This window comes from Polypterus senegalus, chromosome 9 (genome assembly GCF_016835505.1).
Source record: "Polypterus senegalus isolate Bchr_013 chromosome 9, ASM1683550v1, whole genome shotgun sequence".
In the NCBI taxonomy this organism is placed as follows: Eukaryota; Metazoa; Chordata; class Cladistia; order Polypteriformes; family Polypteridae; genus Polypterus; species Polypterus senegalus.
Window position 1 is genome coordinate 84,785,089 of NC_053162.1, and position 288,358 is coordinate 85,073,446.

Here is a 288,358-nt window from a genome sequence, read left to right on the forward strand (position 1 = left end):
TGACGCAGTGCACAGATAAAAAGCAACAGTTCCAAAGAGCTGAACAAAACCGAATTACACAATTGAAAGGCAGCAAAAAAATATGAAGCGTCTGATAAGCATATTCATAAATGCAGCTACTGTGGAAACAAAGCACACGGTGGAAAAAGTCAATGTCCCGCTAAAGGAAGACAGTGTAAAAATAAACCCGTGCATGCAGTGTGTCAGGTCTCAGATAAAGAAGAAGACGAGCTGTTTATTGATGCAGTAAGAAACGAATCGATGAATGAAACCTGTCATCTTTACAACGATTGACAAACACGGAATGTAACTTGAACACAACACATCCTACAAATACGAACCTGATTGAAAGAAATAATGATAATCAAATCCTTGATGACAGCAACACTCAGTAACACTCACAAAACAAATACTGTATATTGACAGTCATGTTACGTTATTTTTAAAATGTTCCCTTTTCTTTTCTACCTTTTTAACACACTACTTCTCACAGTGATCGCTGGTATATATATATATGTATATATATATATAACCCGATCTACATACTCGAATAATGGATACTTTATTCGCCATCAATGATTGTTTTGGTAAAGCCATACTCAGTGTATTCATTAGATGAACGGTAAAAAGTAACAGCGAGGGGAGGATGACTCATTGAGGCATGCAGGCTGTAGTGCGCGTCAACTCTATCTGAATTGCGTGATCACATTTGAAAAAATATATCTTTTCAAGTTCTATTTAGTCCATATGTGTCAAACTCAAGGGCATGGGCCACATCCGGCCGTGTAATTATATCCGCCCGCGAGATCATTTTATATACTGTATTATTTTTATTAAAGCCCGGGTATATGAAGCGCTGATAACACAATAAACTACAGATCCCATAATGCAGCGCTTCAGCTGCCTTGCCGAACACTTACCGCTTACTACAGTTATTGCGCACTGAGTTTGCACGGCGCTTTGGTGACTTTGAAGAACAAAAAAAGTCCGTCTACATGCGGCTCGAACCTTGTGCATGTTTGGTAGCACATATCTGTGTGAGAAGCTCTTCTCAGTGATAAAGACTAACAAAACAGCACACAGGAGTCGCCTCACTGATGAGCACCTGCAATCCATCCTGAGAATCTCCACAACACAGAACCTCACACCAAACAGAAACGAACTTGTGGCCAAAAAAAGATGCCAGGCGTCCAGCTCTAAAATGACATAAGAGCAAAGACAACTGAATGATTTGATTTGTTATTGCACGTAAGAGCGGGAGTCAACCGTTTTAACAAACAGCGTATTGCACTGATACGAAATAGCTGTGTGTGTATATATGTATATATATATATATATGTATTTGTGTGTATATATGTGTGTGTATGTATGTATATGTGTGTGTATATATGTAGATATATATGTATGTATATATGTGTGTATGTATAGATATGTATATATATATATGTTTATGTGTGTGTGTGTAAATATATATATATATATATATATATATATATATATATATATATATATATATATATGACAACAACACTCATCACTCACAACAGTGACAAAACAATTACATTGACAATCAGATTACGTTATTTTCAAAATGTTTCCTTTTCTTTTCATTGCTTCTTTAACACACTATTTCTCCGCTAAGCGCTGGTATTTTGTTAGTATATATATATATATATATATATATATATATATTCTTGCTTTTGTTTTCATTATTACACTGTGACAAATTGTTTTTTGAGCTCTGCTTGAAGAAATGCTGATATGATCCTTTATTCCCTGGGATTTTGTAGTAAGAGTGGGTAGGGTGAGTCTTCCAGTTAAGTGCTGATTGGTTAATTGTACCAGAACAGTATTATACTATGTTTGAAAAGGTGTTAATGACACGCTGGCATTTGAGACTCCACAATATGTCTGTGTCATGATTGATGGTGGTTGTTGTAGTTATTTTATCACTAATGTGTCTTTGAGTTGGCAGTTTAGGCAGTACAATTCCCAGCCTTTATGCTGGTCCATCCTAGATGGAACCTGAACATGAAGCTTTGATCTCAGCTATCAGAAATTAAACTACCTGCTGGTGCAAAAGACTAGGCTTGAGATTATACTGAACATTGTTTCAAGTGCCATGCCAAGTGAAGCTATGTCAATACCAGGTGCTTGTATCTAGTTCATCTATTAAAATAAATCCAGTATCACTACAAATGACTCTTTACAAATTAACTAAACCTTTTATAAGCATTTCCCCTACTTATTTCTTGAAAATCTTTAGTCTCTCCCCCACCAAATAGTCATTTTATTTGAGAATCTGTAAAAATCACTGGAGCTTCTGAGGAGGTAGGCCTCTTGGCCCAGATGGGCTGCTACCTAAGGTTTTATCTGCTTTGTCAGAATCAAAATACAATTTATTGGCCAAGTATGCATGCATACAAGGAATTTGACTCTGGTTTTGGTGACTCTCCAATTACATTACATAATCAACATACACACAACAGTTAATCACACATCTCAGATATAAAAAAAAAAAACCGCACAACTCAGAGAATGTAAAGATATTTATATATGCTGTCACACACATACGAGTAGGAGGACGTTGTATGGACCAAGCGAATGTAATTCCATGCCAGGCCAGGGGGTTGTGTGGTGCACTAAACCTTCTCCTGTTATCCCTACAGACCAGCCATGGGAAAACCTGTCGAACTCAACATTGAAGACGTTGTGGCACCTAGACTAATGTCAGAAGAAGGTCGCTTCCAGTTCCCCTATGTCACTTCCACTTTAATCACTTAAAACCGCCATCTTGCCAAACCTTCAGCAGTTCATGTCTGGACTCTAACCAAGACACTTGTCTAAAAAATCAACCCATTGCAGCCAGAAATAATATACGGGTGGTTTGTGATAATATAAGTGTGTCGAGTCTGATCTTTTCATAATGCATACAAAGTGCAGAGTGCACCTCAGTGCAAGAAATGCTGAAATAAACACTGGAAAAAAAAGTATTAACAATATGTAAACAGTATTGCAAGACCCTGGGAGGCCTGGGAGGAAGAAACTAAACATTTGTGAGCTTGATGACCTGTGGGGAAAAAAACTGTTCTTATATCTGTTTGTTGTCGTATTATTATTATATTCTATATTATTAATCTATAACACCTGGCCGATGAAAGAAGTTCAAAAAGGTTGTGGTAATGATTTTCCTAGCCCGTTTCATGACACTGGAATAATGGAATGGTGGGCGGACTGGCACCAATGATATTTTTTGCAGACCTGACTATTCAGTGTAGCCTGTTTTTGTCACGTTTAGTCACTGATCTGAGTCACACAGTTATCGATGAGCTGAGAACAGACTCAATGACTGCGTTGTAAAACTGAAACAGCAGCTCCTGTGGAAGGATGAACTTTCTCAGCTGTAGCAGGAAGTATGTTTGGTGTATTGATGGATCCTACGTTGGTCTCCCATTTCAAGTCCTGAAAGATCAAACATCCCAGAAATGTGAAGGTTTCCCCAACTGTCACAACAGTATTAAGTATGGAGAGAGGGTCCTAAGATCCACTGTCATCTCCACAGTTTAACAAGTGTTTACCTCGAGATTGTTATGACTACACCAAAGGGCCAGGTGCTCAACCTCCCGTCTGTATGCAGACTCATCACCATTCCTGAGGAGCCCAATGATGGTTGTGTCATCCGCATATTTGATAAGTTTGACAGAGGGGTCCTTACAGATGCAGCCATTTGTGAAGAGGGAGAAGAGCAGTGGGGAGGCCACACATCCCTGGGGGTTGCCATGTTGATCGTATGATAGCCAGATGTAAGTTTCTCCAGTTTCACCTGCTGTTTCCTTCTTCCTTCTTCTTCTTCTTCTTTCGGCTGCTCCTGTTAGGGGTTGCCACAGCAAAGGATCATCTTTTTCTATAACGTCCTGTCTTCTGCATCTTGCTCTGTCACACCCATCACCTGCATGTCCTCTCTCACCACATCCATAAACCTTCGCTTAGGACTTCCTCTTTTTCTCTTGCCTGGCAGCTCTATCCTTAGCATCCTTTTCCCAATATACCCAGCATCTCTCCTCTGCACATGGCCAAACCAACGCAATATCGTCTTTCTGACTTTGTCTCCCAACCATCTAACTTGAGCTGACCCTCTAATGTACTCATTTCTAATCCTGTCCATCCTCTTCATACCCAATGCAAGTCTTAGCATCTTTAACTCTGCTACCTCCAGCTCTGTCTCCTGCTTTCTGGTCAGTGCCACCGTCTCCAACCCATATAACATAGCTGGTCTCACTACCGTCCTATAGACCTTTCCTTTGACTCTTGCTGATATCCGTCTGTCACAAATCACTCCTGACACTCTGCTCCACCCATTCCACCCTGCCTGCACTCTCTTTTTCACCTCTCTATCACAATACCTGTTACTCTATACTGTTGATCCGAAGGGTTTAAACTCATCCACCTTCACCAACTCTACTCCCTGTATCCTTACCATTCCTCTGCCCTCCCTCTCATTCACAAACATGTATTCTGTCTGGTCAGGAAATTGGTGATCCATTGACAGGTGGAGGCAGGGATGGAAAGCTGGGTGAGTTTCGAGTGGAGGAGCTCCGGGATTATTGTGTTAAATGCAGAGCTGAAGTATACAAACATAATCCTTGCATATGTCACTGGGTTGTTGAGATGTTGCAGGTTTTAGTGTAGACTCATGATGACTACATCATCCACTGACGGGTTCACTTGGTATGCAAACTGGAGGGGGTCCAACAAGGGAGCTGTAATGTCTGTCAAGTGAGTTAACACCAGTCTCTCAAAGGTCTTCGTGACCACAGATGCCAGAGCAACAGGCCTGTAGTCATTCAATTCAGTTATGCTGTTTTTTGGGGGGGAATAGTATGATAGTGGCTTATTTGAAGCATAACTGAACTTTGATTGTTGACAACCCAAGTGAAGACAGGGGCCAGTTGATCAGCACAGATTTTTAAGCAGGAGGGTGAGACCCCATCCGGACCCATTGCTTTCTTAGTGTGCTGTCCTTTGAAGAGCCGACACACATCCTCTTCAGAGATATTTAATGCAGGCTGAGTGGGAGAATGTGTGTGTGTGTGTGTGTGTGTGTGTGTGTGTGAGGGGGAGACTCATATAAGTCTGTACACTGAAATCAAGCCTGCAGTAAAAAGCATTCAATTTGTCAGCCAGCTGGTGATTTATTTAGTGCAATATGGGGGGATGGTTTCCTGTAATTTGTAATATTTTGTAGTCCTTTCTCCACTGATGCAGGGTCATTGGATAAAAACTGATTTTCAGCTTTTCAGAGTCACTCTTTTTTAGCCAGTCTGATTTCTTTTGTCAGTGTGTTCCTTGCCTGTCTAAAGAGTATTGAATCCCTGCTTCTATAGGCAACTTCCTTAGCTTGATGAAGCTGCTTGAGTTTTGCAGTGAGCCAAGCTTTACTATTGTTAAATTTTATCTGGGTCTTGGTGGAGACACACATATCTTCACAAAAGCTAACCTAAGATGTTAGTTACCCTGTCTGCCAGTTCATCTAAATTAACAGCAGTATAGTATCTTCAAAGACACCCCAGTCCATACAGTCAAAGCAGGTTTGCAGCTTCAATTTTACCTCATTAGTCCACCTTCTCACTGCATTAATCACAAGTTTAACAGATTTTAACTTACTCACTATAGGTTGGGAGCAAATGAATCAAATAGTGATTAGAGAAACCCAAAGCTGCACAGGGGACTGTGCATTGGCATGCTTTAACACTGTATAGCAATGATGCAGTGTGTTTTGGAGTCATGTGAAGTCCGTATATCTGCAGATATTGAATGCTGCTCTTGCCATAAACAGATTAAATCCCTATTTAAATTCTGCATTAATTACTCTACTGCCATGGGGTAAAGACTAGTCTGTAAATTAAAGCTGAATTTCCTTGATAAGCATGGATGTGAAATTGTTGGGAAAGCTTTTAGTGAGATGCCTGCAGTCTATTATTTAGAAATGAATCCACTTTGATTGGATTGGTCTTATTAGAGCACGACCGGCTTAGAACAGGGGTCCCCAACTCCAGTCCTGGAGGGCCGCAGTGGCTGCAGGTTTTCATTCTATACCTTTTCTTTCTTAGAGACCTGTTTTTGATCCAAATTAACTTCTTTTGAATTAATTTTAATTGACTTGCTCTTGAAGACTCAGACTCCTTAAATTGTTTCTTTTTCCTTAATTAGCTGCCAAACAATAATGAGATACAAAATGAACCAAAACATGACTACCAAACTGTGACCATCATACAATTCCTGAAATTAAAGAAAGGTGAAGGTCTCAGGAATGCTGATCTGCTCAGGTCCCCAAAACATTTCAACAGTGCTCTTAGAAAAGAGAAAATCAGCAATTTCAGAAATGACTGCTATTGCACAATGGTTTAATTAACAATAAGAATCGGCTCCTAATTAAGCAACTGGTTGGAGTGAAATTGGTTGGAGTTTGAAGCCCTGACTTAGTTGGTCTTCTGTTGGCTCACTCACTTCACGTTTCATTTCTGTTAAAGGAAAGAAATGAAGCAATTCAGAGGAACGATAAAGAAATTCAGAGGAACAAATCTTGAAAAACAAGTCAATTAAAATTAATTCAAAAAAAGTTAATTAGCAGCAAAAGCAGGTCACTAATTAAGAAAAGCATTAGAATGAAAACCTGCAGCCACTGCAGCCCTCCAGGACTGGAGCTGGGGACCCCTGCTATAGACAATGTCCAGTGCCTTTTACATGTATTAGAAATCTTTCCATCTTTATCTTAACCAATTGCACTTTTGTCTCCGGATGCAGAGAAGGGCTTCAATCGAATGTCGTAGGTTATGTAATCAATTGGATTTGGAACACATTTCATTAATATGATCAAAACATTATATTCATCTTCCAGTGAGATTGTTCTTAAAAATGCAGATATCTCTGCCACAAACCCCCGAATGTTTAAAGGGAGATGCCCCCTTTCTTCACTGCTTTTCAGTCTTTCACTTGAACACTTGGCCATTGCCTTGAGGGCACATGAGTTAATCATCTCAGGACTTCATTCATGGCTCCAGTCTTAAAATATTTATATATGCAGAAGATATTTTAATTTTCTTAGGTAATGCTCTGAGTGATCACCCTCATATTTTAAAATTATTTGATTCTCACAAGCACCTATTGCCTTACAAAATAACATGTTCAAAATATGTTCTCCATCTCCTAAATTCCCTCATGTAAACAGGGTTAAAACAACAACATTTATTTATATAGCACATTTTCATACAAACAGTAGCTCAAAGTGCTTTACATAATTAAAAATCGAAAAATAAAAGACACAATAAGTAAACAAAATAAATCAACACTAATTAACATTGTATAAGAGTAAGGTTCAATGGCCAGGGGGGACAGAAAAAACAAAAAAAAACCTCAAGACGGCTGGAGAAAAAAAACAAGTTACCTTTAACTATTTCAGTAAAGTATTAAGGTGTGAATGTTTCCACATTTTTGCAAGATACCATTCTTCATAATTATCAGGGAGTTTTAAATAGAGTAAGAGCATCAATGACTTCCAGGTTGTTCTTGTCCAAACTGGCTATCATTAACACTAATTTGTTCTTGGTATCATTTTGTTAGCACTATGCTCTCTTCTTCCTTCTACTGCTATGCACTAATCTAATGTTGGGTCACTTCCATCTAACTTCTTATGGGACTGAAAAAGACCTCTTGAAACACTCCATACTGCAAGGTTGAGCGTGGAATTTCACTGCCCGATTTAGAACTTTATCATTGGGCTTATATGCTGTGTCCAGTGTGGCAATGGATATCGTCCCCTTAGATCTTCTTCATGGTTATTGTTGGAGTTAAATGATGTACACTTAAAAGCAGTGTCATATTAAACAACTTTTCCAGACATTTTCAGTCTTAGCCTGCATCTGTATAGTCTTAGCAAGTCAGAGACAGTCAGCAGTGCATAATCTGCTATAATCAAATAAGTTTGATTTTGTCTTTAGTCGTAGGGGCAGGCTATGTGTGCATGAGAGCTGACAACTAATGAATGCTCATCCAGAAGTACAATTCATATAATGCAGCAAGAATGAGGACCGCAGGTGTTTTGGACCTCACAAACAGAAAAAGAAAAGCTCATCTGTCTGATGTTACATGTTTTACATGCCACAACAGCATAAAAAAGAAGAAAAAAAGGGCAGAGATTGAACTTCTCATACCCATTAACCCTTCATACAACACCGGTTCTGTCAGGCAGCATATTATTGGCTGACAAAAAAAGGGGCAAGCAAAACTAGGCTGAAAAGTCAGCATGCAGTTGCAGAAACAGTTTTCAGTCGTGTAAACTGATGGGTCTGGTGACAAGATCAGAAAGTGGAGTCAGCAAGGCTGATACCCTATGACTTGAAGTCATGTAATGTGACATCGGTTTTAGTTCTTGTCACTCTCAGGTCTCAATCCTCAAAAACAGACCCTCTAATCCCATTTGTGCTTAGAATATGGCATAAAGTGGAGAGACTTCTTGGTCCTTGCCCAAAATAGCACACTATTTGAATAAACTACTGAGTAATATAGTTAGAGGCCAGCATCACACTATACAACTTTGAGTTAGAGAGTATGTCACACTTAACAACTCATTTCCTAGAGGATGTTAGATTACATGACTAGGGATCGCACATAATGAATGATTACATGACTCCTTCAGAATTTATGTAGCTCAGTTTCAAATACCCAAAATATTGTGGGCTTGCCTTATTTTGACAGCCAATAAAATTGTTGCCCGACAGAGCCAATGATTGTATGAAGGTTTTTCATGTATACTAAGTTCAGCTGCAGTATTTCCCTTTTTCCATTCACTTGCAGTATGAGAAACATGAAAAATGAGACAGCTAAGCAATGCTTCCATCTGTGCAGTCCAAAACACCGGTTTCCTTTCTGCCTTTGCGACTTCATTGTATTCATTGTACTTCTGGCCAAATGCTCACTGATTGTGAAGTTTCACACTCACCCCTACAACTTTGTTGTTGCTCGTCACAGAGCACTATGACTGAAATCTCTGCAGTCGTCATTCTACACATCTGGTGGGCACAGAATGCCATGAATTATGTAATTGAAGGGCTACAGTTAACAAGGTTTGGAAAAGTAGTTTAGTATGACGCTAGCCAAAATGGAAACCTTGAAAATGTTTTAAAGTATCTGGATTGCATATCAGGACAACTCCGCTATTACAGTAGCTAACCAACAAGCTTGATGGACTTGATGTTCTCCTCTTGTTTCTCAACATACTTATGTACCCTTAAAATAATTTAAGTAACATTAACAAATTAAAAAACAGACTGCTTCATTACAAAAAATCAGCTTTATTTTTTTTATGAAAATTCACCTATTATGTATCTTTACAGTACCATTGCTATGCTTAATTGTTTTGTGTTAAAATATCACCTGTCCCTTCTCATAATTAAGACAAAGATGAGAAACTGCAAAAAAATAATAAAACAAAATGACATAATATTGCCAGTAACAGTTAAGTTAAAAAATGCAGACCTTTGATATTTAACAACCAGTCCTGTTTGGAGTGTGCATTTTGTTAATATAATCCAGTCCGTTAGTAATAATACTGCATATAGTGAGGGTTTTTATAATAAAAGAGTTCTGGCAGGTCTGACAGTTTAGCAAACCAGAAAGTAGCAAAGGCAAATTTTATGATGATGATGATGAGGTAGCCTGATAAACATTTAACATAAGATGCCCATGACTTCTGATTTTAATTATAACTACAATGCATTTATTTCACTCAAGTGCTCATCATGTTGCTAATTAAGGCGCTGCTTACACTTTCAGTTCTTCCTTAAAAAAGATACTTTTTTGTAAAGTGATTTTTACAGTCGAAGTTTGTTTGATTAGTTTTCCTGTTTTCAACTATAAGAGGTATATGAAAATGTATAAATACAGGTTTAAATACTTTACAGATAAACAAAATATGACAAACAACCATTTTTGATCAAATTAATGAGGTAGGCTTAACTCCACATATGGGTTAACTGCACGTGACAGTTATAGCGAAGCACCAAATATTACAGAAGTGCACATTCTTTTTAACCTGAATACAAATGGAGACATTTATCAAAGTGGTTTGTGGAAGTTCTTAGAAATTAAAAATAGAAATTTAAAAAGCACTCATTCAGTAATTCTATAGTGAAATGGCAGATATGAATCAAAAAATAAGAAGCGAGTAGGAGGAGAGAGCAAACATGTCCATTCTTTTGATGCTGACAATGCTTACCAGTGACAGCTTTCTGTATGCAGGGAATGCTGTGATCTTGTGTGGTTTCTGTCATCAATAAACTAGAATTTACAGGAGCATTATTATGGCGCTTTTCCACTGCATAGTACGGCACAGCACGGTTCAGTACAGCTCACCTTGGTTCGGCTCAGTTTGGCTCGGTTTGCGTTTCGACTGCAGTTTAGTACCGCTTTAGAGTGGGCGGGATTATTCACGTGTCATTATAGTTGCGCCGACCTCCTGAAAAACTTTTTCATTCCACGTCGCCCCATCCAGCTCTCGCTGGATCCGCTCCTCAGCTACCAATGAGAGGAACGTCTGTACTTCCTCAATAGACCACGAAACAGCCATTTTTGGTTAAAGGTGCGTCCGAACCTTCGCTGGCTGTGCTAAAAATCTAGCGGGTCTGTTGTGTCTCGTGTTGCAAGTTCAGTGACGCAGTAATGATGATTTTCTCCGGCCAATCAGTGACCAGCAGAGTTTACACGTCACGTTTTGGTAACGGTTCGGCGTGCTTGGAACCTCGTCTGAGGTGGTACTAAAAAAAGGACCAGGTACTGTTCCCAGTGGAAAACCCCCCAAAAGTGAGCTGAACTGAACCGTGTCGTGCCGTACTATGCAGTGGAAAAGCGCCATTAGTGTCCGTCCTAGGGAGTCCTAGTCCTGGCTGGGATAGACACTGTCTCCCAGGGCTCTCTGTTTTGGGATATCACAGCAAGCAGAGCTGTCACTAAACAGTAACAAAGTGCCAGGCTTCTGCCTGGAGAACCTTCTGTGGACCCTGTGTTCACTAGGGCTTCTCCTGCATTTCCAAGAACTGTTGGCCAGGTGTATTTCTGTCCCTGAAGGCTTCTGCTTTCACTGCAGTTGTAGTTCCGAGTCTTAATGGATTAGGTTAGAAATAAGTATGGAAACATGGATTGAATAATTGTGTCTCATTAGTAAATGTGTTTGTATCTCAGACCAAGAACTGAATAAGTGATTTTATTTTAATGTTTGCTCAGCTAATGTGAAATAACCAGAAGGATTTGAATTCACATTTACCAATGTTCATGCCAGCATGAATGAAAAAGGCTGCTCTGCAAATGCTCCAGACAGATACCATTTTAAAAATGTATCTACATTTCCAAGCTGCAGACCTGAAAAAAAGACTTTCAGTACCCAAGCAATATGTGCTAGATATGAAAACAATTTACACATATTTCATAAAACAATACCTATTGCAAGTGTTGCATGAGTAACAGTAATCACAGTTAATATATTAGTAGATTTACTGGGCATAACTTTTCCATTACAAGGCGGTATCCACCCATCCATCAAGGGACCCCCACACTCAGGCTCATTCATTAGTTTCCCAAAGCCACAAATTCTAATACAGGGAACAAATCAAGAAGTAACTGAGGATAGCACATCATTCCACACATAGGTACCCTTACTAACATCTGCCCAATATACAGCTGCCAATTAGCAGTTCATTAAGACATATGAGGAGTCCCATGTTGATACCTGAAACAGTGCCATCCTCAAAAAGGCAAATTCCTGAAGATGAGGCAGTCCCATTAACCTGCACCGCATTGTACCATCATAATTAATACAGTCATCGGTTTACAAAATGTTAGTGAACATTGAGTTTAAAAGGAGGTTGAGAAGATGCAACTGGTGAGCAGGCCTGATACCAGCATAAGCAGCATAATACACATTATCTGACAGTGCCTGTTAAACTGTAGGAAGTAACTATTTGACAAATACATCTCAGAGTCTATGTCATATACATTTTCTCTGGGTGCTCCAGTTACTTTCTCTGCCCAGTGGCACACAGTAGGATGATTTGTGCCCCTACGGTGGCCTGCAGTGCAAGACTATAGGCATGTTCATACTGGCCCCTTTTAACAGTGTCCTGTCCACTGCCTTTTATCTAATGCTACTGGGACAGGCTTGCACCTTCCAAGAGTGGGTTTAGAATATGATAAGATGAATCTTCAAAGTCCTATTTTTGCACATCATGTGGGTTTTTCTTTATTTTCTATAGTAAATTCGTGAATAGTTAAGCCATGCAAAAAATCAGTTGAAGTTTATTGCTTTTCTATCCATACAATGACAAAAGCTATCATTCTTACTGTTTCAGTTTCATGTGCTAGACTGGGAAGCGTCACAAACCACATGGAAGCTCGCTGAAAGCTTGTCTATAATACACTCTGCTTTCACATAAATATCTATTCTGTGGTTCACAAAAAATCCATTTTGCATACTTAGCAAATTTAAGAAATTAAGATGCATCTAAAAATAAGCTGGCATTGGTAACTAAAACAAAAACAAAGTGGCCTTTTTTCTGTTAAGAGTACAGCAAATCAACTTCATGTCAAACTGTACTACCTTAAAAAGGAGTATCCTATCTACAATATGCACATTTTTTAAGCTGGAATGTAAAGTGGGGTCAGTGTGTATCAATACTTTTCATTCTATTTTATTTTTAATGACTGCTTTTTGAATTCTAAATTTATAATTTGAATTTTATGTTTGTAACAAAATGCTATAAAAATAATTGAATTTGTATTCAGAGAAAAACCATTGAAATTTGCCACTTCATTATGAGCCCACTAAGTAAATTATATAAGTTTACAGTATTGTTAATACCTCCAACAGGTCCACTGTTAACGCACCTTCAGGAAAATATTTGCTTTGGTTAGCCAAGTTTTAATGTGTGACTTGTATATTGAGGAAAAATAACAATTACCGAATAAACTCGCGTTTAAGTTCTCCCGCGGATAAGTCGGGGCTTGATTTTACAGTATTATTTCCGGCATTTTATAATGTCGGTCGTATAAGTCGAATGTGGAAAACCCATGTTATTCGTCCAAGAGATTATGATATGCTAACTCCCACCTGAGAGAGTAACCATGGAGCACACTGCCTTTTTTTCTCTGTGTTGTGCCTATGTGACCACACGGTAATATTCAAACTATTCCAAAGTGACGTTTGCACTGTTTTGTGTGTCTCACACCCTCATACACCTTTATCGTAAGAGCATCCTCTATCTACAATGGAGCGTTTGATCAGAAGAAAATATGAAGCTGGTTTTAAATTAAAAGTCGTTGAGGAGCGAAAGAAATTGGAAACTGCGCTGTTGCAACAAAATTCGATATGTCAGAGAAACTGGTGCGACATTGGAGGTAGCAAGATGTAAAAAAAAAATAAAAATCTAAGTGTCGTATTTCTGAACAGGCGTACAAGTCGGGGTCTGATTTTATGATTGACTAGCAAAATACCCGCGCTTCGCAGCGGAGAAGTAGTGTGTTAAAGAAGTAATGAAAAAGAAAAGGAAACATTTTGAAAATAACGTAACATGATTGTCAATGTAATTGTTTTGTCACTGTTATGAGTGTCGCTGTGATATATATATATATATATATAGCAAAATACCCGCGCTTCACAGCGATGTCATGTGTTAAAGAAGTTATGAAAAAGAAAATGAAACATTTTAAAAATAATGTAACATGATTGTCAAAGTAATTGTTTTGTGTATTTGGCGGCAGCGTCACGAAGTTGTTTTCGGCAGCTGCATCAGAAAATGTACCACGACGTCTGACACGCCTCCTTTTTACTGTTTTCTCACAGCTTGGATTGCTGCTGTCATATATATACACACACACACATATATATATATACACATACATACATACATACATACATACATATATATATAGATATATATATATATATACATATCTACATATACACATATATATATATATATATATATGCATACATACCTATCTACATCATATATTCACACACATACATACATACACACACACAAATTATATAAGTGTGTATGTATGTGTGTGTGTGTGTGTGTGTGTGTGTGTGTATATATATACACATACATATACTTGTGTGTATGTTTGTATGTGTCTATATGTGTGTGTATAGCTTTGGTCACTGAGTGCAAGGGAAAAATAATGAAATATAGTCTATAAGTTATTAAACAGTAAAACATTAACGTTTTAAGAAGTACAGGTACATTGAAATTACATTTTCTATGTGAACGCTCAAATTTGTGCCTCGCCTCGCCTCGATTGTGAATCGCCTTAATATTATTTTGCCGTGGTGTAGAAAAGGGGTCCCGTGTTTGCACTTGTCTGGGCTATAGCGCAGGGGGAGGATGAAAAAAATTAAAAGTGCTCACTTTGACTTAAGGCAGAAGCGCAGTCAGCGTCTCAAAGGCCGGCACAGCTATGCACGCGTGCTGGCTGCTCGACTTTTGCTGGGCAGGAGACCCCGGTTTGCAGACACGTTAATGATATCAAAAGTCTCAGCGCTCTTTGGAGGTCATTCATATATTATATATATATAGCAAAATATCCGCGCCTCGCAGCGGAGAAGTAGTGTGTTAAAGAAGTAATGAAAAAGAAAAGGAAACATTTTAATAATAACGTAACATGATTGACATTGTCATGAGTGTTGCTGTCATATATATGCCTGCCTAAATAAGTCACCCTAGCTTTGCTCTTACTTTTTTACCGTTCATTTAATCATGGCTAGTGGCGGAAAAATTATAAAATGGAAGGAGGATGGCTTTACCAAAACAATTATTGATGGCTAATCGATTATTCATAAAGCTTGAATTGGTGATCTGTTTTTCTGTGTTAACCTCATATTTTTTCATACTTCTTCTCAAACTAAGGTGGTGCGAGGGTAAAATGAATCGGGATGCGCTGATCAATGTAATCGGTGTACAGTACCAGGAAATCATGCATTGACAAAAGCTCCCCTTTGCTTGTAATGCAAAGTGTGATTAAATGCATTATTTTTTAACGCGTTATGGAGCACATGCATCGAAGCTTCTCGGCTGTGCTTGTGCTAAGAAAAGGAAAGATTTTAAAAATAACGTAACACGATTGTCAATGTGACCTTTTGTAAGTAGTGCCTGAAGGATTCAGTGTGTAGAAACTCTATAGAGACAGCGTGTGTATTAACTTGTGGATTTTTCTGTGAGTATTTGGTGGCAGTCTGAGGAAGTTGCTTCGGAAGACAGCGTTAGCATGAGCTCAGCTCAGAGCAAAATGAGGTGGGAGGGGAGATGATGACGTGACTCCCCCACCCGCCTTAACTGTCAATCCCCCACAAACACAGTCTCTTGGAATTTGCATAAGCACACCCCTTCACCTACAATTTTAACTTAGTTACAAAGTGATCAAAACTCTCGTTTATATCCTGCGTCCTCTCATTAAACTTGTATCCCGCATTACCTGTGTGTATGTGAAACGCCAGCGTTAGCCTGTCTATGAACTTAATTTAAAGTTTAGGTTTACACCGTGCTTTCTTTCCGAGCTGGCAACACTCATGAATATATGGTAGTATATGTCACTCGCTCGCTTCTTATTGTTTCGCTGCCTTCTCAATTATATAATGCATGTTTTCTTGAGCGCTTTTTTGAGGTCTTCCTGGTTTTCTATGTACTGCGTGATTACGTGGGAGGCGTGATGATGTCACACGAAACTCCGCCCCACGGCGTTGAAGCTCATCTCCATTACAGTAAATGGAGAAAAACTGCTTCCAGTTATGACCATTACGCGTAGAATTTCGATATAAAACCTGCCCAACTTTTGTAAGGAAGCTGTAAGGAATGAACCTGCCAAATTTCAGCCTTCCACCCACACGGGAAGTTGGAGAATTAGTGATGAGTCAGTGAGTGAGTGAGGGCTTTGCCTTTTATTAGTATAGATTTTTCAGGTTTCAAGACCCGACTTACACGCTAGTATATACGGTAAACAATACGTGCAGCAATACTGTAGAAATCAATGAAGTTGCTGGATGAGATTTGTATTGTGAATGTTTTCAATTATTATATAGAGAGCAATCTTGTGTATAAACATCTATGTGTGGAAGTGTGTGTGTCTGTCAGGCCCAGAAGTTAGAGGTGGAGCCGGGCTAAGGGCTCCACATCCAAAGCTATGCAAGCAAGGCCAGCACGTTGGTAAAACAAAATATCCGAAGAAAGTCACTCACGTACCCGCTAATACAGAAGTGAGGTGAGTACATCGACAAAACAGTATCCCTTTTACATTTCCTCCCACCGCTAATACATAAGCGAGGTGGATATGTCTGGAAAACAAAGCCTCTGAAGAAAGACAAAGTTACTTAGCTGCTAATACACAAGTGATGCAAGCACGTCGGCAAAACGAAACCTCCTAGGTGAGAGATGCCCAGAGTAGTTCCTTTCAATTACGGGACATCTCTACATTTCAATTTTTTTTTCTGATGATTTCAATAGTTTCTAGGAAAACGGCCTTTTTACAGCTGGTTAGATTTATAAAGACGTTACAGCCCTCCATTTCCCAAAACCACTCTATTCATATAGAGGGACTTGCGGAGGCAGAACTTTGTGTCCAAACCAGAAAGTAACCTAGAATGGGTCTAAGTGTGTCACCTGCATGTGCATCTACATCAAGACAGTTTGGAGACATTAGATTAATTTGACCCACACTGTGGAATGACCTGTCCTCTTTTTTACTTTTACATTCAAAACATTGTCGCTAGTCTGTAGGAGATATGCAAGTAAGAATCTCTTGCACAGTGTATACATGACAAACATGAAGTTAGGAAAATACTGATGCATATAGCTACAATAAATTATTCAAAGATTTAAAATATCCATCTATTCTGTTTCAAACCCATTTTCTCCAATTATTGGAGCTTAAAGAGGAATTGGATGCAAGTCAGGATCTTATGAGTTCACTGCAGGAGGTACTCAAACCAGGCCAGTATAGAATCAACAATCAAACATGCACTTCTTTGAAAGAAAACCAGAGAATCCAGAGAAACACCAATGCACACTCATGGAGACCAGACAGAGAGCCAGCCAGGATGTGAGCCAATTCTCCTGGTGCTCTGAGAGGACTATACCACCTTGCCACTCAGGAAAAATATTAACAATCAGAATTTTATGTCTAATACATGAAATTATATTTGTTAATACCCCACATATATAAAATAGTTGATTACTTGTTTTAAATGTGTCCCTCCTTGATAAGCATGATTATAAAACAATTTATAAAACAGATTCAGTCTATGCATTTAACTGATCAAATTCACATTAAAATTAACCGCATAAACGAATTCAGTAAGCAAAATGCAATGCATTGGATTCCCTTTGCTGATACAGCAAGTATCTGATCAATAAAATTTAAATTGTTAAATGTCCTTACGAATTATATTCTACATGTGCACTGAATAAATAGTGTTTATCTTGTATTTGTTTCACTTGAATTCCTATCATGTTCTCTTTCAAGATTGAGTTTTTTTTTTAATTCATCTAGAATATAAGGAGTTATTATTAATGAACATATGAGTGATAAAAGGGCAAATTAAACTAATTAATTCTAAGCCAACCTAATATTAGTTTAAAGCAGGTTAGCCCAACATAGAATGGAATGAATGCACAAACAATTGGATAGGCTGACAGTTGGAGGATGGGTAGCAGAAATAAAAATGGACGTATTAAAGCCCTTTACAAGTTTACATTTTATTTGCCTGGGTTTAGTTTTTTACTGCTGCAGAACCCATCAATAGATTTTAGGACACTTTAGTAAATTTAATTATAGGATTTACTAATAGACTACCTGAAGATAAGTTGCACATAGGCCTTCGTTCACCACCAGGGCCAGCTAAAGGAAAAGGACGCCATGATATCTAATTTTGGAGAAAGTTTATAAACAGAAGACCAATTAATGTGTGGCAAGCATTTAGCTGCTACTTGTTATCCATTTCTGCGTTGTTAACAAGGAACAGTCTATCTACCATGTTCTAAATTTTAAGTGTATCTGGTACAGAAGAGCAAGTGACCCCTGTAGAAGTTTAAAAAAGTCTGTAAGGTGATGTGGGTATTGGAACCCTGGTACCAGCAAGCATGGGAAGCGTAGGTTGTGTTGGTAAATCTGATCCTCTACTGGTGTTCTTACTCTTATTTCCTGTCAATAACAGCTGGTTTTGACTATTTTTCTGAAAAGTCATCTTCCTCACTCCCTCCTGTTTCATGTTATTTCCAGAAACGTGCACACCTCGCTGATGTAGCACCTTGGTAGGATTATGTGAGCTGTCCGTCTTCTTGGAGGTCGGAATCCTGTAAGCAGTCACTGCATCTTTTGCATCAAGTAGTGGAGACTGCCAGTGCCACAGTTCTGCAGTGTTGGACTGCATGTGCTGATTTGGAATGAAAGAATGGGATGAAAATTCTGTACTTTGAGGTTTATTGAGGTTTAGAGGTGATAATGTTGTAACTTCATCATTGCCTTCTACAGCTTTAACCTCTGAAGATTCTTTGTGTATTTTATCAGATTCCATATTTCCCATCTTATTTCCAGAATCTATAAAGATTATCTCATTTTCTCTTACAGGAGTAGTAGGACTTCTTACATCAGTTGAGATAGCTTGTTTTATAGGTGGTAAGACCGCTAAACTGTTGGCTGCTAAACTTTCATGGGGTACATTGTCTCTAGTAGATAAACACTGTGCAGGTCTTTCATTCCGAATATACTGGGATTCCTTTAAAACACAACAGTCAGCTTCTTCAGATTTTTCCTTGCAGATTACAGGCTGGTTTTTTTCGTGTTTACCGGGTGGCTGAGAAGCCTGCATTGTATTTGTTTTGATACTGCATGTTTCTTTTTTAGAAGCTGAATTGCACCTAGCTGGAGGACTCTCCACTCGTTTCTTTTCACCTTGAGTGCAGTCTACTTTCTGTAGATCAGGACATTCTGGAAATTGCATTGGTTTTAAACAAAGCACACAGTGATATTCATAATCAGTTGGCTTTGTTTTTATATTTTTTTTCTGAGTGGCAGCACTAGCAGACCTAGTTGGCCTTCCCCATCCTTCAATCTGTAAAAAAAATGACAGCTAATTGCAAAGACAAATACAATATAATCAAGAAAACTAAAATAAAATCATGGACTATGGTATCATTAACAAACCACTTTAAATAAAGACCAAACCACAGATGAAGTTCAAACACATTATGTTCAACAGATTAAAATAAATACAGTATGGAGAAATTTTGTTTTGGATGCAGCTGGGCATGCCAGTTCTGATGGTCCTTTATGTCTTGTCTAATTCTTATGAGGGCTGATATTACAAGCTCTGTTACTATATTGTATTCTGTACGTCCCGCTCATGTGGCATTCAGTCTGACTTTTGAATGGCTCATGAACAGGATTGCAGAAATTTATGCAGTCCAGATTTTGACCGAAACAACCAAATAATCACTAAAGTATGGTCGGTCAACTGAATATTGGTACTCCAATAACCTAAAATGTGAATACACTGTCACACACTTGCACATGAGAGACAGCCAAAGGGCTTGAGTAAGAACAATTCCGAATCAGACTGGGAAGTGGCAGAGTGCACTGATTCTTTTTCTCACTTTCCTGCAGACCATTCACGGGAGATTCCACCTTGCCCTGTTGACATCACTTCCGGGTCCGAGTCTATGAAGGAAGACCTTGTTGCCTCTGGCCCCTTGGATGTCACGTCCGGGCTCAAACCTATGGCTGAAGACCATTATGATCCTGACCCCTTTGATATCACTTCCTGTCCTCCCCTTTAAAAGACTCCACCTTTCCCCCCGATTCCCTCAGTTCTGTTTTGGACTCCTGTTTGTGCACATCGATGCTATCATTTATTTGCAATTTGCAGCCAGGATATCAATTATACGGGTGGCTGCCCCAAACCTTGCTATGGCTCTGTGTGGAGTTTGTGACAACACCTAAAAATATTTCTTGCAAATGTTTCATGCATCTTTTTGCAATAGCTAGAGGCACAGTAAAGGGCCACTTTACTGTTCCTTATTACTTATTACTTGTTTTTCACCTTGCAATAGATTGGTGTCCTGTCCGGAGTTTGTTCTTGCCTTGTGCCATTTGGTAGCTGCGATAGGCTCCAGCAAAAAAATGTGACTTTAATAATATTTTCACTTTAACTAAAATATGAAGCTTCTTTTCATGTGTTTTCAACAAATATTATATTTATTTTTATTAATATTGAGAATAGTCCTACAGTCTAAAAATCTTCATACTATTTGATACCTCCAAGAAACAAACATTTTATTTTATAATAGAGCTGTATATTTACAAACACACTAGAAAACAATAATTCAAAAAGCAGTGGAATCACATATTTTAAACATGCAACAGACCATTAAAATATATTTGGTAACACCTTACCGCATCTTCCCAACCTAAGTGAAACACATTGTGAGATGGGCTTCTTGTTTCCTGACTGATGTTTAAAAGTACTTCAACGTATTTTTCGGCTGCATGGCATATTCCACTCTCATCATCATCATCTGAGTTCTCGTCAAGCCTTTCATCCATTGTATTCTGTGACATTAAATGAATGCACACATAAATAGATGGAAATGACAGAACACTAAAACACTTTTTTATGCAATTCTGAGAAGTTCTTATTTTTTAATTAATTACACAGAATAATATCACTAAACCCTGGTAAACTACTACATCTGTACTGGGTCCTCTGCTATTTTCAATCTTGGATTAGGTCAGATTATCTCAAAGAACAAGGTGAGCTACCACAGCTATGCAGATGACACACAACTTTATTTATCCATAGTGCCTGATGACTCTGATGCTCTTGGCTCTCTGATCCAATGTCTTAACAGTATTTCTGATTGGATGAGCAGAAACTTTCCAAATTAAATAAGGAAAATCCTAGTGATTGGCAAACATGCATATAGTGAGGGCATTAGAAATAAACTTGATCCTACAGGTTTAAAAACCAAGGTGGAGGTAAAGAATTTGGGGGTAATCAATGACTCTGTGCTTCACTTTAAATCGCATATTAACCAGATTACGAGAACTGCATTTTTTTACTTAAGGAATATAACAAACGTTATATAACTTATAACTTTACAAGACGCTGAAAAATTAGTTAATGCTTTTGTTTTTAGATGACTAGATTACTGTAAAGCACTCCTAACAGGATTACCTGAGAAAGAAATCAATTGTTTGCAAGTAGTGCAGAAGGCAGCAGCCAGAATCTTTGGTAGAAAAAGAAAATCTGAGCACATCTCACCTGTTTTAGCATTGTTAAACAGGTTACCCATGTCATACAGAATTGACTTTAAAATATGACTAATGGTTTATAAAGCCTTAAATAATCTTGCCCCTTCCTATATTGTGAAATGCCTGTTCCCCTGAACTCCAAGACATAACCCTTAGATCTTCAAATGAGCCAAGAGCCAAACTTAAAAGAAGCAATGAGGAGGCATTTTGTTGTTATGCACCTAAAATTTGGAATACTTTACCTACAGAAATTTGCTAGGCTAATATTGTGAAGCATTTTTTAAAAAGTGCTAAAAACCCATTATTTAATTTGGCTTTTTCATAGTTACATTACAGTTGTATTCCTTGTAGAATATATGTGTATAGAGTTATCATATTCTTCGGGGATCCACATCTGTTCTAATACCCACTATTCTCTGCTGTCTTTTGTGGTGGCAATCTGCACCTCCAGCACCTAATCAAGGTGCCATGCAACCCCCTGAGATCAGATGAAGGCGGGTGTCTCAGCATTCCACTACACCAACTTCATCATGTGATACATGAAAACAAAGAGGCCTGGTTCAGAAACATTTATGTTAGGTAGAATGCCCAATGGGGTCTGGGCGGTCTTTTGGCCTTGGCACCACTGCAGATTTTGATTTTTCTCTCCAGCCTAAATGGAGCTTTTTTTCTGTCCTCCCAGCCATCTGGCCTTACCTCATTTTGCTGTTACTTATTCTTTAATATTATTTCTTAATCTTAATTATTTTTCTTTTCTTCTAAATTTTTCTTTGTTATCTTATAAAGAACTTCGAGCTACATTGTTGTTTGAAAATGTGCTGTATAAATAAATGCTGCTGTTGTACATTACCTTCTTTACTCATTTCTTAAATTTGCTAGTGTTGTTTTATACTGGGCCTGGAGAGGCCTTATCCAATGAGAAGTAAAAGAGATTAAAAAAAAGAATTCCCCAGTTAACCACCTTTTCGGGAATTAGGAGTATTTGGAAACTAAATACAATTAAACTGCTTCTTACTATCTTATGTAAGGATAGTTCTGGCCCTGCAGCCAAAGATCAAAAGATGATCTAGTCCTATCTTTATAACTATCATAAGCAGACATTCATATAGTATCCTAAACTATACTGATCAAGTCCCATTTTTATAACTATCTCAAGCAGTCATTTATTTAGTATCCTAAACTATACCTTCTTATTAGGCTCATGACCAAGCAGACAGTGTTCTTGTAAAAAAGCTGTACAGTTGCTCAAGTAACCTATCAGGCCTCTTGTCACTAATTTGGACATTAATTATGTGACAGTTAACATTAACAAATAAAGCAGCAACAATACACACAAAGAAACATGTTTTATGACTCAAAGTACACTCATCACATATATATCCATAAAACAACTCCAGTATTTCTTACTTAACATAGTAGGGATGGGAATCACTAGGCACATAATGATCAATGCCATTACAAAGGGATTCTTGATGCATCTCAATTTCCACTTTATTTATTAACACAATATAATAACAAAAGAAACTGGCAACTGGCTGGCAGCATCATGTGTCAGCATATTTTCCAGCATTGTACAGAGTGGACAAGAAAAAAATGTGAACCTTTGTTGTACAATTATTTCCTTAAATTAAAAACAATTTTCATCATGTCCTAAATCACTTAGCACAGTATAAAGCTGCCCCTAGTACTAGTGTGTTTTACCACACCTTTCTCATTGATTTTGAACACTTTGGAATACCTGCTTAAATGAAATAGGTGCCTTATGAGATATGTGTGAATAAGGGCTTTCATTGAAAATATTGACTTTGTTTTACACTTAACACTATAATTCCTTTTCTGTTTGCATTGTATCCGGGTATAATTTAGCCTAGAATACATAAAAATATGAAATGTGCATCCAGCGTCTACATCATGCTTGGAAAGGGGGTGCATAGAGTGGATGCCCCTAACTGTACGTTAAGAGGTTTGATCCTCAGTTGCATTTATTGGGTCAGCACAGCATATACTGCTGTTCATTTCTCACCACCTCGGCATGTGTTTTCATTGGCACAATCACAAGTGAATTTACATCTTTCCTTTTTATGTGGTCTCTAAGACCGAAACACACGTGATGATATGAGCATGATGTTACCAGCAGCAGCAGGCAAAATTGCAAAACAACAACTTTCTTTTGCAAACTAACACAATATAGTTAGTAACTTCCATATAGGGTGGTCCAGATCTAATTATGCAATTTTCATTACGTTATAACTTATTAAGTTTATTACATACAAAATCACCCAAAAAATCCCGGACCATCAAGAAGTGGGCAAACTGATGACATTAAGAATCGTCTTTGCGCTGAATTGAAATCGTCCCCGCATAAATCAAAGTCATCCAGATGATCTGAATCTGCATAATTAGATCTGGACCACCCTGTAGATTTCCACATACATAAATCATAGGTAAAGATGATATTTAAGATACACTTTTTTTTCAAAAATGTGAATACATGGGGGTCAAGGGAAATGTGAAATATAATTAATCAAAAAATACTGATTAATTTTTTACCTCACTTCTTACATTATGGTCTGCTGAGATTTTGGCCCTTTTCTGGTGGCATTAAGTACATAGTAAGGAGCCAACTGACCATTGATAGTGGTACAATTTACATGTGACAGTTCAAGCATGTGGAATGGAATTAAAGTACCCAAACAAAATTAACTTGAGCACGATGACTACTACACACCAACAGTAACCAATTCAGGAAATGAACATTACTTAAAAATAAATACAGTATATCAAGAGTGGTAGCAAAGCTTGGAAATGAAGAAAATGTCTAGCACTATCTCAACAATGATCCAAGTTTACAAGTATTAATGCATATATATCCATCTATACATTTTTCACACCTACTTCTTTAATTATATTGTCACAGGGAGTCAGAACTTATTCCTACAGAACCTAAGGCATAAGACAACACTGGAAAGGAAATCATTACTGGAATGGAAATCATTTAATCAAAGGGCACAATCATGTACTCACTCATAATATGTCAATTTACAGTTTCCAATCAACCTAAAATTTTTATATCTTTGTAATGTTAGAGGAACTCAGGTGTGGAAAAATCAAAGAAAGCCTCAGCCGCAGCTACCTTTAACAGGGATTGACAATTGTAGGTTTCTTTCTGTTTTATTAATTCAGCTGATACTGACAGACTATATTACAGCAGCTTTCAAAGGAGAGACTTATAAATTATTCCTTACACCCTCATTGGAATGCAATAAAATGAACAAAGCTAACAAATGAAAAAATAATTAGCTTAGCAGTTTGTGAAAGACTTCAGCTTAATAACATTTTTATTGAAATAGCTGTACATTTTTTCTTTCTGATAATACAGTTTCAGTAATGAAAATCACAAAAATAATTATCAAAAATAACACATATTGCAGCCGCATTAACACGTCTGTGAAGTAAAATTTTACTTTAACCCAACCAACTCTGATTTTTAAACTTTTTAATTTTGGCTGTGAACAGGCAGACAAATAAAAAAAATACATTAATATTGTACTTACTACACGGAGCGTCTATGTTTGTAATAATTATGTTACTTATTTTCATGAAGATTTTTTTTATTATTATTTATCCAAATAAAGATGTCCCAAACAAAAAATTACAAAGCCATGTGTTTTTTACTACTCGTGGGACAACCCGGCGTCCTCATTTTCTTTGATGCAGCCATCCACAAAATATGAGACAAGTGGTGCGGCACACTCTTTTATCGACTTCAACTCCCAGCATGCACTTCATAATAGCCAATAACTTTATATAAATAACCTGCCAGACACACGGAAAGTTCCGCTGTTCATTCTACCACAGACACGTGGCAGTCATACAGATCTACGGGATTTAGGTTTTGAAATTCACTGTAATTTAAAAATGAAGACATATGTGTTTTATTTTCTTTAAAAATAAATGCATTACAAAACAAGAGTATACAAGCTGAATTCCACGCTGGCTTCCAAGAAATACTAAGCGGTATGGTGATAAAGCACTAAAGCGTAGCTTACCGTCGAGGATCCTGAAGAGTCATCCGTATACACCCCTGACCTGAAATACATTTACATTCGATCGCTGTTCTAAATCGGTGTAGCTTAATTATTAATCTTCTCTGTTTAGGCAGCGCGACAGACCGCGCTTGGATTAGACCTGCTTGGTATAGCCTCCCTCTGTTTGGATGGTTGCCATGGAGACCGTCTCTAAGAGTAGGGCGTGTCGTGACAGGAAATGCCGAGCTGTTCGAGCGCGCGCTTTCTGCTCGTGTAGTAAGCTGTCAGGTAGGAGGCTGCGACGCTGACTCTCGAACTTGGTGCGTCACACAAAAGAAAACTCACTTTTATCCTTTGCACATTATTTGTCAACAGAATGAAGTTGTGTCTGAAGGCTTATGGAGAGTAGGACCGAGCTTTTAAATTATACACCTGCTCGTCTCGTTTAGAAATTCGATTTTTTGTTTAGAAAGTCCAGTAGTAAAATGGGGTTCACTTGCTTCACTTGAGTTTCAGTTTATTGTAAATTTTGTGTTGGCAGCACATAATGCATAGCAGAAAATCCTTTTTTTGTAATGGTCGTTTAAAGAGCTTGCTGGTTGCATTTAGAACCGCGCTTCCCACACATGCGTTTATATAATCACTTGTCAGCAGTACTTAAAACTCGGCCACTAAGACCACTGTAGTAGAGCTGAGTGAAAAAAGAATGCAGTTCTGTTAACCCTTAGGGGCTTTTGTAATTATTTTATCACCCGGATCGCCCCTCTGACAGTCACTTCATCCGCCTTTGGAAAGTTCATAACGTAATGCTTTTAAACGTTACAGTTACACAGTACTGTATAAAAAATGGAGACCATTAATCTTGCAGTAGAAATAATTGTCCTCAGTACTGGAGTTATTTCAGGCCGCCCAATAGACATCTTCTGTAAAGTTTTTCTCTTTATTTAATAAGAAATGTGTCTAGGAATTTACAACGACCACACAGGAAGGCTGTTTGCCACGGGTTTGACCAAAACACTGATTTAGCCCTATTGCAGCCCGAAGTGCACTGATCAGTCCACATCTGATCTCAATACGAATTCCAGATAACCATCAAAGAAATGCATTATCCATCTGTCATTCCATTATCAATCATGAGCCTGTCCAACAGCATTCAGCACAAGATAGAAAGAAATTCTTTACAAGGTGGCGACCCATCACAAAGTCCAAACAGGACCAGTTTAGAGTTGTCATTTGACTTAAGATGCATATAAACAGATTCCGGCAGAACATTTAAACTAAAAGCAGTATGCAATCGGAGCAGGACTCAAAATAAAGACTGCGGAGATGTGAGGAGACATGCGGCCTCAGTGAACTGCAGAAGGTACATGTATTCTTAAAATTCATTCACACGTTTTTCAAGGACTGAATGATTGACAGATTGATTGTATCATATCACTCTAATTTTTTGCAACTGCTGTGTTCTTCCATCCATTTCATCTCAAATCTGCATTTTCTAGGTTTACATCAGAGAGTTGCACTCCACCCAAAATATTATATATATATATATATATATATATATATATATATATATATATATATTTTTTTTTTTTTTTTCACTATACAATTGTTTTATGTGTTGTTTTCCATTGGCAGGACTGCACAGATTTAACCATGCCCAGGGGAGGAAATAAAGGATAAATATTGTTTTTACAAAAGTTTTACAGTAAAAGTGAAAATAATGCATATGTAAAAATTCCCATGAAAATAACTTCTCTTTAAATTGTTTATCCGGTAAACCAAACCTGTGGGTGGGAGAGCGAAGCGAGCAGGGGGTGGCGCCCCCTATTATATATTGTATAAAAGTCAATATATGTGTGTGTGTATGTATGTAGGTTCCAGCATCACTTCCGCAGGAGTGATTTTCATGAAACTTGGTACACGTTTCTCATTGGTCGACTAAAAATACTGTAGGGTGAAATCAACCCTAACTCACCCCTTTCTGGGTAGGGTGGGGGTGATCTTGTGGTCTTGTATGCCTGTCTAGTCTAAAAAAAGAAAAACACACAAGAGTATGGGGAGAACATGCAAACTCCATTCAACCATCTGTAAGGTTGGGATTTTTTTACTTCGTTTTATTTAACAAATATGTTTCTGCTTTTAAGGTTTACATGTTTATTACTATTAATCAGAACGCAAGATTCTCCAAAAGAGAAAATATAATTGCCCCCTATTAATGGAATAATATTTATTTGTGGATTTGCAGAAGTCTATTACTTTTTCTAAATAATTTAATATAGAGCACTGCATATGAATTGTGGCTTGCAGTACCTTAAATTTTCCCCCGCAGGGTGTCTGGGCTTTCCCTTAAAGATAGGGTGAGAAGCTCAGTCATCCGGGAGGGTCTCAGAGTAGAGCCGCTACTCCTCCGCATCGAGAGGAGTCAGGTGAGGTGGCTCGGGCATCTGATCAGGATGCCTCCTGGACGCCTCCCTGGTGAGGTGTTCCGGGCACGTCCAACCGGGAGGAGGCCCCTGGGGAAGACCCAGGACACGCTGGAGGGACTATGTCTCCTGACTGGCCTGGGAACGCCTTGGGATTCTCCCGGAAGAGCTGGAAGAAGTGGCCAGGGAGAGGCAAGTCTGGGCCTCTCTACTTAAGCTGCTGCCCCCGCAACCCGACCCCAGATAAGCGGAAGAGGATGGATGGATGGATGGATGGATGGAGTACCTTAAAAAATCCAAAAAACAGACACCTTTATAAATTATAGTGTGTGTAGAAAAGCTGCTTTCCTAGGAAAAGTCCAAATTAAATTATATTTTGTGAAGCAATTATCACTGGCAGATAAATCTTTATAAAAGATAAAAATCTGCTATTCAGTTAGCAGTGCCGCCTAACCACTCTAAAGATCTGGGTTCAATTTCAAACCAACTTGATGTGTAAACGTTTTCTGTATGCCCACATCATAATAACATGCATGTTAGGTTAATCAGAGAGACTTAATTGGCCCTGTGGTGGACTGGCATCCTCTCAAGGATCAGCTCTTGCTGTGCTCCAGTTTCTAGTGTGTGGGTAGACATGTGGGTAGATAAATCTACAGTCTCTAAATGCATCCTATAGACATTTAGACAGTTACACAGCAGGCAGGCATTTAGAAAAGCATTACACATCATCAGATCACCTGCACTAACAGCTTTATGAAGCTTGTTTCAGCTAGTGTGTTTTCTCTGGACAGCTTTAGTCATTGCTGTGTCAGTATTGATTTAGTTTTCATACAGAATATTGACAGATTATTTGTTTTACAGTTCAGCCTCCCTGCTGTTAACCATGACAACGGTCAACTTCAGGGGAAGTAAAGTTAATTTGATCTGTTTTTATATTTCATAGACATTTCAACGTTAGATCACTTTCACTGGAAGTTTGGGAAATACTGGACAGATGTTACCCATTCTAGTTTTGTATTTCCAACAATTCAAATCTATCATCTCACTTCTCATACCAGCAAGGCTGGGTTGTCAGCATGACATGATAAAAAAATGAGATATACTGTATTTGTCTTAAAGTGAAATAGTTCATATCTGTGCCAACACCACAGTAGTTGCAATATTGGCAGCAAACATATTACCTTTCTTATTTATGTGGGAAGATTTAAAGGGACCCTTCTCCTTAAACAAAGACTTGAACAGGAATATTCTTGTCTCCATGGACTGATTCTGGAACTTGCCCAAATCTTAATGGAGGAGAAGTTGCCATGGATACTGTGATGCTAAAGAGGCATTGTCATGATTAAGGAAAGGATTTTAAATCTTTGGAGATTATAAAGGTGTGTTAATCTTTGAAGAGGTAGACTATGTGAGCCTATTGCATGCATTGCTAGAAGGATGAGTGGGTGGGGAGGTTTGATTACATACTTGCCACCTAATTGGCTACCTTAGTGTCTCAGTAGTGTTGGGACAGTAAACTGGGGTCTGTTCCTGTTACTGCTTCTGTAGACCTAGAAGATAGCAATACAGAATATCCAAATTCTTTGGGACCATGCTCTGTCCAGATGCTCAGTATAATTTGTGTGTGTATGTTATATCACAATTATGTTATTTGCCAGGCTTTCTTTTAGTATTGCATTTGGTATTTTACTCTGGTTTATTGTCTTTTATTCTGTTTAATGCCCTTGTATATCCAGTATCTATCTGTTTAATGTTCTATTTAAGAAATATCTGTATCCAATGTTACATATACCTGCTGTTTTTTTATGAGACTCTGTGAAACGTGAAGCACCTTGAGCATGGGAAAGGTGCTTTATAAATAAAATGTATTATTTAGTTCTCTGAATGGATTGAATGAATGGAAATCCACACATTAAACAAAAATGAGTCCAGTTCTTCTGTATGAAAGTTATTTCATGTAAATACGTAGTTGAAGTAAAAGCCTAAAGCCTGTATGCACTGTTCTGAAGGCATCTAGCTCTGACCACTGATATGATCACTTATTATGATACTCCTGCCTGGTCCATTTCCAGCTGGTCATGAGCTGCATTCAAATACTATGGCTAGATGGAAAATCTGAGCTCCTCAGCAGGACATTTCATGGTGAATACCCTTTGAAGTGGAAGTGCCTGGCAGGAGAACTCATAAAATACAAATTAGCTGAGTTGCAATGTAACATTGACTTTTCACCTCATTCAGTAACATAAAACAAAAAAAAGAATAACCAGGTCAATCAGAAGTGGCATTTTTGTGGTCAAATTTTGTTTGGATAAATGAGCCAAATGTTTAGTGCATTTGGTTTGTGTTTTATTTTTATGAAAAACTGAGCTTATCTTTCACTGTGACCGCACATCACTGAACAGAATGCAAGTTGGAAGATTACAGGAATACAATGATAAGTGGTAACTCTGATAATTTCCGTAGTATGCGAACACAGCAATAGTTGAAAGGTTGGTGACATAACAGGTTGAATGCTCACATTGATACAGCCTGGACAGCCAGTCCTCAACACTTCATGGATATTCTACAGCCTGAGCAGCTAAAGGTGAACAAACCTGTTACAGCCAGTTCCACAATTTGTGAACACTAATTGATCTCATTATTTAATTAGCTTGTCTTTTTTTATTCTTATTTGGCCTTCAGAAAATCATAGTTACACTAAAAAAAATAATAAAAATACTTTTTTTTTGCAGTAGCTTTAAATGTTTACCTCAAAAAAAAAATTCATTTTTTGCCATAGCTTTAAATGTTTACCTGTATTTTGTCGTTGTTATAATGCTGAAAGAGGGACATATGCAAGGTCAAAGGTTGGGGGACCAAGCTGGTACTTCTCGCTTAGAGACCAAATGTAAAAATAATAACAATAAATATTTGGACGCTGTCATTAACAGTGCTAATGCTGTTTCAATAAAGTGTGTCTCTGTAGCACTCTCATTTCCTGGCTTGTGTCTAGGTTAGTCCAGAACAAGAGACTCCAACTTCTGTTAGGCGGTTCTTTTTATATCCCTTGGCCTGGTAGGGTCAGGTCTCGGAATGATTGTGAGGTGTGATCAGACTTTTTCTGACTGTTGTCCTTTGGACCTGCAGAGACATAGACAATGTGGTTAGCGGCAACACCCTCTCTCCCCATAGTGGTACTGCTTTCCTTATCAGATCCATGACGGTGCCCCCTATGCACAAATGTATGACAATACTTGCTATTTACTGTAAGAGGAGTGGCAGAACAGTAACCCTGTTTAATAATGAGAACTTCCTTGCAGGAAATAATGAAAAAAGGTGCAACAAAAAAATGAAGGATATATGGTCCATTACTAAAGCACTTGTTCCACACAGTGTCTTGTTATGTAGGTTTGTCCTCATTGGGAAGAGGGCTCAAACTGAACACTGACTTCCAATTTATACTTTTCTTAAATAAGGTCTGAACCAGAAGGGGTGGGACCCCCGTAAAAAGAGTGGAAGTGGCATCAAGGTTCATCCATGTTTTTCTCCTCCACACTAGGGGAAAAGATGTATAGGTAGTTAACGACTGAGTTTCACCCTCACCCTTCAATGAAATGCTCCTATGACATATATATGTGTGACATTATGTTACACTAAAAATAAACTCATGGCTTCATTATCTACTCATTATAATGATTCAGTATCTCCCTAACACAATAATTTATTGGCAAAGCCCTTCAACTTCTTTTTGTCATGGTCTAAAGCAGCCAATTTGAAATTTCAACAGACATTTTAACTATCCATTGGACACTTTAAAATGTTATGAACTACAATTAGCCACAAACACTCCATATCCAACAACTAACAATAGGGCATTGGTTGATGCCATTTTTACCACAGCTGAATTGGAATCTGCAATCTATGAAAGCTTTTTAGCCACCAGAAGCCTATCTGGGCTATGTGTCTAACTATGTGATATTTTAAAGTACTGTTAAAAAGCATGTATTAAATGTAGTCTACTAAAGCATGTAATTGCTTTAAATTATAGCTGGTGTTTTTCAGTATACTTTACTGTTACAAAAGTATGTAACAAGCAAAATATAATAACTAACTGATGAAGCAACTACCCATCCATCCATCCATCCATTATCCAACCCGCTATATCCTAACTACAGGGTCACGGGGGTCTGCTGGAGCCAATCCCAGCCAACACAGGACTCAAGGCAGGAAACAAACCCTGAGCAGGGCACCAGCCCACCGCAGTGATGAAGTAACTAAAAACTGTAAAATGCATTCATTTTTAAATCAGTTAAGTTCCCAAATGTACCTAAATGTTACACAGTTTCTAACTTGATTCTGCAGTGTTTTTTCCCCCTTACATGTTCTGTACAAGAGGAGTAGACACTAAGGCAAATGACCAGTGCTGAAAGGTAGCAGCTGCATCACTGTCGCACAAACTAGTTTGCTGATTAGTAAATGAAGGCTTAATTCACCAGAATATGGAAAAGCAGCATGAAAGTCATGATTATAGTAATGAAAATATTAAAACCAATATAAAAAATGCTAATCTATATGAATATAACATACTGTACGTACATGAATAAAAATGTAGCAAGCCCAAGTTTGTAATTTCTGGAATAACACCAAAACATAGAAACTGGGAAATATCAGATAGCTTAATTAAAATATGAGTTAATTATTATAATTGTAAGAAGATGCTGGTTGGCATTAAAACCTGCAGCCATGCTTGGTTTTTCAGGTCCACTGACCATTCAGTAAATATCATTAATTTTGCCAATGATGACACTATCATTGGACTAATTACTAATGGAAATTAAACTTTATATAGAAAGGAGGTGACTTATCTTTTTTTGTGGTGCACTGCAAATAACTTAGTACTCAGTACCACCAAAACATTGGAAATGAAAAATTTCTTTCGTAAATAGCAGTTACAACCCGTTCCTCTAGAAATTAATGATTCTACAGTTTCAGCTAGGACATTAACTCCACTTCCATCACTAAGAAAACTCAGTAGCCAATGTATTTTGTATGCCAATTAAATTAAATATTTCCCAGACCATCCTAGTACAATTCAACAAAGCCATAATTGAAAGTGTCATCAGATTCTCCATTGTGGTCTGGTTTGGTTCAGGAACAGTTCAATCCAAAAATAAATTCCAGAAAGTTGTTAGGTCTGCTGAGAAAATAATTGACGGTGCTCTTCTCTCGTTACAGACCTGTATGCATCTAGTATTATAAACCATGCCAAAAGGATCAGCACTTACTCATCTCACCCAGATCATCACTTGTTTGAAAAACTCCCCTCTGTAAAATGCATTAGATCAAATAAAACTAATACTAACAGTCACTTAAACAGTTTATTACCCAGAGCCATAGCTCACACAAACCATTAGTTTAGCTTGTTTTCCTCACTTATTCATGTGGTCTCTCATATACTGTATATATCATGAACTTGGGGTTCCTAAGCACAAAAGTCCCAAAATAACTCAACATGTCCATTTGGACAACACTGTCAAACATAATGGGTAAACATATAATCTTTATATATAAAAGATTTATTTTCTGAAAACATGCTCTGTAATAATCAAAGCTCCAAGTATCACAAAATGCAAAGAAGGAAACCTAAAGTAGGCAATTCAGTAGTAAATGTCCCAAAACACAAATCCAAAGAATCATAGCAAACAAAGAACAGATGCCAAATCCAGTAATTCACAACAGCACACAATAATCATGATTTCAGCTCACCAACTCCATGAGTGTGTTCAATGAATTGGATTTTGATGGTGATGAGTGGGTGGCCCTGTGTTTTGGAGAACCACAAATAAAACACATGCCACATAGTAAAAGACACATAAATGTACTGTATAGCATCTAAACGATCAATGATATTAACAAAAACAGACATAAATAAGAAAAATGGAACCCCGGTCAGAGTGAAATCTGGCTGAAACATAATAATATGAATGTGTGTATTTACAGTATATGTATGTCTGAGCATGTGCATTCACACTATACAAACACACTTTAATTTGCACACATCTTTTATATTGTAATTGCACTGTTCATTAACTGTTTATAATGTGTGTTGTTTATCTTATATCATTTGTGTTATTTGTATGAGGTGTAGTGTTATGTTATAAGCAGCTCTACAGACACTATGCTACCTGTACATTAAGTAATGGCAAATAAACGTGATTCTGATTCTCAGAACTTAAATTGAGAACCACTGCTATAAAAACATGGCCCCTCAACCTTTATCACTTGAAGGGACTTGGCCACTTCAGCACAATGCAGAGATTTGTGTTCAGTATTGAACCACATGCATTCTACTTCCTTTTAAAACAAGGTAGCACAGTAGTCAGTGCTGATGCCACATGGCTCCAAAAGTGCAGGTTCAATTTCTGGACGGACAAGTATATTTAAAGTGGCAAGTTCTTCCCATGTTCATTCTGATTTTCTCCATATTCCAAAGATATATATCTTAAGTTAAATGGCAGCTCTGAATTGAACGTGTGTATGAACGTATGAGTGCCCCCTGCAATGAACTGGTGCATAATGCCGGTGGCACTAGCACCTAGCATTAGATCAACCATACATTAGACCAAAAGAGTTAAGCAAATAAGTGGATGGATGGTTACACAAAAAGTGACATGATCGTGCAGTGGTTAACTCTTCTGTCTCACTCTTCCAGGAGTCAGATTCAGTTTAAAGTCCTACGTGTGTGTACTTTGGTTTCCTTAAACATCCTGAGGATGTGTTTATTACCATTATTGGTGTTTTTAAAAATGTATCGGTGAAGCTGTATATGCTTGGCTGCAAACGTGTCCTAACTTCATACTAGTGCCTGCTCAGGGATGAATCTTAGCCTCTGCGTTGCCTGAGGTAGGTTCCAGCTTCCTTGTAATCGACTAAGCAGGTTCAGGAAATGGAGAAACAGCAGGTGGATACATCAAGAAAATAAAACTTGCAGTTGAACAGTTTTTACTGTGAAGAAGTTTCAAAGGATTGTAATAAGTGAAGGAAGCGTTCGGTGCAGCCACTGGCCAGACTAATGGGGGTAAACCTCAGTAATAAAAACGATTATTGTTTTTCTTATAAGCTATTTGTCACTGATATGATAAAGGGGAAAATTACTTGAATAATCAATTTGTTTAATTCATAACGTTTCAAGATCTGTTTATTTTGCTTTTGATGAAATTGTAAACTGTTATTGTATTTTGACTATTTTTTATCAGAATATGAAAAACATTGAAGGCCGCAATACTTTCACCGGCTTGCTCTGTTTATTGTCAGCTACACTCTACTGCAGCGATCGATGTTTTCGTTTCTATTTGAGTTGATGTGAAACAATAATCGCGTCGGCGCCACTGAACGATAAAAGAGCAAGCAATTAAATCTTAACACGGAAAATCAACCGCACACGTAAAAAACGCACAATAGTTGATTATTGGCTTGAGGGTATTGGATGTTATTTAAATGTCGGCCTCAAGCTGGATCTTTATTGCACAACTCTTTATGTCTTATCTTTAACGGGCACGACGAAATTTCCACGTCATTCTGAAGATAAATGAAAGAAAGCAGGAGGATGAGGAGGAGGAGGAGGAGGTGAAAGGACTGAGCTCGGTTCCCTTCGGGAGGAAGACGCTTCCTGTGAGTAGATCACTTGCATCACACGATGCGTCAGTTGCCTTTTACAGATCGTAGTGACAGGAGCGAGCAACATTGGCTCAGAATTGCGCAGTGTCCCCCTAGCCGCAGCTTGCCACTATGTGCTGAGGTCCAAGTGTGGCCGTAATCGCTCGCCGATTTGTGCTTCCTTTTCATGGACAACGCCGCGGCGCACTCAGCAGTGTCAATGCCGCCGCCGAGAAACTGTCTGCCAAGGAATTACAGCTGCATGGCCGTGTTATTTGGAGGCACGGTGACCGATAAGAAGGAAGAATGGGAATCTGAGAAGGAGGAACCACCAGAAGTTCCGGAAATTCAAGTAATTGAGGAGAGACCCCGAGGAAGAGAGACCGTCTTCAAACCCCAGAGCCCCACTTTAAGACGGAGAGCCAAGTCTCTACCGGCGCCGACAGAAAGGGCTAAACTTGAAATATCAAGGGCACGGAGCCCTTCCAGCCAGAAGAAGGTCCGCTTCGCAGACTCGCTGGGACTGGAGCTTATCTCGGTAAAGCATTTTTGTCACGCCGATGTCCCGGAGGTTCCTCGCCACGTCATGGCCAGGTTGCAAGGCGAAACACCGCCTAACCACCTGAATAAGCTGGACATGTTTTTCCGAGTGCCCGCGCAATCTACCTTTCTGGAGACCCAGTTCCCCAATCCGTGTCAGTCGTCCGATTTCCTAGAACAGGTGCGAACCATGAATGTGTGCCTGGAGAAAGTGGAAACGAGTGACTTTTGCCTGAGTGGACTGATCCGTGTTCTGAATGTGGCTTTCGAGAAAGGCGTCACGGTGCGCTACACATTGAACAACTGGGTGTCCTTCGTGGACGTGGCAGCTACATACGTACCGGACTCCAGTGAAGACGACACGGATCAATTCGCCTTCAGATTGGTCATTCCCACTTTGATTGAAACAGGGGGTACCATGCAGTTCGCCATCAAGTACTGCGTTGGGGGCAGTGAGTACTGGGACAACAACGGGGGCAGCAATTACAAGGTAAGGAGCCACAGGTTCAGGATGTCGCCCCCGAAGGAATGGGAGAGTGCGTGGATTCACTTCATCTGATCCCAGATTCACCGGTCTTTTTCCCTTTTTTGGCTGTCAGAAGGGACAACTGCAAATGGCATTTTTTTGCTACATACTTCCATTTTAACGATAGCACTAAATGTGTGTCATAAGACGGGATGCCCAATACTTGACAAATGTGTAGTAATGCTGATTTAATTTAAACTTGCGATTGTTTAGTAGATCCCTTCTACGTTATACCTGTGACGGAGAAGGGGCGGGACCAGACTGCATCCGAGCTATGGTAAAGTGTGGACACTTTCTACTTGAAGCACTACTGCCGCAGAAAAGCCGACTCCAGTATGGCGCCCATGATATAAGGTCATTGGGTTAAAGACACACGCAGTCGGAGACATAGAAGGAGGGAATCACGACTTATATTTTTTAGCACTGAATATTTTTAGAATTCCCTTAGAATAATGTATTTATTTGTGTGTGCTTGTTCTACAAACCCCAGTTCTTAATACATATGTATTTGTAATTGGGTAGGAGGATGAATAATTTTATCAGTAATTTCAAATATATTTTTTTTCTCCTAGGATTTTATTTTTTGACTTGATAAATATTTATTATAACATTTAAAATGGAGCACTTCACTGGCTAGTTTTGCGTATACGTAAATGTTTACTTGCAAATTTTTTTATCGACGTGAATCTGTTCAACTCCTTTTGTTTGAGAAGCCAGCATCCAGTGCAGTTTATTTTGGAATTTGGTGTAACAGCTCGATTTCAGTCTAAAATGATATCCGTGCAATTTATAAGGATGTGTAAAGTGTATGTGTCTGTTTTAGTATACCTCTAAGTCTTTCACGTTTGTGGTGTTTGAATGCAAAAAATGCAATTATTGGTTATGGAAGTGTTTTCATTTTTATATTCTTCAACATCTATCTTTCATTTATTTAACAAGTATTTTTTTTTACGATCTTGTGCAATGTGTGGCTTAAATGTAATTTTTAAATTAATTGGCTCTTTTGCAAATATTCAGAAGTGTTTTAAATGTGCATTTCAAATAATAAAAACCCAGAAAAGCACGGGCATCAAGATCCAAAAAAAAAAGAAAAACTTGTCCTGTTGCAGCTGCCTCATCTTTCTGAATGTAATGCAAACCAGCACCAAAAACATTATTGTTACTATTATCATTATTAATGCATGTAGAACAAGGAATACTGTACTTGAATATAACACTACCACAACAGAAGTGTGTGTTTGTCTTCAGAACACACCAAGCAAAGACCTCGTTTATAAAGCAGTCAGTCCTCTGTGGTTTGTGTTTGTACTTTCTGTGAACTGAATGGATGCGCTGCTATATATATATATATATATATATATATTTTTTTTTTATTTGCCAAATGTATGTAGTTTATATCAACCAAAAATATAGGCAGTTGTCTGCATATGAAGTGGTTGCTTCCCACTAGGCCTTTTAATGTCATTCTTATTTTACTTAATAATTTTATAGTTTTCCATCAGATGCAAAATGACACAATGAGATTAATTACAGGAATTATTTTTGGAAGATCTTGATTTGTGACAATAAATAGTTTAAACTACTATTAGTTGTGATAGACAACAGGGCTATTTGCAAGGTAATAATGACAGTATGTAATTCTTTAGTTCATTAATTTTTAGAAATGTGTTTGTGGGAAGTATGAATTTTCAGGTATATGATACATACAGAAAAACAAATATGTATTTAAATGTATTTATTTTTAAAGCTTCATTATAGCAACACCAAAAGGCTACTTTGTTAATAGAGAATATATTTAATTTTGTAGAGTAATGACAAACATACCAAATGTGGCCTTTATTGCTGAAAGATGTATTGAATAATTATGTTCATTTATTATGGTTATTGCTGTAATTGTTCAGCTAGCAGGAGCTAATATACTTCTGACTTTACTCATGTAGAGTATACCAGATAAAAAGCCATTGTAACACCTTGTTGAGTATGTTTTTTAAAAAATATTTCCAATTGAATCACACCCTTTTTTGTTAGCTTAAGAAAATAAAGTGTACAGTTTAACAAACAATGCACATAACTGTATATAATTCCTTGAAAAAAGAAATTGTTTTCCATTAGAAATAACACATGCTCCATATGGCATATATAATGGAGATTTACTATTATTAAATAAAAAGTTATATTAATAATTAAGTGTATATATTTTTCAAACATTTTAATATTTTTCAGAGCATATAATGGTATTGCTTTGGGTTACTGTTATTTTTTTTCTTTTGTACTTTTTGACTGTACATATTTCTTTGAATGCAATAATGGTCCATTATTTTATACAGCTGATAGAGTTACAAAAAATTCAGTTTAAATATCATTCATAAGTTAATTGGTGGTGGCAATTTTTGGAGCTCTTGTCTTCTGTACATTTCTTAGTCATTTATTATCTTATCAGTAACGGATAAACATTACTAAACAGTTAATGGACAGAAAGGCAATTCAGATCAACCCACTTCAAACTGAGTTGTATCTGATGTTGGTTACTAAAGTATTTTAAATATGTGTTATTGTTAACTGTATACTTGGTGTACTTTATGATAATCAGTCAATGTTGATCTCTGTATGCCGTCATAGTATGTAGAGGTGTAAAACTGCTGAGTACCCTAAATTCTCGTTTTATTGAGAAATTTACAACTGAAAGTAAGTTGGATAGCATTTCGATATTTATTAAAGTTTTACAATTCCAATGCAATTGGATTTGCTGCTATGTTGTGGGAACATCCTGTTGTTTCCCAACTTATTCATGATTCCTAAGTTTACCTACTTAATCAATTAAACGTAACATATACTAGAAATGTTGCTTGTTACACAAGATTTGTTAAACATGTGACATTCAAACAGCCTTAAACATTCAGGACTTACTATGTTTGTGTGGATATCTATTCATTTCCAGAACCTGCTTAATTTGATTTAGGATCTAACAGTGCTGGAGACTGTCCCAGCAGTGTTGGACACAATGCAAGAGCTAACCCTCAGACAGGGCAGTTTGTGTGGGTATTTTCTTAATGTTTGTTCCAATACTGCTAGAAACACATGGCCATGTAAACAAGCAGGTGTTTAAAATTAAGGTTATAACACTGGATTGAAAAAAGACTTCACTTATACACATGAAAACATACTGAGATATGATTCATAAACCTGAGCCTCATTTCCAAGGTCACTTGAAGATAATAAAATGATGCTTTATTATAATAATATCCTAGGTAGGTTTATACATGCAGAATATTTAACAACTGCCAGTTATTAATGAAGAAAAAATATGTTCTAGAGTAGTAATACATGAAAATTATATATGTGTTTAATAACTAATTAGTCCTTTTTCATACACTGCATCTAGTTTTTTATGTGGACACACTGGAAGATCTTGTAGAATCTGCCACTTGTAAAACACAGCAGAACTGTGTGAGCAGACAGCAAAGAAGGGCTAGGTAGTCAGCAAGGTCCCGCTTATTTTTGATGTTCTGGATAGGCTATTGGGGGACAAGTAAAGGAAAACATACGACAGTTTAACAAGGCACTTGTCCTGCCCGTTTTCTTTCTCTCTTCCTTCAGTCATATTCCTCAATATGCTGGGTTTTCAGACTTACATTAAAGTTGAAAAGGAAGATCTTGTAGAAGTACTGAAGGCCTGAACCAAGAATCAGGGGCTCCACAAGCCAGTTAGACAAATAATGTAAAACTCTAGCTATTCATGTGTCTCCTGGTATGTAGTCATCATTGGAGAAGATAGGTGGTCACTTGTGTGACAATATTAAAATAAACATTTCATTGGGTTTCATAACTTTTGAAATGCTGCAAGGAAATAATTGTTACCATATTTTCTAAATATGAATTTAGAATTTACTAATTTTGTAGTGATTGATCCCTTATCTTATGCAGTCTCTTTTAATCCAGGTGTTCATGTCATGAATTGTATACTGGTCTCTGAAAGGCAGTTATATACGTCTGTTTTGTGTTGTAAGGAACAGTATAATGCAAATAGGAGTTTAAAAGAACTACCTGCATTTGCCTTGATTGAGGTATAATGTCTGGCTTTTCCTATTATGGATTCATTTCAATCCTCTGCTTTAGTTATTATTAATGGCGTGATTCTGTTGTTAAGAAAATGATCAGATAATGTCTGCTTATTGTGAATAAGTCTACTGTATTGTATGTGAGCAATTCAGAAATGTCATTTATAATGCCACAGGAAAAATAAGATGTCCTGAAAAATGGTTTACCTTTGCAAACTTTAATTTTCAGATTTCTTGTGTTTAATTTATATGTCCAACTACTGGAGGCTTTTCTTGCTGAATGCTGTAATGGCCGTGCTTTTTGTGTCAATATTGTTGATATAGCAAATATGTTATATTACAGACCGACACTGTGCAATAATTTAGCCACATTCTGTGCTTTGTAACATTTTAATTCCAGGAGTCATTACTAGCTCTTTCAACTTCATTTTTTAAGTGTCATTTTCAACTTCTGATGGCAATAGCAATTGAATTTAGTATGTATATATGTATGAACATGATATGAGATTTTTGAAGAATGGACTGCAATCTGGAGATGTGAAAAATGTGTACTATTTTACGGCTCCATCAAACCTTTTCAGTAAGAAGTAATGTAATTCCTGATGAAATTTGATGTGTTTTATTCTTCATATTTATGAAAACATCTTTTCATTGTTCCAGATACAATCTGAAATATAATATTCATTTCTTCATTATGCAGCTTTTGCTGAGGATAAAACTGAAATGTGAATATAAGTCTTGCACAAAATTGTATTTCAATGTTAAATATAAAGTTGCTATCTTTCATGATGTGAGCAGTTGTTTTCCTTATGCATGCATGTTCACCTTTATTGTGAGAAAAAAAACAACTAATGTGAAAGTGACAGTGTGGACTACACAATCATTAAGTAATCATCATTGTTTAAGAGGAATTGTGCGTTTGTGGCATCCTACTATACATGACCGAACAAACTATTGATTCCTTTCTATATTTAGGTTTGTCAAGGAGGAAAGACTGACCCTAGCCTCGCTTCTCTCTCTCTCTCTCTCTCTCTCTCTCTCTTCCGATTTCAAAGCAAACACGTGTTAACATACCTGACCTACTTCTGCACTGCTTAGCAATTTCCTGATCAGGGCTTGATTGGTATTTTGATTTGTGTGCTTTTATTTGGTGTCCCACTATTTGAGACAATGTTAAAACAAGTTTTAAAATATAAGGCCATTTAAGTGTCTGTGGTAGCAAAACATTTAAATATTAAGCTAAGAAAATACAGCCATACTTAGTCTTCCACATCTTTTGATGCTGTTGACCTCTTCCACGTGCTTTAGTATAACTGTATAGTTTTGCTTGACAGAGTCAGTTAGTTGTGAAATGTTACAAATGTAATATTTCTGTTGGATCTGTTTTCATCATCCTAATGTTTAGCTGAACGTATATGGCTATTTTCATATTAAAAGAAAGCTACAAATGCCATCTCAATCAGGAGACAAAAAATATTTGATTTTAAACATTCCAACGAGGGTGGCATGGTGGCGTAGTGGTAGCACTGCTGCCTCGCAGTTAGGAGACCCGGATTTGCTTCCTGGGTCCTACCTGCGTGGAGTTTGCATGTTCTCCTCGTGTCTGCGTGGGTTTCCTCCCACAGTCCAAAGACATGCAAGTTAGGTGCATTGGTGATCCTAAATTGCCCCTAGTGTGTGTGTGTGTGTGTGTGTGCCCTGCGGTGGGCTGGCACCCTGCCCGGGATTTGTTCCTGCCTTGCGCCCTGTGCTGGCTGGGATTGGCTCCAGCAGACCCCCGTGACCCTGTGTTGGGTTATAGCGGGTTGGAAAATGACTGACTGACATTCCAACAATTTTTTACTACAGTAAAGATGTTAAAATTAATATACCCATATCTGAAAATGCAGGGATATTTATAATTGAATCTTGGAGTACCACTAGAATGAAGAAGTGAAAAAGGCTTTTGTACAAAATGCTTAATCTGGTCATGAAAGGCCTTAAACCAATTGGTACAGATTAAACTTTGCATGTAAGCTTTTAGCATGCAATTAAGGCAGAAATAAAAGACACACCGACCTTAAATGGTATCTCAACCATTAGAGCAGTTGCATGTATGGTTTTTAAATTCATATCTGTAAAGGAAGAGATGTTAAAAAAAAAAAAAAAAATTGAATTTTTTAAAGACCATAAGCAGTTAATCGTTTCCTATTCAACATTATCAGTTGATTTCAGTTCAGAATATATAATACCAGAGTTTGGAGTGAAGTTGCCTCACCCAGTGGTGAGAGGATAGCAAGCACTACTCTGCCCAGCGTCTGTGACTACTGGAATGTGTCTACTTTTCTGAACTGCAGATAGGCCAGTCAGTGTGCACTGTTTTAGAGCGATTCCAAGAGCAATTTGGTGCAAACCTGTCAAAATATTTTAGTGTTATGGAAGGCAAGTCCTGTTTTTTTTATAATGTCATGATAAACATGCTAGCCACTTAAGTTATTTTGTTTGGAGGATCTTGTCCAGCCTTTCCTTACTGGAAGCACTGTGTCTTCCACATCAACACTGCTCAGTAGCCTAGTCCATACTTAGTCCATACCTACAGAACCACTCTGTGAAAGAAGTGCCTTTCCATTTTAATTTGAAGTTCACGTTCCTTCTGTCTGACACTGCTATACTGTGTCTGGTTTGCCTTTCAGTGTTTAATTCTGTGGATTTATATGTGCAGGCCTTTTGAAAAGTGACAGTGCTTGGAGTTGGGCAGGATTTCGGTGCTAATATATTTCTGCTTCATGACTAGAGTTGAGTGGGATTAAAGAATATCCTAAATTGTCGAAATATATAAATGTTTAGAGGACGATGTGTGAGGATCAGCCAAACTCAAACAATATACCAAAATGTTTAACTTATGGAAATCTTGCTTTTATTGGAAGCATTCTGTTTTTTGTAGCACACTGGGTCCAATGTCTGTACAATATCTGTGTTTGTTTTTCTTTAAGGTTCTGATTATGCAGCATTTTCTCTTACATTTACTCCATTTTCCCAATGCTTTTTCACAATACTGTATATCTGGGTGTTTGAAATGAAGAATGTTGTACATTTAGACTTGATTGTACAGCTATATTTTATCTATGCAAAAGTATGATTGAGGTTGTTTGAAAAATGATTTCATTATGCCTTGCTTATGATATGATTTTAGGTACTGTATTCTGATTCACATCACTTAGCTTTGTGACTTTGTCTAGGTATAAATTTGTGTTTTGTGTGCATGTGCAATAACCTGTCGTCATGTGCAATACATCTAGATTGGTTTTTATTTTCACTTTCTAGTGTAAAAAAGAAATATCAATTCATTTGTTCAATTTCTAGTGTAAAAGAGAAATATATTAAATGTCTCAGTGATTGAGTCAATAAAGAGTCAATATGTGTGTTGTGTTTTTGTTTGGTTGTATCATATTGAACAAGAAGATGTTGCATTTATGTAGACCTTTTCTAGACTCAAAAGTGCTTTACATGGCGGGGTCTTCACATTTCCCTGGATGATGCGACAGGAGCTGTGATGGACAATTTAGCCAGAATATTGAGAAACACTCTACTCTTTACAGAAGATGCCCAGGGATCTTTTATGACCACAGAGAGTAAGGACCTCAGTTTTATGTCTTAGAACAAAGGACATTGCCATTTTTGCAGCACAGTGTCCCAGTCATTTCACTGGCACATTGGGATCCACACACAGACCACAGGATAAGAGCCGCCTGTTGGCCTCACCAACATCTCTTCCAGCCGCAGCCCAAGCTTTTCCTAGATGGTCTGCTATCCACGTACTGTCTCGGCACGAACATGCTTAGCTTCAGGTGGACTGCTTGTGTTGAAGTGCAGGTGATACGGCTGCTGGCCTATATTTTAGTGATAATACTAATAATAGCGCATACTGTTTAATTTAGCATGTTATGTGGCTATCAGCAAACATAAATTACTTCATAAAAAAGACAATTTTTTTGTTTATAATAATCAGTGTGGCTTTCTATCTATCACATAGTGCCTTTCTATCTGTCTGGCCCAGTTGTTAGTGCTACTTCCTTGTATCTTAAGGAAACAGGATTTTCATTGCAGCATGACTGTCTGCGTGCCATGATTGTTTCCTCCCATATCCTAATGATGTGCATATTAAGTTGAGGCAAAACAGAGGTTTGTAGCTTTTTATTTTTTTTATTGAGGACTGTAACACTAGCTGTGGGTCTCCCAATAAGAAATCTGCAGTATCTTTAAAAGGGACACTAAATGTTAGGCGTATATATAAAAGAGAATGTATATGTTTACCCATTAATACCATTAGTATTTATTTAATCATGTTATAAGATCAAATCATTTTTAAAAAGTCCCATAAGTATAAAAACTGACCCAGAGAAACTAAAACACCGTTATAAAGGTAGTAAGGGACCAACCAACTTTTCCACCCAGTATGTTTAGGTAATAATTTAAATAGCCACTGCAATTTACTTGAACAGCTTTCTAACAAAATTAACTTTTCATAAATAACAAAGACGCATATTAGTGAGGTTTCTGATGCTAACTAAAGGAGATCAGTTCTTATAGTCGGGTGACATGAGCGACGGCACAAAGTTCTGATTGCTGATTACCATATGTGAGACCTGGCTGATAAAGTGACTTAAAAATGAAATTTTTGGGTAGTGTACTTTTTTTATATGTTACTTATCCCATATGTTTTGTAATCTTGACCAAAAAAAAAAAATTAATCTCACATTTTCATGGAAAACAAATATAAAAAGGTGTATGTTACAATTCAAGCCAATAGAGCTGTAAGTTGAACCCTGGGATTTTACATATCTTATGAAACATTTAAAGAATGTGTTCGATAAGGTTTTTTTTTCTTTTTTTAACTAGTTAAGTGACCTCAGAAATAAAGATCTAGCCATGCCTGGAATTTTCTAGGGCTAAAAAGCAATATTGAAACTTTCAGATTCTCTTTCAACTGAATGTTTTATCATGGCAGCTTTAAGAGTTAAGTACATGGAAAAGTGCAACTAATTTGAAATCCCATCCATTTTTAAACCTTTGCCTCTGGGATTCTGCACTGGTAAGCAAAATTAATGGATTGCTGTTGTGACAGTAGGGGGCGCTATCACTCCCTTGAACCCTCCGGTACCACGCCAAACACCAGGTAAAAGTGCAATAATTCTTCTTTTTATTATAATAATTATGTGCACCAAGCACTCTCCACTCCACACTACTCATTAACTAATCAATTCAATAATAATAATCAATCCTCCACTCCCAGACACTTAGCCACCCTTCCTCCCAGCTCAGCTCAACGCTCTGGTGTTTCACTGTCCTTTTTATAGTCCTTGACCCGGAAGCGTTTCACCCTCTCTGTCCATGTGACCTGGAACACTTCCGGGTCAGATAAAAATCCTTCTTTTTCTTCACCCAGGAAGCACATCATTCCCTTTGTTCACGTGACTCTGATGTACTTCCTGGGCGTAAGGCAAATAGTCTCTGTGCCTCCATGCAGCATCCTCTAGCGGGCCTCAAGGTATCCAACAGGGCTGAGAATAAAAACTACATTGTCCAGTATTCCCTGCTGGCATTCGGGGCATCTCCACATTGCAGGGAGGACTCCACCTGGTGGCTTGGGGGTGTTGGCCGGGATAAGCTGCCGGCCATATCCCACAATACTTCCCCCCCAGTGAAAAATTATGATTTTGAGCGTCCAGCCCCACGAAGGACATCTTGCTCCAGGAGGATCCGTAAGTCGGGCCTTGGCAAGGGCGTCTAGCCTCCCCGGAGAACCTTGGGGGAACGTTATAATGGGAATCCCTCTGATCCTTTGTCCTCCGAGGACAGCATTGCCATACGTGGCCCGGCCGACGACAGTTGTAGCAGATCCGCCGTCCTCCAGGTCGCCTTCCTCCGTGACACTGGAAGCACATCAGTACTTCTGGCTCCATCCTTCTCTCCGCTGAGACGGGTTTATCGGCCGCTCTTACGTTTTCCAACCCCTTATCCAACTTGTCAGGAGACCCCCGTTTTATTTTAGGAATCTCCTTTTTACTCTTGGGCTTGTCTACAGTTTGAGTCTCTCTATGGGAGAGAGAGAGCCCTTTCACTGTTTGCACGCCCTTTGATTTATTTATAACTGGAGGTTGTGTCTTTAGTACCGCATCATTCCGAGAGACAACACTTTTCAGCTGCTCCGGTTTGATCGGCGCTTCTCCCGCTCCTTCTGTCATCACACCACATTCCCTTGTAGGGTTCGCGGTGAATTGGCACCCGCTACTTATTAATTGCGGGCCCGGATTACACTGCTTCCCTATATGTTGTACGGTACCGGTCCCACTCACCTGTACCACCGCATCAATCATGACGGGAGACTCCCGATCAAAACGCTGTAGGTATTCCTGTACCCTTTTCAGCGGCGCTTCGGCCGTCGCTCCCAGCTCCTCCACCTGTTTCTTGACGTCCGCCAATACCTGTAAGAAACTATATACGGGCTCGAACCGTTTCTCGAGATTCCGCAGTCCCACAATGTCATTTAATTCAGCCGAAGGCAGGCTGCTATCATCATTTGCCTTACCTTTCGGTCGGGAGCCAATCAGCACATCCGCTCTTGGCACATGCTCAGCTGGGTTGTGCAAAGACTTTTGGGAATTGAAGTCTCTCATTTTAGAGGGCTGGGGTGGCACCACTGACCGACAGTGATCCGCCTTTTCTAATTTAGCGGTGGACCATTCAGTCATGTCCCATCCCTCATTACTTTCATTAATGGCTAGCGCTGCTTTGCTTGCCTCCTCCTTCCCCTTCAGGGAGCTCGATTCCGTCGAGGAAACGACAACCTCACCTATGGACTGTAGTTGACCTTCTCCTTCCCATAATCCGTCTGGGGAGATCACATGCCCATTTTCGGCGAATGGAAGGTGACCCTCATGGTCATGTGATCGATTGTAGTCCTTTAGGTGTTCCCAGCCTGTTCCGGGATAGTTCACATGACTATTCTCGTCGAATAGGATCCCCAGTTTTCGACTCCTAGATGGGCTAGCCTCCTTGTCATCACGGCCATCTTGCCTAGGTGGGAAGTATATCTCCGACTTGTTGTCAGAAACGAGAAGACAGGCCTCTGAAAAATAATTATAGTAAAGTCCCAGCGCATCGGCGTTTTTCCGGCACCTACCTCTTAACCTTGACTACGTGTTTTAAGTTCATATAGGTAGTCCTTTGTGTCCGATGTCTGGCAGCCATCCCGTTGCCGTAACGCTCGGGCCCTCTCGGCGTCCATCATTGCCCAGTCTTCCTCGCTTCCCGTCAGGTAGGCCCACGTACTCGCGGCCTCATCTAGGGTCTGTTTCTTTGGGTGAACCCATTCTTCTTCCCAGATTTCTTCCCCATCACGTACCGATGTTGAATGAGGCTTTCTATTGCAGCGCTCTCTGTAGAAGGTGGTGTTTCTACCTCCGGATGCTTTGACGCTACCTTCTTAGGGTTTTCTGCTCACAAAATTTTTATAAAACAGGTCCTCTGCCAAATCGACGGCCAGAGAATCCTGCCGACTACGCCAGTGTGAGAGTACCATGCCAAACACCAGGTAAAAGTTTACACTGGCAGCCCTCCCTGACATAACTCTCCCCATTTATCCGTGCTTGGGATCGGCGTGAAGAAACACACTGGTTTGTGCATCCCCTGTGGCTGGGTTCATTATGTTATAAATGTGATTTTTCACAATTGCTTCAAAAGGAAGCCATTAACAGATACACGTTTGCATTTTTGTTTGCCCCTTTTGGATTCTTCTGACCAGGCTTCTGTGGACTACTTTGCCTGGCACCTTTAGAGTAATAAAATGCTCTGTGGTATGAAGAGACACTGTACAATTTGCTATGTACATGATAGATAGATAGATACTTTATTAATCCCAAGGGGAAATTCACATACTCCAGCAGCAGCATACCAATAGAAAACAATATTAAATTAAAGTGTGATAAAAATGCAGATATAACAGCCAATAACTTTGTATAATGTTAACGTTTACCCCCCCCACCCCGGGTGGAATTGAAGAGTCGCATAGTGTGGGGGAGGAACGATCTCCTCAGTCTGTCAGTGGAGCAAGACAGTGACAGCAGTCTGTCGCTGAAGCTGCTCCTCTGTCTGGAGATGGTACTGTTTAGTGGATGCAGTGGATTCTCCATTATTGACAGGAGCCTGCTCAGCACCTGTTGCTCTGCCATGGATGTCAAACTGTCCAGCTCCGTGCCTACAGTAGAGCTTGCCTTCCTCACAAGTTTGTCCAGGCGTGAGGGTTTGCACAGGGCATCAGTATTGGCAGTCCAGTCCAATTTATCATCCAGCTGCACTCCCAGGTATTTATAGGTCTGTACCCTCTGCACACAGTCACCTCTGATGATCACGGGGTCCAGGAGGGGCCTGGGTCTCCTAAACTCCACCACCAGCTCCTTGGTTTTACTGGTGTTCAGGTGTAGGTGGTTTGAGTCGCACCATTTAACAAAGTCCTTGATTAGGTTCCTATACTCCTCTTCCTGCCCACTCGTGATGCAGCCCACGATAGCAGTGTCGTTGGCGAACTTTTGCACGTGGCAGGACTCCGAATCATATTGGAAGTCTGATGTATATAGGCTGAACAGGACCAGAGAAAGTACAGTCCCCTGTGGCGTTCCTGTGTTGCTGACCATAATGTCAGACCTGCAGTTCCCGGGACGCACATACTGAGGTCTGTCTTTTAAGATAGTCCACGATCCATGCCACCAGATATGAATCTACTCCCATCTCTGTCAGCTTGTTCTTAAGGAGCAGAGATTGGATGGTGTTGAAGACGCTAGAGAAGTCCAGAAACATAATTCTTACTGCACCACTGCCTCTGTCCAAGTGGGAGAGGGATCGGTGTAGCATACAGATGATGACATCCTCCGCTCTCACCTTCTCCTGGTATGCAAACTGCAGAGGATCGAGGGGGTGGTGGACCTGTGGCCTCAGGTGGTGAAGCAGCAGCTGCTCCATGGTCTTCATCACATGTGACGTCAGAGCGACAGGCTGGAAGTCATTTAGCTCACTAGGACGTGATACCTTCAGCTGAATGAGCTGAACTTTTCCAGCTTTGTCCTGCTCTGTTTTTTAATTGCCAGTGCAACACTGTATATATACAAATAAAGTCAGGTCTGAAGTCTTTTTGCACCACAGAGCCCAGTCTAGTCTCATGCACAACCAGATGTGCTGGTTCAGTATGTTTATAATTGTAATACGTTAACAGCAGATATTATTAAATAATACAGCAATTACATACAGTGCCTTGCAAAAAATATTCAAACCAATTTGAAAAATAGTCCAAAAACACTACCAACTGTTATTGCTGCAAAAGATGTCTCTACTAAATATAACATATTAAATACTGCATGTAAACAGCATGTTTCCTTTTTCTCTTTCATATGATTTTTTTTTCAAACATAAAGTAGTGTCACATTAACAAAGTACTCTAGAGTCTTAGTGCCTTGAAATAAAAGTATCACAAAGAACAAAATTTCAGTGTGAAAATGTCATTCAGTAAAATCACAGAATTGGTCAAGGGGTTGAATATTTTTGCAAGGCAGTGAATGTCATGTTGGCCAATATCAGATTTGGAAGACATTTACATGCTTTAATTTGTTTTAACCTTCTACATTGCATTTGTCTGACCTCTCAGCTTCACATTCCCAGCTTTAATCTTGGTTGCCTCACAGTCCTGTGCAGAGTGTCAATGTTCTCCCCTTGTCTGTGTGAGATGTTTTCAGGGTAGTTCAGTTTCCTTCCACATTCATAAAACATGAGTGCCTGAATGATGGGTGATGAAGTGTAAGTGTGGGTGTGCACATACATCCATTATTAAAACCTCTTAATCCAGGTTAGGATTTTGGGGTAGTGAATACTAGCAGCAGATAATGCAATGGAAGAAACAATGTTACTGTAGATGCAATAACAGTTCATTGCAGGCCACAGTTATGCTAGTAGTTATGGCCACTCATATGAGACCAGGTTGGATATGCTTTTAAGATGTCAGAAGAAAAACATTGGGAAACTGTTCATACTCCACACAAGCTTGTGCAGTAGTAGGTCTAGTCAAAGTGCAGTAGTTGTATATAAAAACAGGCTGAAAATGAGACTAATGTGCAATATTTGCATTTGACAATTTTATTTATATATTGGGGATGCACCAGAGTACAAACACTCAATTCTTAATTTATTCCCTTAGTAGGACATATTAGTCTCAGTCCTCTGGGAGTCATAGCAATTTCTGGTTTTCATTTGTGCAATTTCTTAGTCAAAAGGCACTGTCTGGCTTTAAAATATACCTTAAATTATATAAGGTGATTGCAAATTTACAGGTCAATCCAAGAAAAGTCTTTAGTAAAAATAGCAAAGACTAACCTGCTTTACACAGATAAATCGATTCAGTTTTGTGAACTTATAGTACTTTCAGTTTCTCTAACATTTTTTTTTTAAACATCCAATATGAGCTGCTAAGAAGGGCAATCGGAAAACTGACAGCACAAGATAACTGATGGGCCCAACCAAAGTCACACTACTTTTTGTTTTCTGTGATGTCTGTTTTTTTTATACATCTGTGTAGTGTCAAAAACAAAGTCTTTGTGGATTAGGATGTTAATACAATGTTAGATTTAGGAAAAAGATGTGACAGATTGCCAGTTCAGTTGCCTTAAGTGTTTAGCCTTGACTGGTTTATGCTTCAAGAATAACAAATATGTGTTAACAGGTGAAATGAAGCCTGCGCCATAGATAGATTAGATAGATAGATATATAGATAGATAGATAGATAGAAAGGCAATATTAGATAGATAGATAGATAGATAGAAAGGCACTACTAGATAGATAGATAGATAGATAGATAGATAGATAGATAGATAGATAGAAAGGCACTATTAGATAGATAGATAGATAGATAGATAGATAGAAAGGCACTACTAGATAGATAGATAGATAGATAGATAGATAGATAGAAAGGCCCCTGGATTACATCAGGGCCAGAATTGGGAGCTTGGAAGCTCAGCCCTGTTGGGGTCCGTGGCCACCACCAGAAAGTACTGCAGGAAGTTCATTAGGGCGCAATCTGGAGCACATCCGGGTGCAACATAAAAGGGGTCGCCTCACTCTAGCTGGAGTCAGGAGGCAGAGGATGGAGCTTGCGAGTGAAGGAGTGAAGGCGACAGAGATGAATAGAAAGGAAAAGAAAGGGACTGAGTAATTGGTGATTGGTGCACTGTGTTGTGAGTAGAAGAACAGAAATAAACGTGTGTGCTTTTGGACTTGGGTGTCCGGTGTCTGTCTGTGTCCGGGCTTCTTTCATAATAGATAGACAGATGAATAGATAGATAGAACTTTAAGAGGGAAAATTAGATTTCTTTTTTAACAGAAGTTCAACAAATAATTAAATATTATAGCAAACAACACCCCCTCCCAACCATACACTACAGAATTACAAAAAGAAAGAAAAACGTCTGAGTTGGTTAAAGATAAAAAGAGCAGTCATAATGACAGTGAGGCATTATAAAGACATATTGTGTAGTAAGAAAGGTGCTATATAAATGTAAAGAATTACTGTTATTATCATTACATCAGCCAACATACGCAATTAAAATACAGTACAAATTTTCATATTGTGTCTCAATTGTCTCAGCTGCAAACAACTGTGCGATCAATTTTGGATTTTTTTCCAAGTTTCAGACCACATCCAAAATAACAAAAATGCAAATGTAGGTTTTGGTAATCAGTCAGTGAATATTTCATGTCATTTTCTAACCCATTAATCCAGACCAGGGTTGCAGGGGGTGCGGGAACCTGTCCTAGCTAGCACAGGATGTAAGGCAGGAGCAAACCCTGGACAGGGCGCCAGTCTATCTTGAATGAACACACACACACACACACACACACACCAGGGCCAATTTAGTGTCACCAGTTCACCCAGCCTGCATGTCTTTGGCCAGTGGAAACACTTGGAGGAAGCCCATACAGACATGGGGAGAACATGCAAACTCCATATAGGGATGACCTGGTGACACAAACCGTGGTCTGCTTACTGCGAGGCAACAGCATCACCATTGTGCAGCCCACAGTGAATATTTGTTGAAGTTCAAATATATGTTTATTCAATGCATAGTTAACTCTATAGAATGTACTGTAACTCAAAAGAGTCTTTATAAGTGGACATGAATTTATTTGATCAAGAAAAGTGTAAAGTCATTTGAGGTTCAACTTAGTGAATAAAGTTACAGATGGAGCCAAATAAAAATAACAGCTATTCCAATACATTTTCAGTGGTGTTCATATTTATAAAATGGAGCCCCCTGTTGTTCCAACAATGTTCTTACATGCTTAATCCACCTCTCAGGTCAGGTCAGGTTGGGGAGCATGCACTGGTACAGCTCATTGCCTCACCCACCACACAACGAAACAGCACGGGATTCTGCCTGGCAACCCCCGAGGCACACTCATGATCCAGTCCCACTCACCGTAAATGAATATCTATCTGCCACAGCCTGGTGTTACATGGGCATCCCCTTGGCCTGGTCCTACCACTCGGGTCCTCAACAATGAGAATCGAAATTGACGCTCCCTCACAATGCAGGTAATGTGCCTCATTCGGGACTCTGTGAGCAACTGCTCATTTGACAAAAAGTGAAACCAGCGGTGCCCAAGGATTCTCTGAAGTGACACAGTACCGTAGCTGCCCAGTCTTTGTCTCAGGTCACTGGATAGCGTCCATGTCTCGCAACCATATAGCAAGACAAGAAGCACCAGAACTCTAAAGACTTGGATCTTCGTCCTTTTGTATAGATATCAGGAGTACCACACACCCCTTTTCAGTGACCTCATGACCACCCCATGTCCTCCAAATCCATCTGACTTCATAGGAAGAGTCACCAGAGACATGAATGTCACTGCCAAGGTAAGTAAACCTCTCGACAAGGTCGACACTCTCTCCGCAAACAGACACACTGCTGATGGCTGTGCCCAACAGGTCCTTAGGCCTGGATCTTGGTTTTTATTCAGGACACTCGCAAGCAGGGGGATTTAGGGTTCTGTGGCATTGGATGTAAGACATGAACCATCCAGTCCATTAGAAGTTGTGAGATAGGTTAATTTACAGTAGATGTGGCATATATTTAGAGTTTTTTTTTCTGTTGGATTGCATTAAAGATAATATAAGTATAACTGAATAACATCTCAGCACATTAATCGAAAGCGCTAGACTTTTTTCACATTTATCATTACATCATTACAAATATTGGTGACTGTAAATTGGCTGCAGTGTAGGAATGTATGTCTGCGCCTTCTCTTGGCATTCTGTGCCAGTGGCACAAGCCATTGCCATTGCTGACCCGAAAATGGTTTAAGCAGGCTTGATAATTTATCTTATATATGAAACCGAATGTGTGTTTTGTTGACTATCACTCTTCAAACTTTGTCTGTCATATTATGCACAGATTCCCCATTTGTACAGAAGGCAACCACAGACTTTGTTTCGTTCTGAAAGTTTTCCCCTTGGGGAACTTTATTTAGTGGCCACACCTGCAGTTAATTATGGAAATGCCCCTAAGCATGCATATTTGGGACCTGGCACAAGTTGTTCTGACGATGGATTTTTCTATGAAATGTTGTTTTGGAGCCAAGATTTTTCTCCCTGGGGTATTTTTTTTTGTTAACCACACACGGACCACCCCTAATAATGTGTGTACAAACGTTTTTTGATTTGGATCTACAGAATAATTGTGAGACCACCTGAACAGGATACTTTCCCCATAATTGGGAAATGCCCACCAGTGATCTGTTCTTAAAAGCTAAACAGTTCGCCACTACCTTAGCTCCTTAATTTGTATTTGCACACAGGTGGACAGAGACTTCATCCATCCATCCATTATCCAACCCGCTATATCGTAACTACAGGGTCACGGGGGTCTGCTAAAGCCAATCCCTGCCAACACAGGGCGCAAGGCAGGAAACAAACCCCGGGCAGGGCTCACCGCAGACACAGAGACTTTGTAATAAATTTTACTTCCAGAAAAACAAGTTTTCAATAGGATCCTCCTCGATGGAATCTCATTCCCATTTAGAAGCTGACAATTTCCTTTAAATGCTGTGAGCCTGCTTTGTCGCCTTTGAAACCCGACACTCCCACTCTAGAAACCTTGGAGACTGTTAGGTACACAGCCTAACGCCTGCTTGACAACAGAGCTGCCCTGTGCGCCGAGCACAAAGCCTCTGAAATGGCTACAGTGTCCCTGACACCTCTAATGCTTCTGCTCTTGCTCTCGTCTTGGCACGGAGCTGGCAATGCTGCCACCACCTTCATCCCGTTTGTGCAGCCCCAGAGCTGCGGCCAGTCTTCCTTTTTCAACTCTGCTTCTTTTCAGTGCAGCGCTTGTGGGAACAATCAAATCGGCGGGCCTGATGGTGAGTTGACATAGAAATGTGTGGCTTCCAGTCTGTTTTTTTTTTATTTATTTATAATTGTTTTGAGTTGTAAAACTGAGAGAAAAAGACCAAATGTGGCACTTAAAAGACAGAATACTAAGATTGCTTGAACTGATTTCAAATAAACTGTCAGAAACAAGGAACAAATAGTAAAAATTGTTATTTTGGAAGCCAACTGTTTTTTCAGCTGAGCGTGGATAACTATTAACTTTTGGTGGTACATGTGTGTTTAGCAATAAGGTGTTGGCCTCATGTAGCCCAGCACTTCAGGGGTCATTTATGACTGAGCTGATGCCAACAAAGAAGGTTTTAAAATCACAATACTGTAGATCTAACTGGAACATCACAATAGAAGAAGCAGGTGAGTGCTGAACCTAACAGAATCAGAATACTTTATTAATCGCAAAGGAAATTACTTATGATACAACAGTAAAGATAGGCAAAGGCACAAGTAACACAAAGAGCAAATATAAAAAATAAGCACATAAAGTAACATTGGTGAGCACTGCTGTTTGTGGCAGTTGAGCCAACGGGGCTCACACAGCAAAGAAGGACTCATGGAGTCATTATTTTACACACGGACTCAAATTTGAAGTCAAAAATCAGCAGCTGTGTCGCATTTTATCATAGTGAGAATATCGTATATTTGATGCAAGGTAATGTGGAACAACTTATACGTGCCTTTAATATAAGCAGGTTGGGTGACTGCAGTCCTCTTCTTTCAGGTTTTCCAAAGTTAATGTTACACAAACTCTGACTAAGACAAAGAGGAGAGCACATGATGCCCTCCTTTTAAAATACATTCAATGGTGGCATCTGTAATTTAGAATTGATTTAAAGTTCTACGCATCCCTCCATGGCATCTGGCATGAATATTTAAAGGACTTACTTATTATTTATGGTTGACAAAGAGCCCTTAGATCTCCTGACAGTAATCTTTTACAAGTACTTACGATAAAAACAGAAACTTTTGGCAAGGCTTCTTTTAAAAAAACTATGAACCCAAACTCTGGACTAGCCGATCAGCGGATCTAAGGGCGGCAGAGACTAGATATTTCAAGAAATAAAATAAAATGTACCTTTTTACTATTGTGTTCTAAATAATACAGTATTTAAACTTATTGTTTTTATTATATTTTGTTCAGCTATCTTATAGATAGATAGATAGATAGATAGATAGATAGATAGATAGATAGATAGATAGATAAATGGAAACTTTATTTATCCTGAAGGAAATTACAGGTTTACATCAGCAGACAAAAATAGCACAAATACACATATAACAAAATATAAAATATGTTAACAAGGTACAAATACACATATAAAATGAATTATCTGTAAGTAGATTAACAATGTGTAGGTATTTACTTTTATTTAAGAGTGAAGCAATTAGAATTGAGGGCGGCATGGTGGCGCAGTGGGTAGTGCTGCAAACCTGGATTCGCTTCCCGGGTCCTCCCTGCGTGGAGTTTGCATGTTCTCCCCGTGTCAACATGGGTGTCCTCCCACAGTCCAAAGACATGCAGGTTAGGTGTATTGGCGATCCTAAATTGTCCCTAGTGTGTGCTTGGTGTGTGTGTGTGTGTGTGTGTGCCCTGCAGTGGGCTGGCACCCTGCCTGGGGTTTGTTTCCTGCCTTGCACCCTGGGATTGGCTCCAGCAGACCCCCGTGACCCTGTAGTTAGCATATAGCGGGTTGGATAAAGGATGGATGGATGGATGATTAGAATTGAACGTACCTATAAAATAAGAATTTCTCTGGTTTTATTGGGATTTTCCCTGTGTGCCAAGTTTGTAATATCTCCTGCCCGCAGAGCACTTCAAATGAATTGCACTTTGATGTGCACCAAAATGTGCTGTGCAGGTGAAGACTGTTTGTCTCACAGCTACCAGGACCTGCGTTCAAAACCTACCATAGAAGTCCTTCAGGCGTGGAGTGAAACTTGAATACCCAAAGAAAAGTCGCTTGGATTTGTTTCAACACCTCACAAAAGTGGATTGAGATCACTGAAGCTGTGTGGTAGCACAGCTCACCTCTAAGCCACCATGCTGCTTTCAGTTAAGACGGTGGTTTGGTTAGGTGTTTAAGTTAAGAGCAGGGATGATGTATGATCTAAAAAACCTCCTTGATTTGAAAGAAGTAAGTGCCGACATGAAGATGATGAGCCTGGTGAGTTTTCTTTGCTATGGATCTTTAGAATAACTCTGAGACCACCTGAACAGGGCACTTTCCCCAACTTTTCACTTGTAGGAAACGTAACAAGAAAACTTTCAAAAAAATTGACATGACTGCCCACAAGTGTTCTGCCCTTCAAAGCTAAGCGGTTAGCCTCTTACCTTAGTTATTTCATTTTTATTTACACACACAGGTGGTTCTCCAGTGAGAACAACATTGCACAGGTTATTTACAGGAGTAGTGGGCTGCACAGTGCTTTGTGAAGGATCAGTGCCCTGCTGAATTGTAGGAGGTGGGGCACTGTCATGGGTGGCATGGCAGGAGGCTGGTCTGGATAATTTCTGTGTTAGGTGTGTTCTAGTCATGTTTGCATTGGTTTCTTCAAGATGTGTGTACTTAGTTTATAGAAGGTTGGCATGGGGAGAGTGAATGTGTGCTGCTTTTCCAGTATAACATAACATTCTCAAACAAGCTTAACCCAATTTGAGTCAGGGCTTACTCAGGCAGAATTGTAAGCAAGGCAGGAACCAGGTTTAGACCTTTTTCTAGTTCATAACGCGGGCAATTCCTGTTCACACTCATATGCACAAAGGTCATAATTATAGATTGCAGTTCACCTAACACGCAGATCTTTTGGGGTGTGGGAGTGTATTATCGTAATATTTCCCTCTACTTACCCTTTACCTGTTTTCTCAAGGGTAAATGTTCTCGTCAAGTTCGTCATCGGGTTGGTCTACTGTTGCACTTTAAAATGAACACACAAACACATAGATAAACACACACACACAGACCCTAACCACAACAGTGCCCTATGAATGACACACACACGCTGATTAACCCTTAGCACTATAAACCACACAAGTGCTATAGGAATAGCCTGTCATTCGGCACTTCAAGAGACTTACTTATTTTCGGCACGAACAACATACAATGTTTTAGTGATATCTCAGACCTAAATATTACTTTTGGTCTACAAGAATACATTTAAACATACAAGACTCAGCACTCTTGACTATAGGCCATTTATCAGCCAAGAAAACTTTCTTTATCGCATTGTCCCTTCTATTAAGTAGCGCCCTCACTCTCAGCCTTATAAACCTCGCAGCACAGAACTAATGGCAAAAATCCGGCTGTCACCAGGTGCTCAAAGAAATCTAACTTATTACTTCAATCACTCTAGACATTAAGACAAAGCAGAGAAAGTTAAAAGCAGCATGGTATTTATTACAAGAATAAGAATAATGCCATAGGAACAAAGAATACTAGAAAATAGGTACTGACAGGAAAGTCTGAATATATGTAGTCTTTAGAAAAAGCTTACAAAAAAAAAAGGTAGAGATGACAAGGATGAATGTCCCAGGAAGGCATTTGATTTAGCAATCAATGTTCATGATGCCTTTCTGATGACCAGTGCCGTCTTTGTCAGTTCCTCTTCTTCTTCTGTACTTTCTTCTTCTCCTTCTTCTCTTTGCTTCTTTCTGTCTTCTGTCTCAAACCATCGCATATTTATTATGAAAATGTCATGCCTTGGTTTCACAACACATGCACCTGATTGGCTGGCTGTCAATATGATGGATGAATTTTGCTCCCCAGGTAATAAAGTTCTTTGATATTGTCTCAGTTTTTCCTTTCCCAGACCGTAATCCCAATTGATGTCCATCCGTAAACTAATCAATAGCCTGAGGTATCAGCTCAGCATCCTTTCCCAGGCTGTAATACCAAATTCGCACTAAGCTGTGAACAACTGTTATAAAAGTAGGGTGTAAGGGAAGAAAACCTGCTTTAATTTGTCTTAGTTCATCTGTTGTCTTGTCTCAAACAAAATATAATGGAAACCAAATTGTACAGATTTCATACACCATAACAGGGAGTAAAACCTGAGTGTCCAGAGTAATATCCACACAGACATGGGGGACATGGCACAAACTCCACGTGGACATCAACAGGCCACAACTCTGAGTTCATGGGGCAGTGTTACACGAAACACTGCGCTACAGTGAAATATTGGTGGACCGTCCAGGAAGTACTCCGGCTTCTTATTACACTCTAGTATGTTCTGAGGTAGACTGTTCAGAAGGAAGAAGGTGAACAGTTGGCCTCGGTCAGTGGCTTGCTTGGCATCTCATTATTATCTGGCTGCTGGATAAGGAAAAAAGAAACAATGAAGTGTTTTGAATCTTAAAAAGTAAGCCAAATAAAATTAAAGCAAAAAAGTCTGTTCTAATAACAGCAGTAATTGCTTACTAATTAAAAAAGTAACCAAGATAAAAATCCTTCACAGCCATGAACATCTCATTTTGACAGCCCTGGCCGAGGTCATCAGAACTATGACTTTGACTGGCTTTGATGTTCTTTGTCTGTTATTTACTACAACTATACATGACCAAGGGCACCCCAGGGGTGTATTATCTGTCAGAAGTCAAACGTTTTCTTTTCTTTTTAAAAATGTCTTCATTTTTAGTCATTCTGTTGTGTGTTCAGACCATAATGAGTGTGAGTATTAATTTATTTATCGATCTATTTATGTATTCATTTATTTAAAGAGCATCAGTAAATTTACAGGGGGTGGGATTAGACCACATGTCTGACTCAATGCCAGCTGGGACCCCAAGTTGTTTCATCGCATGGTGAGTGCGGTAACGTGTTGCATGCTCCCCAATCTGAACTGACCTGACCTGTAAAAAAGCCAAATTTCATCCTGGGAGCAAATTAAGTTTTAAAACTCTAAAGTTCTAATTCCATTGTCTGTCTTATTGTTTTTCGTTTGTTGTCCACTGGCCGTATCTCATTTTCAGTGTTAATAATCTTTAAATTGTCTTGTTTGGTTTTAGTCTTAATCGCATGTTTTAAAGAATGTAATTTGGGTGTTTATGTAGCTGTACAGTGAGTGGTTTTTAATTGATTCTAGTTAATGCAAGCAGTCGTAGCCTGTACTCAATGAAGAACACTTTATAAAAATAAATTGGAAAAACTGAATTTTGCCTGGTGCTGTCAGGATTGGCTTTGACTTCTCTGTAATGAACTAAACACAAATAAGCTTACCTCTAGGCATCTAAATTGCAATTTCAGTAATTTTTAGAAATTATGGTCACGTGACTAGTAACACTGTACAATAGAGTAATTCAACTGCATGAGCATGTGTGGTTTGATTTGTATTACTATACATGTATGATACACACTCACTATGGTCGCTGCAAAATGAGTTTTGGGAAATGTGATAGTGACATCAGAAAACCGGCTCAGGAAATTCTTCTGTTTGTGTGAAAGCCCAGTCGTAGAATGCAATCAAGCATCACAACCACTTTCATACTGTATGGGAAACAATGGTTGATGAAGCTGAAATTTGGGGCTACTCAGAAAATCAGCTGTAAATCAGGCTTAAAATTGTGCCAAAATCGCACAGTGTAAACCTGGTTAAAAGACGTCTATGCGTTTTCAATCATTGTAGTATGGACAAAAATAATTTCATAAATGGCGTGAAAATACTAGTGTGGATGGAGATCCTTTTTGCTTAAAAACACTTTTTAAATGAAAATGCAGTAGTGTGGACGTAGCCAAAGTCTCTGCTCTTTTACACGCTCACCAAGATGCAATGTTAATATCATATTGTTTCAATTAATTTGGTATTTCACCTAGAAGTAAATGCCAGTTAGTTTTATGTATTTTACATTTTATTTTATAATCCTTCAAATTTGTTGGCTTCCTTGCTTTATTCTCTTCTAATTAAATAACATTTCCTATAATGAGGTTAATCATGACTGTTCATGTACCCTTTCATTTCCTAACCTGTTTATTGCTTAGGGTTGTGGGGAGCTGTGGTGGGTTGGTGCCCTGCCTGGGGTTTGTTTCCTGCCTTGCCCCCTGTGTTGGCTGGGATTGGCTCCAGCAGACCCCCGTGACCCTGTAGTTAGGATATAGCGGGTCGGATAATGGATGGATGGATGGATGGGTTGTGGGGAGTCAATGCCCGTCCTGGTAGCACTGGTTGAAAATCCACCCTCAGTGAAGCACCAGCTAGGAGTGAGGCACACTCATACTGTACACAGGGGCGGTTTTGAGCTAATACTTAACCTCAAGCATCTTTGGGTGCCATTTTGTTGTTGACCACTGTCACAAACCTACCCATAGTCACTCATAGAGGGACAAATGGGAGTCATCATCCAACTTAATATAAACATTTCTGGAATATGACTGGAATACCGGAATTGAATCCATACAGATACAGAGAGAACATGCAAACTCTACACGGACGTTGTCTGAGTTTGGGTTTGCACGCTGCACTCTGGAGCTTTGACATAGAAATCCAGGTAAAAGTAGTGCTAAGTAAGATGTAGTACATATTTAACAAAAGTTTATACGAGTTGTGAGTTTAGCTGTAGGTGTAATTAAAGTATACTGGTTCTGAAAAAAGGTAAGTGATCAATAATACATCAGGTGAGGATTTGATCATGCATCCTTGTGACTGATTTAATTTTGAAGTTTCTTTCATTACTTAATAGGAAATGATCTGATGTAATGTAAGTTCTTTTCTGGGAGGTCATACAGACATCGCATGTCTAATATAAAAATCTTTGAAAATTAAAAGGAAAAGTTGTTGAATTAATTTCAACTTTGTTTTCCCAGGTCTCTCTTGTGTTTGCACTGCTGGATTTACAATGAAGAATTTGGGTTCCCCTATAGTACAGTGCACCCCTTGTGTGAGTACTCATTTTGTTTGTCTGTCTAAAATCAATGTCTACATCATTACAAATTAAACACTGTTATTTTTATGGTTTGAAATGGCTTGAACCACAATTAGCTCTGTCACACATTTGTCTTGCACATGTCCAGGGCCTAAAGTACTGCAGGTAAAACAAAAATGCAATTACTTTGGGTTTAAGCTTAGCAAATTCCATTTTGTTAGTTTGTACATTTAGAACTGTGGTTACCCATGGTACAAAGAAACAAGATTAAGATGGAAAATCATGTCTGGAAATATCATGCACCACATGAAAACAAAATTATAGCAAATAAATGCAGTATTTCCAGAAGTCATTAACTTTCCATTGATATTTTTGGAGTCTATAATTTTTACTGTGTTTTGTATGTGGGTGTCACAGTGGAAATGAGTGCAGATCTCATTGGGGATGTCTTCTTTGTGGAGTTTGCATGTTCTCCCGGTGTTCAAATTATATTCATCCAGAAATGAGCTCGTTGGTGTTTTTAAACTTGCCCGCTAGGATTTTGTCCAACACAGACTTGCTCAGCTTAGTGCTGATGAACTCGTAGGCATAGCTATATGAAGTGGACAACATCAAGGAAACTTTAAAGTAGGGAAGGGATACAAACTGCATTGAAAGCAGATGTTTATACAAAGGTTTGATTCTTACATTATTAAGCAATTAACTCCAGTTTTTATATAAAGTTAAGAGTAAAAATAATTGGCAGACCCAGTTCCTCATTGTATTGGCAACCATGAAATAAAGAAGAGAACTGAATGACGTTGAGAGAGAGTACCGACTGAAAGGGCATTTTTGGCATGAGGTTTAGTAATTATTGTCATTTCCCACAGTAGAAGATCCTGCTGCAACTGTTACTGTTTGAAGTACATTTTCATGGCATGGCACTTTGTTTAGAGAGCATGTTATATGCTAATAAATACAAAGAAATTCCAGGTGATGGTAGAAGAATCACCCATAGTGCACAAAATTGGATGGACAAATAGGATCTGAAGAGTAATGACGATGAAGTAAACCACATACTATGGCTATTCCAATAAATGGTTCTCAAGCTAACCAAACGTCTATGGAAGACTTTAGAGTGGCGGCCAAGATAGCATTTTACTGCCACCAACGTCAAAACAAGAAGTTTCTAAAGGAAAAATGATCCCTACAGTGCTGGAAAATTGTAGAATCTTCATCAGGACACATTGAATCTGTTCTGGTGACTTGCAGTAGCCCAATCATTTATTAAGACAGTTTACATCCATGCGTCCTTTATTTTATCACTTACCTGTAAATCTTTTCATTTACCAACCCTGCCTAATCCAATTTGAAAGACTAAGGGAGCAGGATCCTAACCTAACACCAACCCTCAGAAGAGTGCCAATCCATTACAGGACACGCTAACTCAATTTTGAGTCTTTAGTTAACATAACATACATGGGGAACTCAAGCGGAATCTGTGAGAACATGTAGGCAGTGTCAAGGCTGGAACCCGAACCAAGGACTCTCTCTGAGGAAGCAGTGTTAACCACTGTGTTATTCTGTGCAGCTTAATTTACTTGTATACAGTAGGAATAAGAGTGAGACGTGGTACGATTTCAAGTTGCGGAGGTCGTGGTGACTCAGGTGGAGATGCTAAGACGGAGCGATGTTCTTCTGTGGCCAGCTGCTCATGTTTGCTGAGGAATGACATAACTGAGGAGATAAAGCATAAAGTAATATACGTCTACAATGAGGAAGAGTGTACATTTTTACCTTCGTAACATTTCATTTAATTGGCATGGTGAAGTAGAATGAAGACTTGTTGGACACTAACATACAGGGAACAGAATTGGGTGGTACTGACAAGCAGGACAAATGTTTTAACAGGATTCTTGTAGCAATGGGTAGTCAGTTAAAAGAGCAAAGCAGATGATCTCTCCAGGTGTACTTGTTTTTCATGGGTGCAGCAAGAACCAATAAACACCATCTGGAGTGGTCGAGTAACAGTTACTAGGAGTCCTGTTATAAGAGTTATAGTAGTCCAAACCAGAGGTATTATGGAACTGGTAATGTGGAAGGATTAGATCTTGTGTCTGCTGAGAAGAAAAGTCTGTGTCTGAAAAAGAATGTCTTGATGGAGTCGAGATCATTCAAAGGAACAGCGACCCAGCAGTGAGAGATGACATTGTCAAATATAATGTTTATAGGAAGTTCTGTGAAAGGAGAAGCAGAAGGTGGGTACATGATATTGGACTTGGAGAGGTTTAGCTTGGCTTGTGTGTTTATCCACAAGGAGATGTGCATTGACTGTGCGGACTGATAGAAGGAAATGAAATGGTTAGTGAAGCATATAGAATTCATATAGCAGATAAGAGAAGTCCTTTAACTTCAAGGATGGGACAGTGAGTTATGTCATTAGATAAAGAAGAGCATGTTAGAAAAGTAGAATTTGAAGCAGTTCAGCAGCGCACAACCCATATTTCAAGTGTACAGATTTCAGCCTATTGAAACCTACTGAAAGAGTGAAAGGGCCAAAAACAGAGAAACGAGAGACTCCAAAGAAAAAAATAATTTAGGGTTTTATCTCTGAGCAAAGGTAAAACAGTGTCCATAAAATGTGCTTTGTAGAAACCGGGCATAGAAAAATATAACAAAACAAGTGCTTGTGATGACATATACAGTATGTTATAGTGTTTGGTGGAAGTAGCTGTCGCAGATAACGCTCTTGTCCACCTCTTCAACCCTCAGGTACCACTCCAGACACCGGATAAAAGTCCAAGACTTCTTTATTAAATAACAATAATGTACACAAAGCACCCTCCACACTACTCATAAACTAAATAAACAATAATAATACTCTCTCCTCCTCGCCCAGACACTTCGCCCCTCTACCTCCCAGCTCAGCTCAGTCTCAGGGCTTTCCCACAATCCTTTTACACACTCTGACCCGGTGGTGTTCCTGCCCAATCAGTCCACAGTTCCTTATTCCTTCTGGGTCAGGGTAAACAGTCCTTTTCTTCAACCCGGGAGCACGTCGTTCCTTCCTGTCACGTAACCGTGACGTACTCCCGGGTTATAGGGCACATAAGAGCCCACGAGCCCCCCTACAGTGACTCCCGGTGGCCCCCAAGGTATCCAGCAGGGCTGTGTATAAACACTACATAGTCCATGAGGCCCTGCTGGAACTCGATCATGCTGTCGGCAGAGCTCCTCCTGGCGACCTGGGGGTGAGGGCCGGAACACAAAGCCGGCAGTCCTCCACATAGCATAAAAGGAAGAATGGACATTAGTTCTCACTAGAATCCAAGCTATCATGAGAATGTTTGAGAATTAGGATTTCATGAACCTTCTTGAAGATTGCAGCAAAGGTACATGTATGCAATAGTAAACTGAAAAAAGAAGAAATTTATGAAATCTGAAGAAGATAGCGGGATTCAAGGAGAGGTACAGGAATAGGGACTAATGTGCACATGATGGGTCTATGTTCTGTCAGTTGTAAGAGAAAAGAACAGCTATGAAGTGATGAGAACAGCTGAGTAATTACAATTTTTTTGTGAAATGTTGGAATTCGTAGCTAGAGAAGTCCACCGGGGAATTAAAGGAAGAAATTAAATTGTTGTTGTAATGTAAAAATTCTAATTGTTCCAGCTAACTAAAACTTTTGAAGAGTTACAGTAGGGGCAGATGTATGTGTGGGTAAGCACTTAAGATGCATACCAGTAGAAATGTACCAATATTTTAGTTTTAATGTTTATTAATTCTTTATTACCGATTATATTTTTGTCATTACTTTAGTGACACCATCTCATTGCCATTTTATATAAGGTTTCATTTTGTGTGTTTATTTGCATGGAAATTATAAGCTTACTGTTTAAAATTTCCCAAACAGGTCAATACTTACATTTATGTTGTGATTGGTGTTTCCTTCAAAGCAAAATAGCTGAGGCTTCCAAAACTCAGCTAAGAAGCTTCCAGGATCTTCACAGATCTGCCCAGTAGAGTCTCACTCACTCCAGCCAGGCCCCAAATACTAACTGCAGGCTTCAACTGAAGCAGGCCTAAAAATGGAGAGCTGGCAAAACAACTGTAAATATTACAAAATCAGGCAGCCCCACAAGGAGAGGTATAACTGTAAACCATCAGCTTGTAAAAACAGAGCAAGTAAAGAATCTTTATAACTAAAACATTTATTACACAAGAAAGGAAATTCGGAACAAACGTGCAAAAGAGCCAAATGAGGCACAAAGGTGTAGCGGTCAGGGGCCGCTAAGATTCACACCGTTGATTTATTTATTTTAGTGGAGGAGATCCCAGCGACACCCCCAGCCTTGGATCAACCCACACACGCTCACAACAGAGACCAAATAAAGCACACTGGGAACATTAAACAATTAAGAATATAATGAAATTAAATTAACTAAATGAAAACAATACTACCACCCCTGGCCCCTTCTGTGATATTACATTTAACATATAAACATAAATACCACACAGCAAAGTCCATGGAAAACCCAAACTGGATGAAATGAGAGGTGACGAGAGTAAGTCCAGAGATCTGTATGTTGAAAGGGAATGGAAAACACAGTCCTACCGGTAGTTGCTGAAAGGATGAAGATGGATGGATGGTTCAGGAGTGCTCTTTTTCTTGCAGGAAAGCCAATGAATCCAAACACAGTCCTCAGTACACAGGTAGACAGACGACACAGACCCCAACAAACGAATACATTCCAGGACACGATGATTAAATGTGGCTGAATTAACAGCAGACAGTCCGACAGAAAAATGCAACACACAATGTACAACAACAAAAACAACTTCCCTCCTTTTGGCCACCTTTGACCCCAACAGCCCCTGCATGGACTGCTGGGAGATGCAGTTCTTACTGATAGTAGCACTGCTACAAAGGTGTTGCCTAAAAAGGCAATCCATACTAACTAAGTTCCAAAGCGATAATCAGAAGTCAAAATTCTTAAGCAGAGTGTCATAAAGTCATAAAAATCCAAAGAGTAACAATATATGTAAAAAGTGGAACTCACCAACACCACAGAGCGTATTGATAAGTACCGCATTTCACATCAGCATTTATATGTGACAGACAGGTGGCTCCGCCTCTTGGGGAACCATCCACAAAACACAAGCAACAAGGCAAAACATACTCTTAAGCTTAAAAAATAAATAATAATCAAAATTGAAAAGAAAAACATAATTATACAAAAAATAAACAAAAATAACATTATAAATATAAATGATAATATTAACAGGATAAAACATGAACAAAAAAGACAGTTAAAATGAATTTAAATATAAGCTAGGGAGGACCCCTGGCTGAAACATAATTTATTTAACTTATTGAACACAATTAAATAAATAATTCACAAACTAAAAAGTCAAACTAAAAAGTTGATTAATCATACACAAATTAAAATAAAAAGAGATAGAAATGCTGATAACTAATTCAGAACAACAGACATGACATCTATTAAAAATGGTAACAATAAAAAAGAAAAACAAAAGAACTAATAAACAAATAGCAAACAAAATTAACTTTAAGCCAATGATTTGGAAATCCAACAACCACAAAACCTAAATACCAAAACTATAAATCTAATGGCCAAATGGTGTAAAGGCTGCAATCATTAAATAAAGGAGAGCCAAAAAACACCGTAACTTACATAAGCTGATACTGATGTAAAGTGGCTGAGGCAGCAGGCGTCTCAAACAGCTGACAGGTAACTGTAGCCCTAATGACTGCAGCGCCCAAAAAATACAACAAAAAGCAAAGGATCAGGAGGGAATAAAAAAAAAAACACAAAATCAATGGTAAAAAAAACAAAAGGCAAGAGAGCAGAGGAAGCTGAAAAACACAAAGAAAAACTAACATACAGCAAACGTCCCAACACTTCACAACACTAATGTCAATAATTTAGGGATGGAGGGGCTCTTTATGTCAGTGTTTTACTAGATGACCTGTCTGTTTTTCATTCTTGAGCAGTAGACGAACTTTGACTGATTTGACAGGCATACAGTAAGGTCTTTGATGGCAGTGTCCCACTTTAATGCATTCACCGCACCCTTTGCCATTGTACACGTGGCTCATAACTTTTCACCTTATCACATAATCTGAGTGCCTCCCATTCCCAACTCTAGCCCCTTTTATCATCATAATGGTCAGTAGTGGCCCAGAGAAGAGCTTCCAACGATCATCTCCCACCCTTAAACCCACAATGCTTTGTACTGTATGAGATGTAGATGCAATATCAGCAAAGGGTATTGGCAGAAAAAGAAGTGAAACTACTGTTGCTTTGTAAGCAAAAGATAATTAAAACACAAATCCAACTTACAGCTGATTTAAGTAAGGCTTTACATTCTTCTTGTTTTGCACTTTTTCTTTAAATGGGATTAACACCATCCCCATAAACAAATAAATCAGAATGGTCGAAAAACTTAAATACTTAACGAAGCACTGAACTTGCTGCCAAGCTGCTGAGATAAGAATCACACAATGGCCAACCCTCTCAACTAATAAAGTAATTCTGTCTGTCCGTAGCCTTAGGTTTTTGAAGCAGTGATGTAATTGGATCTTTGATGCCTTGGCAGCTTGTGTTTGTCTTAGCTTGCTCTGTTGTTTTACACTCTTGTTCCTTTAATGAATGTTCTGCTTTGCCCGTGTTGGAGATTTCAGTTGACTCCCAATAGCTGAGTGCCAGCAAGATTTCAAGTGATAAGGGCTGTGGCCTTTGCTGTTTATTATGGCAACATCCATCCATCCATTATCCAACCCGCTATATCCTAACTACAGAGTCATGGGAGTCTGCTGGAGCCAATCCCAGCCAACACAGGGTGCAAGGCAGGAAACAAACCCTGGGCAGGGCGCGCACTCACACACACACACACACACACACACACCAAGCACACACACCAAGAACACACACGGGACAATTTAGGATCACCAATGCACCTAACCTGCATGTCTTTGGACTGTTGGAGGAAACCAGAGCACCCGGAGGAAACCCACGCAGACACGGGGTGAACATACAAACTCCTATTATGGCAACAATCAGGTAAAATACCTTCTGTTTGCAATACATACAATCTTTACCTATAGTGCCAGCCGCTTTGGTGTTGGGCATTAGGTAGATGTCATGTTAGATCATTGTCCACAACTTGTTTCTCCACAGTTCGCAATACCTTCCTTGTGTCTCTTGCTTTCTACCAATTTCTTCAATTGTTACTTGTACTTGAACCAACCTCTCAATTTGGGTTGCCAGGCAAATTCCTACTATGGTGAAGTCATGTGATGCCGGGTGGGTGAGGGTGGGGGTATATTTAGAAACATGTCCCCACCTAGGATTTCAAGTCATTCATTGATCCTCTCCAAACTGAGTACTTACTTGAGCTTCATGTCAGTTATTTGTTTAACTGTTTTTGACCCTTTAATGGTATTTTGAGTTTCAAGCTGCCTAAGTCCTTATTCTTTCTTTATGGTTTTCTTATTTTTTTTTTGAATAGGTCTAGTTTTTGATCCTTGCCCTGTCTTTGTGATTACATTATATCCTTTAATTAATCATTTTAGCTTTTAAATATTGTCTCCTACTTGAGTGCTGGAGTAGTAGACATCATGTACTGTATTTGGACTCACTCTTTAAACTTTAGAATCTGCTGCTCTCAATCTTCCAAGCCATGTGCAACCATCCATGCTTTCAAGAAGCTTCATTGTCAAATGAAACCTGAAAATAAAAGTCTAGAATGTGAGCACTAACATTTAGCTGGACATATGGACTGTGCTGGAGAGAGATAGGAATTCATAACTGTTCATTGTGGAGGAACATGCAAGTGTCCCCTGCCCTGGGAAGCATAAATCCTGCATGCGAAGTGTGAGAACTTCAAGCACGGGCAGGGAATAAAACGTGCACAGATAATTGTCTTTAGAATCTGCTAAGTGAATAAATGTAAACATAAAAAGATTAGAGATGTATTTCACTTTTGTACCAGACAGGAGAGACTAGGTGCATGTACTGTGCCACGTATTTTTTCATCTATTTTCCTGGTGAGGGTTAAAGTGGCAACATGTCAAGCTGAACAGACCAGGCCACAGTATGCTTAACAGCACTTTCCAGTTCCTCCTGGGTAATTCCCTGATGCTTCCAAGTCAGTCAAGAGAGATATAACCAGTCCTTTATGTATATGTTGATTCCACTGAGTCAGTCCTACTATCCATGGCTGGTTCCCAGGAGACATCCTAAGTTCAGGCCCAAACCACCACAAATGGCTACTATTGGTTGAGAAAAATATTGGTTCTACTCCAAAGTCTTTCCGTAGTCCTGAAGTCCTCATTTGGTTATGAAGACTACTGTATTTCTGAAGTCCTCACCTTACCATGAAGACTAAACCTCACAACAGTGTTTAGGAACCTGATTTTGACTACCTAAAATTATGATTTCATTTTTTTTGGTCACCAGATTTGTGTCCATAGTCGAGCATAAGAATGTAGAGTTACTGGTGAACCAAAAGCCTCAGAAGAGGACTTAGCTGCTACTTCACCACCACAGTTTGATACTGTTTTGAATGAGCTGATTATTATTTTTTATGTGTTTTTTTTTTTGCATTAATTTAGGAGGTTAATAAATCCTTTTGAGAGTTTTTTTATCACCTATATTCAGAATCTTCAATTTGCTTTTCAATTTAAGATTTATTTTTGTAGTTATGAATTATTTTGTACCATTTTTGCCACCAACATTACTATTTTCGATTGTCATTATTTTGTCTTCCTGTGTTGATAGAGGTGCTCCCTCACAAATTGTGACTCGTGTTAACAAAGCAGCAGGTTTAAAATGTTACTATAACATCATTTCCTTAGTTACAGATTGTAAAAAAAAACATTTTCATGCTCATAATTGTGACAGTTATTCTGTCTTCTTAGTTTCATGTTTGGTTTTGACTCTTGCCTGCAAATGTTTTGACTTCAGTTTTTTCTTCTCGTTTTGGCCTTGACACCGTGTGGCGGATCTCACACACTTTTGACCCTTTTCTGACTTTGACTTTGCCTCTTCTCTCAGTTTTCCTTCAACATAAAAACAATACTACTAGGTTACAATCAGTTCAGGTACAACGTCCACAAAACTGCTGTTGCTACACTTGTTACGTTTCAGCCGGGGTTTAGTATATTTGGCTTTTTTCTGTTATTTTTGTTGTTCTTGAATTTATTGTTTCATTTGCTTTTGTTTGTATGCTATTTGTACTAAAACCATTTTTATTTTGTATTTTTGCACTGTTTAAAAATTTGAACCCATTCCTTGTACTTTGTGGGTCAAATCCCAAGACATGGGGCCACCCTGACATCACTGCTACTGAGACCATCCTCAGCCTTTATACTGGGGTGGAGTAGATGGTATCAGCTGAGATTCATTGTCTGTTGAGGAGTACATATATCTGTATATATATATATATATTTACATTTTTCCACTCCCTTGAAGGGCATTTTTGGTCATTTCAAAGGTAATTAAAGGTATTTGGTGGGCATTAACCCTTAAACTGCCACATTCTTGGGGGTTAATGCACCCCTGGATGCCAAATACTTTTTTGCTGCACTTTTTAAGTAAATGGCACAATTCACCAAGAAAAAGTGAAATTTTAATGGAACACATTTTTTTCATGCAAAGAGCATCACAATTACTGTAACACTGATCATTTTACACACTGCAAATAAACTGTAAAAACTTAAAAAAAAACTACTGAAACAACATGTACAAGGTTCAACAGACGCCATTGATGAAATTCAGTAAATCACCAAGCTAACTGCACTTGAACTGGCTGCACGCAAGCACACAGAGGCCAACGCTGATGCTCGCAGGCTAGTCTAGTGCAGAGGCTGAATCCCTGGGACAGTGAGGCTGCAGTGCTGCAGGGGGTGGCAGTGGCCATGAGCTGGCTGCTCAACAAATGTGTGACAATGACTGATCAAATTGCACTGGAAACTGAATGTAGCCGGTTCCGGCAGTTTTAGGGTTAAAAACTTGTCTTCTCATTTTAAGCTTGTGCAGACTGAAGCCTGAATGTGGTGTTTGGGTTCAGGCTTCCTGAGGTGAGGCCTGTTCTTAGGCAAACCATTGAAGGATCCTGCCTGGTTATTAAGTCTTTTAGAGGCCCTCTCACCCTATTTTAGTATTATTGTGTGCAGATATTTCAAATGGCACCAAATCATTGCTCCGTCTAACACTCACACATAATCAAGCTCCAAGGTATCCTGATCTTGCATTTTATAGCACCAAGGCTAAGACTTATTTTTGCACATTTATTGATATTATTTTGTGATTTTTCAATTACTGTTTATTTTTCAAAGTATTTCTATGACTTCATCATGCCTTCATTTTATTTTCATGTTTAGCCACAGTTTCTCCTCTGGCTGGGGTTCGAGTTCTTGTATAGATAGATAGATAGATAGATATCCATCCATCCATCCATTTTCTAATCCGCTGAATCCGAACACAGGGTCACACTGGGTCTGCTGGAGCCAATCCCAGCCGACACAGGGCACAAGGCAGGAACCAATCCTGGGCAGGGTGCCAATCCACCACAGGACACACACAAACACACCCAGCACACACTAGGGCCAATGTAGAATCACCAATCCACCTAACCTGCATGTCTTTGGATTGTGGGAGGAAACCGGAGCGCCCGGAGGAAACCCACGCAGACACGGGGACAACATGCAAACTCCACACAGGGAGGACCCGGGAAGCGAACCGGGGTCTCCTAACTGCGAGGCAGCAGCGTTACCACTGCACCACCGTGCCGTCCCCATAGATAGATATAAACTTTATTAATCCCAAGGGGAAATTCACATACTCCAGCAGCAGCATACATAAAGAACAATATTAAATTAATGAGTGATAAAAATGAAAGTAAAACAGACAATAACTTTGTATAGTGTTAACGTTTACCCCCCACCCGGTGGAATTGAAGAGTCACATAGTGTGGGGGAGGAACGATCCCCTTAGTCTGTCAGTGGAGCAGAATAATGACTGCAGTCTGTCGCTGAAGCTGCTTCTCTGTCTGGAGATGATGCTGTTCAGTGGATGCAGTGGATTCTCCATGATTGACAGGAGCCTGCTCAGCGCCTGTCACTCAGATGTCAAACTGTCCAGCTCCGTGCCTACAATAGAGCCTGCTGTCCCTCTTCTTTATGCTGCCTCCCCAGCACACTACCGCGTAGAAGAGGGCACTCGCCACACCTGTCTGATAGAACATCTGCAACATCTTATTGCAGATGTTGAAGGACGCCAGCCTTCTAAGGAAGTATAATCGGCTCTGTCCTCTCTTGCACAGAGCATCAGTATTGGCAGTCCAGTCCAATTTATCATCCACCTGCGCTCCCAGGTATTTATAGGTCTGTACCCTCTGCACACAGTCCCCTCTGATGATCACGGGGTCCATGAAGGGCCTGGGCCTCCTAAAATCCACCACCAGCTCCTTGGTTTTGCTGGTGTTCAGTTGTAGGTGGTTTGAGTCGCACCATTTAACAAAGTCCTTGATTAGGTTCCTATACTCCTCCTCCTGCCCACTCCTGATGCAGCCCACGATATCAGTGTTTAATGTCCTTCTGAGTCTTTTGTTTATGTTAGTATCATTGACAATTTGTTTCTATATATTTTATGTGTCTTGCACTAAATACCCCGTGTTTTGTGGGTGGTTTCCCAAAAGAGATAGCCACTTGTGCATCACCACAAAAGGACTGCCCTCAGGCCTATAAAGGCAGGCACAACCCAAAGTCCCTTGCAGTTCAATTGAATGTTGTTGGGAATGGTGAGTTTCTGGGATTTGTGGTATTCCTTGTGCTTTGTGTATTACTGGATTTGGACCTCTTTGCTCTGTTTTTTTTTTTGACCATTCTTTGGATTTATTGTTTGAACTTGTTTGTCATGAATTGCATTTTTCTTTTCAGGCAATTGTTTTTTTTACTTTTGTGGTCCATAAGCTTGCTTTTTACTCTGAGCATTTTAGATGAATATTTTATTTTATAAAGATCCAGGGTTTACCCCTGTTACTAGCTGGGTTTAATGTTTTACCTCACTGGTGGGCATTTTTGGTGTTTTTTGGGACTGTGTGTTTGGGAACTCTTGCGAATCATAACATTTGGCTGCAGCTATATTGATAACAGGTACTATAACCATTGCTAGTCACATGACAGTAAGTCATGTGATATATTATGTCATTGCACTCTTCTTGTATAAGATCGTTTGAACCTAATTTGTGTTGAAAAAATGTTTGGTTGGGAATATTTTCTCCTAGGTTTGTTCAGACCCTTTTCTATGTATTTCTTTACCCTTTGCTGACCAGATGTAACCACACAGACAGTAAGAGATGCAGTACCTCCTTCCCCCCAATATTAGCTATCCATCAGACACAAATAAGCTGAATCTGTGCTACATAACATGTCACTCTGTCAAGACCAGCTAACTGTGCATCAAAATAGTTGGAGTGAGCCAACAGAGAAACACAAATAATAGTATGGAATCAATATCAGTTTTGAAAAGTCATCAATGGCAGGGCCAAAAACAGGTGGGGCATTATATATGGAAAGAAAAACCTGAAGAAAAGAAGACAAAATCCAAAAAGGCAAAACCAAAACAGTCATCATAAAGGGGTAGAGGTCATAGCAAAAGTCAAAAAGAAGAGCAAAAACTATATGCGAAAAAATCGCACATTTGAAGGGCAACACAAGGCCAGAAAAACAAAGGAACACTGGGAAAAAATCACTAATCAACAGGGATACGTTTATAGGGGATGTTGCAAGAAGTAAAGTCTTTCTTCAGCCCGTATGTTGCAACATCACTCCAACTGATGTCAGTCATGACATGCTTAGTGATGTGATTTGTGAAATGCCATCATCATTATAGTTATTAGATTAAATTAGATTATTTATTTATAAAAGCACATTTAAAACAACAGAGGTTGCACCAAAGTGCTGTACAAAAAAGCATTAAAATAAACACAACACAAACAATCATGCAAAAGCAGATTAATAAAACAACCAATTGTAACATTCACCACAATCCCATCATTCACAATAAAAGACAGAAGAAAACAAGTAGGCCTTAACCTGACTTTTAAAAACCTCGATTGAGGATGAAGACCTGATGTGCAGAGGTAAGTCATTCCAAAGGCTAGGAGCAACAACTGAAAAAAGCTCTGTCTCCCCTAGACTTCAGCCAAGATCTTGGCACTACAAGGAGCAGTTGTCCAGCTAGTGCTCTTGGTGGCACATAGGGGTGAAAGAGGTCATAGATATATTTTGGAGCGAGACCATGCAAGGCTTTACAAACAAACAAGATTTTAAAATCAATGCGACACCTGAACCAGCTGAAGGCGCGACAGAGCAGATTTTGGCAGACCCACACATAAGGAATTACAGTGATCTAGGTGAGATGTAATAAAGGCATGAATGACTGTTTCCAAGTCATTCTGTGATAGAAAGGATTTTAGTTTAGAAATTTGCCTCAGTTGGTAAAACTGGACTTTACTACCATGGAGATTTGTTTTTCAAAACTTAGTGATGACTCAAAGATGATACCTAGGTTTCTGAGATCATTATGAATCATTGTTACCAAAGGTCCTAACTGCATGCCGATTTCAACTGCAGATGTGGTAGGACCAAAAATAATGACTTCTGTTTTCTTTTCATATAATTGGAAGAAATTTTGTGCCATCCAATATTTAACATCTTCAAAGTGTTTCAACAGCATTTTAAATAGATGAAGTGATATCAGAACTAACTTTGAAGTACAGCTACATATCATCAGCATAACAATGATAGGAGACATCATGTTTGTAAAAGATGGCCCTCAAGGGGAGCAGATAAAGGGAAAATAGATGTTATCAAAATTCAATTTAATTTGTGTTTAATTTATTTGATCAAAGACGAAAGATCAACATGGCAGACTTCATAGAATAAGATTTAAGAGTTCTCCAATGTATTTTTTTCAACTCTTGAGAAGTCTGTGTTTTCCGCTGTTTCTGATAACAGTCTGGGTTGATGTTAATGAAGGTCGTGAGTCATTGAACAGTTTTCCACAACCTCTTTGAGAAAACCTGAAAGTCAATCTTCACAGCCTCCTCAAATTTCAGCCACACTCTGACCTTCATTTCAGGCACTGTCACAGCTGCTGGCTTTCTGGCCTGCTGTTATCTCTCAGTCATATCTGGAGACACTTCTGCTAACACTGCATTTAGGGGCCTCTTCCTTCAACTTCTAGTTCTATTTTTGTCACCTCAAAATGAAGGCAAGTGACTGTCACAAATGAGATTTATGCTTTCATTCAGATTCACATTTGATTAAGTGATATACAGTATGAATGTGTACGTGTTGATGGACAGCAGACGTAAAAGTTACATATAACTGAAACAGTTCCTGTTGCCTACAATGGACTAGTATCTCTTCCATACTTGGTTCTGCTCAATATTGTGTAGCAATCACTATTCCATAAATCTGCTTTTTGTAAAGTCTCTTGTTTTGTTGTTTAATCCTTCTTTCCTCATCTATTTTCTGCCTCTGATTGGGAGTGGAGTTTATTCCTTTGGCTCCAGTTGTTCCCTTGTTTTGCTCATGTGCGTCAGGAATTACTTCTGTGTGTTGCTTGGTATATTCATCACAATATCACAAAAGGACTAATCTGGTTTATTTTTCGGATTTTTGATCTGTTCATAAAATAGAATGTCAGAAATGCAACATCTTCAATTTGTATTAGAGCCATGTTTTTTTTTATTTGTGTGTTGCTTTTCATGACTATTGTTTATGAGTTTTTTGGAAACATGGTGTATATTTACCACTGCTGGGAATATTTAGCTAACTGTGACCCTGTAATGGAAAAACCAGAAATAGAAAACAGATAGAAGGATGGCCACGACTTTTTCAACTTGAATCTTCTAGAGCTGTGACATACAATTGTTGCATGACAAGCATTGTGGCCACCATCTGAGTTCTTTTGTGAATCTGCCAAGGCAGGATGTGACCTAACGTGTCCTTGCACCAAAAACCTCCAAAACTTTTTATCCTTCCTGAATTCCCGAGAGCTGATTTATTTACCTCTGATCTATAATATTTCACATTCATTGCACATATTCTTGCGTAAGAATTTATTGTGTATTTTGGATGCTTTCAGAATGAAAGCTCCAAGTTTGATTTAGTTGAAAGAAATACTTGCCTAAAATTATTCTGTATGGCCCTCTAAATTTAATTAACCTAATTGCTTGTCTGCAATCTTTTCAATTCTTGGCAATGTCAGCTCTCTCATCAATTTACAGTATATGGTGAAGTAATGCAAAAGGAAGCAAACATTTGTTTTATCAAGGAGAAAAAAGTACATTGCAGTCTCTTCTTCTGAAAAGAGACCGCAAGATTTGAAAGCAGTAAACTCCATTTTGGATAATGGAATTTAGTTAAAAGTCGAGCGGTCTTCTTTGTCATTTCATTATGGAAAAGTAGCTGATTATTATTTTCAGCTTACCTGAGTTTATTTTTGTTTCATTTTTCTTGCAGGCTAATATTGTTTCACTTAATAAAAGAGAATGCCTGACCTGTGAAAGTGGAAACTGTACCTGTGCAGCAAGTCAAGTCCAAGGTCAGCCCTTTTTATCCTTATCACTTTTGTTCTGTTGTAAAGTTTCTCAGTAATGTATTCATAGAAAGTTTGCACATTATTGTTCTCCTACTTCATGAATGAACTTTGTTTCATGCTTGTGGCTGCCATACAGCTTTATGAGCTATTGCACTACTTACTTTTGGTGATAAGTTGATGGAATGCACTTAACATTTTTGTCCTGGCATTTAACCTTTTTAGGAAACATAACTGTTTGCCAGTCTGATGCCTGAACAATAACTGTATGAGGCATCTGTCTATTTCTCTAAAAAAATCCTTTTTAAGTTAACAAAAATTAAAAATAGTTTTTTGACAAAAGTTGTGCTCAATTACAAGCACTCAGTATAAAATAAAGGTGGCTCTCAAAAATCAGTTTAGAAATACAGTATGTATTGTGAAAGCCCAGGGTGCGTACAGCCGCCCTAACCCCGACACAGACAGACAGGAGACAGGTTTCGCACACAACACACGGTTTATTTATAATTGAGGAGCGTTTCACCCTGCTCCCCACAGCACAGTACCTAAAGCACACAGCCCAACACAGTCCCTTTTGCCGGCCGTCCTTTCCCCTCCACTCCTCCTCAGGCTTTGTCCTCTTCGTCCCGACTCTGGCCATTGAGTGGTGGCGACTAACTCCTTTTATAGGGCACTTGGAAAGACTCAACGAGTTTCTTCCGGCCGCACTTCCGCCACACCCGGAAGTGTGCCCCTGCAAACGTTCATGTGGATCCTGGCGCAATTGTCAAATGCCCCTCCATCCCACCCCATGGTTAACCTCCCTGTGGTGCGGTGGGTTGATTGCAAGCATAAATGTCTTGATCACCCACAAGAGGACTGTGTCAAAGAATGAATTCTCTTTTGTCAGACTGTCAGCCAGAAGGACCAGGTCATAATAAATAATAATAATACATTTTACTTATATAGCAACTTTCCAATGCTCACATTTCTTATATAACATTGGATACAAAAAATATCTGCATAAAACACAAAATAAACACTTGGACACGTCGGAGGAGCCTTGTCTTTTAAATCACAATGGATTGGAGGTTTGAATACTTGTCGAAAGGCTTTTTTTTAATTTTTATATTAAATATTTGTGTTATTTGGAATGATGACAATATTGATGTAAATTCCTTGCTTGAAATTTATATTTGTAGTGTTTCTTTTTCAAAAAAAACAACGACACTAATAATTATAATAACATAGACGCACCAAAATAGAATTAAATGAGTACCATAACAGCATAACGAATTAAATTCATGGCTAAAGACTGAATTAGATTAGATTGGATTAGATTATACTTTATTTGTCCCCAAAGGGAAATGAAAATTTTATGAAAGGTCCAAAAACAAACATAAAAACAAACAAATAAACAATTCAATTTACTACCCTCCAACATATCTGAATATGTTAACCTATTTAAATAGAAAATTAAAATAACGTATAGAGAAAAATTAAGATAAATTTTGCATAGATTTATTCACATATAATTATTTATAAGCATCAACTAGACAAGAATATAGTAAAAAAATGCACTGATAAGCCGTGTTCTGTTTATTAGTTTAATATAATTACGCTGTGAAAACCAGAACCAGTGTAGTGTACAGGTGATAGGTGGGGATGTTTTCTGCGCCGAGCAAGAACACATTCGGATTGATAACGAAACGAAATTATAAATCATAAATTAGTTGTTTATCTTCCAAGAAATTATCATCGGTATAATGTTTATGTTCATTTTTGTTATTGCGTCATACATTTCAACTGCTGTGTCTGATGCCATCACAGAAGGACAGTCTGAAAATTATTTTTGAAGCATTTGTGGATAAAAATCAGAGAATTTTACTTTCTTCATTCATGAGTGATACTTTTCCGAACCCTGCTGCTTACACATGAATTGTGGCAAATGACGACCCCCCAAAAATTTGCCACCTGGGGCAGACCGCCACCTCTGCCCACCCCTAGCTACACCACTGTTAATGTACACAACTTGGTCATCAGTTTTTACTTTCTAATGCTGCTAGATTCTCAAGCAGTAAGTTGGTTTTGTATATGGCAAGGAATTGTAGATGAGCCGATTTAATTGCCGTAACCTTCGTCAGCCTTTCATTTCAACTGCTCTGAAACAAAGTCACTTTTGACATATTTTATTCACTCTGGTCCCAGATGTGTCTGTTTAAATTAGGAAAGTAATTCTACATTAGAAATACTGCAAAGTAATTCAATTTTCCAATACATAGTTAAATTGATCATATAATTCATAAGATCAGTTGGTTTAAACTCTTAATGTAAGTTGATCAAATAACATTTAATTATTAAAACTCCTAGTGCAATGATATTTATAGCATGTAGCTAGGGGCCAATGAACTGTCTGTGTGCAATTCAGTGTTATGGGCAAGACTGTAGACATAAAGGCATAGTATTGGGTGCTATACACGCTGGCCTAAGTATACAAAAAGTGTACAATAATTCCATAGGCTTATTAAAAATCCATCAGACAATGGCTATTCCGTTCTCACAAACAGACTTGATGAAAAAGGCTTATGTAACCTGACATGCAGAAAAAAGGAGCTATAATTGCTCAATTAGCAGGTGTAAAGAGACATATCAGAATACACGATGTTTTGTACTTTGTAATGAATATGTTGTGGCAGCCAGAGACACAGTGTGGCAGTAGTTAGCTGTGTAGTACAAAGTGTGGACACTGGAGGATTGGAAAAACGTCATTAGGTCTGATGAAATCATGTTTGTGCTTATAGACCTTTATGAGAGGACGGGGATATGGTAAAACTTTTATGAGTCCTGGGATCTTTACTGTTAGGTGTGAATAACCCTGACCAGTAGGGATGGTGTAATGGCATGGGACATGGCCCACACTGGGTACCTTGGCAAGTGTAGGAAATTGTTTGAATGTTCCAGCATATCAGAGTATCCCTGCTGATAAAGGAGTCCTTTTATGGAAGCTGTGCACCCTTATGCAAGTAGAATTTTTCTGCATGTCTGGAAAGGCTCTGTTAACTTGTGAGTGAAATCAGTTTTAACACAATGGCTTGCCTTGCTACCAGACTGGAACTGAATCAAGACATCTGTTATGTGTTTTAGGGCAAATGTGAGTTGAGCTAATCTAATGTTCATTAAATTACAAAGGAGTTAACATGGCTGTCAATGCTCAAGACAAATGGGGGACCTGTCCTCTGTAAGATTAAATAAGCCACAGGAAAGAAATGCACATTCTTCAGACTTACTAGAATATTATGTTATTAACCTTGAGAAACAAAAAGGCTTACATTGCACATAATTAGATATTTGTGCATTGAAAAATAATTGTTTTATTAATGCTGAATTCAGAACCGAAAGGTATGATACTTTGACTTTATTTTGCTTTACTATTTCTTAATGGTTTCTTCTGTTTTTCCATAATTGTGTTTGCATATGACTTATATTACAACAAATAAAAGAAAGCTCTGTTTCTCAAAATTCTTAATCATCTCTGTTTCTTCATAGTTGAAAACTTCCAGACAAATACTGTGTCTTGTGCAACTTGCTCAGCACAAACAGTTGGAAATCCATCTGGGTCTGCGTAAGTGTAAATTAAACCCATTCCATTGTGAATACAAACCCTGAGTCATTAACTGAAATTACTGTAATGCATGTCAAGAGTTTTAAAAAAGCAGTAATTCAGCTAGGAAAGTCAAGGAGTACATGATAGTAAACCTGAGGGAGGCCTTCTTGAGTTGTGTGTTAAATAGCCTTGGAGTCACAGTCAGCTAATTAATAATTGAGGCCCCATTAAAAATAAAAATGTTGTTCTTGCTCAGTAGCCAATCAACAAAATACAGGATGTTCCCTTAGGAGTTTGGTGGGCTCCATTCTTACAGCAGTGGAAAGTTCTGCTGCATGTCTGCCAGGTATAGCTAAAAGCACAGAAGAACGAATGAGTCTGTAGCCAGAACTTCCATTCCTTTCCATTTGACTCAGTCAGCCACTGCTGCTCAATAACTGTAAACAGCGGCGTCTCCTGGTTTTAATGCTGTCTAATCCTCTTTTCCTAATGATGAAGTCAGTGTGTTCTCACAATTCAGCTACTGCCAATGTTTTTAACAGAGGAGGTGACCTCTGTCCTGTTACTTTTACTCTATATGAATTGGAATGGATTGCAATCGAGAAGATGTATAATTGAATAAGTGTGTGGGTGGTGGGGTGACTTACATGATGTCAGTGCTCTTGTGCCGGGTTGGCAGAAAACCCAAGGAAAAGTATATATCAACTGGTGGTGTAAGATACACACCTACTCTTTCTTACATGTTATAGGCCAGGGATAAATGTAATCTGCTGGTACCTGGGCTCAGAAATAATTAAATACTATGGGATGGCATCAAATGCAATAGGAATCCCAAGGGACTATGGTGTACCTTGCTAGCAACAGCATAGGAGAGAAAGAGTGTATACCAAGCCATGCAGTCAAGATGTGCTAACTGCTGGGTCACCTAGAAATCACACTGAGATGGCATTGACTCAAATGTGACTCCTGGACGATGATTTAAATGGCCTACAAAGAGCAGATGAGCTCAGCAACTGAAGGACAAGAAGCATTGGCAGGGACATTAAAGACGAGAGGTAGTGTTTATCTCAAACCATGGAGGTGTTTAAGCAAAAAAGCAACTCCTTCAGATAGAAAGAGACAGCAATTGTTTAGTTGTATCAAAGCAAATAGGTGTTTGCTTCTTTTTTATGTTTTCTGTTTCCTTTTGTTAAAGCTTTCCTATATGTGTATTATTGTGATTCTATACAATGTAAAATATAGGCAAAATAAATTAAACAATAATGACAACTGCAGTTATTGAATTGAAGATCCAGGACAACGGCAATATTTGGTGCCACAACAATATTATTGGTAATTAAGAAGTTATTGTGGCATTATAAGGCTGAGAAGCTGTGAACTTACGAAAGGCCAAAGCTTCTTTCATCCATTAAAACTCAATGGTTTGTCTTGGTGACCTTTTTTACTTTCTGTTATCCGGATGACAGAATGTATACTTTAAAAGTTATCGTAAGGGCCAGGGACAGGTGCACTTTTTCTGCTTTGTGTTTACCTTAGAATGTTTTAATAAGAAACAATGACAACAATGAATTATTAGTATTAGTTAGTTAATTAAGAATGGCATATGAACCCAACCTAACTGTACCACATCACCTCATTTTTCAACACAACAGCTAGTTGCCCCATTGATTCTTGTACAGAGTGGTCCAGATCTAATTATGCAGAAATCCAGATCATCTGGATGACTTTGATTTATACGGGGACAATTCCAGTTCGGCGCGAAGATGATTCTTCATGTCGTCAGTTCACACACTTCTCGATCGTCCAGGATTTTTCAGGTGATTTTCTGTGTAATAAGCTTAATAAGTTATGTTGTAATGAAAATGGCATAATTAGATCTGGACCACCCTATACAGTTCCAGTATAGTCAAATATAAAAAGAAGGTCATCCAGAGAGACAGGGAAGGAGAGGGAATCTGTACATTTCCCATGAGCAGATTGAGCCACCTTTGACAAATAACTTCTGTTGGATGAAAGAGAGATGAAGCACTGATAGGCCCAATAGTATATTAGCCATTTATTCCTATATGTATTCCATCAAACCATCAATTTCTTGAACCTGTAAGTTCAATAATAATTGTTTTAGTATTGCTTGAAAAATAAATTACAAAGAAATAAATAAACAGTTTGTATAAAAAATATTAATTCCTTTGACGTTTATACATTTTATTGTTCCACAATATTGAATAACAGCGGATTTAATTTGGCTTTTTGACACCGAACAGAAAAAGACGGATGCCAAAGTGAAAACAAAGCTCTGCAAAGTGGTCTAAATTAGTCACAAATATAGAACACAATATAATTAATTGCATCAGTACTCACCCCTTTAAGTCAGTATTTAATAGATGCACCCTTGGCAGCCATCACTGCCTTGAGTCTGTGTGCACAGGTCTCTATCAGATTTGCACATCTGGACTCTGAACATTTTTTTCAGTTCTATTTTTTCAAAATTCCTCAAGATCGGCCATTTTGCATGAGGGTAGTGAGTGAACAGCCATTTTCAAATCCAGCTACAAATTCTTAATTGGACTGATGTCTGTACCCGTATTTGCCAAGTGTTTCAGAGTAGGAAAACAGTCCTAGCTGACGCAAAAATTCAGACGGACACAAATATAGCCCTACTGTCATTGTGTGTGTCTGGCCTTTCCATTCATTACAGGATTATTCTTGATATTGTTGCAAAGTGGCCTGGTTCAACACAGGACTACAGAGTACTTTAGGAGAGTGGCATAAACCTTGAACTTTTATTTGACCATAATCACATCCCTTTGAATTATTATTATCTTTGGAATTAACAATTTAGTTTCAGAAACCTATAAACCTTCCTCATGATTTGCAAGGAAACTACAAAGCATCATCTTGAGTGTAATTGCGGCTCGGGGTGCCATAAAATCGTGACGTCATTCATTCTCAAAGGTGAACTCCTGCTCATAACTTTTTTTCATGTCCTACTCTGGGATAGAACACATTCTTATCCTAGTCAGACTTTTAGTGCCATTCCTTAGGGTAATTCTCCAGGATATTAACATTGAACGTTGTTGTTTTAAGCCATTCCTGTGTAGCTTTGACTTTATGCTTAGGGTCATTTTCTTGCAGGGAACCCTACTCTAAAGATTCAGATTTCTTGCAGACCACATCACGTTTCCCTCTAGGATTTCCCTGTGTTTTGCTGCATTCATTTTATCTTTGTAAGCCTTCCAAGGGCCTGCTGCAGAGAAACATCCTCACAGCATAATGCTGCCACCACAATGCTTCACAGCTGAGATGGTGTGTTTTTGATAATGTGCATTGTTCAGCTTACGTCAAACATGGTGTTTAGTCTTATAGCCAGAAACCTTTGGTTTCAGCAGACTCCAGGTCTCTCTGTCAGCTCTCTTCAGAATCTCCCATATGTCTTCTGCCAAAATGTCATATAAGTGTGTGTTTTTTCTCTTGGCCCCTCTCTGATCAAGTTGAGACTAGTAAAGCACCTGGCAACATTTGTTGTCTGCACAGTCATATCCAGTGAGGCATGAACTCTGAAGCTTGAGGCCTGTTGGTGGTCTCCCTCACTAGTCTGACATGACCACTCAGTTTTTGTGCACAGCCTACACTACGCAGAATTACAGCCCTGCCATGCTCTTTCCATTTCCTAATGACTGACTTAACTGGACTCCAAAGAATATTCATGGACTTGTCTAATCATCATTGTGTAGTTTTGGTCACCATAATGGTTTACCACAAGCTGGACCTTTTAGATAAAGGCTATTTATACTACAGTCAATTAAAACCCTTGAATACAGACAAGTGGTCCACATTTGATAAATTATGTAACTTCTAAAGCCAATTGGCCACACCAGTGACAGTTTAGTTTTGTCACATTAAACGGGCTAATTACTTATGTGACCAATCATGTTTTGTTTTAATTTTGTAATTAATTTAGACCACTTTGCGGAGATCACTTTTCAGTTTGGCGTCAAAGAGTCTTTTACTGTTGATCATTGCCGAAAAGGCCAAATTAAATCCATTCTGATTCAATGCTGTGGAACAAGAAAATACGAGAACTTCAGAAGGGATGCATACTTTTCATAGGCACTGTATCGATTCTAACATGCCACATTGTGGTGAAATAATACATGAAACAAAAAACCTAATATGATTTGTGTAATGTTACTGCAATCACATAATAAATCAAAAAACCCTGGAGTGGTTGCCAGTAACACTGCCGAGCACACTCTCACACAGCCAAAAGTAAAACTAACATGGTCGTTTATAGGATGTGAGCGAAAGCATGGAGTACCCAGAGAAAAGCTCAGGATGAATATCCAAACCTGCCGCAGACAGCAACACTTTTGAGATTAGAACCCAGTCTCCTGAAGCTCCGAGGCAGCATCTCTATAAACTGCACTAACTGCCCAAATAGTCAAGTTCTGTAATGAACTCCTTTGTGGAGGTTTGCTGTATTACATCCAGTGTAAGTTTGTGCCTTCCTACTAAAAGATTTTAGGGTCCCCGAAATATGACACAGCCAGTTGAGAAAACAGAATGTATTAATGGGTTTAGTGAAAATCCAGCATTTGTTCAGCTTCTTTTCACATACCATATTCCTGCATTGTAAATCTGGGATTCCACAGTAGCTGGGTTTGTCTGCTTTGAGTAGACATACTGTATTTTCTTCACTGTAGTAAACTGAAAATGTTCAACTAAAAGCTTGGTAATCACTCAGTAGCAGTGTCCTTGTGCTAAAGTTTTTATGTGAATCCTTTTTAATTGTTTTGTCTAATACAATTTTCCCATGTGACATCAGGTGTGTGCTATGTCAGGAGACCTTCTACAAGACTACTAGCTCATGCACTTGCCCTGCAACACAACTGGTAAGAGATTACATGTGTATTCTACACTATATATTGTACATTAGAGAGTGTTTGTACCTGACCTGAAAGCTTATATAAGGCTTTGTGTGATAATGGCTATGTTTCATTCATCAACAGAGCTAGACAGGAGTTTTATGTGCTGTATTAAATGGAATAGTTTCTGACAAAATATTATTAGTTGTATTCAGTGGTTTGTGATTATTTCTTTTCAGAGTAAAAATGGTTTACTTAACTCAAGCTCTCCCATGAAACTGTCATGAACTTGGACTCCAAAAGCACTAAAACGGTCCAAAGCACTTCCTAGACACTTCCAATAGAGAGGGATATCACTGTCAAACTCCAGCAAGACCAAGCACCAAATCTTTATAAAATAATAGATACATTCTTCATAAAAAATATTCCAGACACAATGAAGTTCTGTGGAGCACAAAGGCAAAATGGAATTGCCTGTAACAAAGGAAATCCAGTGCGAACACGGTCCCAATACAGAATCCAAATACAGCGGTCGACAAACACCAAGAGGGTCAAAATTCCAAAATGCTGTGGTGCCTTGTACTTTGAACAATTCTAACTATGATCATTCCAGAGTTCAAAGGCTAAGTTTGATAGAAATTTGATCCTGAATTCGAGCAGTGCTTCTATGTGTGAACTGTACACACAGTGACAAAATGCAGCAACTGATGGGACTTACGCAGCGAGCATAAACATCATTTGTTGTGCGCCCAAGTCGTCTCTCGCTCTCACTGTGAAAGCATCTCTTGCGTTACACTGGGGTGTTTTCAGTGCTTTTTTCAATTCATTTGTGTTATGTTTGGTTATATATACAGTATAAAACCCCTATCTATTAACCATGTCATCCACATGAGATATCACCACTCCAAGATACAGTACTGTATATGGAATTTTCATTTTATTATACAGTATTTATTTTATTTATCATTTTCATGATTTAATGTATTATCTAGGGCATTTAATTGTATTATTTGTATCTTAAATTATGTGTATTTGCTGTTTATGTTTATCAAAATGGATATTCTTTAGGGTCTGGGAACAGATTAGTTCACTTTCCATTATTTCTAATGGGGAAAATTGATTCAGACCTTGAACAATTCAGGGTTTAAACAGCCTCCTGAAATGAATTAAGTTCAAAGTACGAGGCACCACAGTATAAAAAGTGGACAAGCACAGCAGAAACACAATTAACTCACCAACTCCAGAGCACATATACAATAAATCACCAGGAACTGTGGGAGATCCTCCAAATTTATAGGGCAGAGGGCGGATCCTAGCATTGATTGGCAGGTGGCCCTACCTCTTGGAAAGTGGAACAAAACAAAGGCAGCTTATATACACCGACAAAACAAAAAATAAACAATGAAGCACATAATCAACATAAATTAAAGAATCAAGAAAGATCAAAAGAGACAGAAAACATGGATTTGAACCCCAGTCAGAAACGTTAATTTTTTTCCTCATTTCAGTAGTGTATAGTTTTCTTTTTTTGCAGCAAAATAGTCTTGCTAGATGCAGAAATAATGCTCTGGCTAGCCTAAAGATACATGTTAGTATTTAAGTAAACAGGGCACTCAAATATTGTTCATTGTTAGAGGAAAAAGTTGAATTGTACAATTACAAGATCATTAATTGGTGCCGTGCTTCACAATGTTGTTCTACGTTTCTGTGGCACAGAATTGGATGCCCAGCCCAAAAAGCATTATGGACTTGCCAGAATAACACTTTTAAGAGAAACCAAGTCAAGTTTACACCTCCCTATCCCAGTTTACACTTACCAGAAATAATCTTCTATCGCTGCTGTCTGTGACCATATATGTGATTATGTTGTTCCCCTGTACCTCCCTGAGACTTCACAAGGCTTGTCCATCTTCCATCCATCCATCCATCCATCCATCCACTCACTTCTTATATCCACTAAAGGGTTGCTGGTGTTATGAATGAAGTTTCCTCCAAGGCAAAATAGGGCAAAATAGGGTGTGAGATATCTAAATTCTTTATAAAAGGTTTCACCGGCAGTGGCATATCGAAATTGGGGGCGGCCTGGGTGGCTCTTTTAGGGGGCGGCAAAGAATTACTGTATATTTTAGTCTTTTAAATTGAAATACCTAAATAAGGAGGCGGCGAAATTTTCCTCCGCTCCGGGCGGCTGACACCCACGCTACGCCACTGTTCACCGGCCAGTCCAGCCCGCTTTTGCTTTGCAGGCCTAAAAATTAGGAGCTGTATAAACAATTAAACTTTCAAAATCTATAATGAAAACCCCATACCTAAACATTGAATGTGCATGGGTGGGAATATAAAGAATCTTTATTAAAATAAGATACATTAACACAGTATCAAAAAAAAAATGCTCCAAATTCAAATAGAGGCACAAAGGAATTGCCTAAAAGGCAATCCTAAACCAAACAAGTCCAAATCACAATCCAGCAATCAGAATTCATTAGAAAAGGGCAGAAAAATCAAAAAGGCCAGAAATTTCAAGACAGAATAACACTTATAATACTTATAATAACTCCAATAAATGACAATGGTTCCCACTCGCTACGTTTTCCTGACTCTTTTTAAATGGACTGAGGGAGGGCTCAGGAGTGGTGATGTAAGGGTGGTCCAGCCTCTTGGAGACCACACAAAGGATATGGAACAGAACTACAGTACATTTAAAAAGACAGCACATGTTATGTTTCAGGGTTTCTCCCCTGGCTGGGGTTGAAATGCCATTTTAACGTCGGTCATCCTTATTTTATTTCTACATTGTTGAATATTTAGTCTCCTTATGTTTAAACATCTTGACCTATGTATCATGTATTTAGCGGGTGCTTCCCCAAGGGGGTCACCAGACCTTCACCTCAAGGGACTGCCCTCAACCCTGTAAAGGTGAGGGGCAACCCATAGTCCATTGCAGAGTGGTGAGTTTCTTGGTTTTATGATTTTCTTGTGCTTTGTGTTTTCCTGAATTTTTGACCCCTGTATTCTGTGTTTTGGCCATTCCTTGGATTTCATATTAAGACTTTGTTTGTTTTGGATTGTCTTTGCTACTAACTCCTTTTTGATTTTTGGAGCTTCACTGTTTAACAAAGCCTCTTTGTTCAAGTCTCCTCATTGCCCTCTGTGATGCCAGCTGGGGTTTTGACAGCATTTCTCCCAGTAGTGTGCATTTTCGGGTTTGTTTGGGACTTACGTGCTTTGGAACTCTCCAGCTCATGACAGTAAACAATTATAAACATAACGGGAAAAAATGCAAATGTAAAATACGTACCAACTCAGAAACAACAAAATTAATAAAATACATAAACACATGTAATAGCACAGCAACCGGGAGCCTTAGGAACAGAATGGGTACCAACCCTGAACAGGCTGCCAGCTCATTGCAGGGCAAACTCACATACACACTCACACATTCTGGTTTATTTCTTTAGAGTGTTGGAGAAAAATCCACAGAGAGGAATGTGCAGACTTATACAGACATATATGCAAACGTATATGCCTGAGCCTGGATTGGAGCTAAGGACTCTAGAGCTGTGACATAGCAGCACTGCATCCCCATGTCACCTACACTGACAAATCTGTATGGCCAATATGTACTATGATATGTCAGTCTGGATCCCAGGCATCAAGAAGACCAGCAGTTTGACCAATATGTGTGATTAATTAATCTGTTCTAAATTAACTTTTGATGTATTTACAGGTGGACCTAATTTTACTTTTGTATAGAATTATCACTGCAAGTCCAGTTTTTATGTCAAAAACTACATTATGCACTTTGTATCAAAGCATTACCTACATTTGTTACAGTCTTTCATTTGCTCATTTTCCTTTTTTCTTGCAGAAAGGTGGACTTTGCTTTACTCAGACCAGCAGCAGCAGTGTTACGGTGAGTCTGTAGTGATCTATGTTATTGATCAAAAGAGCAATAAGCCTTTGTTTACCACCATGCAGTCAAAAGCAGTTTATTTTAAAAGTTGCCTGAAGAAACTATGAATATACTGCTTCAACTGCCAGCTCTGATGAAATTTATTTGTACGGATCCAGCCCTAAATGGTATCATTAGCAGTCAGTGCTAGACACAGTGAAGCAGATGATACATGAAGATTAAACTTTCAAAAGTGCTGTTTTCTTCTAGTGTGAGTTACAAGACAACAACTTTGTTTGCCACCATTCATATACACTAAAGTATTTTTTACCGTTCTAATAAACCACACCCATATATAAAGAAATACATAAATACAGTAGCCAGCTTGTTGTCTTAGGACTGTTCTGTTAAATGTTCATACTGTATATTGTAGTATGTGGTCCATTGTATTTAGAACAATAACACTGCAGTAAAGATGTTGTGGGGATAAAACATATTAGAACATTAAAACATTAGAACAATATAGAACAGAATAGGCCATTCAGCCCAACAAAGCTTGCTGTTCCTATTCACTTAATTCTTCTAAAATAACCTCAAGCTGAGTTTTGAAAGTCCCTAAAGTCCTACTGTCTACCACACTAATTAGATAGATAGATAGATAGATAGATAGATAGATAGATAGATAGATAGATAGATAGATAGATAGATAGATACTTTATTAATCCCAAGGGGAAATTCACATAATCCAGCAGCAGTATACTGATGCAAATAAACAATATTAAATTAAATAGTAATAAAAATGAAAAAAAAAAAAAAATTAAAAAAATTAAAATAAAATTAATGTTAGCATTTACTCCCCCGGGTGGAATTGAAGAGTCGCATAGTGTGGGGGAGGAACGATCTCCTCAGTCTGTCACTGAAGCTACTCCTCTGCCTGGAGATGACACTGTTCAGTGGATGCAGTGGATTCTTCATGATTGACAGGAGTTTGCTTAATGCCCGTCGCTCTGCCACAGATGTTAAACTGTCCAACTTTAATCCTACAATAGAGCCTGCCTTCTTAACAAGTTTGTCCAGGCGTGAGGCGTCTTTCATCTTTATGCTGCCACCCCAGCACACCACCGCGTAGAAGAGGGCACTCGCCACAACCGTCTGGTAGAACATCTGCAGCATCTTGCTGCAGATGTTGAAGGATGTCAACCTTCTCAGAAAGTATAGTCTGCTCTGACCTTTCTTACATTTTCTTACAATTGGTAGGTTATTCCAAGTGTCTGTGGTTCTCTGTGTAAAGAAAAACTTCCTAACCCTAATGTTTGTGTGTAATTTACCCTTAACGAATTTTGAACTGTGTCCCCATGTTCTTGATGAACTAATTTTAAAATAACAGTCTCGATCCACTGTAATAATCGCCTTCTTAATGGCTTCTGAACACTGTCGGGAAGTTGATAGCTTAGAGTCCACTATGACTCCTAAATCCTTCTCATAAGGTGTACTTTTCGATTTTCAGAGCTCCCATTGTGTATTTAAACCCAACATTTTTAATTCCTACATATAAATAATACTTTACATTTATATTAAATTTCATCTGCCAGAAATCTGCCCAAACCTGTATGCTGTCCAAGTCCTTCTGTAACGATTTAACGAATTCCAGATTATCTGCCAATCCACTTAGGTGTGTATCACCTGCAGACTTAACCAGCTTTTTACTTATATTCCTATCTAAATTATTTATATTGTGAGAACTTGTCCAAACACCATCAGAAAAACACCAGCACTTTATAAAACGCACGTTTTATTAATGCCAAAGTCCCACACAGCACACAGTGCTTCCAGCACCAAACACCCCCAACACAGGCCTCTCTCAATGTCCATGGGCCGCCTTTCTTCCTCCTGTCCCTGGAGTTTCATCCACCTCTAGCTCCTGACTCTAACTCCCAGACTGTAGGAAGGTGGCCCCTTTTATATTCACCCGGATGTGCTCCAGGTGTTTGTTGATGACATTCCGTCGGCACTTGCCGTACAAGCACCTGGAAGCACTCCATGTGTCCCTGGAAGGTTCTTCCTCCACCTGCCCAGGTGTGGTGGAAGCACAGGTTTCCCGGCCTCCGCGATGCTCGGGGTGCCCCCTGGCGGCGGCCATGGGCCCCAAGAGGTTTGAGCTTCCTGGTTCCCCGTAGTCCCCTCCTTATCCTGGGCGGTTGCCCCCTCGTGGCCCGGGGGACATATAAGCTGCCTCCCTGTCCTTCCAGGTATCCCGGCCGGGACTGGCCCCCAGCCTTCTGCCACAATATATATATTAAAAAGAACAGCGACCTTAGCACTGATCCCTGTGGGACACCACTCTTAATGACAGCTAATTCTGATAGGGTTTCTCTCACCATAACCCTCTGCTTCCTGAATCTGACCCAGTTTTGCACCCATATACAAACAACACCCTGAACTCCCACTTCTTTTTAGTTTGATGCCCAACCTCTCATGTGCAGATAAATAATATCATATGCCCCACTTTGATATGTACTTGCTAACCTCCTTAAGAGCTCGAGGTTAAATATTATCTGTTACTGGAGTTTTGCTTGATTTCGGCCTATTTAATCTGAGCAGCGCTTTCCCCTCTAGTACTCTCAGTACTTCTTTAGTAGTCCCTTTTTGCTGCTGGGAGGTTATCTGCTTACTCGCATTTGAAGACCTCAGAAGAATGCGAGTTTAGAGCATCTTCTGTTTCACTGTATTTTTAATTCCCCTTTACTATTCCTGATGCACTTCACCTCCTCCTTTTACTACAAAAATCCTGAAAGAATCTCCTTGGGACATTTTTCACCTTATGTGCTATGTTCCTCTCTAACTGACTTTTAGCCTCCCTAATATCCTTCTTAATGGTTGCTCTCATACAACCTATGATTCACATTTGAGTTATTAGTTATTATATACATACCTTATATAGCCATTTCTACTTTGCGGCTTCTTTTTCAGCTCTTTATTAAACCACTGAAGAGTATTTTTTTCATTTCCTACTAATTCCAAATTTAGATATGTACCTGTCCTGCATTATATGTAAAACTTTTTTAAACTAGTTTCACAGCTCCTCGACTGTCTTTTCACTTAAAAGTTTATCATAGTCTAGCTTCCTTAGACTTTGCCGCATCTGCTCATAATTTACCTTTCCCAAGTTAAACAACAGTTTTACTTTTTGCATCCACAATCTTCCAAAACACTGAGAACTGTATTATATTATGGTCATTTGACCCTAATATAGTTACCCTAGTGGTTCAATCATCTCTACACCCTCAATTCTATCCCAATTATTATAAAATATTAAATCCTAAATAAAAAAAATAAAAAAATATATATATATATATATATATATACAGTCATGTGAAAACATTAGGACACCCTTTGAAAGCATGTGGTTTTTGTAACATTTTTAATAAATGGTTATTTCATCTCCGTTTCAACAATACAGAGAGATTAAAGTAATCCAACTAAACAAAGAAAACTGAAGAAAAGTCTTTTCAAGATCTTCTGTAAATGTCATTCTACAAAAATGCCTATTCTAACTGAGGAAAAAGATAGGACACCCTTGCCCCTAATAGCGAGTGTTACCTCCTTTGGCTGAAATAACTGCAGTGAGACGGTTCTTGTAGCCATCTACCAGTCTTCGACATCGGTCTGAGGAAATTTTACCCCACTCCTCAATGCAGAACTTTTTCAGCTGTGAGATGTTTGAGGGTTTCTTGCACGCATACAGCCCTTTTCAAGTCACCCCACAGCATCTCAATGGGATTCAAATCTGGACTTTGACTTGGCCATTCCAGGACTCTCCATTTCTTCTTTTCAGCCAATCTTTGGTTGATTTACTAGTATGTTTTGGGTCATTGTCATGTTGCATGGTCCAGTTCCGCTTCAGCTTTAATTTTCTAACTGATGGTCTCACATGTTCTTCAAGCACCTTCTGATACACAGTAGAATTCATCGTGGATTCTATGATGGTGAGCTGACCAGGTCCTGCTGCAGCAAAGCAGCCCCAAACCATGACACTTCCACCTCCATGCTTCACAGTTGGTATGAAGTTCTTTTCTTGGAATGCTGTGTTTGGTTTACGCCAAACATGTCCTCTGCTGTTGTGTCCAAATAATTCAATTTTGGACTCATCTGTCCAAAGAACATTATTCCAGAAGTCCTGGTCTTTGTCAACTTTATCTCTGGCAAATGTCAGTCTGGCCTCGATGTTTCTCTTGGAAAGCAAAGGTTTCCTCCTTGCACACCTCCCATGCAAGTTAAACTTGTACAGTCTCTTTCTGATTGTAGAGGCATGTACTTCTACATCAACAGTAGCCAGAGCCTGCTGTAGTTCTCGAGATGACACTTTAGGGTTTTGGAGACCTCTTTTAGCATCTTGCGGTCTGCTCTTGGGGTGAACTTGCTGGGGCGACCAGTCCTGGGCATGTTGGCAGTTGTTTTGAAAGCCCTCCACTTGTAGACTATCTTCCGGACAGTGGAATGGCTGATTTCAAAATCTTTTGAGATCTTTTAAATCCCTTCCCAGACTCATAGGCTGCTACAATCTTTTCTGAAGTCCTCTGACAGCTCTTTTGTTCTCACCATGGTGCTCACTCTCACTTCAACAGTCAGGAGCACACCAAACTAAATGTCTGAGGTTTAAATAGGGCAAGCCTCATTCAACATGCAGAGTAACGATCTACTAATTATGTGCACCTGGTGTGATATACCTGTGTGAGATCTGAGCCAATTTAAGAGGGAATACATGTGAGGGTGTCCTATCTTTTCCTCAGTTAGAATAGGCATTTTGTAGAATGACATTTACAGAAGATCTTGAAAAGACTTTTCTTCAGTTTTCTTTGTTTAGTTGGATTACTTTAATCTCTGTATTGTTGAAACGGAGATGAAATAACCATTTATTAAAAATGTTACAAAAACCACATGCTTTCAAAGGGTGTCCTAATGTTTTCACATGACTGTATATATATATATATATATATATATATATATATGCGGTGGGTTGGCACCCTGCCCAGGATTGGTTCCTGCCTTGTGCCCTGTGTTGGCTGGGATTGGCTCCAGCATACCCCCATGACCCTGTGTTCGGATTCAGCGGGTTGGAAAATGGATGGATGGATGGATGGATATATATATATATATATTCTGAGCCCATAAATATTTTTGTAATGTGTAGGCCAGTGTTATGTGTACTGGGAGTGATTTTTGAAATGGCACTCAACAAAGCATCTTCACACACCCAAGCAGCAGGCATACATTTTTCTGTATATTATAAAGAGCTTTCATTTTTTCTAGTTAACCAGTTGACATGTTTCACAATATTAATTTTACGTTGTTTATTTAGAATTGGTATATTCTTAATGATACAAATTAAACACCAATACATGTGCTAGTGATAATATACATAATGTATCTCAATTGAAAGTGTCTTTGCTTGGCACTAATTACTGCGATTGCTGCTAAATAAATTACAAATTTATTAAACTGGGGGACAGTGTCTGTATATTGTATACCTTATTAGTGATGTTGCACACAATATATCTCAAACTAAAATATCTCTCCAAGGCACTAATTGAAGGAAATAGTCCTATATAAATTACCAGTTTATTTACTGGGGGGACAACCCAGCCAGAGGGGATGCACAAACACATATGTTTCTTTGTGCTGGTTCTAAGCCCAGGTAAATGGGGAGGGTTACATCAGGATGGGCATCTGGTGTAAAATTTTGCCAGACCAACATAAGGACAACAACACAGATTTCCATACCAGATTGGTCGAGTCCCGGGTAAACAACGGCCACCACCAGTACTGTTAGCCAACAGGATGCTGGCGGAAATTGGGCTACTTTTGTCTGAAGAAGGAAAAGATGAGGGGAAGGTGTGTCTGGAGGCAGAAGGAGAGGAGGAAGGTAAAAAGAGTGGAAGTGATGGTAGGTTTGAATGTTGGCAGTATGAATGAAAAGGGAAGAGAATTAGCCAGGATAACAGAGAGAAGGAAGGCTGATATATTGTGCGTGGAACACATATTGGTTGCTTGAACACATTTAACATAATCATTAATTTTCAGTTCGACTGCAAGGTCTTATTGTCACATCAATATATTGGACATAAACTCACAATTGCACCAAGACTGTGTTGTATGTTGATACATTAGTGGCTATGGATATATAATTAGCCTATCATCAAACACCCTCTTATCAGTAGACTGGTTATTGTCTGCCAATATATGAACACTACTTGCAGGAGCCAAATTGTTCTACCATGGTGTGGATGGGAGAAGTAATGGGGTAGGGGTTATCCTGAAGGAACAGTATATCAAGAGTGTTTTAGAGGTGAAAAGAGTGTCGGACAGAGTGATGATTATGAAGATGGATACTGAAGGTGTGATGATGTTGTTAGTGCATATGCCCCACAAATTGGGTGTGCGATGGATGAGAATGATTTCTGGAGTGAGTTAGATGAAGTGGTGGAGAGTGTTTCCAAGGGAGAGAGAGTGGTGATTGGAGTGAATTTCAATAGACATTTTGGTGAAGGGAATAGAGGAGATGAGGAGGTAATGGGTAGGTATGGTGTCAAGGACAGGAATGCAGAAGGTCAGATAGTAGTGGATTTTGCAAAAAGGATAGATATGGCTATGGTGAATACATATTTTTAGAAGAGATAGGAACACAGGGTGATGTACAAGAGTGGAGGAAGATGCACTCAGGTTCTATCCTATGCAGGAGGGTCTGTCTGAAGGAGATTTGAGACTGTAAAGTGGTGGCTGGGGAAAGCATAGTTAGGAAGCACAGGAAGGTGATCTGTAGGATGACAGTGGATATCAAAAAGAGGAGGAGAATGAGGACAGAGCCAAGGTTCAAATGGTGGAAATTGAAAAAGGAAGACTGCCTGGTTGAATTCAGGGATGAGATAAGACAGGCACTGGGTGGCAGTGAGCAGTTACCAAATAGCTGGGCAAGTAGAGCAGAAGTAGTAAGGGTGACAGCTAGAAGTTAGCTTGGTGTGACATCTGGACAGATGAAGGAGGATAAGGAAATCTGGCGCAAGGTGAATAGAGAGGTGGTGAAGGCTAAAGAAATGGCGTATGATGAGTTGTATGAGAGCTTGGACACTAAGAACGGAGAAAGGACCTGTACTGATTGGCTAGACAGAAGGATCAAGCTGGGAAAGATGTGCAGCAGGTTAGGGTGATAAAGGATAAAGATAGAAATGTACTCACAAATGAGGAGAGTGTGTTTAGCAGATAGAAAGAGTACTTTGAGAGGCTGATGAATAAAGATAATGAGAGAGAGAAGGTTGGATGATAGGAAGGTAGTGAATCAGGAAGTGCAACAGATTAGCAAGGAGGAAAGAAGGAAAGCTATGAAGAGGATGAAGAATGGAAAGGTTGTTGGTCCATCTGACATACCCATGGAAGCATGGAGGTGTTTAGGAGAGATGGCAGTGGAGTTTTTAACCAGATTGTTTAATGCAATTTTGGAAAGAGAGAGGATGCCTGAGGAGTGCAGAAGTGTACTGGTACTGATTTTTAAGAATAAGGGGGATGTACAGAACTGTATTTACTACAATGGGATAAAATTGATGACCCACAACTTGAAGTTATGAGAAAGAGTAGTGAAAGCTAGTTTAAGAAGGGAGGTGATGATTAGTGAGCAGCATTATGGTTTTATTCTGGGAAAGAGCACTACAGATGCGATGTTTGCTCTGAGGGTGTTGATGGAGAAATATAGAGAAGGCCAGAAGGAGTTGCATTATGTCTTTGTGGACTTAGAGAAAGCATATGACCGGGTGCCTAGAGAGGAGTTATGGTACTGTATGAGGAAGTTGAGAGTGGCAGAGAAGTATGTAAGAGTGGTACAGGATATGTACGAGGGAAGTGTGACAGTGGTGAGGTCTGTGGTAGGAGTGATGGATACATTCAAGGTAAAGGTGTGATTACATCAGGGATCAGCTCTGGATATGTGGTGATATGCTCTAGATAGGAGAGGAATGAAGGTCAGCAGGAACAAGACAGAGTACATGTGTGTGAATGAGAGGGAGGTTAGCGGACTGGTGAGAATGCAGGGAGTAGAAATGATGAAGATGGATGAATTTAAATACTTGGGATCAACAATTCAGAGTAACGAAGATTGTGGAAGAGAGTTGAAAAAGAGAGTGCAGTCAGGGTGGAGAGAGGGGGAAGAGTGTCAGGAGTAATTTAGTAATTTGTGACAGACGGGAACCAGCAAGAGTGAAAGGGAAAGTCTACAAGTCTGTTGTGAGACCAGCTATGTTATATGGGTTGGAGATAGTGGCACTGACCAATAAAGCAGGAGACAGAGCTGAAGGTGGCAGTGTTAAAGATATTAAAGATTTGCATTGGGTGTGACGAGGATGGACAGGATTAGGAATTAGTACATTAGAGGGTCAGCTCAAGTTGGATGGTTGGGAGACAAAGTGAGAGAGGTGAGAAGGCATTGGTTTGAACATGTTCATAGGAAGAATGCTGTGTATATTGGGAGAAAGCTGTTAAGGATGGAGCTGCCAGGTAAGAGGAAAAGAGGAAGGCTTAAGATAAGGTTTATGGATGTGGTGAGAGAGGACATGAAGGTGGTGGGTGTAATGGAACAAGATGCAGAAGACAGGAAGAGACGGAAAAAGATGATCTGCTGTGGTGACCCCTAACATAAGCATCCAAAAGAAGAACAAAATGAACTGGGGGGACAGCGTCTGTATTTTGTATCCCACCTTTCATAGCGAGTAACGTACAGAGTTAAAGCCAATGTCATTACAGTTTTTATTTGGCTCCTGAAAAGCTGCTTCACATTTCTTCTGACCACAGAATGACCTGGACCCCTTTCTCTATTTATTGTATGTTCTTCTTTGTTTGTCTTAATTAAGTTGTATATTTGTTTTTTTTGTAACAATTTATTTTTTCATTCAAAGTCTGTTAAACTGTATAAAGTGTTATGAAAATTCCCATAAAAGGGAAGGCCAAAGCCTTACAAATACCCTTCTAAACTCAAAAAAGGAAATCACAGTTATGTTTCTAAATGTTATTGATTAAAGAACAGTTTGAATAAGCAAATTGTGAGTAACAATCAATATATTTAATTAAACAGACTAGATTCAGAAATAGATAAGCCAGAATTAAATGTTAAATAAAATAAAATTTTAAATAATCAGAACTTTCCATAAAACAATTTTTTTAAAGAATACAATAAAGGGAATATCAAAATACTAAACACCTAGATATAAAACAAGAGTCAAAAGCCAGATGATTCAAAATAATATTTTTCATATAAGCATTACCAAGATTTCTAACCCATGAATTACGAGATTAAAATATTATAATGCAGGATTAGCCTAGGTCAAAGTTGCTTAATAAACTTTGGGTCACAGACATGTTTTTGATGGGTCACCAACTTAGTTTGTTCAAGGGTGACTTGTGTCACAAGTGATGTACTGCCCTGTGTTTAGGGTAATATATATTGCAGTATTATTTATTATGATCTGAGATTTGGCCTCTAAACAATGTTGGTGACACCTCCCAGAGGGCTTTTGGTTTTGTAATACAAAAATATACTACAAATTCTCCATGACACAGCCAATCCTCTCAGTATATACGAAAATGTCAAAACTGAGATAACTGACAGCAGAGATATGAATAAGAAAGGTAGAGAGAGGCAGGAACTGCACGGACCAGCTAAAGAGAGGGCAGAACTAGTTTAAAATATTGAACTAAAAATAACAGGTGGGATACAAGGATATGACGAGTTTTCAGGGTGTTGTGGGGGTTGAGGCAATAGTGTATGCTATATATAGTGCCACGGCAGTGGTGTATGCTAAATGCAGTTTCAGTGGCCTTGCGTAACTGCTCAGTGCTTCATTACTTGTTTGTTGTTGTGGGATACATTGAATCAAATGCTGTAGCAGAGGGGGAATGAAGATTTAGTTTAGTTTCGTTTAGTTTGCCTCTGTCATGAATAATTCCTTCTTGTAATGCAATTTTAAAGTGAATTGACTAGTTTAAATCTGCTGATAATGCTAAAGATTAGTTTGTTGTACCTTTGAGAATTGTAGCACTATAAGAATATCTTAAAAGGGTGAGACAGGCTGTAGAGCAAAGCCCTCTGTGTTTAGCACATATTCATCATCAAGATTTATCCTGTCATCCGTTTAGAATACAAATAGTGCATATACAGTATTTTGAAGGGATAATTTAGTTATGCAACTCAACCTTTCTATGCAGTTTATGGAATTGTTAAATGAAAGCCAAGATATGCTGAACAGTTTGTTTAGAAGAATGTATTGTTAATGGTGGAGCTCATTGAAAATTTTTTTTAAGATATTTAAGACAAGATAAATAAACTGTGTTATTTTTTGTCTACTTTATTCCTTATCTGACACCATAAGTAAAAGTAACCATTCATGCCATCCTTTCAAAAATAATCACTTCCTCACACAACATCCATTATAAAGAATAATGTATTTCTCTCAGCTTTATTTCCTCTTGGGGACAACAAAGTGTCACTTATTTCTATTTCTGTTTATGCTAAGCTTTTACACTGGCAATGTTATGCATCCACTTTTTTCTTTTAGTAATATTCATGTGAGAAATATGCTTGAATGAACACAAAAACAAGTACAGTTTTATTTTTATTATGTCTATGTATGGCTCTGCTGTCATTATGCTAATAATGCTCTTCTTGGGAGCTCTTCTTTCTTATTTGGGTCCTCAGATTAAAAATCTTAAGAAACTCTGTCCTGTATTCCAAAAATAATTCAACACAGCATCTTCCTATATAATACGCTACGGTGGCTGTCCTTTTGTCTGTTCAGGATTTTAAATCACCTGCAGCTTGAAAACGTTTGAACTATTGATCTGAAATTTGGTGTGCATATACTATGTGACATCTACTATCCACTTTCAGGGTGATGATTGACCTCCAAGGTTATTCCTCTTTTTATTTTTATTTTATTGTAGAATCAACTCTCAGCAGTGGCCAGTAGGGCGGCCATGCAGCACATGTATATGGGCGCCGTTCTCAATCCCTACCACCTTCGCTGTCACTTCCTCTACCTCTTCATATCTTAAATCATTCTTGAGGCAGATTGAAGACTTAAGTGTCAGCTTACGTGAAAAATCAAGGAAAACGTACTAAGTAATTGCAACACAAACACTGACTTAATCAGTTTTAACTTTAAAAGATTCCGACGAAAGAAGAGAAGAAGCAGGCCGCTAGGGTGGAGAAAAGAAGAGCTGCTCAGGAAGCAGCAAGCGCATCAACCTCTGAGCAAACAAATGCGAAACGTATAGAGAAAGAGGATGAAAACTATGAATGCTCAAGTCAAGTGTTTTCATTGCACATTATTGTGCAGTTTGCCGTTACTGGTAACTAATAATTCCTTAACTTAAACCATTCAGGATTATCTAAGAAAAAGACAAACTCACTGTAGAGGCAGAGGGAACTAAGCTAACTAATGCCACAATGAAGAACTATGGCAAAGAAGAGTCTTTTATAGTCCTCTCAAATGACTGCAGCTCTAATGACCACAGAGTACTAACTGAGCACAAGGCCCCAACCCTGCTAGTTCTAAAATTAATTGAAAGTGAAGTAAAAAATCAGAAGAAAAGGTGCAAAGGAGACATGAAAAGCACAAAAACAAAAAAATCTGGGGCATGCATAGACGCAGTGCTACAATACAGTAGCCATTAAGCAAATCCAGATATTAATCCTTGTTATAACATTTTTATGCAAGTTAAATTAGTTTTGATCATGGTTGGAAATTTTTGAACATTTCTGTTTTCACTATTCTTGCTCATTTCTAGTGTCAAAAATGTATACACATAAGACACATTAAAAGAATTTGGCTTTGTTTTTAATTTATTTTGGCTTCTGCATTTCTCTTTAGGGCTCTGTTCCACAAAATTCCTTTTGGTTTTCAACCTACCTGGATTCAAGTTTCCTGGCTTGCACTGTAAGTAGATTCAAGGTATAGGATGGTTAATTAAGTGGTTTACAGCAAAAAAAAATGAATTAGCTGTAAAAGTTTTCAATCTGAAATTTTGAAAGAGAGGGTCATGTACCAGGTACTCTTGGTCATTTCTAACCATAAAAGACTTGGATGCTGGTGATGCTGGGCTACAATGGCATCCAACCCCTCTCTACGTCTGATGGGGCTTTCGTTTTTCCCTTCTTAGCTGCATTTTTGCTTATATTGTATACTGAAGACCGGGCTGGGGAGGCAAATAAGTTCTAGTTTAGAGAATTCTACTATCACATACTACAGTGTTACACACTGTGCTGTATACATTTTCATAAAGACCTACAGAAGTGACTAAAATTTCTCTGTTTCATTAGACTGTCTTCATACCAGTACATCTGCATAGATACGTGTTCCTGCAGATGTGTTCATATGTTTTTGGTCATATAGTATTTATTTTCATGTGGTAATTTCAGCATGCGCATACCCATCTGTTTGTGGTTTATTACTGTCCTAGAGTTGGGAAAACCTCCACCAGAGTCATTTCCTGCCATGTGCAGAGAATTTACATATACATATTAATACACATGGTCACATATATTTACTTTGCATTGTAAGTTTATGACAAATCCCTACTTTGCTCACTGGCTCGAGGGGTGAGAGAGAGCTCTCTGCAAACAGCAGTGCACTCCCCCCATGGTGACTGGAGTGTGCACATAGACAGCCTCAACCACAGGAAGCAGGAAAGGCTAGGGCCAGGATTCCTGTGTTGTGTGTTTTCCAGAAGTACAAAAAAAAGTACTAATGTACATAATGCTGTGTTTTTGCCTATCTTAAAATACCCAGCATGTCACATTTTGTAAAAATGCATTGTGCTCCTCTGCAGTGCTGTGAAACGGGACCATAGAATAGGATTCATTTAAATGATGTGCTAGGTTTACCTGCAGCAGAAAATAATCATGGAAGAACTCTTAGAGAGGGTGAGGACTAGTAATGTGTTTAGCAGTGGTGTTTATTACAATTGTTGAGTGAAAAATCTCACATTAGGTCCTCCTGTAAAAATTATGTAACATGTTTTCAAAAAAGAGGTGTGAGCACACACACTCTGCCTTTCATGGTACACTAATTGTAGTCCTGTATAAAGGTAACGTGTATGAAGTGATCAAACAAGAAGGCAAGTGAGTGTGGGAGTAAGCAACATTTTGCAGTATAATAGGGTATGACAGGCAGCACGTGTATAGCTGGTGCTTTACAAATGCTGTCTGTTTGAAAATAAGGCACAGTTCTGGATTTAGTACACAGATTTAGATTTTAGCATCCCATTTTAGCATGTCCCAACAGGTGTTCATGCTATTAATGTTTAGGGTGAAGGTTTTTTTGGGGAATGTAATGGCTTGAGTGTGTAGGTTTCTATTTTTTTCTGTTTATTCATTATATTATTTTCTGTAGCTGCTAATGCTGAATTGTATAATCTTGTAAAGGAAATATAATGTTTAAGGCATTTCTTGGGCAACATGGTGGCATAGTAGATAGAACATCTCTTCATGGTCCAGTATCCTGGATTCAAATGCCATGCTTGGATGTCTGCTCTCCATGTGCTTATGCGTACTTTACTCTGGGTGCTCTTGTTTTAATCCCACAATAAATAAAAATGTGCAGATTAATTTAACTGGTGATTCCAAATTGACCCAGTGTGGGTGTGTGTGAGTGAGCAGGTTCTTGTGATGCACTGGTACCCTCTCCAGGAGTGTTTTCTATCTCATGCCCAATGCTACCAGAGTGGGCTATGTCCTCCTCAAACACTGACCTGGAATATTTGGGTTTAAGAATGTTATTTTATGACATTTCTCAATAAAATAATACAAGTGATGTTGTTATCATTCTCCTAAGGGAATTACAGGTCCTAGGAAGTGTATCATTCTTACAGTTAACGCTGAGATTTTTAATAATTTTCTGTTTTGCAACTAAAGAGCATATAGCCAGCTGCAAGAATTGCATACTGACCAGAAGGTACATTGCTGAATTCATCTTTAAGAAAAGGTAATTTCATTCTTTTTGTACTTTATTTTGCAGATCTATAACAACCAGACAGCATGTCAGCTACTTACTAATTTTGTTATTCTGAATGTGAATGGAGTGACTAGCAAAGCATACAACCTTTATCAGGCTGCCTCAACAGCGTAAGTTCTTCTCAGCTTCAGTGCTTATGTCTGTAGATTTTAAAATGACATTTTTAAACATAAATTAATTTCATTTTAGGCAATCTGAACATTTTTCTTTTTGCTGCTACATGAAAAATTGATCTAATGCTCATAGCTAAACATATATTTCAGCGGTCTTTCTCCAGTAAAGTGTTAATTAATGTAAAGCCAGTGAAGGTATACACCATATGGTTTATTTAGCTTGGAGGTACTGTTAGTTAGACCTTCAATAGATTCAAGATAAGAATATCCAGCTATCCATTCATTTCTTGAACATGCTTATATAATTTCTAACTGTACACAGAAGGTTCCTTATGATAGACAAGAGGAAATTATTATGTGAATGTGGTTTTTCTATTTCAGGGTTACTGATGACTGGTGTTTATTCAAACAGGAGGGAACTAGCCAAGGATGGGACACTTATGCACACAGCCACATACATTTACAGATGGACAATTAGGAGACACCAACTGACCCCATAGGCAAATGTTTGGTGAGAAGGAATTGGAGGGGTCAACAAAATGCTAAAAACTCACTAGTACATGCAAAAAAGGCCTATGGAGCACTGAGTCAGGATTTAGACCCAGTACTGCTGCTATCTGAACAGCATATATAAAAATATATATACAGTATTTGCTCGTGTACCACGCGCCCTCGTATAAGATGAGCACCCTAATTTTTACAAAGAAAATCGCGAAAATTGTTTTGCCCCATGTACGACATGCATTGTGATTGTATAGGAAGCATTTAGAGAGAGAGAGAGAGAGAGCGCGAGCAAGCGAGCGAGAGGGAGAGTGCGAGTGCGCGAGCAAGCGAGCGAGAGAGAATAGAAGAAGTAAACATTACAAAATTACATTTCCTCATGTATGACGTGCACCTGATTTTCTAATGATAATTTTCAGGAAAAAATGCGCGCGTGGTACACGCGTAAATACGGTAAATAAAAAAATGAAAATCTAAAAAAAATACAATCTGGTGCAATAGAATTACATTCATATGTAGAAGTTCCAAGAAATATTGAAGGTGCACTGGCAACCCAAGCCGGAGAGTGGATATCTCATAGTTAGCCCTGAATGTGCATACCCCTGTAGTGTGTCATTATTACCCATTACTTCCTTTTTTGGTGTTGCCTCAGAAACATCCATTTGTAGAGGTTCATGTGTTCAGTTGTTTGTAAGGCAGCTTTGGGTGAGTCTTCAATGGCAAAGATATGGCAGAGACAGCAGGAGACAGTGTGGCCAAGTTCTGTAAGGTCATTAACAAATGACTGAAAAGAGACCACAGTTCAAGGCTTTAAGTCTATCTGGGATTATGGGTAGAGATTACCCTAAAGATAAAGGCCAGTTAGCATAATCTGAGCCTGGTGGTCACAGCTGGGCCTAGGGTTAAAAAGCTGTTATGAAATGTTCATGAATGCTTAATTTCGTGGTTACCCACATGCTGTAAATTTAAGATGTTTACCTCACGATCAACACTCATTAGCTGAAACCCACCCATGATTAAATACTTGTTGATTACAGCCAACACACAAATGGAGCTGTGCGAGTGTATGTGCCATGGCAATTTAGAGCCAATAGTTGTCTTGTCAGTATATCTTTAAACTCTAGGAAGAGACCAGATTCCCAAGAAAAACCCCATACAAATACTGTGGGAAGTGCACAAAAAGACATCAATCCTTAAATGTGCCGGGGTCCAAGTAGATCCCTCTAAGGCTTTCATACCTTAGTATAGGCTAAGAACCTTTAAGGACCTCCATTTTATTTACCCAGAATATGTTTTTGTTTTTCGTTATCAAATTTATATATTTATTTTATGGTTGAATGCTATTTGGCTGCCTTGTGATATCAGTTATGTCTCTCCCTTCAATTTCAGGCCTTATCTTCCTCAGCTTTTTTATTGGAGTGGCACAACTGGAACCTTAGGCCAGTCTGCTCCAAAGGGCCTGTCCTTCTTGAGGAATGCTAAGGTTTGTAGGATCTTGTTATATATATATATATAATGATAACAACATTTTATTTTAATAAATATGGGGCCAAAAAATATGTATTTTGTGGCTCAGCTGGCATTTACCTACTTTAATGGATGTACACAATAATTAATTCTTTACTTCCTGGATATGGAGAGTAGGCTTACATCGAAGTGGTGGAAATTGTCCTGACCCTGGGAGGGTCCAATGAGAGCTTATAGCTACCCATAATCACTTGCAGCCATGCATGATTGGACTCTGAAATGCTTAAGGTTGTCCTCTACCTTTTCTGTCACTTCCTTGAGCGTCTTTTTTATTCTGGGCTCATTCTAAGGTAATTGCATCCCTGATTGACACCATGAAAATATCAAAGATTTGTTAATATGGAATTTTAATAATTACACAAGATAGAAAAAAAAATCCTGATCCACTTGTAGGCAATTCAAGTGCTGAAATGTCAAGTGATGAAGGACATCACTGTTAAACATGTTTTAGGCATATCATGAGGTTGATGAACTTGGAAACGTAGTGCCGTTGAAGTGTTCTGTTTTCTGAGTCTGAACCTTTATTTATATCACTACAATGCATTTCTTTCACCTTGTTTTTCTCCCATCTCTAGTCTCTTGACTCCATGTTTTTCACCTTTTCTCTAGGCCATGCTGAATGATACTGATTGTCCCCTGTCTAGCCTTTGTAATATAGACAGAGGCCTGTAGTGTTTTAGTTGACATTAAAATCTTTACAAAGTTTCTGTTTCTTTGTCCATCCATCCATTCTCTAACCCGCTGAATCCGAATACAGGGTCACGGGGGTCTGCTGGAGCCAAACCCAGCCAACACAGGGAACAAGGCAGGAACCAATCCAGGGCAGGGTGCCAACCCACCGCAGGACACACACAAACACACCCACACACCAAGCACACACTAGGGCCAATTTAGAATCGCCAATTCTGTTTCTTTGTTCACCATATAATTGATTAAACATTAAACATATTTTCCATAGTGTTGTTTTTTAATTACCCCTTTACAAAACGCTTCACAGGCACAAAATTGTTTTGGTTCATTCTTTACAACTGGAAGAGTGATGGGTTAAGTGATCTGCTCAGTCACAGAGCGATTTGGAGGCAGAGTTGCTGTAAAATCCACTGTCTTGCCTGCTGTGTGGCACTGCCTTTAACACAAAGACAACTCAATAGCAAAGCAGAACAGAATTCCAGCCATTAAAAGCCCCTAAACACATTTTCTGTATGCCACAAGGATAAAGCAGATCTGCCCTGGTGTCTCCCACCTTGAGACCCTTTTTTTGACTCTTACCAGTGGGGTTACTGCTGACTATAGCAGTTTGATATCATTTTCAACCTTGGCTACTCAGTGAGAGTTCTTGTTCAAAATGGCTGTTTAAATATGAGCACCTATTTTCAACTTAAAAATGTTTTTTTTTATATAGATGGACACTTAATTAATGCTGATTTGCTTAATTTTGGCAGATGACTTTTAAAATTGCGAAGTATGATGCTCGTGGAAAGTTTCTAGGCTGGGACGATGTGAAGGGTGGCACTTTGCAGGTAAGTCTGATGGAAGTAGTGCAGGTTTTAAGAACAACAACATGAACATCCAACCAGGGCCGGATTAAGGTGGGGGCTATTGATGCTGCAGCATTAGGCCCATTCCTGAAATAGGCCCAGATGAAAACAGACGAGAATTTTCCGGAAGCTGAACAGTTTTTCTTTGCTATATTAACCTCAAAATAATTCTTAGAATGAAATTTGGAGTCAGACTTTCAGACGCCTAGACACAGCGTTATTTATTATACAGTTATTATTGTTCTTTGCGCTGTGACATAACTATAATGTTGTTGTGTTTATTGTTAACCGAAGATTTCAAGTTAATGTTATCAATTTTATGTTAAACAGTTTACTTAGTAATTTAGCTGTGTTTTTTGCAATATCTTGGGGATTCTTGCCACTTTATTTTTTTTTCGGTAAGTGCCACGTAGTAAATTTTTCACCTTGAAAGTTAGTTGTACAGTAAAAATCGATGGCTATGTAAATGGTTATCTGTAAAGGTAAAACTAATGCCGGTCCGTGGGCCCGGCATGGATGTTTAGAATTTTTAAAATCCTCGACAGGATTCTGGTCTATTACGAAATTTAAATCATGGACAAAATTTTATCCTCAAGATCCTGAACTGAGTCACTTTGACCCAATGTCTCTGGAAATTCATTTTCTCTTACTCTGTTTCGTAAGAGAATTGCAAAATATTGTGTATTTCATTGTTAGGTTTTCTGCATTAAGTGAACTTTTCAGACAATTGCTGTTGAATGTTGATGTTAATCTTGAGCTGTTACGATACTATGTTGTTATTATAATTCATGTTCAATAAAGGCTGGCTGGTTGCGTCACAAGTACTTAAAGCTCCTTGGTCGGTTTGAGTGCGCATGCATGGTGAGTGTCGAATGCACATGCACCAATGCCGATGTGCTGCAGCATCAGGCCAAATTTCGTTTTAATCTGGCCTTGCATCCAACCAGTCACTGAGCCCCCTTAATCCAGTTCTAGGGTTGCAGGGGAAAAGAGCTTACCCTGACAGTAATGGATACAAAGTATGGGTGCCACTGAATTACAGGTTGCCCTCATGCACAAAGCCTTATTTTAACACCTAACACGCAAAGCTTTGGCATGCGAGAGGAAAATCTCAGTAACCAGAATAACGTCTGGGAGAACCTGACATTCTGCAGAGACAGTAAGGTGAACAGAATTTGAATTTAGCGTTCTGGAGCTGTAAGGGCAGCAGTGCAGATCAATATGCCAGAATGATGGCATAGCAAAAACAAAATTTATGTTGCCTCCTATGCTGTTTACAATAACAGTTTAAAGTAAATGTCCCATATTTTACACTGGTGTAGTTGCAAATTAATTAACTTGCTGCTTAGGAACGTAATAAATCAGTCACGGTGAGCTGAACAATAATCAGTGCCTAAGACACTCTTTCAGAAATGTTTTTAATACAAATATAAAATACAAAATCCATCAAAGGTCTACTAACAGAAATATTGTTGAAAAGTGGCTGAAAGTCAAAAGTGCTGTGCTTTGTGCTCAATTTCTTATACATGTGTTTGAGTGAAACGGTCATTGGGATGCAGCTCACAGCTGATTAGGAGACAGTGGACAATGCCAAGAGAGGAAGACTTGGATGGCTCTTTGTTCATCAAATATGTAATTTCACAAGATCACTAAAAGAATTTGCAGTGTAGCACAAAATGTTTATTCTTGGAATCAGTCCACCTAACTTATGGTGAATTCAGGAATTCAGTCAAGGTGATGCCTCTCTCTGATTGTTGTTCTCCCTAAAAAGCTAAAGGACTGAAAACCTGGGGTTTTGGATTATTGAAAGACCATCTTAGCCAGTGGAGCTAGAGGAGATCTCTCTTGACTACTATCTGTAACTGCACGTTTAACTGCAATAGTGCCCCTTTCTCTCTGTCTCTCTCCCAGCCTTACTATGGTCACCCATGGCTACATTCACTCCATCCTATGAGTGAGTTCCTGATTAGAGACAAGCGATGCTGTAACCCAGGTTCTATATGTGGAGGAGAAAGTGTAGTGAAGCTTCTTCTTTGCCATTAGAAGGCCAATTGGCCTTAGTTTGTAATCCAGAGACCAAGATTTGGAGTTACACAGACATTTAGGGAGGAAAGAATGTATTGATGTCATCTTGTGCTCCTAGTCTCCTGGCTATAATTATTTTATTCATGTTTCGTATTCCAATATCAGAAGTGCAGTATTTGAGCTTTAAAGTTATAATTATGGAAGAAATGCAAGAATCATTCTATCCTTATATAGTGCAGGGGAGGGCAGCTGGTTTAGCACTTCACACATCCAGTGTCTTTAGTTCAAACATGTGCCCAGGTGTTCTCCATGTTGAATTTGCTCATTCTCCCTGTGACCCTGTTGGTGTCCTCCAGATGTATTTTTTTAGGTTACTTAGTGATTCAAAACTGGCTCAGTGTGAGTGTAAGTTTGTTGGCGAGAGTGACTTGTGTTGGACTGGCACTCTATCTGACATTATTTCCTGACTGGCACATTTAATAGTATGTTTTGGATATTTGTAAATGTAATTACAGTTATTAGCATATTTTAAATTATTGCTGCAATGTTTTATGGCATGTTACTATTTTAACAATTATTAATGGTTACTTCAGCTTTTAGTGCCGTCCACATGTTTGTATAGGTAGAAAAGTCTCCTCATTATAACATATAGCTTTCCTAGATAAATAGAATTAATAAGTTTCAGTTGCTTACCTTTATGTAGTTATGGGTCATGGTGAAAGTGTGTGCCAGTGATGGTCCAGCATCCTGTCCTGGATTGGTCCCCAGTTGTACATGTAATCCTGCTGTTCTGAGAAATGGAGGGATATCTAGATATATCATTGAACAATTATTTTTGTTTTGTTGCTTATTGTTTATTTTGGTTGTTGCACATCAATTTGTATTTAAATTATATTTGTTTGGTATATCACAATAAACAGGGTTTAATATCATTACATAGACATTAGTTAAGTTATTTCAATCATAATATGCTTGATTGCTGTAAGGGGTTTATGTTTTGAGTTGATACTGCTAATCTTTTATGCTCATACTATTGAACTGAATCTAATGTATACAGTTAATTGAAAATCAACATGACCTAACGTCCATTTTCCCCGACTGCTGAGTTTCAATTAGAATAATATGCTCCTTTTTATTCTGTACAGACACTGTGGTTCTTGTCAGGACAAATTAAAAACATAAAAATACTATAAAATATTAAGTTCTGCAGCTTGATGCTGCTCACCTGATTTACAAATAACCACAATGTGAAAAACAACTATTTACTACTTTCTTATGCTACATTTAGGCTTTACACATCATCTTACACTGATTTTCAAAAAAAATGCAAGCAATATTTGTTTCTGAAAATTTATAGTGCTGAAAAAGTATAGATAGTGTGACAGGAGGCTGGGGGGCAGACCCAGCCGGGATGCCCGGAAGGAGATCTACATGTCCCCTGGGCCATGAGGGGGCAACCACCCTGGATAGCAAGGGGACCACAGGGAAGTAGCAAGGAGACTGAAACCCATGGTGACCTGTGTCTACCGCCAGGGGGCGCCCCAAGCCTCATGAAGCCTGGGAGATCAACACTTCCGCCACACCTGGGAAGGTGGAGGAAGGACCTTCCAGCAATGCCTGGAGTGCTCATGCGGCATTTCCGCCACACCTGGAAGTGCTGCCGGAAGAACGTCAGTGAGCACCTGGTGCAGGTCCAGGTGACTATAAAGGGGGCCGCCTTCCTACAGTCGAGGAGCTAGAGTTGGGAACTGGAGGTGGACGAAGCTCCAGCGACAGGAGGAAGAGAGGCAGCCCACAGACATTTAAAGGCCCGTATTGGAGGGTGTTTGGTGCTGGAGCACTGTGTGTGGTGCAGGACTGTTTGTTTGGTATAAATAGTTTAATAAACGTGTGTGGCATTCGACATCCGGTGTCTGTCTGTCTGTGGTTGGGCTGTTTATCATGATAGATAGATAGATAGATAGATAGATAGATAGATAGATAGATAGATAGATAGATAGATAGATAGATAGATAGATAGATAGATACTTTATTTGTCCTGAGGGCAAGAATGAGCTTTTTACAAAAGATCAAGGAATATTATAACAAACAAAAATAACACCCCTTAAATGCATCAAAATTGATAAAAAAGACGAAAGCAGTTTTTTGTAGCATTTGAATGAAAAAGGATCAGTCAAGCCTAGTCTTGGTGATGCCATACCTGTAATATATACATCTGCAAACAACCATAAGTGAATTTTGCATAAAACTGGGTGGGAACAATTAGATGGCTCACTGAGCGTCACATTTATAAACCAATCATAAAGGCAGCACTCAAAGTAAGGGTGGTGATTTTTAACTGCAAAGATCAGAGGTGCTCTCATTAACCTGGTCTGACAAAGTACAAGGTTCTTTTTACAATGAACTGTCAACAGTTAAAAAGTTTTCTAATAAAATCCTATTAGACATATACTGTACATGTACAGTATGCTGTGTGTGCAGAGAGCACATTTCACGTTTTAAAAATAAAAATAATCTGATTCAGGGGAAAAACCTTCCAGTAACATCAGATTATACACTGGCATTCAACGACACAAATGAACGAATAGTAAATGGGAATGATGCGTTGTCTCAAGTGTTGTGTATGCTCTCTGTTGTTCAGTTTCCAGCAATATTGTAGGAGTTGACTAAGCCTGAAAGAATTGGCAGCTATATTCATGAGAATATGAACAGTAAAAGATGTACTTAAAGTCAATGGTGTGTTACACCCTGTCAAAATGACTGCTGTTAAGAGAGCTGATAATGAAAAGCCACAGGAGATGCAGATTTCAATACTTAAATCACCCAAATCAACAATTCTGCCTAGCATGGACAAGGCCGAAACATCTATCTTCTTACTGCACTGCACTGCAAGAAACTAAAGTAAGTTAACATTACTGTCTAATTTGAAATACAAACATGCCATGACAAAATAGTGGCAGCATTTTAATACGTTTTATTTCCATTGATCACAATACTTATCTAAACTATATCTGCTGTTACTTTGTCATACAGAGATGCAATAGTTAAAATGGTAGAAAGAAGGCACTTCTCAAATGTGTGGAGCGCAGTATCTGTGGTGGTCTATGTGTGTCTGTGTTTGCCTGTGTTCACTATTGCAGCGCACATTACAATGTTTAAATTAATTCTTAAGCTTTACTTACCTCCTGAATGGTTAACAACAATTTTAGTTTTTTTACCTTCCAGCCAAATCAAATCTTTTGTTTAGTATCTTTTGCTCTGTCCCTTTAATCCTGGCGGCAGTTTAAAATGCACGGACTGGAGAAATTGGGGCAGGGTGTTTCAGGAAAGAGGCCTAGTGGGTGTAGCCGGTACAGTGTAGGATTTCACCGTTCTTCACTACACTCTTCTGGGGTTTCCAAAGAAATGAATTCTCATTTGAGAAACATGCCTGGCCCTGCAAGACCAGTCAAGCTAAGTTCAGATTTCACTTTTTTACATGTATATTAAACATGATAACTTTATTACCTTTTAAAGAATATAAAGTATGGGCTGAAACTATTATCTGCATAGGTCTCATTGTATAAAGAATTTTGGTTTATCACACCAGCTCACTTTGTTACATCACATTTTCCCAGCAGGTACACAGGGTGGCCCAATTAAAGCTAACAAATTTAACAATTAAATTTTTTTATTTGCATTGTGTTGGTTTCATCAAGGATAATTTCTAACCCCTGAAATCAACAACTGAGACTTATGTTTCTTTTTAATTCCGTAAGGGAATCTTCAGCGTGTTCAATTTTAATCAACCATCCATCCATCCATCCATCCTCTTCCCCTTATCCGAGGTCAGGTCGCGGGGGCAGCAGCTTGAGCAGAGAGGCCCAGACTTCCCTCTCCCCAGCCAATTCTTCTATTCCGGGAGAATCCCAAGGCGTTCCCAGGCCAGCCGGAAGACATAGTCCCTCCAGTGTGTCCTGGGTCATCCCTGGGGCCTTCTCCCGGTTGGGCGTGCCTGGAACACCTCACCAAGGAGGAGTCCAGGAGGCATCCTGATCAGATGCCCGAGCTACCTCATCTGACTCCTCTTGACGTGGAGGAGCAGCGGCTCTACTCTGAGCCCCTCCCGGATGACTGAGCTTCTCACCCTATCTTTAAGGGAAAGCCCAGACACCCTGCGCTTGTATTCGCGATCTTGTTCTTTCGGTCACTACCCATAGCTCATGACTATAGGTGAGGGTAGGAACATAGATTGACTGGCTCCTCCTTTACCATGACAGACCGATGCAGAGCCCGCATCACTGCGGACGCCACACCAATCCACCTGTCGATCTCACCCTCTATTCTTCCCTCACTCGTGAACAAGACCCCGAGATACTTGAACTCCTCCACTTGGGGCAGGATCTCTCCCCCAACCCTGAGAGGGCACTCCACCCTTTTTCGGCTGAGGACCATGGTCTCGGATTTGGAGATGCCGATTCCCATCTCAGCCGCTTCACATTCAGCTGCGAACAGATCCAGAGAGAGCTGAAGATCACGGCCTAATGAAGCAAACAGAACAACATCATCTGAAAAAAGCAGTGACCCAATCCTGAGTCCACCAAACCGGACCCCTTCAATTCCTTGGCTGTACCTAGAAATTCTGTCCATAAAAGTTATGAACAGAATCGGTGACAAAGAGCAGCCCTGGTGGAGTCCAACTCTCACTGGAAACGGGTTCGACATACTGCCGGCAATGCGGACCAAGCTCTGACACTGGTTGTACAGGGACCGAACAGCTCTTATCAGGGGGTCTGGTACCCCATACTCCCGGAGCACCCCCCACAGGATTCCCCGAGGGACATAGTCGAACGCCTTTTCCAAGTCCACAAAACACATGTAGACTGGTTGGGCAAATTCCCATGCACCCTTCAGGATTCTGCTAAGGGTGTAGAGTTGGCCCACTGTTCAGCGACCAGGACAAAAACCACACTGTTCCTCCTAAATCCGAGGTTTGACTGTGCGACGGACCCTCCTCTCCAGAACCACCGAATAGACTATTCCAGGGAGGCTGAGGAGTGTGATCCCTCTGTAGTTGGAACACACCCTTCGGTCCAGAGGCACTGTCCCTGATGTCCATGCGATGTTGCAGAGACGTGTCAATCAAGACAGTCCTACAACATCTAGAGCCTTGAGGAACTCTGAGCGTAACTCATCCACCCCTGGGGCCCTGCCACCAAGGAGTTTTTTGATCACCTCGGTGACCTCAGTCCCAGAGATGTGGGAGCCCACCTTCGAGTCCCCAGGCTCTGCTTCCTCATTGGAAGTCATCAGCAATGATAAAATAGAGCAGCACATCCTCCAACATGCTCTGGTGTTGTTTTCATCAGCTTTATGTTTTCTATTCTTTCTCTCCTCCTTTTCATTTACCTGTTTTAGCCCTAACTGACTGGTGTGGCCTGGTGGCTAAGGCAGTGAACTTTAAACTGCGTACCTGCTGCTTTACCTTGCCCTTCATGAGTGAAGTCATGAGTGATAATTTTAAAACTATGCTTTAGTCATGGTATTATGCCTGTACAGTAGCTGACAGAATGAATGCATGACGCTCTTCAAATACAGACATCATAAACACCCTATGAGTATTGTCACTGGGGTATTCCATAATCCTTAATCCCAAGGCCAGTAAAGATCTGTTGCTTGATTCACTGAAAAAGATGTCAAGTGATAAGCTGTTAGGAAACACTGGGATGTGGAAATTAAATGGTTGCATTAACTTTTCATTTTTTCTTCTGCAGTGAAGTTTGTGCTATTCCTTGCTTTATTTTTAATTAAATCATGTCACTTTGCCCAGGAATTCGGAGACCTTCCATGCCGCTGTGAGGGCTCCCTCTGCCGGCCTGGGGGTATTGGCCGGGATACAAAGCCGGCCATGGACCACAGTAGTTATGTGAATTAAGATTAAGTATCCATCCATCTAATGGTCATAAGGAAGGAACCAGTCCTTGATGCAACTCCATTACAATACTCTCATTGTGAACCAATGTAGAGTCACCATTTAACTTAAAATGCAAATCTTTGGGATATAAATGTATTCAACAAAAAGGTGGACTCCATTCATGGAGTTTGCTTTGCTAGCAACCAGGCTGAGAATCAAATCTATGTGGCAACAATACTAGCAACCTTGGCCTTTGTACTGACTGTGAAACTGAATTTACCTTAATTTATACTGAAATTTGGACAGACAAATAGTTTTTGTAGTTGCTTTAGAATAGCCTTTTCTGTCAGTATTAAGATTAAAAGGGATTTATAGTAAATAAGTAACCATTTAAAGTCTACTCATATCACTCAGTGAGAGGGGCACTTGATTACTGTGATGATTTTAAAATTATCTCACTATATACAATTATATGGTATCGCATTTAACATACCTGTAATATGATCTTTTATAAGTCTGGGTTACAGAGTTTATTTGAAGTCTATTTGATTTTTTGATAACCCACATTCCAAATGGTATTCTACTGTATACAGTAAATATTTACTTTTGGTGGGTGGTAACCAAACAAATAAAGTCACTTATTCAGGTTTAAAATAGTTAAATGTGTATTACAATGTTCAGTAGTATGTCACATTGTACTTGGTGTATGATAGCTGGGTGTCTTTTAAATATGCCTCTATAAATAACATTAGCTATCTATTAATAATCAAGTATTCTTTTTGAAAATGTATCTCAGCATGTTATCTTTGGGCAGTTGATTTTCTTTTTTATTGTACACTTCTATTATAGTGCCTTCAGTACCATATATAATGCTTTATATTGTAAATACTTATAATCTTTTCTGCCAGACTGAGTAACGATTCATCCCATCCACACACTTCAGGCCTGTCTCTGGCCGTGCTCTCTAATCGAAGTAGACAGTTATTTTTTTTGTTAGCCTTACATCGACTCACATTATTTCTTTCTGCCAAAAACAACATTATAAGAGTCAGCCAAGGCTGAAATAATATGGATATGAACAGTAACTAAAGAAATAGTATTCACAATTTTATATGAAGTATTTTAGAATGTAAAAAATGTAAAATTTCTTCCCCTTTGATTCTTTTTCAGCTCTGCTCAGACACACAGAAGACCCTCGATGCAGCTTGGCTTTTTGGGACATCTTACAATCAGTCTGTATGTTAATTTATCAAATTTCCTCTTGCTGATTTTTCACCTTTTCTAACTCAAGGTTGTGTGGGTGTAACTTATAAATATACAGTACGAAATATGCAATAACCTAATTATGAAATACAAGGTTCACAATAGAGTACACAGGCTTTTTGTGCAGTTTTCACACTTTCTTGCTTTAAAGCTTGCAGTTCGAACATTTTATGTATAGTTTCATTTAATGGCAGTTATGTTAACAACCTATACCAACATTTAGTTCAGAAAAACCTGAAGCAATAAATATTAGTTAATATTAGTCAGACATGGAAATGTCTCGATTGTCAGATCATTCAAAATCTACACTATGACTATTCTGTATTATTTCATCTATTCAGCCATTACATTTCAAAAAGCACTCATTCAAGTAGTGTCAGTGTGGCAAAAACCAGCACAGGATAGAATGCCACACTCACATGGCACACTCACTCACACTTACTTTGATTGTGTCAGTTTTACAGTCACCAGTTAACATCATTTACACATCTTTGGGGATGAATGAGGAAGCCAAGGTACCAAGAAAGAACCCATAGAGACTTGTAGAGAATGTGCACAGTCCATATGGACGTGTTAAAGAAGCACCTCTGTGATACCCATAATCGAATATTGGTGCTTCAGATCACTTTAATAACTCAGAATGAGTTAAGTGGCACCTGTAAGTGTGGTCCTAAAAAATTCAAAGTAATCTTGTGCCCTGCTGTTTTACTTTGTTAGTTAAAGTGGGAATTCCCAATTGGTCTTGTGTGGGGTGTGAGTGTTTGAACAGAATAATGAATTAGCATCCTGTGCTTGGATGGACACTGCCTTACACCCGATACTGGCTCTGAATTGGATCAAATAGGTTGGACAATATCAGGTTATGTTAAGATTTCAAAGTGAAAACTCTTGAGAGGCAAACATACAGAGCAGAATTTGTTTAAGAATGGAAGAAAGTAAAAATGATATATTTTAAACATTAAAATGTATTTTTAATAATCAAGTACTATTGTTTCAAAGAATCTCATTTGCTTTTATAAACTTAAAATTCATATCATCTTGAGTTGACTAATTGGGCTAAATGTGTTGTGCTTAGGTGCTGATTATTGGATTCTTAATACTTGTCTGATTGAGATAAAGCCTGCTATGTTTAAACTGTGAACATCCATATTTTCCTGCTGTAATGTCCAAATTGATTTTACAATGGCACCATGTCCACACTGTGCTGACGTTTAATCATTCTGAATTAGAATTGCATGTAATGTAGCCTAAAGAGCTCAGAACGCCGGGCAGTTTTTATTGATGCTGTGTTGAGAATGAGCATCATGCAGCAAGTTCTGGAACTGTCTTTAAAATGTGGTCAGACATCAGCGGAACCTGTTCTGACAAATAAACATCAGAAGTACGGTTTTTACCATTGGCTCAAGAAGATCGTTTTAGAAGAAGACTAAGGCTGCATTCAAACACATCTATGAGTTGTATGATTAAAACAAAGCAATTTCAGCTAACCAGAATCTAACATTTAGCAAGTGGTCATCTTGTGAGATCCCATTTCTCTGGATGTGCAGTGTATTGCATTGAAGTTAGGGTTTGTCAAAGTTTCTGGCGGTACGTGGTATACTGTATAATTTTTGCTTACAAAAATCCTTTCATGTATCACGTACGGTAAGCAGATCAAATAAATGCTAATATTTGAATGAAAGTATTTTTTAGAGGTGCAATAAAGGATTGATATATTACTGTTTAAAATGGACTGCATAGTTAAAGCAGTAAAATATCTGCACACTGCAGGATGTATTGTGTGAAAACTTCTTGTTAATTAAAATTAAAGTAAATTTAATTTTGTAGCAACGGTAATGCTATAATTGCTTTTTATCGCTCTCTGTTATTCACATTTACATTCTTTTTAGTGTTCCATACAAGTATCTCAACTTCTTGTGCGGTTTCCTGAACCAGTTTTTTATGAGCTGTTCCTTCAATACAATGACAGCTCTGGGAATGCGATGGTTTGGCCAGTTCCAGTGTTGAGCCAAAATCTTTTGCAAGCAAACCCAGGTAAGATACCCTGCTGTAATTGTTATTCAGATGTTGAGAATCTGATACTTAATCGGAGGACTACAATTCCTACTGTCTGTGTTCTCATGAGTAATGTAATTTTATGAGCTTGATCATCCAATCAATGACATTCCTATAAATAATTCCTTAATAACTTAATGATATACTATTATAATAATAAATGGTACAATCAAAATTGGACTAGATTGCAAATGTTAATATGCTTCCATGACAGCCGTAATAATCATTATGTTGATAATACTAATTAATGCAAATCCACACTCATTTTGTACCTAAATCTTCAGGAGACTTTTTAAAAACACAATTATTATTCAACTCATTTTTCATGCAGCCCACAGGAATTAACATAAAGTGAATTAGCTTAAAGTCTACTCCTCAAAATTATTAAATGAAGTTTATTAAAGGCTTCAGATTATTCACACTAATGAGTCCCCCTTTTACATAAGCCAGCTTTATCAGGGCAAAGTAAAAACACACTGCAGACAATGACATTATAAGCATATTAAATTATCATTGTTATGTCTGTATGGTTTCATCTATGCATTACCCATATTTCTCTCTATTTCTCTCTATTATAAAAAAAATCTTGGAAGGTTGGAAGGAGATGAGACATGATTTTCTCACAGAGACACTTTCACGTCAACGTGAGACGAGTCTTTGTGCCAGGAGATTTAACCATGCCTGGGGCTAGCAATAAAACAAAGAGTAGATGACAAAGTAGAACGTTGTGAAGAATTCAAAAAGGTTAGAGATGATGGAAGTACGAAAATTCAAAAGTGTCAAAACGGAAATTATTACTCTGTGAAATAATGGAACAGCGAAAAGAGATTGAATATATTGTTTGGATTTAAACTTTAAGTCGGTGACTTGTAGATCGTCTAATTCGTGTTGCCAACAGGGAAAAAAAGTAGTGTTTCTTCCCAATGAAGAGGCGTATCCGCGAGAATTAAAAAATTTGTTGTTTGGTGAAAGTGAAATCCCGTGAGAAGTCAGTTCTCATTTGCATGAATGCTATTGTCACTCTCTTGTAGAGAGAAAGAAACGATATTCACTCACGGGCAGTTATGCGTTGCATTGGCACAATGTAATTCCAAACACGGAATCAAAATTCAAAGTGATATTGATGAACTGGTAAAAGCAAAAAGAGATCGAATATATGGACATAGATGATATGACAAAATTGCGCCATGCAAGATGCAGATCACGCAGCACGGCAGCAGCAGCAAGCCAGCAGCTGATCGAGCAAAGATGAGGTAAAAAATATATATATATATTTGTTTCCCATTGTATCACCGTTTAAGAGGGGGTTTCGGAGAAGTGACCGTGTGTCCTTGGGGTGCATTCAGCCCCCCTCTTCACAACGCGAGCGGAAGAAATGGGGGGGATTGGCGAGTGAGTTGGCAAGCAAAGTGAGCAGAGGGCAAAGCCTCCTAGTATTATTTAAAACAGAAGGTGCTGCTGAAGAGAGAAAATTAAAGGATTTTTATGAAGACTAGAACTGGGTCAATTAAAATGTGTGTGAACACTGATCCGAGCCCATCATCTTAGACAGCCAAGACTTACAAATTGAAAACAGCTAAGAAGAACAAATGTAAAGCATTTATTAATGTTTAAAGAATGAGCAAGCTTTGCCAGTTATAGCACTCCATGCAAATTCCCAACAGTTTCTTGCAGCATGTACACAACTGGCCATTTGGCAAAGGAATGTTCTTCAGTTTCCAAGAGACCTAAAAAAGTGGAACACAGCTTGAGCAGAAGGAGTATCACAGTGATGCTTCAATCGTCTCTGATGATTTTAGCAAAATGTGACACTTATTTTATGTTGATTTTGCCAATCACCCTTGACGAATAATTCATCCATCCATCCATTTTCCAACCCACTGAATCCAAACACTGGGTCATGGGGGTCTGCTGGAGCCAATCCCAGCCAACACAGGGCAGCAACCAATCCTGGGCAGGGTGCCAACCCACCACAGGACACACACAAACACACCAAGCACTAGGGCCAATTTAGAATCACCAATCCACCTAACCTGCATGTCTTTGGATTGTGGGAGGAAACCCACGCAGACACGGGGAGATCATGCAAACTCCACGCAGGGAGGACCCTGGAAGCAAACCCAGGTCTCCTAACTGCGAGGCAGCAATACTTACTTATTATGTAATTTACAGACATAAGTATTCTGTCTAAACTAATCTTTTAAAAGTCAATTGTATTTAACAGTGGCTCATTTGTTCTTAGAAGTTCCAATCATTTTCTGATTTTATCTGTCCATTCTTTATCTTCTTCTTCTTATTTGTTGGTTGTCCTCTGTGTCAGCCACCAAGTTTAGTCATAGATTTGTGTTCCTTTGCTCTAAGCTTTTGTACGCAGTTGTTTAGCAAATGGTGTATTCTTACAGGTTCAATCCACCCATAAAATGATTTATATAATAGGGAAGTTATATAATGCTAATATCCCCAAGACAGACCATAATTTCTCCAGTAAAACCTGAATGAACCACAATAACTAAGTAGAACAAAGCTGCATCCATTTTCTTGGGTAAAGTACAATATTTGTCCTATTCTGCAGTTCTGTGTGTGAGGCTACCCTCTCCCTGGACCTGTGCAAGCGATCAGTTGTCATATGAACTTCATCTTCCATTAGTCTGAACCCTGATGCTTGTAGAGAACTATAGATAACTTTTGGAAATTAGATACACTTTTTACATCTACTGTCCAACTTAGAAATTGAATTTTGGACAATCCATACTAAACAAAACAGTTACTATTCACATTATGAGAAAAACAGGTTATTTCATGTCTGCCTGTTTGAGATTCTATCCTTCTTATAATATACTTCTGGTGCAATACATTAATAGATTGAAAAAGGAAGAATGAAAACATACTATGTTTTTATGATCATTTTTATAACAGTTTGAATTCCACCCTGGTCAATATTTGTGTGTCCTCTTTTTCATATGCTCTGGTTTCCTCCTACTTCCTGAAGACTTGCACAATGATTAAATTTGCTGTCTTAAATGAGCTGATATGCGTGATTACAGTTGCGTGTCCATGAGACCTGTGATGCCACATCCAGGGTTCTGCCTTGTGACAAGTACAGTACTTGATTAGGCTTTGTCATGCTATAACCTATTTTGGAATATAACACTTTGAAAGGTGGGTGGGAGATTTCTTCATAATCAATTAAACAATTGCAAGAAATTTGTGATTATGAATTTTTAGTTTTCTGTCGTCGGCCTTTGGATTTTATTTAAAATTAATTAAAAATCTATGATTGTAAGATCTGGCCTAGTGTATTGTATAATATGCATAAAGTAGGTTTTAAAGCTGAAACATGTTGCCAAGCTTTTTAGTTTTACATGTGGAATTAACATTCTCCTAGAAATTATTAAAAATTGCATAGTGAAGTGCATCGGATTTTTATATTTCTGTGCAGATACAACTTTCTAGTTTTATAGGTTCATTTTTATATAGTGACTGTCCTGATGACTGTCCTCATTTCAGAGTAATTTCTATGCATGTTGTTAGTATCAGAGCACAGGCAGGTTACATAACATCTAAAACTACAGGCTTCACTTTCTTGTCTACTTCCCTTTATTGCTTGCCTTTACCGCTGAAGTCTTCTTTTTGCTACTTGCTTTGCTTTTCTCACTTACAATTGTTTTCCAGTCGGTTGTGTAAGGGCCCATGGTAAAATCCATTCATCCCCTCCAAAGTATACAAAACTCATACGTTTCATTTCACGCTGAAGCTGATTTTTAAAATCTTGGCATACTACTCATTTATCACAACTTTCAAAATTAAAATGGTTTTTGAAATTAATTTCATAGTTGTTTCCTATTATTATTAACTTTGATGTTCAGATTTTACTGTATCTTCACTGCACCATGCCTGTAAAATTAGAGTCGGTGTGTATTTTTTTTATTGCTTTGAACTCAAGGCTAAACTCATTTTCTAACTTTTGTTATGGCATCAATTAGAACACAAGTATTCCTGGCTCTGTGGTCCTTTTGCTTCTCTCTTTAGTAATTCTGCTAGAATTAACACATTTAGCAATACACTTAAAACAGCAGGTATTATGAAATTAGGTTTTGTCTGCTATACCTCATTAATTCTCTTACCGTAGGTACTGGGGCTCTGAGGAGATTTTTCCTGGTGGACGGTCTGACTGGGAAACAGAACAGCCTGAGTGATCAGCCTCAATACGTCACATACGCCAGCAGCCTAACACTCAGGTAATCAGCTCATAAAGTTGGAGATTCTTCAGATTACAAAGTACTTATGGTTAATTTTAAAGCAAATGCAACCTACTTGGTCCAGCACACCTCTCAAACACATTCCTTAGTCAAGTTTATTTCTGATTTCAGTGTTATTTGTTTTAAGTGCCTGTCATGTTCTTTTAATATCTTTAAGCCTTATATTTTTTATTATTTATGGCAACACATAGGAAAAGTACTTACATTGATAGGTTTTTATTATATATGAACTTATGCATAATTGATCTTGTACTGTAATCTTGTTTGCACTGTAAAGTTTCTAGTAATGGTGTACTGTACGATTGCTTGTGATCAAAATTTTAATAATATAGCAAATTAACAAGATAAATAAACAATGCATTTTATTTTAATGTATAAACAATGCATAAGGAAGACATAAAAACCCTCTCACAAGCAAACCATCTCCAAGCCCTGTGAGGAAGATACTAAGAAAAAAGAGAAATAGAAACAGCTGCAAAAGAGGGCCGCAGGTTAAGCATCAGGCCAGGTGAAGCATTCCATGCTGCCAGGTACGGGCCTCACAGCTTTTTACCAGCTAAGCAGCAATCTTGGTGTTGGATGAAACACCAATCCAGAATGCAGTTAAACACGGGAATTAGCTGAAAGACATGCACCATCTAGTGAGAGGCCTGTGCTACTTTGGAAACAGTGTATCCAAAAAAAGATATGCTGATGTGTAGAAGTGCGATAAAGAGAAATATCAGCAAGAAGATCAAGGAAAAAGAGTCAGAAGTGAAAAACCAAAAGGAGGAAACAGGAGGGACAGTTCAAAACCATGTGACAAAAATATGCCAGGTGCATTTAAAGGGTAATGATGGCTGTATGAGTTACTGGCCAGGCCTATAGTAAGAGAATTACAGAGTATAATATATAGACTGTGATCCTGGAGAGCCACAGTGGAGACAGAGTTTGGGGCCTGGGTTGCCTTGAAACCTTGCATATTGTAATCTTATTAGTTAGCCAATAAAAGGTGTCATTTTGCTTGACTTCTCACTACATTCATAATGGCTAACATGGTACAATACCCTAGTACTACATTCCAGCTATTCTTAATTAGTGACTAGTTTTTGCTACTAATTAACGTCATTTAATTTATTTGCTATTTTATTTATTTGCTATTTAAGACATTCTGGAAAGAGAGAATGTGCTGCCAAGTGTCAGAAAGCTCTGTCTCAGTCACAGGTCATGGATCCTCCAACAGGATAATGACCCAAAACACATAGCTAAACGCACCTAAAAATGGCTTCAAACAAAACATTTGTATAATTTTGAAGTGGCCTCCTGTGAGCCCTAATTTGAATTCTTTTTGTAAATATTTTTTATTGATTTTAATTAAAAGCAAATAACAATTCATACAATTAAATCAAACTAAATAAACTGAGGTTCAACACCCACCCAAAATAAAGTGAGGATACCCAACTAAGAAAGTAAATGCAGCCAGAATCAGAAGTTGCAGAATAACAGCATGAAGGAAGTGTGGGATGGGATGAAGACCATCACTGGCTACAGCTTGAAGCGAGTTGCCACCATCGAGAGGGACATGGAGAGAGCAAACCAGATGAACAACTTCTTTAACAGGTTTGACCACCCTAACCCACTCTCACCTCAGAGTACTGCATCCTCCACCCATCCTTCTGCTGATACCAGCATAGGAGAGAGTTTCCCCCCACTCACAATTACAGCAGCCCAGGTAAGCAGAGGGCTGAAGAGACTTTGTGCCAGCAAAGCAGTGGGTCCAGATGGGGTATCGCCATGACTGCTGAAGGCCTGTGCATTGGAGTTGGGGAGTCCTCTACAACGTATCTTCAACCTGAGCCTGGAACAGGGGAGAGTCCTGAGGCTTTGGAAAACATCTTGCATCACCCCAGTCCCAAAGGTATCACGTCCTAGTGAGCTGAATGACTTCCGGACTGTCACTCTGACGTCACATGTGATGAAGACCATGGAGCGGTTGCTGCTTCACTACCTGTGGCCACAGGTCCGCCATGCCCTCAACCCTCTGCAGTTTGCAAACCAGGAGAAGATGGAAGCGGAGGATGCCATCATCTATATGCTACATCGATCCCTCTCCCACTTGGTCAGAGGCAGTGGTGCTGAAAGAATTATGTTTCTGGACTTCTCTAGCGCCTTCAACACCATCCAACCTCTGCTCCTTAGGGACAAGCTGACAGAGATGGGAGTAGATTCACACCTGGTGGCATGGATCGTGGACTATCTTACAGACAGACCTCAGTATGTGCGTTTTGGGCTTTTGTTGATCATATACAGTATATGTAGTAGCATATCATCTGCATATAGTGATATTTTCTGTTCAAATCCTTCTCCGAAAACCCCCTTTATCTCTGATGCATTTTGAAAGTAAATAACTAATGGCTCAATGGCAATTGCAAAGAGTAATGGTGATAAGGGACATCCTTGTCAAGTACAGCATTCTAGTTTGAAGTAGTCTGAAGTAATGTTGTTAATACAAACTGAAGCTTCTAGACTAGTATAGGGTAGTTTGATCCATACACATGTTTGGGCTGAACCCAGATGTGTGCAATGTGGCAAATAGGTAGTCCAATTCAACCATATCAAATGTTTTTTGTGCATCCAAAGATAGTAAGATCTCTGTGGTGTTAGATTTAATGGGTAAATATATTATATTAAACAAACATTGAAGATTAGAAGCTGTCTGCCTTTAATAAATCTGGTTTGGTCTTGTGATATTACAAAAGGAAGCACTTTCTCAATCCTTCTAGCTAGAACTTTAGAGAGTATCCTAACATCATTATTCAGAAGTGAAATTGGCCTATATGATGCACATTGTAGTAAGTCCTTATTTTTCTTAGGAAAGACAGAAATTAATACTTGGTGTAAAGTCTAGGGTAGAATTTTGTTTTCTTTAGCTTCTATAAATGTTGCTAATAATAGTGGAGCTAACTTATTTGACATTTTTTCAATAACATTCCACTGGATAGGCATCAGGGCCGGCTGCTTTCCCACCTTGAGGTGAGTTTATAGCATCTAGTAATTCTGAGAGTGTCAAAGGGTTATCTAGTTCCAAAGCACTAAGTGTATCTAGCTGTGGTATATGTAATGAGTCAAACAAAAATCATTAGATTGTGTCTTATCTTCTTTAGAATTAGTAGAATATAAGAACTTATAGTACTCTAAATGTGTGGGTTATATTTTTATGGTCTAAGATTTTATCTCTGTCCATATTGGTAATTGCTGGTATTGCATTGCAGACTTCCTGCTTGTGGATTTGTTGAGCTAAAATCATATTGGCTTTCTTTCCGTGTTTATAATAATGATGTCAGAATTTCCCAGAGTATTCCTGCAGAAACCTCTGAGGATGCATTTGTCTCCAGAAAATAATCAATTTGCTTGGGTATGAATTCTGTACAGTTCTCATCAGCTAATGAGAGGGGGTTAAGATGCCAGCTATGAGATGAGTGTGTAGGGCATAGTGATTTAAGCTCCATCAGTGGAGAGGTGTGGACGGACATAACAATAGCATCATATTTACAAGATTTGATAATGGGCAAAAAATTATTGTATATGAAAAAATAATCTATTCTTGAATAAAAATAATGAACTTGTGATTAGAAGGAATATACTCTTAGGTTGGGATTTGAAAACCTCCATGGGTCTGATAAGTTTTGATCCATTACAAACTCTAATTATTTTTGCAGTATTAGATGTTATCACCAGTGTAGCTGAAGATCTATCTGGATATAAAACACAATTAAAGTCTCCGGCCTTTATAATTTTTTGAGTGTTCACATTAGGAATAGATTCAAATACATTTTGGATTAAATCTCTATCATCCACGTTAGGTGCATCTATATTTATCAGAATCAATTTAGTATTAAATAAATTGCTCATCACCATGACATATTGCCGTTCAGGATCAGATATTATGTCTAACTCTACATATGGAATAGATAGATAGATAGATACTTTATTAATCCCAGTTATGTATATTAAGATTCCCACACTCCTAGTTTTCTTTGTATAGCTGGAGTGAAATATTTGGCCAATCCACTCCCTTTACAATCAAAACAGGTCCTTACTTTTTAAGTGAGTCTCCTGTAAAAATGTTATCTTTGCATTTAAACCTTTAAAGTGAGAGAATACTTTTTTTCTCTTTAATTCATGATTGAGACCTCTGACATTACAGCTCACAAAGTTCACTATTTGGTCATTAAAAACATTGCTTCTGAACTTTTTTTGGTATTTTGTAGTCTTACGTTAAGGTGGTACATTGTTACATTATAATAGCTTTGGCCTAGGTTTGAGATATTATTGCCAGGTGTTATGGTTATGAAGCCTATTGTGGTGTTGGCACTTACAGTTATTTGTGTAGAAAGGATAAATAAGAAATAGCAATGCTTTCTCCCTCCCCAACACCACTTCCCATTTTGCCTCCTCGAGTGAGGCAGTCCACATGGTCCTGGTACTCTGACATGGCAATTGATAAAACGAACCCATAAGCAGCAGTGTAGAAAAGGTTAACATTGAGATATCCTTTGAAAGTACAGCTCCGATACAATAAACCTAGGAAATGGAGACTGATAACGTATGATAGTACATTTCCAATGCAATAAACCAAGGATATGAAGTGAAAAGGAAAGAAAAACAAGTGTAAACATTTATTTTGTGGTTGCCAAAAAGTACAATTATTTAATAGAAGTAATTTTAATGTAATATAATAATTGAAGTTTAAAATTAAAAAAAGGAAAGGAGGCTGAGAAGGAAATAGAATGTATAGCTACAGCAAATGTTGCATTACAAATGGTCCAAGTTGCAAGCAGAATCTTCTTTACCTTGCTAAAACATGGTATGATTCATGATCATGTTTCAAAAGGATGGCGGGATCAGTCTTCTTAGTTCTTTTCTGCTTCATTCAGAGAGCTAAACATGTAAAACTGACCCTCAATATCCACTTTCAATTTGGCAGGGCACAAGAGCCTTTATCTTATTTCAGTTCTGTGTAGACACTGTTTAATGGTGTAGTATTTGGTGCGTTTAGCAGCTGTTGCAGGGAAGAAATCTGGGGAAAATATGAATGCAGCTATTTTCAAATATGATCTCCTCTTTCTGTCTTTGAAGGGATGTGAAATTTTGTTTGGTTTCTCAGTTTTGAGGCTGTGAGATGAAGAGACGAGACATGGCCAGGTTTGGGGCAGCCACCCGTATAATTCTGTATCCTGGCTGCAAAAAGTAAATGTTTTAAGATTGAGTCAAGTTTACAAGACAGAGTCCAAAACAGAACTGAATTCCAGGGAAAAGAAGTGAGGCTTTATAGGAAGTCTGGGGGAAGTGATGTCGTCCTCGGGGCCGAGGCTGGTAGTGATGTTGTCCTCGGTGCCGGAACCGGATGTAGGGTGTCCCGAGTCGAGGAGGCAGCTCCTGGTGGGATTTCCCAGGAAAGGTCTGCAGGGAACTTATAAAGAGCGTTAGTGCACCCCGCCACCCCCTGGGCAGATGTATTACCATTCATCTACAAGCCCTTCAGCTGCCTCCTATTCACACGTGTGTGACAAGGCATTTGATCCATGTATATGGTAGGCTGCTGAGATCTTGGTGTCCGATATGGAGTCCTCTCCAATTATGTTAGAGAATAGTTCAGCTGTGAATTTCACTGGGTATGGACTTTCATGTTTTTCAGGGAGACCTTCGATTCTGATGTTTTTCCTTCTATATCTATCTTTAGCCTGTTTTGTCAGCCTGTTTGTCAGCGAACACCTTGCATTCTGATTTTGTAGCCATTGCTTTTTCATCAGATGTCGATTGTTCAACTATTTTAATCAACGAATCATAAATGTTTGCTTAACATCTTCAAGCTGAGCAGCAAGTACTCCAATTTTACTCACTAACTTACTCATATTTTCCTGTATTTTTTCATCATTTTTTTTAGGAATTCTGTAAAGGCTGTGGTAAACTTATTACTTAAATGGTTTGCCAGGTCTTTTATATCCTGATGCTGTTTCTCAGTTTTCTTGTTTAGGTCCTTTCTTTCATTCTTTATATCCCCTATAACCTTCTTTATATCACTCTTTATCTCATTTATGTCCTCCCCAAGTGTGTTAATCATTACCTTCAGCTTGGACAGTGCGTTTCAGTCTTCTCTGCACTCCATAGGTGGAGTTGTAAGTCCGGTTGGGATTGTTGTTCTTCTGACTCAGAGGGGGTATTAGCTGTAGTTGACAGCGAGGATGAAAGGGCCATGCTCAGTTCCAGTAATTCTCTTGGAATTGACAAATTCTCCTTGCCCACTTTGCTCCCAGTTTTGCTCCCACTTTCACTTTCGGCTAGAGCCAATGCTGCAACATCCGGTGCTGGCAGATCTGTTTCTTTGCCCATCTGTTCCAGGTCAGTCTCTGATAAGCCTTACCATGAACTTGAGGCCGTTTTTGACTTTGATGAAATTTTAGTTGTCTTATCCTTATTTTCCTTTTCTTTCTGAACCCTATATTTGCTGATCATGCTTATTTATAATCATGTATAATGTAAATACAGGATACCTTGGAATATTATAGTAACAGTAATATATAGTAGTAAAAATGGAGCTCATCTCTAGATGTCCATCTCACACAACGGATGAGACCAACCTGATTTGAATTCTATTGACCATCTGTGTAAAGAACTGAAACTGAGAAGGCCTCCGTCAAACCTGACACAGCTGGAGCAGTTCAGGAACAGCCGGCCAAACTACCTGTTGACAGATGCAGAGAGAAGTCTCATTGAGAGCTGCAGGAATCAGTTCTTTGTAGTGATTATCTCAAAAGGTTGTGCAACAAAATATTAGGTTAAGAGTCCCATCATCTTTGTCCATGCCATTTTCATTTGTGTTATTGTTTGAAGTATTCTGTTGAATCAAAACTTTAAAGCGAAGTCTGATTTTTGTTAAATATGCAATAAACAATGATGGGTGCCTGTTACTTTTGTCAGTTTCAAGTTATTACAGAGGCAATGATGGGTTCTTGTTTTTTCTTGGATCGATACCAACAAATGGGTCCACAGCTCCTTTTCATAGATGCAGTTTAAAATGTGTCAGATAGTTGGTGTGGCAGAAAATGATGTAAAAGGGATAGATGGATATGGATGTGGCGACCCCTAAATGAGAGCTAATGGAAGAAGGAGAAGAAGATAAGAAGATGATGCTCTTCTTTCTAGTTGTCATGGCTTCATTGTTTTGTCCTCGTTTATAGCTGCTAAGTTGATTTTCTTGCACTGATAACTTTGTATTTTATATTATACAAGTAGTGCTCTGTTTTCTCTGTAAAGCCCCATGTGATTGTTTGTGTTGTTAATGGATCTGTGGAAGATAATTCAGTTATATAAATGGTATAATAGCAACGAGCTCAGGCCTCCACAACCCTGAAATGAATCAAACAGGTTTGACAATGGATGAATGGATATATGCATAATATATCTATTATTTTCATTTTCTAAACCCGTTTATGCTATTACAGGGTTGTGTTGTTCATGAGTATTATATTCATGCCTTCATTTATTTTCTGAAACTCCTTATTCTATTATAGGCTTACAGCAGCATTTCTCAACCTATTTGCTACCCGAGTTTTCATAACAGTTTTAATCGCACCCCCCTAACGTTTTTTTGAAAGGAGCCCACTAATACCAATTTGTTCTTTTTTAATTAATGATATATCATAGATGCATATTTTATTATACCTACTTAACTTTTATCGACATTTATCTAACTCTATATTTATTTTTCTAGTATCAGAATGTAGTTTAAGTTCATTTGTTTTGGTTTCAATAGATGTATTTTTCATATTTTTGATTCTTGTTTTCTTTTTTTCACATCTTCGCGCCCCCTTTTGTTACTTCGTGCCCCCCTAGGGGGGCCTGCCCCACAGTTTGAGAACCACTGGCTTACAGGATGCCCATATAATGCATTTATTCGTTTATTTTTCCAAACCCATATACTCTATCACGTTGTTGTGATGTGTATGTATAATTCATTCATTTTCTGAAACTTTTTTATTCCTTTACTGGTTTCTGAGATGCCTAAATTAATACAGAATACGAAGCAAAAAGAAATAATTTGTAGCTAGACCTTTTGATTCCAATTTTACAACTGGTAATAACCCAAATGTAATTAAAGAGGAATTTATGTAGTAGATCATGTAAAGTGCTTCTTTTATTTTTCAGTGTTTTTACAAAGCTGCTGATTAGCATTCCATTTTATTATCACACTAATTTTGAACTTTGTAAAACAGCAAACTTAAAAAGAGTCAATAATTTGATGTATTTTTTGTATTGCTTTCTCATGTTGTGTTTCAATATCTTTTAAATCACGCAGTGTGTATTTGCCAATTAGCAGCCCTGGTAACACGCCTCCCTTCCTGCTGACAGTACAGTACAGCACTGTGAATAACGTCGGACAAACAAACCCTCAAGCTCAGGTACAGTAGATTACTAATACTCAGATGAGATGGCGTATATAATGTGTAATATGTAACATTCAAATCCATGTACGCTCATTGCTGCAGTAGTCAAAAGGTCATCTTAACTGTTTGTAAGGTTTATTAAAAACATTAGATGCCATTCTGCAGCAAAGGAAGCCATTGTTACTGATGGTTACATTTCCTTTAAGCATCACACTATTTGTTAGCTTCTTCTTTAAATGAAGAGAACAAATCCTTGGCTTGTCCCTGCTCACTCTTTTAATTGTAATGCTCTTATTCTGAATCTTATTTGTCTGTTCACTACAGCATAACGGTCTGTCTTCATATTATGCCTGTGGGCATCAGTAGGCAAGATGATGAAGTACATGTCTGAAAGCGCCTTACCCAGTCCTGACGAACATGAGACTGGCTCCCTTCAGTCCTTGCTAGCTTTTAGATTCAGCTGCATGTGTCTGGATGATATCAGGTCATAAACAGAGCTGCACATTGCTTGTAGTCTGCTCCCTTATCCTGCAGTTTTTATTCAGGTTTCTCAACATCAGACTACCTTTATTCTGGACTGGAAGAACACTGCAAAAATTCCCTGTATAAATACAGAGATACATTTAAAAATGTACATTTTTTAGCACTTGGAACATAGCATAGGGTAGTTAAAACAAAGCCAGAAGAAACAACTGAACTGGAAGCTCATATATTTGTTATCAAAAATAAAAACCTTTTGAGAAAGAACTGTGAAAATAATCCTACACTTCATGAATGTGAAAAATATGCATGGCATAAGTGTTACATGATGGCATTGGGTTATCGATGCTCCCTCACAGCTCCATTTTTTTGGACAAGTATTGTGGCTTTGCTCCATACCCCAAAAACATGCAGTTAATCTTAATTACCATTGACATCCCATCCAAGGTTGGTACCTGCATTGTGCCCCAGGCTGTCAAACTAAGCAGTGGCAGACTGCTGCATTGTCCTGTTAGTACCAGAAATGAAAAGAAAGAATAAACATTCAGTGTGATGGAGCACCCAGTTAGTAATGGGGTTTTTGCCAGGTTACCATAGTTTTAGGAAGGAGCAGGGCTGTTTAAAACTCTAGCCAAGTGTGCAATAACATTGGTATAAAAAGATCAACGTTACTGCTTAATGAACAAATTACTATGATAACTTACACCTTCTTATCTATCCTGGCTGGAATCCTACACTTTCCGCCTTATATTTTTACGAGGAGCGGTCCAAAACATCTGTAGTGTCAGGCAGGCATTTATCCTCTTTAATAAAACCCCTCTGTGCGTCCAGGTGTGTGTGTCTTCTGGTGAAGTGCGCGTGCGCGGGGCCACACGGCACATGTTCAGTCTCTTCCTGTGCATTCTCTGTGTGTACAGAGAGAGAGAGACACACACACACACACGCACACAAACACACACACAGGCGCGTGCGACAGACACACACACACAGGCGAGACAGACACACACACACAGACGAGACAGACACACACACACAGACACAGAGGCGCGCGCTTAAGAGAGACAGACGCACATACACGCAGGCCCACGACAGAGACACACACACACACACACACACAACAACAACATTTATTTATATAGCACATTTTCATACAATAAGTAGCTCAAAGTGCACACAGGCGCCTACGTGCATTGTTGCAATGTTATTTTTCTTGGTTGTTTATTAAATTACGGATTTTTCAAATGTTAGTTTTTTTCCCTGTGCTTAAAACTCATTAAAAAAAGTGTTTTTAGCGAGCGGGTCGTAAGGCTATAGCGCGAACTCTTGCAGTGTTAGTTTTCTCTGTTGTTCAAGGTTTTCTTAGTGTTATTCAATGGTTTTACATCTAGTTTACTATTACGATGTGCATTCAATGGTATAATTAACTATACTTGTGCTTAAAAACTTAAAAATATATATATTTACATACAGTTCATACGGTCTGGAATGGATTAATTGTATTTACATACAATCCTATGGGGGAAATTACTTCGGTTCACCGAGGTTCCACTGTATTACTGTCAGACAAAATTACAGACATTTTACGGAAATACAAACCAGTATTACTGAGAGAGAAAATTAAAGGCACACAATACAGTGACACATATTACAGCCACATAGGTCCCTTGCCATTTAATATACAGTAGATTGTTCCTACTAATGTTTATGCACTACTGTTCTAGCACCCGTTATTGTAACGGGCTTAATGTCTAGTTTATTAATGTTTTCCTAAGTTAATTAAACTTGTTGAACCATTATTATACTTTTAGATATCTTTTACTGATTGCCTGTAACTAAATCATGTTCTTTCTTTGCTGTCTAGACCAGTAGTGAAAGGGATGTTTGACCTGATTTGAAAAAGTAAAGTAGTAGTTTATGCACGACAGATTTCTTATTTACACAATGTAATGGAAGGCCGTGGTGGATAAAATGAGTCCCTTAGTCCAGTTGGTGGCAGCAGAGTGGCCCTTTACTGTATGCATTGCCATATGTGGACATGTGATCCTACCTAGCAAACAGCATGTGATCCAAGACTTGCTCTTTCTATCAATTAAGTGGTGTTCTACTTTCATTCTGTATGCTTAATCTGTTTTGGTAAAACCACTTCTTTTGAACAATTTCATATGCTATTGCATTCAGGTACATCTGTTATTCTGTTTAAATCCATCCATATTGTTTATTTATTTAACCATAGTCATATTTTAACAGGAAAACAGAAGCCTCAAATGCTTGAGGAATACGAGTCATATTAAATATATTTTAATTTTTTTAATAGCAGAAAAGATACATGTTAGTTATGAAACACATTCTATTCATTGAGCCCTTTCATAAGAATTTGGGACCATTTGTGCTTGTCATTCCTTACATGCAGTTGTCCTGCTGGTTCCTGTCAGTGTTTTGGTAGAAGTGTAGCAATGGATTTTTAGGGAGGTCCACCCATCCATCCATTATCCAACCCACTATATCCTAACTACAGGGTCATGGGGGTCTGCTGGAGCCAATCCCAGCCAACACAGGACGCAAGGCAGGAAACAAACCCTGGGCAGGGCGCCAGCCCACCACAGGGCACACCCACATACCAAGCACACACTAGAGACAATTTAGGTTGACCAATGCACCTAACCTGCATGTCTTTGGACTGTGGGAGGAAACCCACACAGACACGGGGAGAACATGCAAACTCCACGTAGGGAGAACCCAGGAAGCAAACCCAGATCTTTTTAGGGAGGTGTCTTTATATATTATAACTAAACAGGCTCAGAGAGCTGATAAGGTGGCAGCACTGTATCAATGCAAAAAAAGTTAATATTCTGCTTGTGAGTACTGTCAAACCCAAGAACCACTTTCAACAATGTATGCAGAAAGAAGTAAGAAAATTAGAACTCCTGTCTACAGCTCCCCAGAGCTAAAGATGTCTGGTAGCCTTCATCACAGTGCAAGTAAATCAAATGCAGCCTCAGCCCTTTTAGTGTTGCCAGACATTTGCCTTAACCTGCAAAGTGCTCTATTTTAATTATTTTGCACCAGCTTCAGATATAAATCACGATATGAATTAAAGATTGGTTGGTTTTCTCGTTTATATTGATGGCATTTGCGTATTGGCCCCCTCAGAATCCAGGTTTTATTGAATTTTCTGTATGTAATGACATAGAGGGATTGTGATTCCAAATTCTTGCACAAAACTGTAATATTGTGGAAGAATAATGTGGGTGTACATTTTGTCCAGTTTTAATGTAATTGTAGTCTCTTATTCTCCCCTTTACTGGACAAGTGTAGTATGTCGATGTTGAATCCTATTAAAAGGAAATTATACATTATTTATTAACTCCTTATGAAAAAGGCTTCATCTTTCTGTAATGGAAAAACTGGATTCAAAAAGTAGATGGATGGATGGACTGTTATAGTGTTTACAGGAATAACTTGCACCATTATAGGCATACAACCTCTGTGTTACAGCCAATAATCCCACGTTATGTCTCTAAATAATTGAGGCCATATTAAAAAGTTCCATCTGAAAATGCTGTTAGTCTGTAAGTTAGAGCCTCTCTCTTCCATTAACGTCTGACGAGTTGTCAATAATCAGGAACCTTTCCAAAACTCTGTAGCCCAGCTATACAATGATACTCGTTACTGATGAAACACAATGCAGCACTGGGCTCCTCATTGAGCATCTTTCACAAGAATTTCATGCTTTATGTGTTTATAAAGTATCTGAACATTCCCTCCATGCAGTTGTCCTGCTGGTTCCTGTCTGTGTTCTGGAAGAGGTGTAGTAATGTTCAGAGAGGTGTCTTTATTTAAGCACAGGACATTCACATATTGGTCTGGTTCCCTTTCAGGAGTGTAGGGGATGTTTAAAGTGTAAGAAAGCTACATCCTCATCACAGGATGGAAGGCAGTGTGATACATGCAAAGTAATGTTTTGAATGCATTCATTCATTTTGGGTATAAAATCGGCACCTTTAATATTTGTACTTTTTAATACATAGTCTTTTTTACTGCATTTCACTAAAGAGTACAGAACAAGCTGTCCTTTATAATGCTTTCTTTTTTGATTTGCAGGTAGCATTTGCTGTAACCTACAGTATGGATCAGTCCACAATGACGTTGAATACTAATGTAAGAAGACATGGCTATTAAGCTGAAAATCCGATCTAGGAGATCAACAGTCAATGAACATGACTAACATTTTTATCTGAACATTATAGTACTCTCAAATTGGATATAGATACTGCTATGAATGAGGAAATGCTCTGTCTGCTTTGATATGTACTTTTCTGATTTTACGTGTTTATATTTTTCCCACCTTTTTGTTTCCATTTTTCAACTCTGGCTGCTGCCATTTTGTTTTACTTGTTGGTGGCTATGGTGCTCTGCTTGCCACAGCGTGACTCCAGAAAGAGTGGTACATGAGGTAACTGCGCCACACATATAAAACATGACGGCTTCTACTCTTACATGTCTCAGGATAGTTTCCAAAAAAACTTTGTGTCTTTGCTCTCAAGAAATCTCTTTCAGGGCTTTAGGACTTTGCAAGTTTTAGTTTTTGACCTTGGTACTTTTAGATTTCATGTTTCTCTCATCTCCTGGTCTTGTCATTCTACTCTGGCAGAATTATATACACATATAATAAAATATATACACACATTTATATGCATTTTCCATTTAACTTTCACTCATTTATTTAAAACTATCAAAATACCTGCACTTCACAGCGGAGAAGTAGTGTGTTAAAGAAGTGATGAAAAAGAAAAGGAAACATTTTAAATATAAGGTAACATGATTGTCGATGTAATTGTTTTGTCACATTATGAGTGTTGCTGTCATCAAGGATTTGATTATCATTATTTCTTTCAATCAGGTTCGTATTTGGAGGACGTGTTGTGTTCAAGATACATTCCGTGTTTGTCAACCGTTGTAAAGATAACAGGTTTCATTCATCGAAGTGTTCACTACCCAAATCGGTACTCGTGAATCTAAGATGTTTAACAGGCATTCCCGGTATTAAGTTGTGGATTTGCCTGCGAATATTTAGCGGCAGCATGTCTATTAACTTAATTTAAACTTAAGCTTTACACCTTGCTTTCCTATTGATATGTCTACAAAGGCTTGTTTAGATTCAGAGGTTTGTTCCTTTCTTACTGCATCAATAAACAGCTCGTCTTCCTCTTTATCTGAGACATCACACACTGCATGCACGGGTTTACCTTTCCCAGTTCTGCAAACTTTAGCGAAGTGGTTTAATTTACCACATTTTTTACACCGTGTGCTTTGTTTCCGCAGTAGCTGCACTTGTGAATATGCTTGTATGCGTCACTCGGTTCATATTCTTTTGCTGCCTTCTCAATTGTGCAAGGGGTTTTTTGTTCAGCGCTCGTTGGAGCTCTTGCTTGTTGTCTGCGTATTGTGTTCACAGTCAGTTCATGTGAGCCGCTCGGAGTACATGCATCGAAGGTTCTCAGCTGTGCTTGTGCTATCTTGTGCGATCTTGCGATGTCCACAGCTTTATTTAATTTTAGCTCAGACCCGGCACTTAAAAGTTTCTCTCGCACTTTTGCTGAGTTTGTGCCAAACACTATTCTGTCCCTGACCATCTCATCTTCATTTGCATAAGCACAGTCCTTCACCAGCAATTTTAACTCTGCTACAAAGTGATCAAAAGTCTCGTTTATACCCTGCGTCTTCTCATTAAACTTGTAACTCGCGAATATCGTATTCGTCTTAGGCATGACAAACGCCTCAAAACGGTCATAATCTCACCACCCAAATCGCTACTCGTGAATCTAAGATGTTTAACAGACATTCCCGGTATTAACTTTTTGATTTGCCTGCGAGTATTTAGCGGCAGCGTGTCTATTGGAGTGCTGCTGACGGACGGCCTTATATGGGCAGGCAGCCAACTACGTGGGAGGCGTGGGTATGGGGGACGCAATATAGGCAGGCAGCCAACTACGTCGGAGGCGTGGTGATGGGGGACGCAACTCCGCCTCACACGGCGACTGAGCTGGAGGCTATGGCCGTATATACTGTATGTACGTAAGTAGGATTCAGTTATGACTGTTATGCGTAGAATTTCGAAATGAAACCTGCTTAACCTTTGTAAGTAAGCTGTAAGGAATGAGCCTGCCAAATTTCAGCCTTCTACCTACATGGGAAGTTGGAGAATTAGTGATGAGTCAGTGAGTGAGTGAATCAGTCAGTCAGTGAGGGCTTTGCCTTTTATTATTATAGATTGAAGTAAAAAAAGTCTACAGGCCTATTTTATTCCTACAAATATTATTATTATTATTATTTATATATTTATATGTAAAACCACATACTGTATTATATATATATGTATTCACTTAATAAATCTTCAAGTATGACAGAGGTAAACTGTGGATAAAATGAAAATAAGTAATGAAATGAACACCTTGATAAATATCAGACAATAGCTATAGTGACTCAACTTTTATTCTGGCCAGCCTTTTCCTGTATTCAACTTCTGCCGTGACCAGTTCATGAATTTCCATTTCTATAAACCTGATATGTGCCACATTACTTTTCTGTGCACTGTCCACTGATGCAGGCCTTCTATTGGCATCTTTATTTTTATCATTATTATTGAATATTTTTATTATTGAACTATTATTGATTATTATTATTATATTATGGTGGCTCAATGATTGGCTCTGCTGCTACACTGATCTAGCCCCCTAGGTTCACATTTGTTTCACAGTTGTTGCACATTCTCACCATAGCTGCATGGGTTTTTGTTGCATGTACTCTGCTTTTCTTCTTCTATTTTCCTAAAGATGGGTTTGCTAAATTGCTTGGATAGAAACTGTAAGTTGGCCCCATCTGGCTGTAGGTGTGTGTGAGGCTGCACAATGGACTGGTTGTCCTGTCTAGAGCTGTGTCCTAATGCTATAGGGATCAGCTCTGGCACTCGTCTTGAAGACGAGTTTGTGAATATCATGTTGTAGTTTTTCTTTATTGCTTATTTATAATTATTTATATTACGTACTTGAATAATTTTTTGTATTGGAGCACAGTTAAATGACTTACTCTTAAAGTACAGCACCTTATCCAGTTTAACATTGTGCCACTATGAATTATGAAATCACTCATTTATTAATTTCCTTTTCTATTTCATCCCTAGATTGCCTTGGGAGTGCTGGGATCTCTTTCAGTCTTCTTAGCTATGTTGCAGACTAGTAGCTGGAGTCGCAGATCAGGCCAGCAGTTTATTAACTTTATGGTATGTAATATGGATGAAATAACAGACAAAAATGAAAAAACAAAAACTGTTAGTTTAACACTTGTAAAACATTTAACAATAATATCTCTGTCCAAAGGTATTCTTCTGTTTTTTTTGGTTTTTATTTAATTTAGTTTAGATAACGCCTTAAGTCATTAAATCACTTTGGCTGCTGAAAGTGCCAATTGAAGGTGCTGTGTTTCTACTGTACATTACTTGTAAAACTCATTGGTTATATATACTGTACTGTATGCTGCACACTCTGTACAGAGCCCAAAAATGTATCATACTTTAGAAAAACAATTCAACAGCAGGAGCTATGGTATATTTCCTTTGGTCTTATTAGCGTCGCACCAAATCTCTCTATTATGAAAGAAAATCCTGAGACGAGAAAAGACAAGACTATTTCCATGACATTTTTTCAATTCCCGCCCTCCTCTCAACCATATTTAACCATGCACACGGTCCTCTCACCTCTCATTCATGTGAATGCTTTTAACAGACACAGTTCCTGCTCTCTCAGCTCTTACAAATTTGTACGTTTTCCTCACTTTAAGATCCCAAATAAAGACAACTTATTATGTCCAAATCTTATTGAAGAATTTCATCCTGAAGGGTTATCAACCAAAGAAATGAGTACACGGGCAATCCTAGCACCGAGAAATGATTAAGTCAAACAAATTAATGGTTACATGGCAAATTGGTTAAATGCATATCAATAACCTATGCTGAAACAGGTGGTGGTGATCGTGCGGAAGATGAAAACATTAAGTTACAATATTCCAAAGAATATCTACAACCATTAACACCACCCGAATTACTGTTGAAAGAAGGATGTATCCAAGAAATGTAATGTAGTACATCTTCCGTGGATAACATTAGACACCAAAGGAGATCTGGATATGCAATTTGTATTAAAATGTTAATAGTTTCCCGTTAGAATAGCTAGAATAGCTTTTGCAAAGAAAATGAACAAATCACAGAGACAAACAAACAATGGAAAAAGCCGGTTTATTTATTAGAGAGAAAGAAACAAAATTCACTCACGAGCAGTCATATGTTGTGTTTTCACGATGTAAGTCCAGACACAGAATTAAAATTCATTGCGACATTGACTAAAATTTAATTCAAAAAATAGTTTTAACTGAAGTTTTACAATAAAAGTGTAAGTTTAAAAAGTATATGCATGTTAATTTTAAAGCCAAACAGAACGAAATCGTATAATGCAACAAATATCTCTAATGCAACATGAAACATAATTTACTTTCAAATTATTATGTTTTGCAATTTTTTAATATGGTTAATTACTCGCTGTAATGCAGCAGAAAGGCAAAGTGGCTAGCGTGTAGTGCTGGCCCGGGGTTGCTGAGCGAAGCAAGCAGAGGGCAAAGCCCCCTAGTATTATTTTAATATTAAATAAGACAGCATGCTAGGACAATGGCTGCTTCACAGTTCTCTGAGATCCAAGTTTAATTGTCAGGCCAGCCAATGCTTGTGTGACGTTTGTATATTCTCACTTTCATCATTTATTTTTCCATGTTCTCCAGATTTACCCCAAAGAGGTGCATATTAGTTTAATTGATGACTTGGAGTATGTGACGGTGTCCTGTGATCAACTGAGGTTTTATCCAGGGTTAGATAGATAGATAGATAGATAGATAGATAGATAGATAGATAGATAGATAGATAGATAGATAGATAGATAGATAGATAGATAGATAGATAGATAGATAGATAGATAGATACTTTATTAATCCCCAAGGGGAAATTCACATACTCCAGCAGCAGCATACTGATAAAAACAATATTAATTAAAGAGCAATAAAAAAAGTAGTGCAAGGTGGAGAGTGCTTGGCAGGTATAACAGACTATAATCTTGTATAATATTAACGTTTATCCCCCCAGTTAGAATTGAAGAGTCGCATAGTGTGGGGGAGGAACGATCTCCTCAGTCTGTCAGTGGAGCAGAACAGTGACAGCAGTCTGTCACTGAAGCTGCTCCTCTGTCTAAAGATGATACTGTTCAGTGTATGCAGTGGATTCTCCATGATTGACATGAGCCTGCTCAGCACCCGTCGCTCTGCCACAGATGTCAAACTGTCCAGCTCCGTGCCTACAATAGAGTCTGCCTTCCTCTTCAGTTTGTCCAGGCGTGAGGGTTTGCTTTAGCTTGACAATCAGTGCTGTTTGGATTGACTCTGTGATTTTGTACCACTAAAAATGGATTCACAAAATGAACAGAGTTTTTGTAATTAGTTTTTCCTATGTAAATATTATCCTATAATTTTTGTGATAGTGTATTCTGTGAGTGGCACTACATAAAATTAATATTGATTGATTAATTGATTGATTTTTTACATAGTTGTAATCATGTGTGAGAATGCTGTAGGTGATATTATGAAATCAAAAGTCACACAGGGCTCCACACTCATGACCTTATGTTACTATGAAACAAAAGAAAATATCATCTTATACCTGGATGAAACCATCAGTCTGTCTTCATTTTATGTAGTGTCCTTCACTGTGAGTACTTTCCCAAAATTCCTACATTAACAGTCTAGAGTCACATGCAGACACTCAACGGGAATTTTAGTAGGAGGGCAGCTTTCCATCACCCACTCAGTCAAACCTTATTTTATACAGCAGTTCTCATATTTTAGCAATAAACCGATAAATGGCATTGCATGGCTAAGCACATTGCATTAACAGAATAAGAACAGCTTCCTGAGATGCATCTAGACTATGAATAATGTGCAGTCATAAAAGGATCCTTAAGCATTACAAATGGCAGCTCCTAAATGGATCCGGTCGAGGAGCTAAGATAACTATCACCTAATGAAAAAATAAGGAAATAATATTAAAGTGAGAAGGAGGCCATCTGTTAAAAAAAGAAAAACAGAAATCTTGGATAAAACACTTCTTTGTGGGACATACACTTAAAACATTTATTTATTTACACATTTCTATGATTTGAGCGCTGACAACTTAAGTGAATCGTACATGGAGGGAGTGGGAAGTGACTGAACCTACAGGTTTTTGCTCTATGAACAAACTATAATGTCTTTCATTTTTTGTCTTTATTTTCCAAATGTTTTGTACTTTCTTCTTTATTTTTTTTTTTCTAAAAAAACACTAAACGATCAAGTTATAGATAGAAAAATAAGTAGGATATATAAAGTTTTTATTTATCTATTTATTTTCAAAACTATTAACTCCATTTCTGAGTCATGGGTGCTGTAACATGTCCAAGGTCAGAACCAGCTGAGAATGGAGTCGATCACAGTTACTTATGATAAGCCAAGTTCGAATCAGCGGTTAACCTAAGCTGCATGTCTTTGGGACAAGAGTGCCCTGTGGAAACACTGAACAAAGACCCTGGGAGATCAAACAAACTGCATATCTTTGGGATGACCATCCTGAATATTGACACCCATACATCTAAAAGGTTCAACTTCTGTTTCAGTTAAGAATTGACTGCTGCAATAATATGAGCAACTAGACAAACCCTAAATTGATCTAAAACTACTACTCTTGCATTCTTTTTGATTTTTACTCAGATTGGTTATTTTATATTAGTTGCTGATTCTATTTAAGCAGACTGGTTCTCTCTTTGTTCTTGTTTGCAGACATAATCGTGTTAAACACTTTTTATCTTGTTTATTATAAAGCAATTGAATGTTTTGATTTCATTAGTTGTTGAGTTAAAATTTCTTTAAACAGTATAAATAAATTGCCCTTGCAGACTATAATTAAATACTTGGCTTTCCTTATTGGTGACCTGGCGGACACATTTTTTCTGATTACCTTTGGCACTGGAATCTACTGGCTTATTTCTTTTAAGGTAAGGTTCATTTTACGTAGCAAAATCAAAGTGCTCTTTTTCTCACTGATACATCTGTACATATTAAAGATGGTGTATGTCTTTGTTAGAGGAGAAACATTTTGATATTCTTAGAAAAAAAAAACCATATATAAACAGGATCATCAGTGAAAACATAAGAAAATATTATAAGGCACCATGCTTGAATTTGAAAGTGTTGTAAAAGTGTTGAACTGTACAGAAGAAAACAGTTGATTACATTTTATTTGTGTATAGCAAAAGCAGAAAATGTCAAGTTTTTCACACAGGTCATGCATTGAGTCAGGGTGGGGGCTTATCCTGGTATCTTACAGTCTCATTTATTGTTTTAAAGAAGTAGAAAACATGGCAGCAAAGTGGCAATATGTTGTAATGACAAGGTAGGACCATTGGTACAGTAACAACCTAGCCCCCATTACATTACTGTATTCAAAAGGCTGCTGTTTGCCAAATATGTGTTTCCAAGTTTAGCTCAAGTTTAGTACTTCGAAGACCTCCTCAATCCCAATAACATGCCTTCCAATGAGGAAGCAGTGCCTGGGGACTCTGAGGTGGGCTCTCCCATCTCTGGGACTGAAGTCACCGAGGTGGTCAAAAAACTCCTTGGTGGCAGGGCCCCGGGGGTGGATGAGATACGCCCGGAGTTCCTTAAGGCTCTGGATGTTGTAGGACTGTCTTGGTTGACACGTCTCTGCAACATCGCATGGACATCGGGAACAGTGCCTCTGGATTGGCAGAGCTGCCCTTTGTCACCGAATCTGTTCATAATTTCTAGGCGCAGCCAGGGTGTTGAAGGGGTCCGGTTTGGTGGACTCAGGATTGGGTCACTGCTTTTTGCAGATGATGTTGTCCTGTTTGCTTCATCAGGCCATGATCTTCAGCTCTCTCTGGATCGGTTCGCAGCTGAGTGTGAAGCGGCTGGGATGAGAATCAGCACCTCCAAATCAGAGACCATGGTCCTCAGCCGGAATAGGGTGGAGTACCCTCTCGGGGTTGGGGGAGAGATCCTGCCCCAAGTGGAGGAGTTCAAGTATCTCAGGGTCTTGTTCACGAGTAAGGGAAGAATGGAGCGTGAGATCGACAGGCGGATCGGTGCGGCATCCGCAGTGATGCGGGCTCTGCATCGGTCTGTCGTGGTGAAAAAGGAGCTGAGCCGTAAGGCAAAGCTCTCAATTTACCAATCGATCTACGCTCCTACCCTCACCTATGGTCATGAGCTATGGGTAGTGACCGAAAGAACGAGATCGCGAATACAAGCGGCTGAAATGAGTTTCCTCCGCAGGGTGTCTGGGCTTTCCCTTAAAGATAGGGTGAGAAGCTCAGTCATCCGGGAGGGGCTCAGAGTAGAGCCGCTGCTCCTCCGCATCGAGAGGAGTCAGATGAAGTGGCTCGGGCATCTGATCAGGATGCCTCCTGGACGCCTCCCTGGTGAGGTGTTCGGGCACGTCCAACCGGGAGGAGGCCCCTGGGGAAGACCCAGGACACGCTGGAGGGACTATGTCTCCCGGCTGTCCTGGGAACGCCTTGGGATTCTCCCGAAAGAGCTGGAAGAAGTGGCCAGGGAGAGGGAAGTCTGGGCCTTTCTGCTTAAGCTGCTGCCCCCGCGACCCGACCTCGGATAAGCGGAAGAGGATGGATGGATGGATGGAAGTTTAGCTCAATGTATTGTGATTATACCTTGTAACACAATTAAAAGCAATTGTTGATAGTCTTATTGGTGCTACATTATTCTTTACCATTACGGTACCTTTTAAGCAAGATATCGATCCTCAGAAACTTGTCTTCTGATTCTGTTGTGCCTTTGTGTCTGACCTCTTCCTGTCAGAGTTTTCCTTCAGTTTCCAGTCTGCTTTTGATGGTGTAGGAAACTCTACCTTGGTTTTCTTTGCAGTTTCTTGAAGACCTAAACTTTTAAGGGTCAGTTTATTTTCCTTTGTCAACTTGTAATGTCCAACCCCTTACCCACTCGGCAGCTACACCTCCAAGACCTGTGGCCTGGATAGATAACTGAGGTGAATCTTATAAAATCAAGCCGTACCTCTAACAAACACAATTTTCCCCCCAATCGACGGATTAAATATAGACACACAACAACAGATATGTAAAAAATAGGTGGTTAATTATATTAAATGGCAAACAAAACACTACTGCACATTTAACACATAGGAAAAAAAAATACATATATATCCCTCCACCAAAGCAACAATGTGACACCACCATATATTTACACATCAAACCCTCCCTTGCTCCTGTAACATAACAAACAACAACGAATAACAATAATGAATGAACTACGGAATGAATGATCGTGAACTTGAGTCTGAGTATTAAACTGTCCTGAAAAAGAGGACAGATTAAAAGAGCTGAGCCTTTACAGTTTAAGCAAAAGAAGATTAAGAGGTGACATGATTGAAGTGTTTAGAACTATGAAAGGAATTAGTATAGTGGATCGAGACTTGTATTTTAAAATAAGTTCATCAAGAACACGGGGACACAGTTGGAAACTTGTTAAGGGTAAATTTCGCACAAACATTAGGAAGTTTTTCTTTACACAAAGAACGATAGACACTTGGAATAAGCTACCAAGTAGTGTGGTTGACAGTAAAATGTTAGGGACTTTCAAAACTCTGCTTGATGTTTTTTTGTAAGAAATAAGTGGATAGGACTGGCGAGCTTTGTTGGGCTGAATGGCCTGTTCTCATCTAGAGTGTTCTAACAGGGCTGCAGAGAGAAAGTTGAGGGACCAGATTAAATAAATAGAAAGAGGACAGGAGAATGTTTAAATTAGAACAGAACAGAGTATGTGGATATGTTTCTTTTAGAACAAAACATTTCATGCAGTGAGCGATGAGAGAAAGATGAAGATAAATGCACACCACAGTTCCTTAGGACTGACCTGAGCTTTAGGTAGAAAAAGAGAAAAGTAGAGGGGTTAGAAAACTTTGAATGTAATGAGTGGAACGGTAGGAGAACTATCTTATTAAAAATGCCACCCACTGTTTTTACAATCCCATGGGGGGTGAGGTGATGAGGATAAACAACATTTATTTCTAGAGAACATTTTCATACACAGAATGCAGCTCAAAGTAATTTACAGACTGTCAAGGAAATAGTCACAAGAAAAAAAAAAAAATTAAATTAGGTAAGAACAGCAATGCATAAGTAACAAAAAATACATCAAGACAGGCTAACATAGATATATAGTTTATAGCAAAGTGGAGTGCTTATATATGGTATCATACTGTAAGTCTGTAAAGATGAGTACGATGATAAAGTCAGATGGCCTTACACTGTGGCCACTGATTCTAAAGGCCTCATCATGAAAAAGGAAGAGTGGGAGTCCCAAGCCAGACAGGAACCTAAATGCCTCTGAACTTTTAGCCAAACCCTGAGGGTATAAGAAATTACACAGCAAAATGTATGGAAGTGGGTTTCATTTTAAAGGAAAGGAAAGGGAAAGTGGGTGGTAAACTGAGAAACATTAAATTATACCCCTGCCTCATACCTATCTTAAATGAGTGTCAAAATGTTTGATGAAAGATCTTTTGGAGTTCCAAAATAAACCAGGAAAGGAGAATTTTAAACAGAATTATAAGTCAGATGGAACACATCCATAACAGAATTAAATCGGGGAATTCCATTCATTGTAATAATCTCAAACTGACAGCCAGTGCTCCTACCTAACGTATGTTCAGGGCACTTGGCTCAAATGCAAATGCAGGCCTTAATGTCCCCTGGGGGTTCCCATGCTGTTGTACTGGCATGCCAGCGTTTGTTGCCTTTTCCTGTGCATGTTGTGCCAGGGCCTGATGTCCTGTAGTAGCCTGTTTTGCCTGCAGTCCCAGTCCTCCTCAAGTCACTTTCTACAGAATATGAACAATAAATGTTCATATATACACAGTATGCTGTACAAAAAAGCTGGGATACTGTGTAATAAAAACAGAATGCAATTTTTTGCAGCCTTTTTCAGTTTAACCCTTACAATACCAGTGCTTAATGAGATATAATACTTGTCTCTTTTTGTGCTAATGATTCTCGGTTCTAGGCTGTTTCTTGCCTTGTAACCAGTGCTGCTGGGATAGGCTCCATTCCCCCAGGACCCTAAATTGAATTAAGTGGGTTTATATTATATAAATGTGGTATAGTGATCTGAGCAGGTCATTCATAAGGAGACATTAGTGCCTAAATGCCATACACTGTATCAGGTACTCTTAAATATTTTTATTATAAAGATGAGCTCCACTTTGAGTGAAAAGCATGATTACAACATCATAAACAAGAGTAAGACACTCATATTGTTTCAGTTAATTTTGTCTTGTGTTTTTAGCTAAAATAGCCTGGACACGCTTGTGAATAAAAATGTTATATATGGTTATCATTTTTTCCAGAATCTATTGTATGTGTATCACGGTAACCACAATGCTCCATGGAATGACAGGAGACGGAGTCTGTCAAATATAATTTGCCTTTCTGTCTTTTGTGCTTCAGGGTCAGCAGTCTACAGTTGCAGTTGCACTGCCCTCTCCTGGTGGAACTGTGGAAGTTGATTTTATCATATACCTGTCTTTGGCATTTGCATTTAAGGTAAACCATTCTTTAAGCAGCTTTGCAAAATATAAAGAGAATAGAACATGCAGGAGGTGACATTCTGTAAGGAAACACACACTTCTGTAATGCATATTTTGCACATTTTGTTTTTTTTCTGTCAAATTAAATAACATTTTTTTTTACATGTAAGCATGTTATCTTAAGGAAAGAATCCCAGTTATGTTTATAAACCTTAATTTGTTAGTGAGATTGCTTATCTTTTTTCAGAAAGTATCATCCCTTGAATTCCCTATGTTTTATTACTCTAATTATTTTATGTTGAAAGTGGGTAAAGTCATATGTAAAATAAGAAAAGAAGCCCCTTATTAAAAAAGACAGAACAAGACATTACAGTTAACTATTTAATACAAACATTGCATATTTTTGTAAATAGAATATAGAATATGTGCCCTTCTGTGGACTGGCACTCTTCCAGGGTTGGATTAATCATTGTAAAGTGTTGCTAGGATGATGATCATCCCCTCATGATCCTAAACTTAGATTACTGATATTTTTGAAAATTAATTTGATAGATAGACTTGACAGAAGAACTGTTTTCAAAAACACACTTAATTCAAGCTTAATGGCCCACAGGCAAGCAGAGCCCATACCAGCAATATCTGTTCCAAGGTAGGAACCAACACCGGATGAGGCTCAGTTTAAATAGAAGAAGCGACGCTAAATTTATTCAATAGCTAGCTTGTCAATAACTTCTAGGGAAAACTAATTAAAATTTTATAACTGCCACACTTTTAGTTGAAGCTAATGGGTTATTGATCATCGATTCTTTTGAACATAAGGCTGGTGAAGAACAATTTAAATTGATATAAAACCAGTTGTTTTTAAATATAGTGATTATATCCCTGCATTGATTTTTAAATCATCAGTAATTCGCCAGTCATTGCTAATCGTTATTAATGGTCAGCAAAGTGAAAGGGCAGGCAAGCATAGTAGTGCTGCTGAGTGTGGTCTTGTGCTGGATGCCTGTTTTATGATTGTGTTGTTTATTATGTTACCTTTTGATTTTTTCATTATAGCAACAGTTTGATGTTTTATGAAGTGTAATTGATATGTTGTTACTCAGCCCTTTTGTGCTTTCAGGCCCTGGAACTGCTTCACATTCTGGTGGTCCAGGTGACAATTTCCATCTTTCTCATCGACTGGGAGAAGCCAGTGAACAACAAGTCCAGCTCAGGTAGGCTTCTGTAAAAAAAGACATATTAAGGACAAGTTACTGTTTCTTCATTTACAGTATAACTGAACTGTATGCAGTCTTGGTAGAAAACAGGGAAACCTGTAATAGATAGATAGATAGATAGATAGATAGATAGATAGATAGATAGATAGATAGATAGATACTTTATTAATCTCAAGGGGAAATTCACAATAAAAACATGTCTTATCAAAATCATGTCAAGCAGAGTAATAGGCTCCTAAGAACATATAAAGCTTGACAAATGTGGGATGTTGCTCAGTCCATTTCGTTCTTTCAGTTAGTTAATTACTAAGTTGTCCCAAAATCCCATCCAGAAGCTTTTTAAAAGTTGTCAAGGTTTCCCGTTCAATTCCATGACTTGATAGTTCCAGAGACACAGAACCTACAAGTGATTCCTGGCTTCCACACTAATTGCACTTTCCCCTCATTTCCACGAGGTTCCTCCTGTTCCACTATTTAAATGAAATTGTTCTGATGGCACCCACCTTTAAGAATTGTGATGACCTGCTTTAGGTACCCACCAGCTTGATCACTTCCATGAGCCACTCAGATTCAGATACTGAAACTCAGAGATGCATTTGGATCATATTCTCTGTTACGTCTTTGTTTGTAGTGTGATTGAAGTAAGTCCTACAAGAAAATGGCAAATTGAAACAGTGTAGCTATTAGTTAAACAAAGACACTTAATGGACTAAATGCTCCCCTCTTGTTTGTCATTTTTTAATGCATATAACATGGAGGTGAGTGGTTGATTCTTCTGCCTCACATCTCCAGGAGAACAGGTTTGTATTTGTGCCCAGTGGCTGCCTGTATAGAGTTTGCATGTTCTCCTAATGTCCTGGACATCTTCTGCAGGTACTTTAGTTTGCTCCCACTCTCCAGATGATGTGTGGTTTAAGGTGATGGCAGTCTGTGCCCTGTGATAAACTGGCTTCCAATCCAGAACTAGTTCTTGTCTTGCCCATAATGCTGCTGGAATCAATACTGACTCTCCTAAGTCTTGCCATAGAATAAGTGAGTTCAGAGAATTGATTTTATAATAGTCTATTCTATGAGGAGCATACATTTGATATTATCTCTGATTTGAATGTATTTTGTTGTTGGAGATTATTTCATTTTCTTAGAGATATATGCCTCGTGAGGTCTCCGGTAGGAATGACGGATGCATTCAACGTGGAGGTGGGATTACATCAGGGATCGGCTCTGAGCCCTTTCTTATTTGCAATGGTGATGGACAGGTTGACAGATTAGACAGGAGTCGCCATGGACTATGATGTTTGCTGATGACATTGTGATCTGTAGCGATAGTAGGGAGCAGGTTGAGGAGACCCTGGATAGTTGGAGTTTTGCTCTAGAGAGGAGAGGAATGAAGGTCAGCAGGAAAAAAACAGAATACATTTGTGTAAATGAGAGGGAGGTCAGTGGAATAGTGGGGACACAAGGAGTAGAGTTGGCGATGGTGGATGAGTTTAAATACTTGGGATCAACAGTACAGAGTAATGGGTATTGTGGTAGAGAGGTGAAAAAGAGAGTGCAGGCAGGGTGGAATGGGTGGAGAAGAGTGTCAGGAGTGATTTGTGACAGATGGTTATCATCAAAAGTGAAAGAGAAGGTCTACAGCACGGTAATGAGACCTGCTATGTTATATGTGTTGGAGACGGTGGCACTGACCAGAAAGCAGGAGACTGGAGATAGCAAAGTTAAAGATGTTAAGATTTGCATTGGGTGGGACGAGGATGGACAAAATTAGAAATTAGTACATTAGAGGGTCAGCTCAAGTTGGACGGTTGGAAGAGAAAGTCAGAGAGGCGAGATTGCTTTGGTTTGGACATGTGCCAAGGAGAGATGCTGAGTATATTGGGAGAAGGATGCTAAGGATAGAGCTGCCAGGGAAGAGAAAAAGAGGAAGACCTAAGAGGAGGTTTATGGATATGGATGAGAGAGGACATGCAGTTGATGGGTGTAACAGAACAAGACGCAGAGGACAGAAAGATATGGAAGAAGATGATCTGCTGTGGCGACCCCTAATGGGAGCAGCCGAAAGAAGAAGATACACCACCTCCTTTATTAAGACTATGGATACGGAACTCTTCTAATCAAAATTGTACAATCAAACACTTGCATGAAAAACTGCAAATTTGACCCTTAGTGCTCAGCTCTATCTAAATTAAATACTTTATGTACTACTTAAAGGTGCAGCCCACAGTGCCACTTGCACCACTTCATATGCAACTGTGGCAGTAAAAGGCCCTTTCAGACATGCAGAAGTAGGCACTATCGAAAAAGATGTTACTAGAATAAGACAACTGATTTCCAACACAGCTGTAGTTGTCCTCTTCATACACAAATACACCAAGAAAAGCATGCAGGAACACCCAAAATCAGCAAGTGTGATTACTGCTGTGTGCTATTTGCATAATATCTGAAAAGATGAAGATATAACTTAATTTGGGTTGGCCAAAAGTGCCACACTTTTTGGCAAATTGACTATTGTTGGAATAATGTGCCTCTGTAGTTCATCAAAAAAATGATGCCTTCTTCTTTCTGATTTGCCTCCTTGGAGGGATCGTACCCCATTGTATTGGCTTTCTTTATGGTATTACTAATTTACATCTGCAGCAATATCTAAAAGCATGTTGCCCTGCCATACTAAGCAGTAAGGTGTTCAGGGTCAGTGAGAAAATGGAGATACTGGTCAAAAGCAATGAGAGGTACAACTGCCAAAACCATATTCAGCCAAACGTCGGTGTCTTCATGTATACTTGCTAAGTAAATTGAGATGTGTGTGGGGGGTAGGTGTTCACAATTGGAGCACAATTGTCATAAAATGGCTAAGCAGCAATGGATTTAACATGGTGGCACAGTGGTAGTGCTGCTGCCCAATGACAAGGAGATTGGGATTTGAATCCTGGATGTTTCCTGTGTGGAGTTTGCATGTTCTCCCTGTGTCCATGTGGTCTTCCTCCAACAATTCAAAGACATGTATGTTAAATTGGTCCTAGTGTGTGTCTGTGTGTGAGTCGGTTCACCCTGGGCTGGACTGGAGCCATGCCCTGGGGTTGCTCCTGATGCTTCCTGGGACAGGCTCCAGCTCCACTGCGATCCTGCTGATGATGAGCGGATTTGGAAAATGGATGGATGTTTAAAGGTCATGTTACCAGATAATAAACAAAAGGTAGAGGACAGTAACCTGTTTCCTCAGGGTAACACAAATGTCAATACTAGGTGACAGTTTCCAGGGTGTCTGCACTACCTTACCATATCAGAGGCTTTGCAAACAGAGACGCCAGTATAAATTAGCTCTATTCAGCTTACTCATCACCCAACTCTGCGGTGTGCCTAACAGGAAGGTTTTGCTGTTTACCAATAAGTAGAAAAGAGACTTGTTATGACTTGTTAAGCATTCCTCATGTTTGACACAGTAAGATAAGTGAGATTTGTGATGTCATCTCTCAGACTATTGGTCCACCCTCCAGCCCAGAACGAGGAACATTCAGTTTTATTGGCTGCACATTAGAATATTGCTCGCACTGTAAGACCAGGACGTCTCACTTAAAACAGCATCACGTAGGATAGGTGGTGTTTAGTGCTCATTATATTTTGTTTAATGTATCACATTTAAAAAAAAAAAGCCTTCCTACAAGTGTATGTTAGTATGTTACTGCTATATAACAAATGCTTTGACTGGTCTTGATAAGGCAAATCACTAACGTCACTTTAGGGGCTTTGTGAGCTTGATTTGGTGTATTTTTAGCCATCTACTGTTGTTTGCTTGTGTTACGTACCAATGAGTCCTCAAAAGGTGCACGTTTATAAGGGAGTCAAGTTAGGCCTCTCTCAAACCAGCACACCCACCACCATCTCTATCTGTTGTGACTGGGGTATTCTCCACTCCTAAACAAATGGATGCATTTATTTCATAAAGCAAATGAAAGGGAACTATTTATCACAGGCAATTTTGTAACCTTTTACCAGAGTTGGCCTCCTTTCATCTGACAAGTCCAAACACACTTAAGATAAAGAATTAAAAAGCTGAGTCCCATCCAACAATGAGAAGGCTCCTTCCCTAAGGGTCAGGATTAAGGTTCCTCTTTGGTCTTAACCCCTAACCCTAACATGATTGATTTCCTACGTGCGTCTCAATTACTGTATAAGAGAACTGACTCTTTCAGGTGTCGGCTCACTTTTACATTATTCTGACAAAATGTTACCTGAACTGAAGTTTGGTGGACCCCTTTGTGACTCTGCTGACCTTCACGGGCTTCTCCTTATCCAAATACCTCTGTCCCTCTCCAGAAAGGACAGAAAGCACTAAAACATCAGGAGTTCCTTCTCCTTTTCCTCTCAGTTTTCCCTGTCCTCCTGGTAAATATTTGTATTTCAGTTGATCTCGTATTTGTTGCATTTTCTGCTTTTGTATTTCTGCTGCATCTGCAATATTCTTTTACACAATACAACTCTGTATTCATAATGGTGACTTTTAGATGTCAGTTTTGGAAAGGTTAGATGCTTAACAGGCCATCTGACATTATTATATAGCACTTGATGCGGGCTGTGATCATTCTTTGCATACTTGCCTAATTTTATTTATTAGTCCATTCACCTTTAATTTACCACCATAGGTTCTTCCCCCCAAGTCTTGCTTAAACTGGGATTACAGTGCTATATTGTGAAATGCCACATTGTAAGTGACAATCATAGTTAATTGGGCAGTAAGATGATTTTCAGTTAGCCTTCTTTCTTATGCTATCTCATTCTGTTTGCTTTGGACAAGGCCCTGTTAGAAAAATGATTCTAATGCCAATGTGTGCCTTTGCTAGGGTTAGGTGATTATTATTCTAATTCTTCTGTATATTCCCACAGGAAACCAAAGCCAAGGACTTGCAGTGAGTGCCTGGAGAACATTTTTTGTGGCTAATGAGTGGAATGAAATTCAGACAACTAGGAAAATTAAACCTATAATACAACTTTTCGTAGCCCTGCTTTTACTGGAGGTAAAAAGATCTCACATTGAGCACAGTGTTAAACACTACCACATATGGTCCATTAAAGTAATATATACTAAAGATGCAAAAGTAACAAAGTGGTACTGCTAATTCATATACAGTACTTATACAGCACTCATCTACCAGTTTACTTTTTTAAAAAATCTGTTTATTCATTTTCAGCCTAATATAGAGAGGGCAGTAATTAAATATTGTCATTAGGTGGCGCTATACCCTAATTTAAAGAGAATCATGCTAACAGCTGCTTATAGGTATGCCAAAGAACACATTCACATCTTCTTTCTGTGCATTTTGTAACTAAAGCATGCAATGCACTGCTTGGTACTACTTTTTGGACATTTTTGTTTGGCCTTCACAGTTTAATTTCCATTAAATTATTGATTAAACATTTAACTATCTTTACATCACTGTTGCAGCGTTTATGAGGTGTGTCTTCTGTGGTAGGGCTGGTTGCAATTGAAAAATAAGCTTTAGTGACAATGTGTGAAAAGTTCTTCACTTCTGACAAGGGAATTGTGTTTAGTAGTACCAAGTCACATATTTACTGTAGTAAGGTAATATAAGGAGACATGTTCAATATAAATATATAGCTTGATTTTTTTAGTGGCTTTATTATTTGGTTTGAACAAAAACCCAGAGCCACAGTGTTTCCCTAGGACTGAATCTGGAAGCTACTCTTACAGTCTATGAGACACAGACTCTCCATTTCAACCACTGTAGTTGCAGGCATTCAATCCAATTAGTTTAACAAAATAAATGGGTTAGTCTTATTTCAAATTGATCTATCGTAATTGTTTAACTAGCTAGGCTTTTTTCCTCCCTTATTTGGAATTCAGAAAAAATTGCTAGTGTGACATTTACATGTAAAATAAATAAAAAAATTGGATTTTTTTGCTGGGTGGCACGGTGGAGCACTGGTTGCGCTGCTGCCTCGCAGTTAGGAGATCCGGGTTCGCTTCCCAGGTCCTCCCTACCTGGAGTTTGCATGTTCTCCCCGTGTCTGCATGGGTTTCCTCCCACAGTTCAAAGACATGCAGGTTAGGTGCATTGGCAATCCTAAATTGTCCCTAGTGTGTGTCCTGTAGTGGGTTGGCACCCTGCCCGGGATTGGTTCCTGCTTTGCGCCCTGTGTTGGCTGGGATTGGCTCCAGCAGACCCCCATGACCCTGTGTTTGGATTCAACGGATTGGAAAATGGATGGATGAATTTTTTGCTATAGCTTGGTACACATAGCTTTTTTAAGTGTATTGTTTTTAATTCACATTTGTCTTTGGAGTTGTTTCCTTAATTATATCCAAGGTAGGGACAGCTTTCCCCTGCAGCTCCCCAAGTACCCAAGCACCCCACCAGAGCTGCCTCTCAGAACTACAGCTCCCAATATGCCCGGAGGTGTTACAAATGGGTCTTCAACCAGAGGGATGCTGCCACCTTGTGTACTACAGGGGAAAGACATGGCCCTGGGAAGCAGCCTGTTTGTGTCTTTCCATTATGGCCTCATAACCAGGAAAAGTACCAGCAGCCAACATGGCTGGAATTCTTGTCCATCCACTGCAACACTTACAACTGACAAATAGTGACATGCAGTGCAGACACAGGTGCAAGTGACATGGGACTCTAAAGGAGAGTTACTTTTATGCTACTTAGTAAGAACGGGCCTAAATAACCAGAGCATTCAAAGAAAAAAAAATTCCAGATTGAGGCATTGAAAGAAGGAATCGATAGGGGTGTGCACATGCAGTTACAGGGGTCCATAGGACTGAACTTGGGATGCACTGAGTTAAGTCTTTACTTATTAATTAGCACACAAGTTAAGATAACACTGAAGCAGCTACTCCCCTTTAACATTCAGTGTCATTTGTACCTGTTTCTGTTCTGCTCTTCACTAACTATCAGTACCAGGATACATTTAAGTGAGCAGACTCCACAGAAAAAGGTGACATTAAAAGAAAATGGTGAAAAAGTTAAAAGCATTTAAAGCTAAATGTAAATATAATACTAACAAAAATGTTCTGAATGCCAAATTAGAGCAGAGAACTAGCTAACCAAAAAGTAAGAACTGACACTGACCTATTGAATTACGAAACTGAGCAGAATAAAAACCTTAGCTGTACTCCCGGCCTGAAGCTGTGAATCGCTGTCAGAAAAGAAATAGCAGTGTGGCACATTGGTTAATGTTAGTGCCTCACAGAGTTCAAGCTGTGGTCTTCACTTTGTCTCTCTGACGTCTGCATTTTTTTTCTGTCATGATCATAATCCAAAGACTTCAGCTTTATCTGAATCGGTGTCTCCAAATTATGAGTAGGTGTGGATATGTGTGTGAGCATGGGAAAGGCGCTATATAAATAAAATGTATTATTATTATTATTGAGTATGTCCTATGGTGGACTGATGCCCTCTTCAAGATTGCTTCGTGCCTTGAACAAAATGTTGCTGGAATAAGTAGAAACCTTTTATTGGAATAAGGAATTAGGATAATAAATAAAAGGATGAATATACTGTACAGTGTGAAGGAGAACCAAGTCAGAACTCAGAGTGCAGTGGAAGACAGGAACAAGACCATGGAAGACTGGGTTAAGTGGGTTCATGGACATCATGGACATCTTTTGCATTTGGCATAAAATTCAACAACCTGAAATTCACAAGTTGACTATTTTACATTAATTTGTGAACTATATGTTGGATGAAAAGAAAACCGTCAAGTTTTGTGTATTTTTGTCCAACCTTTTTTCCATAAAATATTTATTGAAAGTCAGTCAGTCAGTCATTTTCCAACCCACTGTTTCCTAATACAGGGTCACGGGGGACTGCGGGAGCCAATCCCAGCCAGCACAGGTTGCAAGGCAGGAACAAATTCCCGGGCAGGGCACCGCCAACTCACCACAGTGCATTTATTGAAAGTTCAAGTGATATTGAACAACCAAGGTGACTTGACTAAAGACCAAACATCCTTACATTCTAAATTCCACTTAATACAATTTAGTAGTGCAGGGTGAGTGGAGTTTATTCTAGAAACACTAGAAACTGTGGGAAATATCCCTAAATAGGGTGCCAGTACATCATAGGCCTTATTCAAGCACACACCGAAGCTTTGTCAGAGCATATTTAGAAACAACAATTAATCTAACATCTTTAGGGCTGCCCAGATTAAAACCCATTCAGACAATGGTAAAATGTGTAAATTCCACATAGAAAACAATTAGGTGCAGTATACTTTCAACAGTGTTAGCCTCTGAAGCACCATTCCTGTCAAACATGACAATCATATGTGCAACACATTAAGTATTTTAACATATATGTTACAGAATAAATTTTTGTCATAATATGCACAGCTAGTTTTTACAGCAAACACAAATATATCTCTCTATTATTATAAAAAAAATCCTGGCGCAAGACGAGACTTTTTCAGAGAGATAGTTACAAGTCCCGTGAGATGAGACTTTGTGCCAAGAGAGTTTACCACACCCAGGGCCGGAAATAAAAGACGAAGAGTAGATGACAAAGTAGAACACCGTAAAGAATTCAAAAACGTTGGCACATTACATATGCAGAGCAGGTTAGAGATAATGAAGTACTAAAATTCAAAAGTCTCAAAAAAATAATAGTAAAGATCGCATTAGTGCAAAGAAATGGAAATTATTACTCGGTGAAATAATAGAACAGCGAAAAGAGATCGAATATATTGTTCGGATTAAAACTTTTAAGTCGGAGACTTGTAGATCATCTAATTTGTGTTGCTATCAGGGAAAAGTAGTGTTTCTTCCCAATGAAGAGGTGTACATCGCAAGAATTAAAAGATTTGTTGTTTGGTGAAAGTGAAATCTACATACGTGAGCAGCAGAGATGCAAAGTGGCTGGCAGTTAGCACAGGCCGGGGGGAGTTGGCAAGCAAAGCAAGCAAGGGGCAAAGAACTCTAGTTTCTAAAATATATAATATACTGTATATATATATATATATATATATATATATATATATATATATATATATATATATATATATATATATATATATATATATATATATACATATACATATACTGCTCAAAAAAATTAAAGGAACACTTTTTAATCAGAGTATAGCATCAAGTCAATGAAACTTCTGGGATATTGATCTGGTCAGTTAAGTAGCACAGGGGGTTGTTAATCAGTTTCAGCTGCTTTGCTGTTAATGAAATTAACAACAGATGCACTAGAGGGGCAACAATGAGATGACCCCCAAAACAGGAATGGTTTAACAGGTGGAAGCCACTGACATTTTTCCCTCCTCATCTTTTCTGACTGTTTTTTTCACTAGTTTTGCATTTCGCTATGGTCAATGTAACTACTGGTAGCATGAGGCGAAACCTGGACCCTACAGAGGTTGCACAGGAAATCCAACTTCTCCAGGATGGCACATCAATGTGTTTCATTGCCAGAAGGTTTGCAGTGTCTCCCAGCACTGTCTCAAGGGCATGGAGGAGATTCCAGGAGACAGGCAGTTAGTCTAGGAGAGCTGGACAGTACCATAGAAGGTCCATAACCCATCAGCAGGACTCGTATCTGCTCCTTTGGACAAGGACAAACAGGATGAGCATTTCCAGAGCTCTACAAAATGACCTCCAGCAGGCCACTGGTGTGAATGTCTCTGACCAAACAATCAGAAACAGACTTCTTGAGGGTGGTCTGAGGGCCCAACGTCCTCTAGTGGGCCCTGTGCTCACAACCCAGCGCAGTGGAGCTTGATCGGCATTTACCATAGAATACCAGAATTGTCAGGTCCACCAATGGCAACCTGTGTTTTTCACAGATGAGAGCAGGTTCACCCTGAGCACATGTGACAGACGTTGAAGGGTCTGCAGAAGCCATGGAGAATGTTATGCTGTCTGTAACATCATTCGGCATGACCAGTTTTGTGGTGGGTCAGTGATGGTCTGGGGAGGCATATCCATGGAGGGACGCACAGACTTCTACAAGCTAGACAAAGACACCTTGACTGCCATTAGGTATCAGGATGAAATCCTTGGACCCATTGTCAGACCCTACGCTGGTGCAGTAGGTCCTGGTTTCCTCCTAATGCACGACAATGCCCGGCCTCATGTGGCAAGAGTATGCAGGCAGTACCTGGAGGATGAAGGAGTTGAAACAATAGAATTTCCTTCACGATCCCCTGACTTAAACCCAATAGAACATCTGTGGGACATTATGTTTCGGTCCATTAGGCACCGCCAGGTTGCTCCTCAGACTGTACAACAGCTCAGGGATGCCCTCATACAGATCTGGGAGGAAATGCCACAAGACACCATCCGTCGTCTCATTAGGAGCATGCCCCGACGTTGTCAAGCATGCATACAAGCTCGTGGGGCCACACAAGATACTGAAAAGCATTTTGAGTAGCAGAAATTAAGTTTTTGAAAAAATGGACTAGCCTGCCACATCTTCATTTCACTCTGATTTTAGGGTGTCTACACAATTGAGCCCTCTGTAGGCAGAAAACTTTTATTTCCATTAAAAGACTTGGCATCCTTTTGTTCCTAAGACATTGCACTGTCATTATTTGTATAGATATCCAACTTCATATTGAGATCTGATGTATCTAATGTGTTTCTTATTTCTAAATAATAAATATTAACATTTATATAACACTTTTCTTACTGTCCAAAGTGCTTCAGTGAGTGGGGAGCCACTTTAGCCATCACTAATGTGTAGCATCCACCAACCATTTTTGCGCATGTACTGTATCTATCTATCTATCTATCTATCTATCTATCTATCTATCTATCTATCTATCTATCTATCTATCTATCTATCTAGAACAGTGTAATTGTGTTGATAAAAATTGTTTAGATCTTCTTACTGGAGTTTTCAGTGCTGCTACAAAAAAGACATCAATTGCAGCTGTTGGGGAATTGTAAGACCACGTAAAGGTTACTTCAAAGATCAGTTGCATATTCACCGATATTCATTTATGAAGTACTTGGTGAGTACTCTCAAGCCTTTCTCACTGATAAATGTGCACCAGCTACGATAATGACACTCTGTAAAGATATCTGGATGATAGGGCCTTTGCAGCCATTTTTGTGTACACTGCGTGAAAGGCTAGTATGAGTGAAAAGATGATAAGCGCTTGCAGAAAGCATCTCATGGTGAGCTAATATAGTCACAGCATTAAAATTTTACCTAGCTATATATTCATGACCCCAGGTCACTTCTTCTTTCAGCTCACATTCAAAGCATTCTTGCATTAAGCTATAAATAATAATACCTCAAGCCCTGTGTCTCACGCTTTTATTTCTCTTCAGGTTATAGGAGTCAAGAACATCACAGCCAGAGATCTGAACCTAGCTGTGCAGCCTGGAGCAGACAATTACCTGGCACCCTGGAGCCCCATTCTTCGATATGGAATCACAGCATCTATCTGGCTAGCAGCTGGCTTGCTTCAAGTAATGCTTTTTTGTGTTTTAGTACCTTAAAATTATAAACGATTTCAGTCATCTGTACTTGGCCTTCTTTTTAAGTAACTATACAATTATTAATGCAATAACAGAGCATAGTGCCAGAATCTTTATTTCTATTTCATTGTTTCTTTTCAGTAACTGTGATTTGCCTGCGAAACAATGAAATGACTTGGCATTAAAGCCAGTCATTAGTATTTGCTTACCTAAGGCTTTTTGTATAAATCAGTCTGTAACTACTATGGCATAGATTATGAGATTGCAGGTACGGTAAGTCTTAACTATTAGATTATCTTTTACAATTATACGGTAAGTAGCATGCTTGTTAATTTCTGAGATAATAAATAGATTACAAAAGGGCAGATTCTGAGCCTCCTGCTGTAGTTAAAAGAGGAAATACAAAAAGCAGGAAGCGTTTAACTCAAAAGGTCGTGGGACCCTGAAACTAATTACAGAGTTAAGTAGCTGAAGTATAAACCTTGACAACTTTTGAAAAATACCCAGATGAGACACTGGAGCAATTTTTTCTATTAGCTAACCAAACAAAACTAAATGGTTATCTGTCATTTGTTATTTCCTTTGTTCTAAATGTTTAATTTATTTAATTGTAATTCTTGTGTAATCAAAACTAGTCCTCACTTTTGAAAAATAAAGTTTTCCATACATATACATCATATGTAATACATACAGTAGAGGAAATGATGCATGTCATAGAAAACAATTCAGGTAAATGAAAATGAGCTCCAGTGCAGAAGTAAGTGAAGCACAAGTTCCTTAGCTGAGTTAATGAAGTAAGTAATAATGGGTTGTAAAATCACTAGAAACAAAGTGAAGAAAAGAACAAATCACCTGGGCAATGTTTGAGAGGCCCTGCACTACAGTATGTAAAAATGAGAAACCTTGTCCATTGGGTTTAATCCACGCAGGTTAGTGTAATACAGCAGTTGGGAATTTAAAGAGAACACAGATGAGCTGAAGGAGAAGGAATGTGTTGTACAGGCTTATGGAGAAGGTGTGAAAACCACAATAAAATGGTATGTTTGAAGGTCTGGAAAGACAGGAAGCTACTACACCAAGATTCAGATAGGCTTCATGCCACATGGCATGAATCCCGATCTTGGGATTTCTGGACATCTCTTCCTGTAAGTGATGTCCATGTTCATCCATTTACATTTTGATGTGAACGACTAGCAATTCCATTTCTAGGAGAGTAGCCAGGAAAGTACTTTTGCACTCATAAGAGAATGTATCTGTTTACATTACATTTGAAGGATGCCATCTCATTTTTCACGGCATATTTCTGAAGGAATGATTACTGGACGTGTTTTCTAAATGTGAAATTTTGAGGGTTAAGAAACAAAACCATGCTTGACAAAACTATATTATTATCATACTGTACTTCGCTTCCATAATAATGTCAGTTTTGGATTTGATAAAGCTTACACAAAATGCAGTAATAATCATCATTCCCCATCAGCACTCAAATAATCATTTTATTAAAATGCTCGGGCATTTCAATTAATTAGTGCAGAAGGCTCTAAAGTCAACGCAATGTAAAGTTGAACCTTATATCTTATGGGTAAGCATTTTGATAACATCTGGTAGTCATGGTCTTAAAGAACTAGCTCTTTATCAGATGGAAGGGAGTGAAGAAAAGATGGGTGGGGTGCAACATGTCAGATATGATCTTTAAGACTTGTATTTTAGTCTGGAAGAGTAGAGTGAATGTACTATGATGACATCTGTCCTTTGTAGAGATATTGGCATACAGTACAGTCAATGGAAAATCACTTTTCAGAAACAGTAAGATTTGTAAGCCTTCTTGATAGCCATAACTAATTTGACCTTCCATGTCAGAGAGTTTTAAATGGTGGTAGCTAGGAAATCCAAGCTTTCTAACATCTCTGCATATCTAGAAAATTGATGCATAAAGGTGGGGAAACTATGAATTTGAAGTTGTGCCAAAAGCTTGTTCACCCCCACACTGACTTAGGCAGGCCACGTTAGAGTTGCCAATTAATGTAGCTAGCATATCTTTGGGATGAGGGAGAAAAACTGGAGGACACAGAGAAAAAGTCTTGCAGACAGGAGGAGAACATACAAACTCCGCTCAGACATTGTCAGGGCAGTGATTCAAACCTTGATCTGTGGAGATGTGAGGTGGCAGTGACAATTTATATTATAATTGCTAAGATGCATCTGTTATGAAAGGGTGCTACAACTGGCAGTGCTATCTGCTGTCTGCTGGAGTTGGTAACTGTATTGGGAGAGTACTGCATTGTGCTTTATTTCTTGATATTGTTCAACTGTTTGCTGGAATATACACTGCTGGTCAAAAGTTTCAAAACACCTCAGTTTTTCCAGTTTTTCTTCACATTTAATCAGTTGAAATGCAACAAATGATCTAAGTCTCATTTCTACTGTGAAGAGGAGACTTTGTGCTAAAGGTGTTTGACAGGGTGAGTGGCAGTAAGAAAGCCATTCATTAAAAGACAAAATAGGGCCTTGAAATACCAGCTGTGGACGACTGCAGGATGCAAGAAGGTCTTATGGAGCAATGAATCAAAATTTGAAATCTTCAGTTCATCACACAGGGGGTGTTTGTACGCCATCGAGTTAGTGAAAGGATGGCTCCTCAGTGTGTGACACCAACTGTCAAACATGGAGGAGGAGATCTGATGGTCTGGGGTTCCTTTTTGCTGGAGGTAGAGTTGGTAACTTGTACAGAGTGACTGGCATTCTGAATCAAAAGGGTCACCACACTTTGGCTGTTATATCAACAAAAGGTGGTGTCATAAAAGCAGACCACAGACATAAAAAGGTTTGGGGCAGCCACCCATATATTGTGCCTTGGTTGCAAATGGGTAGAAAATTGATTGTGATGTTCACCGGTTTGAGTCCAAAACAGAACTGAATGTAATAGGAAAAGAGGCCGGCCTTAACACTAGAATTACCAGAGCCTACAAAAAAACTTGTAGATCCGCCCCACCTTAAATTGCTTCTCACCTCTCCGTCAGCATCTTTTGTCCTTTAAATGTGTTGATAAGCAGCAAGCAGCAAGCAGTTTGCTATCACACCCCCCACCGGCGCACAGTTTTCTCAGCTCAAGTCTGTTTACCTGTGTGTCAGTTGCTTGGAGTTGTACAGAGTGAGAAGTCAAGCAAAATCACACCATTTATAAATATTATATCGTTATTTGGAACACATGCATTATTTGTTATTTATTTGGATTTAGTTACTTACTTCCTACAGCTTAAAGTCACAAGTACACTGCAGAGCTTCCTGTGTTTCAGCGACACAGGCATGCTCAAAAAATACATGTGTAATGCCACGAAAAGTTCACGCAGACACTTCAGTTTGCAAGCATTGGTACAAGAATGCGGTCAGACTTCTTTTTAGGGCACATACACTGTCCAGATTGTAAACACCAGCGTGGAGAATCACTTGTGTACTGAAGAGTCTATAGCTGCAGGTGGAAGCTGCTGTCGCTGTACTTTGTATATAAGAGCCAGATCAAATGTTATTTACTTATTTACCTTGGTTTATTTACTTACTTCCTACAGCGTAAAGTCACAAGTTGAGTGCAGAGCTATAGCACGTCTTTATGTGAAAACAGCAGTGTCAGATGGGGGTGTAGGATCGTGAATGCGACTGAGAAAATGAAACCGAATAAACAAAAACAAAAAACAAAGCTAACCTTTACAAGTATCATACATTTACACTGGCTGTTACAGACTGAAATCAATTGTATGTTTTATTCTAAATTAGTAAGAATAAAAGCAGCTGACTTCTCAAAACGGACTCGTCGGGGATCAAACCCGTAAAGTTTTGATTACAAGTCAACAGTTGATACTGTTGCACCACCGAAGCAGTCATAGTAAATGTGTGTCAATGTCGCACCCTAACGCGTGTTCCTTTTCTGCAGATATATTTTTGAATAAAAGCGCACTTGTTCTGTTATATTTGTACCTTTTGTGAAAGTGTTTTATTGATATTTGGACTTCAGGCTTCACACATTATAAGCTTCATGTCTACATTTTGTCAATTATTACTAAAACATGAAAAACTTTTCTTTTTTAAGGATGTGTATACATAGATCGTTGTAGACACGGAACATACATGAAATGTATGTGTTCCAAATAACAATATAGTATTTATAAAAGGTGTGATTTTGCTTGACTTCTCACTCTATACAACTCCAAGCAACTGACACGCAGGTAAACAGACTTGAGCTGAGACAACTGTGTGCCAGTGGGGGATGTGATAGTAGGCTGCTTGCTGCTTATCCACACATTTACAGGACAAAAGACGCTGATGGAGAGGTGCGAAGCGATTTAAGGTGGGATGGATCTACGAGTTTTTTCGTAGGCTCTGGTAATTCTAGTGCTAAAGCCAAGACAGGAAGTGACATCACTGGGGCCGGAAGTGGCATCTTATGGACCAGAATGACATAATCTCTGGCACCGAAAAAAGTAGTGATGTCTTTGATACAGGAAGTGACATCATCCATGGCGCCGGGACTGGAAGTGACATCATCACTGGCGCAGGGACCTAGCGAGATTTCCCTTGGATGGTCTGCAGAAGATTGAGAAAGAGAGTTAGTGCAGTTCACCACCCCCTGGTCTGGCATGTTAGTACTATTCTTAAAGCCTTTCAGATCTCTTCCAATCCCATCTGTGTGACAGTGGTTACTTTGATGAATCAGAAATTTGAATAAAAATTTGTACACTCAATGATTCCTTGACTTATTTTTTTATTTGCCATTGTTTACTTGTCCCATGCCTTGATTTCATGATACATTAACATCTTAAAGTGCATGCATTTCCATAAAGGCTGAAGTGTTCTAAAACTTTTGACCGATACTGTAGCAGTGAAGAAAAGTAAACATTTCAAATTTTCCAGGAGTTGTAATTTAAGGCTTTCATATATAATTTTTGGAATTATATTTTCAGAATAGTGTACATGCATTTTTTCTAGTGAGGTTTAATATGTCTACTGTATGTCTACATATTGATCTTAATGTGCTTTTTAAATGCCACTGAGTTTAGTCACGTCTGATGTTGTTGACTTCATTGCTGTGTTAAACATACTTCCATTATTTTTTAACAGTTTCTGATTTTATTATGCTGTTGCAGGTTTTGTATATTGTTCTTATCTACGAGCGATTTGTAGAAGATAAAATTCGACAATTTGTGGATCTGTGTGCCATGAGCAACGTGAGTATTGTTATTCAGTCTTCGTTTGGAGCAAAAAAGATTATTCTCTTTAAATGAACAAATAAAACCAAGTTCATGTTTAGCAGAATTGTGTGAAATGTTTCACAAGGCAGAGATGAGGTTGTAAAAGATGAGACCACGTTGTAGTTATTTTCTTGGCAGATTTCAAAGAAAAGGCTACATGTGAAGATTGTGAAAGTTAAATACAAGTTATTCTCCTGGGCCTGGAAAGCAGATCATGGCATTTCATTTGTCAGGTGTTTAATACTGAGCTATATAAAAATGAAGAAGTAGGGGGCCGGTTTCTGCTGCACCTCCACAGCACACACTGCAGTTGACTCGAACTCACTAATATATGGAGCAGATGTTTTGAGATTCACCTCCCACGGAGGGCAGCATGTACCCTTGCCAATGTAAGAGAAAGCTTTCTTACTTGACAATTTTATGTTCTGATTGTTCGGAGTCAGTCCTCTGAGAAGAGCGCTATATAAAAATAAATGGATGTTGCTGATACACAACACACTAGTGTGAAGCCTATTTTAGGTACACCATTCAGGGTAACCGTAATCCTAAACAACATTCTAAGAAGTTGTAAACCAATGTTTATTTCAGAAATGTAACAGGAATTAAGGCTTGCTGAATGTCAAGAAAGAAAAAAGAGACTTTATTATTATGGCTGAACACTTTCTGCTTTTCTGTCAAGGTGTCTGTGTTCATCCTGATGCATCGCTGCTATGGGTTCTACATCCATGGGCGCTCCGTTCACGGCCACACTGATGTCAGCATGGAGGTCATGCGTTCCAATCTGAGGAAGGAAGCGGTAATCCTTGTTGCTCTTTCTTAATTGGCCTCTTGCTTTGATTGGTGAAGTACAAACTGCAGTTCTTATGGGTTCTGACTAACTGAATCAGACAGCTTGAACCCTGCATGGATGGAAAAGAGAGTTGCCATGTTCATTTTTATTCACAACTAGGGGGCTCCGCCCCATGCATGCTTCGTTTGTACACCCCCGTGTATACAATTTAAAGAGATTATTATTTTCATGGGAATTGTTACATATGCATTATTTTCACTTTTAATTTAAAAACTTTTGTAAAAACAATACTTGTCCTTTATTTCCAGCCCCAGCCATGGTTACATCTCTTTCTCGCAGCACGTATAACCCTGCTTGCGTTGTGAATGGGGGGGTGGCTGAATGCACGCTAAGGAGATGCCGTCGGATCATCTGCTGTCTTTCTGCTGCTGGCGAGCTGCCTGTTCTGCTTGTCACATGTCATTTTAAGAGCTGGGAGCACATGATGTGTGTCTGCCAAAAGCAATCCAACAACTGCTAGGTTAGATCTCTGTGGACTTGTTTTAAATGATGGCTCATTGCCTTGTCTCGCGTGAGGTTGTAAAAACAATACTTTTCCTTTTTTCTGGCCCTAGGAGTGATTAATTCTCTTTCTCACAGGACGTATAACGCTGCTTGCATTGTGAAGGGGGTAGCTGCTGTCATGCTGCCCGTCGATCATTTTAAAGCCCTGTACAGCCTCTGTCCTTTTTGCAACAGGACGTATAACGCGTTGTGAAGAGGGGGAGTTAGGGTGACTGAACGCACGCAAGGAGAAGTGGTCAGATCATCTGCTGCGAGCTGCGTGTTTTGCTTGTCGCTTGTCTTTGTTTTAAGAGCTGGAAGCAAGTTAGAGCGTCTCTTGCGGGACTTCAAATTGTCTTCTGAGAAGATCATGTCTTGTCTCCCTAGTCTGCCTCCCCAAGATTTTTTTTATAATAGAGAGATTTGCACAGAGATTACAGTGCATACAATCAATGGCCAGTTTATAAGGTACACTTATCTAGTACCTGGTAGGACCCGCATCTCTATACGGAACAGCTTGAAGTTTCCAAAGCCCTAATTCAAGAAGGTGCTAGAATCGATCCTAATGGATTTTGCTCCATGCTGAGTTGATATCATTGTGCAGTTCCTCACGATTTATCCTATGATGAGCCTCCTAATCCATTATTTCAAAGCAAAGGTGATGCATTATGTTAAGGTCTGGGGACTGTGCAGGCCTTTGAAGTAAAATGATGCCACTGTCACATTTGCAGGACCAGCCTAAGATGATGCATATTTTTCCATAAGGATGTGCACATACATGGTCAGCAAACAATGCTGATGTACACTGCAGCACTCAGATGCCATTCAGTAGATCTCATGTGTGCTAAGAAAACACTTCCCACACTATTACACCACCACAGCCAGTCTGCACTATTAACACAGAGCAAGCTGTATTTATGGTTCATGCTGCTTATTACAACTTCTAAACCTACCATCTGCGTGTACCATGAAAAATCCCGAGGTGTCAGACTAGGTAACATTTTTCCAATCTTCCATATCCCAATGTTCAGTCCTCCAGTTTGTGCATCATATGTCCCTGTGGAAGATAGACAGCACTATAACACGCTAACCCGACACAGACAGACGCTGGATGCACAAGTCCAAAAAACACACGGCGATTTATTTATATAGAGTGTCCCCAACAGCCCAATCACACACTTTACTTTCTTTACTTTACTTTCTTATTCTCTTTCACTATTTTTCAGTCCTTTTGTTTTTTTCCTCCATTCCTCCTCAGCAAGCTTTGTCCTTCTCCTCCCTCCTCTGACTCATGGAGTAAAGACTGCTGGCTCCTTTTATAATACCCCAGGAAGTTCTCCAGGAGACGTTGACCTATTGGCAACACTTCCGGGTGTGGTGGAAAACCTGCCCAAGAGGGTTCAGCAGCTGTTGCAGCACCCCCTGGCAGCACTGCTGGATCCCAACAGGGCTAGGGAAGAGTCCAAGTCACCACTGCAACCCAGGGAGGCTTCCATCTAGTGTTCCAGGGGAGGTAATATTTTGACCACACTTGCTCCCCTGGTCCTCCCAGCGTAGAGGCGTCCAGGCTGGGCAAGGACCCCGGCCATCCGCCACAGTCCATTATAGTCTCTTCTTCTTCTTCTTTGCTGATGAATGCTGCTATAGCCAACCCACTTCATAGTCTAAGGCACCAAGGGTTCAGAAATGCCCTTGTTTAGAGCACTGCTGTGAAGAGATGTGGTGTTAACATCAGTATTCTCCTCCATGGAAATATTCACATTGTATTGTTATACAACTTTGAATTACAGTGGATTGAATCTGCTACTTTTTTACACCAATCAACAGATAGGAGGAGTGGTGACTCTGAGGCTAAGGATCTGCACTGGTATGTGGAAGGTTGTCGGTTCGAATCCCTGTTACTGCCCTTACTGCTGGGCCCTTGAGCAAAGCCCTTAACAGGCAACTGCTCCAGGGGCTCTGTACAATGGCTGACTCTGTGCCCTGACCCCAAGGGGTATGCAAAAACTAACAAATTCCTAAGGCAAGAAACACATAACAAAAAAAAAGCGACGACAAAAAAGAGACTCTTTAACGTCAAAGTGAAAACAGATCTCTGCAAAGTGGTCTGAAAAATTAAAAGTATAGAATACAAAATCATTTATTGCATACTGCGGTGGGCTGGTGCCCTTCCCAGGGTTTGTTTCCTGCCTAACGCCTGGGATTGGCTCCAGCAGACCCCCGTGACCCTGTAGTTAGGATATGGCGGGTTGGATACTGGATGGACTTATTGCATAAGTATTCATCTCTTCATGTCAGTATTTAGTAGATGCCCCATTTGGCAGCCATGACAGCCTTGGGTCTTTGTGGACAGGTCTCTCTCTATCGGCTCTGCACATCTGGATACTGCCGTTTTTTCCCCGTTCTTCTTTCCAAAACTGCCCAGGCCCTGTCAGGCTGCACAAGGATCACAGCCCTTTTCAAGTCCAGCCCCAAATTCTCAAATGGACTGAAATCTGGACTCTGACTTGGCCATTAACATTATTGTTTTTAAACCATTCCTGTGTAACTTTGTTTTTATGCTTGTGGTTGTTGATTTATTGGAAGACAAGTCTTCTGCCAAGGCACAGTTTTCTTGCACACTACAGGTTTTTCTCCAAGCTTTTCTTGTACAGTATTTTGCTGCATTCATCTTTCCCTCTACCCATACAAGCCTTTTGGGCCTGCTGCAAAGAAGTACCCCCTTCAGACTCTCTTCTTCATCATGTCTGCTTGCTACATCTGCTTGCTTTGAACACACTGGTGACTGACGCTGGAGTTCATTCTGACAACAGAGACCTGTAGATATGTCCAATAATTTGCAGCAGTAATTTATACAGCTTACAAAGTCAAATAGTATTTGAAACTCCTGCTGATTTTTTTTTTTTCTTTTTGCAGGAAAACCTTTGTGCTTTACGTGGCCTGGAACCAAATTCTGAAATTCAGACATTTGAGTTTCTTCTAACTGACAAAGTCCAGTGGCAAATTGAGAGGATCATGCAGCCACTTAGTAAGGTACGGTAAAAATCTCACAGATCAATTTCCTAAATTCAAAAACAGAAGAATGCATTTATGTGGTATGGAAAACGTTTATGAATATGTTAAAATGAAATCATTTATAAATCTATGTAATCTCATTTCTGAACACCCTTTTTCATTAAAGGGTTGTGGGGAGCCTGCGCTAGCAGCATCAGTGGCAAAGAAGGAGCCAGGAGTGGATAACACGCCCTTCCATCACAGTCCATGTACTTTAAAATACAGATGCTATATTCAAAATTGTTTGACTAAATTTCTTCCTACAGAACATATTATATTTGAACTTCAATTCAGAATATCATCATTCTGTGTAATATTTGATTTTCAAAAAGTAATTCAGTCATGTGATAATTATGTGGCAAACACCAGACAATTAGTTTATATTGTTCCTTTCGTTACTTGAAAGGCATAGTTTTGAAAATAATATTTACATCACATGACAAAGGTTCATGTATTAAAATAAAATAATAACATATTATGTTATTATGCTTCACTGAGACTGTAATTGCCCTTTTCATTTTGGCTAAGTCAGACGTTTTCCTGCCTTTGCAGTAATTCTAGTGTGTATTCAAGATAGGTTGTTGATGTTTGTAATATTTATTTATTTACTGAGTTTCTGTAAAAAGCTAAATTTCCCTCTTCAGATAAATATAGTGATATCTATCTATCTATCTATCTATCTATCTATCTATCTATCTATCTATCTATCTATCTATCTATCTATTGTGACACTAGAGGGCACTGTCGCTCCTCTAACCCGACAGACATAGATGTCCAGGGCACCCGGTAAAAGTGCAAAAAGGTATTTTTAATTCCTTTCTTTTATAAATATAGTGCCCTTGAAGCACCACAGCCACCATATACAGGCAAGTAAATAATCACAATACTCAAACAATAATCACACACAATTCTCTCTTCCACACCTCCCAGCAAGCTCTATCTTCTACCTCCCAACTCCGACTCACTTGCTGGGTTTTACAGCAGTCCTTTTACAATCCTTGACCCGGAAGTGCTTCTGTTCTTCCGTCCCCGTAACTTTAGAGTACTTCCAGGCTATGCAGAAAGTAGAAACTCCCCGGTGTCCCTGCAGCATCTCCTGGCAGCACCCATGGTACCCAGCAGGGCTGTGAAGCCGAATTCCAGAACCTATGGTGCCTTGCGGGAATCAGGGGTGCTGCTATGCTGCAGGGAAGCCACTATCTAGCGTCATGGGGGAGGCAGTGTCCCAAAGTAGATGCCTTCCCCCATTCAACCATCCTTTGGGTGTCTATCTATCTATCTATCTATCTATCTATCTATCTATCTATCTATCTATCTATCTATCTATCTATCTATCTATCTATCTATCTATCTATCTATCTATCTGATACAATGTGCAGTTCAGTGACTCCTGAAAACAGCTTGTTGTCTGTTTACTGTGATGGACTGGAGTCCCATTCAAAGTTGGTCCCTGCCTTGAACTTGCTTTTTGCTTTTTGGATGAGGTCTACCCAAAGCTTCTGACCATGTAACAGAAAAGGGTGGTACAGCCAATTAAATGGATGAATGAATATTTCTAATAATGTGTACTTTTAAATATGTATGTTTGTAAATGTCCTGTGCACAATATTAAGTATTTACCATTTTACATTGAAGCTTCCAAGACCCAGGTTTGTAAGGAATGACCCCCAAGGCTCAGCAGACCAGAACATGAAAGTTTATTACACTATGAACAAGTTTCTGTCAACTTTTTTGGAACATGTAAGTATGGTTCTTACTTAGTAGGAGTAAAGAGTCATGATGCCCAAGATATATGGCAGACATTATATTATACTCATGCTGCATACAGATATTCCTGGGACATTGTATATAGAAGAATAATGAAAAGGTAAAGGCAAATCAATTTAAGTCATAAAATATACAGTTATAAAAATGAGAGCATTGTTTTTATTAGCTTTCCCCCAAACTCTTTTTTGTCATTTAAGAAAACAGTTTTTTGCCTTTTAGTCAAGTGCTTTTTTTGACTTAATGTGACGTTTTTCAAAGCCATTTTGGTTCTATTCTGTGTGTAGTTTGCAATGTTCTTTATAGGATCATATGGGGAATCTTCCAAAATCTCAAATGTGTAAATAAAATACAGCATGTTATTTTAATAACTCCACAATTTAAAACTGTCACAAGTGCATCTTGACTGTAAAATACAGACTAAGTGCGGGCCACTGCCACACATTGATCCTCACTGAGTTGCACAACAGTTTAAACATGACATTGGGCAGCACCATGGCACAGAGGTTAAGGTTAGCACAACATGCATATTCTCTTTCAGTTCAAGTAGATTGTTTCCACATCCCAGATATTGTCAAGTCAGGTAAACATAAATGTGAGTATGTGCAGGAGTATAGCCTTTGATATATTCTGGCTTATTTCCTGATATCCACTACAAGGATCAACACTGTCTTCTTGCAAATCCTTAATGGAAAAAGTAGGGTCAAAAATGGCTGGAGAATGTAATAACCACAGAAGTGTGTTTTGAGATGAGTGTTAGTAACTAACAGTGTATATTCCTGATTTACCTTCGCTTTTTAGCTGGTGTTGCCCACTTTGACAAAAACATCCACCTCAAGTAGATGTTTCATGTAACTGTCTACCAGTCTCTGATAATGACCGCATAGAGGATTCTTTCAACTGTGTGATGTTGGACGGGTGCCTTGCATGCATAGCCCGTCTCAAACTCCATTTACCCTCTCAAGACCGGGCTTTGACTTGGTTGTTCCAGAACCCTCCACTTCTTTATTTTCAGCCATTCCATGGTGGGTTTACTTGTATGAGTCTTGTCATGTTGCAAGGTCCTCTTTTATTTCAGCTTCAATCTTCTGATGGTCTCACATCATCTTGATACAATGAAGAATTCATAGCAAATTCTGTGATGGTGAGATGCCCAGGCCCTGATGCAGAAAAGCAGCCCCAAGCCATAACATTTCAACCACTATGCTTTACAGTCGGTATCAAGTTCTTCTGGTCTAATGCTGTGAAACCTATCTTTTGGCACTGTGGCCATGTAGCTCTCTCTTTGCCTAGCCTGTCCAGTGTACATTATTGCAGAAGCCCTGGTCTTTGCCTAGCTGTTCATGGGCAAATGTTAGTCTTTCCTGAAGTTCATTCCTCCTGGTACACTCCACATGTAGATGTAGTTGTGCAAAGTATTTTTAATGGTTGTCTCATGCACTTTTACATTAACAATGACACAAGCTGGCTGTAGGTTCCATGAAGAAATTTTGGGGTTCTTACAGACTTCTTCCAGCATCGTGTGTTGTACTTGATGGGCTGAACTTGCTTGGATGGCCAGGATTTAACAAGGTGGCAGTTGTTTTAAATCTTTTCCACTTGTAGATGATCTTCCAGACAGTTGTATGGTTGTTATCCACTTCTTTGGAGATCTTTTTAAATCTCTTCCCAGACTTATGGACATCTATTACCTTCTTTCTGAAGGCCTCGGAGAGCTAATTCAATCTAGGTATAGAGATAACACATACTTCAACAAAGAGCAAACCAAACTAAATGACTGTCCTCTGTAATGATGTTCTTATCAAATACCTTTTAAAAAGTGCTATTGCAATGGGTGTATGTAAATAATTTTTAATAAGTATGCTGTTCTGTGAGTGGTTACTTAATTATCTTTGAAATGGAAGTCTGTCTAAACTGGCCATGAATGACCATTTGAGTAAATTCATCAAGTGACAAATTATTTCATGTTCTGGCTCCATGACATTTTGTGGATTAGTAAGGTGATTTTGAAAATAAATATGTGAATTAATTTCTCTTTATCTGTCAACCTCACCTGGATGTGTGAGGCAGAGAATGATTAACTCAGGGCTTGAATCCCAGCATGGTCGTTGGCGGTTGTTGGCCATGTGAACCTTACACTTTCTCCATCATGGGGAAGCTAGAGCCTATCCCAGCAATCATTAGGTGTAAGGCAGGAACCACACTTGGACAAGACACCAGTCCATCACAGTATGAACGCACACACACGCACATCAGAGGCCAGTTTCACAGCGGCAGTTCACTTAACCTCTACATCTTTGGACTGTGAGAGGAAATCAAAGCACCGAGAGGAAATCCACTCAGGCATAGGGGAAACATGTAAGCTTCACACAAGGAGCACCTGTGATGCTGGTCTCCTTATTCTGAGGCAGCAGCACTACCACTGCACACTTTGTGGGTTTTCCTTTGAGTTCTCCATTTTTCCTCAGATCCTATGTGTGTGTTTGATCAGCTAGGGACTCTAAATATGTCCAGGCTGAGGGATTGTGGATGTGTGAAAGAGAGAGGTCTGTGATGGTCTGCCACTCATCAAGTATCTGAAGCTATTAAAAGTACTGGAATCAAATGAAGAAGGAGCTTGGAGCACTTCAGCACCATGGCTAGCTACTCAATATCTTCTGTTGATTTGTTGCTCAGATTGACTGCTGCTTACCTTAACATACAGCATCTTTTTTTCAGAAGTAGGGCTGTTATCCTACTAAGCAACTTCCACGCAATAAAAGGATTTTTTTTTCTCCTTATTTGACTCCTAAGTCATCATAAGATATTTTTGTTAAAAGAACCTTGTAAGACATATGGCTGCTTTCTGCATTAAAGTACTGTAAATGCAAAAGGATACCTTAAGGTGCATTGCATTGATTTTCTGAGCATGTGAATAAACTGTTTACAATGAAAGAGAGACTGTATTGTCTTGGACTATCTTGACCAAGATAACTCAATCTTGGGGGTAGCAGCATAGTGCTGACGGTCTCCGTGGATTTTATAGGCTTTGAATGGGTTTGTCTTTGGATATTCCAGTTTTCATCTGTTAGGCTAACTGGAGGCTCTAAATTGCCCTGGATGAACATGTCACTTTATGTGTAATGATTACCTGGCAGCTCATCCACGCTTGGTTCCTGCCTCTAGATATTACCTAAATGGGCTCCATCTCCCCATGGCTCTAAAATGAAAAACTGAACAATGTAAATGGATGGATTTATGGCTTGGTTTCCCATTTCATACAGGTATTTTGAGCAGATTAGACCAGATTATTAGAAGAGAAGCTTGGGGAGAACAATTTAAAAAATGGATCTCATTTATTCTTTCATGAAGGTTCATAAGGACATGGACTACATCGTGAAGGACAAACTCTTTCTAGAGAAGATCATGCACTATGAATTCCAGCATCCAACTGAACGAAGCATTTTCTATAATGGTATGTTATTTAAAATACAATTTTAATTCTAAAGTTGCCATTAAAATTGCATTTTAGCATCAAGGAATGCTTAGCAGAGAAAGTCTTTGCATTGACATTTATACATAATTACAAAAACATTGGCATTAGTACAAATATATATTTTGCATCCTTTGTTATGATGAAGAATTAATACTTAATTAAGGAAATCAGTCTATCATTCCAAAATGGATTTGTTTTTGTACCTGTATATCACATTTAAAATTACAAGCTCAGATGTTGCATAGTTAAAACAGAACATGACATAACAAACAGAAAAACACACACTATGCCATGTTTATAGCAATCAAGAATATAATATTAACATTTACAGTGTCTCAGACTATGTTAAGATATTGGGTTACAGTTTAGGTTTAACTAAGTCATACATTTTGTAATATTTTAAAATCTTCTTTAGGCATCCTAACCTACATAGCTGGTTGTCCAGTCTTATTTATCTTGCATAGTTTTGCTTTTATTATGTTGTGTTTATTATACATCTGTTCCTGATATTTAGCCGTGTATTACATTTACTTTTTAATTTCACTCATGCAGTAAGTTGTCATGGCCGAGGCCACCTGGTTTGTCTGCCATTTAAATTTCACTTCTGCCTCAGAGATTTTCATCTTGCGTATGAAGTGAGCTTAGTGACACGCTACATGCCCTAACTGGAACCAGGCTGGTGTCTGTGGTTGGTAACAAGTTATTAGAGAAAAAAATACTTTGATGACAACTTCATTCTCTCAGAACTGCTTCTTGACATGACAGTACATGTAGACCAGGGCTATTCAATTACTAATTCAGTTGGGCCAGATTTTCAAACCAAGAAATTTAGCTGGGCCAAACATTTTCATGGCAGGTAAGCAGCAAGTAATAACACATTTTAAACCAACACAAGTAAATGTAAGTAACATTTATTCATGGTTTCCCTTTTAAATTTGGTCACATCTGACTCAGGCACTTCAAAAAGTGCATAAAAACCAGTAAAAAACCTATGATTGAACAGAATCGGAGGTAGCAACACTACTTCTTTTCCAATTTTGAAATAAAAAATAAACATTTTGGTCTTATCTGACCCAGACACATCACAAAGTGCATTTAATAGAATAAAATAGAACTATCAATGCTATCAAAGCCAGCATAACTGGTACAAGCAAGCATGAGCACGTTACCCCGATTTTGGCTTCCCTACACTGGCTTCCAGTTCGTTTTTGAATCCATTTTAAGATCCTTGTATTTGTTTTTAAATCCTTTAATGGATGTGCCCTATTTTATATGTCAGAACTGCTGCACCCTTATGTACTGTCTCGTTCTCTCAGGTCAGCAGACCAGATGCGTTTACTTGTTCCTAAGACACGATGCAAACTCTGAGGTGATCGGGCTTTTTCAGTTGCAGCTCCAAAACTCTGGAACAATTTGCCTTTACATGTAAGGCCGGCTCCTTCACTTGCTGCCTTTAAATCCTATTTAAAAACACACTTTTACTCACCTGCGGTGGGCTGGCACCCTGCCCAGGGTTTGTTTGCTGCCTTGCACCCTGTGTTGGCTGGGATTGGCTCCAGCAGACCTCCGTGACACTCTAGTTAGGATATATGGATAGTTGGATGATGGATGGATGGATGTTTACTCCCTGACCTTTAACCCAGTATGATATGTTGACTATCTGTGTATTTTTTATTACAGTGGAACCTCGGTTTATGAGTAACGTGGTTTACGAGTGTTTTGCAAGACGAGCAAAAATTTTTAATAAATTTTGACTTGATAAACGAGCGATGTCTTGCAATACGAGTAGTATGGATACACTTTGTCTGCTGAGCGTCATGTGATCATAACTGAGCTGATGGTTCTTCTCTCTCTCTCCTTATCTCGCTCGCCCAGTGCGTCTCTCTCTCTCCTTATCTCGCTCGCTCGCTCGCCCAGTGCGTCTCTCTCTCTCTCCTTATCTCTCTCACTCGCCGCCCAGCGCGTCTCTCTCTCTCTCTCTCTCTCTCTGGCAATCGTCTCCTATTCTCCGTCTGAGTCGGTGTGCCTCACTCATATAGTCAATATCTGTTTACTACAGCATTGTGACTGTGTGTGTGCACTGTGAAGTGCGAGTTTCCATCTTGCTCCCCAAAACACGAAGCTGAGTCTCAGTACTTTAACACCAGCTTTATTCAGCTTGAAACAGCAACAGCGCTGTTATTTATTGTGGAGGGATCTTTATAATGTTTCTTGTATGACCCATTGACGACAGGCGCTTATAGCATGTCTGCGATCTTTTTGGATGCTCTTATACGGTGAACTGCTACAGCGCTGGGAGACTGCGATTGCTTTGGGACGCTCTTTCACGTGTTGTCCCATTGGGTGGAATCCCACATGAGTTTAGAAACTCACACCAGCCATGATTCTTTTTAAAGGTAAAGTGCTGGTTAATTTGTATTATGTATTTTACTTTATATTTTGTATTAATCATTTTTATATGAATAGTTTTGGGTTGTGGAACGAATCATCTGAGTTTCCATTATTTCTTATGGGGAAATTCGCTTTGATATACGAGTGCTTTGGATTGCGAGCACGTTTCCGGAACGAATTATGCTCGCAAACCGAGGTTCCACTGTATGAATTTCTTCAGCTGTTCTGTTTCTTTTACCCTTTGGTTATTGTATGTCTGATATGCTGGGTTTTATTGTACAGCACGTTGGCCAGCCTTGATGTTGTTTAGTGCTTTATAAATAAATACACAATAAATCAGTGCACAAACCCATAACAAGTTTTCTCTACATACATTCATTTTAAATCACCACATGTATGATTAGCAGTGTCTTTTTTGTAAACGCATTTGGATTAGGTTTGAGGTACTGAGAAGGTCTATAGAAGCCGAGAGTCCTAGCACTACATGTTTAGTATATCTGATGAAAAAACATAATGTTTAAAAAACAAATCATCAAGTATAATAATAAGAATTCTTTAAAATTATATAGAGTTTTACTCACTACTCAAAGAGCTTTGCAAACTCCGCACAAGGAGGACTCAGGACGCAAGCTCAGCATCTCCTTATTGTGAGGCAGCAGTGCTACTATTATGGCACCTGCTTAGGTGTACTGTACTCTATAATATTGTACTTGATATTTTTAAAATTTCCAAAATCAAAGGATATCAACCACATGTTAATAATAAGCTCTACATTCTACAAAGAAATTGTCATGTAGTCCCACAAACCAATCAGTGCTTAATTGGATTGAGTTTTAAAGAGAATTCTAAACTTTTTGCATTGTAGCAGTAGAGGCGGTTATCGACCTCTTTCACCCTCAGGTACCACGCCAGACCCCAGGTAAAGGTATAACTATTCTTTTTTATTATAAATATGTGCACCAAGCACCCTCTACTCCACACTACTCATACATCTAACCAAAACTACAGCAATCACAATTCCTCCGCTCCCAGACACTTAGCCACCCTTCCTCCCAGCTGAGCTCCTGTAGGCTCAGTCCACTCCGCTCCCGACTCTCGCCCTGAATGAAGGGAGGCGGCCCCTTGTGCTCCAGGTGAGTTCCGGCAATCCTCCACGGACACACCCCCGTGTGGCAGAAGTGCCGGCTGCATCCCCGGAAGCACTCCGGGTGTCCCTGCTCTTCTTCCCCCCAGCACTTCCTGGTGTGGCGGAAGTGCTGAGCTCCAGGGCTCCAAAGGCATGGGGGCGCCCCCTGGCGGTGACCACGGGCCCCTACAGGGTTGAGCTTCAAAGCTCCCAAAGGAACCAGGGCGGTCGCCCCCAGATGGTCTGAGAAAGGTGCAAGCCCTCCTCCGGTCCTCCTGGACATCCCGGTTGGGTCGCCACCCCAGCCACCTCTGACAGCATGTTCACATCAAATGCAGTCTTTCTATTGCGTTCTCTGCTTTGGGTGTCAATGGCTGATCGCTGTCCCCGTAATACCCATAAATCCACTGGATCGGAGTTTGTGAGTGGAGGGCCAACCAATCGTATAATGAGAAGTGCGGAGACAGTGCTTCCAAATAACAAGGCTCTCATTGGAGTAACAGATTTGTTTGTGAAAACCCACGTTCGCACTCACTTGATGAAAGTGGAATACAACTAAGACTCGGCACACAAGTGATTACAGAATCATTTAACATGTAGTCGATGCCACAACCAGCTGTCACGGCCAAGGTGCCAGTACGTCATACCAGTACCGGTCACAAAAAAAAAAAATCACTGTATCATAGACTACTACCACCACTTCTAAACCTACAACAATGCACTGCATTGTGGGTTGAATGTTGCTACGCAACACAGAGTAGTACTACTGCAGTAGTTTATGTCAGAATTTCTGAAGTGCAAGACGTGTTTTTCTCAGGTTTTCTTTGTGTTTCTGGTGGGACCACGGCCTGGGTCATTTGGACGTTGCTTCTGGGCAGGCCACCGTTTCAATAGGCCGGATGTAGACTGACATCCCCTCATTATTTGTGTGGACCAATAGTTGAGAGTCCAAATGAACTGTCTGTTTAACGAAATGAAAGGCACAAAGTTAGTAGTTGACATGTGGGCTGAAATGACTCTTGTGGGGAACACCACACAGTAAGTGCAGCATTTATAGAAAAGAAAGAGATTATTATGGAAATTCATCATTTTATACTTTGAGACATCACATCTCAGACACAGCTTACTAATGTGGTGTGTTTTCTATACCAGAAGGTTCTGTCTTATTTATTATCTCCTTATAAGTAAAATAACATAGTATTAAATTCAATGAATTGCAATCTCCTCTGAAAAATAAAAGCAGTATTTAACAGGATAAAGTAGGAAGCAGAGCGTAAGGACCACATGCGTGAGGTACCACAGCACAGTCAGCCTGTTCCCACCTTTTGTATTCGATCTTCTTCCTCCAGACCCTTGATGATCAAAGCTGTAACTGCTCCACTCCAGTCTGCTTATGAGCCTCTTTCTCATGTCTGCCATCTTTTTTCTGTAGCTTCTTGTGTGAGCTTCGACAATCTACAATAAGAATCTCATATTTTATTGTAACACAAAATTGAATCACAGAAGGGTAAATTTAGTTTTTTAACACTGATCAACAGAAATAGACTCTTTAAAGGAATACTCCACCCAAATGTGTCTTATTTTTTCTTTTCTATGTTACTTGCTTCAAGTACTGTACAGTGGTCACTGAGAAAAAATCTTAATGTCACGTTTTCTTGCAGAATGAGGCAAAAAAGTTTGTGATACTCGACCCTAATTGTGACCCTTGCTGCACAAGGGCAAAAACAATTAGATAAAACATCCATGAAAAAAGAAGAAAATTCTCACATTACTTGTGACACATAATCCACATATCTGTTATCCAGTCGTATGCTCAAAATGTGCAAAAAACATGCCCTTTTTGCTAAAATATTAAGTTATGAGAAAGGCATTGTTCATCGTAAATAGGAAAATTCGCATTCCCATAATTCTGTGCTTTTGAATTGAAAGCAGGACTCATGACCAAAGAATGAGGGGGAGAGGTGGGTCTTCAATTCTTTTCTCCATTTTTGTCAGTTTATCACTCTGTATCAGCACTTAATGCATTTGATGATTGTATGCATTTTCCCTGTTTGTTGTCACTGCATTTCATATTTAGTGCTTGACGCTGGGGACATTTGATGATCACATGTATTACGCCACCTTTGTTGTTCCCATATTCTGAATTCTGCAAATGGTGCTGTGCTGCTTCTACTTACTTTTCTTCTTCTAGTGTTTTTTTTGTCATGTCAGCAGCCTCTGCAACCTGCATAATGCTCAGCAGATGTCTCTGGTGTTCTCTTTCTTTCTGCCATGTCACTTCATTTGCCAATCATTTTGCTGTAGTAAACCCACAGGTCAGTTTTCAAGGTTGCCATCTCAAATAACTGGCATTACCAGTACATATCGGGTCATAAGCTTACAATCAAGACCAAGATCAGGGTTCTAGCGCCAGTAGTCCACGAGTAATTGCAAGACAGACGTACAGACCTTAGCATTTTATATAAATAACAGCAGCATTACACATTAAGGTATTTCTCTATGTATGGTTTTAAAACAATAAAAGTTTGTTTTAGTTTTACTTTTTAAATGAACAAAGAATTCCATGGAGTTTTTTAGGTAATGAAAAGGAATCCAACTGAGTTGGACTTGGACTGTAAACTCAATGTTACGCTTTCATGAGATTCCTTCTACTTTATAAGTCCATCTTTTAGACCTGACTGGTGACCTAAAGGTTGATCTGCCATGATTGTGTGAAAGGCTCTCTTCATCATTTTGATGCATTAATATTATGTCAGCAGCCATTCTGTTCCTTAGCCTACTGCTGTTAGGGGTCACAGCTATGGAGCCCTGAAAGGGTGAGGCAAGTGTACAAACAGATTGACAGTTATGTTGGCATTAGAGATAATATAGTGCCTCCTTTAAGTGTTCAGATCTGAAGATCACTTATCATTATATTGACTCTTAAGAGGAACTATTTGAGGCCATGGCACCACAATGATCGTTATAATGGTCTTTTCTGTTTTCTTTTTTCTTCAACTGCATCCATGCGTCTTAGCAGCACCTTTGCAATGTGCCAATTCATACTACTGTATGGCTAATAAAAGTTCTGAAACAGTAAGCTTGTGATCATCACCATATACTGTATTGTCATTTTATTACCATTGACCTGTAGTACTTGAACAGTTTATTAAATTCAGTCTCAGAAAGATGTTGGAGAGTCAGCTGTTAATTTCTTCAGCATCTGCACTCAGCACTCGTGTCCACTCCAAGTGTCACATAGCTGTGAATATTCAGGCATTGGGGCGCTCATCTGGTAAGCTGTTGGCCCGGGTTAAGCTGTACCACAAAGCAGATAAAAGTCCAAGACAAGAAAGAGTTGCCATACTGGAAAGGAAAGAGCAGCTCTGCATGAGCCCAGAATGAGACACAGGGAGAAACAGCCGCGTTCACAAGTGAGAACAAACTCGCGCCCGCTAACGCAGGAATCTTTGTTTCAGATCCCGATGGCATTCTCTTCAGTAATGTCCTCTGTTATGGGAACGAGCTGACCCTTTTACTCTTCGACCTTCTGCTGTTCTGTGTCATTGACCTGGGAACTCAAAATTTCGTGCTGGCCGCAATCATTACGTTTCTTGTTCAGCAGGTAAGTGCAATCAGCCTGTTAAGTTATATACAGTATGTCATGTGAACAGTAAATGCAGCACAGTAAAAATCCAGCAATGTCTACACTTTACCTTGTCCAGATTTGCTTCCAACAAATTGATTTAACAGGATTTGATCTTTCATAAAAGGAAGAAACACATTCAGCTCTGACCTATAGCAAGGCTCCATACAATATGAATCCTTGTTAATCTGTCCTGTTTGGCGAGAAGTTTGGATCCACCATCTGTTGTGAAGAATGCTTTAACAAATACGCATTCTTCACCGTTTTGATAGTATTGATATTTCATGCTATTAGAAGAGCACAGAAATGTCCAAATGAAAGCCACGCTTAAATATCCACAAACAGTTCAAACTGCTTAACAAAGCACATTTTTCGTAGGCCATCATTTAAGAGAGAGGAAAGGTTAGGAGCCCTGATATGGCACATTGCGGCACCCACCACATTAATGTGGTGCTGAGGTGACACCTGTAAACAGTGTGAGGTTTTTATGGTGGCTGGAGTGCCAATCCTATCATTAGCTCCAAAATGTTCTCTTGCAAGTTGGAGGACCTGCTTGCAGGGCTGGATGCAGATTAACATCATACCCTGGATGGAGCATTTGCAGGTTAAGGGCCCAACAGTGTGGAATCACTTCTGGCACAGATTCGAACCGGCAACCTGCCAATTGCCGACACGTATCCTTAGCCTCAGGGCCACCGCTGCGCCTGATCATTTAAGGAGGCTTTGCCAATGGATTTTATCTGAGGAACTTTATTTGTGCATTTCTCTTTGCAGGTCATCGAAGTTCTCCGGTATTACCTCGGCAGGAGGAACCTTTCAGCCAAAACCCTTGTGGATAATTGCTTTTTGATCTAAAGGGTACTTGTGCTCTGGAATGAAAACCTGAAATCAGAAAAACTGCAAAGCAGTATTCTTCATGTTTAAATCCCTGGTTCATGATTACTATTAATTTTTTTCATTTTGTATTATTTATATTTGTATTTGTATAAAGTGTTTTCTTATAACTTAATGACGTTTTTTAAAATAAAAACAATTTGAATTTTACACCTTTCAAATAATTTTTATTTTGATTTGGAATAAATCCAATATTACATTATATTTCCATTTCATACTGTATATAGACCCTTTATCCATTTATTTTAATAAAACAATTTCTTTAACTATCATTTACATATAGTAATAAAAAAAAACAAAATAATAAATATTTTATCATCTATACGTGTTGCACAAAACGTCCCTGTTTTTCCAGGTACCATTCATGTTACAAACAAATCAAAACTGAAGAGCAGCACACTGCAGGTACACGAGATTCTTCAGACAATTCACTAACGCAGGCCCCAGTTTCTCTTTTTTTTTTCCCCCAATCTGAAATTTGCATCTGATCATAAACCCAAATATTTCACTTTGCACCTTGTGGCCTGTTTGGGCGTCACTGATGGACACAGACAACGTCACTTCACTGCAGTCGTGACATAAGTATAAGGCAACTGTGTCGGGTTATATAGGGACATTCTGCAGGACTCGTCTGTGCCGGTTATATTTCTAAAGGGCTCATACAAAAAAAAAGATTATATGTTAAGAAAAAAAACCAAACATGAATGGTTTATAGCAATTATTACACAAACAACAGAAAGTGCAGAATAGGTAGAAATTAATAAAAGAAAACCTTTGTATGACATAAAATGACAGGATGTGACTTATTGATACAAAAACATTGGAATCCAACACCTATCTTCTGATCTGTGCATATTCTTCTTCACTTGCATCGTCGTCGTCATCATCATCCTCTTCAGATTCGTACATGTTCATTGTTTGCTGTCTGCTTTGTAAAGTATTTAAATTGCTCTGCGTAAAAATAACAAAACATGATGGAGGTAAAAAACAAGGCATTGTCTCGGCATACTGTATAAGATGCAGGACACCATAGTTGCTGTATGACTTGTCCAAACGCTCTCACATAAAACATGTTGTTGTTCAGTTTCTACATATGCTTATGTGTTATAGGAAAATAAAAGCACAAAAAGGTAGCTAAAAGAATGTAATTTACCAAAATCCTGAGAAAATGAACACACACAAAGGAAACAAGAAGGAGGCATGTACCAGAATGGCTACTCAGTGCTTGCCAGTCCTGCGTCACTCCCTTTCTGTGCTCAGACATGACACAAGGGCGACAAAACAGCCAGCAAGGTCCTTTTCATTGGATGTCACCAAAAGAATCTTGAGATGATGATTATTATAGTGATGATGATGATGATGATGAAGTTCTCCAGGTTGTTATTTTAAGTTACACCGATAAGTAAACGCTTCATCTACACATCATATTAAATATTTGAATTGTATAACTTGCTTGATTCCTACAGCAGCCTTCATTTGTATCACTTAATCTTTGCAGTAAAAATGGACATGCTTACTACCTTCTTAATTTTAAAGAGTTTCAGCCATGCCTCTTTCTAATTCGCATTTGCTCAAGTTGAAAAGCGTAAACTCATGGTGGACAGAAGGGAATGATGAAGTAAGACTAGCTGTGGCAGATCTTCAGATGATTTGAGGAGCCATTGTGTGTCCTTGTGGTAACATGGTGGCAACACATCACACAGACATGGGGGACATGTGGAGACTCCATCTAGACAGTGACAGTCCTGGGATCTGAACCAAGGAGCTGCACAATGTCACGTCGTCCATTGTATTAGAATGAAATTATGGTATACTGAATTACAAAGTAATTTTACTCTACGTACATTTCTTCCCCCAACATAAAGAGATGAATACTGTGATTAAAAACAATACTACAGCAAAGCCTTGGCAAAGACGGACCTTCAGCTATTCAGCACCCCCATCTCTGTTCAGCATGGCTTATTACGACTAACACCCTCCAAATCTGCACAAAAAGTCCACCTCAGTGACAGGTTGGACTGTCCTCACGAGACAATGGGACTGTAGAAGAACGGACAGAGCAGGGTCTTTTTTCTTAGGAGACTGTGTTCCTTTAATGTGAGTAGGGACAGCTTCTATAACTCTCTGATGGCCAGTGTGATCTTCTACTCTGTGGTGTGCTGTGCTGGTAACATCACTTCAAGAGAGGCCCACAGAATAAACAGGCTAATTAAAGGAACACTTTGAAAACACATCAGATCTCAATGGGGGAAAAAAATCTTGCTGGATATCTGTACTGATATGGACTGGTATGGTAATGTGTTAGGAACGAAAGGATACCACATCGTTTGATGGAAATGAGAATTATCAACCTACAGAGGGCTGAATTCAAAGACACCCTGAAAATTAAAGTAAAAAAATGATACGGCAGGCCAGCCCATTGTGCCAAAATTCCATTGCAGCAACTCAAAATCATACTCAGTAGTTTGTATGGCCCCCATGTGCTTGTAGACATGCCTGATTTGATGACGGATGGTGTCCTGGGGATCTCCTCCCAGATCTGGACCAGGACATCACTGAGCTCCTGGACAGTCTGAGGTGCACCCTGGCGGCGTGGGATGGACTGAAACATAATGTCCCAGAGGTGTTCTATTGCATTTAGGTCAGGCGAGCATGGGAACCAGTCAATGGTATCAATTCCTTCATCCTCCAGGAACTGCCTGCATGCTCTCACCACGAGGCCAAGTATTGTTGTGCACCAGGAGGAACCCAGGACCCACTGTACCAGCATAGGGTCTGACAATGGGTCCAAGAATTTCTTCCTGATACCTAATGGCACTCAAGGTGCCATTGTCTAGCCTGTAGAGGCCTGTGGTCCCTCCATGGATATAACTCCCCAGACTATCACTGACCCACCACCAACCCGGTCATGCTGAACGATGTTACAGGAAGCATAACATTCTCCATGGCTTCTCCAGACCCTTTCACGTCTGTCACATGTGCTCAGGGTGAACCTGCTCTCATCTGTGAAAAGCACAGGGCACCAGTGGTGGACCTGCCAATTCTGGCATTCTATGGCAAATGGCAATCAAGCTCCACGGTGCCGGGTAGTGAGCACAAGGCCCCCTAGAGGATGTCGGACCCTCAGGCCACCCTCACGAAGACTGTTTCTGATTGTTTGGTCAGAGACAGTCACACCAGTGGCCTGCTGGAGGTCATTTTGTCCTGTTCTGCCTTGCCCAAAGTAGCAGATATTGGTCCTGCTGATGGATTAAGGACATTATATGGCCATGTCCAGCTCTCCTAGAGTAACTGCCTGCTTCCTGGAATCTCCTCCATGCCCTTGAGACTGTGCTGGGAGACACAACAAACCTTCTGGCAATGACACGTATTGATGTGCCATTATGGAGAAGCTGGACTACCTGTGCAACCTCTGTAGGGTCCAGGTATCGCCTCATACTACCAGTAGTGACACTGATTGTAGCCAAATGCAAAACTAGTGATAAAACAGTCAGAAAAGATGAGGAGGGAAAAATGTCAGTGGCCTCCACCTGTTAAACCATTCCTGTTTTGGGGGTCATCTCATTGTTGCCCCTCTAGTGCATCTGTTGTTAATTTCATTAACACCACAGCAGCTGAAACTGATTAACAACCCCCTCTGCTACTTAACTGACCAGATTAATATCCCATAAGTTTCATTGACTTTATGCTATACTCTGATTAAAAAGTGTTCCTTTAATTCTTTTGAGCAGTACAGAAAAGCCATGCAAAATGACACCTTTTATTAGCTAACTAAAAAGTTAGCCAATAAAAGATGTCATTTTGCTTGGCTTTTCTCTACAGTCATAATGGCTAACACGGTACAACACCCTAGTACTACTTTGAGTATAATTTATTTAGCGATCTGTGATCTTCTGTAAAACACTCAAAATGTAATAAATACATACATACATACATACATACATACACAGTTAGGTCCACAAATATTTGGACAGAGACAACTTTTTTCTAATTTTTGTTCTGTACATTACCACAATGAACTTTAAATTAAACAACTCAGATGCAGTTGAAGTGCAGACTTTCAGCTCTAATTCAGTGGATTGAACAAAAACATTGCATAAAAATGTGAGACAACTAAAGCATTTTTTTAACACAATCCCTTCATTTCAGGGGCTCAAAAGTAATTGGACAATTGACTCGAAGGCTATTTCATGGGCAGGTGTGGGTAAGTCCGTCGATATGTCCTTATCAATTAAGCAGATAAAAGGCCTGGAGTTGATTTGAGGTGTGGTGCTTGTGTGTGGAAGATTTTGCTGTGAACAGACAACATGCGGTCAAAGGAGCTCTCCATGCAGGTGAAAGAAGCCATCCTTAAGCTGCAAAAACAGAAAAAACCCATCTGAGAAATTGCTACAATATTACGAGTGGCAAAATCTATAGTTTGGTACATCCTGAGAAAGAAAGCAAGCACTGGTGAACTCAGCAACGCAAAAAGACCTGGACGTTCACGGAAGACAACAGTACTGGGTGATCGCAGAATCATTTCCATGGTGAAGAGAAACCCCTTCACAACAGACTTTCCAGGGGTAGGCGTATCGATATCCAAGTCTACCATAAAGAGAAGACTGCATGAAAGTAAATACAGAGGGTGCACTGCAAGGTGCAAGCCACAAATAAGCCTCAAGAATAGAAAGGCTAGATTGGACTTTGCTAAAGAACATCTAAAAAAGCCAGCACAGTTCTGGAAAAACATTCTTTGGACAGATGAAACCAAGATCAACCTCTACCAGAATGATGGCAAGAAAAAGTATGGAGGCGTGGAACAGCTCATTATCCAAAGCATACCACATCATCTGTAAAACACGGTGGAGGCAGTGTGATGGCTTGGGCGTGCATGGCTGCCAGTGGCACTGGGACACTAGTGTTTATTGATGATGTGACACAGGACAGAAGCAGCCGAATGAATTCTGAGGTGTTCAGAGACATACTGTCTGCTCAAATCCAGCTAAATGCAGTCAAATTGATTGGGCGGCATTTCATGATACAGATGGACAATGACCCAAAACATACTGCCAAAGCAACCCAGGAGTTTATTAAAGCAAAGAAGTGGAAAATTCTTGAATGGCCAAGTCAGTCACCTGATCTTAACCCAACTGAGCATGCATTTCACTTGTTGAAGACTAAACTTCAGACAGAAAGGCCCACAAACAAACAGCAACTGAAAGCCACTGCAGTAAAGGCCTGGCAGAGCATTAAAAGGAGGAAACCCAGCATCTGGTGATGTCCATGAGTTCAAGACTTCAGGCTGTCATTGCCAGCAAAGGGTTTTCAACCATGTATTAGAAATGAACATTTTATTTCCAGTTATTTAATTTGTCCAATTACTTTTGAGCCCCTGAAATAAAGGAATTGTATTAAACAAATGTTTTAGTTGCCTTTTTGTTCAACCCAATGAATTAAAGCTGAAAGTCTGCACTTCAACTGCATCTGAGTTGTTTCATTTAAAATTCATTGTGGTAATGTACAGAACCAAAATTTAAAAAAAGTTGTCTCTGTCCAAATATTTATGGACCTATCTGTACATACATACATACAATTCTATCTATCGTTGCAGTGGCAATCGAAGACCACCTTCTGCTATAGTCTCGTGGTCTGCCTTGCACTTTCACTCTACACCTGATGTTTAATGTTGATTATTGAGTCTGTAAAGAAGAGTACATGTGAGAATAAACAGACCCTGACCTTGGCATATTTACAGTATATTTCCAATCCCTAAGTTTTGTGAAAAGGAGTAAGTTTGACCCCTCTTATTCCATTAGGGGGTAAATCCCTGGGGTCAGTTCATGTGGCCTGCACAACTTCAAGTCCTTCTGATCATTTTTTTGTTCAAAAGACACCTATTGATTTACTCTTTATCAAAAGGGTGTCATTTTCTGCATAAAATGTAGACCAAAACATGCCTAAAGAAGTCTAGAGGACTAAAAACAACGAGAAACCCCAAAAATCTCGATATTTTGCACAACTAGACATCAAGACGAGTTGAATGATATATCATATGTGGAAGTTTTCTCATAACGGTGAGACTGAAGTGATTTCAAAGCGTTCATAAGTAATTGCTATGAACACGGTAAAATACAGTTTTAGAAGATAAAGAGGCACACAGTGAGTGTCGCCAATGGCTTTCCCTGGTAGTCTTGCTGCAGTCTCCTTGCTGCTTTGCCCCCTGCATGTCGCTCAGCTCTGCCCGCAGGCTGTGTTAATGGCTGTTGCAACCTTCTAACCACACTTATGCTGCACGGTTAGTTCCAATAATGCCATATGCCTACTGTTGTCTTTTTATTTCAGATATAAGTCATGTGGCTTATCTTATCATGACGGTATTCATGCTAGTTATGCTAACGTCTGGGTGCTCCCTTTTTATATGCATTATGTATAACCCGCCCTTTTTGCTATTATGGTCAAGTGGTTTCTTTGCACCCCTGTCTGTGTCTGAGCGTCTGTAGCACATTCTTAACTCCACAGCTCCATATTTGTAGCTTTCTGTTGCAGGCTGGTGGACTCTTAACACACATGCCTACAAAAATAAATCAACTTGACTTGCCTTCCCTGTACAACAGAGCCCATCTGCTTTAGACAGACCCCCTGCTGGCGGGATGAACTCCTTCGGTTTGAAAAGGCCCCAGAAACCTTTGTAGTTCTTTTTTACACTCCTTTAACTGGCAGCCCTGCTCTGTTCTACTTGTATAACCTCACAGTAGAACTAGAATCTCAGTACTCAAATGTGGCACTTGGTGCCACGGCCCACCTGCCAAGTTGTTTTGCCTGCCTAAGGTAAAGTCATCTGTGATGGAGGATCACAGGAATCATCAGGTAGAGGGGTTCTTTCACCAGATTGGCTGGCCCAGCAGTGACTCAGCTGTGGAATGGCCAATAGGGGGAGGAAGCTTGATGGCTAAGGTCTCCAGGACTCTAAGCAAATCCAAATCGTATTGTGATATGTGATATCATCTACTGTTGAATTCTGCTCTGTACTTGTAATATTTATATGGAGCTATTATATTGCATTGAGGATTACTTGTGTTCTGTTCTGTGTACAGGGGGTCCTTGGGTTACAATGTCACGACATACGACATTTCGAGTTTACAACGCTCACTCCCATAAAATCTTAAAAAAATTGAGATGCGAGTGTTTCAGCTTATGCATTAGCGTCATACTTATAGACTACGTGGGCGAACTCATTTGGTTGCACACAGAGAAAATGTTCCGTTTGTGTTGCTTTGTTTGGCGACTTTTTCGCCTGGCTCCTAAACGAAAGTCTTCAGATGGTAGTGCTTTGAAGAAAACGAAATCCATCACGATGGAAGTGAAATTAGTCATTGTAAAGAGATCAGAAGGAATAAAAGGAATTTTTTTTTTACACTATTTTTTTCTGTTACTACAGTACAGTATATTTATGTCCTTTTCCTTTTTCTGTGGCTTATTTGTGATTATGATTTTGCAAATGTGTTAGGATAAATGACTTAGGCTAGAATGTGTTTCGACTTACACCAAAATTCGGGTTACATCACTGTTGTAGGAACAGAACAGTGTCGTAACCCAAGGACCCCCTGTATTGTATTCTATTGACCCCCTTCTTTTTGACACCCACTGCACGCCCAACCTACCTGGAAAGGGGTCTCTCTTTGAACTGCCTTTCCCAAGGCTTCTTCCTTTTTTCCCTACAAGGGTTTTTTTGGGAGTTTTTCCTTGTCTTCTTAGAGAGTCAAAGCTGGAGGGCTGTCAAGAGGCAGGGCCTGTTAAAGCCCATTGTGGCACTTCTTGTGTGATTTTGGGCTATACAAAAATAAATTGTATTGTAAATGAAAATGTCCTTCATGTAGGCCTTTAAGGTTTTCTTCTACTCCTGTTGTCATTTTGAATGTAAAGATGACAACTCATTTTGCCTGCGCCATTAATACCAGAATGGAAAATCCACTGCTCAGTTCTTTAATCAGTGGTGTAAACGTGTACAGCAGATTCAGGAAATATTCTGACCCCTTCACTTTCTGCATGCTTTATTGTGTTGAGGATTTAATCTCAAATGGATAAATTGGCCATTTATGCCCATCAGTCTACACTCAGTAATCCATATTTATAAATACATTTTTATTAATAAAGCATATTTTCAGAAAGATTTGAAAATGTATTAAACTCAAAACCTGAAATCTCTCGTTTTTATAAGTATTCAGACCCTTTTGCTATGGCACTCCGAATTGTGGTCAGGTGCATCCCATTTGCTTGAATTGCTCTTCAGATGTTTCTAGAACTTGACTGGAGTCCACAAGTGGCAAACTGAACTGACTAGACATCATTAAGAAAGGCACATGCCTGTGTATATCAAGGCCCACAATTCACGCTGTATTTCAGGACAAAAACCAAGCCAAGAAGTCCAAGGAACTCTCCATAGAGTTCCACAATCAAACTGTGGTAAGGCACAGATCAGGGCATGAACAACAAAACCATTTCTGAAGCTTTGAGCATTCTCAGGAGCACAGTGGCTTCAATAATTAAGAAATTAAAGAGGTTTGGAACTAACAGGACTCTTCTTAGAGTTTCCTTTATGGTGAAACTAAGTAACTCAAACACAGCTTCAGCTGTCTTTTACTGAGATGGGAGAACCTCTCCAAAGGGTGACCATCACAGCGGTACTCCATGAAGCAGGCATTTATGGTACAATGGCTAGAGCAAAGCCATTCAGGAGAAATAAAAGATTCTCTGGTCAACTGAACTTTTACCCAAGGTAGGTAGAACTGTGCTCATCAACTGCCTAACACCATCCCTTTGAAGAGGCACGATGGTGGCAGCATCATGTTATGGGGTTCTTCTCAACGGTAGGGACACACAGACTGGTCAGACATGAAGGAAGGGAGAATGTAGTCAAATACAGGGAAGTCCTTGAAGTAATCTCGCACCAGACTACCATGACAGTTCACTTTTCAAGATGACAATGACTCGAAGCATACAGCCAAGACAGCTGCTGGAGTGACTTTGGGACAAGTGTCTGGCCATCTTTATGTAGCCCAGCCAGGGCCCAGACATAAACCACACAGAACATCTGTGGAGAGAGCGCATGATGGCAGTTTACAGATGCCTCCCGTCCAATCTAATGAGAGGATCTGCCAGGCAGAATGGGGTAAACTGCCCAAATGAAGGCATGGAAAGTTTGTAGAAACTAACACATGGAGACACAAAGCTGCACTTGCTGCCAGAAAGGGGTTTCTCCAAAGTACTGAATTAAAAGCCTGAATACTTTCATGAATGAGAGATTTTAGCTTCCGATTTGTAGTAAATTTGCAAACCTTCTTGAAAACATGTTATTGCTTTCTCATTATGGGTTACAGAGTGTAGCTTGATGAGCAAAATGGCAAATTTACCTATTTAAAATTAAATCTACAACACAATAAAGCGTGCAGAAAGTGAAGGGTCTGTAAACTTTGAATGCACTGTATGTCTTTCCACTTCAGCAGCTTATTATGGTAATGTTTTTTACATTTTGGGTGTCTTGTTAAGTCCCAGCGGGTATTCAAATTACTTTGAAGCTGTTTAAGGCCTCGCTTGTGTTTGGGCCTTTTCACTGGACGGAGTGGCCCTTCCCAGTTTGCCTGACGTCTCAGTTTGGTCTCATGTCACTACACACTGCTGCTCTAAAACACATGTCAACCAAGTCTTACCGTTCTTTAGTGCGGCTCTGTCCTTCCAGAAATTCAAAGAATTCTGTCACTTTGACAACTAATTATTATGATGAAATAAAGTTAAGAAAAAAGAAATCAAATTAGTTTCCCATGAGCCACATCATTTCAATCTCTTTACAAAGTATTCCAATAAATTCAAGTGCTCCAATATCTGCTAACTTTCACGCTTCTCTAAGTCTCCAGTGTCCCCCCATTGTGCCTCCTCTTTCCACCGCTCTGACAAATTCTCATGCAGTGCTCCAAACACTCACCCACTCACACGCACAGCTTGGCTCCTATGCAGTATCAAAAATGAGAATGAGAAAAGAAAAAAAAAATAATCTGCAAAAAATCTACCCATGGTCCTGTAGTGGCAAGCAAAACCACACAATACAAAAGAAAGAAAATGTGAGAGAAGCCTCAGTCGGCACATCTCATGGACACCAGCGGCTACTCCAGCATCACCAAAGCAAAGTGTGAAACATTCACAAACAGTAAATGTGCAATCAGCTCTACCAAGCATTAAGAGGGGTGGGAGATAAACAATGGCCACCACGATGGGGGTACCAGACTCCGGTTCTTGGTGGGGGCCACAGTGACTTCAGATTTTCATGTCCACCTAAATGGTGCTGCTTCCTTAACTGAATTGCTTTTTTAAGATCACGAACAATTCATTATTTCTTTATCTTTTTGATTTAATTCATCAGCCAAACACTTGAGATGACCAGAAATGTTTGAGAAATACTGATCTGCTCTGGTTCATAAAACATCTTAACGGTGCTCTCAAGAAAGAATCTTAACCAACCCATACCATGTTGCAAGCCTGCTTAATCCTGATCCACTTTTGCAAAAGTCTGTGACGGCAGAATGTGAGCACAAACTAGCCATAGAATTAAATAATGGATCTGTTTTACGTTCGAAGATATCAGAACTTGAAAAATTGGTTGGATCAGTGAGAGCCCTGACTTAGCTGCTCAGCTGCTGGCTTTCATTGTGCCTCAATACTGTTGGTGAGACACTGAAGGGCTTTGAATCTTGACAAGCAAGTCAATTCAAATAAAGTTAAGAGACGTCTGTCCCATTAGCAATCGAAACTGACCACCAATGAAATGAATGAAAACCTGCAGCCGCTGCAGCCCTCCAGGATCCACACTGGAGCCCTCTAATCCAGGCATCTGTTCCACCATTCTTAATGATCCTTGTAAAAAGGGAATAACTGTAGACCTGATAAAAGAGACGAGAGCAGGAGACGGAGAAGAAAAGTGAGCCTGTAGGTGGTCTGTAATGATGAGGGTCCAGGGATGTTAGAATGAATTCATTCAACTTAAGTAGCTCGGAGTGGACGCACCAGTGAAGCTGTTAACTTGCTAGGCAGTTTTCTTTAACGTATTTAAAAGTTTTACAGTCAAAACAACTTGGGTTTGTCAGGTATGTTCATAGCTTTAAACCAAAAGCAGGGATTTCTTTTTGTAATTGTTGCCTTAATTATGACGCAGCTACTATAGATATTTGAAATGCATTTATATAAAATCAAATATAGGAAGAGGAATTCTGAACTGGGATTTGTTTTTCCTGTCCAAGACGCTTTACCACGTGTATGGAGTGAGTTCAGTCACTTGGTGGCACCAGAGTCTCAGTTTACGAGGAGTCCAAACCAACAAACACACTGGAAAGAAAGAAAACAGCAGAATAGTAGTGTGTGATGTGCAGATTACCAGACAAGCCTGCTGATGCTGCTTACGTCTGTGTGCGATCACACAGAACCGGCCAGCAGACGAGTCCAAGGTCTGCGTGAAACTAGTTGACTTCAACAGATAAATGCAAATGTAAAAGGGGTCTTCTATTATTTTCTGGTTGAAGGTACATCAGTGATTTCTAAACTCGGTCCTGGGAACTCCCTGTTGCTGCAGGTTTTTGTTCCAACCACAATTACAATAAGTGATAATAATGGAGGCTGTTTAGTTAGCTGGTCTTATTCTTCTTTTCTCTTATTCTATATTCATAAAAGCACAGCAGTACGTTTTTTACATTTATAACACATTAAGAAATATTTCTATTTTTGCCTATAGCCTTAATTACTTAACTTTCTTTTGTTGTTTTCCTATTGTTTTGCCCTATTCCTGAGTAGTTTGCTCCTTTCATTGTATCCTAAGAAACCAAGCAGAGCAGACACCCAGGTGAACAACTCTGAACGGTGAAAGGCTGCGACTGGTCAGACTCACTGATTAGTCAATAATGGATTACAAATAATCAAAACACATGAAAAAGCAAATTGAAAATATTGTTAAAAAATAAAAAAAACTACATTATTCCCATCTAACTGCTTAGTACATTTTAATAAAAATGTACCCAACGTAGCTTTGAAATTTCTACAATGACCCCAAAATACAGAACCTGGGAAATAACAGCCCCCTTTTAGTGAACCCCAAGTTGAATTAAAAATCAAAGTTGGTTGCAACAAAAACCAGCAGCTACAGTGGGCTGGGTTTGGGAACTACTGACTTAGATTTGTCTTTGTCTCATTTGAACTTGTTTCTAGTGCTTACCACCACTACTACTAATAATAATTCATTTTATTCTATTCTATTCTATTCTATTTTTTCTGTAGCCTTATGAGAAGCTCACTTCACATGGGCCTTTGTATGTTTCAGCAAGTCCGGGGCAGCAAAACCATCAGTCCTACGTGTGTGTCTGTGAGGTTTAATCATTACATGCAAGCAATGGGCCAAAAAATAACCAGAGTGCATTGTGAATGCGGATCAATTTCCCCCTCAAAAATCCTTGTATCTTAATCAATGGCCAGAAGACGTCTGACTAATTTTAGAAATGCCTTACAGACAAATACATCCATCCATCCATCCATTTTCCAACCCGCTGAATCCAAACACAGGGTCACGGGGGTCTGCTGGAGCCAATCCCAGCCAACACAGGGCAGGAACCAATCCCGGGCAGGGTGCCAACCCACCGCAGGACACACACACAAACACACAATTTAGAATCGCCAATCCTCCTAACCTGCATGTCTTTGGACTGTGGGAGGAAACCGGAGCGCCCGGAGGAAACCCACGCAGACACGGGGAGAACATGCAAACTCCACGCAGGGAGGAGCAGGGAAGCAAACCCGGATCTCCTAACTATGAGGCAGCAGCACTACCACTGTGCCACCGTGCCGCCCCAGACAAATACAATAACTAATAATTTGTTAAAGTCCAGAAAGTGGTATGTCAGCATGATACCAGTATAATGCTTAGAACTGAGGCCAAACAGTTCAATGTTGCTTTCATCTGACCAGAGAGTCTTGTTTCTCATAGTCTTTAAGACTGTTTTGGTAAACTGTGTTAATAATAATAATAAATTATATTTATATAGTACTTTTCTCACTACTCAAAGCGCTTTCAAAGTCACTTCAACTACTACTAATGTGAAGCATCCACATGGATGCGATGACAGCCATTTTTAGGCCAGTACCCTCAGCACACATTAGCTGTTAGGTGGTGAAGTGGTGAGAGAGAGATGGCCAATTAGAGACATGGGATAGTTAGCAGGTCAGAATGACTAGGCCACAGAGGGCAATTTGGCCTGGACATTGGGGTACACCCTGCTCTTTACAAAGGACGCCCAGGGATATTTGATGACCACAGAGAGTCAGGGCCTCAGTTTCAGATCTCATCTAAAGGATGGCACCATTTTTACAGCACAGTGTCTTATTATTGCAGAGGGGCATTGAGGTCTTCATACAGATTACAGGGTAAGCACCACCTGCTGGCCTCACCAACATCTCTTCCAGTTGCAAATCAAGGTTTTCCTAGATGGTCTTCCATCCCAATACTGGCCAGGCCCAAACATGCTTAGCTTCAGGTGGATGACCTTTACGGAGGTGGCCGCTCTGCCCTAAAGACCCATATTAGCAGACTGTTGCAGTGACAGTTGTCATTCTGCATATTTGTCCTATCTCCACACATGTTCTCTAGAGCGTAGCCAGAGTGACCATTAGGTTTTTGGTCACATCTCCTACTATGGCTCCTCTTCCCTGATTGCTCAGTTTGGCCTGGCAGCTCACCTTTAGGAAGAGGTGTGGTTGTTCCAAAACTTACTCCATTTAAGAATTATGGAAGTCGCTGTGCCCTTGGGAACCTTCAATGATGAAGAAATCTTTTTCTAGTCTTCAATTGATCTGTGCCTCAACAACAATTCTGTTTCTAAGCACTGTAGGCAATTCCTTTGACCTCATGGTCAATTGCGGGACCTTCTACAGACAGCTGTGTCCCTTTAATAATCAAGTCCAAACAATTGAATTGACCACAAGTGGACTCTGAAAGAGGCGTAGAAACATTTTAAACTGGGACGTACCTGAGACAAATTTCAAATGTCATAGCAAGGGGTCTAATACGTGTGTCAATATGAGATTTCAGTTTTTTTTTTTGGAATACAGGCAGGCAGTGTGATGTGGTGGTTAAGGCTTTCGACTTCAAACCCTGAAGTTGGGGGTTCAAATCCCACCACTGACACTATGTGACCCTGAGCAAGTCACTTCACCTGTCTAGAAAACCAAAAGAGATGTACCTCAAAAGTTGTAAGTCAATGTTGGATAAAGGTGTCAGCCAAATAAATAAATGTAATCCTTCCATCCATTATCCAACCCGCTACATCCTAACTACAGGGTTACGGGGGTCTGCTAGAGCCAATCCCAGCCAACACAGGGCGTAAGGCAGGAAATACATTTGTAAGTTATTCTAAAATTCTGTTTTTGCTGTATCATTGTAGTGTATGGAGTGTTGTTTGATGAGAGAAAAAAATGTATTTAAATGTTTTTCACATAAGGCTGCAACTTTGAAAAAGTGAAAAAAGTGTAGGAGTCTGAATGCTTTCTGAATCCGCTGTATGTGAACAATTTCCTTTAAAATGTGTCCTGACAACTACAGAATCAACTGTCTATTGAAATACATCTCACTTCTTTTGATCTGAGCCACTCTGACCAATTCAGAAGGATTTAAAGACACGAAACAAAGAAAAACAGAGGAAGCTAAGGTTATTTTTACACTTCTTTTTCACATCATTTCATCTCAGAAACAGCCAAAAAGCCTTTTAATCCCACTCATATGGCCTATAGCCATCTACCCTTTTCATCTCTGGTTTTGTTCCTTTTGTTTCCTTCCCCACTTCTTCTCATCTGTTTATCACATATTTTATTCCAGATGTGCACCTGATGAGGAATCCACCATCAAAATTTTTCAAACTTTTTTTCTTGGTCCTTAAATGCAGTCATCTGTTTCATGACTTTTTTTTCCCCATGACATGGTTACATGACCTTAACCCAGCTGCATCAGATACAATGCTGGGAGCAAACGTGCAAAGGTATGAGTGCATCACTCACCAACACTGCCCCACCATTACTGTCCAAGCCAAGTCAATTTAGGAATATCAAGAAGCCTAACATGTCTACCTTTCTGATGTGAGAGAAAGCCAGAGTACACAAGTGGAACATGCAGACTGCACATACAATGCTACTTATACAGTACAGACAGTACTATATGTTGTTTAACGGTTAAGAGGTTCCTCTCACCTATAAGGAATTAACCACGTCAGTGACCGATTTGTACAAGCAATTTAAAAAGCAACTGACCTGAAGTGTCGAGTTTGGGTTCTGCAGAGTAAGTCCTGCTGGGCCTGTTTTGTCAAGGTCTGACGTTTGATCAGTAAGACTGCCATCATCAATATGTATCCTTGACTTGTACACCTGGAAGAAGGTGGAATATATTTATCAATTAAAATTATATCACTGTTTAAAACGACTCACATCTAATTAGCATTATATTACATTTTCCATCACAATATAATAATCTATACTAATAAAAGGCAAAGCCCTCACTCACTCACTCACTCACTCACTCACTCGTCACTAATTCTCCAATTTCCCGTGTGGGTGGAAGGCTGAAATTTGGCAGGTTCATTCCTTACAGCTTCCTTACAAAAGTTGGGCAGGTTTTATATCGAAATTCTACGCGTAATGGTCAGGGAGTTTCGTGTGACATCATCATGCCTCCCACGTAATCACGCAGTACATAGAAAACCAGGAAGACCTCAAAAAAGCGCTCAAGAAAACATGCATTATATAATTGAGAAGGCAGCGAAACAATAAGAAGCGAGCGAGTGACATATACAACCATATTGATGAGTTCTGCTACTTGAAACAAAGCACGATGTAAACCTACACTTTAAATTAAGTTCATAGACAGGCTGCCGCTGGCGTTTGTAATTTAGTGCCTGCCCATATAAGGCCGTCCATCAGCGGCAATCCAATAGCAAACTGCCACGGGTAAATATTCACGGGTGAACGACTGTGCTTATGGAGAGGAAGATGAGATGGTCAGGGTGGTGTTTGGCACAAACTCAGCGAAACTGCGAGAGAAAGTTTTAAGTGCCAGGACTAAGGTAACATTAAATAAAGCTATGGACATAGCATGAGATGGCACCAGCACAGCTGGGAACCTTCGATGCAAGTACACCGAGTGGCTCACGTGAACTGACGCAGTGCACAGATAAAAAGCAACAGTTCCAAAGAGCTGAACAAAACTGAATTACACAATTGAAAAGGCAGCAAAAAATATGAAGCGTCTGATAAGCATATTCATAAATGCAGCTACTGTGGAAACAAAGCACACGGTGGAAAAAGTCAATGTCCCGCTAAAGGAAGACAGTAAAAAACCGTGCATGCAGTGTGTCAGGTCTCAGATAAAGAAGAAGACGAGCTGTTTATTGATGCAGTAAGAAACGAATCGATGAATGAAACCTGTCATCTTTACAACGATTGACAAACACGGAATGTAACTTGAACACAACACATCCTACAAATACGAACCTGATTGAAAGAAATAATGATAATCAAATCCTTGATGACAGCAACACTCAGTAACACTCACAAAACAAATACTGTATATTGACAGTCATGTTACGTTATTTTTAAAATGTTCCCTTTTCTTTTTCTACCTTTTTTAACACACTACTTCTCCGCTGCGATACGCGGTGTATATATATGTATATATATATCCCGCTCTACATACTCGAATAATGGATACTTTATTCGCCATCAATGATTGTTTTGGTAAAGCCATACTCAGTGTATTCATTAGATGAACGGTAAAAAAGTAAGAGCGAGGGGAGGATGACTCATTGAGGCATGCAGGCTGTAGTGCGCGTCAACTCTATCTGAATTGCGCGATCACATTTGAAAAAATATATCTTTTCAAGTTCTATTTAGTCCATATGTGTCAAACTCAAGGGCGGGCCACATCCGCCCGGCGTGTAATTATATCCGCCCGAGATCATTTTATATACTGTATTATTGTTATTAAAGCCCGGGTATATGAAGCGCTGGTAACACAATAAACTACAGATCCCATAATGCAGCGCATGGCTTAGAGTTATTCGCACTGAGTTTGCACGGCGCATTGGTGACTTTGAAGAACAAAAAAAGTCCGTCTACATGCGGCTTGAACCTTGTGCATGTTTGGTAGCACATATCTGTGTGAGAAGCTCTTCTCAGTGATAAAGACTAACAAAACAGCACACAGGAGTCGCCTCACTGATGAGCACCTTCAATCCATCCTGAGAATCTCCACAACACAGAACCTCACACCAAACATAAACGAACCTGTGGCCAAAAAAAGATGCCAGGCGTCCAGCTCTAAAATGACATCTGAGCAAAGACAACTGAATGATTTGATTTGTTATTGCACGTAAGAGCGGGAGTCAACCATTTTAACAAACAGCGTATTGCACTGATACGAAATAGCTGTGTGTGTATATATGTAGATATGTATGTATATGTTTATATATGTGTGTGTGTATGTATATATATATATGTATTTGTGTGTATATATGTGTGTGTATGTATGTATATGTGTGTGTATATATGTAGATATATATGTATGTATATATGTTGTGACGGACAGCCGGGTCCCATGCCCGGCCGGGACGCCTCGGATGCATACGTCCCGGGGGAGCCATCATGGACTTTGCAATACCTCCCCCGGGGCGCTTGGGGGCAGTCTCCCTGGCACTGGTTTCCTCCTCAATCTCCCCCGTGGCTCCATGGGACATGGAGTATACCACAGCAGCCCGGTTGGGAGATGGGGTGGCCGCTAGGGGGTGCTGCAGGGATCCAGCCACCACACTGGACGGTTTATCAGCCCCACCCGGAGGTGCAATTAAGACCAGCTGGTCAGGCACCTGGATCACTTCCGGGTGGGGCATAAAAGGGCCTGCCTCCCAGCAATCGAGGCCAGAGTCGGGAGGAAGAGGACGAGGTTGCCTGGGAGGAGTGGTGGAGCAGGAAAGTGTGGATCTGTGTTTGGCTTCTTTGTGTTTGTGCTTTGGACTGTGTTTGGGCTGTGTGGCACGGGGAAGGCGTGTCACACAGCTGAAGAAAAATAAATATTTGTGAGTGTGAACACGTGCCTCTGCCTATTCTATGCCGGGTCGGGCGCTATAAAGCGCCTTGTTTACACTGGCGTAGTCGGCAGGATCCCGGCCCGTCCATTTGGGTCGGAACCTGCGGTTTTTACTCTTGCTGACCCGGCATAGCGAAGCGCAACAGCGCTGGGCACGGTTCTCGGCTCAGCGGCGTCGGAGAGCGCGCTCCCGACGCAGCTACAGGCAAGCAGTCGGGCAGGACTGCACAGCACAGCGCACTGAAGCGCGCACACGCGGCAGGAGCCGCAAGCCAGCACACGCGGTACAGCGCGAAGCGCGCACACGCGGCAGGGGCCGCAAGCAGGCACACGCAAGTCAGCGGGGACTACCCAACCGAAGCCGCCGAGGAGCTGCTGCAGGCGCCTTTTGTCATGGGGAAGAAGAAAGCCGGGCGGACACAGAGGCCAACTGGCAGACGCCGCCACGCTAGTCCGCCGCACGGGTTGCAACCGGAGGTAGGTGACGAGTTGCGGGTATGTTTTTCCGCCTGCGGGTCATCCTACCTCCTGGACGCCGAGGGGCGAAGCACCCGGTGCGGGCAGGGGGACGAGTGTCCATGGCATGACGACGGAGCCAGCTCGGGGGTGAGCGAGGCGGAGCTGTGTCTTCCCCTCGGCTTGAGCCAGCGGCTGGCGGAGGAGAGCCCGGACGAGCTTCCCAGCGCGGCGCCCCTGCAAGTGGGGCAGGAGCGGCTCCGCGAAACAGGTAAACGGGGACGTGTGTCAATCACCCGCCGAGGAGGATCGGCAGGCGGGGATGACGGACGCCCTTCCCTCTCCTCCAAACTACCGAAGGGGCCTGTGGGGGATCCACAGGGTCTTCTTGGCACGCGGTCGGCGGAGGGCGACACGGAGAGCCCAAATACACCGCCGGCTGCCACTATTAATGTTTCTTGGGCTGTAGGGGAGGTGAAGTCCGTTGTCCTCGCCCTACAGTCCCTTTTACAAGTTTTTCAGGTCCTGTCGGAGGCGAAGGAGGGGCTGGAGAAGAAGCTCGGTATCCCGTGCGGGGCCCTGGCTGAATGGCTTCGTGGCGGCGGGTGGCCAGCCTCCCACCGGCAGGACAGAGCGGTGCAGGTAAGTGAAGCCGGCACCGCAGAGAAAAGGGGGCGGGACGCGCGGCAGCAGTGTTGCTTAGTACTGCCTGTCAGGCGGACCCGCCCACCACACGAGAGGCTGCTGTGATGACTGACAGCAAGGCGGACGAGCGTGCGGGGAGGCAGCAGGTGGAAACCGGCTGCCAAACAACCCCGCCCCGACCGCTAGCGCCAGTCTTGCGGCAGTCCAAAGGGACGCGGCGGTGCGGGGTCCCTCCTTTCTCATAGGGGACTCAGACCGCCAGTGCGACCAAAGAAAAGGGGAACCGGAAGAGGAAACGGAAACCCGTACATAGAGCAGTGTATGCCTGACGGCTTGGAGCGAAGGAGGGCTGCACTGCAGAGGGCGGAACCGTCACAAGCCCTCCTCGGAGGGGCGAAGGGCAGATGTTCCCTGCCTGCTTCCGCATGCAGAGGGGCCGTACTGGAGGGAGTCGGCGGTGTTATGACTGTGGCCGCGGTGGCCATGTCTGGCGGGCTTGTCCCGAGGGACATCGGGGCAACGCCCCAGACCTGTTTATTCTGTTTTACAGGCGCAGCCGCGAAACCAGGAATGCCGACTCCCCATCCTGGAGAAGACCGCCCTCGGGGGCAGGCCGATGAGCCCCACAAGCCTCATCTGAGGGAGGGGCCATGTGACGGACAGCCGGGTCCCATGCCCGGCCGGGACGCCTCGGATGCATACGTCCCGGGGGAGCCATCATGGACTTTGCAATACCTCCCCCGGGGCGCTTGGGGGCAGTCTCCCTGGCACTGGTTTCCTCCTCAATCTCCCCCGTGGCTCCATGGGACATGGAGTCCACCACAGCAGCCCGGTTGGGAGATGGGGTGGCCGCTAGGGGGTGCTGCAGGGATCCAGCCACCACACTGGACGGTTTATCAGCCCCACCCGGAGGTGCAATTAAGACCAGCTGGTCAGGCACCTGGATCACTTCCGGTGGGGCATAAAAGGGCCTGCCTCCCAGCAATCGAGGCCAGAGTCGGGAGGAAGAGGACGAGGTTGCCTGGGAGGAGTGGTGGAGCAGGAAAGTGTGGATCTGTGTTTGGCTTCTTTGTGTTTGTGCTTTGGACTGTGTTTGGGCTGTGTGGCACGGGGAAGGCGTGTCACACAGCTGAAGAAAAATAAATATTTGTGAGTGTGAACACGTGCCTCTGCCTATTCTATGCCGGGTCGGGCGCTATAAAGCGCCTTGTTTACAATGTGTATATGTATAGATATGTATATATATATATGTTTATGTGTGTGTGTGTAAATATATATATATATATATATATATATATATATATATATATATATATATATATATATATATATATATATATATATATATATATATATATATATATATATATATATATATATGACAACAACACTCATCACTCACAACAGTGACAAAACAATTACATTGACAATCAGGTTACGTTAATTTCAAAATGTTTCCTTTTCTTTTCATTGCTTCTTTAACACACTACTTCTCCGCTGCGAAGCGCGGGTATTTTGCTAGTATTTTATAATTTTACAATATCTACATCACAGTTTTTTTATTTCATGGCTAATATACTGTACATGTAATTTTATTTCTTATAAAATGCTTTAATATATATTAAACAATACTTTTCAGTTTAAGCCCTTACAAACAGATGTTCACTAATTCTCTAATTTGGTTGTCATTCATTCTAGTAGTTCACTTACCTGCAAATCTTTCTCAATATCAAGATTTTCCCAGTTTTGAAAGGCAGTGGAATAGATTTCCAGAACTTTTGCATGAAACAACATTTCAATGGTTATAAATTCAGACACAAATTTCTAAAAGAAAAAAAAGTAGAAACCTGAAGTGCTAAAGCAACACAAATAAATGCAGAACATAAGTACAAAGTTTGTATGATATATAGTATGTCATAAATATAAATAATAGGACATTGAGATTTGTTGTTGATGATGATGACAATAATAATAGTAATAATAACTTTATTTATATAGCACCTTGTCGTACATTTACATGCAACTCAAAGTGCTTTCCACAGATTAATGAACAAAAGCAAAGATGTATCACATTTACTTGGATTACTATCACTAATTAATACTAAAATAAGCATATAGAGCTTCATTGTGTGGTAGATCATCTCCAGTTATCCAAGCTTAGTAACTACAAATTAATCAACCAAACAAGCTTTACATTCTAATGTAAATTTCTGTAGTTGGGGGTCAGGACTTACCCAATAAACTTATGGTTTAAAAAACTAATGTCTCAGCCATAAAGCTACAATTAAAAGAGCTATAAAACAGAGATGCAACCCTAAAGATCTCAAAGCTGACCTCCAGCAAACCTCACCCACACCATAATGTCCGGGAAATGAGATGAAATGCACCAGAATCCAATGACCACATTGAATGGATTTTAATACCAACTACTGTATGTCAACACGACTTCCACTCTGCAAATACAGGGACAGAATGGCAGGCAGTAGTGGCCCTGCAACCTCATACTCTTGCAGAAGCTGCCAAAAGATACCTCAGGTTCCACAGTTATAAGCTTGTTCTAAATCCACCAAGCAAAGATACAGAGGACTGGCAAATTCCCCATGAACCTTCAAAGGTTTGTGCAAAGATCAAGAGTTGTTCCACTGAAAGGATGGCATTCATTGTGTGCTTCCTGAACATGAGGTTCAGCTATTAGACATAGGTTCTATTCCAGTACCCCACTAGGCTTTGCCAGAAAGGCTGGAGGCTAAATTGATAATTGAAGGACAGCCTCTTGTTGCCGTTTCATAAATAGGGATGACCATGCTGGAAACCTCAAGGCTCAATGCCCAGATTCTGCACAACACTAAAGACATACATTAGCCATGATTCCCCACTAATACCCAATGCTTTCAGTATTTCCAATCAGGACTCATCCAGCCCTGCGGCTTTTTCCATTATGGAGCTTTTTAATCACTGTAGCACCCACAGCCACAGAGATGGGCCCAACTAAATCCAAAGCTTCTGACACTGCCACATCTATTGAGTTTAGACGCTTCCCAAAGTGCTCTCTTTACTTCTCAATGATATCTCCATCAAGATCACTGTTTCCCCATCCTTGCTGAGAACAGCCTAGAAAGCCTAACCTTTCCAAGTCCTCAAAAAGTTTGCCAGAAGCTATTTGAGGCTGTCTTGAAGTCATATTTCATAGCTTCACCAAACTCCATCCACAAATGTGCAACTGTTTCGGCTACTGAAAAAATCCAGTAACAATTCACCACTTAGATTCAGATCAGAAAAGCTGTTACCCTGAATCATACACCTCCAGGTATCTCCATCCATAGGACTACAGAGGCAGCAGATGGTTTCCTTTTGAGTATTGAATCCAATATCTCTAAAAAAGCCAGATACTCTGAAACGTTTTCCTGTTTGAAACTAAGAATTGCATTGTGGCAACCCTCTTATCTACTTGCACTACAATACACTCCAATTATACGGTACCCAGAAGGGTCTTGTGATTAACACAAAACCTGCTTAGGCCCCCTCTCTTGGGGCAACCAACAGACAGACTACCCTTGATTCTGACATTTGGTTCCATAACCAATAATCTGCATATAATTAGCTGGTATTTTTCAACCTTCCAGTCAAGTTCTGGACCCTTTCCTGTCAAAGAAGTTGAGCCCCATATCCCAAAAGCCAGTTTGTATCATCCAAGTCTGGAATGCCTGGGTCTGTCCCACTCTTGCCTGTCATCTGACTCTTGCTCCTTGTCGATTGTAAGCTCACGTGGTGACTCCATGCAGCTCTTTAAGGCTGAGCTCAACAGGCCTGGCACCACAAGAAGGTTCCAATACCCCTGTTCTGGGTAAGGTTCTTATCGATATAATTAGAACATTCCTAAAAGTAAATTATGAATAGAGGCATATGAGAGCATAACCCTCCAGCCCCATTATACGCAAAGGTCACAATTCTAGAAGAAATTTTCCTTATCTTGAGAACACTAATATTCTTCTAAGACAGCAATATCAAATGGAACAACATCCTAATAGGACACCAGTTTCCCCATGTACCAACCTGTGTGGCGTCCGGCTAGGGGTAGAGCCCAGCCGGGACGCCCAGGAGGACCGGAGGAGTGCTTGTACCTCCTCCAGACCGCGAGGGGGCGACTGCCCTGGTTGTATTGGGGGTCACGGGTGGAGGGCTTGGAAGCCCAACCCTGTAGGGGCCCATGGCCACCGCCAGGCGGCGCCCCAGTGCCTGAAGAAACCTGGAACCCAGCACTTCCGCCAGACCAGGAAGTGCTGGGGGGAAGAAGAAAGGGGACACCCGGAGGGCTTCCGGGTGCGCAGCCGGCACTTCCGCCACACTAGGGCGTGTCTGCGGAGGAATGCCGGGAAGCAGCTGGAGCCCATCCGGGTTCCTATATAAGGGGCTGCCTCCCTTCATTCAGTAGCGGAAGTCGGGTGGAAGAAGGACGGAGCTGGAGAGAGGACTGGAGGCGGCCAGAAAGGCAGTTGGATTGTGAGGCTTGGACTTTGGGGGATCGGTGCTGGAGGCACTGGGTTGTGCACTGAACTGTAAATATACATATTGTAAATAAAGGGTGTGTTGGGTGCAACAAACGATGTCCGTCTTTCTGTGTCCGGGTCACGTTCCACACCCGATTCTTTGTAAAATTAAGAAATCTGCTAAAGGGCTGTAATCTTTGCATCTGTACGTTTACACTCTCTAATAATGCTGTTAAAATAATAAATGAAATTAAGTAATACATATATTTGAAGTGTTTTAATCATTAATTATCTACTATATATCTATATAGTTAAAATTAAATTGTTTTCTAATTGAACAACCTAAGTGTATTTGAATATTCAATTTCATTTGGAAAAAGAAAAATTTTTTACCTTGATGTCTGATAGTTTTTGCTTCTGGAAATCATTGATAGTTTCTTCAAGTTGGCGTGTGGTGCGGTTTGAATCAACTGTAGCTTTAAGGACGTTGGATTCAGCCTGGTTTAGAATAATCAGACCATCAAATATAACTACAAACCAAACTTTGTTTATTGTAGCAGATACAAATTCTATATAAACTAATCTGGTCTTGAATGCAAAGATTTGTATTCCTTGGATTAGTGTATTTTATAGGATGAAGTTGTGTTTAATCTGATGTTTGATAATAGGCTAAACTGCAGATTATAAAAAATGGATGAATGCTGAAAAATAATAAATTAAACAGTTCTAGACTCTAACAAACCACCAAGAAAATAAAGTGGGATAGTTTCTCAAGTTATTAACCTCCTTTTCATTAACCTCAGAGTGTGAATTGGGCTTGGAATTCTATATAAATATGGTTAAGCCGAAATCAGACTCGGGGTGACATGTAATGTAATTCTACACTGTTAAGCCTGAATAACACCAGGGACAGTGTTCTTCTGTCATCTAGTGGATAAAATAACATCATGTTGCAAAAAATCATGAATATTTCTATGCATTCTGCCATATTAGTAATTCTATGATAACTCATCGATATTTATGAGTGGGACGGAACTTAACCAAAAACACAATGGCAAAATAAAAGCCATAAAGCAGTTATATAGCACACTGAAGCTGAGCTATTGCTGGAATTGATGTGAATTGGTCATCAGATAATGACATGGACATTGAAACTGACGCATGCTCAGTAGATTCCTATGTGCCACGTTTCACTGATGTTCATATTTGATGTCAGTTTCATACTACTGATGACAATCCTGCACCTCTTTGATGCTCCATTTACACGTAACCTAGGTCTAAAGATGTCTGTTGATCATTATTATCTGGACTATTTACGATTTGTCGATGATACTCTGGACAAGTAAATAGATGCTGAAATGCACCATTATGCTAATCAATGCTAGAAAAGTCACAGTAAACCATTTTCTTGTTGCCGTCACTGGTAGTCTGTTGTTGCAGATGGCATGTGGGTGGTTTTCCGTGACCTGATACTTCATGGTGTAGTGGGTAAACAAGTCCAGAGATGGTATTGTCCATAAACCTGTTGTTGCAGGCACCCATTTTTGGTGAAGTTATGAATGAAATACCTGCATTTCACTAATAATGATGACTATGATTAAGTCCATCACCCACCACAGAAACTGTACAAACTGTGGGATGTGTACAGGGAATCATCAAAAATATGCAGAACCTGCATGAGGTGACATGTGTTTTGACAAAAGTCTCATGGGTTAACAAGGAAAGTCTGTTATGGACACAGTACAGTACATTCCATCCAAATGAGCGTGATTTGGGGTCATGTTATATATGCTGTGCCAAACAAGCTCTGGGTACTTCAAGAACTCAGATGAGACAAGCACGTGGGATGGCAAGTACAGCCAATATGGTGTTGCAACATTATCCGTGCTGTCACTAGCAGACCATTTGATTGACCAAGGTTACTGTATAAAAATGGACAATTTGTATGCCTAACCTCAATCACTTGGGATTTTACTTAAATGGAAAACTGGTGCGTACGGAACTGTATGAGCAAACCATCATGACACCAGTCGCGTGAATGTTCCAAGCTGCACTGTGGTGCAGTGTGGCAAAAGGGCAAAATGACTGTGATCAAGTGGAAGGATAATAAAGACATCTGCCTCCTAAGCACTGTTCACATTACAGAAACTGTCAATGTTTGTGTCGGGGGAAATGTAGAAGTCACTATGTCTTGTGCTATAGTAGGCTACAATAACACAATGAGTCATGTCGATCGTGCAGGTCAGACACTGACATTGTAGCCTGTTGTGTAACAGAGAAAAAATCTCCCTACATCTGTTTGAACCATGTCTTTGTGTGTTGGCGACTGTTACAAAACGTATCACACAAAGCCAGTATACTAAATCTGTATTAGTACGGTAGTGGACACTAGGAATTCCTGTCTGTGATTATGTTGATGTTTTGGGATTTACATGTTTCTGTTACTTATAATAACATTTTTTTTGTTATTGAAAAAAAAAAATCAATGCTTTTGGCATATTCTTTCAGAGTTAAGCATAACTTTAAGGAGATTCATAATGCATCCATTGCTAAATATTTTCCCATGCAAGTGTCTAATTTAGGGATTCGGAAAGCCAGAGAGTATGACATTACATTACACTGTTAAAGTGTTAAGCTTAATTAACCTCCTTAACATTATATTGTTTTCTAAAAAACACATGTGTAAAAAGCATTGCATTTTTTGGCTTTAAAAATGACATTATTATTAAATCTCCTAAATTATTAAATCTTTCTACTGTAAAAAACATGAAAAACATTAAAAATACAAAGTCAGAAGTATAAAAGGTACAAATGATACAAATAATAATAATAGTAATATGAAAAATGATGATGCTGTATATATTGTCAAAAACATGCAAAACATTAAAAGTACAAAGTCAGAAGTAAAAAATATAATAATAATAATAATATGAAATGCATAATAATTATGCTAATGCTGTATATACTGTCAAAATATGCCTTTTGTGTATTAGATCTTTGAAAGGGAAAACGTCTTAGGTGTATGGTCATTTACCTGATACTGGTCAACATAACGGTTTGTCTTAACAACAGTTCTTTCCATCATGTAATCATCAAGAATTAAGTTCAAGCAAATAAGTGGAACTTGGCTGTCAAAGTTCACTTTTATTCCTGGCTGCCCCACAAAATCAAAAAAAGGTGGCACTGGTTTATTTGAAGCAGGGTCAACAGAAACCCAAACGTGATCAAGCATCACTTTCGTATCCATCAGAATGGTTTCCTGTTTCACTGTCCGTTTCAGTTTCACTGCCTAAAGACACATTTGCTTTGTCATTACTGCTGACAGGCTCCTCACATCATTACTCGTATCACTGTCAAAAGCGTGCAACACATGGGCTGCGGTAAAACGTTTCTTGCAAGACGTCATTATGAGGCTTAGAGAAGATGTGTCTACACTGTTGCGTGGGTAACATTTGGGCCAGACGTTTATGTAAGACATGCCTGTACCATTGCCTGAGTAACACTCGGAACTAACGCTGTTAGCACTTTTACAGCCAGAGTAGTCCTTGGGGCTTACACTTATGCAAGACATGTGTATACAATTGCCCGAGTTACATTTGGGACTAACACTTTTAGCATTGTTTTCACAAACGGAGTGATACTCAGGTCTAACATTAAGGATGTTTGAAGGTTATTCTTTTGAATAATTCCTACTACCTTCCATCTGTTCATTTTCTGAGCATACAGGCTCATTGAGAGCAAGAACATATTCTGGCAGTATCGGGGCAGCCCTGAGTGAAAAACTAAATCACACTGGGCCACTTAATTATTAAAATTTATTTTAATGTAGGCACATTAATGTAATATTTAATAACTTTACCATAAATCTAGCACATGAAGAAGGATACAGGTGCTGTATTTAGGCCACTTACCTGGGACTGCAAAGCAACATGTTAAGGAAAAAGAGAAAATGCATGTTTTAATATATTTTAAATATGAAATAATGCATAACCACTTGCATTATAATTTAACAAAAATCAACCGCACAATATAATATTATGTAATAAAATAAACTGGCATTAAAATCACATAATCATATAAATTAATAACAGTTGCTCCCTAAAATTTCACATCTATCTCAATCTACCTGAAGTTCTCTGTTAATGCACCTAATGTATTATTACTGTCTAATCGCATTTTCATTAACTTTTATGAGAGAAGCCATACACACTTCATCATTAGGATTGTATGCTTTACTCAGTTAACAAATTGAGTATTTATAGCTGACAGACATTTATGACACTAACAATATGGGCTGTTAACTGTTCATCCCTTTAACTTACATCACCAACAAAAGCTTTGCACAGTTTAATATGCAGAAATTACTAAAACTCTGTCTGTAGACTATTAATATATTTTAAAACCGTATAACTGACTCAAGCCAAACTTCAAAAATGGTATAAAGAGCCAATTCAATAAAAGATACAATCCCTTGTCTGTCCGACGGGTATTTCTGTCTGAGCTTCTCCAGTTTATCCAGTTCTTTGATCTCTCGGTTTCGAACTGAATTGAACTTCTTTATATCTGCCTGGAACATGGAGCAGAAAAGTAATATCCAATTAACTATTTTGTACAGTTCAAGCCTTAATATAACAATTCAGAAAATGCTAATTGCTATTATTGTTACAATATATTGCTTAAATTAGTTGTGCAGAGGATCAAAAGTATGCTGTAAGAATGAACAAAGCTGTAGTTCTATAAACAGCTAACAGTTCAGAGTAATGACACATAAATTGTGGAGTTTTTGAAACACTTTTATAAGGATTATGTGAAAAAAAACTAATGCAGTAATATATTCAATATTATATCCGAAGTGCAACAAATAAAGGGCGTACAACAAAGTCAAACTAATGTAAAATAAAGAATACCAGATAATATGCTGCAAATATAATTAAAAACAAGTTTATAACTCCAAATGTACCTTTTTATGTTTGATAATATCTCCGTAAGTTTTAAGAGGTCTGACAACTCTGGTTTCTAATCTCTCCACCTGAAAACAAAAAGACGTGTATCAAAAAATGATATTTTAGAACAAAATACAGTGAAATTCTTACTTGTATGCGGGGCCGGCACCACCATTAAGGCAAATTAGACATTAGCTTAGTGTGCAGAACATACGTAGGGCGAAAACCCAGCCACACAGGTTAGCTACCGAATAGTCAGTTGGTGTGCTAATAAGCTTGGCCTATGGCACAAAATAACTTAGTACTGGCACTGCTTGCATGTCAGATGAACATGCAACATGTCACCCCTCTCCTGGAACCATGATCAAGGGAAATTTATTAAAAAACAAAACCTCAATGTACTTCATAAAAAACACATCTTATTTAATTTATGTATGTCATGTTGGCTGTCATATCAATAAGACAACAATAGACTACTTGAATTTAGGATTGATGGTTTTGTTGTTATCTAAGAGAGGTATAAACTGCTTTTTTTTCTTATTTTTAAAAAGTAAACCAAGTGAGACAGAGGGACTACTAAATTCAACAGAACTGAGCTTTGCTGACACGTTTAAGGCTACTGCCATTACCAACCACTCTTTAGTTTTGCAACACAAGGCTCACTGTTACCTTTGCATGCATATAATCTTGTATCTTTGCTAAATCTTCAGCAAAATTCTTCAAGCCTGTTCTGAGCTCTGGGTTCTCTGTGTTGGCAAAGTCAATGAGCTGCTTAACTACCGAGTCTCCCTTGTCTCTTAATTTCGCTGTTTTCCGCGTGTAGGAAGCTAACGATACACAGAGCTGTCCCAGGTACTTGTCAGCATTATTGACTGTGCTTTCCATCATTTGCACTTGGCTATCTCTGAAATGGAAAAAAAGAAAGTATAAGAAATGATAAATCATTTATAAAGCTGATTGAGCAGCAGCATCATCATAAGAAGAAAATCCATTTAACTATTTCTTGGGCATGTCTTTTCAGGTTATTTAAAAAGGAATTCTCATTATCATAACTTTATTTAAAATAAGAGCAAACTCACCTTGATATATAATGTGACAGATGGCCAGGGGCCTTGCCTGGTTGGGACGCCATTTTGAGGATAGGACTGGGGGAGAAGACATGTCAACAGCAGACATGAGAGGACAGCCCCCCTGGGTTGCATCGGGGCCACAGGCTTAGAGCTTAGAAGCTCAACCCTGCGGGGGCCCGTAGCCACCAACAGGGGGCACCTGGACACTTCTGGAGCCTTGGTATGCAGCACTTCCGCCACATCCAGAAGTGCTGCCGGAAGTTGATCGGGGAGTAATTGGAGCACTTCTGGGTGCAGGTATAAAAGAGGTCACCTCACTCCACTCGATGAGCCAGAGTCGGGTAGGGGAGGAGGGAGCTTGCGATAAAGGAGTGGAGGCGGCAGTAAAGAAGGAAGGGAAAAGGACTGAGTTATTGGATTGGTAATTTGTGTATTGTGCTGTGTGCTGAAAAGAACAAAATAATATTTGTGTATGTTTTGGACATTGGGTGTGCTGTGTCTGCCTGTAGTCGGGCTGATCTTCCACAATAACCAAAAAATTCAGAAGCCTTCAGACAAGATAGATCACATAGCCACAAACTAAAGATGCAAGTGCTTTTCTGTGTGCACTGTTCAGTAGTGTAATGTAGCACATCCATTCTCTTCCGCTTATCCGAGGTCGGGTAGCGGGGGTAGCAGCTTAAGCAGAGAAGCCCAGACTTCCCTCTCCCCGGCCACTTCTTCCAGCTCTTCCGGGAGAATCCCAAGTCGTTCCCAGGACAGCTGGGAGACATAGTCCCTCCAGCGTGTCCTGGGTCTTCCCCGGGGCCTTCTCCCGGTTGGACGTGCCCGGAACACCTCACCAGGGAGGCGTCCAGGAGGCATCCTGATCAGATGCCCGAGCCACCTCATCTGACTCCTCTCGATGCGGAGGAGCAGCGGCTCTACTCTGAGCCCCTCCCGGATGACTGAGCTTCTCACCCTATCTTTAAGGGAAAGCCCAGACACCCTGCAGAGGAAACTCATTTCAGCCGCTTGTATTCGCAATCCCATAGCTCATGATGATAGGTGAGGGTAGGAACGTAGATTGACTGGTAAATTGAGAGCTTTGCCTTACGGCTCAGCTCTTTTTTCACCACGACAGACCGATGCAGAGCCCGCATCATTGCGGATGCTGCACCGATCCGCCTGTCAATCTCACGATCCATTCTTCCCTCACTCGTGAACAAGACCCTGAGATACTTAAACTCCTCAACTTGGGGCAGGATCTCGCCCCCAACCCTGAGAGGGCACTCCACCCTTTTCCGGCTGAGAACCATGGTCTCGGATTTGGAGGTGCTGATTCTCATCCCAGCCGCTTCACACTCAGCTGCGAACCGCTCCAGAGAGAGCTGACGATCACGGCCTGATTGAAGCAAACAGGACAACTTCCAATCCAGAGGCACTGTTCCCGATGTCTATGCGATGTTGCAGAGACGTGTCAACCAAGACAGTCCTACAACATCAAGAGCCTTAAGGAACTCCGGGCGTATCTCATCCACCCCCAGGGCCCTGCCACCAAGGAGTTTTTTGACCACCTCGGTGACTTCAGTCCCAGAGATGGGAGAGCCCACCTCAGAGTCCCCAGGCTCTGCTTCCTCATTGGAAGGCATGTTAGTGGGATTGAGGAGGTCTTCGAAGTACTTCCCCCACCGACCCACAACATCCGAAGTCGAGGTCAGCAGCGCACCATCCCCACCATATACGGTGTTGACACTGCACTGCTTCCCTCCTGAGACGCCGGACGGTGGACCAGAATCTCCTCGGCCGTCCGAAAGTCGCTCTCCATGGCCTCTCCAAACTCCTCCCATGCCCGAGTTTTTGCCTCAGCAACAACCTGAAGCCGCATTCCGCTTGGCCTGCTGGTACCTATCAGCTGCCTCTAGAGACCCACGGGACAAAAAGGTCCTATAGGACTCCTTCTTCAGCTTGACGGCATCCCTCACCAACTGGTTTGTGGATTGCCGCCACGACAGGCACCGACCACCTTACGGCCACAGCTCCGTCAGCCGCCTCAACAATAGAGGCACGGAACATGGCCCATTCGTACTCAATGTCCCCCACCTCCCTCGGGACGTGGTTGAAGTTCTGCCGAGGTGGGAGTTGAAGCTACTTCTGACAGGGGACTCTGCCAGCCGTTCCCAGCAGACCCTCACAACACGCTTGGGCCTACCAGGTCTGACCGCATCTTCCCCACCATCGAAGCCAACTCACCACCAGGTGATGATCAGTTGACAGCTCCGCCCCTCTCTTCACCCGAGTGTCCAAGACATATGGCCACAATTCGACGACACAACCACAAAGTCGATCATCTGACTGAGGCCTAGGGTGTCCTGGTGCCAAGTGCACATATGAACACCCTTATGCTTGAACATGGTGTTCGTTATGGACAATCCGTGATGAGCACAGAAGTCCAATAACAAAACACCGCCGGTTCAGATCGGGGCCATTCCTCCCAATCACGCCCTTCCAGGTCTCACTGTCATTGCCGTCATTCAATTGGCATTGAAGTCTCCCAGCAAAACGAGGGAATCCCCAGAAGGTATGCCCTCTAGCACCCTCCAGAGACTCCAAAAGGGTGGATACTCCAAACTGCTGTTCGCGATACGCACAAACAACAGTCAGGACCCTTCCCCACCCAAGGCGGAGGGAGGCCACCCTCGCCCACCGGGGTAAACCCCAATGCACAGGCTCCAAGTCGGGGGGCAATAAGTATGCTCACACCTGCTCAGCGCCTCTCACCGGCAACTCCAGAGTGGTAGAGAGTCCAGCCCCTCTCAAGGAGATTGGTTCCAGAGTCCAAGCTGTGCGTCGAGGCGAGTCCGACTATATCTAGCCGGAACCTCTCAACCTTGCGCACTAGCTCTCTTCCCCTTCAGAGAGGTGACATTCCACGTCCCAAGAGCCAGTTTCTGTAGCCAAGGATCAGACCACCAAGGTCCCCGCCTCTGGCCACCACCCAACTCACACTGCACCTGACCTCCTTGGCCCCTCCCATAGGTGGTGAGCCCATGGGAAGGCGGACCCACGTTACCTCTTCGGCTGTGCCCGCCGAGCCCCATGGGTGCAGGCCCGCCACCAGGCGCCATCGAGCCCCACCTCCAGGCCTGGCTCCAGAGGGGTGCCCCGGTGACCCGCGTCCGGGCAAGGGAAAACGTCGTCCACAGTTTTTATTCTTCATTGGAGGTTTGTTGAACCGCTCTTTGTCTCATCCCTCATCTAGGACCAGTTTGCCCTGGGTGGCCCTACCAGGGGCATAAAGCCCAGGACAACATAGCTCCTAGGATCATTGGGACACACAAACCCCTCCACCACGATAAGGTGACGGTTCAAGGAGGGGTAATGTAGCACAGTCATGTCAAAATGGCAATACGCAATCGCCTTGCTCAAGAGCAGTCATTTTATAAATAAAGTGAAAGACGTCTGTTTATCGTCTGTCACTCTGAGAATGATAAGGCTGAAGGAATTAGAATTAATGTCAGGCAACCCCACATAATTCCTGTTGATTATACTTTGTCTAGTTCAGTGTATATTTGAAATGCTACAATGTAATCTTAAATGGCACTCTTTTGAAATATAGCTTCCTAAAATGCAAAGGGATCAAATGGAAATCTAATATACAGGTAGTGTCTATATAAAGTATTCACCCCCTTGGACAATATTACGTTTAATCATAAAACATTGAATCACAGTAGATTTAATTTGGCTTGTTTTCACACTGATCAACAGATGAAGACTCTTTAATGTCAAAATGAAAACACGCCTCTGCAAAGTGGTCTACAAAATGACAAATATAAAACACAAAATAATTAACCACAGAAGTATTCACCTCTTTCAAGTCAGTGCAGGGCCATCTTAACATGTGGGCACAATGGGCACTGGCCAGGGCCCCAGGAGCACAGGGGCCCACGATGCTTCTGTTTTACTATCAAAACGGGGGCTGCAATGCAGTACTTTGCCCAGGGGCCTATGATGCTGTTAAGATGGCCCTGCGAGTAGATGCGCCATTGCCGGCCATGACAGCCTTGAGTCTTTGTGGACAGGTCTCTGTCAGCTTTACACATCAGGACACTGCCATTCTTCCCATTCTTCTTTGCCAAACTGCTCAAGATCTGTAAGGCTGCATGAGGATCGTAGCCTTTCTCATGTCCAGCCACAAACTCTCAATCGTATTGAGCTCTGGACTCTGATTTGGCCACTCCATAGCACTAATGTTGTTGTTTTTAAGCCATTTCTGTGTATTTTGGCTTTTTGCTTGGGCTCATTACCTTGCTGGAAAACAAATTGTCTCCCAAGGTAAAGGTTTCTTGCAGGGTGCGCCATGTTTTCCTTCAGGATTTTTCCATATTTTGTGACATTTATTGTACCCTCACAAGCCTTCCGGAGAAGCATCGTCACAGCATGATGCTGCCACCACCATGCTTCATGGTGCACATAGTGTCTTTTTTTGATAATGTGCAGCATTCAAGAATTTTGTTTAGTTTGAAGGCCAGAAAGCTCAACTTTGGTCTCATCAGACCACATAACCTTCATTAAGCTGACCTGTATGTGTGTTGTTTTTTGTTTTTTTTAAACAGTGGCCTTCTCTTTGCCAGTCTCTCATAAAGTTGCAACTGGCCATTGTAACTTGTAATTTCTTTAGAGTTATCGTAGTTATCCTGGTGGCCTAATTCAGTAGTCAACTTCTTGCATGAACATTTGGTTTTTGTGGCCAGCCTGTTCTAGATAGGTTTACCTCAGTTTTTTTTTTTTTTTTTAAAGGCCACATTTAATACACATAATAATCAAGGAATATGCCACAAGATGATGAAGAGGCAACACTGCTCCATATTAAGGACTCTGAAGGTCAGGCCCCTGGTGCTCCATGTGTGGAGTTTATATGTGGATCAGCGTAAGTTTACTCCGCTTACCTACAGTCTAAGGACAGGCAGGTTAGGTGGGCTGATGATGCCAAATGGGCCGGTATGTGTGTGTGTTCACCCTGCAAATGGATGGATGGCACCATGTTCTGGGATTTTTCCTGCCTGCGCCCATTGCTGGCTGGGACAGGCTCTGTTGCCCCCTACACTGGATAAGTGGGTCAAGAAAATGGATGGATGCATCAATGAATACTATAATTCATTCTGCCCTAACAACACCCTGTGGACTAGCATATCTCCATCACACATCACACTAGGCCTTGTGACAATTTAAAAAACAAAAAAGTGATACCTTTCTCAGTTATAAAGTAAATAAATAACAGAAAAATTCCGGCTGTCAAATCGTGTTCACAAACACAACCAAATCTTAGGCATACATCTTATAACTTGTTAAAATCAGGGCCGCCTTAACGCATGGGTATGCTGGGCCGTTGCCCAGGGGTCCCATGAGCATAGGGGCCCCATGTTAATCAATGCATGTTGCAACTTACTGAGTGGTTGTGTAGGTAGAGGCCCCAAATGCACTGCTTTGCCCGGGGGTCTATAATGCCGTTAAGACGGCCCTGGTTAAAATAACTACTCATTTTGTCACAACTACAACACACTGGCAAATAATCTTTAAAAAAGCAACATTTCCTGTCATTAAAATATTGTTAATGGTATTTGTGCACTTTTTCAAAATGTCAAAGATTTGAATGTGTTAACTTAGTTAGCATTACTTCATATTGTACATTTATATTATAAACAGTTTACCACATTTGAGATGGGAGGTGATGTAAACATGTAACAGTACTGTTCAGACTCAAATGTGGTTATTTTTATAGTTTGTCTGGGCCCCCAAGTCACAATGTCAAGCTCTAGTGACGGATATTATCTTCTCTCCATCTACTGACTTGTGCTTTTCCATAAACTTTTCGTGGAGTAGCTTGGTGTTTTCTTTTGTCTTAATTATGCAGGTTAGGCCATGAAATTTACTCCTTACAAGCTGAACCTTCCAGATAATGTGCATCTACATTATAGTCTAGAAAGGTGATCTGATTATTTATGTAGTTTATACAAGCAACTGGCTGCTCAGGTGATCATTTAGTTGTGTCATATTAAAGAGGGAGTATGCAGCCAATTATATTGTGTTTTATGTTTGTAATTAATTTAGATCGTTTTTCAGTAATCTGTTTTCACTTTGACATTAAAGTGTCTTTTCTGTTGATCAGTGTCCAACAAAGCCAAGTTATATCCACTGTGATTCAATGTTGTTTAATAAACAAGAAGTGAAAACTTCCAAGGGGTTAAGTTTTGCTGGGAAATGAAAACTCTTGACAGTTGACAGATGCTCTCTTGTTTTATCCTCTGGGACCCAATCCATAAAAGTCCAAATGCATTCTGTTATGTTTACTAATGTTATCTATTTTTAACGTCCGTTGATTACAGTCTTTTCGAACAAATGTGCAAGCTGTAAACATCGTATATACTATTTATTTTATTAAGTTACAACTGAAGAAATGTAAAGAAACTGTCAGATTTGTTAACTTGTTAGGATTAACAGTTTCTTGTCTGTCATAAAAACAACGGTCAGTACACAAAGGGGGCTTCTGACCCCGTAGAGTAGCTTTGTGGAGATATTTTATCCAATATACTTTATTTAAGGTGCGCATTACAAAAGACAATCGCAAGAAACTAACTCATCATAGCGTGACATGCACAATAACGTACTTAATCCCGTTCACGGCAGCGGGGGCCTGGAGGTTATCCTGGCAACGCAGAGCGTCAGTCCGCACCGCAGCAAGATACTCACCTTTGTATAAAATCATTACAATGGGAAAATTACGGAGTCAAAAAAGCAACCCGAACTACAAACTAATGGACCGCGAGAGCCTTGAAAACGCACGCTATAAATTTCCAGTTATTTCACGATGTGTCAACAAACTTGGGTTGAATTTAGTTAAAAAAAGTCACTAACCATTTTAAATGGTACTTCTTGATATATTAGCAGATTTTCGGGCATTAATACTCATAAATTAGGCGAAACTTACCTGGAGAGGACAGAATTCATTTTGGCTGGAGGTTCGCATACAGAAGTGACTACTTGTGCACGGAGGATCTTTCCTTATCAGCACCTGAGAATGGGCGACGCCGAGTTCGCGTTGCTAGGGTAATGTAAACAGTTCAGCTGCTACTCGCCCATTCGCCAGGAGAGCACGGGCCGCCCCGCCCTCGAGATCACAGGAAAAAAGACAGTATCGAAACTCGGGCATGGCAGGGTAAAGGGCAAAGAGAACTGTGGGCATGTGGACATTTTAGGACAAAAAAATTTACTGAACACTTAAACATCACAGTCTAACACCAAGTCATTTGAGCTAGTTGTCCAGTTAGGAAGCATAAACGATTGTGAGTTTGCTTCAACTGCTTTGGTGCAAATGAAAATGACAACAGGTGCACTGCAGAGGCAACAGCAAGACAAACCCCCTAAAAAGAATGACTTTGCAGGTGATGGCCACAGACAATTGCTCTCTTCTTATCCTTCCTGACAGATTCTTCTCTAATTTTGCATTTTGCTAGTGTCCTTATCACTAAATGTAGTATGAGATGGTACCTACAGCCAATTTGGGTTGCACAGTTAGTCCATTTCCTCCAGGAAGGCACATCCATACGTGCCATTGCAAGAAGTTTGTCTGTGTATCCCAGCACAGACTCAGGAGCATGGAGGAGATACCAGGAGACAAGCCATTACATGAGGAGAGAAGGACAGGGCTGTAGAAGGGCATCAACCTATCACCATGCTTGGCATCTGCTCCTTTGTGTGAGGAGGGACAGGAGAAGCACTACCAGAGCCCTACAAAATGACCTCCAACTGGCTACTGGTGTACATGTTTCTGACCAAACTATCAGAAACAGACAGACTCCATTAGGATGGCATGAGTGCCCAATGTCATCTAGTGGGTCCTGTGATCATAGCCCATCATCATACAACTCGATTGGCTTTCACCAGAGAAAGCACTACAATTGTCAGCTCCACCATTGGTGTCCCATTCTCTTCACAGATGAGAACAGGTTCATCACACATGTGCTCAGTTGCACTTTTAAACATCTGTAAATAGGGTGATAATTTAACGTTAGTTTTACTTTTCCATGTGAGTGAATTGCAATATGCACAGTGGGTAGCACTTCTACCTCACAGATCCAGCATTGAAGGTTGGAATCTCAAACCGAATGTGTGAAGCTCGAATGTTCTCCCTGTGTTTGCTTGGCTTTTCGTCTGGGTGCTCAGGTTTTCCACCCACAGTTCCAAAGAAGGTCTATATTGACATTGTATGATTATGTGTGTGTGAGTGGGCCCTTTGGAGAGCTGACTCCTGCCTTTACCCTGGGCTGCTGGGACAGGTTTCAGCATCCAGTAGTTCTGAAACCTGTTTAATGTGTGTTACTACAAATGATAGATTCAAACTTTCTCATGTCCTCAATCCCACTGCTATCTTTCTGCTTTTACTGTTGCACTGCAAATACTTGCCTAGGCTGACATGAATGCAAAGCTCCCCTCCAAACTGGCTAATGGACGTTTCCCTGTCCTCAGCAATTCACAAATTGTTCAAGATTACACTAGCACACACAGTGTCCATAGACAAAATTAGAGACACCTCTTCGGATTAAAACTAGATCTCCTGTGGCATCTTTTCCCTTTAAAGTCCCAGCCACATTCCTCCATATGTGCAGCTCTCTGGCACTATGTGGCCTAATCCCTTTCCACGATTCTTTTGTCCTCAGTCCTCTATCCTTTAAAACTCTTCTCTTTCCTTGCTTTCTCTTTCTCCCAGTAGAGGCTTTTAATAATTGCTACCATTGCAGCAAAGTTGTTTTTCTTCTCCTGCTGGAAAATCTCCTGGTCCTGCTTCTCCTGCAATACAGAAGTCTTTATTTTATAATCTTATCCTTCTTGAGCTTTCTGTGTCTCACATCAACAAGTCTTCTGGCTCTGACATCCAAAACTGACTTCATGCTGTTCACTTAGTCGAGTGCTGGCTGGGAGTTGCTTTGCTGCAACTTCTCCTGTGTGGGATGTGTGTTTGTACCAGTTTATCCATCAACTTTTTTCTTTGTATTTTTGCATCGTTGATGTGTGTCAGGTGAGGTGGGGTTTGGAAGTAAAGCGTAGGGCCCCATTGTGGGGGGGAGTTCTTCTTACATTGCCTATAGAGATCATTTATTATTCGATTCTTTTAAATGTGTTCCTTTTTCATTTTGTCAATAAAAGTTTGATCACAAAAAATGCATTCTGGACCAATTTGACACCCTATCTTGGTCATATATTTACTGAAAATAAATGTTATTTTGTGTTAATAACTCACCTGAAGTTAAAGAAGCCTTACGAAGCACATTTTTTCTCTTTAGGTCTGTGATACGGTTGCAGTTGCAGTTGCAGTTTTAGTTAGCCTGGTCTCTGACTTCCTTCACCCAGTACTGCAGCCTCTCCTAGAATGATGGCTAGGTGTCATCAAGTGCTACCTTCTCTCTCGTAGAAGGGGGCTACATAGTGTCTCCCAGGTGTGTTAGTCTCTGTTAACCAGTTCTGCATGCCCTCTCCCAGTAGTCTGGTCAGTTATTGTCCAGTGCTGACTTTTTCTTGCAGAGTGAGCAGCTGCCAATCAGTGTTGTCTACTCTTTCTTAATATGGTGGCCATCTCTGCATCAGTTCTTCCTGCCACATTTGACAAGTTGTCACTCACTGTTCCCTGTCATGCTCTGCCAGCCTGGCCAGTTTCCAGCAGTTGCTCAATGTTGCTTGTCCTCTCCTGGCCAGTATTTGTTCGGTGCTATCCAGCTTTTCTTACCAAAGTGCCCACTTTCCACCTGTTATTGTTTCTATTCTTCCATTATGATGACCAGTTAAGTGTCTTCTGTCACTAAGGCAGCCAGGCCAGGTAGCTAACCTACAATATGTCTCGTAATGCATGGAATCTCTTTTACATGGTGGTTATTTTCCAAGTGTTAATCACTGTCTCTTTTTTCCTAGTACAGTGGTCAGTTTCCATTTGTCTCTGTTTGTCACCACTGTGGCACACTGGGACTGGGAGACAAGACATGAGGTGTGTTCTCCAACCCTCTCCGATTGCCTGGTTGAGTCCCTGTTTTTGTCTCCTGCTTTATGGTTTCATAGTGTTTTCTTGAGTCAGGGTTCTTTATCTTTACAGAGTCGAGTAACACCCCACCCTCTCTTTCCTGCCATTGACTGATTTATTACACGTTCCTTTCCTGTGAGGTTTTATGTTGTCGAGATTTCTGTTGGTGATGCTATAGCAGAGCCTGTTGTGTTTGTGCTTGTGATCATTTTGAAGTTGGACAGCTAGACAGTGGAGGCAATAACAATTGAGCAAGGGATGGTCAAATGTGCAAAAGTGCTTTTATTTAAAATACAATCAAAACAGTGTTTTAAAAAGTGCTGTGCTTCAAAATAGCTCAATAAATAATCCAATAAAAGAAATGTGGAGATAAAAACAATAGAAACAAACAATCCTTTAAAAACGAGGTTAAAACGTTCACCAGGAAGCAGTCTTTAAAAACAACTGACAAGCTCGGCTCTTCTTTTCTGTTAGCGTCTCACCTGCTTCTCCTGCTTGGGCTTTGCAGCAGGCGAGACACTCTCTGCAACTGCCCTTTTCTACTCAAACACAGGTCTGGAGACCTCCCGATCCTGGCTTCGGTCTGGCACTCATCCCAGGCCTGAGACTTGGACTCCTTGGTCTCCAGGACGCCCACACCAAGGACTACAGCTCCAAGCCTCGTGACTCCCGCTGTCTTTCCGGTCTTCTATGGCCAGTTGCTTTTCCCTGGTCACTCCCGCTACCTGATCGCTCAGCGGGAGCGACTTCAACTCCAACTCCTGGGTGTCGGCCCAACACCCAGGCTTCCTCGGAGCTTCCCAAGAGCACTCTTTCACTCACTCGCTCGCCCACACGTTCCTTGTCTCTCTCTCTCTTGCACCGACTTGCTCCCTCGCTGCCTGTAACCTCCGTCCTCCTTCTCTTTTCAGTTTTCTCTCCGATCTTTCTGTTTCTCCCTTCCCAACCGACTCGTGCTTCTTTTATAGAGAGGGGCCATAGCAGCTGCAGCACATTAGCCACAGGAACAATCACAGATGTGGGCAGTCCCTCACCTGTGCACTAGGTGAGAAACGCCCACACCGCAGATCGCCCCGTGGCTTGCTACGGCCACTACGCCCCCACTAAGCATGCCGGTGATTATTTATTTAAATAAATGGCCTTTGCTGAGCGAGCTGTGGACCCATAACACCACAAGGCTATATATGGCTGGAGCAGCAGCGCTGTGCAAAATCTGCCTCCATCATCAAGGGGCTTCTACTTGCACATGTGCAGGTTATACATATGGAATTGAAGAACTTCATTGTTGTGGCTCTACACTTCTTTTCTGTTCTTCTGGCATGGGAATGTACTTTACCTTTTTCTACTATAATAGATTGTACACATGCTTAATGAAGGCAAAGAGAACATTGTAGAACTTTTCTGTAGATACTTATTTATAGCATACTAACTGTGCTATATTTTAAGTTGATGTGCCACCCACCATCTTGACAACCCCTACTATCCACCTAAGTCCAACATTTGTCATTTTTTGGTTTACTTATACATTTCTGTAATCCATCTGCATGTTAAACAAAGAAAGTGTTGTGGTCTGAAGAAGGTGCTCCAGCTCCCCAGCACCTGACACAGGCAGACACAGGAACAAAAACAGCAACACATAGGCTTGGCTTTTATTTTGTCTTGGGAAACTCATCCCTTAAGTGTTTCCCACAGCACAGTACAATCAAGCACAAAACACAAAGTACAGCACACAGCCCTTTCTTCTCTCTTTGTCTTTCTCTTCAGCTCCCCATTCTGCCCCCACTCCTTCTGACTAGCTTCGTCTTCTCCATCCTGACTCTGGCTCCTGGAATGAAGTGAGGTTGCTCCTCTTATGCTCTGCATAAAAATGTTAGCATGGTCCGGAAGCATTTCCATGTGAGGTGGGAGCTCAGGAGTCCCTGCACAATCCCCTGGGGGTGCTTATGGAACACAACAGAGATGAGTCACAGAACTCCATGTCCCATGGTGCCCTATGGCGCTGTAGCAACCCAGGGGGGCTGCCATCTAGCAATCTGGGAGAGATAATGACCTCTGCATACTCTCGCCAAGTCCTTCCATTATGAAGGCATCCAGGCCGGGAAAGGGCACCAGCTGGCCATCACAGTGTTTAGAAGTACATGATGCTTTATTGTTAACTTTGTCACATTAAGTTATTTAAGCTTTGTCATCTGTTTAGCTATTATTATTATTATTATTATTATTATTATTTTTAGTTCTTTTGATGATTTGTGAGTTTATAAAGTTATGTATTGTTATATTCCCTTTATATTCATCTCAAGGCACAGACTAAACATTTCACTGCTAATTATACTGTATGTATAATTTGTATGTGACTAACACAATTTGATTTAATTGGATTATTTTTTTTTTACTTTAACAGTGGAATGTCACTGTAGTGCAGTGGTTTGCATTGCTGCCTCACGGCTCCAGGTACCTAAATTCATTTCTCACCTTGGTTACTCTCTGTGTGACATTTACATGCTTTTCCTGTGTTCATGTGAATATTCTCCTACACTTTAACATTTTCATATTTCAAATGAAAAATTTGCACATTAGGATAATCAACACCTCTGAATGTTTCTACAACTACACGTGTAGTCCCAGAAGTGTTTTCTTTGACCCTGAAATGGACAAAATGAGTTCAGACAGCATAAGAATGGACCTTTTTATAATTAGCATTATTGCAAACCTTTTACAAAATCAACAAGTGGATTACAATACACCAAATAATACAATGGATGTTTATGAGTAGAAACACAGAAACACATCAATGGGCTAGAAAGGAAAATAACAATGATTAAGTGAATTTTAAAATCTGGTGGACAAAAAAGATGGATCAGACTTGAATTGAATGTTTGTATCAAAGTACATTCAAAGCAGACTTGGGCTGTGTGACCCTAATTGTGGGTTGTATGAAGTGAAAGGGTAATTTGCTGGATATTACAGCTTGTAGTAAATATTGGGCAAGATGAGTAGAGGGACACCTGAATGTCCAAGATGTCTCCTCTGGGGTGAAGGCTGTAGACAGTTATACTCACAGATTTTTAGATGAGCTTCAGTGCCCTGAAACTGACTCTTAAGTAGCTTTGTCATCTTTGTTTATTATATTATAGTTGGCACACAAGGTGACTCACAGCATCAGAATGCAATACAATTACTTAATTTCAGTTGGAGAAAAGTGCATTAAGTGACTTTGACTGGGGCCATAAGGTGAGTTAGAAGTAAATACTGAACATGGCCTTTTTAAGTTATAATGTCTTTGCCACTGCACAACATCGCCTACCATCCAAATAGATTTATGCTGTGTTCCATTTACCTCGGATTTCTTTGCTGGGAACGATGTCACACCCGAGTTGACCACATTCCGGTAAAACCTCCGGAAAACCCAAAAGGATGTGTCCAGGAAAACCTTTGTTTTGCTTGCTTATTGGAATAAACAGCAGTTGATAAGAATGCATTATGGAGTATTTTATGCCTGCATATACTGTAACAACATGTGCACAGATAGACGTTGGATAGTACAGTGTGTACAACTGATTTAATGAGACACAGATAGACAGAAGTGCCAAAAAACATCAAAACTACAGCTTTCACTAAAGATTACGGTGTACGTCACCATTTTGGATTGACGCCATAATCTGATGTCAGATAAACTTGGACTTGACAGAGCAACCCTGAGTTTCTGAGTTAGAAATCTGACTTAAGGGGGCATTCCAGTTGAAAATTAAAACTAGGAACTTGGAAATTCTAAATTCCCACTTCAAGATAGCATCATCTAATCAAATTAAAAATTGTGCCTGGTCCCCCAAATTTTTTTCAGACATATTTCATGGATGGTCCCCTTTTATTAAGTTTATTATCCAAGAAACTGTCCAACTAACTTATATAGAGACGTTTTTGTGCACTTCCTCAAAAACAATCACATTAATGCTCCTATTAAGTGTGGCAGGGTGCCACAGTGCTTAGGACCTCTGCTTCATGGACTTGACCTGCTCGGCTCAAATACTGTGCCTGATCACTGTCTGTTTTGAGGGCTTGTCTGACACTGCTATAGTTCACAACCTTTAATGCCTGAGAACCTCTCTGTCTTTTCACAAAGCCAGGCAGACAAGAATTTTACACCAGCTCATTATCCATCGTCTTAACGACAAATGACAACGAACAAATACCTCAACTAGAATGTGCAGAATATACCCATAAATACGTTTTTGTGCTGTGTTAATCTTTTATTTTGACAGTTCCCTGCTAAATACAGTAATGTAAATAATACAGTAAAATAAATGGTTTTATGTAGTGACACAGTTCTCAGCTTATCTCTGAGAAGTGGATTACGTCTGGATGTCTCAGAGTCTCTTTTGATTGTCTATTTTCAGGAAAAAAACTGAAGCTAGGTATCAAAGACAAGCCTCAGATGTGCTTCTTCAAGTCAAGGGAGTTCAGGAAGGGTAAGATGACCCATGAAGTTCAACCCAATTCCGTTAAACCAGCAAGAAAGGATATAAAAAGAGGCATAAAGAAAATAGGAACAGGTCGTTATCTGACTTTAGCTAAGTGATTGTTCGAGACTTTCAGAAGGGAAACTTAAAGACACTGACAGAACCATAGACTTATCTTAAATAAATCATTATTAGGTCACAGTGACCATAGCCTTTAAGGCAAGATCACATAGAAATATTTTCAGCATGGCTATATTCTTGATATCATGACTATTGGTTTGCTGATTGCCCTGTAGTAGTCACACTCTATTGTAATTCTGCTGGAAATATTCCTTTCATGTCTCTTTCTCATAATGTTACAAAAGTAACTGTGTTTATTGCAACTACAAGGGGGTGTCAGAGAGCTCCAAACTGAAAACACAGTATAATACCAGACGTTCTTCTTCTTTTGGCTGCTCCCGTTAGGGGTACCACAGCGGATCATCTTCTTCCATATCTTTCTGTCCTCTGCATTTGTTGTTGCATGTCCTCTCTCACCACGTCCATAAACCTTCTCTTAGGACTTCCTCTTTTCCTCTTCCCTGGCAGCTCTATCCTTAGCATCCTTTTCCCAATATACTCAGCATCTCTCCTTGGCATATGTCCAAACCAACGCAATCTCGCCTCTCTGACTTTCTCTTCCAACCGTCCAACTTGAGCTGACCCTCTAATGTACTCATTTCTAATCTTGTCCATCCTTGTCACACCCCATGCAAATCTTAGCATCTTTAACTCTGCTACCTCCAGCTCTGTCTCCTGCTTTCTGGTCAGTGCCACCGTCTCCAACCCGTATAACATAGCTGGTCTCACTACCATCCTGTAGACCTTCTCTTTCACTCTTGCTGATACCCATCTGTCACAAATTACTCATAACACTCTTCTCTGCCCATTCCACCCTGCCTGCACTCTCTTTTTCACCTCTCTTCGCCAGCTCTACTCCCTGCATCATCACCATTCCACTGACCTCCCTCTCATCTACACACATGTATTCTGTCTTGTTCCTACTGACCTTCATTCCTCTCCTCTCTAGAGCATATCTCCACCTCTCCAGGGTCTCCTTAACCTGCTCCCTATTATCACTAAAGATCACAATGTCATCAGCAAACATCATAGTCCAAGGGGACTTCTGTCTAATCTCATCTGTCAACCTGTCCATCACAATTGCAAATAAAAAACGTCTCAGAGCTGATCCCTGATGTAATTCCACCTCCACCTTGATTGCATTGGTCTCTCCTACCGCAGACCTCACCACTATCACACTTCCCTCGTACATATCCTGTACAACGCTTACATACTTCTCCGCCACTCCCAACGTCTTCATACAATACCACGGCTCCTTTCGATGCACCCTGTCATATGCTTTCTCCAGGTCCACAAAGACGCAATGCAGCCCTTCTGGCCTTCTCTATACTTCTCCATCAACACCCTCAGAGCAAACATTGCATCTGTGCTGCTCTTTCTTGGCATGAAACCATACTGCTGCTCACTAATCATCACCTCACTTCTTAACCTAGCTTCTACTACTCTATCATATAACTTGCTGTGGCTCATCAATTTTATCCCCCTGTAGTTACTACATCTCTGCACATCCCCTTATTCTTAAAAATCTGTACCAGTACACTTCTTCTCCACTCTTCAGGCATCCTCTCACTTTTCAAGATTCCATTAAACAATCTGGTTAAAAAGTCCACTGCTATCTCTCCTAGACACCTCCATGCTTCAACAGGTATGTCATCTGGACCAACAGTCTTTCCATATTTCATCCTCTTCATACTTCCTTACTTCCTCCTTGCTGATCTGTTGTACTTCCTGATTCACTATCTCCACATCCTCCAACCTCTTCTCACTCTCGTTCTCTTCATTCATCAGCCTCTCAAAGTACTCTTTCCATCTGCTCAACACACTCTCCTCGCTTGTGAGTACGTTTCCATCTTTATCCTTTATTACCCCAACCTTTTGCACATCTTTCCCAGCTCGGTCCCAATGTCTAGCCAAATGGTACAGGTCATTTTCTCCCTCCTTGGTGTCCAACTTCTCATGCAACTCATCGTATGCTTTTTCTTTAGCCATCGCCACCTCTCTCTTCACCTTGCACTTTATCTCCTTGTACTCTTGTCTACTTGCTGCATCTCTCTGACTATCCCACTTCTTCTTTGCCATCCTCTTCCTCTGTATACTCTCCTGTACTTCCCCATTCCACCACCAGGTTTCCTTTTCTCCATCCTCTGTTCAGATGTCATACCAAGCACCCTTCTTGGTGTCACCTTTACTACATCTGCTGCAGTTTTCCAACTATCTGGTAATTCTTCACTATCACCTAGTGTCTATCTCATCTTCTCCCTAAACTCAACCTTGCATATTCCTTTTTCAACTTCCACCATTTGATCTTTGGCTCTGCCCTCACTCTCTTCCTCTTCTTGATCTCCAAAGTCATCCTGCAGACCACCGTCCTATGCTGCTTAACTGCACTTTCCCCTGCCACCACTTTGCAGTCTTCAATCTCCTTCAGATTGACTCTTCTGCATAGATTGTAATCTACCTGTGTGCATCTTCCTCCACTTGTATGTCACCCTATGTTCTCCCCTCTTCTTAAAATATGTATTCACCACAGCCATGTCCATCCTTTTGGCAAAATCCACTATCATCTGACCTTCTTCATTCCTCTTCTTTACACCATATCTACCCATCACATCCTCGTCTCCTTTGTTCCCTTCACCAACATGTCCATTGAAATCCGCTCCAATCACCACTTTCTGTCCCTTGGGTACACTGTCCATCACCTCATCCAACTCACTCCAAAAATCTTTCTCATCCATCGCACACCCAGTACTGGTGGCGGTCGTTGTTAACCAGGGGCTCAATCGATGCGGTATGGAAATTTGTATTGTTGTCCGCATATTGATTTTGCAAAATTTTACATATTTATCCGGGCTTGGGACCGGCATGAGAAAACACACTACTGCAGTTTGTGCATCCCCTGTGGCTGGGTTAGTATAATACCGGATGTTATATAAATAAAATAAAAGGCACTTATTTACACCAAACACCTTTTCACAGAACTCTTGCCAGCAATGTACCACAATTATACAATAAATGAACAAGACATCACCATTCCTTCCTCCTTCTCTCCTCTGCTGAGTATTGCCCACTGCCTCCTGACTCTTGTTCATGTGTGACAGCAGACTCCTTTTTAAGCTGGACCCAAGAATGTACCATACTGTATCTTCTGGAAAGCACTTCAGGGGACATTAAGAAAGCAGGGAGGTCTTCCCCTGATGGCACCCCCTCTAACGATACCCAGGGACCCCTATCAGGGCTGCATTTGTGGACTCCAACTCCCTAGATTCCCTAGTGGGAGTCCTGACTGAGTTTCCATGTGAGAACCACTGCCACCTATTGTACTGGGGATTGAACTACTTCTGACTTCCAGCTATCTCTGGTTCTTCCATTAATATACGCTTGCCGAGTACAAAGTTATTATTTGTTTCGCTTGCCAATCTGTCTGTGTTGTCACACTGGCCTCCTGCCCGGATAATGGCTTCTTCTCTTTTCCATCCGGGATACTTCTACAGTATGCATAATCTGTATGTTACATCCACGTTAAACACACACCACTGTAATCCCACTGTAAAACCTACTTTCTGTAGCTGGATTGCTGTTGCTTTAAATGTCAGTTTTGCACTCTGTGATTTCTTTTGAGAACCATATACGCAATTTAGATCCTTTTGACCTTGCCAGATACAGGTTCTTGCATAACTTGCTGAGTTAGAGCACCTTTCTCTCCTGGTCTTTTTGTGATGAGCTGCCTGCTGTGAAATGCACAGGAGGCTTTGATGTTCCTGCCAATGGACAGCAGCTGTTATCTACCATGATAAATGTTTATGACCAGTAGCTACAAATTCCTTTTTGAAGTACCTAAACCCCATTCTTTAAAAGGAAGCCTGTGTCTTTTGTACTATTATAAAAATAGACATTTTAAAAGAACAAACTAAAAGCCTAAAAAGAAGTAAATATCACGTTTTTATGTTTATCTTGTATAAAATAAAATCACTGTAGTCTATTCTCTCTGTACGATTATTAGAATTTAGTATAAGAGAAACACTGTTTAAGCGCCATTGTAAGCATCACCAGTGATGCAACAGGCTTTTAGAATTAAGGCATATTTGTCTAATCAATGATCCTGTACATCGGAGATATTACAAAAGAAAAGGCATTAAAAGTATTGTTTCTCACTAGTGTACTGGCCTATGAATTACAATCTGCTTCCCATTATATTGTGTTTTAATATTGCATTAACAGATTTACTTGCTAATAAATTATAATATATGATCGGTGTCCCTCTAGGGAATGGCACTGCAGAAGAGAATAGGTGTCATTCCCCAAAAGTTATTACTCTGCGGGCACAGGCGAATTGCCAAAGGAAACTGATATTTATTTAAGAGCCCCCCAACCACTAGATGTCAGCAAGCTTCTGCTTTAGGGAATGCACTGCCCTGCTGCCTGCTAAAGAGGGAAATGTGGGTCATTATTGGTGAATGGGGGATCAAGACTGCAGAAGTATCAGAAGCCACCAATGGAAGCTCTAGGTGGGCAATCACAGTATCGCCAGAGGGCATTTCAGACTCTGTAAAGTAATTTCCAGTGTGGTCCTGGATTATAAGAGCATCTTCAACATCACAGACATAGCAGGATCTTTTGCAGCAAGAAACCAGCTCCCATAAACCTATAATGTATGTTCTTTAATGTACGGATATCGATACTTAAAATGTGCAGTCCATGTGCATTTGTTGTAATGATCTGTGCAACAAAATGAGGAGTACGTACAAAAGGCAGTCATATGCTAACTACAGTATTTTGAAACCCAAAGTTTTTGATTATTAAAGGATAAGTCAAAACTATTTCTTGACAATCATGGTATATATTAATGTGCCACATGATATTGTGTGGGTGGTGCCGTGGGTAGCACTGCTGCCTCGCTGTTAGAAGACCCGGGTTCGCTTCCCAGGTCCTCCCTGTGTGGAGTTTGCATGTTCTTTCCGTGTCTGCGTGGGTTTTCTGCGGGTGCTCCGGTTTCCTCACACCGTCCAAATTAGGTGCATTGGCGATCCTAACTTGTGCTTGGTGGGTGTGTGTGTGCGCCCTGCCCAGGGTTTGTTTCCTGCCTTGCGCCCTGTGTTGCCTGGGATTGGCTTCAGCAGACCCCCTGTAGTTAGGATATAGTGGGTTGGATGATATTGTGTTATATGGTGAAACATTTTGTATACATTTTTGAAAATACCTAGTCTGTTCTTGCATTTTAAAATGGAAGTAAAAGACACTGGGGTCCAAATCCGAAAACAAACGTCTTAAAACTTACCAAATATGTCCACTTTAAAGAAGGAAAGGTTTTGATCTAAAAAAACACGCCTCTGTGTTTTTGATTCAGGCTCATGACATCAGAAGTTAACTGGAAGTAATAAATAGTACTATTTTCTTGAGGTAAGGACATGTTTCCTGTTTACTTGTTTGCTATCATAGGTGGAGTTTTAACATTTCCCATGAGTGCACCCCTAAAGCTGGCACACATACTGATTCATACAGAAGCTTACCCACCACTCTAAAACAATATATCATTAGTTCACAATCATTAAGGTGTTATTTTGCATTAATCCTAGCTTTATTTTGCAAAGATGTTTCCTCCTGCTGCCAGTGTCATTGTGCTCACGTGTGCTTTGGTATTCGGGTAATAGTTGGAGAGACAGGCTGAACATACACATCAATCTAGTGACAAGAACTGAACAGACTTTATAAGCATACATTTATTTTACTACGTTTGGTACAAATATTTTAAAATAGGCAGAGTGGTAGCACAAAAGTTTCATTTCTACCATATTATTGTCAGAGTCTCTGCAAGGTGTTTGCACGTTTATTTACAGATTGATCGATATGAGTCAGTGTTTTTAACTATGGAAGATTACCTGTTGTCATATTGAATGCTGGAAAATGTGTCAATTACCAAAACAGTTTAGTCCATCATGTGCTGTGAAGCTAATTCTATCCGTCTCTTTTTTATGGTGTACAGATTTCTATGTATGGAAGCATAATGATTATGAGTGATGGTGTGACATTTGTTCAGTGAGTATTGTCTAGTTGTCTAGAGATCAGAAAGCAAATCAGATCTGAGTATCAGGATTTGATAACATCTATAACAGCACTTGAAGATGATTTTTCAAGGTGAAAAGTGTATGCTAGAGGAAACCGTACCCCTGGTCACTGTGGAGGAAGATGAGTAATGAGGTGAAGTGCACACCCAGTTCCGTTTTAAAATGGCTGAATCCTAAAAGTGTTTTGGTTTTTGCTACTTCTTCATTCCTAAAAAACACGGAAGAGCTATTTTGCAATATTTGTGCAATCTCAAGACACAGATCAATACCTGATAACATTCTTCTTGCATGTAGTGTATTTGCTAAGTTTAAGGCTTTTGTTTTCATTTTAGGACCCTTTCACCTCCATTTTCAAGTGCAAGAGCAGGCTAGATATTGTTTTTTACATTTATAAAAATAATGCTTCACTTTAAAACTATTTCAAGTGGCAAATCAATACCTATATATATCATGTTTTGAAGAAATAACTTTGACCTGAAAGATACTGAACTTACTCTTTAAAGACAGAACATTGAAACAGTCTAGACGAGAACAGGCCAAGCTCACCAGTTCCAGCCACTTAATTCTTCTAAAATAGTATCAAGTCTAATTTTGAAAGACCCTACAGTCCTACTATCTACCACACTAGGTAGCTTATACCAAGTGTCTGTGGTTCACTGTGTAAAGAAAGACTCCTTAATATTTGTTCTAAATGTACCATTAACCAAGGAGGTTATGCTCAAGCTTTATAATGCACTGGTGAGGCCTCATATGGAGTACTGTGTGCAATTTTAGTCTTCAGGCTACAAAAAGGACATAGCAGCTCTAGAAAAGGTCCAAAGAAGAGCGACTAGGCTGATTCCAGGGCTACAGCGGTTGAGTTATGAGGAAAGATTAAAAGAGCCGAGCCTTGTCAGTTTAAGCAAAAGATGATTAAGAGGGGACATGATTGAAGTGTTTAAAATTATGAAGGGAATTAGTACAGTGGATAGAGACTGTTAGTTTCAAATGAATTCATCAAGAACACGGGGACACAGTTGGAAACTTGTTAAGGGTAAATTTAGCACAAACATTAGGAAGTTTTTCTATACAAAAAGAACAATAGACACTTGGAATAAGCAACCAATTAGTGTGGTAAGCAGTAAGACGTTAGGGACTTTCAAAACTCGACTTGATGTTTTTATGGAAGGAATAAGTGGATAGGACTGGTGAGCTTTGTTGGGCTGAATGGCCTGTTCTTGTCTAGAGTGTTCTAATGTTCTAATGTTCTGTACAATTTCCAAATCACTCAGTACCTCCTTAGTAGTTCCTTTTACCACATGTGAAGACCTCATAAAAATGCAAGTTTAGAGCATCTATTTCACCGTCTGTATGTTTAATTCCCCTGTACTATTCCTGATGCACTTCACCTCCTCCTTGACTTTTCTTTTACCTCTAAAATGCTGAAAGAATAGTCTTATATGTCTTATACAGCTGTTTTTTTTTCTTTGCAGCTTCTTTTTCTAACTCTTTATTAATCCACTGCAAAGTTTTTTTTTAATTTCCTACTAATTCCAAATTACGGTTTGTGTCTGTCCTACACTATATTTAAAATAATTTTGAACCTGTTCCACTACTCCTTGACTGTCTCCACACTTACACACTTATCCCAGTCTATCCTCCTTAGATTTTGCCATATCTGCTCAAAATTTGCCCTACCAAAGTTGAACTTAATAGTTTTACTCATTGCATCCACACTCTTCCAAAACAATGAGAACTGTATTATATTATGGTCACTTGACCCTAGTGCAGTGATTCTTAACCTTTTTTGAGTCACAGACCCATTTAACAATCTGATGAAAGCTAAACCCCTTTCCCCAGAAATATTCACATAAGCACAACTTTGCATGCAATAATTTATATAGTGTACTTTATTTATTGAGATTTGATTGTCTCATACATACAACCCAGCCACAGGGAATACACAAACCAGTGTGTTTTTTCGTGCTGGTCCCAAGCCCGGATAAATGGGGAGGGTTACGTCAGAAAGGGCATCTGATGTAAAATTTTGCCAAATCAATATGTGGACAACAATACAAATTTCTATACCAGATCGGTCCGATTGGCTAGACAGAGGGACCGAGCTGGGAAAGATGTGCAGCAGGTTAGGGTGATAAAGGATAAAGATGGAAATGTCCTCACAAGTGAGGAGAGTGTTGAGCAGATGGAAAGAGTAGTTTGAGAGACTGATGAATGAACAGAACAAGAGTGAGAAGAGTTTGGATGATGTGGAGATAGTGAATCAGGAAGTGCAACGGATTAGCAAGGAGGAAGTAAGGACAGCTATGAAGAGGATGAAGAATGGAAAAGCCGTTGATCCAGATGACATACCTGTGGAAGCATGGAGGCGTTTAGGAGAGATGGCAGTGGACTTTTTAACCAGATTGTTTAATGGAATCTTGGAAAGTGAGAGGATGCTTGAGGAGTGGAGAAGAAGTGTACTGGTACCAATATTTAAGAATAAGGGGGATGTGCAGGACTGCAGTAACTACAGGGGAATACAACTGATGAGCCAGAGCATGAACTTATGGGAAAGAGTAGTGGAAGCTAGGTTAAGATGTGAGGTGATGATTAGTGAGCAGCAGTATGGTTTCATGCCAAGAAAGAGCACCACAGATGCAATGTTTGGTCTGAGGATGTTGATGGACAAGTTTAGAAAAGGCCAGAAGGGGTTGCATTGCGTCTTTGTGGGCCTGGAGAAAGTATATGACAGGGTGCCTCGAGAGGAGCTGTGGTATTGTATGAGGAAGTCGGGAGTGGCAGAGAAATATGTAATAGTTGTACAGGATATGTAAAGTGTGACAGTGGTGAGGTCTGAGTGACGGATGCATTCAAGTTGGAGGTGAAATTACATCAGGGATCGGCTCAGAGGCCTTTCTTATTTGCAATGGTGATGGACAGGTTGGCAGACGAGATTAGACAGCAGTCCCCGTGGACTATGATGTTTGCTGATGACATTGTGATCTGTAGTGATAGCAGGGAGCAGGTTGAGGAGACCCTGGAGAGGTGGAGATATGCTCTAGAGAGGAGAAGAATGAAGGTCAGTAAGAACAAGACAGAATACATGTGTGTAAATGAGAGGGAGGTCAGTAGAATGGTGAGGATGCAGGGAGTAGAGTTGGCAAAGGTGGATGAGTTTAAATACTTGGGATCAACAGTATCAACAGTACAGAGTAATGGGGATTGTGGAAGAGAGGTGAAAAAGAGTGTGCAGGCAGGTTGGAATGGGTGGAGAAGAGTGTTAGGAGTAATTTGTGACAGATAGATATCAGCAAGAGTGAAAGAGAAAGGTCTACAGGATGGTAGTGAGATCATCTATGTTATATGGGTTGGAGACGGTGGCACTGACCAGAAAGCAGGAGACAGAGCTGGAGGTGGTATTAAAGATGCTAAGATTTGTACTGAATGTGATGAGGATGAATAGGATTAGAAATGAGTACATTAGAGGGTCAGCTGAAGTTGGACGGTTGGGAAACAAAGTCAGAGAGGCGAGATTGCGTTGGTTTGGACATGTGCAGAGGAGAGATGCTGAGTATATTGGGAGAAGGATGCTAAGGATAGAGCTGCCAGAGAAGAGGAAAAGAGGAAGGCCTAAGCGAAAGTTTATGGATGTGGTGAGAGAGGACATGCAGGTGATGGATGTAACAGAACAAGATGCAGAGGACAGAAAGATATGGAAGTAGATGATCCACTGTGGTAACTAATAAACGGGAGCAGCCGAAAGAAGGAGAAGAAGATAGTCTCATACATATATGACATACACAAAGTATAATTAAACTTTAAAGTAAACAATCTTAAAAAACTCTCCTTTTTTATGCAAAAATTAATGACTACTCAGAAACACAATCCTCTTGTACAAATTAAAACAGATCTACTAATACAATGCTTTCTTCTACCATTACTGCTACTATTACTAAATAGATGTGCATTGAAATTGCTGACTTCATTGGGCGGTCTATAACACACTCCTAAAATAACGCCTCTTTCCCTAATGCTCTCCAGATGAAGCCTGATGTCCTCACTAAATTGAGCTTTTCATCCAACTGAAGAGAACTTGCATTTAAATTCTGTTTGACATAAACAGCAACCCCTCCTCTTTTTCTTTCCTGTCGTTCCTATCTGTATCCCTCTATGCTGTACTGATTCCAATCTTTTTATTTAGCCAGATTTCTGTTGTTGCTATAATGTAATAATTCAATAAATAATAATGCAATGTTTTGTAGTCAATAGTAAAGAAAATATTTCTAGAGTAATTTTGTTTCTAGAAGGTTTTGATATGCTTTATTACTGTAATCACTGGAGTAAAACTGGCTTTTCACATGAGCTTTGGGGGTCAGAGCGCAGGGTCAGCCATTGTACAGTGACCCCGGAGCAATTTTCAGGATAAGGGCCCCCTTTTTTGCCAAAAACATGCCTAGGATTATTTATTTGGAATATCAGAACAACAAACTCTCTTTGTAGTCACAAAGGACATTAGAAATATTACATCAATCAGCCCAATAGCTTATGAATACACCAGAGAAAACAACCACACTCCATACCTTTTAGCCTGCACTTTTTACAAGAAGCACCTGATTTCTAAGAACAACAGCATTTCAATAGGTTATGTAGATGGCATGATGGCGCTTTTGGTAGTGCTGCTATCGGGCAGATCCAGCATACAAGTTTTGAATCACTTTTTCAGATCTTGTCCATGTTCTCCCAGTATTTGCATGAGTTTTCTCAAGGTATTCCAGTTTTCCTAACTACGTCCCTAAGACATGGTGTTTAGGTTAACTGGTGATCCTTCCTGGTCCTTGGATTAGTATGAATGTGTGTGAGACTTGCACTGAGTACTGTCAGGATAACTAAACTCACCACCATGATCTTGAATTAGATTAAGTGAGATTGAGAATAAGATAAGATAAAAATAAGAAAGCAGGAAATGTACAAAAGGCTAACAACACAATTTCCTCAGTATGTAATGTCAACATAGCTATGACCTCATGCTTTAATTCTTCTCATAAAATTATAAATTACAGTTGCACAGGACAATTCATAAAATCTTAAACTACACCTAACACAGGGCAAATATACTGTATAACAAAGTATCATTATTCATAGCTAAAGCAGGCAAGTACATAGACTTGCTGTTCTCAGGACAACAAAAAAGTTTATGCAATTCGTTTGCACCCTAGAAAAACTTGACATTGCTATACTTAGGCCATGTGTTTTATATTACCTTTACTGTGACATTAAGAACAAATTTTAACTTTAAGTAAATCATTTTGGATATCCAAAACAATTCATTGTATTATCCTTTTTGGTTCTTATACAAAATTATGTTTACCTGCAGTAGACAGAATAATCATTTTTTGAAAAGGTTAAGGCAATCTGCATTGTATTTTCATCACTGCTAACCACTCAGCTCTGGTCAGGCCTGCTGTAGGACACACTCACACATACTGTATATTCATGCCCACCAATATAGTGTTCATTAAGAGGTGACAATTAGACAAAACAGGGATACCCGCAAGAATACCAGGAAAAAAGCTGGACCAGACATCGACTTTAGGGTGCAAGCTGTGAGAACCTGACTAGTAGACTGCTATTACAGTTATCCCACAAAAACATTTCTGGGTAATTTAGGGTAAAGTTTAAAATAATACAGTACTTGTTTATGAAATACTGCTGAAATACAAAATCCAAATAAAATCTACAGTCATGTCTAGAAGTATTTGAATTGTGACACAATTTTCATAATTTTCGCTCTGTACGCCACCACAATGGATTTGAAATTAAGGAATTATTATGTGGTTAAAGTGTAGACTTTTTAATTTAAGATGTTTACCAAAAATATTGTATGAACCGTTTAGGAAAGACAGACATTTTTCTGCAGAGCCCTTCCCTATTTCCAGGGCTCAAAAATATTTGGACAAGCTGTTCCATAGCCAGGCGGGAGCCGTTCCCTCATTATTTCATTAACTACAGTATTTAGTAGGTAAAGGGTCTGGAATTGAGTATTTAGTAGGTAAAGGGTCTGGAATTGATTTCAAGTGTGGAATTTACATTTGGAAGTTGTCACTGTGAGAGGTCCATGCAAGTAAAACAGTCCATCATTAGGCCAAGAAAACAAAACAAACCCTTTAAAGAGATAGCAGAGACACACGGAGTGGTCAAATCACACTGGTGAATTCAGCAACACAAGAAGGCCTGGACAATAATGGAAGACAACTGTGCTGGATGATTGTAGAATTCTGTCCTCGGTGAAGAAGAAACCCATCACAACATTAAGCCAAACCAAGAACACTCTCCAGGAGGCAGACCTATCACTGCCAAAGTCTACAATCAAGAGAAGACTTCATGAAAATAAAGAGGGTTTACCACAAGGTGCAAACCGTTGGTAAACCTCAAGCATAGGAAGAGCAGATTAGAGTTTGCCAGAAAATATTTTTTAAAAGCCTGTCTAGTTCTGGAACAATTTTCTTTGGACAAAGGAAACTAAGATCAATATATACCAGAGTGCTGGAAAGAGAAGAATATGGAGAAGAGAAGGAACAGCTCATGATCCGATGAATACCACGTCATCTGTGAAACATAATGGAGGCAGTGTTATGGCATGATCATGCACAGCTGTGAATGGAAGTCAGTCACTAGTGTTTATTGAAGATATGACTGCTGGCAGAAGTAGCAGGATGAATTCTGAAGTGTACAGGGCTATAATTTCTGCTTAGATTCAGCAAATGCTGCAAAACTGATTGGCCGACACTTCACAGTACAGATGGGACAAATGAGCCAAAACAAACTGTGACAGCAAACCAAGTGCTTTTCAAAGCAAAGAAGTGGAATATTCTTCAATGGCCAATTCAATCAACTGACCTTAACCCAAATGGACATGAATTTCACTTGTTGAAGGCAAAATTGATGGCAGAAAGTTCAACAAACAAATAGGAACTGAAGACAGTTGCAGTAAAGGCCTGGCAAAGCATCACTAGGGTAGACACGCAGCACTTGGAGATAGCCATGGGTTTCAAACTTCAAGTAGTCATTGAATGTAAAGGATTTTTAACCAAATATTCAAAATGATTATTATATTTATGTTTAAGTTAGTTTGTCCAAATACTTTTGAGCCACTAGAAATGGGGGAGCATCACTGAAATAAGTATAACCTCCATTCAACTTAAAATAATAAAGGTAATGATTCACACTTAACATTTTCAATCTGAACCAATATAATTCTTTTTATCTTATTGAACCCACAATTTTTAAGTTGAGGAAAATCATTTAGAGTTATTGGGTGAAATTCACTTGTTTTAATACTGAAGTAAATCTATTTTTTAAGTTGTTACAATTTAAAATGGTTTATTGGTCATAACCTGTTTTTATGTTAGCAGAAATATTATTAACACATTGCAATGCTGTACTTTTTACATTTATTTAAAAATCTAGTGCAAGTACACAAGCATTTTGCAGTGTAAATCTTAAATATACAACAAAAAATTATTAAACGTTTCTACAGCTTTCTTGAAAGTATGTTTTATTTTGAGTTCTTATACCTAAAATGAACAGTTGAGAAACAGGGTTACTTACCAGAAAATGCCCAGATCTGTATAGCCACGTCCAGTCCAGTCAGGAAAGTGTTCTTCTTTTTTGGCAGTTGGAAAGCCAGCACGCTGGAAAGTTCGACTGGAAAAATATACAAACGGTCGCTCCCACATAGCACACGAACAACCTAAAATATTAGGTTAACTGAAATAGGATTTTTATGTTTATTCCTTCCACCATAACTTACTTTGGTACAAAAATTTTTTTTTTTACTTTGATTGAGGTCTGAAACCAAATACCAAATTTAGCTACAACACTAAATGACTAATCTTAACTTGCTTGAAAGAGAAAATTTACGTTGAATGAACAACATCAATGTTATACATTTTTCAGTGCATGTATAAAAATGTCTGTCATTCCTAAATAACTCATACAATGTTTTTGGTAAACCTCTTAAATTAAAGATGAACGTCTACACTTCAATCACATAATGATTGATTTATTTCAACTCCTGTGTGGTGGCATACAGAGCCAAAAATTATGAAAATTGTGTCACTATCCCAATACTTACAGACCTAACTGTATAACCACTGCTGACCCCAAAATGATCCAACTCAGGGCCTGGAGGTGGTTCCAGTATAATTTATTAAAATAGTATACAGGGTGGCCCATGAAAAAGTGGTCCACACTCCCATCTTGTCTGCCGCCGGATAAGCAACTGCGAAATGTCTGAAACGGGCACAGAGATGTATTGACATACATGGAGAACATTTTTAGCATCTTCTGTAAATGTGAGTACCACATTTGATCATTTTTCTCTTCACCACGTAATGCAGTAGTCTCAGTGGAGATGGGACACGTTTTATGATTTAGGAGCTTTGCGGTTAATTAGAGCAAAGGTACAATGGCAAGGAGAACCAAAACAGAGATATTGGAGGTGAAAGGAAGTTCTTGTCCATGTTCTATGGTATTGAGAGATAGGCAGATGGTGGCTCTGAGGCTAAGGATCTGCGCTGGTTGCCTGTTCGAATCCTCGTTACTACCAAAGAAGATCCTACTCTGCTTGGCCCTTGAGCAAGGCCCTTAACCTGCAATTGCTCCAGGGGTGCTGTGCAATGGCTGACCCTGTGCTCTGACCCCAAGGGGTATGCGAAAACTAGCAACTTTCTAATGCAAGAAATTGTATAAGGCAAAATAAAGAACAAAACAAAGAAATCATCCTACCAGACTGACACAAAAATTCTGCATAGGGAGGCCCAGAAAGAAAGGATGCAGAGCTTTGTTTGTTTTCTGTTCATTTTGACTCAATTTGTTTCTCTCTTTGTTTGTCATTCCCTTTTGTATGTTTAGCCAAATTAACAAAACATTTTGGTATAGTTTCTGTTCTACTGGAAGTATTCCAAGTAGACGAAATACCATGAGGTTGTTCCCTTATTTCAACCTGTTCTGTGGAAAACAGATTTAATGCACTTAAGATTTTCTGGAAGATGTGAAAAACACTTAAGATTTAAAAACAGAACAGGTTACATTACTATAGTAAAGGCATTTTGTTTGTCAAATTAGTGTGTTAGGTCATGTGTACTGTATTGTCCCAATAAGAACTGGTGTTCTGCTGCTCAGCACTATGCACACCATACAATTTTTGCATCACAATTCTTGCTTTTGAATTGTAAAACAAATTATTGCAATTATTATTAATATACATTGTATGGCATAATAAATCTTTTTATTAATTCTAAAATATGGCATGGCTTTCTCAAGGTCCGCTCTACATTGAAGATGTAAAGCAGGGGAAGTCTAACAAGGCTTGAAGAAAACCAAAAAGTCTCATCGCCTATAAATACTTACTGAAACATTGATAAAGAATGAAAGTGTACAAAGATTATTGTCTGGTGCAGATGTCCTACTAGATGTCGAGCATGAGGTAGAATGATGTCCAAAAGTAACAAGCAATGTCTGTTTTGTTGCCTACCAAGGTGCAGATACAGTACTAGTGCGAGAATCAAAAGTGAGAACAATATATGAGAATGAAAAAGTAGCTCCTATTGCAGGATAAATGAATATATAGGAAGAAAATAGGAATATATAAAGGAACAAAAGAGGACTTCATTAAAAGATACATAAAGAAAAATGAGAGGAGAAGGATGATGTGAACTGGTCTGACAAGGGTGAAAAATGTGCATGCAAAGCCAAGAGCGAATCCACTAAAATGCAGCATTGTCAGAAATATGATTAATGGACAATATGTTATAGCAGCCATAACACTGCAAATAATGTCTAAGCCTAATATTATTCTTTAAATTGTTTACTCTAAATTTTTTTTTCTGTCATAGTCTTTAACAGACATCTTTATCAGCCCTGCATTCCTATATCCTTACATATGCAAATTATAAATATTTTGATCACATAATGTTGATGCTGGGGGCTTCATTTCTGTGAATAACAGATACAGACCATGAAGTAGCTTAAAACAGCTCCGCAGTGGCACCTAAGAATAATACGTTTTGGAATGACCTCTCCCATATTGACTTCAACCAGTAAATACGCACATACAGAACCGTGTGTTAGCAAATGTTTATAATCAAATATGTATTTTATGCATTTGTTGTTTTTCTGTTTAATAATTGAAGCATCAACTGAACAATGAATCGATTGAAATCTCTACAAACAATAAGATTAAAGTGCTTGTTGCTGTATGTAAAGAGATACAGATTGACGTATCGCAGGCATAATTATTATAATAACATACCTGAATGGCGCCATTGTGTGCTACTCATCCTGGACTCATGGACAGTCGTGTGACAACACAAATAGAGCAGTGCTTTCCTCATATTTATTTGTTACGAATTCAATAAGTATCAAACAAGAACATGAATTACCTCAAACAGATTTCATTTCACAAATCACAGGGGTACCACAAGTACTATTGCCACTCACAGTTCAGGCCCAGAGTCTTACACGTTATCATCTTTTTTGCCTGAACTTTCTCTGGGGAATCAGCCTTCCCGCCAAAGACCAAAGAAACAACTAGTACCTCTAAGCTGACGTTATACGGTTATGCATGTTTGGGTACTCTGAAGCAAAACATTAGATCAGGTCACAGTGTTTGTTTAACAATGGATTAATTTTTTTTTTTTTGCTACTGCATTAATAAGCAAAACCGCTGTAACAGAAATTTTTATTTTGACCATGTGTTGTTCTGTTTATAAGTACTGTATATATAGCATTAAAAGAATTTTGTTTTTTTGCCTTGGCCATTGTGGTCCCGGGCCGGGGCTGGAGCCCGGCCGGGACGCCCAGGAGGACGAGAGGAGGGCTTGTGCCTCCTCCAGACCGCGAGGGGGCATCCGTCCTGGTTCTGTTGGGGGCCACGGGTGGAGGGCTTGTAAGCCCAGCCCTGTTGGGGCCCGTGGTCACCGCCAGGAGGCGCCCAGATGCCGGTTTATCCCGTACAGTCCTCGGCTGGGGCTGGAGCCCGGCCGGAACGCCTTGGAGGACCAGAGGAGGGCGAGTGCCTCCTCCAGACCGAGTGGGGGCGTCCGTCTTGGTTATGCAGGGGGCCTCGGGTACAGGGCTTGGAAGCCCAGCCCTGTAGGGACCCGTGGCCACCGCCAGGCGGCGCCCCCAGTGCCTAATTATTCCGGGAGCAAGGCACTTCCGCCACACCAGGAAGTGCCGGGGGGAAGACTTTATGTGGCACCCAGAGAGCTGCCAGGAAGACAGCCGACACTTCCGCCACGCTGGGGTGTGGCTAAGGAGGGAATGCCGGGAACACCTGGGGCTCATCCGGGAGTGTTATTTAAGGGGCCGTCTCCCTTCAGTCGGTGGTGGAAGTCGGGAGGAAGTAGACTGAACTGGAGAGAGAGGACGGGAGGCGGCCAGGAAGGGAAAAGGACTGTGTGGCCTGGACTTGGGGAGATCGGTGCAAGAAAGCACTGGGGGTGCACGTGAGAAAACTTTGTACATAGTGTATATAATAAATGGTGTGTGGTGACAATATGATGTCCGTCTGTCTGTGCCAGGGCCAGCGTTCACACCATCTTCAATCTTTCCCTCCATAACTGTATGACTGAAGCAGGGAGATTGTGATACAGAGCGTGATTGAAGTAAGCAGTTTAAACTATTTGTTCTATATTATATTTTATCAGTAACGGCACACTGCATGATAACATGCAGGGAATACACTTGAATTTCTATCTCTGTATGTTTAGTATTCGTTTGATTAGAGGTTGATGCGCATGCTGCTTCCTGAGCAGCTCTTCTTTTCTCCACCCTAGCGGCCCGCTTCTTCTCTTCTTTCGTTGGCATCTATTCGCATTAAAACTAATTAAGTCAGTGTTTGTGTTGCAATTACTTAGTGCATTTTCTTTAATTTTTCACTTAAGCTGGCACTCAGGTCTTCAATCTGCCTCAAAAATGATTTAAGATATGAAGAGGTAGGGGAAGTGACGGCGAAGGTGGTAGGAATGAGAACGGCACCCATATACATGCACTGCACGGCCGCCCTGCTGGCCACTGCCGAGAGTTGATTCTACCATAAAATAAAAATAAAAAGAGGAATAACCTTAGAGGTCAATCATCACCCCGAAAGCGCATAGTAGACGTCACGTAGTATATGGGTACCATATTTCAAGTCAACAGTTCAAACAGTTTGCGAGCTACAGGTGATTTAAAATCCTGGACAGACAAACGAACAGCCACAATAGCGTATTATATAAGAAGATAAGATAACTGACAGCTACAATGAAAGCACAAAAAAACTGTTAACTAAGTTATGTTATCTACTTAATGGAAACTTGACCAAATGAAGAAACTCCTATAAATTCAAGTGTCACTGAATGGTTTTTCATTTGTTTGTGTGGAAATGGATTCTGTCAGATCCATGGGCTATATATGCAAAGTGCTGGCTTTCACCAACATCATGGTCTTATTAATCAGACCTTGTGTATCCTTATACTGTATTTTACTTAGGTAGTCAATTAGCCTTTTATCTTCCAAGTAATTTTACCAAGTAATTATGGTTGCGGCACGGTGGCGCAGTGGGTAGCACATTCCCGGGTCCTCCCTGTGTGAAGTTTGTATGTGGGTTTCCTCCAGGTGCTCCGGTTTCCTACCACAGTCCAAAGACATGCAGGTTAGGTGCATTGATGATTCTAAATTGTCCCTAGTGTGTGTGTGTGTGTGTGTGTGTTTGTGTGTGTGTGTATATGTGTGTGCTCACCCTGCGATGGGCTGGCGCCCTGTGTTGGCTGGGATTGCCACAGACCCCTGTGACCCTGTATTTAGGATGTAGCGACTTGGATAATGGATGGATGTAGATATATACTGTATATATTGTGGCATGCGGCTGAGGGTGGAGCCCAGACGGGAAGCTCGAGGCGACCGGAGGAGGGCTGGTGCCTCCTCCCGACCGCGAGGGGGCGACCACCTTGGTTTTGTTGGTGGCCTCGGGTAAGGGGCTTGGAAGCCCAACCCTGTAGGGGCCCGTGGCCCGGTGCCTGAGGAACCCTAGAGCCCAGCACTTCCACCACACCAGGAAGTGCTGGGGGAAGAAGACAGGAGACACCCGGAGGGCTTCCGGGTGCACAGCTGGCACTTCCGACACACAGGGGCGTGTCCAAGGAGGAGTGCCGGGAAACACCTGGAGCCCATCCGGGGTGGAATAAAAGGGGCCGCCTCCCTCCAGTCGAGAGCGGAAGTCAGGTGGAAGAGGACGAAGCTGGAGAGAGGACTGGAGGCAGCCAGAAGAAAGGCACAAAGGACTGTGAGGCCTGAACTTTGGGGGATCGGTGCTGGAGGCACTGGGACGTGCACTGACTTTATTGTAAATATTGTATATAGTGGTGGTCATAATAAATGTGTGTTGGGTGACCTAATGATGTCCGCCTGTCTGTGTCCAGGTGCCGTCCCACAATATATATATATATACTGTCACACATCTGCATCGGTGAACCATCTTCCAGGCACATATGAGGTATGTAACACCACTACAGGACAAGAGGGGGTGCTATTGCTAACAATGTTGTCTCTCCCTTTGCCTCCAGTGAAGATGCCCAATGATGGCAACTGACTCCACCACTTATAGGCAGAGCCCTATAAAGCCCCGGGAGGAGGGGTCTTTCTTTTTTGATTGAGCAGGCCGCCAGATGGAGCGCCAATACAGACCCACTCAAGGAAATCATTTAACCTTAGCCTCAAGAGGCTATATTTGATTTTCTTTGATTTATTAAACCTTTCCTGCACCAACATACACTTATTTTGATCAAGAACTGCTTTTAATTAAGCAGGACAACCTGGTTGTCACCCCAACATTTTATTTTGGAGTCAGCGATTCCCACTACATACAACAATATATAAATATTGTATAGTGTTAGTTATGTTCCAATATTTCTTATTTTGATTGGCTGTTCAGTAACCTTTCAATTTGTAGATGAAATTGTCCATGAATCTACTGGTGTGAGTGCATGAGTGCCTGCCAATGGCTCTGACTATTTGCCAGAGGAAGGAATGAGGAAAATTGACAGTGCAGAATTGCTGAGAGCTTGAATTATACACATATTATACATATATTATACATATGTTTGCCTTTCAGAAGCAGCCAATGTTGTATATGTCTTGAACAGAAGAAAGCTGGGTGCAGGTAATACTTTGTGCCAACTTCTCCACCCTTTGTAGGGCTTTATGATCTTGAGCTGTGCAGGTACTGTACTGGATTACGATACAGCTGGTGAGAATGGACACCTCTGTGCAGCTGTAAAGATTTGTGAGAAATGATGGAGAAATGCAAGCCAACCTCAGAAGTCTGAGGAAGCAGAAGTGCTGGTGAGTCATCTTAATGCTTGCCAAAATATACTGTACCCTTGACAGTTGAATGGTAATAATCTCTCTAAATTTAAAGCTGATAATACTCTCAACAGCATCCCCGTCTGCTATAGATGAGAGTGTGGTCTGCCTTCTGCCTCTTGAAGTCAGAAGCTCTTTGGTTTTGTTAACATTAAGGTGAGATCGTAGACTTGGCACCATTGAGTCAGCAGGTAGACATCTTCTCTATAAACTGTCTCATCATTGTTGGTAATCAGGCCTGTGATGGTGGTATCTTCTGCATATTTAATGTTGGAGTTGGAGCTAAGGTACAGAAGGAGTGCTCAGCACACTATTCTTAGGAGTGGCTGTGAAGGATCAGCATGGAAGATTTGCCAATCCAAACATGTTGAGGTCTGTTGATTAGGAAGTCTAAAATACATTTTCAAATGGTGGTGCTAAATACTAAAGTCAGGTAGTCAGCTTTGTTAGTACAACAGTGTTAATTACTGAGTGGTCTATAAACAGGACTGTGGTATAACAGTTTGTACAGGGTGAGCCAAAATGAAGTACCACATTTCTCAAGGTAATTGCACGATGTAGAGGCAGCCAAGTGGGTGGGGGTCCTTTGATAGGCAATCACTTGTAATTTTCAGTCGGCAAAGCGTTCTTCAAAAACAGTGCAACACAATGTAATTACTACACAACACGTCTTCCGAATGCACTTCAGTATTTCTTCTGACAGTAATGTCCCAAATCGGAAAACGATTCTTTAGTGGGTGGCTAAATTTAGACAGATGGGTACAAGATTGAACAGAAAATCTCCAAGCCGTCCTTGGACTGTACAAATGCCTGACAACATCCAAGCTGTAAAGGCATCAGTTTTGCAGTCTCCTAGATGTTCAGCGAGAAACACATGCTTCTGCCTTAGGCATTTCCAACATGTCTTTGAGGAAGGTTTTGCATGAGGACCTTAATTTCCAACCATACAATATGATGGTAGTGCAGGAACTCACTGAAAGAGTCCAGAAGAGCAGTAGAGAGTTGTGTGTGTACATTCTGAAAACTGCTCGTCAAGATGCCATCGTCATGTCACATTTCCATTTGAATGGTTATGTAAATAAACAAAGCATTCGCTATTGGGCTGAAACCATCCCTTTTGAGCTTCATCAGGGACCCCTGAACAGTAAGCATGTTACAGTTTGGTGCACTATTGCAGAATTTGGCATTGCAGGACCTTACTTTTTTGAGGAGAGGGTCACTTCAGAAACTTTCATTGAAATACTAGAAAACTTTTTACGGCCACAACTGGGAGAAATGGATGTGGTGGATGCCTGGATTCAACAGGATGGAGCAACAGCTCATATGGCACAGAGATCCATGCAAGTTTTGTGGGAGATGTTTCCAGGGAAGCTGATCTGCCATACACAGAAATGTCGGGTGGCCTACACGTTCTGTGCAATTTCTTCTTGTGGAGCTATGTATTTCAAGTCAAATGTATACACACACCAACCTCAAAACCTTGAAGCCCCCACGGCCGCTATTCGCCACAAAATCACCGCTATTCTCCTTGAAATGGCCAAACGAGTCATGCGAGCATTCAGATATTGTCTCGAAAAGTGAATTGCTAATGAGGGCTACCACCTTGAAGACATCATTTTTAAAACACAGTAAAAAAATTCTATTTTCTATACCCTTTCTTGTGTCATAATGAAATCTATTTTATCTTGTAGCTTTTTGTAGAATAAACATTTGAAATGTGGTACTTCTTTTTGGCTCACCCTGTATTATACAGATTCCATGATGGCGTGACATGCAAGGGATATGGCATCCTCTGTGGACCGGTTGTGACAATTTACAAAATGAAGGTGATCACAACACTCAGGAATTAATTGGTTTAATGTGTCCAGCACCAGTTTGTTAAAGTACTTCATCAGGACTAGAGTGGCTGCCACCAGTCTGTGGTTATTCAGATAGTCCATTTCTATGTCTTTAAGTGTACGGATAATTGTTGTCCTTTTGAAGCAGGCAGGCACCATTAATTCTCTCAGCAAAATATTAAATATGTCACTGAAGACGTCAGATAATCGCTTGCCACTAAAATTCCATATGGACCAGGAGCCTCATGTATTAAAGGTCCTTATGCTTGGAAACATTTAAAGCCATTTCTTAAAACAAAAACACAAATTTGTTGTGGAAATTGGCATAAAGTTACAACATGATTTGAACATCCTTATGTCCTATGCAGACTTTTATGGTATTCATATTTTAGTGACTCCAGGCAGCAAGACAATGAAGTGAATAGAAAATCTCATTTCACAGTGCATTTCAATGACACATCAGTCACATTCCAGTGTTCTTGAACTGATTATTTCACAGTTAACTGCCATGTTCTCTCAATACAGCTGTCTTCAGTGTTGGTATTAATGAGTCATGCATACACTTCATGTTAATTGCTTTTAGTTAGCTTGTCTATTTTCTCTGTAAAGAGGGTGTGCTGTGTGTTGTATAACATAACTGGAAATGGCAGTTTTAGCTCTTTTGGAGGCTATCCAATGGCTCATGATGATGACTGGCTTATAAGCTGATTTAGACTTCATGGAGCCTTCTTCTTGGAATTGTGAGCTGAACTGGAGACTACATTATAGAGACCATCATGCAAAAATGATGCATTCCCTGTTCTGTCATGTGATCTGTCTGGGATGGTGTACTTACCCAGGTACATGCAATCTATCAGGGTGAGCAAGCTATAACTCCTTTACTTTATCAAATAGGGTGGGAAGCAAACACCAGTGTCATGCTCTGTGTGATGGTTAGCTTCTTGGTACTTCTTGGTAAGTAAGCCTAATTGATAGGATTGCAATTAAGCTTAGTACATTACAGACAACTTGCATAATCTGTCTTTTAGGTGATGGTGGGTACAACTCAAGAGAGGATATATAATGAAAGGCACTCCCTCACATTATGGATGATACTATGGGCTGTTGGTTAACTTAAAGGGACATGGCAGTGTTTGAAATCATTGGTTGGCACACTGCTGTACAACCTCAAAAAGGTTTGTTGTATTTCAGAAATGCACAGAAACATGGACGGCCTCAGGACATCAACGCAATGCCAATTCAAAGATGTCTGAATGTTGAACATTGAATGTAAAGAGACTTGTATGTATTGCAACATTGATATTAACTTGGCAAAATTATTTTATTTTTTTGCATGTTTAGTTACAATGCTCTTAATATCTTGTCTTAATATCTCTCTTGATATCACACTGTGTTCTGGCTGTGGTCTTAGCACTGCATGATGATACATTACTATTGCTGCTCCCACTCTTGTTTTTTGTGTTTTATTTGTGACTCCCACAGAGAGACCAGCAAAAAGAATGCTCTGTGTATTCTCCACCTCAGTCAGTAATACCTCAAGTTCACGCCCTCTTCAGTTTTCCTTTATGCCCTTTATTCTTATGTCTGTCCATGGTTTACAGTGAAGAGGATGTTCCGGAACATGAGGAAATTTATATGGTGATTAGATCATTCAGAATATTCAAAAAAAGGTAGGAAAGGCTTCAGGGATCTGTGGTATCTGGGGTGAACTTCTCCAGGCTGGTGGTAAGGCTGTCCTCCTGGCATTGCAAGCAATCTTTGCTTCCAATTGGGAGACAGAAGTCATCCCAGCAGATTGGAAAACAGGACTTGTCGTCCCTATCTGGAAAGGGAAGGGTGATCTCCTGGATTGAAGCAACTACAGGGGGATAACACTGCTCTCAGTGCCGGGTAACATCCTTTCTAGGGTCTGTTGTAAGCTTTCTGCAGGAGTACTGAGAGATGGTTAGGCTTTCAGAGGTGGTGGACCAGCAGTGGGCAGTAAGTGTCTATTATTGGGGTGTACCAGTGATCTAGAGTATCAGCACCCCTCAAGGAACAGGTGAAATTTACGGCAAATATTCTTTTAACTTTTTGTTTTATCAAAGTCCCCAGAAGCAATATATAATCCTTCAGGATGCACACATTCATATTCTGTAATAATATTGTACAGATTGTCCAGACTTTCAGAGAAATATAAATAGCAACCAGAAAAATGCCAGACAATTCCCTCAGGAGACAATACTTAATCAAAAAATATTCCAGATAAAGTGAGTAGTTTTTAGAGGCAATTTCAACATACTGTTCATCATAAAACACCTGTTATGTTCAGCTGGGGGTTGTTCCCTGGCTAAAGTATATTTCCCTCTTTATTGTAACTTGTGTTGTTTTTGAATTATTCTTTTTCATAATTTTTCAATGTATTGTGTAATTTGTGTTATCTATTATAGTGTTTATTATTTATTATTTGCATATTTATGTTTGCCCGTGTTCCTTGTGTTGTGTGGATGGAGCCCAAAGAGGCGGGTCCACTGTGACATCACTACTTAGCATCATCCTCAGCTTTTATACTCTGGCTGAGAGCTAAGTCCGGGAGAGTGACATTGAGGTTTAAGAAGTGAAGATTTTTTATTTTTCTTTCTGTCTATTCAATTTTGTCTTTGCTTTATGGATTTGAACTTGTTTGCCTTAGGGCTACCTTTTTAGGCAAACCCTGTATGACTTATGTTTTTCTTTTTAACCATTCCTTGCCATTTCTGTTCTCTTTTTGTTTATTATTAAAAAAATGTTTATGAAGATTCGTAATGTTTTCCAAAGCCAGAGGTTTACAGTTATCCTCTCCCATGAAGGGCATTTTTGTATACTTGAAACATTTAAAGGTACGATTCTAAAGTTTTTTTTAGCATTTAACCATTTTTAGGTTTTTTTTAACCATTTTTAGTTATTGCCGCTGCCAAGACCTGTTTCTAATTGTAACATAAATTTAATATGTCACTGTCCTCTGTACAAATATATTTTATAAATCTATTTTTCTATCTACTCACATGCACAGTTGACACATATTTAGCACAGGGGCTCATCATTTAGAACTGCTAGGCAAAGTATAGGACAAGACAGATAAAGACAGCTGGGGAAACATGCACTATTTTTCGTCTGTTAGAGTCAGCATGAAATTGTATCCTCTTTGCCTTGTTTGGAATTGTATTATTCACCTAAGTGGGGGCCTGCACATGAAGAAAGAGTATAAAGCCTAGGAACATTGCCCGACACACCTTTGAAGCCGACAGATGGATGGGAGATAAGGTCATCTGATACTGAAAATCCTTCCAACACTGTGGTGAAAATGGCAGACTCTACGCATCGGGCCTTTTAATATCCTATCTATATAGATGCAGATTATGTAACATGCCGTAATTAAAAAATAACTCATTCCAACAAGAGAGCTAACGCCATCTGCTGGATACAGTAATGCAGGCTTTAGGAAGTCCTGGGGCATCATTTATAAAGCTTACATACACACAAAAAGTACTTAACTTCCCATGCAAACACTGGGATTTATGAAAGAAGACTTGATGGGGTAATATGAATATATTTTGTGGAGGACTGCCGGCTTCTCATGCCGGTCCTCACCCCCAGGCCGCCGGGAGGAGCCCTCCCGACAGCAGGATAGTGCCCGAGGTCCAGCAGGGCCTCATGGACTTTGTAGTATTTATACACAGCCCTGCTGGATACCTTGGGGGCCACCAGGAGTTGCTGTGGGGGGCTTATAGGCTCTTTTGTGCCTTATGACCCGGGGGTACGTCACGGTCATGTGACGGGAAGGAACGACGTGCTCCCGGGTTGAAGTAAAAGACTGATTGCCCTGACCCGGAAGGAATAAGGAACTGTGGACTGCTGGGACAGGAACACCTCCGGGTCAGGGACTATAAAAGGACGATGCCTCAGTCCAGACACTGAGCTGAGCTGGGAGGTAGGGGAGCAAGTGTCTGGGCGAGGAGGAGAGTTTATTGTTGGAGAGTATTGTGAATTACATAGTTTAATTGTATGAGTAGTGTGGAAGGTGCTTGGTGCACTGTGAGAAAAGAAAATAAAGAGTCTTGGACTTTTACCTGGTGTCTGGAGTTGTACCTGGGGGTTCAAGGGAGCACTAGCGCACCCTACTGCCACAATTTACATTAACTCTGACTCACACATATGCAACATTTCGGAGAAACTGGTGTGGTGTATGGCCGGCCGTTCATCCCGGCCAATAGCCCCAAGCCACCAGGTGGAGCCCTCCCTGCAGTATGGAGGTACCCCGAAGACCAGCAGGGCATCATGGACATTGGAGTTTTTATACACAGCCCTGCTGGATACCATGGGTGCCACTAGGAGACGCTTCAGGGAGGAACGATAGTTATTTGCCTTATGCCCCGGAGGTACGTCCAAGTCACATGGACAAGGGGAATGATGTGCTTCCGGGGTGAAGAAAAGGACTTTTGATATGACCCGGAAGTGATAGAAGATCACATGGACTGGGGATTGGAACACTTCCGGGTCAGGGACTATAAAAGGATTGTGGGAGCTCCCAGACGGCGAGGTGAGCTGAGTGGAAGGGTGGCAACACGTCTGGTAGTGGTGGAGAGTAATATTGTTATTGTATTGATTTGTTAAATGAGTATAGTGGAGGAGAGGGTGCTTTGTGCACTGTTCCGTAAAAATAAAGTCAACCTTTGGACTTTTTCCTGGTGTCTGGAGTCTTGGACAGGGGTTCAAGGGAACAATAGCGCCTCCTATCTGTCACACTGGGAAATTATGACACCCTTGATCAAGCACCCAAACTAGCTAAATGACAATGCACAGGCAGTACTATAATGTCATAATACGATATTTTATAATAATGGCTCAATGATATGTATTATAATATTTAATATTACCAAGATTTCATTATAATGTGTTGAATATAATATACAGACTCGTACTTCAGGATGGACAAGGCTGTGAATTTTAACTGAAGAATTTTTTAGATTTCTCATCAGTTTATATTGGCTAACTGTTGTCACTTCTCGTGGAACTCGCTGACAGGCCAGGAATATCTCAGCCAAGCTTTACTCCATCATGCCTGCTGTGCTGAAAGCCATTAGCTGACTAAGGTAGTGCTTGCATTCAGTTTTGTATGGTGTCGGTGTACATACATTAAACATAACATGTTTTTGCCAACATAAAATAGCACTTTTTTATTATGGGACCTGTTCACCTGTTTTGCCATTTTCTCTGTGTTGCAATTCACAACAAAAGCTCCATGCCCTCAGCCAATTGGCACTGTTTCCTTTTCAAAGTATCTCATAGTTCATAGGGCAAGTGAGGAGACAATAACAAGTTTAAAGTGCAAAAGTGTATTCATTAAAAGTAACAGAAAGTGTTATTGTGCAGTGCAATTAAATGAAAGAATTTCCATAAATAGTCTTGAATAAATAAATCCTTAGAACAATGCAGTGAGGAAAAATCAATTATCATTCAATAGATAGTTTAGCACCAAGTTAAAATCAGAGTCAGCCATCTCTTAGTTTTATCCTCCAGTATCCCTCGCTCATCTTCCCTACTCCCACTTTAAATCCATCAACAGGTGTGAGATGCCAAGAGGCCAGATCTTCCCTCTCAGCCACCCTGAGCTGGTACCCACCGAGAGTTCTTAGAGCCCAGCTCTCTCTGCCACCTCAGTCAGTCACCACAGTAAGATCCCTCTGAGTCCTGAAAAACACCTGCTCCTCTCACTCAGTAAGACTAAACTGACATCTCGCAGAAATGACATTCCTTGCTAGTCCACCAACCCAGAGATCCACAATTCTGGTTCATTCTTTCCCCCTCACACTGGATATGCTCTGCACATTCTCCCCTATCGTTTTTAACCTCCCTCTTCTGTCTGGTTTTAGACTTTTATAATGCAAGTATAGGCACTGCACACAGGTAACCCATGGAGCCACTAATAAGATATGGCTGCTTTAATCTCTCCCTGCATGTGAATAACTAATTAGCTCATTCCCCAATTAGGAACTCCATGGTCGCACATCCTCTCGTTACCTACACTCAAGAATCTGAGCTGCACTATAAATAAAAACTGCTCCCTGCCGTGTTACCTCAGTCCCACGACACACTGTGCCACACTCCTCCTTGCTTTCACCTGAGAGTTCAGTCCGATCCCCACACCACAAACAATAACAAACAGTAAGCCATGGATTCATATGGATTTGGCAAAGTAATGTGATAAAATAGTAAGCACAAACAATTCTTTAGTATGAAGGAAATTTGAAGAAATTAATAATATGTTTAATGAGTGAAAAGGCAAATAAAAAGGGTGAAAATAACTGTAGGGGAGACAGAATGGGATATAATCTGACAAAAAAATGTTAAAGAAGCCTGAGGTGGAATGAAAACTATCACTAGTTATTGTTTAGGACAATCTGAGAGAGGTCCATGGTGTATTATGACCATATATAAAGGCACAATGGCAAAGCAGGAGAATTTTCAAAAGGAAAGTTGAATTTAAAACCAGAGATCATGAACTGAGGAGTCCCAATGCACGTAAATCTGCAAAAAATTGCAAAAACACTTCCAATAATTTCCACTAGACAAGGATATTCCGCCAAACCCCAACTATAAAAAAAATGAGTAAACGTAGAAATTTTATATATAATAATAATATTTTATTTCCACAAAAGATACACTGTTATACTGTGAAGTTCCAAAGAGTGCAATGGCAAAATGGAGATGCCTAAACACAAGGCAATATGAACAAACAAAGAGAATGGTCAGAAAGCAGAGCGAAAAAGGTGAAGCACAGCAAACAGAAGAGCTCAGCAAATCTCCCTTGCACATTTGTAATGAACTGCCATGAACTTTGGTGGAGGGTGGGGGGTAATGCCTGGCGGTAATTTGCAGTTAGATCTATCTCTTGAAGGACCACCCATAAAACACACAGAACATAACCCAGGAGGAGAGAGGCTGGGGGCATGCACTGATACAGTGCGTTGCTGCACCCACCACAAAACCAACCACCTCAGGATCCTAAATTAGGACCCGAGTTCAGCCAAGCAACGGGTGACACCTCAGCACCACATTAGTTCAAATGGAGTGGAACAGTGTGAGGGTTTTTTACGGTGGCCTGGAGTGCCAATCCTGGCACCAACCCCCAAATTGGAGGATCTTCTTGCAAGTTAACGTCATACCCAGGACTGAGCAATTGCAGGTTGAGGGCCTTCCTCAAGAAATCAATGGAATCACTTCTGGTATTTATGGGATTCAAACCAGCAACCTTCCAAATGCAAGCACAGATCCCTAGTCTCAGAGCCACCACTGCGCCCTACATACGTTGACACAATTAAAAACAAAGAATAATACAAAAAACAAAAATAGTAACATTAACATAAATTAAAGAAACAAATAAGAACAAAGTATAAATTTGAATTCAAGTCAGGGAAGAACCCTGGCAAAAAAAAACCAAGACAGAAAATAAAAACCAAAGCAAACCTTTTTTTTTATTTATTTAAAGACAAAGAGAAACTCTTAAGTCAGAAACTAAAGGAAATCAAAATCATAATGAGCCTAATATTGAGCTTATGATTCTTTTTGTTAAATGGATGCTAAGATTTGAAAAGATATTTTCATCCACTAAGTGATATTTGCCGGATGTCGTGATCTCATATTGGATGTCACAAACCACATCAATTCCATTAACATGTCAACAATGGGAGAACACGTCTCCTATCAACATCTATTCCCAAATGGCATTGCCTTATATGACATCAAGGAAAAAGCTAAGTATAATATAAAAAAAAACACCAACCTTAAAACAAAATGAAAATGAAATAAAACAAAACAAAATAAAAATACATTAAGTCCAAAAGCCAAACAAACAAAATAGACGGAATCCTAACAGATCCATGTCCAGCCACGAAAGTGAGCTAATTAGTTTTTTTACAGATTAATCCTGGGGATGCTGCTGATTTTAAGAACACCCATTGCTGATAAGAAGGTAGGACTTGCTTTAGTTGTAACCTCTGAACAAATGAGGTGAAAAACAAATCCTCATAAAGTGAGCGGACCAGTGTCCTTGTATTTTGAGGATTTCTGCAAAACAGTTGTATTTAAATCAATTTTTATTGTGTACCTGAAACAGTGTGTGAATGAATGAGTCAGTTTAAATAACGATCTTGTATTGGGATGCTGAAAAAAAGCATAAGCCAATATGATGAAGGTTTGTAGCTATTATGATCAGGAGTCAGGAACATGGCACAAAGGTATTAAAGCCTAAAAAACTACTCATAAACAGGCCAGGGAAAAGACAGCATGACCTGCTGACTCCCCAGGTACACCTTAGGCCTGCCCAGAATGGAAAACAGATGTTTAAAGTTCAAAATATACAGAGATGTCCCAAATTGTTCAAAAATGCCTCACAAGAGAGGAGAAAACCATAAACCTCTGGCATATAAAGAGCAAGGCTACAAAAATGTTATTAACAGATGATTTAGTAGCAAAAAGTAGAAAATAACAAGTGTGATCCAAATAACTTCACAAAACAAAAATAAAGATTTGGGGACCGTCCCCGTATATTGTCGTCAGACAATAAGAAAAGAATTAACTCTTTTGAAAAGTACAATGAACAATTTACTGTTTTTCAAAATGGTGGTTATATAGCAAGTAATAGACACGTGACAGGAAACGGTTGGCAAGGTGGTGATGTGGCAACAGGAACTGGATGTGAGGTGTTTTGTGGGAGCCGGGAGTGACGTCATCAAAGGGGGCCGGAAGTGATGTCACCACGGCCATTTTGGAACTCGGAAGTTGTGGAACTTAGATTTCTTCGTGTTTTCTGTTGATGAGAAAAAAGGAGTTCAGGTAAGTACCACGTGACAACCCCTTATCTCGCGATGTTTTACTCACCTTTAGGCTCTTTGACTGCCTCCTAATCGCCCATGTGTGACACAAGACACACAAAACATCAAACATGAGGCAGAAATAATTTACTTAAAGGCCAATCCACTGCAACCAAGTCCAAATACACATCCAGAAAATGACATAAGTCAAATGCTTGATTCTTCACTTCACACCCACAAAACAGAACAGCCAAAACTCCCATGAAAGGGCATACAAGGAGCTAATTTTCCTACTCTGACTGTCAATGCTGCTGGTGGGGGTTCGTAAACGGTGAGGTAAGGGTGGTCCCACCTTTTGGAAATCCAGCCACAAAATACAAGATACAAAGCACAATAAAACTACACACATTGAAATTAAATAATAAATACAAAGAGAAAATACATAATTAGACAAACAATAAATGGACAGAACAATGTTAACAGGAATGATTAAAACCAATGAACACAACTGACAAATGAAGCTAAAACATTAAAGAAGCTCAGTGGCAGTTAGTTTTTGACTTCCCAGTTGTCTTCAAAACTATCCCAACTTCAATGTGACGATCTTCAAAGAACTACAACCTCATCCTGTTGTCCTAAATTAGTTTTTGTGTAATTCATTGGCAAAGTCATACTCCTGAGACTTGAGGATTCAGTTTCACTAGTATGGACACTCCCAGCTACTCTTTTTGTCTGTTTTTCACCATTTTTTGTTCTTGCGCTCTAATGATTTTTGCATTATTCTTCTTGGAAATGATAGTTTTTGATAATTTTTTGATAGTTGGCCAAACTGCTAATGACAATGATGCTGACCATAGAGAACAGAAAATCTGGCTTTATTTAAGGGTACTTCCTTACAATTCAGAATTACACACTCTTTACCCATGACTGTATCACTTCCCAACATAACACCAGTATTATTAAATTTGCAGACAATACCACCAACATTGGACTGATTTCTGTGGGTAATGAATTAGCATGCAGAAAGGAAGTGGTCGGCCTTGTGAAGTGGTATCAGGATAGTAATCTCTTTCACAAAACCAGCAAAATGAAAGAGATGATTATGGACACAGGGAGGAAGACAGGTCAGCACCCACCACTGTACATTGGAGAGACTGAGTTGGAGAGAGTGACCATATTTAAATTTGTTGGCACTAACATCTCTGAGGATCTCACTTGGACCTTCTACATCAATGAAAGGCTAACAAAGTATGACATGCCAAGCACTATCTTCAGCAACTTCTCCAGATGTACAATTGAGAGTATACTCACCTAGTCCATCTCAGTCTGGTTTGGGAACAGTACAGCATGGGACTTCAAGGCACTACAGCAGGTGGTAAAACTGGCACCAAATATCATTGGAACAGCACTCCATGAACTAGAAGGGCCCATAACATTATTAAAGACACAACCCACCCACAACACGAGCTGTTCATACTGCTACCATCAGGGAGAAGCTGAAAGAGCTTCAACAGCAGCTTGAACATCAAGACTAAAAGACAGTGTTCTCCTTTATGCCATCAGGCTTGTAAATAGAACCCACCCGCTGCCTCTCTGCTCAGCATTGCATGCAAGCTTGCATCTTGAGGATGGAAGGCCATCTTGAGACCACATACCTGCAGAGATTACATTGAATCATTTATTTATTTGCTTTTGCACTCTTACTTCTGATTGTTTTTGCATCTTTTTCACCTTAGTGTTTTTAGTTTATTGTTGTGTATTCTTGTCTGTTGTTCCGTATTCTTGTATTTTGCTGTAGGACTCACAGAATATGATTTTCATTGTTCTGACTACATATGACAATAAAGTTGAAGTTGAAGTTAGCAAGACAAAAGAACTGGAGGTGGACTCCAGGAGAAACAGATGATATATTTCCTCCATTAACATTCATGGTATTGACATGAAGGTAGTGGACTCCTACAACTATCTTGAGGGACATTTGGTTGGAAAATTGGGCTAAACTACACAGAGAGAGTCCTTGTTTAAGGATCAGGCCAGGCTTTTTTTTGTTTGATGTTTTTAGTGTCTTTAGTCTTTTCAGACTGTAATGGCTAGTGTATTGTTTGGGTTGGGGGTGGCATTTACGAAAGGAGGTTTCAATTAGAACAGATAGATTTATTAAGATGGTTGCAACCATTATTTGCACAACAGGATTCAGTAAATGTTGCAGTACAAAAGCAAAATTTGAGAAAGGCTACACTTACAGTACTCCACTCTGTCTACTCTGTCATTCTGGACCAACAAAACCTCTTTCAATGGTGCCTTTCAGGCCCATCAATGCCCCATAGAGGGCTACAAAAGATCCCTTCAACTTGCAAAAATGTGTGTACTAAACAGCATTAAACCAATTGGGCCTGACTGCCCATCAATCTGTAATAGAAAAGATGGGCTTATGAAATTAATGGAGATACTGCGTCACAAGCTGTCTGACTCCAGAGTCATGGCAAGAAACCAAGTAATCATAAATTTTGTATGTTTGTGAGTTACCCATAAATTAAACTCTCTTTCTTATAATATGTGGCCTTTACTTGACTTTGACAAGCTGTGCAGCATTCTGAGTCAGACTACTGTAATAGCTGTTATTGTAGATAAAATGAGTTAAAGTGACTTTGCTTTTCTTCTTGATTCTCTCTCAATCTGAAGCAGCTCTGTTTCCCTGTCACATTCAGCCTTAATACTGCAGGTATAGGTAAACTACTTTAATAAATCAAATCCTGCTGGCATCTGTGTTTCCTATGCCATTTTGTTGGTAATGCCCATGGCAGTTTAAAGGTTCAGCCACCCTTAGTGCCATGAATGAGCTCAACTTCATTCCTGTCAGATATATTTCCCATGCTGTGGAAAGATCCATCACAAGAGAAGGGAATTCAAATGAACATTTCTACCAAGTTTCTTTGAAACCTTTAATTACTGCAGTGTGAGTAGAGCTCTACAAGATGGTAAAGAGATGCCAGTGGACTTGATCTGAGAAACTGTCTCTACAATTTTCTGACTCTCACAATATTCTATATGACAGGCGACTGTTAGCTGTCTCTATCATATTTTTGGGTTTTACAGCAAATATGTTAGTTGGACTAGTCTGCAATTTTCAGAAAAGCCCACCAATGCCTGTTTCATGCTGCATTACATTAAAAAATACCAAAAACTAATAATAACTAAAATAAGCAGTTAATCTTACAAAGCAAAAGAAATAGTATTAAGACAGTCAGATATTTTTTACTAGTTTCCTTTCTGTATAATTATTTGTTATTTGTTGCCTTACTTGTGTTCTTATGTTCTAGATGGCACATTTATTATCATGCAGTCAAGACAAAGAGGGAGAAAAATATCTCTTTCAAGCAGTTGTGTATGGACATATCTATTTATATTTTTCCTGAAGATAATTATTTTAGTTCCTTTGCATGTGTTGCTACTTTATATAATGGGATTTTATTATTATTTAATTTCAACACTAATTTTTTCGGTATATTACTATCACACAGAGATATAGATGTTCTATATTTTTATTAACACAAGGCTAAAACCAAGTTTTATTTGTGTATATGTAATTATTCAAATTCTTTGAGTTTTTTTAATTGAATTGAGTTGAATTGAATCAAATTCTTTTTGTTGTCATTGTATGGTACAATGAGTTTCAATATGCAACTCCTCTATAAAGTAATTTTCATATAAAATAATATACAGGTAAAAAACAGTGAAAATATACAATATGAAAGCATAAGTGCAATATTTGTGATGCAATGTAATGCAAAAAGTGCTTCTTGTTAATTCTACATACAGGTGCCGTTCATAAAATTAGAATATCATGACAAAGTTGATTTATTTCAGTAATTCCATTCAAAAAGTGAAACTTGTATATTAGATTCATTCATTACACATAGACTGATGTATTTCAAATGTTTATTTCTTTTAATTTTGATGATAATAACTGACAACTAATGAAAGTCACAAATTCAGTATCTCAGAAAATTAGAATATAAATTAAGACCAATGCAAAAAAAGGATTTTTAGAAATGTAGGCCAACTGAAAGGTATGAACATGAAAAGTATGAGCATGTACAGCACTCAATATTTAGTTGGGGCTCCTTTGGCCTGAATTACTGCAGCAATGCAGCGTGGCATGGAGTCGATCAGTCTGTGGCACTGCTCAGGTGTTATGAGAGCCCATGTTGCTCTGATAGTGGCCTTCAACTCTTCTGAATTGTTGGGTCTGGTGTATTGCATCTTCCTCTTCACAATACTCCATAGATTTTCTATGGTGTTAAAGTCAGGCGAGTTTGCTGGCCAATCAAGAACAGGGATACCATGGTCCTTAAACCAGGTACTGGTAGTCTTGGCACTTTGTGCAGGTACCAGGTCCTGTTGGAAAATGAAATCTGCATCTCCATAAAGTTTGTCAGCAGCAGGAAGCATGAAGTGCTCTAAAACTTCCTGGTAGAAGGCTGCGTTGACCTTGGACCTCAGAAAACACAATGAACAAACACCAGCAGACGACATGGCACCCCAAACCATCACTGACTTTACACTGGACCTCAAGCAACGTGGATTCTGTGCCTCTCCTCTCTTCCTCCAGACTCTGGGACCTTGATTTCCAAAGGAAATGCAAAATTTACTTTCATCAGAGAACATAACTTTGGACCACACAGCAGCAGTCCAGTGGAGACGCTTCTGATGCTGTCTCTTGTTCAAGAGTGGCTTGACACAAGGAATGCGACAGCTGAAACCCATGTCTTGCATACGTCTGTGCGTGGTGGTTCTTGAAGCACTGACTCCAGCTGCAGTCCACTCTTTGTGAATCTCCCCCACAGTTTTGAATGGGTTTTGTTTCACAATCCTCTCCAGGGTGCGGTTATCCCTATTGCTTGTACACTTTTTCTACCACATCTTGTCCTTCCCTTCGCCTCTCTACTAATGTGCTTGGACACAGAGCTCTGTGAACAGCCAGCCTCTTTAGCAATGACCTTTTGTGTCTTGCCCTCCTTGTGCAAGGTGTCAATGGTCGTCTTTGGGACAACTGTCAAGTCAGCAGTCTTCCCCATGATTGTGTTGCCTACAGAACTAGACTGAGAGACCATTTAAAGGCTTTTGCAGGTGTTTTGAGTTAATTAGCTGATTAGAGTGTGGCACCAGGTGTCTTCAATATTGAACCTTTTCACAATATTCTAATTTTCCGAGATGCTGAATTTGGGACTTTCATTAGTTGTCAGTTATAATCATCAAAATTAAAATAAATAAACATTTGAAATACATCAGTCTGTGTGCAATGAATGAAAAAGTTTCACTTTTTGAATGGAATTACTGAAATAAATCAACTTTGTCATGATATTCTAATTTTATGACCGGCACCTGTATATATATAAAATCCAACTTCTGTCTGTCTGTCAGTCTGTAAGTCTGTCCACTTTTCACAAAACTACTTAACCCAAAAGATTGGGTTTTTTTCTATAATTTGCTTGAACATTCCAGTTGATTTTGTGACTTCTCTCATTGCTCTATGTATCACAGTTTGCTTGCAATACTGATTTATTTGTGTGAATCTGAGAGAGACGCAGCGGGCCGAGAGGAGGGGGGCTGGGCCCTCCTCACTCAAGCTCCAGCTTCGGGGTGTACCTTACCTCTGATTAGCTGGCAAATGAGAGAACTATTTAATGGATTTAGATCAGGTTTTTTCTATAATTTGCTTGAACATTCCGGTTGATTTTGCGAGTTCTCTCATCTCACTAAGAATCATAGTTCGCTTGCAGAAGTGATATATTCGCGCTAACCTGAAACAGAAGCTGCGGGTTGAGGGGAGGAGGAAGCACAGTAGTGTAGCCCAGGGTATACGCAGGTATACAACGTATACCCACTTCTTATTGGGTCGTCACAGCATATACCCACTTCTATATCCCCCTGATACGGGTATACGCTGCAGTGTAATACAGGGTATACGCCGCTTGTCAGTCCACACACTGTGACAGTCTACATCCTCACTGACACGCTGATACGCATTTATGTGCTGCAGGCACGTCAATGTTTCTCTGCCATTGTTGTCTTTTATGGTTACGTTTTGGGAGAACTAACAATTGGTTAGGGCAAACGGATTATGCCAATGAGAGGCAGAATAGGGCGGGACATGCCATTCCTTTGCTAAACCTGGACAAATATCCTTTGCTGCCACCTTCCTGTCAGTCCAATGTTACACACCAAAATATGTCCTCACATGAAAAGTTAATATAACCAAGTTAATAGTGAAAATGATGCAAAACATACAAACAAAAATTAGCTTTCAGAACAAACTACCTCGTGAAGCTACATTATTGCTACTATCCAGCCAGACAGGTAGCCACAGCCCAACGCCCAGAGCCTGTCAGTCCCCAACCCCAGTCGGAGGGTGTGCTGACGGTGGAGGCGCTAAATCTCCGATTGATGTTGCAAATTCAATGGCAGAACATGTCAACCATGGTGAGTACTTTATAATAGCAAGATTTGTAAATTATGTTATTACAGCATTTCTACAGAATTAACTAGCAGCTTTTTTATTTAGTTTCGTTTATTTTTTGTTGTTCCAATTTGCTCATGCTGTGGCTAGTATTAAGTTAGCTTCCCTGACTTTCATTAGCATCAAAGCTGCTACCTGTCAACAAATTCCAGTTGGTTGCATTTTAAAACGCAGATATTTCAACCTGACTTTCACATCAGTGCTTATTTTTGAGTATAGACAGATTAACAGGTGTTGGGGAGAGTTTATAACGTTACACTTACACCGTTTTCCCAAGCACTAGCCGGTGTCCAAACGGCCCGGACATTAAAGCATTTCTAGCTAGGTACGCTATTCTTCCTGAGAAATGCTGATTTTAAACTTGAAACTGTGTTAGTGTGTTGGTAAGAAGAATGCATTGCCAAAGTATGAAAAATTACATTACTTGTTATTGCTCTCTGTTGTCATAGTTAATGAATATTCAGAATGGTCAAATCCAAGTATTTTATTTTAAAATTTTGTAAAAATAAATGAATCTTTGACTGAAAAGGCGTTGGGTTCATGTTAAATGTATCTACTATTATTGAAATGGGCCTCCGTACCACCAGTAATTTTCTCACTGCCACTGACAAATCATTTTAATTTTATAATTGTGTCACTCTCTGGCCTTCACTATCTGTTGCAGATTAGATATTCTAAAACACTGTTTACAAAATAATCTACTTTCCCCATGGACTAAGAACATGTATGCATTATGCAGTTGAATCACTCTGTAATCTATGAACCAGACAGATCTGCAAAATCTGCATCTCTGGTTTGTTGATCTCATAATGATCCTTGAAGTGAATGAAGTCAGGCAGCAGATGTAAACAGTACTGTCCCTTTCTAGTGGGAACAAAATATGTAAGACTGTCACTATTAATAACAGGGCACTATTTTCTTTTGCTGTGTAGGCCGCTAAAAAATTTGGGGGCTACATTTACAGTATACCCACTTCTCCAGACACCACTACACCACTGGAGAAGCGTGATGTCTGGAATAGGGAGCCGGGCAGGGACCTCCTCACTGTCTTTTCTCACTACTACGTGGGCAGAGCTGCAGAGCCTCCTCTGTTGTTGTTTCAAGTTGGAGTAATTCCCATGAGTTCACTCCATGATTAGCTTTAGCTAGTCTGACTAGAGCACAAATATTAATAAAATATTAATGTTGCTATATAGTTTATGGTTATGGTAGTTGTGTCTAAAATAAATCCCTCTAAAGGGTCAATGTCCAAAGTTGGTGCCTGCAAACCTGAACTGGATCAGGTGAACTTGAGAAGGCTGTGTCATTTCACGCAGTAAGGATCCTGAATCTTGTGAAAGTCTGTAGATGAAAAGTGTTGGAGTTTCTATTACAGTATCTCGGAGGAGAAAAAAAACAAAAAACTCTCATTCATTGGAGCCTTTTAGGAATGTTTGATGTTTGAAGGAGAAGCCAAGCTGTTAGGTGTGAAAGGACAAATCTAACTTTCATCTTGTCCGATTTGATGCTGGCATATCAATAGTGCAGACAATCCTGCTGTCCGTTAAAGCATAACGGAATACACAAGAAGTGCTTAAGCCTTAGGTTTAGAAGAAATCTCTCTTGGCTGAGAGGGATAGCTTTGTGTTGCCCTTTGGAAAGATGTTCCATAAGGAGCTATAGATTAACTCTTTCAATATTCTTTTTATTATTATTTTTAAACCATTGAGATGGAAAATAAGCTTTTTAGATTAGAATTTGGAATCAAAACTAAGGAAACATTAAATCATGCCAAAATGCTATTAAATAGCTCTAGCTTTGCTGGCTACATTTAAGCACTTTCTAATCTACTTAATCCATAAACATACTGTATGTGCAGACAGCAGTGGTGTCATTTTGCATGTAACAATTGCATTACCCAACATGTGGCAATCCATAGTAAAATGTAAACAAAATGATAATAAAACTAAACAATTCATAAACACTTTTTACATAGCCATCTTCTCACCATACACTTCATCTGTCACAACATCTGACCCTTAAACCTAACTAAATAGCGAGTCTACTGAATGTAATTTTTTCAAGGAATTGGTGCACCATAAGGGGCAATAAATGAGTTTATTGAGTAGAATTCAGCAGATGTAAAGTGGCTTTTAGTGGAGACAAATCTATGTATGTACCATACATTTTCTGAAGCCGTTTTGTAAAGGGTTCAGTTTATAAAGTTTGTATTTATTTATTTCTTTCATAAATCTATTGGAGAGCAGCAAGTGAACTCTTGGTTCTATTGACGAGACTAAACCAGACAACTGACTAGACAAAGAGATTCCTAAGCTTAAATAGGCAAGCAGTAGATAGGAAAGACTGCTAACAAGTAGTAAATCATTCTATAAGACTGTGGAAAGTTAAAGACTTAAGTATATAATCACATGGTCCAAGCTGAGGCATGTTTTAGGTGAGGCTGAAAAGAAATCTTTTGTTCTATAATGATAATATATATGAGTATACTTATTGCATGTATAAAATTCATTCAGTCATGAAAAGGGTCATGGGGGTGTTGGAGCCCATCCCTGCCAGCATAGCAAGGCAGGAACAGAACCTAGACAGGGCGCCAGTCCATTGCAGGGCATGTATAAAATTGACTATATATATTGTGGTCAGGTATAAAAATGACAGCTCCACTAACTTGGAGTTCCAACCGGGTCATCCCATTTATTGTTCAAAATTATGACCAAAAATAATAGTCTTCAGTGTGTGTGTCCCACAAAGCAGCTCTGAAATTCACATCAAAGTAATTTGTCTGGTTAGCCACAAACAAGGTTACTGCCATAGTGGATCTCCATCTGGTGGTTAGCTCTTGTCAGAAATGATGCCTCCCAGCTTTTATGGACACTGGTCCAATGGGAATGGGGCTAGTATATATGTAGTACAGCTCATAGATAAGTGATTTGGAATCTGCCAAATAATACAAAGAGTACATGACACGTGTTTCACCCTTATTGGGGCTCGCCAGGTGTATGCACTTTTGCATCCCCTTATGGAGATCGAACCTTGGCACCTGAAGCAAAGCCTCTTATGTTGCTCCACAGCGGCTTGTTCGCTTACTTGACTAGAGTGAAATTTACTCTTTGTATTATTTCACAGATACTGTATCACATACAATTGATCTGCTTGCCAACTGGCTGACCAATCAGAAGTGTTACTTGGTAGGATACCACCCAAATAATCAGATTGCGACTCAGACCTACGAATGTAATTCTCCAGTCTTCACCCTGTCAAGTAAGCGAACCAGCTGCTGTGGTGCAATGTCAGAGGCTTTGCTTAGGTGTTGATGTCGGATGTTTGACCCCTGTAAGGGCAAGCAAAGTTGCATACACCTGATAAGCCTCAAAAAGGTCAAAAACTGTTGTGTACTTTTTGTATTATTTGGCAGATACGGTATCATATATATATATATATATATATATATATATATATATATATATATATATATATATATATATATATATATATATATATATATGTGTGTGTGTGTGTACTGACTACAGTGTAAGTATTGTGGCAGATGCCTGGGAGGACCAGAAGAGGGCATGCGCCCATCTCAGACCACATGGGGGAAGCTCAACCCTTTAGGGCCCCGTGGTCACCGCCAGGGGGTGCCCCGGTGCCTGGAGAGCCCTGGACCTCAGCACTTCCACCACACCAGGAAGTGCTGGGAAGAAGAAGACTGGGGACACCCGGAGGGCTTCCGGGTGCGCAGCCAGCACTTCCACCACACAGGGGAGTATCCGCAGAGGAGTGTCGGGAAGCACCTGGAACCCATCCGGGCTTGTATAAAAGGGGCCGCCTCCCTTCAGAGAATGACTGGAGTCAGGTGGAAGTGGATGGGAGTCTTGCGAGAGAGGAGTGGAGGCAGCATGAAGAAAAGCACTTGAGAGAGAGGCCTGGACTTTTGGGGATTGGTGCAGAGGCAATGGGTTGTGCACGAACTAAACGGTAAATAGTGTAAATAAACATGTGTGTGTTGGGTGACCAAACATTGTTTCTCTGTCTGTGTCCGGGGCTCGTCTCACAGTAGATAGATAGATAGATAGATAGATAGATAGATAGATAGATAGATACTACCAGTCAAAAGTTTTAGAATACCTAACGTTTTCCAGTTTTAATGTAAATGCATGCATTTTAATGTCTTAATGTTTCATGAAATCAAGGAATTTTTACATTTTTGATTCATCAAAGTAGCCACCTTTTATTGATACAATAGCCAAACTGTGGTAACCCTTTCAATTCAGAATGCCAGCCACTCTGTGCAAGTCACTAACTCTGACTCCAGTAAAAGAACCCCAGACCATCAGACTTTCTCCTCCATGTTTGACAGTTGGTGCCACACACAAAGGACATACAAATATCCTGTGTTATAAATCAAAGATTTCAAATTTTGATTAATCTCTCCAATGGACTTTCTTCAAGGCCTTATCTTGTTCTTTAAGGAATGGCTTTCTTACTGCCACTCACCCTGTAACATTTTCAGCACAAAGTCTCCTCTACACAGTAGAAATGAGACTTGTTTTTTTGTCCACTGTTAAGCTGTTGCTGAAGCTGTTGTGCTGAGAGGTTCTTTCACACAAGCTGGTGATCCTCAGAAACTTGTCTTCTGATTGAGTCGTGACTTTGGTTCTGCCAGATCTCTTCCTATCAGAGTTTCTTCCAGTTTCCAATTGCTTTTGCATTGTGTATGACACTGCACTCACTGAAACTTTGATTTTTTTGCAGTTACTCTAAAGGAAAGGCCTATACTGTATTTCTAAGGGTAATAATGTGCTGTCTCATTTCATTTGTTAATTGCCATTTTCATGCCATTTATACTGGAACTTACAACAAGTGTAATATTGTCCAAGTAGTACTTCACAGGGTTTAGTAACACAGTCTCTTCCAAACCCTGGCAGAAGGTTTTTAAGGAATTAACAGAAGTTTGGAGACCTGTGCAAATTGCTTGCTTCAACTTGCAACGTTTAATTGCTGCAGAACATCAGTAGGTTGTAACCTATTAGTTGTTCCCTGAAGAAGGCCCATTTGTAATATGCTGACATTTCCTTTTTTCAATTTTTGCAAACCTAAATTTTCAGTTTAAACCACTGGCAGTTTACTGCTTACCTTTTAACCATTTTATGTTATTCATTAAATTTGAAGAATAACTGGGATGCTCTAAAACTTTTGATGGATAGTGTATATCTATCTATCTATCTATCTATCTATCTATCTATCTATCTATCTATCTATCTATCTATCTATCTATCTATGTATCATATAGTGCCTATCTATCTATCTATCTATCTATCTATCTATCTATCTATCTATCTATCTATCTATCTATCTATCTATCTATCTATCTAATTGGGTGTTTTAGAGGTTCCGTACTATGTAACTAAGTGCTTTTATGTATACAATACATGTAGGTTTTTTACCAAGTCCTAATATTATTGGTAGGCAGTGTGTTGTAAGGTTAAGGTTTTGGACTTCAAACCCTGAGGTTGTGGGTTAAAATCCTGCTACTGACGTTGTACATCCATAAGCATGTCACTTCACCTGCCTGTGCTCCAACTAGAAAAACAAATGAAATGTAACTAATCATATTTTAATTGCTATATGTCACCTTAGATAAAGGTATCAGTCATGCTATGCTATACATCATGGGTGTTGAATTCCAGTCCTGGAGGACTGCAGAAGCTGCAGGTTTTTGTTTTAACCACTTTTTTTAATTAGAACCTATTTATTTACTATTGAGGCAATATGTTTTTAGGCTTAGTCTTAGTTAACTTGTTTTTTACGATACTGAGGCCTTAATTGCCTAATTTAGTTTTAAACAGATGCATTAAGATTTTAATTGTTGCGTTTTCTTAACCATCCATCAGCTAATAATGTGTTGCAAACGACAAAGGAACCACCAGCTCTCCGACTAATGTGCCACTTGTGCATATGCATAAAATATCTGTGTTAAAACTATGTTTTGAAATACATAAGAGAGAAGGTAAGAACCACAAGGCACAAATCTGTTCCAGACTTCAAGAAATATGGATAATGTTCTCAGAAAACAAAAAGTCTACAAAATGATAAAGATTTGTCTTGGAATTATGAAAGCACTAACAAGCCATACTCAGTAATTAAATGGCAAGTTTCATTATCTGCTAGGCCCTACTTCTAATTCTGTAGCTGGTTGGAATGAAAACCTGCACACACTATGGACTTCCAGGACGAGAGCCAAGTACCCCTGCTATACACAATGGTCCTTAAGTAAAACATTCCTGTATTAGATCAATTCCTGCTTTTCCTTGTGACTTGGCTTTTGTTGATTGTCACTGCAAAACACAATTTTACAAGAAACAGTATTCTTTGGAATTGAAATAGATAATCAGTAAGAATAATGTGAAATTTGAGAATATGTTATTATCATTATTAGAGGTTTACAGTTTTTGTTTATATCATTCTCTGAAGTATAGTATTTCTTTTCATGTTTTTTGTCACTTTTATGTAGTCACCCTTTAAGGTTCACAGACACAAATGTATATAAAGCAGTGCTTGAAGTGGATATACAGAAGTGCCAGGCCCCTATGCATTACACTGATGTATTAACATGAAGAATGAGGAGTGCGGTTCAGTAGCTTTGAGCATCGTGACACCATTTCTGTAATTCCCTATTATAAATTCAAGCATCACTATCTAAGACCGATTCTGGAGTGTTTTAAGCACTGTCATTGAACACGAGGATGATCGGAGAGTCTCCTTTGAAGTTATCACATTAATGTAAAAATACATAAAAACACATAGCCATTGTGAACTAGCCCTGATTGGCATTGGGGTGCCAATACATTGCAGGGCACAAGATCAATTTATAGTTAACCTAAACTGCAGATCTTTGAGATGCAGGATGAGTGTGCCATGAAAGACCCATGTAGACACTGGAAAAATGTGCAGACTGCACACAGGCAGTGATTTGCCCTACATTTAAACTTGGTTTCTTGGAATGTGCTGAGACAGAGCCATTAATCACTACACCAGCAATACTCTAATGGTCAAATATCACATTACAGTTATGTATCCAGAATTTTACAAAGAATAATCTACAAGGTTCAGTCTGTATGTTCTCAAGCAAGTTTTCAATGCCACACAAATTGCCTGGCATATTCCTTAGGAGATATTAAATGGAGCAACAATCCTACCAAAATTTTGTAATGAGTTTTCACCCACCCATAACTATACCTTTTAGATGTTTTTGCTCTGTATCATTACTGGGCAACCACTCCAGTCACTGTCTTCAAGACATATCGTCTTCTTTGTAATGTCGATACCAAACACTAAACTAAATGCTTGGTCACAGTGTGCCTGCTGTATCATCCCTGGTGTTCCAGTTTTTAATGTACCAAGAATCTCTCAAAATTTGATGTTGGCTTCCTGTTCAACTGTGGACATTTGTCATTTAGCTGAGGCTCTGCACAAGCATTTCTTTGTTGACTATACCTTCTGAATATTTTACATTTATTCATTTAAAATTTTAAGTGCAAGCTCTTTAATTGCCTCTCTAAATTTTATTCTAGTGTACCATCCATTCAATGAATGCGATGGCTCTTTAAGACATAAAGTTATAAAGTGTCTTCTCTTATTCCCCCAGATTTTAGAGCAAGCTATTTTTTGTTAAGTAGAAATATTGATCATGGAAATAGCCATAAGGGATTTCAGCAATAGTACAGGATCAAAATAAAAAGGCTGAATCAATTCAAAATTAACAGGAAAAAGTCTTGAATACAAAGAAAACAAAGCCCAAAAGTTCCTTCTGGTAAATTACAGTATGTCTCATTTGGTGACCATTGGTGAACTGTCTGCCCTCTTCTACTGTTCTTCTTTTGTCCAATCCAAGAATCATGTGACCAGAAGGGGCGGGTCCCTTGATTTCCCTGGCCCTTGATTGGTGTCACTGGCCTCAACAGACTTCTTACTAACCTACAAGGACATATTTAGTGCAATCAAAATCTTCATTTGAGAAAAAGGTTTGAGCCATCCAAAGTTCTCAGATCTTTTCAAGTCGGGAGCCCTTGTGCTCAGGCATGCTTCACTTGTGGAAGTTAAGCTAACTATGACTTGTAAAAATAGGGAAAACTTTCTTATATGACTCCTGTAGGCTTCACTAGAAGAAACTGCGAAAAAGACTTTGCTTTCACACAATCTTCATTTAATATGTATCTCTTTTGTCACACACGTGTGCATGGGAGGCAGCTAAAGGGCTCAAAGAAAGGTAATTTCTGGTCGGACCAGGGGGTGGCAGAGCACATGGATCCTTTTTACCCCGCAGACCAAATACGCGAAATTCCACCTGGGCTGTTGAACATCACTTCCGGTTCCATCCCTGAAGATGTCACTTCCTCCTTACAACTTTAAAACCCACCCTGTCTGTACCAAACCTCAGTTCTGTTTTGGACTCTGGCTCTAACTGGTTTTTTCGCAATCTCTTTTTTTCAATTTTGGAGCCATTTCTAAATACGCGGGAGGCTGCCCCAAACCTCTTTTTGTGTCAAGGCTTGGTTATTTATTGCACTTTATATTTTCTAATTTTATGTTTGCCCTGCACAATGGAAGGGAGTGAATAAAAGCCTATAAACAGTATTTTTCAGATGTTTTTTCCATGCTCTGCCTGCTATGCTTATTAGTTGATGAAGGTAAAGTATGATCATAAAGCTGTGAATAACCACCTTGCCCACACATCAGGCAGTGCATTGATCTCCTATCCACAGTTACCTTGTCTCTTTTCAAACAGTGTCAGGCTCACCTGAGGTATGCAGTACCACTCTAAGATGAAAGCAGGTGCTGTCACTAATGGAGTTGTCTCCTTTCTCCCTCTCAGTGCCAAGAAAACACAAAGTGAGGGCAATTATAGCCAGAGAAGCCCCACCTCTTCCAACCCCAAACAGTATAAGACCAGATATGTGGAAGGTGGTGTTGCATTTTTGATCTGAGCAGCCAGGGGTACAGAGCTCTGCCAAAAAACTGACCTATGACCAAACAAGGCCTTAGCACAGGCGGTTGGCTGTTTTGTTTCTGTTTTTTTGTCAGCATGACATGGTGTGGCCTGACTGGCACCCCAACAATCTGTGGGACTCATTCTGTTTGTCATTCGACAACAACATAGATTTCAGCCTTCCTTTTTTAATTAAATCACAGTAATCCTTCAGAAGTCAGTGTGAAATTTTGTTAGGAAAGCTTTTACTATAGATGAGTTCCTCCATTTCTCTATAGCAATGCAGTTAAGCTCCTTCCTTCTCTTTTAATGTAGTTTAATGTACTCTCAAAGTGCATTCCAGCATCTCTTGGAATTTTATTCTCCACTGTGACTGTGCAGGCATCATCACTACAGTTTTCTGGGGCTGAGCTTTTATCTGTTATTATTTTATGATCCTTTGAGGGATTTTTAAAGAGTCTGCTCCTCTGTCTGTAGTGAGGTTTAATTCTTTTAAGATTCTATTGTACCTATTTAGTTATCTATTTTTTAAAACCTGCCTAATTCAATTCTGTGTTGCAAGACTAGCAGCTATCCCGACAGCAATGGGCACAAGGGTCACCAGTCCATTGCAAGTCGCACTAATATCCATACATAAACTCACACTTGCTGGGCCAGTGTACCAGTTAGCCAAGTTAACATGTCTTCAGGAAGAAACCACCAGCAAAACGTCTGGCACTTCCAACAACCAGATTCACAATATACAGACTAACCTTTTACCCCTTGTGGAGACTGGCACCAGACACATACAGGTGGACATGTTCATAATAATAATAATAATAATAATAATAATAATAATAATAATAATAATAATAATAATAATAATAAATTACATTTACTGTATATAGAACTTTTACAGCTACTCAGAGTGCTTTACCTAGATACGGGGAGCCACTTCAACCACCATCAATGGATAGCACCCACCTGGATGATGTGATGGTAGCCATTTTATTGTGCCAGTAAACTCACCACACATTAGCTATTAGGTGGAGAAGGGGTGAGAAAGATTATTAGCCAATTAGAGAGACTAGAAGATTAGGGGGTCACAACGAATGAGGCCGTGATAGGCAATTTCGACCAGGAAATTGGGATAAACCCTATTCATTTTGAAATTTCTCCAGGAATCTTTAATGACCACAAAAAGACAGGAAATCAGTTTTGCATCTCATCTGAAGGATGGCTCCATATTTACAGCACAGTGTCCCCATCACTGCACTGGAATTCACATACAGACAACTGGATAAGCACACCCTGCTGGCCTCACCAACATCTCTTCCAGCAGCAATCCAAGCTTTTCCTAGATGGGCTCCCATCCAAGTATTGGCCTGGCCCAAACATGCTTAGCTTCAGGTGGATATGACATGCACAGGCTTTGTTGTCTTGTAGATTAAAAACAGCTCAAGTGTCAACCACAGTAATGGTAACCTAGAAAAAGCACATCACAGCTACTATGTGGCAACCAAAACTAAGTTCTAAGTTTTATAAGGAAATTTGACAGACACACACTGGTAGGCACAAGCAAGCAAAAATAATGAAGCTACTGCACAAACATAAATTATTTCTCAGCTCAAGAATTATTTTGCTTAAACAGAAGTGTTAAAAGTTTCAGATGTTTATTCATCCATGCATTTCAGGATCACACGCATAAATGCATACATCTATTAAAATTGTACATTTTATTAACATATGCATACCATTTCACATACAATATATGAATCAAAAGTGAAAATGCCTGAAGACAAAATCCAGGGTAATCATATCAATTATGCTTACATGTACATTCACAAGGTGTGAGAATAGAAACAAAAAGGATAAATTAGTATTTAAATTTACACATAAATTAACTAGTGCAAAATAGCACACACAAAAAAAATCTTTGTCTCTGCACAAAAGCAAAATGAAAAAAAAAATATATAGCTTGTCTCTCATCACTGATCCCACTACTGCCACCATGTGTAATGCCCCGTGCCTTGAGATTCTGGCACAACCTTGGGACTCTGGTGTCTGAAATCATACCTGAGCAGAAGAGTGATGTAGGTATTTGAGACATAGACTTAAATAAAAATGCAAAAACAGCATTCTTTATTTACAAACGTAAAGTAAGAAAAAAAAATCATAACAAAGTCCTAACAGTGTCTTCCACAAATATGCTGAGTCAAGTTGAGCTTAGTTATAAAATGAAGACTGACAGTGACAAGAATCTTTGGCTACAGGAATTAAATAAAGCATGAAAAGAGAACAATTGAACTGTCCTGCACTGACTGATTTACTACTTCACTACAAGAACTGAGAAATAATACTGTACTTCAAAATACTTTTTGAAGAGTTAGGGCATCGTCAGACCATTGATTCACTATGACAGGAAGTATAGATGCTCAGTTGGAATCTCCTGGCAATGGTGTTCAGTCTGACATGATAACCAATGAAGGGATTGTAACCTGTAAAGGAATGAGAGGATAATGTGGTGTAATGTGTTTTGGGTAAGCTGAAGTGGTCTGATAGAATAGTCAGGAAGTATCATCATGAGACAGCTGGAATAGTCCATGCGAGAAACAAACATTGAGAATGTGACAAGGTGCCGGCAGATTCTCTACATATTGCCAAGGATAATATTGCAGCTGGGGGATACTGAGCAAATGGTTTGAGGGAACTGCAATTGTCATTGAAGATACCATCTGGATTTTTGACATTCTTCACTGCAACTGTGCCCAAAGTGAATGCAGAAAGAACTTGACAAACATTTGTATTGATATCTGTGAACTGAACATATACTGCACAATAATAATAGTTCTGTTTTACAGATATTAAGCTAGAAGTTGTTTTTGAGGTCACTATTGCGGAGATGTTAGTGAGGCAGAAATATGGGAGATGATGTGCTTACTGAGAAAAGAGAGAAAAAGTTATATGTCACTAAAATAGCAGTAACAAGGCCAAAGGTGTTATTGAATTGGGACAAGAAGATGGGACCCAGACATAACCATGATGTACTCTGATAGATAGGCAGTGTGTAGCTGAAACTGCTTGTCTTCTTAATGATAGACAAGCTCAAGAAGGAATTTTGGAATCAAGCCAGGTCAGAGCTGATCCAGTGTTGCTAGGATTGTGTAGTATAGTCAGGAGATTAAAGTCATTCACTGTGTTGACGGCAGTAGACGGGTAAAGGAAGATAAGGTGGGAATATAATGAGGTGACTGTGACTGACTGGAGAGTCTCAATGACAACCAGTAGTGTTGTCACAGTCAAAAGAGAGATTCATAGTTGAGCTGGTTGCAGTGAACCAGTTTGTGAAAGTAATCAATAGATTTGTATGAGGAGAGAAGTTTTCAAACTTTTGGGGAGGGAGAGAAAGTGGAAACGACTCACACTCTCTGTTTAAAGTGGGCAAAAACAAGATCACTTCTATTAACTATGGGAGATGGCCACATAGTGAACAAGGAAAATGTGAATAAACTCTACAGAATAGGCTGGGGATCAAACCTATAGCCAAGTATTGCATGACAGCAAAATTACTTGCTGCTTCAACCCAAGTAAGAAGATTTATATACACTGATCAGCCACAAAATTAAAAACCAGCTCCATGGCATTGTGTAAGACCCCCTTGTGCCATCAAAACCACTCTGACTGGTCAAGGCATGGACTTTACTTTGAAGGTGTCCTTTCATAACTGGCACCCAGACATTAGCACCAGATCCTTTGTAACCTGTAAGTTGTGAGGTGAGGCTTCCATGGATGGGCCTTGTTTTTCTAGCACATCCCAGAGAGACTTGATCAAACTGAAATCTGGGAAATTTGGAGGCTAAATCAACACTTTGAACTCTTTGCCATGTTCTTCAAACTATTCCTCAACAATTTTTGCAGTGTGGTTGGGCACATTATTGTGCTGAAAGAGGCCACTACCATCTCGGAATATTGTTGCCATAAAGGGCCATATGCAGTCTGCAACAATCTACTGGTTTGCCTTTTCTCATAGTGTGTGTTGCTGCCATCTTTTTCCGAGGCAAACAATGCACATGGACCTGGCCATTCACATGATCTAAAAAAAATATTTTGATTCATCAGACCAGACCACCTTCTTCCATTGCTCCATAGTCCAGTTCTGATACTCTCATGCCCATTCTTTTGGTGGCGGACAGGGTTCAGAATGGGGCACTCTGACCAGTCTGTGGCTGTGCAGCCCCTTATAGAACAAACTGCAATGTACTGTGTGTTCTGTCACTTTTCTCTCATGGCCAACCTTATGTTTTCCAGCAATTTGTGCTACAGGAGCTTTTCTGTGGGGTTGGACCAGATCACACGCATCAATGAGCCTTGGGTGCCCATGACCCTGTCACTGGTTCAACAGGTGTCCTTCCTTGGACCACTTTTGGTAGGTTCTAACCACTGCATTCCAGGAACACCCCACAAGACCTGTCATTTTTGAGATTCTCCAACCCAGCCCTCTAACCATTACAGTTAGGCCCTTGTCAAAGTTATTCAGATCTTTATTTTTGCCAATTTTTCCTGCTTCCAGCACATCACCTTCAAGAATTGACTGTTCACTTGCTGCTTAATATATCTCACCCTTTGATAGCTGCCATTGTAATGAGATAATCAATGTTATCCACTTGACCTGTTGGTCACTTTAATGTTGTGACTGATTAGTGTACATGCTAAACACCTTATTGCAAAAATACCTAGTCTTTATAGTGAAACAGTTACTTTATAATTGAAAAGGTAAATATGGAGGTGAAATACTATTTGTAAAAAAAACAGCCATGGAAACCAAAACATTTTATTCCATATTTGATGAGCAGCATCTTGTGCATGTACTACAGTGAATTTTCTGGGGCGTCTGACTGACTTGCTGCAGTTGGCAACGCTCTATCAATCTCTCTTACTCTTACAGCTTTCTGAACGTGACACTCTTCCATTATTTTTTTTTTTGATGTATCAATTGTTGTTCTTAGCTGGCATGATACTTCAATTACCTTGGTTTTGAACTCCAAAGATGATGGGCTTTGATGTCTGCCTGCACTCATTTTACATACTTCTACATAGATTGCCCTTCCTTATAAATGTAAGACAGTAAGGTTTTTGTAAATCTGTGCTTGCTTACCTTGTCCTGCTAACGGCAATCCTTTCAGACAGTCCAAGATAACATCTAACCCTTAGTTCCTGTTAAATTCAGTTAGCTAAAAGATCTGCACATCTGCCTCTATGAACCTTTCATTTTCTGCTTTCTCTAATCATCAGGTACAATGAGGTTTTCCTTTGATATCAGTATTACATTTTGAAGATTTCCTGTTACAATCTTTAGGAGAATTCTTTCATTTTTGCCCTTCAGCAACACTTTCTCTTTGAAATAATGTAACATTTAGAAAGTATTGCATTTTGCAGTTGTGAAAGTGACAGATGTTTAATATGATATAAGACTAAATACACACGCCATTGCAAATTTGATTTGGTTTATTATTCACTTACTGATTCAGTTAAGCTTATAAGCATTAACTACTTCTTCATAATGTGTCTGTCCATGCTGGAGGCCAGGCTGTTTAGGAAGCATGCAGGTTTAATCTTTTCACATTTGCTTCCCTTTTTTCCCCTGTGGAGATATTATATTCCACTCAGACCCAAAAAAGCAGTTATTGCTTTTTTTAAATGGAATGATTTTTCATTACGCTCAGAGGTTAGTCAGTGATTGCTGTCTCATTCAATTGCACTTCTTAAGACATTTATTGTAAGAAGTCAATAAGTTAATTAAACTCTAACTTCATTCTTGACTGTTTTAAGTTTCTGTAAATTTTGTCTCCACAGTTCTGGACCTTCCATTGTTGCTTCACAATAAATTACTCAAATTCAGCTGTGAGTTTCTGGGCGCTTAAGTTACACTGAGGTGAAATATACTTTCATTCATAAACAGAAGTCACGATTTTGTGGAAAACGTCTGCTTTATGTGTTGGATCCTTAATTATTGCCATACAGTTTGACTCCATTGAGAGGTGCCGCATAAATGATACAGGAAACTGTTAAAGGTTCAAAGATGACTTTGTAAATAGAAAACAGCATATTTTCCTGCATTGGTTTCTATCAGCTGCAAATGATATTGACAGTTTAGAGACTCCTCAAGTCTGAGACAAACTTCCTAACCCCAGTTGCATATTTTTTAGACAGATGGCTCTAAAAGTTGAATTACACTTCTTATTGTTGCTGTTGCTAAGACATTTTGTGTTTTGAATAGTTCAATATGTCTTTTAGTAGCAATGTTTTCCACACAAAAGCAAGTAATGTTTGTTTTAAAATGCCACATTTTTACGCAAGGCATTAACTTTCAATTTCTAATATGACTGTACATCTTCCATAAGGTAATGTTGGTTTGGATCATCTTTAATTAAATTTAATTTCTTTTAGCTTGTGGAGTTCGTGCTACTTAGCCACGCATTTATGAATTTTCTGTACATAATGCTTCCATTACAAGGCTCTGAGAACTTTAATCGAAATTACTTTTTCTCTTGCTTTTATTGGAGAGAGCTGGGTAGACCAATTTAAGCTTGATTTTTAAAATTAGCAATACTTTCAAAAGGAGACATGATCCTTCTACAAAAATTTTAAAAAGCAACTGTTTCTTTGTTCTTATTAAGGTTGGTATGTGTTCCGTGGGTGTTATAAGAAGTGTGATTTAAATAAATGAACAAATTGAGAGTCCCGGTGTGCGGAGGCTCCAAGCAGGTATGGGTGCAGGTGCAAGTCTGAGCATCCACACTCTACTCAGAGATTGATTGGGGCGCTTGGCTGATCATGCATTCATGTGCAATTGCGAGCAGGCCAGTCAGGTGCTTCTTTCACACCTTGGAGTAGGTGGAAGGTAGCACATGCAACGAATCTAAGCTAGATAAGATGTCTGCATAGCAGAGAGAGGAGATCAATTGAGGTTAAAGAGATCAAATCAAAGAGCACAGATCAAGATGAAGAGGGAATGGAGGTTAAAGAAGAAGAAAGAGGTAGATCTGGGAGAGCCTGTGTCATGAAGAATAAATGGTGTTTGGGAGTATACCCCAAGGAAGTGAGTGGCAGACCTGCACTCAACTGTTGGGCTGGAAAAGAGGCAGCCCCATTGTATGGCATCTCCATTTTGACACAGATGGGCTGAATGACTGAGATGTGAGTGGGATTCAGCAGAGAGTTCTATGGACGCCGATGGCATCAGGAACTCAAACCCAGGATTTATTGGATGACTGCACCTGTCAGCAGGCATCTTCTCATGATGGGATAAGCTGAACAGACTCCAGCTTTTAGAGAGAGGCACTGGGGCTTGGGACTGTCTTAATAAAAACTTGCCTGGGAATTTAACCTCATTTTATGTGAATTATTTATTTGAATTTAAACTTTGACATGACACCTTTGTTTTAATGGATTATTTATTGGCTAACTTTGAAGCATTGCACTTTTGGAACACAGTTTGTCTGTTTAGTTTTAATTAAAGCAAAATGCACATTTGCATCAGTCCCTTGCTGATTGTGTGTGTCCTCATTTGCCCAGTTCATCCTCAGGTACATTATCTGGAAGCAACCAGGGAGCGTGCAGCTGATGTGTACCATCACAATGGATAATGTGACTATTGCTGCACTTGCTTCCATACACTCGTAAAAATAAAGGTGCCAGAGTGGTTTTTCAGGGCAATGCCATAGGGGAACCATTTTTTTTTCCCAAAAGACCCATCCACTTGAAGGTTTTATTTATTTAAATTTGTAACAGGATCCATACAGTAAATATCCATGAATAGATGCTAACAGATTTGTAAAATACCAGTGGGTCATGATTTTAAGAGGATTCTTGATGCATGCAAAAATACAGGCCAAGTCCAGGCTTTCTTAAATTGTTAGGGTCCTGACAGACAGCCTATTAAATGTTAAAGATTTCTGTCTTTTTTCTTCAGATTAGGAAGTTTATCAAAATACAGTTGGCTTTGATGGTGGGGGAGAATGCCGGTCAGGCCTGGTAGGCCCAAATGTGTTGTGAGGGTCTGTTGAGAACGTCTGGTAGAGTTCCCTGTCAGAAGCAGCTTCAACTCCAAACCGCCGGCAGAACTTCAACCACGTCCCGAGGTAGGTGGGAGAGATTGAGTCCGAATGGGCCATGTTCCATGCCTCTATTGTTGAGGCGGCTGACCGGAGCTGTGGCCGTAAGGTGGTCAGTGCCTGTCATGGCGGCAATACCCGAACCTGTTGGTGGACGCCGGCGATAAGGGATGCCGTCAAGTTGAAGAAGGAGTCCTACAGAACCCTTTTGTCCTGTGGGACTCTGGAGGCAGCTAATAGGTACTGGTAGACCAAGTGGAATGCAGCTTCGGTGGTTGCTGAGTCAAAAACTCTGGCGTGGGAGAAGTTTGGGGAGGCCATGGAGAAAGACTTCGAGGAGATTCTGGTCCACGATCTGGCATCTCAGGAGGGGGAAGCAGTGCAGTGTCAACACTGTGTATGGTGGTCAAAAAACTACTTGATGGCAGGGCCCCGGGGGCGGATGAGATAAGCCCGGAGTTTCACAAGATTCTGGATGTTGTAGGACTATCTTGGTTGACACACCTCTGCAACATCGCATGGACATCAGGGACAGTGACTCTGGGTTGGCAGACCAGGGTTGTGGTCCCCCTCTTTAAGAAGGGGGACCGGAGGGTGTGTTTCAACTACAGAGGGATCACACTCCTTAGCCTCCCTGGAAAAGTCTATTCGGGAGTCCTGGAGAGAAGGGTCCGTCAGATAGTCGAACCTCAGATTCAGGAGGAACAGTGTGGTTTTCGTCCTGGTCGCGGAACAGTGGACCAGCTCTACACCCTTGGCAAGATCCTGGAGGGTGCATGGGAATTTGCCCAACCAGTCTACATGTGTTTTTTGGACTTGGAAAAGGCATTCGACCGTGTCCCTTGGGGAATCCTGTGGGGGGTGTTGCTAGTCAAACCTGTTTCCGGTGAGAGTTGGACTCTGCCAAGGCTGCCCTTTGTCACCGATTCTGTTCATAACCTTTATGGACAGAATTTCTAGGTGCAGCCAGGGAGTTCAGAGGGTCCAGTTTGGTGGGCTCAGGACTGGGTCATTGCTTTTTGCAGATGAATTTGTCCTGTTTGCTTCATCTGGCCTTAATCTTCAGCTCTATCTAGATTGGTTCGCAGCCGAGTGTGAAGCGGCTGGGATGGGAATCAACACCTCCAAATCCGAGACAATGGTCCTCAGCCGGAAAAGGGTGGAATGCCCTCTCAAGGTTGGGGATGAGATCCTGCCCCAAGTGGAGGAGTTCAAGTAGCTTGGGGTCTTGTTCACGAGTGAGGGAAGAATGGAGCGGGAGATCGACAGGCGGATCAGTGTGGCAACCACAGTAATGTGGGCTCTGCATCGGTCTGTTGTGGTGAAAAAGGAGCTGAGCCGTAAGGCAAAGCTCTCAATTTACCAGTCAATCTACGCTCCTACCCTCGCCTATGGTCATGAGCTATGGGTAGTGACCGAAAGAACGAGATCGCGAATACAAGCGGCTGAAATGAGTTTCCTCCGCAGGGTGCCTAGGCTTTCCTTTAAAGATAGGGTGAGAAGCTCAGTCATCCAGGAGGGGCTCAGAGTAGAGCCACTGCTCCTCTGCATCGAGAGTAGTCAGATGAGGTGGCTCGGACATCTGATCAGGATGCCTCATGGACACCTCCCTGGTGAGTTGTTCCGGGCACGTCTAACTGGGAGGAGGCCCAGGGAAGACCCAGGACATGCTGGAGGATTACCCCGGAAGAGCTAGAAGAGAGGGAAGTCTGGGCATTTCTGCTCAAGCTGCTGCCTCTGTGACCCGACCTCGGATAAGCGGAAGAGGATGGATGGTTTCAGAAAATTATTTTATGGTTAATTTTTTTTTTTGCAGACACCCTTTGTGCCTTGGTGCCACTCTGTTTATCTGCTAAAGGTGCACTTCTCCATGACAGGAAAAAATATGTTAAGCTCTAACAGAGTTTTATACTGCAGTCTTCATCTGAAAAGAAAAGGAAGTTAGGATACAAGCTAGAAAGTAAGTAGAAAATAAGTTTCATTTAGATAACAGTTTTAACAAATCATTCAAACCTTTAGGGGTGGATCTTTAATGAAACTAATGAAGCTTAAGCTTCATGGCCCCTAATCCTGGAGGAACCCCTAAAACGACTTTAGATCCACAATGCTTAAAAATTTTGTGTCATCTGTACAAGGAGGGGATTTTAAATATTAATATCAACAACATAGTGTAATTCAATACAAAATAATAGTCAAAATAAAAATTGAAAGGTTATTAAAGTATCAAAAAAATTACATTTGTGGTGATCTTTTGTGGAACAGCCCCATTGATGAAGAAGAATACAGTGGTTACCCAGACCTTGTTGCTGGTTGTTAAGGGGCCCACATAACAATTCAAGCCTTAGTGCCTTAAAAAAGCATATGTCCGCCACTACATACATTTGAAAATATTAAAATGTGGTTATTATCTGACAGTCATGGTAATTAAGGTGGCCTGTGTAGTCATACATTATTAAACCAACTAAATTCCACAGCTGATGTAGGCACACCAGTTTTTTGTTCAGATACCCTGAAGGGAGAGGATTGGCACAATTATTAATATTACAATTGTTAAACTTTGTATTTATTAATATGGGTTACACACTTGACCAATAATCACTGACTTACATTAATATCAGTGAGGGCATAATTGGACCACCACTTTTAAAAAGCAACCCAGATGGCAATAACCATGTAGTCTGACACTGACACATCCAATATAACTTTGGTCTTCCTGTGTGATCCTTCCAATTTTCATATCCTGATAACTGTTATTGGCACTTTTGAGCTACTGGTAGGCTTCCTGCTGCATTACTTCCACACTTTTTCTACAGTTTAAAATGGCAGGAAACTTCCTGTGGGTCCCTAAGTGAGATTTATAAAAGCAAGAGTGATAAACATAATTATCTGCAACATTTTTTACTTGCAAAAATCCATATAAAAGCTGAGGAAGTAGAGCAGTTATAGGCATTTAGCCATGACCATGCAACATAGATCTCCGTGTTTGTAATAAAGTGAGCATTTGTGTGGCTTTAAAACTCCAGTTCTATTCACAATGGAGAAAGTGAAAATCTCAAAAAGACAATGACCAGACTGGAAATCAAACCATGAAACCGTGAGATATTTGGTTACTCATTGAAATAATGCTTTGAGAGCTTATTCTAAAATATTATTGATTAGATCCTGCCAGGTTTTGAAAATGTTCTGCACAGATCCTCTAAGTAAGAATTTGATGTTTTACAATTTCAAATTATATAAAACATCGGTTACCAATGACTTAAAAGAGGAGAGTGAGGATTCTTCCAGTTTAGCAAAATAAGTCTTTGTGCCAATAGTGTAGTGAAGGCAATCACAGTTTGCAAATAATGCTTGCAGGAAGTTGAATAAATATTTTTTCTGCCGTCTTAAGTGTGATCGATCTAAAGAAAGAGTCAATATTTACACTAAAAACAGCTTATTCCTTGTTATGAATTGTATATGTTAGTATACTGTACATTGTCACATATGCATGCAAGAAGGTCAAATTGCTGGTTCAGGTTGAGGATACCACTCTGGGACGACAGGGGGTGCTGTTAGAGTTGTTAATGCTTGTTGAGAGCAAAATGCTGTGTTAAAAAAAAAAAAAAAACTTATCTGAAATACACTCTGGAATTTATTTTACCTTCTAATATTAGAGAGCCCCATTCATCTTAGCATTTACCAAGCTAAGAGTTGCTTTAGCCCTGTATTTTCATTTGGTGGCACTAACTCTTGTGTTTATGCTATCCCTCCTGGTTTAGGAATAGAACCCTATAGAGACAGCATTGTTCTATACATCATAACACCCAAATTTGTTGGTACACATTATATTGACAAGGTATTATTAATGAAATCAGTACTGTAGCTGCAGTTTATAGATTATCTTAATTGCCTGTCCTGAAATCAGAGGGTCTCCTTTATCTTGGAGTGGCAGAGACCGGATAGGCAAAGTTTACCACATCCTCCTGTCTCCTGTGATCCAGATGTGTGCAGAATGTTTCATTGCCATACTTGCATTCCTGATCCCTTTCTCATAGTGGAGATCATCTGATATGTGTTTCACCAGCACTGCACCATTTGTTTTTGAAATGTGTTATGATTTAAGTTTTTTCTTCAGTTATGCAGTTAATTCACATGTCACTTCATCATTTTTTATTTTTCTTTCATTCATTAGTTGTTAGCCTCGACCTTGTCAGTTACAGGAAGTCTATATTCATTCATTTCTGTTATTGTGTTTAATTATTTTAGTAAGTTAGGCATTTTCTAACTGTACAGTTATTACAAATAACCCTGTATACTTCCGGTAAGGGATCTTACATGCTTTATACTTTATATACTGACCTTTCATGTGAATTCCATCCACCCATTTTCCAACATCTTTAACCAGTTCTGAATGCAAGATGGGGGAACAGCCGTGTTCTTCCTAATTTAGAACTGAAACTAACACAAACTAATTTTGGAATAAACTAAAATTCTTAGAGTCAACATGACATAAAATCTAGAATAAATTGCCAGTTTGTAAGATTTCATTAACTGAAACATCAATCAGCGTTTGACAAAATCATTTGCGTTTATGACAGAAACCTGATCAGTTAAGAAACAGCTTTAATGTTTTCTGATTCACCCTAAATAAAACTAGTTCTGATTAAACGCCTGCCTAGAGTTAGTATTTTGTAATACAAATCAGGTGACTGAACCACTAGGGTCCAGTGACCATAATATAATGCAGTTCTCAGTGTTTTAGTAGAGTGCACATGTGAAGACCAAACCTGTTAAGATTAACTTTGGTAGGGCAAATTTTTGAGCAGGTGCGTCAAATTTAGTAGTTTTAAAAATATATATCAAAACTGACAAGCAATGAATTTAATAATATTAACCAAAGAAAAAAATGCTACATCCGTAGAATGTTATAACAGCTCTAGACATATTCAAGATTCAAGATTCTTTATTTGTCACATACACAGATATACAAGTACAACATGTAGTGAAATGTGTCCTGATTGGCCAGGGGACTGTTGAATAACGTTAGCAAATAGATTAAATTAAATTAGATTTAAAAATAAATAAAAAAAAGAAATTTTAAAAGGCTAGAACTGAGGTGAAACAATATACTGTATATATATATAGTAATCCCTCGCTATATCGTGCTTCGACTTTTGGGACTTCACTCTATCGCGGATTTTAAATGTAAGCATATCTAAATATATATCATGGATTTTTCGCTTGTTCGCGGATTTCTGCGGACAATGGGTCTTTTAATTTATGGTACATGCTTCCTCAGTTTGTTTGCCCAGTTGCTTTCATACAAAGGACGCTATTGGCGAATGGCTTAGAAGCTACCCAATCAGAGTATTACATATTAACTAAAACTCCTCAATGATATAAGAAATGCTTCCTGCGCGGTGCTTGATTGTTTGCTTTCACACTCCCTGACATTCTCTGCGCCTGAGGAGGGGGTGTGAGCTATGGGACTGTTTGCACAGAGGCTGTTTGCCTAGAGGATACGGACGCTCCTCTACAAAATGCTGCTTTATCGCGGTGCTTCGGCATACTTAAAAGCACGTATAGATTTTTTGATTGCTTGCTTTTATCTCGCTCTCTCTCTCTGACATTCTCTGCTCCTGACGGCACTCCTTTGAAGAGAAGATATGTTTGCATTCTTTTAATTGTGAGAAAGAACTGTCATCTCTGTCTTGTCATAGAGCACAGTTTAAACTTTTGACTAAAGGGTGTTATTTCATGTCTAGAGGGCTCTAATAATGTTAACAGTGTGGGAGAGTTTATAAGGGCTTAAAATATATAAAAATAACCATACAAACATATGGTTTCTAATTCGCGGATTTTCATCTATCGCGGGGGGTTCTGGAATGCAACCTCCGCAATCGAGGAGGGATTACTGTATGTATATATACAGTGTATGTATAAATAAGCATTACAATTATAAAACAGGTCTGAACAGTGTGCAAATATAATAGAATAGAGTATCTATGTACTGTAAAGTGCAGTGTGCTAGTTTTTTAAACTTAAATGACATGGCGGCA

At 39.8% G+C, this 288,358-nt stretch overlaps 4 protein-coding genes across 5 annotated transcripts; 2 read left to right on the plus strand and 2 right to left on the minus strand.

Moving 5' to 3' along the window:
• Positions 1-17,640: 17,640 nt before the first annotated feature.
• On the minus strand, positions 17,641-36,391 carry si:ch73-103b9.2 (uncharacterized protein LOC100150067 homolog). Of its 2 annotated transcripts, XM_039763377.1 has the most exons (4): positions 36,319-36,391; positions 30,596-30,922; positions 20,494-20,649; positions 17,641-19,153 (listed from the first exon to the last, which is right to left on the minus strand). In XM_039763377.1, the coding sequence occupies exons 2-4, from the start codon at positions 30,632-30,634 to the stop codon at positions 18,131-18,133; spliced, it is 1,218 nt and encodes a 405-aa protein (XP_039619311.1). In that variant the 5' UTR covers positions 30,635-30,922; positions 36,319-36,391; the 3' UTR covers positions 17,641-18,130. The 2 variants fall into 2 exon arrangements, with proteins under 2 accessions (XP_039619311.1, XP_039619310.1); XM_039763376.1 differs by lacking the exons at positions 30,596-30,922; positions 36,319-36,391 and adding an exon at positions 25,401-25,613.
• On the plus strand, positions 35,410-42,099 carry LOC120535489 (protein phosphatase 1 regulatory subunit 3E). Its single transcript, XM_039763378.1, has one exon. The coding sequence runs from the start codon at positions 35,625-35,627 to the stop codon at positions 36,534-36,536; it is 912 nt and encodes a 303-aa protein (XP_039619312.1). The 5' UTR covers positions 35,410-35,624; the 3' UTR covers positions 36,537-42,099.
• Positions 42,100-54,754: 12,655 nt separating this feature from the next.
• Positions 54,755-183,329, plus strand: LOC120535491 (meckelin-like). Its single transcript, XM_039763379.1, has 28 exons — positions 54,755-55,000; positions 61,820-61,893; positions 77,417-77,498; positions 81,018-81,093; positions 85,901-85,967; positions 89,809-89,853; positions 101,742-101,807; positions 103,887-103,993; positions 105,887-105,980; positions 107,467-107,544; positions 116,651-116,716; positions 118,633-118,777; positions 122,928-123,036; positions 131,396-131,498; positions 136,065-136,121; positions 139,144-139,242; positions 142,985-143,083; positions 147,590-147,685; positions 148,790-148,883; positions 153,768-153,898; positions 160,186-160,326; positions 165,474-165,554; positions 166,258-166,374; positions 169,828-169,944; positions 171,601-171,705; positions 175,081-175,183; positions 182,180-182,325; positions 183,121-183,329. Exons 1-28 carry the CDS (start codon positions 54,814-54,816, stop codon positions 183,199-183,201), a joined length of 2,766 nt encoding a protein of 921 aa, XP_039619313.1. The 5' UTR covers positions 54,755-54,813; the 3' UTR covers positions 183,202-183,329.
• Positions 183,330-183,484: 155 nt separating this feature from the next.
• Positions 183,485-220,014, minus strand: LOC120535492 (CBY1-interacting BAR domain-containing protein 2-like). The gene is made up of 9 exons (XM_039763380.1): positions 219,948-220,014; positions 212,580-212,814; positions 211,928-211,996; positions 211,433-211,534; positions 210,879-210,884; positions 207,361-207,465; positions 204,191-204,304; positions 198,553-198,666; positions 183,485-184,191 (listed from the first exon to the last, which is right to left on the minus strand). Exons 1-9 carry the CDS (start codon positions 219,965-219,967, stop codon positions 184,075-184,077), a joined length of 882 nt encoding a protein of 293 aa, XP_039619314.1. The 5' UTR covers positions 219,968-220,014; the 3' UTR covers positions 183,485-184,074.
• Positions 220,015-288,358: the final 68,344 nt, after the last annotated feature.

Bases quoted from the DNA above. Each gene is read 5' to 3' on its own strand.
- si:ch73-103b9.2 (XM_039763376.1), bottom strand. From the start codon at position 25,451: ATGTATTTCAGGTCAGGGGTGTATACGGATGACTCTTCAGGATCCTCG. The intron at 20,650-25,400 runs GTAAGCTACGCT...TTAATGTCACAG, and splicing joins ACTCTTCAGGATCCTCGACG to AATACAATGGATGAAAGGCT. The intron at 19,154-20,493 runs GTAAGGTGTTAC...TTTTTTTTACAG, and splicing joins ACTTAGGTTGGGAAGATGCG to ATTGAAGGATGGGGAAGGCC.
- LOC120535492 (XM_039763380.1), bottom strand. From the start codon at position 219,967: ATGAATTCTGTCCTCTCCAG. The intron at 212,815-219,947 runs GTAAGTTTCGCC...TTTCCATTTCAG, and splicing joins ATGAATTCTGTCCTCTCCAG to AGATAGCCAAGTGCAAATGA. The intron at 211,997-212,579 runs GTAACAGTGAGC...TTTTGTTTTCAG, and splicing joins AAGATTATATGCATGCAAAG to GTGGAGAGATTAGAAACCAG.
- LOC120535491 (XM_039763379.1), top strand. From the start codon at position 54,814: ATGGCTACAGTGTCCCTGACACCTCTAATGCTTCTGCTCTTGCTCTCG. The intron at 85,968-89,808 runs GTAAGAGATTAC...TTTTTCTTGCAG, and splicing joins CTTGCCCTGCAACACAACTG to AAAGGTGGACTTTGCTTTAC. The intron at 136,122-139,143 runs GTAAGAAGACAT...TTTCATCCCTAG, and splicing joins CAATGACGTTGAATACTAAT to ATTGCCTTGGGAGTGCTGGG.
- LOC120535489 (XM_039763378.1), top strand. From the start codon at position 35,625: ATGGACAACGCCGCGGCGCACTCAGCAGTGTCAATGCCGCCGCCGAGA.